This window comes from Callorhinchus milii, unplaced genomic scaffold (assembly GCF_018977255.1).
Source record: "Callorhinchus milii isolate IMCB2004 unplaced genomic scaffold, IMCB_Cmil_1.0 Scaffold4, whole genome shotgun sequence".
Taxonomy (NCBI): domain Eukaryota; kingdom Metazoa; phylum Chordata; class Chondrichthyes; order Chimaeriformes; family Callorhinchidae; genus Callorhinchus; species Callorhinchus milii.
Window position 1 is genome coordinate 22180717 of NW_024704745.1, and position 286371 is coordinate 22467087.

Sequence of the window (286371 nt, forward strand, 5' to 3'; positions counted from 1 at the left end):
TACTGCCATTATGAGCTATTAAAAAAAGGTCCCATCTGCCTGTTCATATGGATGTTAAGATCCCATGCCGCTATTTGAAGAGAAGGGCGTTCTTTCGTGTGTCCTGGCAAACAATCCCCCAAATAAAATCGGCCATTCACTTTAATGGCCGTTGTGGATCGATATTGCGTGCATTGTCCAAACAACAACAATTTCATTTATGGAGCACCCCTCACACAACAACAATAACAATCCTTGCATTTGATATAGCGCTTTTCACGTCGGGAGGACGTCCCAAAGCGCTTCACAGAACACACTGTAAAGTGAATTGACTGTATATTTGTGGGCGAACGCGGCAGCCAATCGCGCACAGCAATGTCCCACAAACAGTCGTAGATTGAAAATGACCAATTTATTATTGTTTTTGGTTTTGGAGGGATTATTATTAGGCTCTGTGTGGAGTAAGGAAACTTGCCCAAGGTTTCGCCCTCCACACAGGGTAGTGTCCCAGAACTCTTGACAGCGGCAGAGCATGACGGGGGTGGGGGGTGGGGAGGGGAAGGTGACTGTCGACACGGTTGAGGAGGAAGATCTTTAGGTGCGACCTGAAAATGGGGAAGCGAGAAGCGAGAGCAAGGCGGAGGGAGGGAATAGAAGTATTCCAGAGCTTTGCGACACAGTGGCTTTGTCACTTTTACTTTGTCCTCATGTGAAAGGCACAGTATAAAATGCAGAGATGTTTCTTATTACCGAAACTACCGCAGGGGATCAACTTGATCCCTTTGCCAAGTGGGTCACCTTGCAATGACCTGAGTTTCAAGCAAACTCAACGTCCCCCACTCAGTGGTTCACCGCACGGCGCTGCAATGTCCGGGAGCGGCCTGCGGGTGGCGCTGTAACCACCCGGCGCTGTCATGCCAGTGAGCGGCCTGCGGGTGGCGCTGTAACCACCCGGCGCTGTCATGCCAGTGAGCGGCCTGCGGGCGGCGCTGTAACCACCCGGCGCTGTCATGCCAGTGAGCGGCCTGCGGGCGGCGCTGAGCCACCGCAGTTTGAGCTGCAATGTTAGGGAACGGCCGGCGGGTGGCGCTGTTGCAGCCGCCGGCGCCTCACTTCCGGCTGGCCTGGCTGGGGGCGTCCTGGCGGGTGCGCACCGAGCAATGAGCGGCGGCCACAGGCGGGGAGGGAGCGCGGGGCGGGAGAGCGGGTGAGAGGGTGTGAGCGAGTGAGGGCGGGAGGGAGTGAGGGCGGCGGGAGGGCGGCGGGGAGCGCGCGGGCGGAGGGAGGGAGGGAGGGAGCGGATGATGGCGGCGCCTGTGAGCCGCAGTGTGGAGCGCGCGGTGGAGGAGGCGGCGGCCTCGGGCAGCCTGAGCCTGAGCGGCCGCAAACTGAAGGAACTGCCGAGGAGCGCCGCCGCTCTCGAGCTGAGCGACACCGTCCAGGCAGGTGAGTGTCCGGGTAACCACGGTAACTAGTGACCTCACCGCGGTAACTAGTGACCTCACCGCGGTCACTAGTGACCTCACTACAGTAATTAGTGACCTCACTATAGTAACCACAGTAACTAGTGATCACACTACAGTAACTAGTGACCTCACTATAGTAACCATAGTAACTAGTGACTTCACTACAGTAACTAGTGACACTATCACAGTAACCACAATAACTAGTGACCTCACTACAGTAACCATAGTAACTAGTGACTTCACTACAGTAACTAGTGACATCACTACAGTAACCATAGTAACTAGTGACTTCACTACAGTAACTAGTGACATCACTACAGTAACCATGGTAACTAGTAACACCACCACCGCAGTAACTAGTGACACCAGCAACACCACCACAGTAACTAATGACCTCACTATAGTACCCTCACTGCAGTAACCAGTGTCCTCGCTACGGTAACTAGTGACCTCACTACGGTAACTACAGCCACAAGTGATCTCACTACAGTATCTAGTGACACCACTGTAGTATCCAGTGACATCACTACAGTAACTACAGTAACTAGTGACCTCACTACAGTAACTAATTACCTCACTACAGTAACTAGTGACACAACTATTGTAACTAGTGACATCAGCGCCGCTATTACAGTGACTATAGTAACTAGTGACACCAATACAGTAACCAGTGACCTCTCCACAGTAACTGGTGAAACCACTACAGTAACTGGTGAAACTCCTGCAATAACTAGTGAAACCACAATAACTGGTGTGACACATGACAAAAGCCAGTGACACACTTCAGGAACTAGTGATACAGCTCTAGTAACAAGTGACTCACTCCAGTAACGAGTGAAACCACTCAAATAACTGCTGCAACTGATTCAACTAACTAGTACTACTGAGCAGTCAATAGTATAGCTGTTCAAGTAACTGTACGACTGTCTCAAGTAACTGATGGAACTGACTGATCCAACTGACCTCAGCAATAGTGTCATTGATGTGACTTACAGCGCAACTGACACAACTTCTGGTCCAACTGATGTGTGTGTGTGGTGTAACGAGTGCAAGGAATAGTGCAGCTGATGCACAGACGCTGTAGCAAACGCAGCCGATCCAAGTAAATCACAACTCGCCTCGTGTAACACGCGCAAGGGTGTGTGTGTGTGTAGTAACTCGGGAAACCGGCAACGGGATCTCATAGTTAGTGAGATGGCTGTAAATCTGAGCTGTAACCAGGCTGGTCTGAGCAGGCAGGTCATTGCTGAACTGGTGTGAATACACTGGTCAGCCATTGGCTGCAATGGCCGTATAAGTAGTTAACAGTGCTCAGAGCTATACCCAGTAACCTGTGTAACCTGCGCAGACACTAATATTGTGCCTCCTGTCACTGTAGGTCATACCTGATAATGCAATCGGCTTCTCGTCTTCCTGTTGCTATTCGGCCAGTGTCCAACTGAGTCTTTTCCCCCTTTCCCTGTCCACACAACAACCGTACGACAGGTGTGATCGATCCAATCGTGGAATTGGTGTGACTATTGTGGAGTCCCGTAGCTCAGTGGTTAGAGCACTCGCTTTGCAAGTGAGAGACCTGAGTTCAATTCCAGGCAGAGGGCGAAACCTTGGGCAAGTTTCCTTACTCCACACAGAGCCTAATAATAATCCCTCCAAAAACAGAAAACAATAATAAATTGGTCATTTTCAATGCATATGACTGTTTGTGGGACATTGCTGTGCGCAATTGGCTGCCGCGTTCGCCCACAAATATACAGTCAATTCACTTTACAGTGTGTTCTGTGAAGCGCTTTGGGACGTCCTCCCGACGTGAAAAGCGCTATATCAAATGCAAGGATTATTATTATTATTGCAAATATAAACACAGATGTGCCCTGAGTGGCGTTGCTGGTGTGCAAGCGAGTGAGGCAGCGTGGTGTAATTGTGGAGTGCCTCAGTCTTGGGGTTCAGGTAACTAACAATGTCCACCTGAACACGCCCTAATGAAATGAACGGTTCGTTTAAAAATCCTTGGTGTGTGTAATGACCTGGCTGTAATATAACCTCAGGATCCAGTGTAAGGCAGATAGGAACCTGGGGCCATCTAATGATTGCTTACAATCATTTGCGCTGTTTTCAGTCTGGATCTGAGTATGCAGAGGCTCGGCATCTCATAGGTACCAGACCACTTCAAGCAAACCAACCAGCGCATGTGTAACGACCACGGACGCAGAGAAAAGTCCATTTAATACCCGCTGAAGGGGAACACCAGCCACATGTACTCAAAGATACACATGTACACAGCTACACAGACACATGTACACATGGGTTCTGTAGGACGAGGGTGTGGAGGGGATGCTGACAAATGGGAGGGGGTGTTGTCACATGTGGAGGGGGGGCACTGCCAGACAGGGACGGGGTGGATGGTGCGAGTCAGTTGGACACACTGCTGGATGCACTTTGCCAAGCAGACAAAAGTTCAGTTGCTTTTACTCTGGATGGCTGTTAGTCCCCCCCTATTGAACAGTGATCATTTGTGTGACGTACCGATTTCCTGAGCTGGTACCAGTGGGCATCTTCATGAGAGGATGGGTTAGAATCGGAGAGAACACAAGCACAGGCTTTGGCAGTAAGTGTACTGGGGCATTTATCTTGTGCATAAGAACATAAGAATTTGCTAGGCGAAAGAAGACCAAGGTCCATCTAGTTCACCTGCTGCTATCCTAGCAGTCACTTGACATTGTGCCTCTGGAGATGGGATGTAAATGTGGAGGCGCTGACCCCAGGCGCTGCTAGTGTTACATTTACCTCTCCAAGGTATGAATGGTTTCATTCCTTGCTCGATCACCAGTGTGTAGGTTCTCAGACAGAATGCGCTTGCAGAAACACTTTATGGGGTAATACGGTTGTGCTTTGTGTTGCTGCCATTTCCACGTGGATGAGGTTGGCAGTAAATAGGAGCCCACTCCAGGCCATGATGCCAAAGTCCAGCCAATTGTTTACTTTAATAACCCTTACAATCTTTTCATTTGATATTGCAGCTTATCATTTCGTTGAGATGTCTCAAAGTATATTGAAGGATTTACTGTAAAGTGTAGAGGCTGTGTATTTGTAGGGCAGCTCAGCAGTCAATTTGCGCAAACTATGACTCACAAACAGGCAATAAGGTGAGTGACCAATTTTATCTGGGGGATTGTTGGCCAAGAAACAGTGAGAAACTCCCTTTGATCTTTAACGTGCTTCTGAACTAGCAGACAGGAACTCGGTTTCCCATATCTAAAGAACAGCACCTCAGACAATACTGCGCTCCTCCAGCTGTGTGCTGGACTGTGAGATCAAAGTCTTGATAATAATAATTAATTCTTGCACTTGCTATAGCGCCTTATCCTGTCTTCGAGACGTCTCAAAGTGCTTCACAGAATATACTGTAAAGTGTAGTGACTGTATATTTTGTGGGAGAAACGCATTGCACACAGCAGTGTCCCACAAACAGTCATGGATTGAGTCACCAATTTATAATTTTTTTGAAGGAATTATTACCCTTAATTAATTTATTACCTGATGTAGGGCTTGAACACACAACCTGATGCAGAAGTGAGAGTGTTACCAACAGACACTATACAATACATATATGCCGCCAATACCAACCCTCCATTAGTTAAACGTACTGTAAATAACACTTTTTGTATTTTTGCAAAGCCCTAATTTACATAATAATCGAATTTACATGTAGGTTTATTCAAAACTCTGGACATCAACAACAAAATTAAATTTATAGAGCGCTTTTCACGTCGGGAGGATGTCTCAAGGTACTGGAGTCAGTACTGTGATCAAATACTGTGGTTAGATGTGCATTTCCTATTGATGTTTACCATATTTGTTGAACCACAATCCTGACATCAATGCGCCTTTACTGTGCATTGTACTATCCTCAACCTGCCTGAGGGGTTTATGCGCTGATCTCATTCATATTCTAGTGATGTGGTCATGGTGTGCAAGGGTTTGCAAAGATGGGAAGTGTGGAGCGATGTGAGGAGCAAGTGGGGCAAGAGACATTAGCACGAGTTTCCATTAAGTACATCAACGGTCAGGTGTGACACAACTCAAGAGAGAAGAGAGTCTCTCCTGATATCCTCTCCACCAATTCTCCAGACTAATTGACCATTCACCTTATGGCTACATCAAATGTGTACTTATAAAAAGTCACTACACTTGCAGTAATTACTTATGAAGCTCTTTGAGGCCCTTTGACATAAGGTCTGGTAAAAATGCAAGTTCTTCCAGATCTTGAATTGTTGCCTCTACTCAGTCATACTGGAAATGTTACCATGTTGTGAGATATTTGAAAATGGAGAGATGGAGAGAACTAGCAAAGTGGTTTGGGAATAGTTCCAGAGGACAGGGTGTAGTGGCTGAATGCAGATTTTTCCTTTGAAGTTGATATTTAGTGAACTTGAGTTGTGTTGAAACTCGGGATCTGGTTCGGGAGAGGCAGTTAGTGCAGTGATGAATCTTCTGTATTCTGTGTTAATGTGATCTATTGTATAATACAACAACAAGATTACATTTGTATAGCACCTTTCACGTCGGGAGGACAGATATATATATATTGCATGTCTTTGCGATACCTAGGGGCTTGGCATCAGTATTTGACTGTCTAGTCAAGATTTTTTATTGTATTTCCAATGTGTTGCCTTGGATCTTTTTCATGTTGTCTTAATTGGAATGATTTGGGCGTATGTATGAAGTACCAAGGGTCTGAAGTCCCATCTGTTGTTCTGGACCTGTTGACCAAAAGTCTTCGTGGCATTGTAGGTTTATTTCTGCAACTTGAGAATTTTGAGAGATGCCCAATAGGCTGATAGAGGCAGAACGTTGTCATCCACTCCTTTGCCCAGATTCGATGTCTCCAATGCCCTGTTGCTGGCCTGCCCTGATTCACCCTCCACGAACTCCAGGCTATCCAGAACTCTGCAGTCTGCATCCTCTCGTGCACTATGTTCCACAAGCCCATTACCCCTAATCTTACCTTGCTCTACCAGCTCCCTGTCCTCAGTGGATTGACCTTAAGTCTTTCAGCCACTTTGTTGTTTCTCTCTTCTGAATCTCTTCACCTCACCTCATTGGTCTCTGCTTTCAAAATCCATCTCAAACACCAACCAACCTCTTTGCTTCTGCTTTCGGCCCATTCCACCATAACCCTCTTTCTTTCACCCCCTCTTCCCACCACCACCAGATTCCCTCCCTATGTGAAGGGCTGCATAAGTGGAAATGATTGTTTTCCCTCTGGCCGAGCCCAGAAGAAAGTCAGTCCACAACTGTACTCAGTGTAAGCAGTGAACACAGCAGCATGTGGTAATCACAGGCAAAGACCCCCCCCCCCCCCCCCAGAGATCAGCAACTTATCTTGTGACTAACTGAGCCATAAGGCCCTGGGTTTGATCCCTGGTTTGTGCAGTTAGAAAATCTCAGCCAAGATGGCAATTGGTGGAGGAGGGGGAAATAGGTTAAGATTGAACAAATCACATTTTGACAAATTTGAAGTTTCAAAGATAAAATCAATTGTTAGGAGTTTGAAGATGGCATTAAATAAAAGGTTATGTATTTACTGTGTGCGGTTCTGTTGTTCTGTTGGCTTTGGAACTCCATCCCCCAGTGCCTTCGCCGCTTCCTCCCTTTCCTCCTTCAAGGCCGGTCTCAAGACCTTTCTCTTTGACCGAGCCTTCAGCTCCCCTCTCGACTCTCTACCCCCTCCTCCCTCCCTCCCCTCCCCCTGACCATTTCCCCCAATGCTCGGGTCCAGACCCAACTGTCCAGCGCCTTGGGATGTCCTCCCGACGTGAAAGGCGCTCTATAAATGAAATCTTGTTGTTGTTGTTGTGAACAAATCCTCGGAGCTCACTGAGCACTGCCCCTACACAGGCATTTTAGAATACAGTGTTGTGAATGACTGCTGATACGATATTAATGGGTGGGTTTGGCTGTATGGGAGTATCAGAGCTGTGAGCTTCTCTAGCTGTTTGTTGACCACTCAATGTGAAGTACACAAAACAAAGTTGATTGTTTGGAAGAATGCCATTTGTATGGCGTTCCTGTTTCCTCCTACTCTGGATCACAGTTTCTCAGACACACTACAGTAACCACCATACTGTGCCCAGTTCAGAGTGATTCCCTGACAGATGCACAAGCAACACACAGCAATAAGTTACATTTATATAATAATAATCCTTACATTTGAGATAGCGCTTCTGGGACACTGCCCCGTGTGAAAGGAACTATATAAATGCAAGTTGTTATTTTAGCGCCTTTCACGTCAGGAGGATGTCTCAAAGCGCTTCACAGGATATATTATGAAGTGCTGTGACTGTATTTTGTACATAATTGAAGAAACTGCATTTATTTTAAATGAAACTGGGCAGAATATGGTATTTGTGTGTTGAAATTATTTTCATTGAACGTGAAAGTGAATGAATGAAAAGGTAGAAATCGGAGTAGTAGAACATCGTTGTGACATCTTCTTGTACAAAAGGATCGGAAAAGGGTTAAACATAATTTTGAAACGTAAAATTGCCTTTTTTAAGGGTACCAAAGCCATTTTACTGGCATGAACCACTGATTCAATATAATTCTGTAATAGACTCTTAACAGCTGTCTATTCAATGAGGCCTTTTAAGGAGTGGCTACTTCTGCCCTTGCCTGCTTGTGATCGAACGTGACGTTAATTTTTCTGTAATTTTATTTTTCTGCCTTTTCTAAGGAGTGAGCTGGAGTGCAGCCTGTGACAGAGCTGCTGGCACTTTCTTATGTGAAGGGCGCTATATAAATACAAATTGTTGACGTGTGGAGAAATTGGTATGAACCCACGTCTTCACTCGGAATTACTTTGAAGCATTTTGTGATGTCTCCCTGCCCGTTTAGCGCCTTGGGACGTTCTCCTGACATGAAAGGTGCTTTACAAATGTAACTACTCAACACTTTAGGCAGTGTGAAAAGGCAGCCCTTTTGATATATTGTGAGAAATCAGGAAAAATGTCTGACCTCCCATGTTGTTGAGTTGTTGCTGAGATCACATCTGGGGTTGCTCATGTGCACTGCTTGCAAGAAACTCTGCTGATGTCACTTTCATCTCAAAGTGGCATCAGCAGCATTTCCTGCATATAGCAGATGAGAAGTAACATACATGGTGATCAGACGATATGGAGGCTGGTCAATGTTTAGCATGGGAAGCCAACTTGTCTGTGCTGGAAGCTGGTTAACTTTACAATTAGTGTGGAATTATGCATACATAATATGTATGCATTAATGCACATTGTTTCTTTTGTACTTGTTAGATTTCCTTACTTTCCGCTTGTCTAGTCTTGGTGACAAGACTAGTCTGTAAAGCTCTTGTTTCATGGATTCTTTCTACCACCTTCTCTTGCTCTTTAAATGGAATATAATGGGAGTGGCTGGCGGGTTTGAGAGAGGGATTTCACGTAGTCCTAAGTGAATTTAGAAGAAACAAAAAGTGATAACAACAACAACTTCACACATGTCCTGGAGTGCTTGACAGTAGTGGAGTCTGACCCTATATCAAATGCAAATATTATTATATGAAGCCATGACGTCAAAGCCATCTCTCTTGCCTAGCTCCCCAAAAGAATCGTGATACCAGGATAATCAGGAAATGGAAACATCTGGTCCTTTTACAGGTTCGGTGAAAAGATTGTGGCTTGGTATGCAGAACAGTCGGTGCGTGGGCTGCTAGCTCCACTGACAAACTCCTTCACTGTTAAATATGCGTCACTCTTATATTGTTGCTTTTCAACTCCGATATCTTCATGGAAAATTAATTTGTCTTTTAGAAGTGCTGCCAATTGAACCGATAATATCTTAGTGGTAAATTAATAGCGTCTTGTTGTGCACAGTCCTGCTTATACTGTACAAGCAAAGCTAGAGGTTACAAAAGTTATTGGATAAATTTTACTGTCTACAATTTTTTAAACTATCTTCACTCTCTGTGCCTTTAAGAAAACATGTTCCTATAATTGCTGACTCATCGACCGGGCGAGAAGATAACCTTATCGAACTCTGCAGCTTTATGGATGGAGGACTCTGTAAAGGACAGTGATATATGTATCTAGTGGAGGGGAAGGTCTGTATTCTGAGCAGTGCTTCACTTCAATATCTGGCAAGAGGAGAGCATCCTGAATGGAGTGATTACAGTTCGAGGTAAATCCAGGCATGTCAAGATGTGCTCAGTTCTAACTGAAAAATAAACTGGCCTGTGCCAAGAGTGTACATTAAACACAAAAAAGCCCCGAGTTTACAGGTTGAAGGGAGGAATCATATTATGTGTTCTTTGTTTTTGTCTATTTCTAAGTAAGAATATTTGAATGTCCTTCACTGAAAAGAAAGACAAGCGAGTGGATATTCAGGGAGAGGAATTAGGAAAGGCTAAGAGCTATTGCTATATTCTCTTCCTTTAGTTTGAATCAGCTTCATTTCGGACAAATATTTTCTTCCTTTTTTTGAAAAAAATAAATTGTATTATGATAATACGAATATGACATTGGGTGCATACAGAATTTACAAATCATCTTCCTGCTATGCTTGGGACTGAATGTGGAACTCAGAGCATTCAGGAAGGAGGAAATGAAAACTGACAAAGGTTTTGGCTGCAAATGCTTACTGAGGTGTAGAAAAATTCTGCACATCTCCCCTTCCTTGTTTCCCAAACCACTGAACTTTGATTGACTGTGCTATGTTAATTAAATAAAGTGTAGATCTATAGCTCATGAGTTTGAAATACTCAACACACTCTTTACCAGCTTGTTCTTTTATTTTTGTAACTACAGGCCAGCTGACAGGAAATAGTGGGAACTGGTTGAAGCTTTCCCTGGATGGAGCAGTGAGCTGACTGAGGTTGGCCTCTGTGCTGCTAAGTCTGTTAATTTTGTTTGGCGAGGCTGTATGCTTTGCCACAATAGACTGTATAAAGGCCTTCAGTAAAGTTAGTTGGCAGTGTCGCAGTTTAGAAAAGGAGTCACAGCCAACAACACACTGCCAACTTCCCCATATACAGCACTGCTTGAGCACGTACAGCTTTGTAAGTTCACTGACTGCACATGTATCGGATATCCATGTGCAAAAACCCTGTTTATAACATAACCCATTAATCTGATATGTAAATACTCCTATCTGTTTTCAAAAATGTAACAAAAAGCAAAATGTAATGTTTCCATTGACAACAGAGTGGATGACGCTGGGGCTGAGATAACACAGCAACTGGAATTCATGATCAGATTAATGCTTAACTGGTGTTTGCTTAACTTATCAGTATGAGTTACACACTTTATAGTACATTTATAGTCTTGCAGTGTACTGAAAGTGACTTACTACAACAGCATCAAATATAGTATATAGCACCTTTCTTGTTGGGGGGTACAAGGTACACACTCTACATTTATAGTCTCTATTGTACTGAGTGACGTACCAATACGAATTACATTGCAGTACAGTTAGAACCCCAAATTGGACTGAGTAAAATACTAGTACGAATTGCACTCTGTAGAGGTTTTATAGTGTCATATTGTGCTGTTTACATAGGTCCCAGTAAAATGAAAGAATCTTCGGTCATTAACTCTTTTAAAAAAATAGAATTGGGTATGAATTTGCTTAAGAGCAATGCTGAAAATAGGGTTATAATAATCCTTGCATTTGATATAGCGCCATATCACGTCTTCAGGACGTCTCAAAACACTTCACCGAATATTGTAAAGTGTGGTGATTGTGTTTTTTGGTGAAAATCCTACAAAATAATAATTATTGTTATCAAAATAGGATTAGAGTGAAATGACCAATACTCCATTATACAATTTCCGAATTTTGTAGCTGAGGGAATGCTCCCAATGGACAGAAGGAGGCCAGGTTTGGTTTATAGAGATTGAAGAATTCTGCAGAGTTTTCCCTTGATTACTGACAGCGTTTTTATTCCTGAGCTTTTACTCCCAGGAGACGGTCATGCTAGGTGAGGCTTTGCATGGTCTGGAAGGAGCCTGGTGGGGTTAATGAACTTTTCTCTTTCAATGCTTTCTCTCGTAGTAGGCTACGTGTGCTCAACACCTGATCACCAGACTTGATTAGCTTCCTGTCCTCCAGCTAATCAACTGCAAGAACCTTGCACAGACCTTTAAAACCCCCATCCCTTTGCCTCACCCAACCACCTCCTCCAATCCACTTCCTCTATTATGCTGCACATCCCTTATCACCTCCACACCACCATTGCCCACTGAGCTTTCAGACACTGGGCACAGAGTCTCTGGAGCTCCCTCCCAAAATCCCTCCGCCTCGCATCTTCTCTCCCCATCTTCAAAACTCTTCTAAAAATCTACCTTCTTAACCTCGTCTTTAGTCACCTTCACCCTACCGCTTGTTCCCATCTTGCTTAGGATTCAACATTGTTCATGTAAAGTTCTTCGAGAAGCTCTTTGTCAAAAGTAGCAAATAAGTGCAGGTTGTTGATTCTTAGTGGGTAACTAATTTGTGCTGGTAACCAGCAGTGTGGCACCATTGACTCAAATCGTGGGATCTACTTCTGGTGCCTTGAAATGGGAATCTTCTGAGTCGGCTGCGATGTACCCCAGTTATTCACTGGCAAGATTATCCATTAGTAATGCTGTGTCACTGTGATTGAACCTCTGCTGTGCAATCTGGTGAACTCATTGGAGAGCACAAACCTGGATTTAAGCACGTCCTGCACTGACGAACAATCTGATCTCAATATACAAAATTGACCGAAGATAATTTTTTATGCATTTTGTAATTAGTGTAATTTAAGACACAAGTTCTTTTGCGCCCTCAATTCCTGGATTTGGATTCGGTCTACTCCCAGTGCAGTTTACGAGATGTTCTTAGCCACTGACCATCAAGGTTGTTTCCAACATATGTACTTTGCCGCCAGCAGGCAAGATTCTAATCTCATTAGTCTAGACCTGGGATCAAACCTAGGTTCAGAAGGACAAATGATAGTTTGCGAATACCCGCTGTACTACTTTGTTCCTCCAGTAAGAACAGAACTGAATATATGTATTACAATTACCACAATAGTTGCCGGAAGTGCCACAAACTTCACTTCAGGTCAGCGTGTGATTTATGAGAGTGTGTACAGTATATTTCTGTTCCTCTGGATGGTTTGGGGGAATATTCTGATACTTGATATTTGGCATAAGCTCCTTTGCACTTGGGGAAAACCCCAAGGTTAGTCCACAATCCTCCAAAACTGGCTGTGTTTCAATGAAGGCAACTTATCATTTTACTAATGAGGTGATTTCCAGCACACATTTAAATACATTCTTTATTACAAGCTGACCTGCAGCATTCCTGTTGAAGACAAACTTCATAAACTTCAAGATAAACTACATACGATCATCTAAAGCTGTACTTCTGCTGAATCTGTGTAGCCCTCCCTCTCTTCCCTGGGAGGGGAGGGGTGGTTTGGGGGGGAGTGTGGAAGAGTGTTGGGAAAAGATCTAAAGTTGCTCTTGGTGCCTTTTGGACTGCTTGGAAAGAGATTCTGTTTCATTATCACTTTGCTATGAGCTATGACTTTTCATGGCTCAGGATGGGTGCGGCACAAAGATTAGTGTAAGAATCAAAGCTGGAACCTCTGAATTTATGGTGCCCATGCTACAGCTTGTGCCTGGATCACATCTTACTGCTGTTTGCAGACCTGCACCAGTGTTCGGTTTGAAAAACCTCCGTAGAGAGAAAGGTATCCAAATGAACAAATGCCAATTAGAGTCTGTGTAAAGTTGGGAAGCTGCTTTCCACTCTCAGTACAGTTTTGGGGATATGTTGAAGTTGGCAGTTTCTCAATTTCCAGAATCCATTCTTTTTTCTGCAGGATGTGGTATCTTTTACAATGCAGGCAGTGAAATGCCTTCCGCTTTGTTTCCTGTACCCAGTATGCAGGCAATTTCACATTGCTCAAAACTTTATTGTTGCTTCTTCCAAATCCCAGCAGTTTTAGGCAGGTGATTGGAACTTTAATTCTTGACAGCATGAAGTTCCTAAGATTTTTCTCATTCTTCCAGGATCCCATGTACTACACATAGAACAAAGTGTATTGTGGTGGGTAAAGCTGTGTAAGAGAAAAAATGTACCGACTGAAGTTATTTTTGCTTGTGTGCTAACTAATTCTGGCCTTCCATCAGGGAGGGCATGGAGGGCGCTATATAAATGCAAGTTGTTATTGTTGTATGTACATATTAGACTTTCCCTCTGATTTCACTCCCCATAACCCCTCTTCTCGCAGTTCACACTTGAGAACAATTTCAAAGGTGGCAATGACCTTCTGATTCCTCACCCGCTGATTGCTGATATGTTCGCATTACATGTGAGCCGCCATTGAGCATTGGTTGGCTGAGAAAATGAGGTGAGGGAGAATTCTTTCCTCCCCCTCCTCCGTTGAAGAATTAATCTCAGGAGGTGCTTTTGATATTTTGGTACCTTCTTATGTTCTTCATTGACTCAGAGCCTATTTGTACGGGAATACTTGACTGAGCATCTTCAAGAAATCCCACTATGCTTCATTAAATCATCTTGGCCTTCAGCAATTTTTTTTGTTTGTGTGTGTGTGTCATTTGGGTGTGTATTGGTCAAATCACTGAGCACAACAGCACTCAGAACTGTGATGAGGAGGGAGGTCACTCATGCCATTTCCTTACTCAATACACTTTAGTGATGGTTGTCTTTGTCTGCTGTGTGTGTGCTACTAGCCTTGCACTCACCCCCTTCTCAAACCTCAGGAAAACAGGGCATGTCTTAACTTGCTTTGAATCACCTTTTTCTTTTCCTAATTTTGATTCCAGATATATATGATTGGCAATTTCGCCGTGGCACAGTGCGTCGCTTCGCTTTGTAAGCGGTCACCACAGGGCTGGTTGACTCGGAAACCACTGATTTTAGCTCTGTTGATTTGCTACGTTTTTACAATTTATTCACTTTTCTGCAAGCTTTGACATATTGGTGTTGTTCATATCCTGCTGCCGTTGAAGGATTTGTGTTTTAAAGGAAACAGCTGGAATGATTAAAGTAGCCATATACTGATGGGTTTCCAAACGTTTCTGCTGGTCACTACTGCCAGCTAATTACCGCAACATGTACTGTACTTGAGGTGGACGTCACGACCGCAACTCTGTATGAAATGATGCTTTGCAACATGTATCTGGCAGAAGACCTGCAGATTGGCTTCAGTTTACTTGCTAACTGGCATAAGGATAAGGAAATTTTGAGAGGTGATAATGTACGAAGGCAATGATCCTGAGAACTTTTTGTTTAAATTAATGATGCTGGAAGAAAAGTTAAAGATGTCATACACAATGAAAATGGAAACCTGAAGGAGGAACTCCATCCAGAATCCCTCGCCCTCTTGCTTGCCTCTTTCAAGGCCTGTCTGAAGACCTTCCTCTTTGACCCTGCCTTTGGTCATCTCACCCCCTTGTCCTCCACTCCTCTGGATTCCCACTCCCAGCTTGGGTACTAAGCCTTGATTGCCCAGCGCTTTGGGAAGTTCACCCGATGTGAAAAGGATTATTATATATATGCAATTTGTTGTGGTTCGATCATTTTGAATTGTCTTCATAAATGGGTGTATGGCAGACTGGAAAAGGAACCCTACATTATCTTTGACATTTTGACAAAATACACTAATTGAATTTCTGTTGGGGGATGGAGCTGGATAGTTTTAAGTCTTCCAGCCAAAAGTGAAACCATTCATTTCAACACTGCTTATTCTGTGGAAATCCCCTTGTGTTCCTCCATAAATGGTCATGCTAGTTACCACAAATTACTTAGTTAAATGCTGATTTGTGTGGGATTCAGTGGCACTGAACATTGCTCTGGATCATCAAAGTGGACACTGCTGTTTGCAATTGGCTGCGGTGTTTTTCCCACGAAGTATCCAGTCAATTCACTTTACAGTATATTCTGTGAAGCCCTGTGAGACGTTTCAACAACGTGATAAGAGGCTATATTAAATACAAGGATTATTATTATTTTATACCCAGAATTGGTATCAACAACACCAACTTACATTTTAAGTGCCCTTTAAGCAGGGTAGCTTCTTGGGGAGCTTGAATTGATGGATTGAAAACAATTGATGGATTGAAAGCCTTGAGTGCTTGAAATAAAATTATTTGGGCAATATATAACCCAGTCCCAAATAGCTGTGTGTCCACAGCATAAGTATTACAAGTTATGTATGAATTTGACAGACTTGTAGCCACACAGCATCCACTGGAAATTTCATGCTGCTCTGGTAGGGGGTGCGCTCCTGAAGTTGGTAGTTAAGGCATATTTTAGGCAATGTTTTGCTGTACATATGGTTGTTCTGTGCTGTGCCCTGACTTCATGATACTGACCCTCTTGAGTGTTAAAATGCGGCAAAGTAGTATATTTCGCAGCCATGGCATGTGCTACCCTTGGTGAACCCAACAGGTTGTCACAAATTGTAAAATGTTTCACAAACATAATAATAATAATATTACCTAGTATTATAGTTATACACTATAAATAATAATAATTTGGTCACTCAATCCACGACTGTTTGTGGGACACTGCTGTGCGCAATTGGCTGCTGTGTTTCGCCAACAAAATAGTCAGTCACTACACTTTGCAGTATATTCACTGAAGTGATATGAGATGTCTTGGTGACGTGACAAGGCGCTATATCAAATGCAAGGATTATTATGATTATTATTATAACAATGTGGCACGAATATCATGATCCAATATGATACCCCATCTAAATTAACACTGTGATCTAATTTTTCAGCAAAGGCTATAAAACTCTATGGAAAATAATTGTTCTATTTTTCCTCATCGTGAATGTCATATAACATTCAACAACAACAACAAAATTACATTTATAGAGCGCCTTTCACGTCGGGAGGACTTCCCAAAGCGCGGAGATGGAATGGAAATGAAGTTTACTTATTAAAACATTATTTAATAATGCCCACATTTTTGCACAGGATAACCTCTATCCTTTATAATTTTTTTTCATAAATATATCTTCCTTTCATAGAACAATAGAAATTGCAACATTGGAAGAGTCTATTTCATATTGAGTCTAAAATTGTGCTCTCCACTGTTACTAATCACTCTGATCCAGATTGCTTGCTCTTTCCCCATAACATTTTTTATTCTATTATGGTAGACAACAGCCTATCCAACACCTTTCAGTAAGAACATAAGAACATAAGAAATAGGAATAGGCCATTCGGCCGCGAGCCTGCCCTGCCCACGGCTGATCTTCTAACCTAACTCCATTTACCCGCCCTACCACCATATCCCTTAATCCTTTAGTTTTTAAAAATCTATCGATCTCAGTCTTGAATATGTAAGAGGGAAGAAACGTAGCAGTCTGCTGGCTTGCCACACAGAAAGAGCCCTTCTTACTGAAAGAGCTTCCCTTACATTCTCTGTCATGTGATATCCTTGCCCACCGTAATTAAATGTTTGAGCCTGAACCATTATCAGGGAAACCTTTTTATTCTAGTACACTCTGTGTCTTTGTCCTGGTTTGGATTGTAAACTCTATCTTCAATCACAAATCACCTGGAATGATTATTTCGAATTTAGTACGTTCTCGAACTTTAATGTTAAAAAAATCTGCCTTTGAATTCACCAGATGGGACACTACGTTTGTTGTTGTCAAACCTCTCCATCGTGCCTTGGGCAGTTGGCTTCTCTAGGAGTAATTTTGTTGTACTTGTTTTTTATTCCCTACCTGGTTACTGTACTCCTTAGATTTTTCTAACTGGATGAGATTCTATGATATTGTGATTTTAAAAACAAAAAAGCTGTTACAATATTATTATAATTAAAAACTACTGGTTGACAGAAACATTGCAGCAACATTTTGAACAGATACATTCCCAGGGAATAAAGGTGTGCAGTAAGCAAGTATTCAAACATAGCAGACATTTAGGCCTGCGAGGTCCCACTGCAACAACAAGATTTAATTTATAGAGCGCCTTTCACGTTGGGAGGACGTCCCAAGGCGCTGGACAGTTGGGTCAGGACCCGAGCAGGGGGAAAATGGTCAGGGTGAGGGGAGGGAAGGGAGGGAGGGAGGAGGGGGTAGAGAGTCGAGAGGGGAGCTGAAGGCACGGTCAAAGAGAAAGGTCTTGAGACCGGCCTTGAAGGAGGAAAGGGAGGAAGCAAGGCAAAGGCACTGGGGGATGGAGTTCCAGATTCTCGGGGCTGAGAGGCTGAAGGCCCGACCACCGATGGTAGGGCGGTTGGGGCGGGGGATGTGGAGTAGACCGGAGCCAGAGGAACGGACGGTATGGGCAGGTAAGTCGGGGGATAGTAGGTCGGAGAGGTAGGAGGGAGCAAGGCCGTGAATGGCCTTGTAGGTGAGGATCCTCTGGGGGATGGGGAGCCAGTGGAGGTGAGAGAGGGTGGGAGTGATGTGGTCCCGAAGCCTGGTGCGGGACAGTACACGAGCTGCAGAGTTCTGAATGACCTGCAGCTTGTGGAGGGAGGTGCCGGGAAAGCCGGCGAGGAGAGAGTTCCCATAGTCCAGCCTTGAGGTGATAAAGGCGTGACCAGGGTTTCAGCAGCGTGAGGGGTGAGGTAGTGCCGTAGTCTGGCGATATTCCGGAGGTGATGGAAGGCGGTGCCAGTTGTGCCACAGCGTGAATGTCAAATTAATCTGGAGAATTGTTGACCAAATACAAGGAGAAATGCCCTTCTCTTTCCAAATAGTGTCAAGGTTTAACTGCCAACTCAACAGACAATGGGTCTTTAGTTCAAAGCGTCATCTGAAAGATAGCACCTCTGACAATGTTACACTCCGCCAGTTCTGTACAGGAGTTTCAGCCTGGATTGTAATGAGACTATAATTTGTGATGCGTGAGGATTCAACTCACAGCCTTCTGACTGGGGCAAGAATGTGATCAACCGAGTTAAGTTGACGCACATTGGCCGTATCTGTTCTTCTTGTTACAATTTGTTGCGAGTAACATGTTCTCAAATATGCTCAATGAATTACTATGTTCATCTCCATTGGATTTTTCAGCACTGGCTTTTAACTTGTAAACAAAAACTAGCTGATTTCCTCATTGAAAGAAGGTTCTTCCTGTACTCTGTACATTCAGTGCACATCTACAAAAGTTCCCTTCAGATTTACAAGAAAAGTTCCTTCTGAATTTGTTTTCTCTTTAAATCTAATTTATTCATTAAAAAATTTCTCCTGTGACCAATAAAAGGTTTAGTGTAATGATGAAAGGGTCCATTTTTCCTCTTCCACATTCAAATTAGTGCCACACTGAATGCCGAAATGCGTAACTGTGTGAGAAAATACAATACGTTCCATTCAACAGAAATATTGACTTCCTCTTCAGTGGGGGAGTGCATGTGTGTAATTTCTGTAATATCATCAGTTTAGCTATATCAATACTGATGGTGAATTTTTAAAATGTTCTGCAGACAACGGGAGTGTGAAGTCTATCACAGTCCCTTGGAGTCGAAGGTGCTACAGTATATTTTTAGCTCTACTGCAATCTGTATTGTTCCAGGAACCATTTCCTGCTGATAGTCGTTTGTTAAAGATCGAGCCAGTTGGAATTCACGTTGCTAGGAAAACTGCAAACTTTAATAAGTTCATTTCTTTCTGTGTGAAATGAAAGAACGGGATGTTGTCAGTCTGTCATCTTGGAAGGGATGTACTTTAGGAAATTACTTCTTATAAGTTATATTTTGGTGCCACTATACATATGATCGGTTGAACACAGAGAAAGAGCAGCAGTATTCAGCATTTACAGATGGAAAGAGGGGACTCTGAATTCTGACAGTCACTCCCAACAGATCTTTTATTTTTCAAAGGATACTTCTATCTGTGTGGCATCATCCTTCATTTCCTCTCCTAACTGTTTCTCATACTCTCCTGCAGACCTTCTTACTGTATTTTTTCATGAGAAAACCAGAAAGTTCGAAGAATACCATTCTCACCTTATTATGATATAAAGTTCAGAGTTGGTACATTCATGATTCGGTGCTGTTTCTGGATAGGGAGTGTGTTTGTCAATGGGTCAGTAAATTGCATAATGTAAAGACCTAATGTAAATTTCAAACTTTCCCTACATCAGTTTTTTTTATTATCTGTACTTCACTTGTTACAATGGTCTGATCCACACAGTGGTAGGATAATAAGAGCGTTGTGGTCTGTTACTTAAAGCTTAAAGAGTCCTGATCTATTTATACAAGCAGGAGTATGGTGGATTAATTTATTTTCTACTTTTCATTACACTGGCTTCATTGGAATTGGAACACCATTGGAATTGGCCTTTCCCTTCACCCCACAAAATACTTCCTGGCTATGTGGTTTTAAACTGGGATTTGCATTATTATCTGGCTGTATTCCTGTCACAAGAGAGATCAAGTATGATGCACACTTTTTGGGAGACAGGGCCTTCGCTCCATTCCCTTATAGATTGAAATTGTATTGTTCAGTAAGAACAACCTATCTGTGTGGCATCAGAAGTCAATGTTGGGGAGTCAGTGGCTTTGCTGGGACTCTACGAAATCTGGGACTGTTGGGAAGTATGCAACTGGCACCTCCCCTGGCACACGCTCGCACCTCCCCAGGTTTGAGAGAAAAGTCTGCGTAGGTAGTTAAATCCATGTTGCTCTTCCTTCAACAACTGTACTGCACTATGAGAAATATTTAGGAATTTCTTTTGCTTGCTTTTCCTCCCTCCCCCCTCATCGCTTTCACTCGAAAACTGAGGACAAAGTAGATCCTCTCTGGTGTCCTGAGATTACAGTAGATCGGTACTGAGAGTCTGATGCAACCCATCTCTTTCCTCTGGTCTTCTTCCAAATTAGGCTATAGCAAAAGCCCTTGAACAAGCTGAACATACCTAAAAAGCTGGTAATTCATGAAAATATTGACTTAGCTGCAAATATCCTCAACAATGACGGGAGTATTTTTGAGTTGGATTTTATTTATAACAGTGCCAGTTATTTATACCATATTGTGTGGGAGTGCATTGTACATACAGTAAATAAAATGCCTAACAGAATCTAATTGATATTCTTCCACTAAGACCTTAATGGAAAGCTACAAAGGTGGTGGCCAATGGAGTTGGCTTGGTTAAAGGTGATGGTAAAACATATATGGTTTCTGAAACAGATGGCCAATACACCACTGCTTATTAATGCTGTAATCTAAGAGGTCTTGTTTGGGAGTTTAGGGAAGTTTGGCAGTTTTGATTTGTTTTCTTTTTTAAAAAAAATCATATCATGGTACTGATGAGCAGCAAATGAGGAAGTGAATACAGCTCTTGTGTTAACTCTGAGAATTATATAAGCGACTGGCTTCATGACTTCCACGGCACATTACATACGATAGGAAGAAATTACTGCAAGCTGTTTGATTGATCACAATATTATATCGTATGTAGTGCAATACCTCATATTTTTCATTGGATTCCTTAATCATTGGTTGTCCTTTTGTAAATATTTACTGAAAGAAAACTACTTTGCCTTCAGAAATGTACTGGTTAATGAAAATTACAACCATGACACATGGTGATTTTTTTCTGTATTCTAGCAAGCTCTTCTGATATTTCCATACTGTAACTTTACTATATTTTACTGTATTTGTTTTTTCCTACCGATGCAAGGTGGGGGGGAAGGGAAGGTTACGGTTACAGTTAGTAGTAAACCAGCAAAACTAAGGTGGTAGAGCAGATTAGCGAGGAAGATAAACAGAGTGTATCAAGGAGGGACAAGAAGTTCAGCAAAGAAAATAAGGCATTAGCGAGTAGGGGAAATAGCAAGAAGTCAAAATTAAAGGCACTATATCTAAATGCACAAAGCATTCATAATAAGATAGACAAATTAATGGCACAAATAGAAACAAACGGGTATGATCTTGTAGCCATTACTGAGACGTGGTTACAGGGCGATCAAGGATAGGAGCTAAATATTCCGGGGTATTCGGCATATAGGAAATAATAATAATAATAATAATATTCCTTGCATTTGATATAGCGCTTTTCACGTCGGGAGGACGTCCCAAAGCGCTTCACAGAACACACTGTAAAGTGAATTGACTGTATATTTGTGGGCAAACGCGGCAGCCAATTGCGCACAGCAATGTCCCACAAACAGTCTTAGATTGAAAATGACCAATTTATTATTGTTTTTGGTTTTGGAGGGATTATTATTAGGCTCTGTGTGGAGTAAGGAAACTTGCCCAAGGTTTCGCCCTCTGCCTGGAATTGAACTCAAGTCTCTCACTTGCAAAGCGAGTGCTCTAACCACTGAGCTACAGGACTCCACTACGAAAAGATAGGCAATGAGGAAAATGAGGTGGGGGTGTAGCCCAGCTAATAAAGGATGGGATAAAAACAGTAGAGAGGAAGGATTTTAAATCAGAAAATCAGGATGTAGAGTCAGTTTGGGTGGAATTACGAAATAACAAGGGGCAGAAAACACTAGTAGGAGTAGTTTATAGACCCCCTGAACAGCAGTCACAGTATTGCGCGTATTAACCAGGAAATTATGGAGCATGTATCAAAGGAAATACACTAAAAGTCGGTGATTTTAATCTTCATATAGATTGGCAAAAGTAAGTTAGAGGATGAGTTTATAGAATGCATTAGAGATAGTTTTCCAGATCAGTATGCTGAGGAACCAACCAGGGAACAGGCGATTCTAGATCTTGTTTTGTGTCATGAAATAGGCTAATCAGCAATCTGGAAGTTAAGACTCCTCTAGGGCAGAGTGACCATAACATGATGGAATTTAGCATTAAGTTAGAGAGTGATGTGTTTAAGTCCGAAGCAAGGGTCTTACATTTAAATAGAGCCAACTTTGCAGGTATGAGAGAGGATTTAGCTAAAACAGACTCGGGAATTAGATTAAAGGATATGACAGTAGACCAGCAATGGCAGACCTTTAAAGATATAGTACATAATTCCCCAGGGATCACATACTCCCTTGAGGAATAAAAATACCACAGGAAAAGTGGTTCAACCATGGCTAACTAGAGCAGTTAGGGAAAGTATAAAATTAAAAGAAGAGACCTATAATACTGCCAAAAAGAGCAGTAAACCCGAGGATTGGGAGGGTTTCAGAGACCACATCCATCTGTGCTGCTACTTGTGAGCCTGAATCCATGGATCCCTTTGTTCCTGTTTGTTTTCTACAATCCAGGATATAGTCGCCTTCTTTATCTTCCTACCAAAGTGAATCACTTTACATTTCCTTATATTAAATTTCATCTATCACCTATCCACCCATTTTGCTAGCCTGTTTGTCTTCCTTCATCTTTTGGAAACCTCTACATTATTTATCATCCCCCAGTTTATTTTCACTTGCAAATTGTGATCTAATAACTCTTATATCTGTGTCCTAATAATTTATGTGTTTGGTGAACAGTAGTGATATGGATCCCTATGGAATACCACATCCTACAGTCTGCTGTAAGATTTGCAGGCTGAAGGATGGTGCAGATTAGATGTAATCACACTGGATTGTTTGTGATTATTCCTACTATGGATTACTACAAATTATTCCTACGAATGGATTACGCCTCCATTTATACATTAGATGACTTGTACTGAATTGTATGCAATGTGGCAACCAGAGGACTTGGGTTCTCTTTACTGTTTGCTTCTTCCTCGGTCTCCTCATCAGCCAACAGTTTCACGAGAACTTAAAAGGGGAAATCTGTTTTTGTTTCCTCCAGTTGGAAATCACCATTTTATTGCACATATTAGAGCAGTCAAGCAAAGATACACAGTGCAGCAGAGCGCAGTCACAGTACATCCTTGGCAATGGCGTGCAAGTACAGACATGGCAGAAATCTGAAATAGAATGCCAAATTCCACTTGCTTTGAGCACAGAAACATGGGTGAAGTCAGCGGAAGTTTGCAGATATCTTTTCTGAGCTCTGAAATTCTGCCTAATCCTAACTGTAAATATAATTTTGTCTTAAAACATAAGGTCATGCAGAATTATGGAAAATTCTTCAATAGTCCAAATTTTGTGAGTACTATGGAAAAGCAGCTTCCAAATTGAGACTGGATGTAAGAAATGTTCATAGCCAAGTGCAATCTTATAGGCAAAGTAGTTTTTACAGGTTAAGTCTATTCCCCGCCCCCTCCATTGTTTTTGAAATGTTGTTACTGCCACTCTGCTCTTTTCAGCTGTAAAATAAGACTTTTTTTTTATATGGGCAGTGCCAATCCACTGCTTAGATTCCCCGATTGACAAAGTTTCTCCTGAAAGCCTAAGGTAAGTTCATAATAATTGCTGCATTTAATACAGCTCCTTATCATGTTATTGAGATGTGAAAGGTGTTGTGGCTCTTCGGGTGTCAGAGAGCCTCTTCAACCAACATCAATATGTGCACTTTCCAGCAGGGATCACTGGGCAGTGACTGGAAACACTGGCTTTTTTTTCTTCCTTCTCTTTCTTTCCCACTGCCTTCCCGCCCCTAAGGCTGAAATCAGGCAAATCAGCATAACCGAGAATTGGAGCTGGGATCCTTCTGGTCTCTGTCATACCAGGCAGCAGCTTTATCAGCTGAGCTATTAGGGATACATCTCAACTTCTTTTGGAGCACTGTATGCATTCATATTTGAGTAGTTTATTCAGAGAACTGGCAAACCTTCACAAATCAAGACTATTTTTGTGGTTTCCCATGATGTACAAAAAAATCCAATCACATCCAAACAACGTTGCAGTCACAGGCAAATTATTCTAGCACTTCTTGGGGCCATCATTAAACTTAAAAATGTGAAATGGAACTTTTGTTGGTAAAAATATAAGCAACGTGTGTTTGTTCATTACTTGATAATTATTTTAAAATGAAGTAGGGGTGCAGACTATGTGGATTGGCGGATCACTTTTCCGGGGGGTAATAATCCCTTAAAAAAAATGTGGTCACTCAATCCATGACTGTTTGTGGGACTCCGATGTGGGACATTGGCTGCGGCATTTCTCCCGTAGAATATACAGTCAATTCACTTTACAGTGTTCTGTGAAGCGTTTGAGATGTCTCGAAGACGTGATACGAAGCTATATCAAATGCAAGTTATTATTAACAGTTTTAATAACTTGCATTTATATAGTCCTCTTCATGTAGGACAATGACTCATTTTACAATATCAGGGCAGATGCCAAACAGGAAGGATAGGGGAAGGAGGTGACTATAGTCATGGTTGATGAGAGAAAGGTTGAGGCAGAAATTGAAGACAGATGGGTGGGTGGCGGGGCGGTGGCTGGGACAGAGTGAGTTCCAGAGGTTAGAGATACTTTTAAGGACTAGAAAGTTGGTGTGTTACCCATTTCCTTGATAGTACAGAAATGCAATTATAGATAAGTTTGAGATATAAATAGGCAACAGAATGGATGGGAAGCAGATTACATAGTGCCAAGTTGTCACAATGCCAGATGATATTTGAGAGCCAGGGATTTAGTCATTTTGATGGCATTTCTAATTTGATCTAACATTGATGAGTGAGGGCAAAGAAGGAAGGACAGGGGTAGGTACAATATTTTCACCTATAAAATATGCAAAATATTCCTTTTGTGTGAGTCAAAGCTTTTTGAGTCACGCCTTTGTTATCTCCCAACTCATCTTCTCAAACACACTCCTCGTCTGCCTCCATAGTTTCTACATCCACAACCTCCTGCTCATACAAAATTTTGCCACCCACAATGTCATCTGCCACCAAACTATGCTCATCACCTTTTGCTGATTTCCACTCCTTGGCTCTCAAATGGATCGATTCAGAGGTCCTAACCCTCACCTATGAATTCCTTCACATCTTAACACCTCCCTATCTCTGTGATCTCCAATTCCAAACTTGTGCTCACCCTCTCCCCTCAGCAAACGTGGGTCTGCTGCACGTCTTTCTGTTGTTTCATTAAAAACCTTTTAATGAAATGGCAGAAAGACAATCTTTTCGACCAGCCCAGTCACCTTTCCCCTCCCTGTCATCCCCTGCTCGCTTTCTGTTTAGCACGATGAGACACTATGCGACTCTTAAGGGTGCTATATACATGCAAGTTGTTGCAGTGATAAGGTAATCACGAGAGAGGCCTGGATGAAGAAGGCTTTTCAGCTCATTTGATCTAATCTTTCCAGAACGCCCACACTATTGTTCTCCCATTAAACTATCAGACTGTTGATTGAATGAGTCCAGAGTCCTGGTCACAATCGCCCTTCCTGGTAACCAGCTCCAATGTCTAATTACCCTCTGTGTAAGTTAGCAGCCCTGGCTGATTTTTATTTGTCTGGCCCAGGAGTCTGAGTATAACTTTAAGCAACGGCTTTGCCAACTGAAATGTCAAAGCAGTTGCTAAAATTGTTTTAAAAAGAAGTTCGCTATTAACTGCTTACTTCAGTGGAGGCTGAGCAGTTCTGGGTAAAGCAAGTAGGTGTGCATTCCTGCTGTAATTCACTCTCTGACCTTGGTAAGCTTGCAGTGAGTCTTAAATAATGTTTTGATTAACAACTTCTCATCGTGAGCAGGATAATATATTTTACCCATTGTGCTTATTGATTCATTTATACCACAGGCAGCACTTGTGAAACATTCACACTGCAGTACTATAAATCTTCGAGTCCACAAACAAAATTCCATGTACTTCCAATTGTGTCTGCCCTGGTCTTCTAAGACCAGCAGCTTATTGTTCCTGAGAATCCAGTTAAGTAATTTCCTTTGCATGAATGGGAAGCCAGAAATAAACCATATGGTATTTATGATTTGTCAGAAAGGAGGACATTTGCTGAACTTGTGCTAACTGCACAGTACAACCATCGTTACAACCTCCCTCTAACCTCCCCATCAACAGCACTAGTGCAGATATTTTGTCTCCTGTCTGCAGTGTGTCTCTGTCCTGTAATTTATATCAAATCTTGTGTGCTGTTCCAACAGGATTGTACTTTGACAGAACATGTTTGTCTGAACATGTGTTCACCCAGCCTACGAATGTTCATAAAGGAAATGCACTAATAAAAAGGGTAAAAGGGAAGTTCTCTCTGATTGTCGTCCATAAAATGGTGGGATAAATCTCAGTTTTGTTTCTTAAATGCCCTCTAGAGCTCTTGAGTGACATGACATAATTTCCTGTTTTTTTTAAAGGCAGGAAATTAAAAGGGGTCCTTGGCAATCCTAAGGGAAGAGGTGGCGAACTGCTCACATCCCCCTATTTACAGCTTAACTCCAGTTGTTGAAGAATTGTTTCATATAATTTACGTTTCTTCTGGCATGATGGTATATTGTAAAACACTCAGCGGTTTCTTTCATGGATAACTAACAATCTCAGAAAATCTACAGTGCAGGATTAACAAACTAATGTGAAATATATGTCTAACTTCTGTTAGTGAATAGCTTTGAAAGGCTTAATAGCCAATCTCAGTACTTTCAGAGGGACAGTGGAGCGCCCCCTGCTGCATGTTCTTGCAAAAAGAGGGTCACTCCAATACCCTGTGCTTGTAGGGCACCTTTCAAATGGGATATCATCTTGAAGCCTATTACAAAGACAGTAGGGGTCATTGAACAGGGTGGGAAGAGGAGGAATTTGATGTTATTGGTCAAAAATAGGATTTTACGATGTTTTTGAAGATCAGGAAAAATGATGCAGGGTAAATGGATTTTATAATAAATAATAATCCTTGAATTCGATATAGCATCTATCACATCAAGAGGACATCTCAAAATGTCTCACAAAACTTGCTGTAATGTGTAGTTACTATGTATTTTGTAGACAAACACAGCTAATTTGTGCAATATCACCCAGACACCTATGAAAAGAATGACCAGTTTTATTGTTGGCTAGAACAGCGGGATAAACTTTTTTTTAATCGACTAGTACTATGGGATCTTTAATGTCCACCTGAATGGGCACACACAGACAATTGATTAACATGTGATTTAGTGCTTTTATTCACCAGGCCATCAAGGAAGAGAATCTTTATTTTAAATTTTAAATATCAAGAGTTTATCATCACTTGTTGTGCCATGGTATTGGTGTCTGCTGTTAGAATTCTGTTACTTGTTCACTGGGAACTGTGCTGCTGATATTTTATTTGCATACTGTTGGTCCATAAATAAACTTTTGTGTGCTGAAGTTAGACTTCATGTGAAACTCTGGTAGGTGAGCATTTGAATTTTTGACTTAACTCAATGTGACCTACGTTTTTGTCAATTCTTCAGGGCTATATCATGAACTGAGACACACAGTTCTTAATTCTATTGGAAAATACAGAACAAACTATAAATGAGGAAAGCCTTTGAGCCTTTCAAAATCATATTATATGAATGGCAGAAGAAATTGATATTCAGTTTACTATGAAGTAGCTTTTCACACTGTGCAATCGTTACCAGGATAAGATTCATTAATTTTGCCTTACTTTCATTCCCAAGATATTTGTTAATTTTAAAGAAAACACTTGCATTTTCATTGTGTCTTTCCATCTTGAAAGCTCTCAAATAGATTCACAGGTAATTACTATCAAGTCCAATGACTGTGTAGGTGTACAGCACAGTCTTTTGTACCATCACAGACCCACAATCAACCATGAGCTGAATAACCAAATAATACAAAGTTTTCTTAAAGACCATTGTGGAGCTAATTATAGGAAGCTCATTGTTGCCCATATGTCGGGCTTTTTCTCTCCAGTCTTGATCTGTTAATAGCATTGTAATGCTTCTGCCATCATTTATTTGTAATCTCAAATGTCTGTCTTGAAGGATCAGTGCAAACTAAGAAAGATTTTCTTAAAATTCATCAACATACCACATGATTTACATTATTCATACTGTACTGCTAAATGTCAGGGCATCATGCATGATATCATAATCTACAATACTTCCTCACATTGCTTCTCTAATGTGATGATTCCCGTTTAAGGCTCCAGAGCCGTCCTTGCTGACAAGCAGGAAGACAGTGATACTGGAAATGCGTTTGAAAATCCTAAACTAATGCATATATGTGATAGTTTTGCTTTTCCGTTATGAGTATCCAAAGTATTGTGAGAGTTTTTTTTAAAGATTTGTATTTCTTTAAATCCCTAAAGGAGTTTCCCAAAGGACGAGTTACTCTAACATCAGTAGTCAAGAAAATTTTCCAAGGTGCCTTGTAATATGCTGCAATAGGTCATCTAATCGTCATCTAAGAGCTCAGAAACCAGCCCATCAGGTTGGTTTTAGAAGCAATAGATCATAGCCTGGGCCAACAGAAAAGTGCGGCAGCAATTTTTTCACAGAACCCGATACAAACATCCCCCCCCAACCCCCAGCTACAAACAGCCCCTCTGCTGCAAGCAGCCCCTCCGCCATGAACAGTGTCTTCCCGCCAGAACAGCCCCTCCGCTACAAACAGCCCCTTTGCTACAAACAGCCTTCTGGTTCAAACACCACCTCTGCTACAAACTGTAATAATGCAGTGTGCTTAGCCCCGGGCCTCTGCGTGCTGCTGCCAGCTGTTTGCTTGACACCTTTGTGGGTGAGGCTGTTCCGCTATTGCGGGCAGAGCGGCTCCGGACATGCATGCGAGGTGCGGCAGAGCAGAAATTGGGCTTCATTCATCCCGAAGTCCCGCTGTTGACATTGTCTGTGTGTCTCTCTCGCTTCTGTGTGTGTGTGTCTGTCTCTGTCTGAGAGTGCGTCTCTCTGGGAGTGTGTCTCTCTGGGAGTGTGTGTCTGTGAGTGGTATTTTTTCATGTTTAGTTTTTATCAAGAAAGTGGAAAAAAATGTAGGTTGACAGTAAACCGTACCTCTCAATAGCACCAGCAAACCCTACAATTCCCCGTACTATTCGCCAAATTTCCCCGCAATGTTTGGCAATTATTTCCACAAATTCTTATTGATCATAGCTCATGAATCTTCAGAAAATCTCTTTGAAGGCAAGTTAAATTAACAAGGTCTATTTGGATTTTCAGAATGTGGTTGATAAAATACTAAAAAATTTGAGATTTTAACATAGCACATATTTAACTGGATTAAATAGTAACTTGACAATGGAAAGGAAATGTTGACATTAAATAGATAAGGTTCTGCCTTGGACAGCAGAGATTGGTGGGAGTGACTGAATGGTCTGTTCTTCATCTCCTGTTGGTTACACTAGGCATAAACAATATGGAGGAGGAACTTCTTGCCGAAACAATTGCTGATGACTCAACCATAGTGTTCAAGAATCTTTGAATTATACAGCACAGAAGGAGGCCATTCGGCCCATTGTGCCGGCTCTTTGAAAGATCTGTCCAAATTAATCCCACTCCCCTACTCTCTTCCCTTAGCCCTGCAAATTTGTCATCCCCAAATATCTTATCTACTTCTCTCTTCAAAGTTGTTATTGAATCGGCTTCCACTACCCTTTCAGGCAATGCATTCCAGATCTGAACAACTCGCTGTTTGAAAACATTTCCCCTCACCTCCCCTCTGGTTCTTTTGGCAACTATCTTAAATCTAGCTAGATTTAAGGCTCAAAAGGCTCCAAACAAATCAGTGGTTCAAAGAATAGCTAATATGATTTCATGAGAACTGAAAAGAAAATAAGCTTGATAGAACAAGTAACATGAACTCATAAGAAGGCAGTGGCAAAAAGGATGGGAATAGAGCCATAGAAATTTACAGCACGGAGGGCAGCCAGACAGGTCATTATGCCTATACTGACTCTTTGGAAGAGCAAGACATTCAGCCTCATTTCCCTGACTTTTCACCACACCTCTCCTTTATAGGAACCTACCAAGTTCCCTTTTGAAAGCTTAATAAGGATTCTGCCTCAACCCCTGTACCTAGCAGAGTATTCCACATCTTAATAACTCAGTTTCAAAATGCTCACTCTACGTGTTTCAGCAAAGTAATTGCTTGCTTTAAGGACACCATCAATTCTTGACAAAGTATCATTGATGCAGCCTATGCTGCAACTAAACCTTTCAGTAGAAGTTAATTGTAGTATGTCCCCCACTTGCCATAGAACTTCACCTTCTATGTAGCTCAATAATCAATACAACAGGCGACAATTCAGGCCAGATTTTCAGTTTGGTTTCCACCCCTCCCAGTTGAAACATAATGGTTTCCCACACTCAATAAGGGCAGAGTTTGTATACAGATAATTTGTTGTAAAGCGTTTTGAGCTTTGACTGCTAATTGGGACTATTTAGGTATTCTAACCTCAGAAAGAATACTAAAGTATTTAGAAAGTATTATACTTTGCTACAGAATTCCTGCATACATCACGGGGAAAGAAAAGCTCATAATTATTTATCCTATATCTTCCTAGTCACTTTCGTAAGCAAATGCAGTACGTTTTCTGTTATTTCGATGCAGCATCACTTTGTTTTATTGAGTCTGTTCTACTTCTCCATTACTGTGCCCCCATACAAAAATTTATAAATCACTGCCTCCTTCCGCATCAGAAGGTTTTTCTATTAATTATCTTTTTTATTCAATTGATTAGGGTTGTTTATTGATAAAAAGCACATTTTTATCAGAATGGCTAATTTGCTATTAATTCCATGATCTTTATTATTTTAAAGATATTGAATATGGAACTTTTATCAAATGCTTTATGAAAATCTAAGTAAATTAATTGCCCTCATCTATAACTACTTGTGATTTGTGAAAACTGAACAAATCAATTTAGCAAGTTAATTATTCTTGGAAATCTATAATATCTCCACTGAAGTAATGTATGGGGAAGCCTTGAGCTCAGAAAGTAGGGATCCTCCTACCTTAATGAAATCTTGGTTTTTTCACATGTTGTCTACTGCTAATGCACCTAAACAAATTATTTGAATGTTGTTTGCTGCTATCTCAAATCTATGTTGAGATGAATTGTGGCATTGTCACTGTACCCAGCTGACCCACTTTAATCACAATCTGAATATATGATTAGTCAAGTTTAATTTTTTTTGCCTTATTTTATGTAGTTATAGACTTAAACACAGTGCTTTTTTATGTTGTGAATTACTAGCTAGTGTTGAAACAATGAATCTGATATTATATCTAGGGAAGATAGCAACTCCGATGATAGTATTTTTCACTGGTGTCTTTTTTAATTTCATGTGAATCGCTCTTAACAACTTGGAAAGGAATTTTACATTGTTAAAGATTGCTTAACCTGCGGATATGCATAACTAATTTTTTTTGAAGTACAATGTGGAGAAATCAAAACCCACCACAGGAAATTTGGGTGGAGACTAACTGCTGGGACTAAAATCCTATGAAATACATAAATAATAGCCATTGATAGAAGATGTATAAAAATAAACTAACATCCCCAACACAGACAATAAGGATAATCATGTCTTTGAGACGTCTCAAAGCATTTCACAGAATATACTGTAAAATGAATTGACTGAATCATCAAAGCTTTAATATTTCTTCCTCAATTTCTGGTAATTGAAGTCATGGTAGAATGTAGTTTTATGTTTGAATTCTTTCCAGGAAGAATGTTGTAAATAACTTAGACGGATCGGATGAAATTTGAAAATTTGAAATTTGACAAATGGAACAAGAAAGTACAGTATAACTCCTGTGGAGTTACTGCTTGGCATATCATTTCACATTTTTTGTCCGTTATAGAAAATATGTAATAAATAATAAAAATAATAATTTTACATTACGACTTTAAACAATTACACTTCAAAAGTTCATTTTTTATTTAAATGTATAATTTTACTAAAATATTAAAAGCTTCAGAGGCACAATAGAATACCATTTGCTTAGGCAAAATAGTTTGCTATTCCCAGGAAGAATGTTTTAAATAACTTGGACTAATAGGATGAGATCTATTAATAGTTGTAACATTTGATAAGGGGTTGAAACCTATATTAATTCCACTCAGCTGTCTAAATTAATGGGTTTGGGTATTGCTGTGATACTATAGGGTATAACCTAAAATAGCTGGATGATACTAAAAATGCAAATGAATAGGTCACTGTCTAAAGTTGAAATTGCTTTAATTTTCCATCTTAAAACTAACTTAAAATGAGTGTGCATATACAGTAAAACTTACATAAAACTTACCTTTATAGTGTCTAATTGTGACTAAACTAATTGTGGTTGCCTCAGCTGAGATCAGCTAATTTAGAACAGTCCAGGAATTGAAATTGGAATCTGCTCTTCTCCATGATGCAGTACCACACCAGATGGTGTGTTTATCCACTGAGCTATTGGGAACTATAATTGCCGTTCTTTGATCACCACAGTTCTTAAGATATTTCGTTATTAATACTTCATCAAAAATCTACAATAGTTACAACACTCAATCTTCCAAAGTGAAATATTTTAATTGAAAATAACAATAATTATAAAATATTAGTGGGTAAAACTGATGACCTAAACTAGGATTGTCCAATATGCAACCTGTAGGATGTATCTATCTGCTTCACAGATTATTTATAACAGTCTGCAATTCATCTGCTTAATTAAGGTTGAATCTACAATAGTACCCTGTCTCAAGACAGTCTGCATGTGCTCTGTGCATGTGTTTCAGTTCAAAGTGATTATGAAAAACATATTTAAGAAGTTGAACAAACAGTTTCAGAATGTTTCACCAGCCTGTGAGTAAAACCTCTGGGTAATAACTCTTCCTTTCTCTCCCATCCTCCTCCCCCATGATAGTTTTACTGCAGCTCTGTGTGATGAACTATGACTGTCAATAGAAAATGTATGCCTTATGTATGTCTCAAAGCGCTTTACAGAATATATTATAAGGTTAATTGACTGTATATTTTGTGGGCGAAATAAAGCCAATTTTACACAGCAATGTCCCAGAAACAGCTGTGGATTGAGTCACCAAATTATTATTATTATTTAAAAGGGATTATTACTCCCAGAAAACAATCCGCTGATCAACTAACAACAACAACAAGATTTCATTTATAGAGCGCCTTTCACGTCGGGGGTCGGGACCCGAGCAGGGGGGGAAATGGTCAGGGTGAGGGGAGGGAGCGAGGAGGGGGTAGAGAGTCGAGAGGGGAGCTGAAGGCTCGGTCAAAGAGAAAGGTCTTGAGACCGGCCTTGAAGGAGGAAAGGGAGGAAGCAAGGCAAGGCACCGGGGGATGGAGTTCCAGAGCCTAGGGGCAACCAGGTTCCTACTTACCGCTAGGTAACCAGAGGCGTGTGGAGTAAGGTAACTTGCCGAAGGTTTCACCCTGCTGGGAATCAAACCCAGGACCTCTCTCGCTTCCAAGACAAGTGCTCTAACCATTACGCTACAGGTTTCATGTTATCCAAATTCAGGTAAAGAAAAATGGACAAAACCACCGTACTTCAGTCTAAAAACCAGTGAAGCAGTGAGGTTGTTTCTCCACAGGGAGAAAAATAATATTTTCTTGGCTCAAGAACAGCCAATTGTGGTATCCAGGTCAGATTGACCAGAGGACAGACAGTGCACAGCCTGGAAAGAACTGCAACAAAGAAAAGCCGTAGAAGGAAAGCTATAGAAACTGTTTGTCTATATTTGTACTGTTGTTTGGTTGGATGGCTTCAGGGAAACCTGTGAAGAGAATCCATGACCAGTATGAATGTTAGATTTGCTGCAGATCCTTCTCTTCTCCCTCACTGTTACTGATGTCAATGGCATTTGTAGGGGAATGTACAGTTCATGTAGTTGTGCTGTTGACATCCCTTCTATGCCCCTGGTTTCTTACAGCTGTCAGGCTTAACAGGATCTTCAGCTGTGACCTTGGTATCTGAATATCCTAATTACTGTGGGGATGTGAAGGATTGCAGCCTGAAGCTTCTTTGCATTTATTCTGTCTGAAATGACACTGGTTTATTTCTTTGACCTCAGTCAAAAATTCTATTTACGTTGTTAATTTAAAAGAAATGATTGAAATATTTACAGTTCAAACGTGAAACTGCCTGTAGTTCTCTTGGTTCCATAACAAGCTAATAATTTAATATACTGCCTGGCATAAGGCGGGTTCATTCAGATGAGGAAGGAACCCGGGTTTGAATCCTGCTTAGTGATCTGATCTCAGTGAAGGCAGTAAGTGAGGTGCTATACCTAGCTTTTACCCTCCTGAGTTTAGACAGAAATAAATCAGTCAGGGTTTCTCCTCTTGATCATTATCCAGTGTTCTCTGCTGGAAAATGCAATTTGCATGCAGGTCTCATCAATTTTTTTGCAGTAACTTTTTTCCATCAATTCTTTTCTCCTCTCCTCAAGGCATTTGACTTTTTTCTGTGGTATGGTATCATGAGCTGCAGACCCTCTGCAATACCTTCTCTGAGCAGCCATTATTGATAAGTCTATTGCACTGTGACAAGCCATGCCAGCTGTGCTTGCCCCAAATCACATACACACCTCCAACAGAAGAATAAATAGAATGAAACCTTGGCTGATTTTTGCCCTCTCTATCCCAAAGTGCTGAGGAGAATTATAGCTTCTCTACTGTTGTCCTACTTGTCATCAGAGACTTGCGCTGACTGCTGATTATTCTTGGTTATTCCTGATTATTCCCGTCTCTATGGTGTAGCTAAAAAAAACTCACTGGGAGAACTTTGTCCACCCTTTTTCAAAGTGCCTTGTTTCTATTCATTTAATAACTCGTTTCTTGAATGTATTTGTAAACCAACTGCTGTTTCTGACCACATTGGCATTTGACATTTACCTCAAAAATGTCTTTTGCGCAGCTGGTTGTTTGAACGGTGATGGCCAAAGTCTCACACTATGCACTTCCCTTCTCATTCTTGGGTTTATAAAGTCCTATGAATTATTTACTGCAAAAATAGTTTTGATATTTCTCCATTATGTAAATGTGTTGCTGCAATTACTTTGGAGTGTGTGGGTGTAAAAGGACATTAAATCAACATTTTCGAAGTTGCCTTTGGAGAAAACAGTGAACTCTTTCTTCAGTGGGAGCATAAGCTCTATGTCCAGCGAGTAACTCGTTCTATGCGAGTGGAGCCAGAAGCTATAGAAAGAGTGGAATTTCCTGAAATATATAGGAGTGATGATCTCGCCACTCTCTCTCTCTCTCTCTCTCTCTCTCTTTCTTTCTCCCTGTCCCATCTATCTTCTTCAACTGACCAGTCAAATTCTCAAATTCAAAGATGAATTCTCTTAGGAAGCAGGGTTTATGAAAGGATTCAGTCTAGATTTGAATTAAGGGGGTCAGGTGTTCGGCTGCGTTTGTTGGGTTGGACCCGCTTCAGCATAGTGAGATTCAGCTTTGAAAGGGAAGCTTATTTAAGGATTTAAATAGACGTGAGTTGAGTTCAGCCGAAGAACTGATAGAATTAACCCCTCAAGTATCTATTGTATGGTTTGTACCAGTAAAGTGGAATCCCTGCCTTCTTGCCTTCTCAGCACAGAGAATGCATCAGTTCTTATATATCTTGATATAATCCTTCCATTTGATACAGTGCATCAAGACGTCTCAAAGTGCTTCACAAGATCTAACATGAATTGGATTGACTGTATTTTGTGGGTGAAGAGATCCCTCTGCTGTTCTTCAATTCATGCACTTGATTTGTGAACTTAACAACCTCTTCAGCATTGAAAAGTTTTTGTCCAGTATTGATTTGATAATTATAACTCTTTCAGTGCAAATTAAATGTGTAATGTGTCTATTGCTGCTTGCTTATAATGTAGAAACAACGCATCAGTGTTACTTTGTTTACTGTTCAGATATCACCCATCCAAAAATGTGGAAGACAAATACTAAACCCTTCTAGAGGAGGCTGCAATAGTGCCTCAAGGTCTGTGGGTTGCTAAATACATTAATTCCTCAGAGGATTAATATGCACAATTATCTCATAGAAATGGTTTTCCCTGAAGTATAGTTTTGATTCTTGAAATTAAATCTAAAAATAAGTCTGTTCAGAAACGTTCCAAATGGATTTAATCATTATAATGAAGTGGGAGTAACTGTTAAAAAGTAGGTTGTGCATAATTGATTTAATGGTGTCTGGGGTTATCCTTTTTTTATATATCAATGAACAGTGATTTCTGTGACAGAGACGTTAAGCTTTCACGCTCTGCCAACGGGCTCACATTTCTTGCTTAATGGAGATTTAATATTTTGTGTTGCTACTTCGGATACTGGGCCATAAACAATCCATTTCTGTTTCAATCAGAGGCTGTGCTTCTGGAAACTATTGCATTTTCTTGTGTGCAGTGTACTTAATTTTTTTATGTAAAATGTATAATATACTGTATATAGAAAAGTTCACAGTGCATTAGCGAGGTTCCTATGTGGTGAGTTAAGGCTGCTTTCTGGGAAATATTGAGAGACCACACATTTTGCTGAAGGAGTGAAGACGGTATCAGACGATTGAATTGTCTGTTCTGACCTTGCATAATTCCATACAGTCAGTTCAGAGCAATGGGAGGACATCTCAGAGAGGCAAACTATTTGGCCAGGGATTTTGGAGTATGGGAAGAAGAAAAAGGTGAACAAAAATAAATCACTAGAGAAATACCATAGAAAGTGACAGGCCAAGGATTTGAATTACTTTCAGATTTAATCTGTGTGACTGTATAAGAGCGCAGAAAGAGAGAGAGGGGCATTTAAAGTACAATCAAATACTACAGCAATGTTGGAAATCAGTCTTAATATTCTGAATTATTCAAGCTGTGTACTTCAGGTTGACATTAGCACCTCTAGTAGCACACCACTGTCACTTATGCAGTTTGAATTCAATCCTGCTGTGCATAATTATGCATATTAATCTCTGAGCAGTGAATGGCTTTAGTAACCCACATATGCTTAGTGTTTTGGATCAGCTTTTCAGAGCTTTCAGAGCTAGAATTTGTGTGTGGAGCCATTCGCAGTATACTGAGGTTCTGCTGATATATAATTAGGCCAGTAATCTTTCACAACATTTCAAAAATCAATGTTCTTAGTGGAATTTGCTGACAGTAGCAAATGATTGAGGGTATGATCTTTAGGTTGAGATGGCAAACCAGAGCTACACTTTGTCATTTGCAAGCAAACTAAATCTGAAAGATATAAATCTGAAAAAATGACAAGGCCTCCTTGTTACTCTAGTGGATTATATAGACTGAGAAAAATTGAGCATTGCTAATGCCAACAAGTAAAAATTTTGCCTTAATCTAGTATTTTAGAGAATAAAATTTAGGATTGCTGAATAGGGTTAGAATAGTTAGCTCCAGTGGATAAGCGAGTACCATCTTGGGCTTGATGGCCTGAAGAGCCTCCTAATATTTCTAGGATTCTGTGAACAATACTTAGGTTTTATTACTACAGCCTTTTGAAGTTCACAGCACTGCATCAATATCAATATTTGGAATTAATTTTTTTGACACCTCACTGGAAAGTTAAATTTTCCTGATTTGTGTTATTCATTGATGTCTTAAGTTATTGAGAATTGCTTCTAAAATTGTGACAAACTTGTACTATTTTATGACTGTCTATCCTGCAGTGCTACCATCAAGAAGGCACAGTAAGATTTTAAATTCGTGCATTCAGCCTCTTTTCCTCCCAACTTGTTTCTAAAAGATGTACTAATTTGTTTTGTTGGCAGATCTGTCGAAGAACAGACTGAGTGAAATTCCAGTGGAGCTGTGCCAATTCGTCTCGTTGGAGATGTTAAACTTGTATCACAATTGCATTCGAGTCATTCCAGACATGGTTATCAATCTGCAGATGCTGACCTATTTAAACTTGAGGTGAGACATTATCAACCGGAAAGATCATTGGCCTTTGCCTAGTTGAAGTATTTGTGTTGGACAAGAGAAGACAATCAGGAAATAAACAAATCAAGCTACTTTTGCTTCATAAGAGAATGGTACTTTGAACTTCACCAGAGAATACATTAATGACTAGTTGTTCTGGCCTCACTGAATTAGTTTTATTATGCATCAATTATATAAGCACGAAACGTGCAGTTTTGTGGTTTGTATTCTCACTGCAATGTGATTTCTTCCACAGTGGATAAGTGGACTATTAAAATTGAGCAGTCCGATTGTTTGGCTTTCCCAAATGGTTTAACCAGAGTGTGATGGAGCTCGAAAATGAATACTCAGCAGTAATAACCATCAGCACTTTAGATGAGTTTATACCATGAGTTGTGGCTTATAACTGGTTGCTGTACCTGATCACTGAGATGAAGGTGCTGCTTTTTCATTTCTTTATTCTCTCACTCCCAATTTTCTCTCCTTACCTGTCCTCTTTTGATCACAAATCAGCTCACAATCATTAGGGACTGTACAATCACCCTGTACAAGCTGATTGTATTTCATGTGCGAGTCGAAACAATGGATCTAAAATGCGAAATTCAAACATACCAATCCTGGATGTTTGTGAGGCCGACTCTCCTCCTGCTTGGACACCAAATCCAGTTCCTGCTTCAGTAAAGCAGATTTGTGGTCAAAGGAGGTGTTCAGCAGGAAATAAGGTCGAGAGGGCTTCCCTGATCCATATTTGGATACCTACAGGAGTTGCTTTTTGTTAATTTCTTATCTAAAACCTCATTGAATGCCTGTAGGCTATTTGACCTGGAGCATTGCAACCAAGTCTTGTCCTGTTCTTGAATGAAGTCTATGTAGCAGAATATGCTGGCCTAATCCAAGAGGATTCATTTTAGACAAAGCTCTAATATTCATAGGAGCTCCACAAGCACCAGAGCTGTACTTCAGAAATAGAAGGTGGCAACAGTTCAAAACACAGAGAGACATGGCCTTAATAGTGGGGAAATGTTTGAGCCACCATATCTCTCCAAGACTTGAGTTTATTTGAGAGCTGCCTCTGGACTGAAGTCATGGGAGCAGATTCTCGGCCTCCAGCATTCCTATATGATTTTTCACATTGTATTGTTTCCAAAACGGTCTAAGAAGATTCTGACGGCTGCATAGGTTCCAATATAGTGAACTGCACTGGTACAAGGAAATTACAGTATAATAACACTGGAGCTATGTTTTATAGCCAGGTTATTAAATAAGGAACTTGCAGTTGCAAAAGTGAGAGTCACAAATAAAATATTTGTCTTTTTTTGATTATTTCTCTTAATGCTTTAATGTTGGATAAATCTGTGCAACTACAACAGTTAAAACGTTCTCTAACTGCATGCATATGTGTGTATTTAAATTCTGTGGGATTATAATATCTAATAAACTTCATACTCACAGAATAGTAAAACTGACTTGATTGCTGCCTGGAATTTACAAAGCTTTCAGTTCCTTGTTACCGAAATAGCTGGAATTTGTTTGGAAGCAGTAAAACGTTTTAATGGCATTTACTAGCATTTGATCCCAAACATAGTCATACGGCAGAATGCCATAAAAATCAAACCCTGCATTACATATTTTGAAAGTCTTGCTAGTTTTTAGAGATTCTTTTTGCTGCTTATTTAATTCAATTCATCCAAACATTAAAATGCATACTCCGACTGTGATATAATAGAAGACGAGTTACAAATCGAGGAAGTTACACAGAGCGATGAATAATAGTCATCCAGTCGCAACATGGCTCTTACGTTATGTGACTAAATGGCATCATACAAACAAGTAGCATTCTGTCTGTCCACCTGCCAAGATTAATGATCAGAAATTTAAAAAGGGACCTTAATAAAGACAGCAAAGTACCACTTTTGAATGATTTTGAATTAGCAAAGTTGTATTATATATTAATAAATAATATGCTGCTTTATTGACTGCTCATTTCTGTAATTGTTGGATATGCGATAGTCACCTGTATAACTGAATTAGGATCTAGTTCAAGCCCTAGGAGCAAAGAAAGGCACAGTCCTGCTGATTCCAAGTCACAGCAGATTATTCCTGTCAGTTTTTGTAAAACGGCTAACGGTTATAAAGAAATAAATGGCTACATGGTTCTGTTTTATAAAGTGCTCTTTATTGTAACCATATTTTAAGAACGATGTCTAAATGGACACAAGAAAATGATTCACTGAACAATCTAAGAGATGTTTGTTTATTAAAAATGGCAATCTGGATAATTTTAAAATCTTTTTTGACAATTCGGACCCTATTGTGCCTATTTTACTAGCTTGCTAGTTTGTGCGAAAAGAGTTGTAAAAGGTACGCACCCATATTGTAAATAGTTGACTGAAGTACATGACATATGGGGTTAAAACCCCACATTATACAGTAAACTGATGAATGAAACTTGAGTGAATGATCTTCTGAAATGTGACCATTCATTTTATAGCTTTTCTAAGAGGTTTATTTTGTCTTTGTTCCAGTCGAAACCAGCTTTCCTTGTTGCCACCATGCCTCTGTGCCCTTCCGCTTAAAGTCTTAATAGCCAGTAACAACAAGTTAGTTTCACTTCCAGAAAACATTGGACAGTTGAAGTGTTTAATGGAACTGGTAAGCATTCTCTTTCTAAAACTGTATTGAATAAATGTACTCTGTGTGGAATTCTTCATATCTGTCTTCACACAAGAAGATGTTCAGACTCCAGATCCAATTGTTTTGGCTCAGGAATGTGAAACACAAGTTGACATCAAAGGCTTTAAATGTCCGTAGGGCACCAAGGCCAGATAGGACACATCTTGGATTCCTGAGGGAAATGAGGATAGAAGTAGTCAAGCCCCTTGTAAATATTTTCAGACATCCCACAAGAGCAGGAAACCTGTCCCATTAGCCAGTAAATGGCCTGCAGTGCAGAATGACCAAAATGGGGTGGACATGTTTTATTGGGGCAAGAGGGAGGCAAGGGAAATCGTCCATGGATCACAATTGGTTACACCGAATCAAACACTCATGCCACCGGAGTCCGAGGCACACTCATTGAAATGCCTACTGTCTGAATTCTATGGAGTAGTCCTTCAACTCATGGCTTCTCAACAAAGAACGGAGGTTGCTGAAAGTAGCACATGAAGGAGACCAGTCCTGGTGACCTTCGTACAATATGCCAGTTTGGTGATATGAAGTTGTATCCATTACACTGCGAAAACACTGCTTGTGCACTTCTCCTAAGAATATGCAACAATGGCATGCCTAATATATTTTCTTCCTTTGTGAAGAAGCTCGCTTCAGTTCTCTTTATGGTATATTCAGCCCTCTAATTGAATCATTCTCTTGAGCAAGATTAGAACTGTGAGATTTAAATGCATTTGATTACAGTTTCTGTATAATTGATGTAATCATTTAGGAAAGTACAGCCCTTTGTGGAATCAGATAGACTTCAACTTTTTATCTCAAGGGAAAACATTGATGATTCCTTTTTTTTAATATGCAGGATGTGAGCTGCAATGAAATTACGACGTTGCCACAACACATAGGACAACTTCAGTCACTCAGAGAATTGAACATCCGACGAAATTATCTGCACATTTTGCCAGAGGGTGAAAGTGTTTTCTAATTTTTTAGTATCTTGCCTATTTCTGTGACAAGCAGTGAAACAATTGTTTTTAATTGTCGAATCTATGTTGTTTTTCGTTCCAGAGCTTGCAGAACTCCCCCTCATGAAATTAGACTTCTCTTGTAATAAAGTTGTATCAATACCAATCTGCTTCAGAAATATGAGGCATTTGCAGATAATCGAGTTGGATAATAACCCTCTTCAGTCTCCACCAGCACAGGTTAGTAGGTTTAGTCCATTTTATGGAATCAACTTGAATGTTCTTTTGAAATGGCTTCAGATTTAGACAGGTTTGTCCCTATATTTTGCTTATAAGTTCAATGCGATGGTTCTTAAGAGTCAATTTAGTTACACAGGATTACCACATTCAATCATGAATACTCTACCAATATCCAAGAAAGCTCCCATGATTAAAGTCTACAGTGGTTAACAAATACAATATCCTATTTCTGCCACAATAATGATCCCTTGGGCCTAGCATATTATGTCCTAGCTATCCTTGCTAATACATGGTATTCACTGGATTGAGGGCTATGGTCTAGTTTATATGGCAGCTGTTGTAGCCTGTCTTTCGCTGTTGATGGGACATTCAGTTGATGATCAGCTGCTGTGGTTCAGATTCTCAAAGGGAATCTGGAAAATGTAAACATTTGAAAATCAAGCCACGCCAATCTGGGATGTAAATCTTGTTCTGCGCAAACTGATGTTCGAGCCATTTGACCCAATGGTTTCTTGGAATCCTCAATTTGTTTTTAAGGCTGCTACTTTGTGCTCACTCTGCTCATGGGGCAAGCAAGCTTCAGAACTTATTTCATTTGATGGGGGTAGCAAGCTTCAGAAGTTGTTTCGATTGATATGTCTAGGAAATTTCAGAACTTATTTTAATTGATGAGGTTAGTAAATTTCCTCCTCTGCTAGCAGATTCATCTTAAATATTATACAAATAGGGCAATCTTAGATCAAACCTGATTACTTATACCCTAGTTTCATTTGTCTCTGGAAGCAATGTTGTCAATTCTATCTGCAACTTTATCCATCTTTCATTTAGCAGATGTGTATCGCTTTATAGAGTTCGCAGAGCCATATTATAGAATACAGTACAATTTGCATTCATATATCGCCTATCATGCCAGGACGATATTGCACTGCTGACTGGATAACTGACCTAGGTGGGTGGGAGCTGAAGAGGGTGGGGAGGGGAAAGGTGACTGAAGTATTTGAAGAGCTTCATCAAGCAATGAGGACAATTTGTGTTTTTCTATTTGGCTCGAAAACATTTCGTAATGATTTTGCCTACCATCCTCTGACTTAACTGGTTGCAGAGCTATTTTGTCAAGTTACTTGTTGGCTAATCAGAGACACTTGGGAGGTGTGAAAGCTTGCATAGCTCATACCTTGACCAGATCATGGGCCAATTTAGAAAAGTGCTCTCATGATGCTACCTGTAAAGTAACTATTTGGAATAGCTTACAAAAGAACCGTTTTGATCTGACATCTGCCACTCATGTTTAGCTTTGGAGGATCCACTATACTTTGGCATAATTCATTCATATGTGGAGTTTGAACGAAGTAGAACATTGCATATTTACTTTGGAGGCAATCTTCCTTATCCGCATAATGTAATTCCACCCCCTCTCTGCCAAATCCTTAATTCTCCATATGACTTGGTGCAGCCTTTCAGTTAATTATTTGTTTAACTTGCTTGTATTAATACTGTTTTTATCCTCACCATCTATTAACATAACTGATTTGTGATTCTAAAGCATTTTTATATGTAGCTGGATTAATCAGGGAGGGAAGGTCGTATTCATCTCATTGCACTGTTAATGTATCAAATTATTAAAGAAGATTGTTGCAATGGACGCCCCTCACTACCTGCCAACACACAATTAGATGATTTTAGATGACTGTTTACTTATATCGGGAAATTAATTGTATTTAAAAAGAGATGCATAACTCCTCATTTAGATTATCTGGCATCCATTATTCTGCTCTGTTTCACATGGAGTACAGTTCCATTATGTGGCTGTGCACAGGATAGTCTATTATTTACCCAAGCCAAGGCCATCAAGTGCAGTTTCATGATCTATGGCAGAGTGGTCCAAGTGGCGGCCTGTGAGCTGGCACACCCACTCGTTTCATCTGGCCTCTCCCTCCATAACCCATAAATGTTATGTTTCTGGAAGGGAAACAGAAAAATATTGCTTATGCGGCTTGCGGACGTTTCTCAAATAGGGCATCCGGCCCTCAGCAGCCAAAAGGTTGGACCACCCTGTTTCATGGAAACACAATGCTGGATGAATGTGTTATGAACATGGAATAACAGAGTAGCTGTTATTCCTTGTTTTAGGAATTGATTGGACTGTTAATACTAATTAGCAGGATATGTTTTGCTGGCTCTTTTGTCATTTAGTTTTACTATAAATTCAGAACCCAAATAACGAACTGTGTATACTTTTTTGACATTCTCAGACTTGATCTTAATGTATTAAGACATAGCATTCCTTAATCATATTTTGGATTATTATTTATGAATGGTTTCCAAAATATGATTAATTCTTCAAAGGAGTGGAAAGAAATGAACATCCCTGTCAGGTTTAACTGGAATCATTGCTCAATTGATTCTAAAGTTTTAATTATTGTGTTATAAATTGAAATGGAAAATAACTGTCTTGAATGGTTCATTTTAGTATATTGAACATTTACTCACTTAGCATGAAGATTATCTTTATTAGTGCAGTGTTGCACTGCAAAAGAATGTGGAAACTGTACAAGGCAAACTTTTGCATAACATACACACAAGTGCTGTACATCATTAACTTAAAACTCTTTAGATATGCCAGGATGATAGTAACCTGCAAACCAGATTTTCTGGCAAATAGAAAATTGCTGAACAACACTTAAGTGATTTGAAGACAAATATTTGAAAAAGAAAAATATAAAGTGTATGGGGAGGGCAAGGCAGGGGAATGGGATTAACCAGGTAGCTCTTCATGAGAATTGGCACAGGCACAATGGGCCAAACGGCCTCCTCCTAAACTCAGAAATTCTATGATTCTAAGTGAAAAGATGAGTCACTCATTGTCATCTTTAAATGAATGGAAACATTTTTTGGGGAAATGTTCTGACGTTACTGCCGAAGTACCAGAATTATAGCATATTGTTCATGTTTGAAATGCCTTGTCTTTTCCAAGATTTGTTTGTTTTTGATACTAGGTTCTATTAAGTGTAAACATGTATGTATTTCTCCATGTGTAGTCAGGGATTCACAGGTACCGATAATTGTGCAATTGACCACCACTGAAAACAGCTTTATTAATTATATAACTAGCATCTAATCCTCTTCATTGGTTCATTCCCATTCTAAAGGGCTCCTGTAATTCCCTATGAACACACAGTTTACACATGGCACATAATAAATGGTGAAGTAAGTGACGTTAGTTTGAGTTTACATGTAGGTTTGTGAAAGCATGTGAAAATTCAGAAGAAATGTGCGTATAATAATAATAATAATACTTGCATTTGATATAGTGCCTCATACACGCATTGCTATTATTCACCAGATCCAATTAATGGCTTTTAGGTTTCCTTGTCTCAAATGCAGGACAATGTTCATGCTGTAGTCACACAACTTATTACAAGCATTATATTAACACATATAGCAACTAATTATTTCAGTGCCACAGATTGCTTAAGATGTCTATAAAGAAATCATTTATTCTACACAGTGAATTTTCAAAAAATAAATGGTAGGGAGGGGAAAGTGTTTAACTGAATCCAGTGTATTCATCAGCAGTTTAAGTTTGTGCAAATATTCCCCCCCCCCCCCCACCGCCCCCCGTCTGGCTGACCTTGTAATTTTGGAATGAAGTTTAGGAATATTTCTCTTGCAGATTTGCATAAAGGGTAAAGTTCACATATTCAAGTATCTGAACATAGAGGCCTGTAGAATCGACAAGACTGCAGAATCCCCTTATCAGCAGCCTATAGAGAAGGCAAATGTACCGCAACCTGTTGGAGGGAGGTGAGTTTCAAACTCATTCTTTGTTGTCTTGAGCCTTTGCTCTGATGTAAAATTGTTGACTGAATTTCTCATCTTACAGAAGAAACCTTTCACAGAATCCTACCATCACCATTGCCATCACCACCACCTCTGTGGTAATGGCCTTCACTTGCTGCTTCCAGATGGTGATATTAGTAGCTGAATGAAGCGGGGGTTGAATCAGATAGTATAAATCCATTTAATAGGAAACTTGACCTTCATATGAGGGATAATGTAATAGAAGGGTAAGGGAGATCGTAAAAGACTGTTTGAAGGAATGGGTATAAACACTGACTGGTTGGGTCAAATGGTCTGTTTCCGTGCTGTACATTCTTTGTAAAATTGTAAATCTTTGTAAATGGTGATGAAGGTGAAGTTAAATCTTTGAGGCATTATTTTCAAGAGCAGATTGGACAATAATAGCCAGCGATCAATCAGCTGTGCACACTTATAATCCTGCTGAATCTGGTTTGAGATGTGCTCTGACAGTATTCAGACATGTTGTTGATAGACCTGAGTCTTGGATTTGACTGTTCAAGGTCACAAAAACTGATTTTGAAATAATTGAATAAAGTCGAACCTATGAATTTATTTTCCTGAATTTTTGACAAGTTTCTGAATGAAATGTTTAGTTTATGTGGTGTGGGGAATATGTCTAAGAAGTTGACTAAAATGATTTGCAGTCACAAACTGCAGCATTAGATACAGTTTCTCATTCTTCTGCCGATTCCCACAGTATACAGAAAAATGCTTGGCATTTCCTGCACATTGGCAGGTGCTTCTCATATATCATGAATTTGCTAAGTACTCAAAAGCTGCTGAAAGAATTATTGAGTGCAACAAAGTAAACAATAGGAGAGATGAGTGTGAAGCCACTGCACATTTCGGGAGTGTAGAGATACTGGATGGGGTTGGGAAAACATCTATGCACAGTCTTACAGTTAATTTCCGTGTATGGATTGGTTGCACACTGTGTGTGTGCTTGCCAATCAGTCTTTGTAATGTTCGCTTCTGTTCCCATTTTTATTTTTAGTTTGTCCCATTGTTTTAATTCTAGCTTTTCAAAACGTGCTGAAAAGATACTACATAAAGAGCTTAATAATAATAATAACCCTTACATTTGATATAGCACCTTATCATGTCTTTGAAATGTGTCAAAGTGCTTCACAGAATATAGTGTAAAGGAATTGACTATATATTATGTGGGCGAAACGTGGCAGCCAATTAATAATAATCCTTGCATTTGATATAGCGCTTTTCACGTCGGGAGGACGTCCCAAAGCGCTTCACAGAATAGACTGCAAAGTGAACCGACTGTATATTTGTGGGCGAACGCGGCAGCCAATTGCGCACAACAGTGTTCCAGAAACAGTTGTGGATTGAAGTGACCAATTTATTATTATTTTTTTAAAGGAATTATCCCTGGAAAAGTGATCCACCAATCGACTAACAACTGGGTTCTTACATACTGCTAGATAAACAGAGGCGTGTGGAGTAAGGAAACTTGCCCAACATTTGCCCTGCCGAGAATCGAACCCAGGTCTCTCGCTTGCGAGGCGAGTGCTCTAACCACTGAGCTACAGGATTCCACCAAATCACGTACTATATGAGCATATTTACAGCACAGCTCAACAAAATGTTTATTCCAAAATGGTGTTCATCTCTATATGGGGTTGTTGGTGCATATCACTTTTAAGAGTGATATGTTTGATAACAGTGCTATTTTTAGAGCTCTAGTGGTCATTAAGCTGTGACAATGCCTAATGGAAAGCATTACAACAACAACAACAACTTGGATTTATATAGTGCCCTCCACGCTGGACGGCATTAAGTTGTTAATAGAATAATTGCTAAAATATGGTTTGAAAACTTTGAAAGATGTATTTCCAATGCATTTTGGCTGTATTTTTGAGGCACTATTCTGTATTCAGTACTATAGGTACAAGGCATCTTAATTGATTGGATGAAACCTAGATAAAGGAGTTACTTTCTTCTGGGATGTGTTTTTTTTAAACACAGCAGTTCTAAAAATATCTATTCATGTAAGAATTGTTTTGTGCTGGCAGTATGGAACTTTGCTTCCTCCTAGTGTTCAGTACTCAAGAGAATTTTATTGGGGTCTCAAGTCGTGTTCTAATTTATAGTAAGCTGTATTGTGCAAAATAACTCAGTGCTGGGTTTGATTTAAAAATCAGAAGCTACTTGTGTGCCCAATAATTGCCTCACTATGCCCATTCCTTCTTGTAGGTTTATTTATATTTCTTTATTTCGGTTGATTTACTGTCTTATTAGTAGTATGGCTTACCACTGGGCCTACTGACTGAAAGTTGCAAGAAAACTTTTTTTAAAAAAGTTAACTTGTTTTGATTATTTAAGTTTAAAAAAAACGTTTTTTTAAATTACCTTGATCTGATCAGAATTCTATGGCATTTTTACAATACATAATGAATATTACCATTAGAAGCCAGGCAATTTAGTAAATAAAATAGTTTAGTGCAGTCCTGTAGCTCAGAGGTTAGAGCACTCGCCTTGCAAGCGAGAGACCTGGGTTTGATTCCCGGCAAGGTGAAACCTCGGGCAAGTTTCCTTATTCCACACGCCTGATAATAAGCCCTCAAAAAAAAAAAAAATTGGTCATTTCAATCCACGACTGTTTGTGGGACATTGCTTTGCACAATTGGCTGCCATGTTTCACCCACAAATATCCAGTCAATTCACTTTACACTATAAATATATTCTGTGAAGCGCTTGGAAACTTCTAGAAGACATGAAAAGCGCTATATCAAATGCAAAGATAATTATTATAAATAAAATAATCCTTTCATCACAGGATTACTATAAACTGTAATGACTATATTTTGTAGGTGAATGTGGCAGCCAATTTGCGCAACAATGTCCCATTAACAGCCATGAAACGAAATGTATCAGTTAATACAACAACAGCAAAATTACATTTATAGAGCGCCTTTCACGTTGGGAGGACGTCTCAAAGCGCTGAACAGTCAGGTGTCAGGGCCCGAGCATGGGGGAGGGGGTGTGGTGTAGGGGTGAGGGAAGGCAGAGAGGTGGGAGGGAGACCAAAGGAACGGTCGAAGAGAAAGGTCTTGAGACCGAACTTGAAGGAGGCAAGGGAGGAAGCGAGGCGAAGGGACCGTGGGATGGAGTTCCAGAGTGGCTGAAAGCCCGGCCACCGATGGTCAGGCAGGAGACATGGAGCAACCCGCAGCCCGATGAACGGAGGGAGCGGACAGGCTCGTAGGGAGTCAGTCGGTCAGAGAGGTAGGAGGGGACAAGGCCATGGATAGCCTTAAGGTGAAGACGAGGATCTTGAACTCGATCCTCTGGGGGATTGGGAGCCAGTGGAGTTAGGCGAGGGTGTGAGTGATGGAGCCTGGTGCGTGAGAGTACACAAGCTGCAGTGTTTTGGATGATCTGCAACTTGTGAAGGGAAGAGTTGGGAAGGCCGATGAGGAGGGAATTCCCGTAATCAAGCCTTGAGGTGCCGACTGCATGGGTGAGGGTTTCGGCAGCCTGAGGGGTGAGGCAGTGGCGGAGTCTGGCAGTGTTGTGGAGGTGGTGGTAGGCAGTGCCGGTCATGGCGCGGATGTTGGGGAGAAAGGACAGTTCAGGATCAAACAAGACACCCAGGTTCCTGACTGGCTTAGTGAGGTTGAGTGTGTAGCAGTGGAGGCTGATGCTGCCAGCGCCTGAGGTGCGGAGGCGCTGGCGTGAGCCAATCATGAGGGCCTCGGTATTGCTGAGGTTGTGTTGGAGAAAGTTGGCTCTCGTCCAGGACTTGATGTCGGACAGGCAGTTGGTCAGGACACCAGTAGTCCTGGAGTTAGGGTTGGAGGCAAAGAGGTAGAGTTGGGTGTCATCCGCATACATGTGGAAATTTACCCCATGTCTGAGAATGACGTCACCAAGGGGGAGTATGTAGAGGGTGAAGAGGAGGGGACTGAAGACAGAGCCCTGAGGAACACCGCACGAGACAGTGCGGGGGCTGGAGGAAAAGCCGTTTGCCGCCACAAAGTGGAGGCGGTGTGAAGGTTGGACCTGAACCAGTCAAGGACAGAGCCTTGAAGGTTGAGGTGGGAGGAGAGGCAGTGGAGGAGGATTGAGTGGTCTACCGTGTCAAATATTACAGGTCTCAGTATTTACCTAGTTAAGGGAGCTTATGAGTGCACCTATTTGTGAAACCTGTAATAGTAGTGAGGTAATAGTATAGCCTACATTTTTTGAGTAGATGTAAATAGCTTTCATTTCATGTGATCATTATTTTTGATTTTGTTGAAATTGCAGAATGGAGTGCAGCAATTCCAGCACTGGTATCTGGTGCCACAGTAAATGGGTGCAGAACACAGTAGCATTCTGTAGGAAATTATAATATGGAGTTTCTAGATGTGGGAGTACATGAGATTTTGAAGAATTTGTCTTAAAAAACTTGGGGGGCCTGGGCTCTAGTACTAACCAGATATGTTTGGAACCACCTCTTTGAAAAGAGCAATGTAATATCAATCCCACTCTCCAGCCCTTTCCCCATAACCCAGCAAACCCTGTCCTCCTCAAATGCCCATCCACCGCGTTTTTAAAAGTTGTTATCGAATCGGCCTCCACCACCCTTTCAGGCAATGCGTTCCAGATTCAAGCAACCAACTCGCTGCGTGAAAAAATTTCTTCTCACCTCCCCTCTGCTTCTTTTAGAAACTATTTTAAATCTGTGACCTCAAGTCACCGACACACCCACCAGTGGAAACAGTTTTTCCTTTCTATCATGATTTTGAAAACCTCTATTAGATCTTCTCGTAACCTTGTGTTAATACCGGGATCCACAACCTAATCATGTTCTAAACTGAGACAAGTTACAAACTCCCTCACGGACTTTAGCTTGGCAAGCAAAAGGCCTGAAGCAGGTTTTCGCCAAGCTCGCCAGTGTCCCTGACTGCAGGAGGTCACCACCTTCTGCCTCTCCAGGCCCACCACCTCACATAGACAGAGAGACCCAAGGAGACACAGACACACACACACATACAGACAGAGGAGAGAGAGACACAGAGACACTCATAAACACACGCGCATGTAGAGGAGGAACTCGCACAGAAATATTCACACACACAGACATTCAGAGGAGAGAGATACACGGACAATCTCAACAGCAGGCCTCGGGGTGAGCGAAACCCATTGTGCCGCATCGTGCATGGGAGCCGTTCCACCCACATTAGCAGCATTGAGTAAACATCCAGCAGCAGCGCGAGAGGTCCAGGTAGCCGAGGAAACATTTTTTTTACAGGTTTTTAGCGGAAGGTGCTGTTTATAGCGTAATCCGTGGAAAAATTGTGGCCTCACTTTTCTATTGGCCCAGGCTTGAAACACATTTTGAGGATAATATATTATTTGTCATAATTCTCTGTTCTACAACAGTGTTATCCTTCTTGACATATTTGCAAATTATTTAAAAAATTGTGTAAGTGGGCAGAACAATTAATTGACTAGAAGAGGAAAGTACAGTAACATAAGTTTTTTTATGGCAAAATTGATCAGCTTCATCTAACTTTTAAGTTCTTTAAATAAGTCAAAGTGAGAGTGTCATTGAATTTTCAAAATGTGAACACAGTTTTTGGTTGCTATGGATTTTTGTTCATTGGGAATTATTGATGGCGCAAACTCATTACTGTTCGTCTTCAGAGAGTCGAGACTGCTCTTTGCAAGAGAAGAGGTGTAATCGGTGGTGGCTTTACTGAGTTTATTTCAGGCTTTCATTATTAACACATTGTGTTTTTCTTCTTAAGCATTGAAGACATTTATCCAGATAAAAAGCAAGATCCCGATTCTGGAATTGGGAGTGATAATGGGGATAAACGCTTATCTGCAACTGAAGTGAGTATTTCCATTTTTTTNGCATGTTTTTCACAGGTGAAACCTCTAAAGTTAGGAGGTCCATAATATAAGTCCAATTTATCTGTGAGTTAACTGGTTATTACTTTAATGTATGAGAATGTAGGAAAGTCATTTGGCTATAGAGTCTTAACTTGCATTCACTTATTTTTCTGTTGTCACTGGTTATTATGCTAGTAATACCAAGGAAAATAAAATAATATTTAAATATAGAAAGGAATGCTTCTAAATTTTCAGTTTTGAACGATTTGGTTTTCCACATATGTTCAAATTTGAATTGTCTGATTCCAAGGATGTTTTAATTATGCAGCCTACTATTGCTATTGATTTTCCCAGTGTGCGTTGTATGCAGAGTAATATTGTATTATTAGCACTGGAGCTAACCTCTGTTGCCACACAGACTTTCAATTAATATTTAGATATGTTTCTGTTTGTTTAACTAAAATATAATTACGTACTGTTAAAAATAAACCCTTTCATTTTGATAAGTTGAGAATTTATGTATGCATATTACTAGGCAGATTTAATTGCGTGCACTAAGTGAGGCTTTTCAGACTAATAAAATAATTTTGTGGTATCAGATTTTCGTTGAATTGCAATGTGTAAGCTTAGGGAAAGGAAGGAATTGTTTACAAGCAATGGTTTATATTTGTAGAGAGCAGTATCTACCTTTGAGTGTGTTACCATGGTCCAAACAGCAAGATTGCATTACAAGCTTATGAAGACAATGTCTCAAATATTTGTTTTGGTCTGCTGGATGTCTTGACATGCACAGAAATCCAATTATTTTGCTAGACCAGTTAGCTGGACAAGAATGCTAGTTAGTGGGTATCCATCACTAGCATGTGTTTGGATCTTCTTCTTCCACTGTTAATGCAGAAAACAGGCAGCAGAACTACGAAGTGTCAGAAAAGATAAATAAAAGTGAATCGTAGAAATTACAGTGTAGTAAGAGACAATTTATCTCATCAAAGCTTAGAATGTGCGAGCTGATCCATCGAAGCTAACTACATTATTCTTAATGCCAACTCCTTGATCTTTTCAACTGTTTATCCAATGATGAGATTAAGAAATGCTTTTCAGCATTTTACAGGCATAGTCCATCTCTTCTTTGCATTCTAATAAGCTAAGCACAAATGATAATCAATGAACCCTGGCGTGGATGCTGGATCCATTCACAGCTTCAAGACTGAGGTGGATAGCTATTTTGTTAGATCAGGATATTAAGGAATATGGGGCAAGGTCGGGTAATTGGACTTGAGGGACAGATCAGCCGTGATCTTATAGAATGGCGGAACAGGCTCGAGGGATTGAGTGGCCTACTCCTGTTTCTAACTGTACAGGAACTACTGCTATGCAGCAAGTGATTGATAGGTTTTAACTGGGCAAGGAAGTTCTGCTATCTTTTGTAAATTGAGCTAATTCCTTGGAATGTCTTTTATTAGCTGCCAATAAATCAACGCATATTGGAAATGGGACAACTCAAACATTCATTTCTAAATTCAGGTGGTAGTAATAACATTTGGAAATATACAAAATACACACATTCTTGAGCATAGAAGAAGCACACATTCAAAGAACTATCGCACACCTCTTTCTGTCTTTATATCCTGCCTCAATTTCTACTTCTTTGAACATGTCAATGGCCACCTCCCCTCCTCTTCTCTCTTGTTCGGTGTCCAAACTTGTCCTTGTGAAGTGCTCCGAGATGTTGCCCTACGTAAATTCACACAGTAAGATGGACAGGTCATTGGGGAGCAGGAAGGGGGGAACCTCATCATGTGTTTCTATTTAAAGAGATAGCATGCCTAGGTGCCTTGCCTTGTTGGAAAGAAAAGTCCCTATTTGTAAGTAGGGATTATACTTTTGACGAATCGGTAAAACTACTCCTTGAAAGATAGTTATTAGTTCCATTCCTTACTAGAAGAGTGATCCACATACTTTTGATTCAGTAATCTGTAGGTCAAATGGGTTTCTCTTGAGTTTGTTCCCCTATATCTATTTCTATCTTTATATGTGATAAATTCTTCTAATGTCTAGCATCACTTAGGCTTGTAATTTTGTCAGGATACTAAAAATTGTGCACAATACTGCATATCAAACATGGGTAATTTATATAACTTGTTAGGATTTGCAGTCAACATGTGGCCCAAGGCTTGGTTAGCTTGGTTAACCTTTTTGATAACAACTATTTGCGTTCGTATAATGCCCTTCATGGATAGTGAGGTCTCGGGCACTTTACAAGGATGGGGTTGAATGCCAAGCAAGGCAGAGGAGGGAGGGAGAGGTTCACATTGGCACATTTGAAGAGCTAGGTTTTGAGACTGGACTTCAAAACAGAAAGAGACGGGGCAAGACCTCGTTTTTGATCAGCTAGGTGTCTTTGACACATGCAGGAAACCCATCACCATGCTTAAAAGTATCCAAACCAAATTGAGAGTTCCATGCATCACATTTACACATAGAAATTCCCATGTATTGGAAAGGAATGTACACTCACTCCTGAGGGAACCATCCAGCTTACCTAATTTTGAAGCGTATTAGGTGCAGGCTGGCAAGAGCCAAGGCTTAGGAACCCCAGAGTGTGCAGAAAACTTTCTTGTTAACTGGAAAATTTCAGTAAATGGTACTAATCCACCCGAAACCCTTTTCCTATTTCAGCTTTGATGAGGCTTCCCCTTCATGTGTAGACTTTAAAGTTTCCTTTTCCTTCCATCTCTCTGTAAAATCCACTGTCATTAGCCTTACATTTGTCAGCTAACCACATAAATTGATGGCAACACTTTTTAATCTTGCAAACTGTGGTCCTCCTGTATAATTATTAATAAATGCCAGGATATCCAAAATAACTCAACTAGACAATGACCCAAGGTAGATCGTTTCCCATTTGTCATCAGTTGCTTTCTGTTGAAAAGCTAATTTTCCACCCATCTAACTAATATTTGCTATCACTGTGATCTTGCTGCCTTCATGAGACGCTGTCCGGCGTGGAACGGTGCTGTATAAATCCAAGTTGTTGTTGTTTATGTCTATGTTCATCGATTGATTGATTAATTTAGAAGCAGGATGGATGATACAGCAAATTGCTGCAGTAAGAAAATTAATCAGAATTTTTTAAAACAACATACAACAACAACAAGATTACATTTCTATAGCACCTTTCACGTCGGGAGGACGTCCCAAGGCACTGGACAGAGTACAGCATTTCAGACCCGAGCTGGGGTTAGGGGGGAGAAGAGAGGGGAGGGGAAGGGGGGTGGCCAATGGCATGGTCAAAAGAGAAGGGTCTTGAGGCGGGACTTGAAGGAGGCTAAGGAGGGGCCGAGGTGGAGTGACTGGGGAATGGAATTCCAGAGGCTGGGGGCAGAGCGGCTGAAGGCTCTCTCGTCAATGGTGGGTCGGGGGACATGGAGCAGGCCAGAGCCGGCTGAGTGGAGGGAACGGACGGGTTAGTAGGGGGTTAGGAGGTTCAGAGGTAGGGTGGGTCGAGGCCATCAAGGGCTTTGTATGTGAGGACCAGGATCTTGAACTGGATATTCTGAAGGATAGGGAGCCAATGTTGTTGGGCGAGAGTGGGGGAGATGGGGTCATGGAGTTTGGTGCAGGAGAGGACACGGGCTGCAGAGTTCTGGATTATCTGCAGCCTGTGGAGGGAGGAGTTGGGAAGGCCAACAAGCAGGGCGTTTGCATAGTCGAACCTGGAGGTGATGAAGGCATGAACAAGAGTTTCAGTGGCCTGAGGGGTGAGGTAGTGGCGGAGTCGGGCGATGTTATGGAGGTGAGGGAAGGCAGAGCGGGTCATGGCTTGAATGTGGGGGAGAAATGACAATTGAGGGTCGAACAAGACACCTGGGTTCCTGACTGGCTTGGTGAGTTGTAGTGTGCAACCATGGAGGTTGATGTTGCCAGAGCCTGAGGTGCAGAGGCACTGGCGTGAGCCAATCGGGAGGGCCTCAGTCTTGTTCACATTCAACTGTAGGAAATTTGTCCTCATCCAGGACTTGATGTCCGACCGGCAGTCTGTCAGGACAGCAGTGGTCCTGGAGTTGAGGTGGAGGCAGAAAGATAGAGTTGGGTGTCATCCGTATACATATGGAAGTTGACCCCATGTCTGCGGATGATGTCACCAAGGGGGAGCATATAGATATTAAAGAGGAGAGGGCCAAGGACAGCGCCTGGGGGACACCAGGCGTGACAGTGCGGGGGCTGGAGGAGAAAAGATTAGAGGCAACAAAGTGGAGATGGTGAGAGAGATAGGAATCAAACCAGGCAAGGGCAGGTCCGCGAAGATTGAGTAAAGTGGGGAGGAGGTGTATGAGGATGGAGTGGTCGACAGTGTCGAAGGCGACAGAGAGGTCGAGGAGGACAAGGAGACAGAGGGAGCCCTGATCACAGATGTTCAGAATGTCATTAGTGACTTTGATCAGGGCTGTTTCTGTGCTGTGGGCAGTGCGGAAGCCGGATTGGAGTGGTTCAAAGAAATGTGCATCCTTTTCAGATATCATTATAAACTCAATAAAGCAAAGGAATAGAAGGGTCTTCCTTTTAAATCTTCTTGCGAACTGCTTATAGATGATGTGTTGTCATTTGTACATTGCACATAATGAGAGATTTCCACTTTCAGCCCTCAGATGAAGATACAGGCAGTCTGACAATCCAGATGGCAAATATCTCAGAGGAAGATCAGTTCCACAAGCAGGAGGACTATTTGAACATTAGATCAAAACAAGGTAAATTGTATCCAGTTTACCCACTTGGAGTAAGTAGGCATACTTCAGATTTTTTTTTAGGTTTGCCTGACCAGCTGTTTACCTGTGATATTTAAATCACATTCAGAAGATATACAATTATAATGTGACTGAAGAGGTCTTTAGGGCTGTTGTCATTTGGCACTGTGTGCACCGATGGGAAGGGCTCATTGAGGAGAAGCTTCAGGTCCTCCTGCACACCCGTCTCTAATCCAGGGACAGCACTCCAATAATACAGTGCTTCCCAGTATTGCCCTGGAGTGTCATGTTTTACTGTGAACACTACAGTCCTAAAGTGGGGCTTGAACCCACAACGTTCAAATCCAAGGCATGACTGCTGCCAGCTGAGCGAGGTTGACAACTTTAATTGTGTTCTAAAAAGCTAACGTAAATTCAAATCTGCAATCAAGTGCTGTATTATGTTAACATGTTACTAGATACTTCTGCTATGTTGAATGATCCATGTGCACATCATGAACACTAAAAAGGAGTCAAAAACCTATTCAGAAGGGGAGAGAATATGAGCGAAAATAAAAAGGTTTCACTATTTCGATTTCTGGAGGGCAGGGAGACAATATAGAGATACTGAACTAGGAAGAACTAAGCTTTGCTGAGTAATAAAATAGGTTTTGCCTGATTTTATATAATGTTTGGCACCGATTTATTTCCGACCATTTCCCCCAGTAATTGAGTCTAGTAATTGAAGTTCAGATTGTCATATTGGCAATACTTTAGTTTGACTATTTCATCTTTGAGTATTGCTGCATCGCCTTTTAATTTTGTTAGAATACTGCATTGTTTTTATCTTTTTTATTTTTATAATGTGTGATCATTGATTTTGTACAAATCTCATTTATTTTTAATGTTGCTTCAGTGGAGTTTGACCTGGAACCAAAACAACTAGAAAACGATGTGGAAGTGGAAGAGGACCGAGACACTGCTCTAAGTTCTGAATTTAGGACTTATATGAAGGCAAGTCTCTTGTCAAAGTATTTCTTGGAAGTATTTATGTATTAACATGCTCTTCTATTAAAAAAGCATTTGTTAATGCATGTTGTATCCTGAAACGGAAGGATTTAAACTCATCCTAATTCAGTACATTCCTCCCTTCTGCAAATACCAAAATATTGGTTCAGATCAATATTTTACACATGAAGCATTCTCGAACTCTTTAATAATCCTGTCCAAATCTGTTCTCCAATCATTACAATTAAATTCAATGTAGTCTCTGAATAGATGGTTCAGCTGGCCGTAACCCAAAGATAACTAAGATAGTAAGTTTGGTACAATTTGAACTGAGATATGTGCCTATGTTGTAAAGTTGTATATGTACTTGTGATGTGAAATCTATCATGTTATGTATCAACAGGGAAGAGTGATCGAGCCTGAGGAACCATTGAGAATCGAAGAAGACATAAGCTGGACAGTAGAACAAATGTTAGTAGATTTACTGTACTTCTACTTATTTATTAAAAGTGTATTAGTTTGTTTTGCCATTTTTCTCAACGGTCAGCCCTAGGTTATACGGATGTTTCTATTCAGATAAATTGCACGTTGTGCTTTAAATAGCGCACACTTGCCTGCATTTGTTGAACTTATTGATAGACTTCCTGTGTATATTGCATTCTTTCAGTCAAAAAAAGATCAGTTTGCTGAACTGTTACATTAAGTTTTCTGAAGACAACTGTGAATTGGATCTTTCTAGCATATGGTCTTTGTAAGGTGTATGTATGTGTAATTTATACAATGCATAGTGCAGTTTCATTATACTGTGTTTAGGATCCGTAATATGCCACTCAATAGTGATAATGGGTTTCACTGTGTGTGAGTGCAGCTGGCTAGCTTGCAGGAATCACGTTGGGTGGTTCCTGTAAAGAAGAAATGGCTGGCTTGTACAGCAGATCATAATATCTCTAGTTTTTGTTTTGTTGTATCATATAAGTACATACAGTGGTGCTGTGAATTAACTGCACATGGCTGGTCTGTGGTCCACAGCCTGCAGTTGTGGGTGGTTCCAGATGAGCACTGCCACTTGGTGATGCTCTAATGTGCGCAAAATTTTTGTCTGCTGCTTTTCTATATAGCACACCAAGCAATGAGAATAGGGTAATGCTAACCTACGTATTTTAATTATGATGCAACCAAGTGGTTACAATTGAGTACTGCAGCAATTTCTTTGAGGCAGCAGAATCGTTTTGTGAAAATGATTAAAGGTGAAGTTTTCAACACCAAAGAAAATTTATAAAAATAAAGAAAACAGCCATCCTAAAACAAATAAAGGAGTGAATAATATTTGCATCTGGATGTAGCTTCTTATTGCCTCAAAATTGATCAAAGCTTCAGAGTTTTCTATAAAATGTAGTGACTGTACTTTTAGCTGAGTGCAACAGTTAATCAGCACACTGCAATGTCCCATAAATGAATGACCAATTTTTTTGTCTCAGAGATATTTGGCCAGGACACTGGGAGAAACTCCCTTTTCTTTTCAAATAGAAAATATAGCTCATTGAAGGGACAAGAGAATTTTGCTTTCTTTGACACTATCTGGATGAGTAACATTGAAGTGACTATCAGCAAATCGCAATGCACTCTTACGGTACATGACTGGCTATTGTCCTAGCCAACAGACCTCTTGCTTAACTGGATATTCATCTCATAGTTGTTTGTGGGACCTTGCTAGCACAAATGTTTTCCTGTGGAAGAAGCCAGCCACTACACTTACTAGCAACTACTTGTGGAGCAATATGATATTTTCTTGTGACCCACAATAAAATGTAGATTTAAAAAACATAAATCCACCAGATATTTTCATCTAATAGATCAGGGTGGCCTACGTTTTGGTTGCTGAGGGTCAGATGACGGTTTTGAGAAACCTCCACGGGCCGCATAAGCAATATTTTTATGTTTCATTCCCAGAAATATAACATAACATTTACACAACGCCTTGTTCACGTTGGAAGGACGTCTCAAAGCACTCAACACTGGGCATCCGAGCTGGGAATGGGGGCTCCGGGAGGTGGGGTGGGAGGACAGGGGAAAAGATTCCAAAAAGCATGGTCAGAGAGTTGAATCTGAGTGTGCCTTGAAAGAGGGAGCGAATCGGAAGACGGAATGGAGCTCCAGAGAGTGGGGGGCAAAAGGGAAATGGCGGGGTAAGTGGGATGGCAGACATGAAACAAGGCAAAAGGAACGGCCAGGTGGGAGGATCATAACAACAACAAGATTACATTTGCATAGCGTCTTTCACGTTGGGAGGACGTCCCAAGGCGCTGAAAGAGGTAGGGTGGGGAAGGTCGTGAAGGCCATGGAGGATTTTCTCACTGGGGAAAGAGGGAGCTTGCTATGAGGAAACTGCTGCTCTCAATAGGCTGGGGCCTGCTCACAGCATGTGCTGCAGGTGAGCGATCACGTGCCTCCTCCTGAGCTGGAGGAGCAGGAAAGGCAGACTCTCACTAGAGGGAGGGCACGAAATCCAGCCTTTCGAGATTAGAGGAGCTGGTGGATCCCATTTCAAATGACTGGAAGCTTACTATCTGGCAAACAGGCAATCGTGTTGGGGGGTGGGGGAGGAGGAGTTGGTGGGAGGGCATAGCATCTGTCAGCCTTTAATCTCGCGAGATCGGGGGAAAGGAGTTGATTGCTCGGTGCAAAAGGCAGCTCACTATCTGGCAGCGGTAGGGGGCCCAGGAGTTGGAAGAACGTGGTTGGTAAGGAGACCCACTTGTCTTCCCCTCAGCTAGAATCGAACTTCCTGACACACTGCAGAAATGGCCGGTATTATTTCCACACCTTGCACATTGAGCTGCTGTAATTAGGACACTTCGTCGGGGAAGGGGATTTGTTCACTGAGCACTATTGTTTCTTGTTTTATTTTGTGGAGTCCTATAATGTATTGGTTAGAGCATTCTCCTTGCAAGCAAGAGGTTCGGTTTCTGGGCGGGGTGAAGCATTAGACAAGTTTCCTTAACTCCACAAGCTTCTGTTTACCTAAATTTAAGTAGGAAGCTGATTGGTTGTCAGCAATTGGCGGCCGAGTTTTGCTCACAAAACATACAGTCAAATTCACTTTACAGTATATTCTGTGACGTGCTTTGAGCCGTCTCAACGATGTTCAGTGTGATAAGGTGCTATATCAAATGCAAGTATTATTATTTTGTTCTTTAACTGATCCCTGTGTTGGATGGGGGAATCCTGCCTGAACTGCTTTGGGTCAGGTAATGAGGTTACGTTTAGAATTGCGTCCCCATTGTTCTTGTGAAAATAAAAATTTCATCAACATTACTGAATGTAACATCCCAACCACAATTATGACGGAGGTACTGCAGATTTTTATACTTGTAAATTTAAATAATAATCATTGTACCCTAAAATGTTGAGTCTTCAATTCAGCCTTGTTACAGATGAGTATTGGAATTCCTAAACACTGACCAATGCTTAAAGAAACAACTTTATTCTCTCTCAACTATGTATCAGTCTTTTTTGAATGTGCACATGGTTTCCACCCAGACATCTGACTGGCACACTGTCCCCAGAGTCATAAACCTCCTCTATCCCCTTTAAAGCCTTAATGTCTGCTGAAGTGAGAGGCCCAAAATTACGCAATACTACATTTGCAGCCTAATCCATTATGTCATAGTTGGTATCATGCTCGTGTATCCACATTGCACTCTTACCATCCAGTTTTTCAAATAAAGAGGTAAACTTAATTTTGCATGAGAAAGTTAACACGCTAACATAAATATTTTGTTATGGTTTTGTTGCAGGCAAAACACAGCACAGCATCTGGACACTCATCCAGAAGTGACTGAAAACCTGAGTTCACCAGACAGCCTATCACAGGAGCAGCAGAGGTAATAACTCTTGCATTTGATATAGTGCCTTATCACGTTAGTGAAACATTCAAAGCGTTTCACAGGATATACTGGTTAGAGGTTACTGGTTACACAGGTTAGAGCGAGTGCTCTAACCACTGAGCTACAGTGGAGTCCTGTAGCTCAGTGGTTAGAGCACTCGCTTTACAAGTGAGAGACCTGAGTTCAATTCCAGGCAGGGCGAAAACTTGGGCAAGTTTCCTTACTCCACACGCCTCCAAAAACCCCAAAAAATAAATAAATTGGTCACTTTCAATCTACGACTGTTTGTGGGACATTGCTGTGCGCAATTGGCTGCCGCATTCACCCACAAATATACAGTCAATTCACTTTACAGTGTGTTCTGTGAAGTGCTTTGGGACGTCCTCCTGACGTGAAAAGCGCTATATCAAATGGAAGGATTATTATTATTATTATTATACTGCAAAGGGCTATGTATTTGTACCCACTAATTGAGCTGCAGGTGTTGAAGATGCAGCTGAGAGTCTCCACACTTGGGAGAGGTATTGGCAGAGATAAGTTATTGTTGCATAAATGAAGGAAAACAGAATTAGTGAGAGGCTGAAGTGTAAGATGTCCATTTTAACCCTGCGGTAAAATAAAGACTGACACAAATCTGATATCAAAAAATAATGTTTATTAATTCAGATTAAGAATGGTTAATAGGTAGTTAAAAGAATACAACAGAATAATGCTTACGTATCCACTCACGGTTCACAATGATTAAGGTTGGCCGAACCAAATGTTGCGGACGTAATGTCCGATTTAATGTCCAATTTAATCCACCCAAAGGTATCCAGGTACTACTGTACTGTTGCCTGTTCAATCACCCAAAAGATATCCAGGTGCTGCTGTACTGTTGCTGACTGGAGAACGTTGATAAAGTTGTTGACAGTCATCTAAGTCTTAGTCTTCCTTCTTCAGAAGCTGGAACATGGTTTGCAACTCCAAGTTCCAACTCCCTGTCTCTTCTGATTCTCTTCCCGAACCGATCTCTCTCTATCCAGTTGGTAGATGGCCTTTCACCTACTTTATCTTTTGCAAGATAGTTGCTTTGTCTCTAATTTTTCCTCTGAGAAAATGGAGCCATAGCTCAAGCAGCCAGTGGCCTTGAGTCAGTCCTATTTTCCCATGGGAAAAGAACTGATAGACACCTTTAGGGAGATGTTCTACAGCCTGTGTGTTTCTCAGCCTTGAGAATCTCAGATAATATTTAACACATTAATTACAAAATCCTTACAGAATGTAAGGTTTGAAGGATAGTTTGGTTCATAAGACATTGAGGTTTTACACCTTCATTGCCTGAGTTGAGAAGGTGCTGATGAGAGTCAAGCAGGAGGGACTTAGCCTTGTTGATACTGATTTGTATTGAAGATCATTATATCAAGGCTACTGCTATCAATTTTTACACCAACATGTTTAATAACAATATTTAAAAATGACAAATTGAAAAAATGTTTTTCAAAACTTGATTTATATTAAGAGATGCGAGAGTTTTGATAAATTGTTCAAGTGAAATAATGTAGATGTATTTTCTATACATTTATTTCAAGTCTTTATTTTCTTGGCACTCAGGTTAAACGAGAATTATGAGGAGAGTAGTGGAGCTCATCAATATCCTTTGCGATCGGAAACATTGGTCTGTTTGGAAATGCAAGCATCTGCTATAAAGTAAATAATGAATTCTTCTTTTGATCATGTTTGTTTTAACAGGAAGAAATGGAAACAAAATGTATTTTTACAAAGTCAAACAAACACACAAAAATGAAAGAGAAAATTAGCCCAGAAACTGAGTTCTTGTCACCAGATTTCATATGTTAATTGTACTGGACTTCAATTGTGCATCACATTTCAAACTATTCTCTATTTCTTCACTTTCCTATTGTTCCTCCATCCTCATTAATCATTAATATATTAGTGATGATTGTACAGATGAGCCATCATTGCTTTTCAACATCGCAGAACTTAGAAATTTGTGTGATAATCTTTTTTCAACAAATTATTCACTCCTGCACCCCATCATATTACATTGCAAACGTTTGCATATCACTATGACAGTAGTTAATGTTGCTGTATAAGGTTTATAGAGGGTTTCCATATGTTGAGGAGCGTTGATACTAGAATGTGTATCTAACCTGACCACTATTCAACTCAATCCCACACTACCTAAAATTTAAAATTCATCAGCTTTTAATTTTTGACACTTATGCTATGAAAATTCTGGAACTGCATATGGTTTTATACTTCTGTTTTAGATTTTAAATATTTTATACTAAATCTTTCTCATGGATGTTTCTGTTTTCTTTTCCTCCCAAATCTTGGGTGTGTGCAAACCTATGAAGTTGACTATTTGAAATGCTAGCTTACTCTTAAGAACTGTAAATGTTTTTCAGTTTGTGTATTTTTGTGAATGGCTGTTTGGGAGCTGTAAAACAGCTGTGCTTCAGTGAAATGTGCTTCAAAGATGAATTTATTCCATAAGATTTCCCTGGGTTTGAGGACATGATATCAAATTCACAAGACCCCGTGATGAATTCAAAGGGGTATTTTGTTTGCTTTTAGATATTTAAAATATTGAAACCATTAGTTTAAATTAGATTACCTGGAACTGAATTGGGGTTCTATTTCTTTACCTGTGAATGAGAATGTCAATTTCCATTATTTTGAATGCTTATTTTTTCTGGATTTTTTGGTAAGTTCTATCTTCTGCTCTTTACAAAGCAGAGGATGTTCCAAAGCGCTTCATAGGATTTACTGCAAAGTGTGACAGTATGTTTTTGTGTACGAATGAGGCAGCCAATTTCTACACAGGAATTCCCACAAACAGCCATGAAGGGAATGAACAATTTTATTTGGGAAATTATTGGTCAGGACACTGGAGGAAACTATAGCATGTGAAGCTTTAACTAGCTTAATTGGGATGCAGATTTAATTCAGCACAGTTGTATTGATGGCATTGCTAAGTGCACTTCTTTGTTTATTCCAGTGGGAGGACACCTAAAGTCACTTCCACAGCAAAGTTCTCCAGTTACCAGGTGAGTTAGTTACCTAAATGTAGGATAATATATGTTTTTAAGTCAGTAAAATTGTTTAATTAAATACATGGTACTGGTTCTATTTGAGCAGATTGGTGAATTTTAAATGATTGTATACTAAAATGTCAGTGTGAGAATTTCAAAATCCATAGGTCTCAGTTATTCAATTTAACACAGAATATGACTGTGAAATGAGCAGTTAAAGTTGCATCTCACACAGGACAATGGCTGAGAAGATGAGAAGAATAATAGCACAAAACTGATCCAATTTTTTTTAAAAAAAACTTGATATTAATTAAAATGTCACCAAATCCAGTAAAAGTACTGAACCTGGGAATGTGCAGGACCAGAAGAGACTATTGTTGGCCATCTGGCTTTTACTCAAAAGACAATATTATATTAGTCTCTCTCATAAATTCTCATTTAAATTATTTTTAAAATAGCTACCTATTATATCTTGAATTTGTTGAAATAATTTACTGTTATAAAGATGCTTTACTGTAGTAGGCTCCTATCATGTTAGTGCAGCTCCATTGTTTCCAGTGATCTAGCCAATTTCCAATTCATCTCAAAAGCCCCTACCCCATGCCATTCTGTGCTTTTCAACAGTGCAACATTGCAAAAAGCTTGGTAAATTCTAAATGTATATCCTCTCCTTGTCCACGAGTTGTGTTTTTTCACAATCTGTAAGTGTTCAAACCCTGACCACTATTTTATTCTGCATATTTCTATCCTTATAAGGAATCTGATTGTCCCAGACTTGTACTGCATAATAAATTTAGTGGTTCTGTAAGTATGGTGTAATTATGATTTTACTTTTCATGCTAAACCAGCTGTGTCATTGTCATGTTTTCATTTTTAGGCTCTTCCTCCATTATGTGTAGATGAAGATTCTCCATCTGAGGTCATTCATTCTATTTTATCTGCTTCAGTAAACACATTCTAACTTCCATTTATCTATTTCACTGCATCACTAACCCTTGCTAACAGAAACTCTTGGCATTGTTGTGAAATAGTTGGAATAATGAAAATAGTTTTCCTTGAATAACCTCACTTATGGATTACAATGGGGATCTAATAGGTAATATTCACAAACAGCATTTCTTATGTTAATTTTAATTTTTAAATTCAAAGGGGTATTTTGTTGAATTTCTGGCTTGAAAATCCCAAGTCAATAGAGCAGTATTGAAACATGTTTGGAATTTATCAACTTAAACCACGATTTCCACTACAGATTTCACAGACCAGAGGTTACAATTGCGCCAACATTTTAAGTTTGTGAATATTGCAAATGAGACCCTTGTATGAAAATTGTTCTCTCTTTTAACTTTAGAAGCAGTTTAGGTTTACCTCAGGCTTATTTTTCAAAATATTTCAGGATTTCATTAGATTAATATACCTTTTCTTTGAGTATTTATACATCTATTTCGAAAATTTAAAGTTTTTTACATTTGATATGAAAGGTCTGATAGAGTAAATATGCTACCAAACCGATCATGAAAGTCTCACAATTTGTGAAAAGCTTGACAATCAATAGAAACTTTTGCAAATAATCTCAGTAGGGAACATGAGGCTCAATAGTGGGCAGGTTTCCCATACCTGCGTTTTTGGATACAAAATATTGCCTTACGAAAGTGTGCTACAACCCAATATTCTATGTGCCAACCAGTCATTTTTTAAAAACTATTTAAATGTGTTAGTTATTGAGTCCGTTTTTGCAGGATGAAAGAATATTAATACCACTGCATTAATAAATATTGGAAAATGAGTTTTTCTAAATCAGTAGAGCAAGTATTGGAATGTATCAGTGTATTATATTTTAATAGGTTTTGAATTCTGATATTTAATTGACCAAGTAACCCTTTGGTTTATTGTCTACGAGGAAAGGATAGCCTCAACATACTTGTTGAGGCTATCTTTGGTTTATTGTCTACGAGGAAAAGATAGCCTCAACATACTTGTTAATGTATGGTTGATAGTAAACTACTAAATGGGTGTATTTGGAGAATTTTTGTGCTCATCAAGGCCGACGTAGTAGATACCATTCCACTTTACGTATTAAGCATTCCAAGGATAGGGACAGCACAGCTAGATGCAGAGTAAAGCTCCCTTTATTCTGCTCAACAATGTACTATAACCTCTCAAAAGATCACCATCTATTCCATCAGTGCCAATTTTTCCATTTGCATTCACACCATTCCCAAGTGGTCTCTCCATGTGAGATTGCAAATTTGTGTTGTGAATTGGGGGAGGTTTGTGCTGTGGACCTGTCCCCACTTGGAACAGTGTTGTTACTGCCCAAGCACAACAGCCAGCAAAAGAGGAGGCTTTCATCCCATCATTTTGAGCTGGATTCAAACCAGAAGTGAAAAGGTAGTGTACTAACCCTGTATGCCACCCAATCCTTATTTAACAATAAATATACTTCAGAATTGAATTCTGCTTTAATAGTAAGAATCGCTGACAATTGCCTTTTAATCTAGACTGAAAGTTCAATTGGAGAGCTGGAATTTCAGAGGAAGCGGGAAGTGATGTTGGAGAAAACAAAACATGAGGCTCACCTGACATTTCAGCGGTTTGATTGGAATATGTCCAAACAGGTACTGAAGTGATTTGCTACTTCTGGGTGTTCAGATACGATATTGTCGTTTCTGATTGAAACTTCTTTTTCAGTGTAAAAGCTATATTTTGTTTAAATGGACATTTTGTTTCATTTTCATTTTTTTTCTAAAGAATCTAACCTTTACTGGGATGAAGTTCCATGGGTGCTGGTTGCTGTCTGGTATGCTACAACCCACAAGTTTAATTTCAATAATTGGAAATCAAAGAATTAATATTTGGAAGCAAAATGGAATATTACTTATGACCTAACAAATGATGACCAGTATAGCTTCAGAAATGATTGATCTTGTCTGATCAGCTTCACACAGTGATTGTCAACAGGATAATAATAATAATAATCCTTGCATTTGATATAGTGCTTTTCAGAAATAAATATGTATAATATATATATATATTTACAGTTTAGTTTCTTTTTTTTTGTAGTATCTCAGATACTCCCCTGGTTATTTATGCACAGAACAGAAATCAGACCTATAATCTTCACGTCTGTATGGCTTAATTCTAACCTGTATAATATATAATATAATAATAATATGATTATTATGTATATTATTATAATAATGATAATCCTTGCATTTGATATAGTGCTTTTCACGTATTCTAGACGTCTCAAAGCGCTTCACAGAATAGACTGTAAAAGTGAATTGTATATTTGTGAATAAAGTGAACTGTATATTTGTGGGCGAAATGCGGCAGCCAATTGCGCACAGCAGTATCCCACAAACAGTCATGAATTGAAATGAGCAATTGTTTTTTTGAGGGATTATTATATTTGACTGTGGAGAGCATCACAGTTGACCCTGATCCAATGCTTGTCCAACTCCCACACATGTACACTCCCAGCGGTGGGTCATTGGATAAGATCAGGATTGGGAATACTGATCACTCTGGGTGCTCAAGCCAGTTGTAGTTTCTCAGATACTCCCCTGGTTATTTATGCACAGAACAGAAATCAAACCTATAATCTTCACTTCTGTATGGCTTAATTCTAACCTGGACAATGTCCTTTATCTATAAGGCCATCAGGTGAGCTCTGCTTTTTGTTTTTTTGATATGAAATAAGTTGTTTTTTTATAGAATTAAGTGCTTTAAATATTTTCTTTATTTTGCATGCATTGAAATCTACCCAGACCGCTAATGAGAGCATGGAGAGAAATGATTCTCAGGGTGAGGTGAGTATCTCAAGGACTTACTTTCTGGAGTTTAATTCCCTGGTTAACTTATACTTCTGATATGTACCAGAACTATTCTGGCTACAGGACAAATTTTACTTCTGTGCATAATATCTAAATTGTATTCCCTGAATTAGTAATCCAACCAGAGGTAGGCATTGCTCCAGGAATCATTTAGCATTATTGAAGAGCACATTGGCTGATTGCAAACAAATGTCTGTGACTCACAACCTGATCAGAACTGCTTGAATAAAATAGGATGCATTCTTTCTAAGGCCAGATTGCTGGTGTGCTCTGAGACAAGACCCTATGTAAAGGGAGCTGTATAAATGCATGTTGTTTTCTTCAGGTATTTTAGTGCCTCAGCAAGTGTTTTATGCAGTTTTTAACACTTGTAACTTTTACATAACTTCTAATGAATACACTAAGTTAAATTACATTCAACTTTGGTAACGAGAACTTTGATTTCATCTTGGTTGAACAAGGATAAAATCATGTTAGACTTATCTCTAAGCTGCTTTGTCAGCTTCCGAAAGATAAGAAAGCTGGGTGTCTCTGCAAAGAAACAGCCTCTTAAAGGGGCAGGGTTTGGAATTGACAATAGAAGAAGTATCTATCTGGTCCATTTGTGCAAATTACTTAATGTTAAATCTGAACCAAGGAAATGATAGAGGACAATTTAGAGCCACCTTTGGAATCACTAAATAGATATTGACTCTTACATATACAAAAGGATAAAATGTCCCTAAGCCGTTTAACACCATTCTAGGAATTCTTCATCCTTTAGCCTTCATTGAGCTGGTGGTGGTGGTGTATTCAATATAAATCCACTACTTTATGTTCTTATATTCTGACAATTGTTGGGATATATTGAACTAATTTGCTTACAAGTGCTTTTCTTTTTTATATAATAATAATAATCCTTGCATTTGGTATAGCTCTTTTCACGTCTTCTGGACGTCTCAAAGCGCTTCACAGAATATACTGTAAAGTGAATTGACTATATTTGTGGGAGAAATGCGGCAGTCAATTGAGCACAGCAGTGTCCCACAAACAGTCGTGACCAATTTATTAATCTATAATGATGATCCTTCATTGTGAGACTGTTCTACTTCAACAAGAAGCAGGCTAGACATCAGGATTAACTGCTGACGTCAGAGTTTGTACCATAGAGTGGTTAAAGCTAAACACATCTTTTTTCTTAAGAGGTGAAGAGGAAATTTTTAAAATAATCAAATTTAACCGAAACACAAATGTTTAACAAAACTAGAGTAGTGAGGTCTGAGGCGAAAAAGGGAAGAAATTAGTGTCATTTTTGCCAAGAATTTAGTGAATTATTTTTCCTTTTCCAAGTGTTGGTTTGTTTAAATCCTTGTAGGATGAAGAGAAGACTCCTACAGTAACTCCCACTATGTCTCCTACAGCCCGCTCTCTCACAACTCCCTTTGGGCTAAAGCCACGATCTGGTAAGCAAATCTTTCAATGGCTACTAATCTTACTACTTGACTGCATCTTATGGTAAGCGTTTAAAAAAAAATAAAAAATGCCTTATTCCAATGTCATTCTCCAAAAAGAAATGTTTATTATGGTGAGAATTGTTACAAAATCTCTTAAGTCGGAAAGACTGAAGGTTTTAATTTTGGTAGAGGTAAAAAGACCACAAGCCCATTGAATGCATACACTGACAAAGGTGCAAGAAATCACTCTATGCAGCTATGTTAACTACTGTGCTGCACCATAAGAAATTGGACCCATTTGTTAAACGTTTGCGACTTCACCAAGGTATTTGAAGAACCTATTCAAGGTTGTACTTTTAGTGATTTTAATGTGATTTCTAGTGGTCACGAAGGCCACAATCTTGGCCATTACAATTATCAAAAAACATTTTAAATCTGACTGAACTGTTCAGTTCCATTGTCCATGTTGCCTGCTATTGATGTGAATAGAATTCAGAATTGCCTCCAGAATGGGTAGTGACGCTACAGGTGCAGGAGGTTGGGCTGTATGACTGCAGAGCTGCGAGATTACTAATTATTATTTGAAAAGAAACAAAGACAACAAATATCTTGTGTGGTCTATTTCTTGCATTTTCTATGAACCTTTTAAGAGAATGCAGTGTTGCTGATCTGCTGCAAGAGTATTCAGATTGAATGTTAAAATAAAATTACAAGCTGGTGCAATGTTAATGCTACTTGAATCTCACACATGTTGCATCTTAGATGTGAACACTGAGCAGAAATGTTGTTCCCCAGGTACGGAGAAAATATCAGCAGATGATTTCCAGGTATTATTTTGGGCGGGAGGGAGGGGGAGATTACCTCTAGGAACAGAATAGGCAGAGAGCTGTATAAATTGCCTGCTTCTGTACTGGGGTGTGTGTATGAGACAGAAGTACCCAAAGGGAAATCTTATCTAAAATGTAGGAGGGGAGAAATAGGAGTAAAATCCAAGTTGACAGGTTTTAGCTTTCACAGTTCTCTGTGGCACATGGGGGCAATTACTGCGAACAATATAAGTTTGTCAAATTTGTGTATTCTTTAGCACTGATTAGTTCCACAGGTTCTACAGAATCAATGGAATAATGCTCAACTGGTCAAAGTGGAATGTTTCTAGGTTTCTAAAACTGGAACCTGATGAAAAGCAAAATAAAAAGTATTTTACGAATCGTGCCTTTTGTACCTAAGGGATTAGCTCCTTCTAACTTTTCCAACCAATCACTTTCACGGCCTGAGAAGATGTAGTAGTTGCTTTTATAGAAATTAATTTGATCTATTTGAACTTGCATGTTGTAATTTTTTAAGAAATTAAAAGTAGAAACATTTACATACATTACTCTTGGACCAAAGTTTGCTGTCTGCATGCTTTTGTATTGACTGATGTGAAGACTGAATATCTGGCAACTTTTAAATTGTTTTTGTAATTTTGTGTCCCAGATTCTTAAAAACTGGGATACTGGGGTTCTTAGTTTTCCTAAGCATTGAGATTTGGCCCAAATTAAGAAAGCAATCGGCAAGCCGTTTGGGTCAAAGGGACAGTTCATTAAGTGATATTTTGGGTTTGATTAACGTTGACAGAAGCCTGACTGTTCAGCAGGGAGAGACACATAGAAGAGGGAAGGGAGAAAATGAAAAAGAACATGAAAATGGGAAGCTTAGTTTTTGACAGGCGTAAAATAATCTGAATTTTGTACAGGTCTTGGATGTTGAAAGAATAGTGGGAAAGGAAGTTCACCTCCCCTGAAAAAAACAAATACAGAAATTGGGTTTAAATCCACTCCAGATGTTATTCATCTTTGTTTTCTTCTGTGAAAGTGATAAATGATGCTGATCTGCATATCATTCAGTTCACATGATTGATGTTCGCTACTCATCCATAGATTGTATACATGTGTGCATTTGTGGCTGTTGTGTTGAGGTTATTCAGGAATAGTAGCGACTTCATTAGAAACAGACTAAGCAGAGAGATGTTTTTTGTATTTCCTTGTACAGGAATATGACATCATGTATTTGGCTACTTGACAGTCATTTTGCTTTATTTCTAAAGTAGTATGTCATTCTCTTAGCCTTTTTAGAGCAGTCAGGTTAGCTTGACTTTTCCCTGTGTCGCCATATCAATAAAGCCAAAGGCTGCAGTTGCATTAAACTTTGAAGATGAAAAATACAGTACTTAAATTGCTGTTGACATTATCCACTCAGATCTATCTTTAAGAATCTTAATATTTTAAACAGTGATTCACTGGATTGCTTAAACATCAAGGAACATACTGGCACAAAACTATATTCTTAGTGAATTCTCACTAATCTTATCTCGACTGGGAATTTAGTGCATGTTGAATGAGGCTGTCAGCTTTGATATGGCCCAGTGGTTTTCTTCCATTTAAGCCCTTAGCAAAGGTTTTACTCAAATGTTTTCCTTTGCTTATGATTAGCTGCTGTTTATATAGTGCATCAGGAAAATAAATTAGAATATCTAGAATTTTGTTCTATGCTATATAAGCAAACAGGAAAAAAAATCACAAATAACTAACTAAAGAAATTATGCAAACAAGGGGCAAAATGAGTATCTTTAATACCTGGCTAAAAAATCTAGTATTCATCAATACAGCTGGATGTCAACTAATAAAAGTTTGAGTGTTAATCATACTTCTATTACTTGGTTTAGCAACAAGAGAGTACATGTGAAGAGGTCAATTCCTTGCATTCTCCAATAGTCAGTGAGAGCTTATACTTATAAACAGTGGAACGTTAAAGTTAAACTGTTTCAGTTTATTTCCAAATTACATCTTCAACTCTAGAATTTTGTATTCTGTATATAATCCTCTCGCTAGTATTCATTCACTAACATCTGTAACTAGTTAATTTGGTCTAACCTAACATAAAGCTATACCTAATGCTTTAATCTGCCATAACCAAATTTGCAATTTAATATGGGGTGTGGGTTCAATTGAAGAGGTGAGTTTATGCTTTAGTGTAGTCAATATAATAAGTTGTTAATCTGATTAAATGCATAAATATTCAGTCAATCATCTCTTGTAAATTGTTCTCCTCTAAATCCCATATATTCTAAAAAGGTCAAATTAAAATTAGATCTGTATACTGACAGAATTAATAAAAATAATAATAATGCGTGCATTTGATGTAGCGCTTTATCATGTCTTCGAGACGTCTTAAAGCGCTTCACAGAATATACAGTACTGAAAAGTGAATTGATTGTATATTTTGTGGGCAACATTTTTGTATAGTTTATACAGGATTACTGAGCGTGTCTTGTATAAATAATTATACATTGTGTACTTTTAATTCTCCATGTATTGTTTAAATGGTCGTTTCATAAGTGAGTTTTTACCATTTAATGCATTACCATACAACTGGCTTTTAGTAGCTTTTCTTATGTGCAAAACAGCCATTTAGTACTGGCTGAAAATTAACTGCATGATTTGATTTATGTTTTAAAGAGCTAACATTTTTTTTCTTCCATTTGTTTGTGTTGTGTGTATCTTCATGTTATTTGTGCTTTATCTTTAACTTCTTGGTACAATCTTGTATCAATCCATATTGAATTCGCATTTGCTGCTCCTGTTGCTTAAACTCTGCCGTTTAACTTTCTTGGTCCATTTGGCATGTAAATAATGCTTCATGGACCTTCTTTGCATCTACTTCATGTCCTTGCCACTTCCAGTCCAGTCCAACACTTCTTCTTTGGACTCCCTTCATCCTTCCTTCAGAAAGTTCACACAGGCAAACACAGAAGACAGCAGCATCATCAGTTCCCCCAAGGAAGAAGACAGAAGTGATGGTATGTCTGGGTAGTCACATCTAAGTTTGGTTATTAATACTTTGCTGAGTTAACTTTCTCTGTAATAATCCACATTTCGGAACAGACATAAACTAAGACAAAAACCTTTTTTGAATGAATTGGAATTACTTCTAAAGCAGTTAGGCACAATTCCATTCCATAATTCCTTCCAGTGATGTCTCCTACACATAGTGTTTGTGCGCAGTGTGCAGGAAGTGACATTGGTGGTGACTTGATGTCCTGGAACTCAGCCTTTTTTTAAGAGCAAGAAACAGAAGGGTATCACACTTTGAGTAACCATGGACCACAGGATGCCTGTATTAAAAGTGAGTGCCCGTGAAGCGCTTAATAACAGGGTTGCAAAAAAAATGATCCTAAGTGTAGGGTGGCTGAAATGAGGATAGGCAGAGAAAAAAGTATCCCATCGGCTTTCACTTTCCAAATGCATCAATCATAGAGAGAAGCCACTTAGAACAAAACTCGTGAGCCAAATGACAAACTCACAAGACCAGTGTGAATTAGAAATCTGATTAGAATAAGAAACCTTTGAAAAAGGATGAGTGGCACATTTAATTCTTAAATCCACTTTTGGCTTCTTTCATTTATGTTAAATTATCAGGGGTACTGGCTGAAAGAAGCTCAATAAAACTCAACCTTGCTGTACTTTTCTTATTGATCAAACAATTTGCGAAGTCTGTCAACATTACGTTAAAAATGTTATACACACGAGCATATGCGAGAGCAAAATTCAATCCCATGTGAAGAAGGTAATTTTACTATTTTTGTTCAGGAACATTTTGCTTGGGAATGGACATAGTCATTTTCTGTAACATATTTTATTTATTTGCACTTTATCATTTTATTTGCATTTAGATAGCCTTTATACAAACTAAGGTTTATTACTATGGAAATCAGTCTCTAAATGCACTACCTGAGGCCCCAGGTTTGATTTCTGGCATGTACTGTGTTGCTCTCCCAGAGATAGAGAGTGAAAAAGGCAGCCAGAAAGAATTCCAGTCACTTTTTGGTGACCCTGATCGGAATGTTCCAGATTGTTTGGCAGAGGAAAACAGTATCTGGGTTGTTCCTGATGTCCCTACTCAAGGTCAAGCAGCTGAGCTGAGACACTGTCTAGACTTGCCCATTAAGAATGGTCACTTGAGTAAGGTTTCTGGGCCTGAAAAATTATCAATCATTGCCTTCGGAGGAGAAGAATGGAAGCAACTCCATATAATTAACTGTTTAAGGGACATTATTGCTATGGTGTGCTAATTGTTTTGTTTTGGTGTCTTTGGATATATACATTTTAATTATTTTACTTCTTTCAGACCTGCTATAATGATAGCACTGTTTGGGAGTGTTGTAATAAAGGGTGCTATGTAATTCAAGGCCCTGCTTATTTTAATACACTGCTGGAATCAGAAGGGTAAAAGACAAAAATATGTGCCTGTGCAATACGCCTCTTCACTGATTATTTATGATCCAGTAATTTATCCTCCTTTGCATCCTTTCACATTTTCATTCTATAGATATTTACCTGGTTCCCTTTTAAATATCATTCTCAAATCAGCTTCAATTGTCAGTGTGGAATATGTTCCACATCCTAAGATCTACATGTAAAAATACTTCTTCTCGTCCCCTCCTCTCCATCCTTATACCTCTCCATGCTGCCAATCCAATGGGAATATTCTTTCAGTATTTCCCATTTACATGGTCTCATAACTAGAAATTTCTATTACAGCCCTTAAGCTTCTCTGCTTCAGTGAATACAGTCCATTTTATTTGCAACTTGTCATAACTACATCCTTTCATCTCTGGTAACTACATCCTTTCATCTCTGCCTAATAAATCTACTCGACCCAGTCCATGGTTCTGAGATTTTTTCTATCATATAATTAAAACTGCACCCAGTTGAAAGAAAATACATTTTTATATTGTCTGGAACACTCAAATATCTCTGAAGCACTTCATTTTACTTGTGGTCTTTGGTGGGGAAATGCGGCAGCCATTCTGTACATAGTAAAGTCCCACAAATAGCCACAATATGAATGACAAATGTTTATAAAGGACTGTTGTTATCAGCCTAATCAATGTATGGATTTAACATCACCTTTCGTATTCAATGACTCTCTTAAATTCAGTCACACTTCCATTTTATGGCCGTGTTCATCTTCAATCTCACTTTTAAAGATGTGCATATCTGCAACCTTAGTTCCCTGTGTTTCTTCCCTCCTTTGAGATTTCTACTGTTTAGGATAGTTTTCTAAAACACTCCACTGCACAGTTATCTAAATTGACTTAAGTTTACTTCAGATTTGCCCATAATTCTAATCTATGTCTTAACAATAGGCTTTATAATGATTTTACTTTGCAAGGAAGGCATCCCTTGCAGTAACCATAGTAAATGCAGTGCCTAAAAACAGACTCTCTCCAATGTGGTTGATAGGAAGTGTAAGGTTGATTGTACAATTTATAATACACAGTATTTGTGATTTCTGCTTTCCAGAGTTGGTATGAAAGTGAAAGAGAGGAAGTTTATTGTTTTAATTAGTCTAACCATGTAATGTACTTTATTGCTTCACTTTCCTTATTGTCTGGCCAGCTTTAATTTAAAATAATAACATAATAATCCTTGCATTTGATATAGCACTAGCACGTTTCTTTTGAATTTACAAGTAATGTCAGTCAGGCAGCCTGCGGCTTAAAGAGGAAGTTCATCTTAAGATATTTTCTTTTTTTGTTTTCCTCTCCCATGTCTACTGTTTCCAATTCTTCTAATACAGTTTGCCTTTTTCCTTCATAAAGAAAGGGGTGTTGTGTGCTGCTTTTGTGCATGCTGCTATGATTCTATATTTTTATTATCAATCTGGACTGGAATAGTCTTTGGACTTGGATAGGTGAAGCCTTTGATTTAAATTGATACCTTTTAAACTTGTTTTATATAGTGCAAACAAACTGCAATATAAATGGAGTAGAAAACATCTATCAGCTTTGAGCTGAACTACTTTATGTTAAACATAGTGATTGATGGAAAGGAATAATGATGGAAAGGAATAATGATGAAATGCACACCAGCTTGAAAGACACACAGGGTGTATTGAGATTTCCCAGTGTTTTGATCCAATAATAATAGTTTTCCACCCGATCAATGTGATAGAAATATGTTCTGTCTTTAAGTTGAAGAACTGCTCTTGTTCAGTCTTACTGACATTCCTGGAATGAGAGGACTAAGAGGGAAGGAAGTGTTATTAAAGTAAGATTGTGGTAAATTAGTTCTTTATTGTTATTAAAACGTCAAATCCTTTTGTTTTCAACAGTTTTCATTCGGCCAACACGCCACTTCGAGTCTGTGGATCCTCAGTTTACAATTCGGAGAAAAATGGAGCAAATGAGAGAAGAAAGAGAACATATAGAACAGCTCCGTGAGGTGAGGAAGTAAAGTATTTTGAGTAAAAATTAGAAGGTGAACTAATCTTCAGAGTATTTTCCACAAAGCATGACAGTATTTGTCTTTGTTGAAATGTAAAGCAAACACGAGTGGTGTGGCACAGAAACGATCATTCAACCCAACTAGTCTGTGCCTGTATTTATACCAGCTTCCCTTCCATGTATGCATCATTTTCTCTTCAGCGCATTGATGATTTTTGCTTGAACCACAGCGTCCGGCAGTAAGTTCCACATTCTCCCCACCCTCAGTGTAATGGAAGTTCCATCTAAACTCCCTATTAGATCTACCACTGGCTATCTTACATTTATGCCCTCTTGTTTTGGACTTACCAATAAGTGGAAATAACCCAGCAATATCCACCTTATTGAATCTTTTTATAATTGTCAACACCTCTATCAGATTTCCCCTCAATCATCTCAACTCTGGCTAGAAAAGCCACAACCTGTCCAATCTTTCTTGCAAGCTATATCCACTCATCCCTGATTAGGTCCTCGTAAATCTATCCTGCACTCTCTCCAATATCCATCTTGTAATACAGTGACCAGAATTGTACACTGTATTCCAAGTGTTGTGTAACCAAGGTTTTAGATAAATGTAACACAACAGAATTGTATGCCTCCCATTTTACATATTTGATTTCCAAAGAAACAAACTAAATTTGTCCAACAGAACATTGAAACCAGACTGAAGGTTGACCTGCCAGAGGAAACAGGAGCAGCTCTGATGGATGGGGTGGTTCTCTGTCATTTAGTCAATCACATTCGGCCACGATCAGTCGTCAGCATCCATGTGCCATCACCAGCTGTGGTGAGTTCTTCATCATGGCTTGCACTTGGAGAAAGAAAGCAGTCACTTTTATATTGTTTGATGTTCTTATTGTAATTTTCTGAAATCAAGGTCAGAAGCTTGTAACCGCTTGCAGCCAGTAGCCTTCGTGACACTGCATTACATTGCTAATTTAAGCTGGACACTACACAAGCAGAAGTCAGGAGCCTCTTCACAGAGAAGGAAGAAATTGCCGGTGTCTTAGATTATGCTTACGTACTTCCTCATAGACAATGTCAGAGTGAAATCAGCAGAGTCTGGGTGGAATATAGCCTGCCTGATTCTTGCCTTTTAGAGGATGTGTGACATGGGAGAGAGATGCAAAGTCCCATAGTGTACTATGGCTTGCGGCTTGCTAAATGCAGTTCATTTGGAGTCCTGTAGCTCAGTGGTTAGAGCACTCGCTTTGCAAGCGAGAGACCTGAGTTCAATTCCAGGCAGGTCAGGGCGAAACCTTGGGCAAGTTTCCTTACTCCACACGCCTAATAATAATCCCTCCAAAACCAACAACAATAATGAATTGGTCATTTTCAATCTACAACTGTTTGTGGGACATTGCTGTGTGCAATTGGCTGCCGCGTTCGCCCACAAATATACAGTCAATTCACTTTACAGTGTGTTCTGTGAAGCGCTTTGGGACGTCTTCCCGACGTGAAAAGCGCTATATCAAATGCAAGGATTATTGTTATTATTATTTTTATGATCTGAAAAATGTTTCTGTAAATTTTGAATTTTAACATGAAGGTGTCCTTATTCCACAGCCTAAACTGAGCATGGCAAAGTGCAGGAGAAACGTAGAAAACTTCTTAGAAGCTTGTAGAAAAATGGGTGTACCTGAGGTAAATTATAACAATTATTTCTCCCTGAAACAAGTGTTCTGTATTAAAGGGTAGGATGAAGCAGGCTAATTTTTAAAGAAAATTTATTTGAATGACGCACAAATTAGTGCCTCCCCGCATTCATGACACTATGATGAATGGTAAATTAGCATTACAATTGGTTAAATTAACATATGAGTAAAATGATACTGAAGTAATCAGTTAGACAAACCTAATGAGCTTCATCCCAGCCAGAGCTGATTCATTTGTGTGTGTGTGTGTGTGTATATGCTGAATGTAACACTGTAAATCTTCAAATGAAAGTTATCATTTCACAAATCATGACATTGCTGTCACTGGCCCTGAGCAACTAATTTGTAAATTGAAACTTGGCAAAATTTGGTAAAGAGAAGCGGCTATGCAAGCATGTTCCACAATGGAGGAATGATATTGGATTGAGCCATTGTTGTATCACGAACCACTGTCCTGCTATGATATATCTATCTCCTCACTAAGCTTTTATCATGTTCCTGTTCATTCTTTTTACCTGGAAATTAGTAAAATGCTAACATTAGAAGTGGACCCTAGCACTGGGGAGTTACGTTGCTTGGGCCAGTGGTCATTTTGATATAGGCTGTAGCTTTTGAGGTTGAGGCCTTTAGATCAGGAGCTTTGGTTTAGATCAGGGAGTGGTTGCATTTGGTTGGGTTGGCTGGTCTTCAGACCTTAGGAATTGTCGGTGACTGCAAATTTGAGCTCTGAGTTTTTCATTAACCTAGCAGTGAAGTTCAGACACGGGTAAGGGCACCTGTAAAAGGACACGGGTACCTTTATAGGGTAAAGGCTGATCAGATTTACATTCTAAAACTGATTGATAAGTACTTACAAATTGTTTGAAATAAAAGCTTCAATTCACGTTATTAGAGAGAATAATTCGATGCGTGGGTCTGAACAAATAGTCTGGAATGGAATGCGCTTCCCCTCTCCCTGGAAGGATGCACCCTGCTTAGCTAATTCTGGAGAGTATTCGGAGCAGGTTGACAATAGACGAGGATTGAGGATTCAGTTTGTGTGTTGGTGTATCTGCACTTGCATGAAATTTCCATTCTAGAATAGGATCGGTTTACAAATCTGGAATCATGTCCTGGTCCATATGCCCTAATAATGGATTTTATTTTTACAACACATGAAGTTCACAAGATCATTGTTAAGGAGTGCAATATCCACCACTGCTGTACTGATACAAACCTCACAAAGTTCCCCTGCTGAACTTCAACACAAGGTTTTTACAAATGAACAGATTATGAACTGACGTAAATATTTCTTCATGTTTTCTTAAATCAGCCAACAGCCGAACTGTTTTAATGGAAAGATCCTGTATCATTTTGGCTAACAATTCACAAACTGTACAGTGATTCTATCTGCTTTGTGCTGTCCATCTCTCTTTAGGTTTCTGAGTACTGTTCTCTCAAGCCTCTGCCTCCATCTTCAACTATCCACGGAGAGGTTGCACAAGAGCAGCTCAAAGTGTTTCACTGTCTGATTTATTTCCCTTTTTGAGTGGGAAGTGTGTGGCTTCCAGTCAATGCATTTGCCTAGAGTATACAGCCACGACCCTGTGAAGCGCTTTGAGATGTCCTCCTGACATGAATGGCGATATATCAAATGCAAAGATTATAATCATAATAATGCAACCCCCTTGATGAAGCTAGGATAGGGGGACATATGTGAAGAACTGTTAGAACGACCCAATCCTTGCAATGCAGTCAACTGGAACAATGCACTTCCAAACAGTTACTTTCTTTCAAGTATGAAAAGGAGCTAGTCTGATCTCCAACTAGCATTGGGATCCTCTAAAACTATGTTACTGAAACTTTGAATCTTGATGCACCACAGAACAATTCTCATTTTGCAGATAGTGTATAGGACATTTGAAGTTGATAAACACTACAATTATTGAGAGCGAATATGCTAAGTATGGTATACTCTGCTCCACTTCTGGACAGTGAGAGCTTGTTTTGTTTAGTGCAAAGTAAAATGTAAACCATGTTGTTCCTTGAAATTTTAAAATTAATTATGCTTTGTCCTTTCAATCTTAGGATAATAAACCATAATGTTTCATCTCAGTGGCAACAATGACAATTGCTTAATGCAATCAAAAGGTTTGACTGATCTAGCATTAGAGGGGCATAATTCTACAGTTTCAGTTCTTGAGATACTGCAGTCCTGTAGTAAATAGATCAGCTTGTGAACAATCACCTCTGCTCTGCTTCTGTCATGGACTACACTATTTGCATTGGTTCTAACATAACAGCAAATTCCTCCTGGTCCTCTCCCATCCGTCTTGCTCCCTCTCACTCCTGCAACTCGCATATTAAGCTTCCTCATTAATGTATGCACATAGAACTGCTTAGCAGCTGCCTTCATTTTTCCATAATGCCAAAATGGACTTTTCATACTTCTCGGGCTGCTTTCATAAAGAAAAGACAATGCGAATGAGAGAATGCATGCTACTAGTACAATCTGTTAACCAAACTACTATTTATATAGACTCTTGGTAAGTTTTATATTTCTAATTTCATGCACTGTTCTTCTGTCCTAATGGCTGCCCTTTGGATAGGCTGATCTCTGCTCTCCATATGACATCCTGCAGTCGGACGTTTGCGGCATTCAAAAGACTGTTGGCGCACTGCTGGCACACGGGGAGAATGTCCAACAGTCAACACACGCCATTCTTACTTGGGATCTATTTGGCTTTTGCCTTTTCCACACATTCTTTTTAATGTTGCTATATATTACTTACAACTGGAGTGCATTGATGTAAAACAGTTGCTTGTGCATATATCCTTGCACTGTGTGTATAATACAATTACAGGTACTTATTCTTATTAATATCCACTCTTCTGTTTGTTGTTTTATATTGTTATACTAATTCTTATGAAGGAGCAGGTAATGCTCATAACATCTACCCTTTGCACTTGCAGTTTTTTGAGTTTAGCCAGGAGATGGTTTGCTCCTTGTATTTTATGTTCAAGAAATTACCATAGCACTTAAAAGCCCAATTTACTTGTGTGGGGAATTAATGCTAATATACACTTCCAAAGAGAACCGTGCTGTGATTGTAAATAGAGCCATATTTTCAGGCAGTTTAAGTATGATAATTTGGTGTCATCATGCACACTTATCCTCTGCTTGCTAGTTGGTTGTATGCCTATTTCGCTGGTCAGTAGTAGGTGTTTCGTGAGGAGGGCTACTAACAAGGAAGAAAATGTTTTTGTTTAAAAACACAAATTCTATAAAGGAGAGAACAAGATAAGACTTAATTGTCCAACTTGTCAAAGTTCCATTTACAATACAGCTCAGTATATGTAACTGGTGTGAAGTGCAGCTTATTTATAACAAATTCCTCTGTATAAACAGTACAAGTCAAATCTCCATTCTCTTAAAAGCCGGCTTGAGTTTGCTGTGAAGTAAGAGCTTTGTGCTCATCAGATGCAAATGGCCTGCTATGTGTTTTTCTTGCAGCAAGTAATCCATTTGCATTAGGCTGGTTAGCTTAGTGCCACCTGGTGCCTGATTGAATTTGGCCACAGGTAAGTGTAAATGCTACAAAAGCACACTGTTTGAATGATCTTGTATAAATGTGGTGCTACGGAGCAATATCTGAATTTGTAAAAGGATGCTTATTTTTTCCATTTTTAAGGATTTTACACTACATGTGACTTGAACCCAGCAGTAGAAAATGAAGGGGTGAAGTTCCTGTTGCTGCCTATAGTGAGATTTCTCTTGAGAAAGTTGCTACACTTAGCACCAAATGGAATATCTTGGTCTTATGTTTCCAATCCTGCTGGTTCGTGCTATGAATGAAAATACACTACTTGGGGATCAACATGTTTTGTGTTGGGAGGGAGAAATGAAGAGGCTGAGATTCTGATCACAATGCTGTTTTATATTTTACCATTTATATGTCAAAAAGTAACTATGCTTTAAACATTTCTGTTTTATGCAGTTTATAAAGAATCTGTTTGGAAATGTTTCACTTTTGTTTAACCTTTTCTTAGGAAAAAATATGTCTGCCCCATCACATCCTGGAAGGAAAAGGATTGGTGAAAGTGAGTACAACAGTTCAAGCGCTGCTAGACCTGGCCACAGCCAGATCAGCTTTACTTTTTTGAATGCAGTGTATACATCACTGTTAGCCTCCAGAAAGCCAAAGAAACAGCACAGTCTGAAAACTCCGAGATCGGTAACAGACATATGAAACAGAATGGAATGTTCTTCATCAGCTCACGCAATATTAGGCACTAATCATTTGTTTTGGAAATATTATATAACTCAAAACTGTGTATTACTGTATTTAATCAGTATGTTAACTTTGCAACGGCAGATATTTACAACTTTGCTACAATGGGCAAAACCAGGTCTTAAGTATGTTTAGTATTAAAAGAAACACCCATTTAATTGTACTAATTTGTTAAGTTACTATAACCTAATATCTAAAGAATTGTTCAAAAGTTTAAAACATTTTCATAAATTATTTATATTATTTATTCAAGATATTCGTTTTACCCATCCATTTGGATATGGGTTGTAAAATTCAAAGATTGCAGCAAACTGTTTTTAAATGTAACGGGAACAAATTTTCTTATGATGCTGATTTGCGATTTTAGTCAGTTAGTTTCACCTGTTGGAACAGTGATCCTGAAGCTTACAAAGAATGTGCTAGTGAGCGTTATTTATGTGAAATGATTGTGTTGACACTAGTCTGATCGATATTTGAAAGCAACTATTTGGCTTGTCTCAGGGGTGGTATAACTGCTGCAATTACCAGTGAATGTTCACTACTGTTTTGTTTAAAAAAAACTGACAAAAAGTGTCTTTTGAAAAAAATTATTGGTGGCATCTTACTTATTTTATTCCGTGCTGACACTACATTCTGAACTGTCTGGACACTCCAGTTTTGTATAGCCCCATTTGGAGTTCTCGTGTTTTGAGTCGCAATCGGGTGGATTTTTGATATTGAAAGGAAACTAGAGATTCGAATCTTAAAGGGCCAAGACTTTACTTGAGTGGTTTTGGTGAAACCTAAATAAGTTTGTTTCTTCAACCAATATTTTTTCTATGAACAATGACATAATTTTATTGTGTAGAGATTCGATGGAGCACATCATGATCGGATGTGTCTTGTTCCACTGTTTGATTATGACTGATCGATGATCTGGTTTGTTTGAACTCAGCTCCAACTCGTATGTATCCAAATGCCATTCTACAGTGAAACAGATAGTATATTTACTCTTTTAAATTATACCAAAAAATCAAAACTGAAATGGCAGAAAGCTCTTGGCTTGTTTGGAGTGTAATTGTATCTGTAGGTTTCATGCTTAATTGCGTGTTTTGTGCTGCAATGCACAATTCAGTATAATTTCTGCTAATAAGTCAATCTCACCTTCCTGATGTACATGTTGATTTAAACACTCAGTAAAATTAATAGCTGCCTAATGAATGCTACATTTGAACTTTTGCTCACTAACAACTGACTAAGGATTTCTCAGCCAAACATGAATATTAATAACTCAGCTATGTTTACAACCTTTGTTCACCTATAACCTGCATCCCTTCAAACTTTAATAGTACTTAGGAAGTGATGTTTTCCTAGCCAAGTCACCACCACCACGCTATTGTTAAGACAAGCTCTGTGTGGGCCCAGTACAACATAACTTAAAATAATAGTGTTGTATGTACAGCAGAGACATGAAAAGATGGTGCTGTCAGAAAGAAAAAATAGCCTTTGTCAAATATTTTAAAGGTTTAGTGGTAATTTGAATGGAGCTAAACTTTCTTATTTCCCGAGTCCCTTATGTATAACAAGGAAGTATCTATAAAAATATAAAATACAAAGATTTGGAGCAAGTGAATAATAAAAATAAGCACAATGTTAAGAATCAGCATAAGACTTTTTTTTCAGTGTTCTACTGCCTTACAACATTAAACGTGCAAAACACTTGTGACTAGAGAGCGTTTCAGGCAACGTTTAGCAGCCATGTCAGGCATATAATGCTGTTCATCTGGATATGTGCAGAGAATTTCCCTGAGTTTGACTTTCTTAACTTCAGCCTCTGGTAGAATAACAAGTGGAACAATTTCCTATATCACCTGTTGTGTACCCATTTAGATTGCCCTAGTGCAAACAATTGAAATGTTAGTTATCACTGTTTTGCCAAGCAAATCTGAAAAATATTCAAAGAAATTGTTATTAAAAAAGCACCAACACTCATCCTGTGTTCAATTTACTAATTTATGGACTCGGAAGAGAAACACATGCATTCAGAAAATTTTATTTTTACTTGAAATGACTTGTGAATTGCACACCAAACATTCCTTTATTTTTCTTTTATGAAATTAGTTTTTTATATTATGTTGTTGATCAAAGTCTAATTTAGTGACTTTTTTTATTATTAATCCAACTATTTCCTGCAGTTTCTAATTTTCTCTGAAGTACACACTGACTTATGCAGTGGAAATAGACTTGTGGGACTGTGCTGCCTCAGTAAAGCTTTCTGGGGGCAGGAGTAGCCCTATTTAGATTGGATGCTTCAGCGGAGAAAGAACATTATATTACCAGACTGTTATGGACTGAAAGGTTCATACTTATTGAATAGTAGTGCCTAATTAAAATTCAAGAAAATCGAATGAGATATATTTAATTTGGTCCCTGAAAAATCATGAAAATGGTGTTAGCTCAATAAAGCTAATGAATGAGATGCTAAAGGTGATGAAAGAAAAAGATTTTATCTGTTTGCTGGTGGTCATTTTCTTTTGCATCTTAAAGTGATGTAGACAGTTCTGCATAGTGATGAAGGTTTGTGAAGGGTTAATTGGTTGTCTTGGGTAGAAGTCAGATGTGCAGAGAGTTAAAAGAATGCTCCTTTATGTTGACATTAGTTTAATATTAACTTGAATTCCATTTGTTTGCTGGCTCTGTGAGCAGTAGAAAGTTGTTGGTTATTTTTGATTCAACTATCATGTTATGATATTTTTGTTTTTAGGAAAACCTCTTTGCATTGCTTCTATTCCTGATTGAAATGGCCAAGAATAAATTGATTTGATTGTAGGATCAATAGTTATCTACTAAACATTAAGCACAGTCAGCAAGAGAGGGAATTTTCATTGTCCTCCCATCTTGACACTTATTGAAATTAACTGTTGGTGCAACATTGAAGTAACTACAGTAACTGTTTACTTTTTATGTTGCGCGTGACTCCACTTGACCTGTGGGATTTTATGAAATTGAGGAAACACTTCTAGGTGAAAATGAAACTGGTTTAAAAAAGGAAAATGTTATTGGGTATCGGTAGTCCTTTGAAACAGATAGTTAAATAAAACAAAGTAAAATTAGATCTGAGCACTACTATGATGCAAACACCAGTACTGTCTGGTAGACTGATATGAATTAGCCAGAGCAAGCGGAAGAAAAAAAGCAAGCCTGGTGAATTTCTATAAAGCAGGAGAGGGACCTTTGCAAAGCTGAAAATAGATTCCAGAAAGCTGTAGTTAATGCACAAACTTTGTATCGGAGTTTTTTTATATATATGTCCACAGCAGTGATGTCATCTAAATCTGGAATCCAGTGAAGCGATTTATTTGTTTTAAAATCACAATTATTTGGAATCACAATCGTTAATTTAAATCTGCAAAGGAAATAAAGATATTGTGTTTATTTTTAAAAAAAAGGTAGTGAAGCCTTTCACTTTTAGTTTTCCTATTATACAATTATCCAAATCATTAAGATTTCTAGATTCCAAACTCATCCAGCTATTAATCCTTTATTATCATAGCAGTATCAAAAATCATTTGATACTGGATTTGGATGTTTTAAAAAAAAACGAAAAAGCAGAGTACTGCAATGGGACTATGCACTTAAATTAGATATTTATTATCTGACAGATTAGACAATGCAAAGAAAATCTTAACGCTGCTTTATATCACACACATACAAAAATGAATAGAAGCACAATACGACAAAGGGATACAAGGAGTAAATCTTGACTGCTACATCTTAAAGAGGTGAAAGATGTTGTGGAAATGCATTTTATAGAAATAGCTATTTAAATGTACATATACCATATGGCTTTTAATTTTTTTTTTACAAATTCTGAATATTTGCTGTTTGACTACATACTCAGAAATTATACGATTTGCATTGTTCATAGCTGCCTCTCAGCATGTATTATAAAAGAATATTGTTCTATCTTTTAATATTTTGTAATATTGCAGTTTCTATCAAGTCAGCTAATGCTGGAGCATCCAGTTTCATTTGAATGGCCAAAAGATCTTTAGAAGTGTGTATATAATTTGTATGTGCAATATGTTTTGCATGCATGGCCCCTTGATGTTATCTAAGCCAGTGTACATAGTGTATATTATGTAGAAATCACTTTTATTGTAACATCAAAATAATAAAGCCATGTTATTTGCAAATGTTATTGTTTTCTGCAAATATGTTTGATGCTTTTCCAATTATTTAAAAGTATTGATGGTAAGGAGGAAATATGGAGTCCTGTAGCGTAAAGGCTAGAGCGCTTGCCTCTCAAAAGAGAGGACTCGGGTTTAGCAAAACCTTAGGCAAATTCCTCTAGAATATAGAAGAATTCAGAAGTGATCTTATAGAAACCTATAAGATTATTAAGGGGCACGACAGAATAGATAGTGGGAGACTTTTTCCCCTGGTTGGAGAAACTATAACCAGAGGTCACAGTCTTAAAATTAGGGGTAAGCCCTTTCGCACTGAGTTGAGGAAAAACTTCTTCACTCAGATGGTAGTGAATTTATAGAATTCTCTACCCCAAAGGGCTGTAGATGCTCAGTCCTTGAACATAATCAAGACTGAGATTGATAAGATTTCTTGTGGATAAAGGGATTTAAGGGATATGAGGATACGGCGGGTAGGTGGAGTTAGAATAGATCGGCCATGTGGTGCATTAATTGAATGGCAGGGCAGGCTCGAGGGGCCGAATGCCCTACTCCTAATTCTTATGTTCTTATGTTCTAAGTTTCCTTACTCCACACACGTCTGTTTATCTAGCAGTAAGTAGGAACCCGGTTGTTGGTCGATTGGCGGATTGCTTTCTGAGAGTAATAATCTTTCAAAAAAAAATTGGGTCGCTCAGTCCACAACTGTTTGTGGGACGCTGTGGTGCGCAATTAGTTGCCGCGTTTTGCCAACGAATAGTCAATCCACTTTACAATATATTCTGTGAAGTGCTTAGAGATGTCTCAGTGACGTGATAAGGCGCTATATCAAATGCAAGAATTATTATCATTATTATGAGATAAGTAACATCAAGCTAGTTGGTACCTTTTATATGAAGGAAAAGGATTGTTTCCATAGTTTGAACAGTACAAGCTGCATTGTGTCACTTTTATCGAACACGTTGAGTTCAAACCAATTTGATGGTAAACATTTTCTGGAATCCACTAATTACATTAATTCCAAATAATTACATTTTTAGAGTAGACATTTTTGCGTGTACATGAAAGATTTCGACACAACTCAAGTAAAAAGGGAATTTCCTCCTGACCTACAGTCATCGGAATGAATCGGTCATTCACCTGAGAGTCTATTGGTGCAAATGGATGTTGTGTTGTTTGCAATGTACACTCAACAGTACATCACTTTGAGATGTTTCTAGATAGGCACTATAAAATGCAATTATTTTCTTTAGAGGTAAATGCCTTACATTAAGCACAAAACAAAAATGTTAGTCAGCACATCGTACTATTGCTGAAATTACTTTTGAATACATCTGAACCAAATCTTTGTGAAAATTATGATTACAAAGACATCAAATTTAGGAGTACATGAAAAAATGTCTGATTTGCCATTTGAAGTCATAATCAGTTGGTGGTGTATAATTCAACTGATTATGAGACTCATGAGAATTATTTGAAGCTGAATTTAACTAGTTTAACACTTATCTGTCGTTCTTTTTCCACCTCACTATCCCTCAGAGCAATCGAATATGAAAGAATACAGAAAAAGAACTGGAATTAAAAGTGTTAGCCTGAATTAACGAGCGAGCACGAGGTTAGACTTGTGTGTCCTCCATTTGCTGTGTACAATTTCTCTTCCTCACACAAATAAGGCGTCACTTCAAACTTCTGATTGTTTTTCTGCCGCACAACAGAAACTATCTCAAGGTCACAGGCTTCTCTGATTTGTCTGACCTCTTGATATTTTTGAGTGAGTGAATTTTTTTCTTTGGGCATTTCCAAATATTTTTAATATTTTCCAAATAAGTTTTAAAATAAATTGCACAAATATCTGAAAAAGAAACTGAGGGAGAGGGATTAAACGGCTGGCTCTTAAAATTCAATCGGCTAAAAGGCTTTTTAATTAAAGAATTCTACGATTCAGTCAAGATCATCTTCCAGCTGCAAATAAACGAAAGACAGTTAAGAGTTTATAATTAATCCTGATCCTTACATTTTTGATACAATACCTTTCACATCAAGAGGATGTCTCAAAGTACTTCACAGGATCTACTGAAAATTGTAGTCGCTATGTATTTTGTAGACAAATGCCTCACAAATCTTAACAGTCAGCACTAGAAGTCTGGAGAGCAGTCCAAAATATCTGGAATTAAGAAGCAAAATAACTCTGGTTTCACTGCATTCAAAAGGTCATTTAGACAGAACACAGATCAAATTCAGTTGCCATGAAAATTTCTGGGGTTTATAATGGGAGCTTTGAGAATATTAAACTTGGAACGAAGTATGAGAGACAGCTGCTTGGCATCCTAGAAAGGTTATATGAGCCAAGTCCAAAGCTGGTGAATTCCACAGAGCTAGACAAGTTGGAACATTTGCTGTAAGTAATACAGGATAAAGTAAACAACTTCAACTAACTGATCAACTTTTAATTCCATACATTTTTTGTCAATCGAAGGATTACAAAAACAATTCCACATTTATTCCAGATAACAGAAGAATATTTAATCAATTGTATCCTTGTTCTAATATTCACTGCAGCATTCGGTCAAGTACAGTAGAAGTATGGTATGATGAATCTGCTTCTAAAATAGCACAAAATGTTAGTTGAGGCAGCTGGTTCTGAGTTAAATTTAACTGCCATGGTGGATGAGTATCAAACTCTACTGGACAATTCAAAGCCCTTGGTGATCAGTACATTTCACTGCCAAGGTTTGTAAATGAACAGAGAATCTTGAATATACTTATGAACCATAAAAGCTTTTTACTGTTTTTCTCTAGTAAATACCTGATTTTCATTTTTAAAAAGACAAATTTGTCAATTTTATTTTGGCATCCACCATGGTGCGCACACATCCTGAAATCCACCGTGGCATACAGTACTGCTACATTTTAAAATATATAGATGTGGGAAATTCATGGATTGCCACATTGGCAATGATGTTTAATCTAACTTAAATTTACCCTAGATCTATTATTGCCTGCTTCATTTCTGCACTGGTAAACCTAATTGATTCTGAGAGATGATGAAAGAAAATGATTATACAGCCAAATATAATAGGTTTGGGGGAAAGAGCAGGTAAGTTAAACCATCCCATCTCAAATTGTAATTGAAAATGTAACAAATCACGCAAACTTTAATTTTGTTGTGCAGTTGTTTGAAATTGTAATACCTTGAACAACTGTATATACTGCATGTTCCAATGGTGTTTGTACTGAATAATACTAGTATTTTGCTACAAAAAGCCTCAGCACTTTAACTATTCTGGATCACATTTTGGTTTCTCAGTTTGGTGTGGTGATAATATGAATTGGACAGAACATCTAGAACAAATCTTATGGTCATACAAATAGCCATTTCAAAGACGATCTGAATTCAGGTTTCAAAACAATCGAATACAATGATTCCAAGTCATCTCAAGCATCAGCTATCTTGGAAAAGCCTTATCGAGGAGAGGAAGAAAAGAGATGGAAAGAAATCAACTAAGTTGTCTTTGACATAGTATGAATAATCAGAGAATCGTCATGTCAATACATCACATAATTAAACAATGAATGAGGTGCTCTTCATTGGCTGCGTATTTCTAAGCATTCAGATATTTTGCGTGATGCTTGATATGATCTCCAATGAACGTAGAAATGAAAAAGTAGCTGTGATCGTATCCCTGCAGGAAAACAGGAAACATAAGAGATGAAAATCCTAATAATGCATCAGAAAGAGGGTTTGCCCCGAACCCTTCATCAAAACTGACGGAATTTAGCCAGAGAAGCCTGCTCAAAGGATAGAAAAGGGTAGATCACAGGTCGATGCTTTTATATTACAAGTCTGCCTGCACCTAAATGCTCAGACTCTTTTTCAGAGTGATTTTCTCATGTCTCCACAGTGAGGAGCTCCATATTATAATAAACAGAGTCTGCACTAGAGCAAAAGGAGGTTTATATTTAACAGTAATAAAAATCCTGTCCAGCTGATCAAAAAAAAGAATATGACCTTGGGCAAAGTCATTCAAGATGTCAATCATTTAGAGTCCAAACAAACATACATAAATAGATTATTACAGCAGAGTTCAATGACTAGTCTATTCTTTAAGACTTACCTGCTGTAGTCGAAAAACAACAGGTATTTTTTTCTCTGTGCAGGCTGCTATTAAGTTGTCAGGGAGCAGTTGTCCAGCTGCAAGAAACTGATCGTCCTTTCCTTGATCAATTAGTATATCCAGGGTGGGTCCTGAATAGGCAGCCGCCAGACAGGTAGCGTCATAAGACTAAAGGGAAGAGAGAAGTTCCATCATGGTGACTTGCCCAAGCTTTACAAATCACTTCCCGCCCTGGCACCTTCCTAAGACCTTTCTGATCTCCTCTCTCCCCACTCCACTACCTACTGCCTCTGCTCAGCTGGCTCCGGCCTGCTGTTTGTCCCTCATCCCCTTCGCTCCACCATCAGCGGCCATGCTTTCAGTCACTATGCCCGAGGCTTTGGAACTCTGCTTCATCCCCTCCGCCTTTTCCCCTCTTAGATCATGACTGAAAACCTTCCTCTTTGATCGTGCTTACAGTCACCTCCTCCCTCCCCTGCTCGGCGTCGGGCTCTGCCACTGTTAGGTGCTCTGGGACGCTGCCCCCCGAGAGGGGTGCTGTGTAAGTGCAAGTTGTTGTTGATGAGTATTTGAACAATGATAGTAACAAAGTGCATTTATGCAGTGCCCTTCACGATGGATAGCTTCACAGTGACTGGATTGGAGCAGAACTAGGAGTAGGAAGGAAGGGGTTGAATATAGGTTCGGTCGAAGGGGTAGGTTTTAGGCTGGGTTTAAAGGCAGATCGAGGTTGAGATGAAACACTACAGAATTTTTCTTCGCCAGGGTAGAGTGCTGCATTTTGTGTCGAGCATGTGGAGTGGGGGGGAGGTACTACAACAACTTGCATTTATATAGTCCATTGGCAGATCACTTTTCCAGGGTTAATAATCCCATCAAAAAATAAATTAAAAAAATTATTTGGTCACCAGATCCACGACTGTTTGTACGATACTGTTGTACTCAATTGGCTGCCACGTTTCACTCACTAAATGCAGTCAATTCACTTTATTCTTTGAGACGTCTCGAAGATGTGATAAGGCGCTACATCAAATGCAAAGATTATTTTATTATTATTTAGTATCAACACACTAATGTCAATACTGAACTCTTCTTCACTCTGACAGCATGCAGAAACAAAGTTTCATCTTCTCAATACTCCAGATGCTGGTTTACAATTAACATTCAAAACAGTCTTATTTTATAGGGGCATTATTTTGATCCTTTTGTGAGTGAGAACAAACAGTCCACCTACAGGCTGCGACCAACAATCTTTTTTCCCCCAACCCTTGAGGGGACAAGGGAATCTAAATGTTTTACTAACATTACAAGATTTAAACATACAGAATTAATTATTTTATTACTGAAACATTTTTTAGTATGTTAACTTGGAATTTAAAGATATTCTGAAACTTTAACTGAAAGAACTAGACCAATCTTTTGGTATATTGTTTTCTAATAGAAGTAAAAAAAGAAGCTTGATATGCAAAATACATTTCATTCCATTTATGAAATAGGATTTATCTAGGAATCTGACAGCACTCTCCTAACACAAGCAGGTTTGTGTGGTACACAGCCCTGGCCCTCACACTGGTTATCTTCCTGTCTAAAGAAGGATAATCAGTTCAGCTGATAGCTTAGGACATTGAAAAAAGAAGTCACAAACCATTACCATCCAATAAATAATTCAAACATACAGGAAAACCTCAGAACGATTAATTGGAAAAGAACAGATGAATGCTGTACTCTGTAAAATTAAAAGTGCTTCATCATGAGACTTGGTGGTGCACATTTTTATGCACTTCCAAGATCGATGTTTAAACTGGACAAAACTAATGGTTGAATGTGTCCCTTGTTTTCTAGCAGAGGATCCTGGCCAACAATGCTTCAGATCAATTGGGTTATTTATCTTGTGACTCTTTGCTGACGCAAGTGGTTACTGGACTTCATAATGATTAACTTTGAAGCCCTTTGAGTCTTGTAGCATGATAAGGCATTATGTCACAAATGCAAGTTCTTTTTTTTACAGCTGGCTGAGAGAATCTATTTAAAGTAAAGTTGTACAGTTTCAACCCTGTTCACGGTGGTTACAAGATTGCTACACAAAACTGTCCACAATTCACAAGAATACTGTGTAGGAATTTGGATCACAGACCATTGAGCCTGTTGTGACTGTCTCTGCTTCCTGTGCTAACATCCAAAAATTTCGATCAGGCGTTTTATTGAGTCTTGCAGCTCAGTGGTTAGAGCACTCGCCTTGCAAGCGAGACACCTGGATTCAATACCAAGCAGGGCGAAACCGTGGGCAAGTTTCCTTACTCTACACACCTAATAATAATCCCTCCAAAACAAAACAATAATAAATTGTTCATTTTCAATCCAAGACTGTTTGTGGGACACTGCTGTGTGCAATTGGCTGCTGCGTTTCACCCACAAATATAGTCAATTCACTTTACAGCCTATTCTGTGAAGCGCTTTGAGACGTCTAGAAGACGTAAAAAACGCTATATCAAATGCAAGGATTATTATTATTATTTTTCCTGCTCTCGTGGTTTCAAGGTGCCAGCAACACAAGACTCTCCAGTCTTAAACTCCACGGAAGGTCCCTCCCTTTCTTACCCTATTCCTCGGTTACCATTTTCTACAATTGTTCTGCAAGAGCATTTGAACAAGACATTTTTGCTGACGAATCTACAACTTGCATTTATATAAGGCCGTACCCATAGGATAACATCTCCAAGTGCTTCACAGAGACCAAGTTGGACACTAAGCAAGGGAAAGGGAGGTGGCAATAGGCACATTTAAAGAGGTAGGGTTTGAATCTACAAGTTACTCGAATAGAACAGCAATAGAAAAATGGCCCCAAAATCTAAACAGGATAGGACTGACCAGGCTGAACCTCAGATTTTAGTTAATGCCACCTTTCCATTAACGCAGCACTGTCTTTTGTAGGAAACCCTGAAGTTTCTCTTGTAGAGAAGGTTTCAGCTCTGCTAAGATTGTCACTTGTGAAAAGAAAGAGTATTGAGGATCTTTAAAACTGAAGAGTCCTGAGAGTAGCAATGTGACTGCTATTCCAGGAGGCTTTTGACTTGCATGTGCCTTTGCCTCAAGCTTTCCACCGACTATGCACATTCTTTGCTGATCCTTAGATTTGCAACTCTGTGGATCACATGTATACATACACATGGGGATTGGAAAGTTTGATAGATGGGTCACTACTATGCTTTTTTATAAATAAGTAGAGCAATATTTGGACTTCTTTAGTATGGATTAAAATAACATACTTTATTATTCTCTAAAATAATAATCCATATATTTGATATAGTATCTTTCACATCACTAGGACAATCTCAAAGTTCTTTTTTAGGATATATGGTAAAGTGGAAAGACTGTACCTCGTGGGTGAATGGAACAGGCAAGATCCAAAGAGCAATGTCCCAAAAAAAGTCATGGAGTGATTGCCCGATTACATTTGAGGGATTGTTGGCCAGGATACAAGGATAAACTCCCTTTTGTTTTTCAAATATTGCCATGGGATCTTTAACATCAACCTGAACAAGCAGACGGGCGTTCAGTTTAACACCTCATCTGAACTACGGCACCTCTAATAATGCTGCATAGCCTCGTTCTGGATTGGAGCATCAGTCAAGATTACGAGTTCCAAGTCTCGACGTGGGCTTAAACTCACAATCTTCTGACTCAGAGAGAGTGCTACCAACTGAGCCAGGCTGTTACACATCCCTGTTAATCACATTTCCTTCATATTAAGCCTTACCTCCCATTTGCTTTGATCCGAACCAAGGTATCCAATAAATGCCTTTTGGCCCCAAGGACACTGCATGGGGTTGCAGATTGGCGAAAATGCTGATACAGTCTGTCCAGATATTATTGCAGATTAGGATAGTAAAAGCAGAAAAGATGAGGTAGAGTAAATTATTTAATTCCAGTCTTTGACATAGTTGCATGTTGATTCAAGATGTTAAGCGATTATGACATGGTTTCCTACTGTCTATATTTTCCAACACAAGTTGAGACCTTATTTAGCTAATCAATAAATATAATTTACACAAATTGTTACAAAAATAAACATTCATAAATTTCTTTAAGTTCCGTAAAGACTAATATATATAGTTCATTTGTATTGTTTTTTCATCAGAACAAAAATAGTGATATTTACAGAAAAAGCTTTTGCTGAACCCTTTTTGCAATTTTATGTTCTATAGAAATATCTTAAAGTGGGGGAAAAAAACGAGAATGAAAATTCTGAAACTTGGTTCAAACATTTCTCGTGATTACGACAACTTTGCATCAGTTCCATTTGACATAATCCCCTTTTTGTACTAACTCTCCACTCAAAGAAGCTGTTGTCAGCCCTTGATTTTAGAAAAATCTTACAAGAATGGATGACCGAATTATCATTTGACAGACATCAGTTTGAATCAAAACTCATTAAGTGCTTCCTTGGTCTGTGGACTGAATAGACAGCTAACTTAACATCCAGACCAGATGCTGTCTGACAGAATAATAAATGTTCTTTCCTGTGAGGTTTTAGCAAAGGAATTGAAAATCTTCTGTTTGATTAACTTTCTTAACCAGCCAGGAGACTTAATATGCAGCAAAAGCTGTCATAGAGGCCAGCATTCTTCCAATGTTTGAATAGTAAAGAACTAACCTACAGCAATAAAAAAATTATAAATTAAGTTTTTGATCTGAAATTGATTGCCTCAAAGATGCCACATACATAATTAATTTTATTAAAGTATAAGAAATATCTTGTCTACTTCTGATGTTATGATATAAACTGGGGGAGTGGGGGAGAGAGGATAAAGGTGACTTTAAAAAAAATTTTTAAAACTTGTTTGTTTCCCTTTGGTTCACACATTCATTCCCATATCTTTTTGCCTATTCTCTTGCTAAAAGATGTAGGGTTTCACTTTGTCTCCAAGTACCCTATTATCAATGCCAATGGCAATTCCCTCAGCAACAGATTTGTATGCTGCATGAGTACATCAGGTTATACCTCTCTGCATCAGGAAATCCCTTATGCGTCAGCTGGTACACAGCTCTACATAGGAATAGCAGCAGCAGAAACTCTGCACCACTATGAGTAATTTAACACTTATTGAAGACTTATTTAACACTTATTAACACGTTTTATAATGTTCCTTTTGCATTTGTTTTTTCTGTATAGCGTACAGCTTTGATTTAATTTCTGATAAACCTTCGAAGATTAGTGTCTGTACCTTGTATTTTCCGGGATTTTTCAGAGCACAGATTAGAGCCCCATGACCGCCCATTGAGTGACCAAAGATAGACATCTTTTCTGGAATAACAGGGAAACTGGCACTTATAAGACGAGGCAACTGATGGGGTCAAAACCAGAAAATAGTGATTAGCATGTTAAACTGCACTAGCTACTTTTAAACAGTGATAAATAATAAGAGCTTGATTCTCTATACATAGAAATCTACAAAACAGTGCAAAGCAAACATGCAAGTGATACGTTGCTGTTTGGTCCAAACTCAAGCTCAGTGGTGTCCACTGCAGACCAGTGGTCTAAAATCCTTCTGCTTCTTAAAACTCCACTCTTAAACATTCAGATCTTGTACAATTCTGCAAAGCATTCTTAAATTCAAAGTCCAATTTCCAGCCTGGAATTGGGGGGGGGGGGGAGGGAGTGTAGTTCTGCTCCTTTCTTTATAATTGACTAGGCTGAATATACTTCCTCTATTACCAACACACACTCAGTATATATGTTCAGGTAACTACAGATGTTAATCACAGTAGTAGTTTTCTTTAATAATTCTGATTGTCTTCACCTGTCTAAATTCTGCAAATGACCTTGATCTAGTTTCATGACAATTTATTTCCACCTCACTTCGGTTCAACAACATTTGTATAGTGGCTTTCACATCGGGAGGACATCTCAAAGCGCTGACTTACTATCCTCTCATTTGGGGTACTCCCCATTTGAATGACAGCTTTCTGGTTCAATAATATTCTCCTTTTGCTTTCACAACTGTAAAGCAAATGCATGTTTTTGGTGGTGTAACCATAAGCACCTCATCTGTAATGTAGGAGTACATTCTGTAGTTTCTCTTCCAAGGTTCCTCTGTGGCATCAACATAAAACCCAGCACCTGTGCCAAAGTCCCAACTATCATCCTCGCCTTCAATACAGCAGCCACCTAGAACAAAATAACACCCAAGTAATTACATTTGTAAAACAGAACGAGTCCTAGAACAAGATTGGACTGAGTCAATGATTTATATGCCTTACACAGAAGTTACACATTTTACAGTTTAACACTAGTGAACAGATGATGTCCCTAAAGATCTGCCAACTGTTCCCTTCTGGTAGGAACTCACTTTCAGCCACTTGCCATTATAGCAATTCCTTCAGGTATTTGTATTGTAATAGCGTTAATAGTGATCTATGAATGAGTAAAAGGAAATGTGCTCACTGGACAGGACTATTTCTAGCAGTTTTTCCTTTCACTAAATGTGAATTATCTAGCAACTCCAGAGTAGTATTGGGGGAGTGCTACACTGATAGAGGTGCCGCCCTTCAGATGAGACATCAAATCTGCCCGTTGGGACGTCCTCCCGATGTGAAAGGCACTAAACAAATGTAATTTCGTTGTTGTTGTTTGTTGTTCAGGTGGACAGTATTAAATAATTCTTGCATTTGATATTGCGCCTTCCCATGTCTTTGACACATCTTAAAGCGCTTCACGGGATATACTGTAAAGTGTGTTTGTTAGTGAAACGCAGCAGCCAGATTGGGCACAGCAACATTCCACAAACAGCCATGGAGTGAGTGACCAATTTTATTTTATTTGTGAGATTATTGGCCAGGACATCAGGAGAAACTCCCTTCTCTTTTTGAATAGTGCCATGGGATCTTGAACGTCCACCTGAACTGGTAGATGGGACCTCAGTTTAACATCTCATCCGAAGGACGGCACCTCCAACAATGCAACAAACCCCCAGTGCTGTCAGACTATGTGATTCCAAGTTCCGATGTGGGTCTTAAACCCACAACCTTCTGACTCAGGGCTGAGAGTGCTACCCTAAGCCAGGCTGGCACACAAAGGATAAAAGCTGAATTTAAAAAACAGAACTTCATTAAAATTCTCACATCACATTTGTATTCACTTTAATTATGCCAATGCTAATAGAAAAAAAACTCACTCTGATTAACCACGCCTTTCAATATAATTTTCTATATTAATAAAGACGCAATGTCTGTCTGTCCTAAGAACTCAATAATCAATTGATGCAGAGACATGATTTATACTGCATCAGAAAGGTCTTGCATGGGGGAATGTCATGCGCATATTCTGTTTCGGGGATCTATCGTTTGGGTCAGTAACCTAAATAAGCTCATCAAACATCTTTGCCAGTTTTGCTTAAAGTGTACACACCCTGTGTTAAATGGTTTGTAAGTAGTATCACTGAAATCTACAATCCATATGGGATGCTTTGATTACAAGCGTAGCTGCAACAGGTACAGCTAGTTTTAAATAAAATGTTTATAGCCTGTTCTTTTGACATCTGGGACCCTGTTAACTGGGATATTGTGATAGACATTAAACTCTTCAATTTATGCAAACTCATAGAAAAACAATTTTAACGGCCCTAAAGTTTATATTAATTTTAGGAAATATGCCATTATTCAAGTGAGCAATTTCAAAAACCCAAATACTCACGAGGGCTGGTGTCTGGAACTACAATGATAATCCCGTGTTCTGCTGCTACTTGCTGACCAGCTGATTTTGTTATGAAGTTTTGTTCTGTACAAGTTAATCCTAAAGGAAATTTGGAAAAGGATTCAAACTACAGCACATTTTACCTTTCTAGTTACACTTCAAAATTAAAATAAATCTGATCTTGCAAGCCTTAAAGCTCCCAAACAATGCAACCAATTTCCCATTATAAAAAAATAAAAATTCAAGTCTTTTTCTTTCAAACCATCAGTAATTACAGTAAGGCTTTCAGCAGAGTGTGGTTAATGGTTTAACATGGCTTGAATATGACGTAGTTAAATTAAAAGAAATTAATAGCAATTTCACACGGCCTGGATAGGACATGGGCCCTCAGTGCAAACATTGCATTGTTTATAATAATACTTGCATTTGATACAGCCTTATGTCTTCAACACGTCTCAAAGCGCTTCACAGAATATACTGTAAAGTGAATTGACTGTATATTTTTTGGACGAAACGTGGCAGCCAATTGAGCACAGCAGTGTCCCACAAACAGTCGTGGATTGAGGGACCAAATTATTATTTTTTTCAGGAATTAATACCAATAACACACTTACTTTATTCAGATTATATCAGTAGACTATACTGAATAAATTTTACTGAATAAATATTCTTGTTTTTTTTTAAAATTGATACGTTATTTTCCATACAAGACATTTCAAATGATTTCTGAAGCGTTTAATGAGCTCAACAACCATATAAAAAGTTTTACAAGACTATGAACATTTACCTGACAACCAGTAGAGCACCGGGCATTTCCCATTCTCTGCTTTTGGTGGTAAATATATTCCAAACCGCATCTTACATTTCAGCTCCTTGCTGTTATTAAAAAAATACAAAATAATTTTTGTTCAGTATTTTTCATAAGATGACTAATATCTAGCATTATCACTGAAACAGTTCAATTATTTTGAAATGTTTTCATCTATCTGTTGCCAGGGCTGTCTCTTTGACTCCTCGTTCTTCTAGACTCTCTGCCACCTTCAACATTGTCAACCGTTCTGTCCTTCTTCACTACCTTTCCTCTCAGCTCCACGTTGATGAGTGTGTCCTTTCCAGGTTTCATTCTTACCTATCTCAATGTCCACACTTCAACAGCCAACAGCTTTTCCTTCCTCCCCTGAACTGTCACATGCTGCAATCCTCAGAGCTGTATCCTCGGTCCTCTCCTCTTTGGGCCCCTTATTGGACCCAGGGGCTAAAAATGCTCCCACTTAGTGATGTCATCCACAGGCATGGAGTTAACTTCCAGATGTATGCGGTGACATTCAACTCCATTTCTCTGCCTTCACCCCTGATTCCAGGACCACTGTTATCCTGACTGATTACCTGGCAGACATCAGATCCTAAATGAGCTCTAACTTCAGTTGAATGTCAGCAAGAAAGAGGCTCACCTGCCTGGTTCCTGTCAGTGTCTTCTCACCACAGGCGCTGACAGCATCAAACTATTTGGATGTACATTCCACATCATGGATCCAGTACAGAACCTTGGTGTCTTGTTTGACTTGCAACTGTCCTTTAAAACTCACGTTCATGATCTGATCCACGAGCTTTCCCCCACCTCTGTAATATTGCCCATCTCCAACACTAACTCTCCCTTTGGGTTGCTAAGACCATTATCTATGCTTTCATCAGGTCTAGGCTAGAAGTATGCCAACTCTCTGCTTTTTGGACTACCCACTTCTTCTCTTCAAAAGCTGCAGACTATCCAAAACTCTGTATCTTGTCTTTTCCTGCACTGGGCTCAGCAAGTCTAACATCCCCATCCTTGCCTGGCTCCACTGGTTCCCTATCCTCCAGTGGATCGAGTTCAAGATCCTCACCTTAACCTTTAAATCCACCCATTATCTTGCCCCATCCTACTTCTTTAACCTCTTGAAGACCTAGAAACCCACACACTCCCTCCACTCTGCGGGCACTGGCCTGTTTCACGGCCCCCACCCCCTCATCAGGCTTTCAGCATTTCAGCTCCTTCCCTCTGTTACTCCATCCCTTTGATTTCCCCCCTTCCCTCACCTCCTTTAAGGTCCACCTCCAGACCTTCCTCTTTGAGCGCTTTCACCATCTTTCCTCTTCTGCCCCCCACCTCACTCAGCCCCACATCTAATTCAGCTGTAAACCTTAAGACTGTCTAGTGCCAAGGATATCCTCCTGACGTGAAAGGTACTACATAAAGGTACATTTGTATTTTATTGATTTGGTAACTTTTTCCAGAATAGCCTATCTTGGAGATTATATAAATCTTTTGGTGACATGATGATACTAAATCTTTGAAGCAATGCAAGTGCTCAAAATCTGAATTATAAGAAATAAAGAATTGGGAAGCAATTGCAAATCTGAATTATAAGAAATAAAGAATTGGGAAGCAATTGTCTAGATTTACTCTATTTATATAACATTTCTGAGGGACTAGATTTAGAAAATTGTTGAATTCAGTCATTACTTTAAAGCCGCTTTTTTGCTGTTCTTAACCTTTGAATTGCTTTTTTCTGTATTTGTTTTAAGAAACAGGGCTGTGGCTGCCTTTAAGAATTTGCCAAATTCTAAAATGCTAGATAAATAAAGTAAATTAAAACAGAGGTGGAATTTTTCCACACTGGGTGTAGTTGATTGCAAATACAATACTCACCTCTCATGCTCAAAGACTTTCTGATAACCTTCACAGCACTTGTTGCTTGAAACTTGGGTCAGTGCCATTTTTACCACTGTTATAAAACATACCACTATTACTCTTTGTACAAACAGAATTGCATTGAGCTTGGACTTTCTTCATTGCTGAAAATCAATTGTTAGCCTTTAGGACACAAATGCATAGTTTTTACAATCAGATGTCAAAACATAAACTTCCAACACTCTCTCACACAAAAACCCCCAATAAATCATAGCTGGAGCAAGAGCTAGAGCGGGTGATATATTAATGAATTTTCAACTCAAAACAGTGAGGATATAATACTTTGTACCATATCATCAACAACAATAACTTGAATTTACATAGCGCCATTTCACATGGGGTTGCATCTCAGAGCGCTAAATCTTTACTAATAGTTATGATTTGAAATCCTCCCTCTAGTTTTATTTCAAAATCTAGAGTCTTCCTCATTGCTCATCTTAGATAGATCTCCGTAAATTTCACAAGAAAACACAATCTCACAAAAAAAATTTGGTCACTCAATCGTGTTTGTGGGACGACTGTTTGTGGCACACTGATGTGTGCAATTGGCTGCCATGTTTCACCCACAAAATACAGTCAATTCACTTCATAGTATATTCTGTGAAGCGCTTTGAGACATCTCAAAGACGTGGTAAGGTGCTATATCAAATACAAGGATTATTATTATAATATCACCTTTTCTGAGAAGCTCTACACAGGTATATAACCTTTCACCTTCTCCAGGTTAACCTTTTAAAAAGGTGATAGAGCCTTTTCAGCCGGAGCCCAATTCTACAATTCTTCCAGAATTTGGGATGGTAATCTTTGTGTTAATTAAGGGGAATTATAACAATAGTTGGTTATTTTAGTTGTTGTGTATATGGCAAAGCATGAAGATTGAATAACCTCCATTGATGAAAGAGGCTCAATGGGTTCAACGGCCTTGTCCTGTCCCTGCTTGTCCATGTTCCTAAAGTGTGAACAATAATAATAATCCTTGCATTTGATATGGCGCCTTATCACACCTCCGAGACATCTCAAAGTGCTTCTCAGAATATACCGTAAAGTAAATTGACTGTATATTTCGTGGGCGAAACTTGACCAACAACTAGATTCCCGCTTACTGCTAGTGAAACAGAGGCGTGTGGAGCCCAACTGCCGGGAATCAAACCCAGGTCCCTCACTTGCGAGGCGAGTGCTCTAACCACTGCGATACAGGACTCCCCACCCCGGATTCACCTGCAAAATACAGTCGCTACCAGTGAATCCCGTGAAGAGCTTTGCAATAATAGCCTGGCGAGGCACAACAGTTGTGGAGTCCTGTAGCTCAATGGTTAGAGCACTCGCTTTGCAAGTGAGAGACCTGAGTTCAATTCCAGGCAGAGGGCGAAACCTTGGGCAAGTTTCCTTACTCCACACAGAGCCTAATAATAATCCCTCCAAAAACCCAAACAATAATAAATTGGTCATTTTCAATCTACGACTGTTTGTGGGACATTGCTGTGCGCAAATGGCTGCCGCGTTCGCCCACAAATATACAGTCAATTCACTTTACAGTGTTCTGTGAAGCGCTTTGGGACGTCCTCCCGACGTGAAAAGCGCTATATCAAATGCAAGGATTATTATTATTATTATTATTATTATATATAACAGTCAAAGGCAAGGATTTTATCATCAGCAGCAATACATCCTCCCACCAGTTGAGCAGCAGTAATCCCATTTGCTGTCTGGGACACAAAGACTTATTTCCTGGGAACACAGTGCTGGGGGTCACACACAGGGAGGGATATGGGCTTCTGCAGAACACAGTGCACAACACTAACGTTAGGTTACAACTGTCACAATGAAGCTGTCGTGTGTCCAAGTGCCAGAGCAGAGCAGTGCACACACTGCCATCAACACCCACTGCAGACTTCCTTCCCTGCCTGCACAGTGAGGCCAGACTCCGGCACTGGGGGGTGGGGGGGAGGGGAGGGGAGGGGAGGGGCTGCTGATCCCCGACTCCAGGTGGGCAAACTATTGCTCGCTGGCAGCTTGTCCCGCGGGCCGCACCCGGCCCGGACACCTCCCTCCCCCACCTACCTGTCCAGCGGCTGAGCGAGAGGAGCATCCGCAAGGCCACTGTACAGTGTGGACCGGAAGGAACGCCCAGCCTCACCCACCTCAGCCAATCACAGCACCCGGCTCCACAGCAGCCAACCAATGGCCATCACAGCCAATGGCCATCGCAGCCAATGGCAATGACAGGCAACGGCAATGACAGGCAACGGCAGTGACAGCCAACGGCAGTGACAGCCAATGGCAATGACTGCCAATGATTGCCATTGGCAATGACAGCCAATGGCAGTGACAGCAATGGCACTGACAGCCAATGGCAATGACAGGCAATGGCAATGACAGCCAATGGCAATGACAGCCAATGACAGGGAATGGCAATGACAGCCAATGACAGGCAATGGCAATGACAGCCAATGGCAATGACAGCCAATGGCAATGACAGCCAACGACAGGCAATGGCAATGACAGCCAATGACAGGCAATGGCAATGACAGGCAATGGCAATCACAGCCAACTTCAATGACAGCCAACGGCGACGGCCAGGCAACGGCAATGACAGCCAATGGCGTAGAATAACTTTGAATTGAACATGGCAAGAGCTGTGAAGGATAAGAACAAAAATGTTTTCAGTTACATTAAGAGAAAAAGAAAACAAGCAATGGAATATGGCCACTGAAGGTGGGATCATGAAAGAACATGACAAATAATGCTGCACAGGCTGCAATAGTGCTAAATAAGTTCTTTGTTTCAACTAAGGAGCAGACAGGTAACCTATCTGATCTAAAAAGAGAACTCAAGTATGTCAAAGAGGAAAGTCGCAATATTATTGATATCACAAACGGTATGGTTGCCAAACAACTGTACCAACTTAAAGTTAATAAATTTCAGGGGCTGGATAAATTGCATCCAAGGATCCTTAAGGAACTACGGGAGTCAGTTGCAGAGACATTGGCACAAATCACTGAACACTGGAGGGTGCCGGGAGACTGGAGAAAGGCAGATGTTACCCCTGTTTATAAAAAAGGTAACAAAAGTGACCCAGGATACAAAACCAATAAATTTGACATCCATGTGGGTAAAATGATGGAGACTCTTATTAAGGATAAAATCACAGAGCACCTGGGCAGAAATAAAGTTACAAATGATAGCCAATATGGGTTCATGAAGGGGAAGTTTCGCCAATTTAAATTTACGGGTTTTCTTTGATGGTCTGATAAAGGAATGTTGTATATCCGGATTTCAGTCATGATTTTGTCAGTTCCTTTTGAGAGGCTGCTACTGAAAGTAAAGAAAGCTGGATCCAGTGGAAGAGTATTACAATGGATATGTTACTGGTTGACCAGAAGAACCAAGAGGGTGGCAGTACAGGGAATGTCATCAAACTGGGAAAATATCACCAGATGGATTTCCACAAAGGTCTGTTTTGGGATCTCTTGTGTTTAGTATTTTATAAATGATTTGGAACTAGGAGTTGCAAGCACAGTGGCTAAGTTGGCAGATGACACAAAGCTAATGAAGGTGGAAGATTGCAATGCTGAATAAGAATAAGGTTACAGGAGGATTTGAACATACTTGGGAATTGGGCAGATCGACGGCAGATGAAATTCAATGTGGAAAAATGTAAAGTATTTCACTTGGGCACAAAACAATCCAGGAAGGGACTGAATGGAAGGGATTTGAATGGAAGGAAAGTAATATATTTGTTGCTTACCAAAATACCATCATTTAGTCTTCCAAATCCAATATTAAGCGGTTTCCTAAAGGACACAAGTAATAAAGTTATCTGGACTCCAAGTTCTCTCCAAGCTGTCTGTAAGAGGGTGTGGGTCACACCCCAAAAAAGGTTTATTTTAACAAGGGTACATCCATCTTCTCCAGACTTTCCTCTCACACTCCCAAGCCCCCAGCCTTATCCTTGAGGGCTGGTGCCCAATTATCACAAAAGTGTTTTGGAGACACTTTTGCATAGTTATCACCCAATCGAGGAAAGAAGGGAGATGACCATAGATATGGTCGAAGAGAAAGGTCTTTAAGGTAGTCAGGGAACTCAACAATTTCAAAGAACTGTTTTTAATGAGATGAGCTGACTTTGATTGTAAAGCAGGTAAGCTGATCTCAACTCAAAGCAAATTTTTGTTAAAAATAGCTTGCACAAACACTTGTCAGCTATAAATCAGTGTTGATCTTATCAATATAAATTAATGGAATTTACAGAATAAACTAACGCTCGTCTTCACTTCATCTGTTAATGATTTATGGAACAACACTGCCCCCTGTTGAGTACTTGAACGGGCTATTTTCATACAGATAATCTTCCAGTATGCTTAGATGAGTTTTCCATTTATTAAGATCAGACCAATGTGTCTATAGTCGGCAGATGTACCTTTTTCAACTCTCTTGGAATAAAACATCCACATTTACTTGTTTCCAGTCTTTTGATTGAAATTCCAGTGGACAAATATTAAAATAATTAATGTCATTTAGTTTTTGTTTTCCCGCCAGATCAGTTGCATTCACATCGTCCGTAGTTCTCAAACAACATAAAACAATACGTGAATTTATTACATGTAGTTCCTCCATCTGTCAGAAACAGAATTTCAACGTAACTTCTCTGGAGTCATTTTAGATTTCAACACATCTATAAACACATTTGTCCAGGACTAATTAAATATTTTTATGTCTAGAATAAACAGAATACATTGTGAAGACATCTAGGAGTTTGCTGCTCACAAATTACTGGATAAGTGCATTTGTTTCCGAAAAATAATTTCCCATGAATCCTTATATAAAATATCCTTTATTTGTTCATCACAATCTTGTAGAGTTTACACCTTCAACAATATAGCTGTTTGGTTGAAAGAGCAATATATAGCACATTAAAATATTTCACTGTTTTTGATACAAAAAGTGCTCGTTCTATTTGGATTATTGGACATAATAGACAGAAATGTTAGCAGTTTCCAGAAATGTCACTGTAGTAGGATATGTCTGCAAGGACAACAAATTACATTTCTATAGCACCTTTCATGTCAGGAAGATGTCCCTAGGCGCTGGACAGTCAGGGATTTGAACCAGATCAGGAAGAGTGGAGAGCAGGGAGGGTAGATTAGGAGGGTGACCGAAGGTTCGGTCGAACAGGAGGAACTTGAGGCATGCCTTGAAGAAGGAAAGGGAGGAAGCAAGGCGAAGGCCTGATGATGGGCCGAACTGGCTGGGGGATTTGGAGCATGCCGGACCCCGCTGTGGAGAGGGAGCGGACAGGTCGATAAGGCATTAGCAGTTCTCAGAGGTAGGAAGGATCAAGGTTGTGGAGGGCTTTGAAGGTGAGGGTGAGGATTTTCAACTCTGGGGGATGGGGAGCCAGTGGAGCCAAGCAAGGGTGGGGGTGATAGAGTCATGGAGCTGATCTGGCGGGAAAACAAAAACTAAATTACATTAATTCTTTTAATATTTGTCCACCGGAATTTCAACCAATAGACTGGAAAAAAGCAAATGTGGATGTTATATTCCCAGAGAGGTGAAAAAGCTATACCTATAAACTATAGACACATTGGTCTCATCTTAATAAATGGAAAACTCATTAAAACAAAATGGAAGATTATCTGTATGAAACTAGCCCAATAAATGACAGTGCAACAGGAAAATAAAGACTGATACTGCCTTTTATGGGTATTGGCAATCAACCTATGTTAAAGGGAGCTAACAAGGCCTGGACTCTTGATTGGAGTTCATGATAATAGGGCACCAGCCGTTAGAGATAATTGAGTGCCAGTATCTTGTGTTGAATTCATCCTGATATTCCCATTTACTTCAGCTTCCTTTCACTTCAAGCTATAATGCATGCTCCATGCATAATACAGGCCTTCAGCGTCCACTTTCCGCTTCTTTGATAAACTCATTTCAAATTAACGTCCTCTTCAGTGAAAAGTATTGCCGCGGTTGCTGCACACGCGTGTTTGAAAATTTGCCAATCCGTACATTTCTGACATCAGCCTGATTCAACACTTAAGGCAGCGTGCGCACAACTAAGCAGTGTGATTGGCTGATGTTCCCGGTCGGATTCAAACGCGAAATTTGTGCGACTTTCTGGGACTGAACAAACTATAATTTTTTCTATTGCTAGACACAGTGACGGGCTGGATAGAATCATTTGTCGGACCTGATATGGCCCACGGGCCGCCTTTTGCCCACCCCTGCTCTATGTCAATCGATTATCGAGTTCTTGGCGGACGGACAGATACACAGACATTACGTCTTTATTAGTATAAGGTAAGTGTTTGTGATCAAGCAAATACTTCAAGGAAATGTATGGCGTACATAAAACTTGTGAAATATAGAAGTCATACCAATCTACAAGATAATTCACTTTATTACAATATAATAATAATCCTTGCATTTGATATGGCGCCTTATCACATTGTTAACACATCTCAAATTGCTTCACAGAATATACTGCTAAATTAATTGATTGTATATTTTGTGGAAAAAAGGTGGCAGCCAATTGCGCACAACAAACATGGTTTGAGTGACCAAATCATTATTATAATTTTTTAAAAATTGTTTAATTGTTGAATTAATCAATTACATACTTTTTAAAAAACATGTGGACAAAGGCCAATGTAACCTATCTGAAAAATTAAGCTGCTCTTCAAAATGTAAAAGGAATAAAAAGTTACCATGGAACATCGTAGTCAGGATTAAAGTTGGTTAGAAAAACTAAGTCTTTAATCATACTGTTCCCTCCAGTCCAATTTTTTCACATTTGCATACATTTGCCAAGTCTTGGAAGACAGGGCGGAGATTTGTGTGTTTTATTAGGTACCTAACTCATCAATTTACCAGAGATTGTGGCTTCTAATGGGCAGCATAGCATCTTAAACTATTATGTACTATTTATTATTAATGTTAAAACAATTCATGTGATTTAAAAACTATTTTTTAATAAATCCTAACAGACAATACTAGTAGACTATTCACATTGCCTTGAAGAATATAATTTAGTGAAATGTTTTCTCAGCTCTAAACTATCAAATGTTCATTTGTAATATTAAAATGACAGAATGATGATACAATACATTACAAATGGTTACTATTTTGAGAAGTATTGACTGATAAAGATTCTTAGAGTAATAATAATAATCTTTGCATTTGATTTAGCGCCTTATCACGTCGTTGAGACGTCTCAAAGCGCTTCATAGGATATACTGTAAAGTGGATTCACTGTAATTTGTGGGTGAAACACAGCAACCAATTGTGCACAGCAGTCCCTCAAACTGTCGTGGATTGAGTAACCAAATTATTATATTTTAGAAATATTTTTGGGGTATTATTATACCCGGAAAAGTGATATGCCATTCAACTAACAACCGGTCAACAGGCGTGTGGAGTAAGGAAACTTGCCCAACATTTCGCCCTGATGGGAATAACACCCAGGTTTCTCCCTTGAGAGGCGAGTAGTACTGGTTAATGGTGGATCCAGCTCTGTTCTAGTGAGGAACACTATATATACCTCCATCAAAAAAACTGTGTTGCTATGGTTTTATGAGCTAGTAAATGCTCATATTGATAAAATCCGATATAACAGAAAGCTTGATGTATACACTAATGGAAAATTAATCTCTTATGGATGGAGTTTTTGGGCTATCTCCCTAAATAGTGTACTGTTAAACCTGCACAACTAAACTAAAACTGTAAAATAAAGCAATCAAGTAAAATTGCAAACCATACAGTAAAATGATAGTATTGTGTCAGAATAACCAAATATAAAATAAACAAAATAATGCATGTCTCTACCCTAAATTGAATATTGATGTTTCTGAGGAGTGATTTAGTGAATAAGACAGAACTTCATACAGGGGCACTTTACCTTAAAGGGTACACATTATGGCATGCTCAGGCTTTCGATTTCGATTGATATCATTTTCAAAACACAGAAACACCTGCTCAGGTCCACCATTACATTTGTCAAGTGCTTTGTGGTGTTTTATGTGAGAGGTGCTAAATAAATGCAAATTGTTGTTGAATAATGAACAGTGATCAATATACATAAATCCAATATATGGAGATATAAAATTTTCCTTGAGAATCAGAGTGTTTTGTGCCACATAACAACTCACTTTATAAATTCTCTGTATACAAACCCTGCCTCACTGATTATTGATATCATACGGCAGATTAAATTTCCATTTTATAGCTTCTGATCTTTTCCTTCCTTAAGAAATCTAGATTTCTCTTAAACAAGTGGATGCTATTTGCACAGGCATTATTATGCTATTCCGGCTATCCACTATTCTCTGGGTGGTGATTTTTTTTTAAATAAAGACAAACATTTGGAAACTAGAAAATGAGATTTTATGACTTGCATGAAGTAGCACTTCAGTATCACCCACTTATTATTATTATTATTATTATTATTATTATTATTATTATACAGTTTAATGATTTACTCTGCTGTGTTGTTCACAATATGGCTCTATAATGAGGAATTCATGCAGCAGGATCTCAGACTCTAATGAGACATTTAGAGGATGGATAGGAATTTGAAATGAAGACTACAGAGATATGGAAAAGGTTGTGTAGAAAGACATCTGACTGTAAAGGTGGTGTCCCTGCTCATGTTGGTTGTTGCTGTTGCACTGACCCCATCTGGATTATTTCTCTGAAGAAAAAAATAATGTTGGAAGCAATGTCCTTCAGGTAAAATATTAAAATGAAGATAGTTCTCCCATGACCCAATTAAAAGAGGTAAAGGATAGTCCTGGTGTCCCAGTTATTAGCCCCCTGAGATATTATCGTATATGAAGGGTGCTATATAAATGCAAGTTGATGTTGTTATCATAAAGAGCATTCCAGTATAGAGCACTGGTCACACCTCATTCGCAGTTTTGTGCTCAATTTGGGGCTAATACGCTTAGGAACAATGTAATAGCCTTGGATGGCTTTAACTAGATTAATACGTGGGTTTAAAGGGATTGGTATGGTGAGAATCTAGGTTAATGTGGTGTATATTCTTTTGCAAATTAAATTAAAAGCTTGTCCATGATCTAACAAAATAGTGGAACATGCTGGATGGGCTGAATGGCCTCCTCCTGTTTCTATATTTCCAGTACCCACCTTCTTCCAATGTAAATGTTGTATGATCTGGTAAAATGCGGCTTTAAGTAAACAATGCACAAGCACAAAGCTCAATTAGTTTCAGCAACAACAATAATAATCTTTACATTTGGTATAGTGACTTTCATGCTGGGAGTTTTCATGCGAGAAAATGCTGCACAGGATATACTGTAAAGTGTTGCAAATATGACAACAAAATACTTCTGTATCTATAGAAGATACCTAATACAAAGATAATTTAAATAACACATCAATAAGTGTGAGACCCATTACTTACTGGACCAGTTAACTTGGTCCTTATTAAGGTTTATAATAGGACTAGAAGTATTCTTTTGTTCAGTTGCGTCTCCTGCCTTTCATAAGAGGGGAGGCTAAAAGTCCCAACCCCTTTTGAGGTAATCCTTAAAAGTGGTTAGGAGTCTGTTACTTTAGCCATTAGAAACAGCCTCCCAGACTGTTGTGATTAACTGTACTGCTCTGAAATCATTTAATTATTTTCACACATTGCATGACGTAAACAGCAAAAAAATCAGGCTTAGATTGAACTTCACTCGTCACTCGAACTTCATGAGCCATTTCCATTTATCAGCTTTGCCAATTTTCAGCTTTGCCAATTTTCACTTCCTCTATCTAATTTGCCTTTACTGTCATGAAAATTAATCTTATTTCAGATGGCCACTCATGAATGTATTGAGTGCCTTTTGAAAATCCCAGTAAGTTATATCCACTCATTAGCCTTTATCAACTGATTTAGTTACCTCTTGAAAACATTCCAATAGATTTGTGAGAGAAAACTTATTGTAAAATCTTGCTGGCTGTTCATTATGGTTTCCATGCCCTTCCGGTGAAAATTACAATGTCCTATGGAATGTTTCAATCATTTGCTCCGTAATGTTTGGAGTACTGCAGGGATTTATAATAGGAGTTGTGGGAGCTCCTGTAATTGGACGTTGGTTGTATTAGAGTGGATGTATCACTGCAGTTAGCATCATGTATGAATCGATTACAAAATGCTGCATGTTAGACCCAATTATCACCAAAAGTATACGGGAATTTCTATTAGACTATTGCAATCGATTAAAGTCCGAGGCTGCTCTTATCGATGCATCTTTATTATGATAGCTCAGTTGAGTTGATTCAGAAGGTTTTGGGTTCAAGCCCCACATCAAGACTTTGAACTCAATATCCAGGTTGCTATTCCAATACAATGCTGGTGGTATTACATTGTTAAAGGGATGCTGTCCTTTGTATGAGAGGTTAAGAGACACCCATGGCACTATTCAAAAGAGAAGGATGTTTCTCCCGGTGTCCTGGCTAACAATCCCCCAAATAAAATTGATCATTCACTTCCTGGTTGTTTGTGGGACATTGCTGTACAAAAATTGGCTGCCAGATTTATCCACAAAATATAATCACCACACTTTACAATAAATCCTGTGAAGCATTTTGAGGTCTTAATTTGAAAAGGCCCATATCAAATGAAGGATTATGCATTTATATAGCACCCTTCTTGCAGGGTAGAATCAGTGCTTAACAATGGTGGAGCTTGATTCCAAGCCGGGAAGAGGGCGGAGGTGACCATATGCACACTCGAAGAGGAAGGTCTTCACATATAATTATTATTTTTAATATGCGTCCATTTCTTATGGATTCCTTAATAAGTAAACCATGAGTACATCAAGTTGACATGTGGACCTTCTCTTTGACGTGCTCTACTTTTGAAGCAGAACTACAATTAATGATTCGGATTCAATCCAAGCTCCACTCACACAACAACTTCCACGGTTTATTTTCTTTATGTAACCAATGCTTGGGCTACAGCCAATTTCAAATGCACTTTTAAACCCTAAAAGTATGTTGTTCTTGGACACTCCATTGAATCCATTAACCTTTTATTTCCTTAATAAAGAATCCTGTTAGAAATTGCTGCATATTAAACCACATATCACAAGGGTCTGCATTGGGACCCATTTTGTTTAATATTTTTATAAATGATCTAGAACTAGGAGTCACAAGCACAGTGGCTAAGTTTGCAAAGCTGAACAAGATAAGTTACAGGAGGGTTTGAACACACGTGGGAATTGGGCAGATCGGTGATAGATGAAATTCAATGTGGAGAAATGTAAAGTACTTCACGTGGGGACAAAAAATCCTGTTAGGGACTATTATTTGAATGGAAGGAAAATAATATGTATGGAAAATGAAAAGGACTTGGGGCTCCTGATTGACAATAAATTGAAGCTCTCCCAATAATGCTTTGTGGCAGTGAGTAAAGCAAACCAGATGTTGGGATGTATCAAATAGTGGGGTAATCCTGCCACTGTATAAATCATTGGTGAGACCATACTTAGAGTATTGTGTACAGTTCTGGTCGTCGCAGTACAAAAAGGATATTGGAGAAATTGAGAAGATGCAGAGGGCAACCAAAATGATTGAGGGAACGGAAGACCTGGACTATGAAGAGTGACTAAGTAAATTGGGCATATTCATGCTGGAAAAGAGAAGATTGAAAGGCGACATGATTGCTGTCTTTAAGATTCTAAAGAGGCTTGACAATATAGATCATGACAGGCTGTTTCAACTTGTCCAGAATAGTAAAACCAGAGGACATGGACTGCGATTGAAGAGGGTTAAATTCACAATAAACACTATTTCAGTGAGCGAATAGTGAACTTGTGCAACAGGCTCCCTAGGGAGACGGTTGAAGCAGGAAGTGTTGATTATTTCAAACACTGATTAGATCGTTTTCTTTCAGGGAATAACATTAAGGGATATAGTACACAGGTAGTTTGGCCATATGTGCATGCGACCACCAGGAAGTTGGAAGGCGAACTAGCTGGACCTTGTTTTTTTTCGTCTAGCATTTCTTATGTTCTTATTATCTCCTGATTGGCTCACGTCAGCGCCTCCGCACCTCAGGCGCTGACACCATCAGCATCCAAGGCTGCACTCTCCACCTCTCAAAGCCAGTCAGGAACCTCGGCGTTTTGTTCGACCCTGAGCTGTCCTTTCTCCCTCACATCCGCACCACAACTGGCACCGCCTTCCATCACCTCCGAAATATCGGCAGATTACGGCACTACCTCAACCCTCACGCCGCTGAAACCCTGGTTCACGCCTTTGTCACCTCAAGGCTGGACTATGGGAACTCTCTCCTCGCCGGCCTTCCGCCACCTCCCTCCACAAGCTGCAGGTCATTCAGAACTCTGCAGCTCGTGTACTGTCCCGCACCAGACTTCGGGACCACATCACTCCCACCCTCGCTCGCCTCCACTGGCTCCCCATCCCCCAGAGGATCCTCACCTACAAGGCCATTCACGGCCTTGCTCCCTCCTACCTCTCCAACCTACTATCCCCCTACCTACCTGCCCGTACCCTCCGTTCCTCTGGCTCCGGTCTGCTCCACGTCCCCCGCCCCAACCGCCCTACTATCGGTGGTCGGGCCTTCAGCCTCTCAGCCCCCAGGCTCTGGAACTCCATCCCCCAGTGCCTTCGCCTTGCTTCCTCCCTTTCCTCCTTCAAGGCCGGTCTCAAAACCTTTCTCTTTGACCGTGCCTTCAGCTCCCCTCTCGACTCTCTTCCTCCTCCTCGCTCCCTCCCTTCCCTCCCCTCACCCTGACCATTTCCCCCCTCCTCTCTCCCTCCCTTCCCTCCCCTCACCCTGACCATTTCCCCCCTGCTCGGGTCATGACCCAACTGTGCAGCGCCTTGGGACGTCCTCCTGACGTGAAAGGCGCTCTATAAATGGAATCTTGTTGTTGTTGTTGTTGATGTACATGTGGCCATATGTGCATGCGACCACCAGGAAGTTGGAAGGCGAACTAGCTGGATCTTGTTTTTTTTTGTCTAGCATTTCTTATGTTCTTATTATGTACATGTTTTGATTCAATCTAAACTCCACACCTACAATAACCTCCAAGATGTACTTTCTTCATGTAACCAATGCTTTGGGCTGCAGCCAATTTCAAATGCCCTTTTAAACACTAAAATAATGTAGTTTTGGAATTTCATTGAACCCATTAACTTTTTAATGTAATTAAAGAACCAATTTTGTTTCTGGGTCTTTCATGGCATTAAACCATCATTTAGGTGTGAGTTAGAAGAGCTGTGAACATGCACTTACTTGAACATGCACTGTGAACATACATTCTGCAAATGCTGCAAATGATTGCTCTAGGGAGAACAAATCCAGCATTAAAGTGCATGATCAATATTGTACATTGTACTAACACTTCATTTACATGTCTACTGCAATATGAACTACTCTGTGCCGAACAAAAGTCCTTGTTAAGTTAAGCATAAATCCTTGAAGCACCAGCAGTTGTGGATTGAATGACTGGATTTTTTTTGAGGAATTATTACCCCCGAAAAGTGATCCGCCAATCGACTAACAACTGGGCTCTTACCTACAGCTAGGTCAACAACAACAACTTGCAGTTATATTGCACCCTCCACACAGGGTAGCGTCTCAGAGCCCTTAACAATGGCGGAGATGCCAGAGAGTGAAGGGATTTGAACACAAGGGTGAGGATCCTGAAGTTGATCCATTTGGTGATGGGGAGCCAGTGGAGCCTGGCCAGAACTGGTGAGGTGGGGGTACGGAGTTTGGTCTGGGTCAGTATGCGGGCGGCAGATTTCAGTATGAGCTGGATCTTTTGAATAGTGGAGCTGGGGAAACCAGTGAGGAGTGCGTTTGAGTAATCCAGGTGGGAGATGACAAACATGTGCACGAGGGGTTTGGCTGCATTTGGGGTAAGATACAGTCAGAGGTGGACAATGTGGTGGAAGTGGAAGAAAGTGGTCCTGGTCAGGGACTGGAAGGACAGCTGAGGGTTGAACTGGACTCCTAGATTGCACACTGGTTCAGTGAGTCTGAGGGAGAGCCCAGGGAGGTTGAGGAGTTTAGATCTGCAGGAGAGAAGACATTGATAGGAGCCAAAGAATATGGCTTCTGTCTTGTCCACATCCAGCTGCAGGAAGTTTACACTCATCCAGGCCCTGATGTCTGCCAGACAAGCTGATAGAACATCGGCGACCTGGACTTGGTACTGGAGGAGGCAAAGTAAATTTGTGTGACATCCGCATACATGTGGAAGTTTACCCCGTGACTGCGGATGACATCGGCCAGAGGGAGCGTATAGATAAGGAAAAGAAGAGGGCCAAGGGTGGAGTCCCGAGGTACCCTGCAGGTGACCGGGCAGGGACGGGAGGAGAAACCATTTGCCAAGATGAAATGGAGGTGGTTGGTTAAGTAGGATTCGAACCATGCTAGTGTGGTCCCAATAAGGAGGATGAGGGAGGTGAGGTGGTGGAGGAGGATGGCGTGGTCGACTGTGTCGAATGTGGCAGAGAGATCCAGGAGGCTGAGGAGGCAGAGGGAGCCTTGGTCATAGATAGAGAGAAACAGAGGCGTATGGAGTAAGGAAACTTGCCTCAGATTTCACCCTGCCCAGGAATCGAACCAGGGTTCTCTTGCTTAAGAGGCTTGTGCTCTAACTGCTGAGCTACAGGACTCCACATGTGTGGGAAATAGAAAGAATGGGGCAAGTACAGATTAAATATTTCATGATTGATGTTAAATTATATATTAGGGTTCATATTATCGTAATCTACAGGCAATACATTGTGTCTGACACTGAATAACTTTATAGTTATACTATATTATGCTGGTGTTTTCCGACAATTTTTTTTGGCAGCTGGGTGTTTGACAAATACATGTTCATCCCATCCCACGTGCATCCCATCACTATATTTAAGAATATGCAAACCAGATTGAGACCTACACAAGACCTACGCATGAAACTTTCCATGTGTCTGGAATTGAATGTGTACTCTCTCCCTGGAGGATTGCACTTAATTCAGTAGAGTATTGAGCACAGTTTGGTGAGAGCCAAGGCTTAGGTCCCCAGAGTGTGTGTTAGGATACTGCTGGAGTTTAAACAGCCAAAACTGCATAGATGGAATTGCAAACAATGTGTGGAAAGCTTTCCTGCTGCTTGTCCAGCTAGGGCCACCCTACAACTTGGAGCTTTGGCTTGCAGGGTTAACAGGAGCTGAGCTGGAAGAATCCCTGCTCCTAATGGTCTGCTCTTCCAAGTCATGCCAATGAGATAGGCTGTCTGGACTGTCATCAATAGTGCCTTGGAATAATATAGCTGGCTCAGGAACTGGATTACCGAGAATCGACTTGAATTCTGATAAGTATTCTGATAATTACAAGCTCTCCAAGACATTACTTGGGTGAAGGCATTATATAAATGCAAGTTGTTGATAGTCCATTAGCAGGTATGTCACGTTGGAAACAGCTTAGCCCAACATTTTCGGCCAAACACAGTGACGCTGCTGCTGGGCTAAGCTATTTCAAGTCGATTCTCGGTAGTCCAGCTCCTGAGACAGCCGGCCTATGTTACTCCAAGGCACTGTTGAATAAACACAGGAGTCTTGGTAGATCAGCTTGCAACGAAATGGTTAATTTGTACGTATGCCCTCTAGATTTGCAAATACAGTCCAAATTGCTTACATCACATTATTAATTCTTCTCAGAAGGCCAAAGACTTGAATCATTGTCACTTCCATCTTCTTTTCTCCAAAACAACATCACTATGTTAAGTGTTGCTTTGTATGTTAGAGCCATAAGTGCAGAGCTCATCCTACGTCTGCTTTTCTGAACTCAAATTTATCACTGTCATTTCGAAGACAGGGAACCCAAATCTATTCCATATGTTTAAAATAGCTTGTTTTGAATTTGCCGTTTCAAATGCCCTTGAGATGTAATCTCAAGTTTTATTCCAACAGTTTGATACCATCAACAATACTTTAATATTATCAGTTTTTTAACCCTGAGTTTTGTATGAATAACATGAACAGCAGAAAACTAAGAGCAGATCTATGTAGAACTCTATTTATCATTACTCTGAATCTACAACCAAAATCAATTGTCCACAAAGTAGTATTTGTTAATTAAGCTAATGCCTGCACTTAAATCTAATATTTGACAACGCTCTACTTGGAAGGATCTGTGTAATTTGCCTGGTGTTTATTTTAGGTGCACATTGTACACAACATTATGTGTACATTTGCTAGTGATTTATATAACACTGCCTTCCAAGAAGTAAACTATGAAGGATAAGCAATGTGTCCATGCACACATTTGGTGTGACAGGTACCAAATAATACAAATTGACTTAACATGAAAATGTCTTTCATCCATCCTTAGCATAATCCTCAAAAGAGTAGTTTGGTTTGTGTAAGATACCAACTGAGTGGTAACTGTGTAGATTTCTGTGGGTGGAAATTACTCTATTCATACGTGAATTCAGTAATATCTTCTACTTCTGTGATTGACTTTTTTTTCTCTTTGTATTCAACATTCTTTTTATTGAGGATTTGGGTTTACAGACTAGATAATTTATGCAGAGCTGTGTTTGCATAAGATTACTTTTTTTTATCACTGACAGAGTATCCTAGTAAATATGCAGCAATAATATGGATAAATTATTAATTCTTTTCCAGGCTTAATCATAGTGGTCATATTATATTATAGATCGGATTGCTAGATCTTCAGATTTCTAAGTTAGAGTTGCAAGGTTTCTCATTGAAATTGAATAATTTGGAAGCCTTAATACAGAATGTAGGTTGGTGAGGCTATCTTCATACCAAAGCATGAAGGTATGGAAGCATTACTTAAAATGTGGACTACTCTTCTAGAATCTAACATCCAATTATTAAATTCAATCTGATTTGGATACTTTTAAGAATGGTGAAGGGTTTTGCATGTGTCAGATACCCAGCTGACCAAAACAAAATCTAACCAGAAAAGACATACCAGAAAAGAGTGATGGGCATTTGGGGTTAAATTCAGGGACATTTTGTGATTTAGAAGTGCTTTTTCTCAATCTATCTGTTTAGGAATAGTGAGCTATTTGATTGTTTGAGTGCAAGGATAGAGATTGATATCTGGTTACTTAAGGGGTTTAAGGTTGTAAGGACAGAAATACTTTATTAAACATAATGGTATTTGAACAGTTGGAACCAGGTAAATGTGATGACATGAAAAACAATAAGGTAAAACATGTCAAGTAGGATGTAATGTTTGGTATTCTGAAGGTTTAGAAAAAGGGAAACATTTAAATTCTGTACATCTTACAAAAGGCAAAATATTGGACATTCACAGCATTTAATCAGCATCTGAAAGAGAAAAATAGATTGATTGACCTTTTGAATTTGACTCCTTTTCAGACTGCCCATCTCAGTTATTGTGTCAAGAAGACCATGAATGTCAATAATATATCAGGGCTGGAGCAGGAAACTAACAGGATTTATCTGGATATCTGGATTTTCCTCTCCTTAGACTGGGGGCATTGAGGCTAATTGCAATACTTGTACCACTCATCTAAGATGATCTAACTCAGAGCAGGGATCAAACCTCAGACCTTTCTGATCTAGCTGATTGGATACCACATTTGCTCACTAAAAATCAAAGGACCAATGCCCCATTTCCTATTTTTGTTACACAGAATTATGTAGATTGTACAACACTGAGACACGACGTTCCGCCTAACTAGTCTGTGCTAGTGTTTATACTCCACACGAGCCTCCACCCATCCTAATGCCCTCTTCCTACCCCCTCCCATACTCCTCTATTCCCTTCTCTTTGATTATGTTGTTGTGAATTGTTGTCACGGTATTGATTCTCAGTTGGTCTCCAGCATCATGCACTAAAGAATCCTGGAGTTATCAATTGCTTATCAGCCACTAATTGCTGTGAATTGTTAAATTTGTTGGGTTCTTTATGAAGAGGATGAAAAGAATTCCATTACTTACCTTACTGTTTTGCCCATTTCCAATTTATATGATTCAAATTCTTAATTGTTCTTTCAATTTTCTTTGGGAACAAGCATCTTCTGAACTGATAGATAGGTAGGGTAGGGGAGGGAGTTGATCACTGGGGAAAGAGGCAGCTTTGTGTGAGGAAACTGCAAGGCACGGCACATTGCTCGGTTTCTGTCCTCAATCACCCCCACAGTGGCCTAGGGAGGCTCTGATCGTCTGGTCTGACAGTGAACCACAAAACGCTGCCATCACTTCCCCCTCTCTCTTTCTCTGCTCTTTCTCCCTCCCTCTCTGTTTCTCTCTCTCACCCTTTCCCTCATGTTTTCTCTCTGTCAATCATTCCCTCACACCCCTCTCAATCACAATCACTCTCTCTCTCTCCCCTTCGCTCTCAATCACATTCTCTCTCCCCCTCTCTCTCTCAAAAACTTTCATGCATTCTCCCCCCTCGTTCTCAATCACATTCTCTCTCCCCCCCTCTCTCTCTCTCTCTCTCTAAAACTCTCACACATTCTCTCCCACACATTCTCATTCTCTATCTTTCTCTCAGTTACTCTCTCTCCCACTATCTCAATCACACTTGCACTCTCTCAATCACTTTCTTTCCCCCCTCTCCCTTCTCTGTCGATCACTCTCACTCTGTGTGTGTCTCTCTCTCAATTATCCGCATGACTATCTGGGAATGGGCAATCTCCCAGTTGCATGGGTAGCTCACTATCTGGAGACTGTAGGAGTGGGCAGCTGGGAGGACTGAGCTCTAATTTGTTTCTGTTTGATACAGGAGTCTATTGAACATACCAAATTGTTGATTAATATTAATAGTTCATAGAATCATAGAATGTTACGGCACAGAAGGAGGGCCATTCGGCCCATCGAGTCTGTGCCGGCTCTTTGACAGAGCAACTGACTTTTATTAACCCCACTCACCAGCTTTCTCCCCATAACCTTGCAAACCTGTCTTCTCCAGATACCTATTCAGTTCTCTCTTAAAAGCTGCTATCGAATCGGACTTCACTGCCCTTTCAGGCAGATCATTCCAAATTCGAACAACTCGCTGAGTGAAAAAAATTCTTATAACCTCCCTTCTGCTTCTGTTGGTAGATATCTTAAGACTGTGACCACGAGTCACAGACACACCTACCAGCGGAAACAGCTTTTCCCTATCTAGCCTGTCGAAACCTTTCATGATCTTGAAGACCTCAATCAGGTCCCCGCGTAACCTTCTCTGCTCTAATGGGAAAAGTCCTAACTTTTCCAGCCTGTCCTTATAGCTAAGCTTCCCCATTCCTGGTATCATTCTCATGAATCTCCTCTGCACCCTTTACAGTGCCTTAATATTCTTCCTGAGGTAAGGTGCCCAGAACTGGACGCAGTACTCCAGCTGAGGCCTAACCAGTGTTAATGTGCCCATTCCATAGTTAATGTGGTTCTTCTGCAGTTCCCCTTCTTTGCTCCTAAATGCCACTGCTTTGTTATCCTTTAACCAATAATTTCTTGTATTTGTCATTGCCAGAGAATCTTTGGCTTACCCTGAACAAGAAGAATTGTGCTTGTTCAATTAAAAAAGAGCTGAGATTGTATTTAGCTATTATTAGCTCCCAAAGTATTCCTTCCAAATGAATAACTGCACCTGTATCTAGTAGGTCCGAGCCTGTAACTCAGACGATCTTAGTTTAGGCAATTAGCTGTCACAGAGCTTGTAATATAACTCTCAACACTGCTGTGAGCATCTCTCACAGGGATACCTCAGAAGTAATTGCTTTCAAGTTATCCTGTAGTTATCATTATTTTAATCCTTCATATAAAGTGGGGATTATATAAGCGCTCAGGGATGCTACTCTGTGCAATGGACACTATATAAATGCAAGTTGTTGTTGTTGATTATTATATTACCAGGATCAACAAAGACTGGACAGGTTAGAGTTTATTTCTCTGTAGATGAGGGGTTTGAGAAGGGACTTGCTAGAGTTGTTTAAAATTATGAAAGGATTTGATAAGTTGGATAGAAATAAGATGTTTCTTCTTGTTAAGTCAAAAACAAGGAGTAAACAAAACAAATATAAGAAAGGCACACGCAGATTTTTTTTGTCTGATACATGTGGAAACCCCCAACCATGCCTAAGAGTATCCATGATTAGCAGATTTAAAACACAGATTAGGAGGAACATCTTTATGAAAGGATGATGAGACTGTGGAACTGATTGCTGGAAGCTGTGATTGAAGCAGAAATAATGAATGCATTCAAGACAAAACTCAATCCATATCTGAAGGTGAAAGGAATAAGAGGGGCATAGGAGGGGATCAGAGAATGGATTAGGAGAGGTGAGGCTCATATGGAGTAGAACCACCAATATGGACTTATTCAGCTGAATGGCCCGTTTCCCTGCTTTATAGTCAACAGGATTCTGTGAAATTCTGTGTAAATTACAAATGCACTCAGGTGGCACTTTTTGGGTTGGTACAGAGTTTGTTGCTCCTTCAGTGGTCCACTACAAAACAGCTCATACAAAATTGGATGAGAGGTGGAACCAATGGCAACATTTGCATTATGGTCAAATGTATTTTTCCTGCAATTGAAATGAAATAAACTCAGTTTTCACTGCATTAAGCAAGCATTCATTTACATTTTTAAATTGTTGGTGCCATCATTTTAGACAATGGATCAACTTTGCCCTCTGAGATAGTGCAGAGAGCTGATTGGGATGAGGGCTACAATGATTGCAGGGTAAGTGGCACCAGTTATGCACAGTTGCATTCCTATTTTCATTGAGCAATTGCTTGCCGTTAGCTTTTTTTGTGGAAATCTATAATTATGTTCTTCGAATGTTATTGATAAAGATCTTCAGGCTGGTTTTATTTAGTGGAATTTTAAAATGCAATCATATTTGTTGGTGAAGTCTCTGGAAGTTCTTCTATTTTATTGGATCAATGAAATGTCATAAATGGTAAGGAACAATAATCAGTGAAAAGAAGCATTGAGACAAAGTATTGTAATTGGCTGCATGCTGTATGAATGCTGGTGCACTTCTCCTGTAACTGCTTCCAGTCTGTTCCCTTAGCATCTGTGGGTGGTCCCAAGAGGAGGACAAGGATAATTACAATTCAAGCCAGCATTGGCATTTGTGTTCATTTCTCAACTGCAGACTACGAGAGACAATTATTTCTCTGGACCTCTTAACAGTCTAACGTCTACCATTTGTCACAGAAAATGAATGTGCTTTTAAACATTAACAAATGTTTAGATCAAACAACAATGCTACCATTTATCAATTTATACAACATTATTCAATTGCTCTCTTTGATTTAGCAAATAGTTTTCCTGGTTATTGACTTATCAAACTGATATTGGGATGTAATTGGAATTAATAATTTATTTGCTGTTTATTCAAGATCTGAGAAGGCAACATTTTCTGATGTGTAGCACACCGAATAGTTCTCAAGACTAATTAAGAAAAATGGCTGTTCTGCATTTGTAGGGTGCCGGCAGATCACAGAACTGGCTTACTGAACTAATCATCATTTGTTCTGACACTAGCCACTAGGTTTATTTCCTTTGCCAGATGACAGGGATGTGCAAAGTGCATCCCATCCCTCTTCCTCATTAAGGCTTCCACTAGAACATTCAATTATTTCAATGACTTGATGTTTTGCCACATGTTACTTATATTGGAGATTGATTTGAAACATTCGCCTACAAAATACATCTCAGTCTCTACACTTCACAGTAAATCCCATGAAGCTCTTTAAGACATCCCCCTGATGTGAAAGGTGTTATATCAAATGCAAAGATTATTACAAAAACAACCAAATTATATTTATAAAGCGCCTTTCATGTTGGGAGGATGTCCCAAGACGCTGAAAAGTCGGGGATCAGGACCAAGTGTAGTGGAGGGGTGCAGGGTTGGCTTGGAGCAGGCTGGAGCCCGCTGAATGGAGGGAGCGAACAGATTGATGGGGGTCAATAGGTCAGAGATGTAGGAATGGGCACGGTCGTGGAGGGTCTTGATTCGGGCAATGTTGCGGAGGTGGGGGAAGGCAGAACGGGTCATGGCACAGATATGGGGGAGAAAGGACAGTTGAGGATTGAATAAGATGCCCAGGTTCCTGACTGGCTTGGTGAGGTGGAGTGTGCATCCGCTGATGTTGCCAGTGCCTGAGCTGCCAATCAGGAAGGCCTCGGTCTTGCTGACATTTAGCTGTAGAAAGTTGGCTCTCATCCAGGACTTGATGTCAGACAGACGTCTGTCAGGACATCAGTTGTCCTAGAATCAAGGGTGGAGGCAGAGAGATAGAGTTGGGTGTCATCTGCGTATATGTGGATTATTACAAATGTTTAGACTGTAACGCACTTGGTTCAGATGATCTCTGGGATGGTTCCCTTCAAGACAGTAGCTGCAAGAAATGTTATTTTCTTTGTGGATTGGTCATATTAAAAGGGGAGATAAATGGTTTGGGAAAGTATGAGGGCAAATCTGTATGACAGATTTATCTTTAGTTCAGGCACATATTGAAAAGGGCAAAACTACACTTTCCTAACGTCCAAATCCAGGTCGCTGAAATTAACTTCAGCCCCGGCCTGCAAAAATCCGAGAGGGTCACACTAGAAGAAGTCAATGCATTTATAAAAAATAAACAACAGGGCATTCCTGCAATCTCACCTGAACAATTCAGGGTAGAACAGGGAGGAACGGACAAAATACATTGGACAAGAGACACAGCTCAGACCATAATTAAGCATTGGTCCGCGCATTTAAACTGATAAGAACAGGAGCCCCAGAAAAGCGGGATCTCGGCCTGGGAACTAACATAGTAAACGTCTCCCAGGCATTCACGCCTACAATGGCACAGGCTAGCGTGTTAAATAAAGGACTGACATTTTAAATAAAGGACTGGAAAATTTGAACCCTGACTCTAGGAGAATGTTTTGGAAAGGGTTAAACTGGGTAAAAAAAATAAAAATAAAAAAATAATTGGTAAGGAAGGGTATGTTTCCATTCGACAACCAAATGATGGAATTCTCAAGCACTCTTGGCAAAATGGCACCCCACTTATGAAATTTGTATGTTTGTGTTTTACTAAATATACAAACATCTGCTATAGCGTAACAGGCAGACATACTCAAGAGAGTAAATTGCTGAATATTGATCTCCAAAATCTACAAGCTTTTCAGAGCATTCTTGTGAGTTAAGGGATATTAAACTGATGATGGCTAAACTGGTAGAGGGCAAAACAAGGGATGGGAGTGACCTGCCAACGTCTTAAACAAATTAAGGAAGCATCCTCCTGAGCTCAATAGCTTCTACTGGTGTGCAAGTGGTGAGTCATAATGATACCACCTGCCATGTGGATCTGGTAAGTATCAAGACATTTAATAACATCTGGGGATGGAGCTAGTCTGTACAGCAGGACTCATATCTGGTTCATCAAATGAATTCAGAGACTGCTGACCTTCCTGAACAAATAATGGCTCCCAACATTCAGGTTCCATCAGATGTTGACTGTTTTGGAGGAATATGTGATGGACGAGGCTCTGCTATTGATGAGTACCTTTGAGAACTGTTATCCTCTAATCAGAAGTTTTCTTCCACTTTGCCCTAAACTGAACTTCACACTTCAACCTAAACAAATACTGTTGTTTTCACAGCAGCCTGGAATGCGTTCCACCTAATCTCAGCCTACGAAGACCATTTTGTCTTAACAGTTAGGATTGTGGAGAACTGTAGAAAGTTGTTAAATCGTGTCTTAATTTGGTTAATAATGAAGAAAACTTGCTTCCAAATTAGGACTGAATTGAAGAATTTTCTACAATTCTGTGCAATGCAATTTTAAATGTCGAGACAAAATGCTCTTGCAGGTAGAAGTTAGAGCCTCAGGAATGTTTCAGTGTCCTCAGCAACATCCTTGCCATTGCAAAAATGTATAATGCTGGGCAGAAAGGCTACAAATTTCCTGCATACTTCATGTATAAATATGGCTGATCACTATTGAAGTGATTTCCTTTTTCTTTCCCAAACCACTAGAAGTAGGTGCACATTTTACGTCTGAAACCCTTCACACTGTGTCTTGCCAATTATGTTGCGCCCTTTAAAGACCGCAAGTTTTTGTTATCCTGTGTTTTATGGCTTATGAGCAATGGGTTATTATTTTATATTCATGGTTATATGCCTCATTCCCTGTGCTTTTGCAAACTTTTCTTAATGGTTAGTAGGTGTTTATATATTAAAAATGAATGCGTGTAATCTCATTTGCTTATTAGCACCTGCCCTGAATTATCCAATTTATAGAGATTCAAATGCAACAGTGCCTGAATAAATATAATGCACATAAAAAGCAGGCTCAACGTGCATACCATACAAATCTGATGCACAATGTAAATTGTGACAAAAAATATCAGTGTGGAATCCAGTTCAAAGTGTTAGGATACTGTATGCATGGCAGATTTTTAGATATTCATGTCCTTCAGGGTGCTTTTTATTTTTATGGGATATGAATGGTCTGGCAAGCATGATGTAGTTCTCAAATAAAATAAAAACTCTTTGACGATAACACTATTATTTTTCATGGACCATATTTCAGAGTATGTAACTAACAACAATATATTCCACAGGGTTTGTAAGGAGATTTTATTATAAATAATAAAAATACAATTGTGTCTTTCTATACTGAATTTTAAAATTTTACATAACTTTTACATGATAATTGCTATTATCAGCAGCACTTTGATTAAGGAACCAAGAGTGAACAATGGAAAGGCTGTTTCCCACTGGCTTTATTTAGATTCTGAATATGATTCTGAAATAGAAATGCAAATCTTATCATTTGAAATAGTCCTACATAAATCAATACAATTACAACCATTGAATGTGTTGAATGTTTATTGACACAAAATATGGAGACAGTTTACATTAAAAACACAAGAAAACTCAAATCGCATGAGCAAGGGCTCCAAAGTATGGTAAACAGTTCAAAGTTTAATTGAATGTCCTTCTGTACAGAATTTTAAATTCAGACCCTTTTATATAACTTCTGTGATAGTGTACATATCAGCAGTACTTTGAATGAGCAGCTAAGAGAGAATGAAGGGATTGCTGCTCTCTACTGTATTCTTTTTAAATAGGTTAATTTTTGCAAATCAGTCAAGTTTTATCTGCAGTTCAATAATACAGGTACCCAATTGTCTGAAACACAACAGGGGCTGTCGTAGCACCTTCCATATAGATGACTGAAAGTGCAGTCAAAGAGGTACCTTGAAAGAGGGGAAGGTATGGAGACTTCACTATGGGAAAATAAACACAGGATAATTTGGACAGTAACAGGTTGACAGGATGAAGCTTTTGCGAGTCAAACAAGAATAACCTGCGGCAAAGCTCTTCCCAGTGTGTAAACATTTCATCCCATTTTCATAACTGGCCTTTGGAAACATTCATTCAGTGTGCCAGTGACAGATATCCAAGCCTTTGCTATGATTGGCAATATGATAATATAACACGGTAGAATTGAATTCCACAAAAACAAGTACAGTGGAAGGCTGTTGAACAGGATACATTGGGGCCACTGCTGTTGCTGATTAGGAGACCAAGTAGCAGCCACTTAAAGGTGATTGACAGCCAGCCGCCTGCAGCCGCTTCTACATCGATGGCCACTCCATCCATTCACAAGCCAATTGTAATTTGACTCCGCCCAAATATAACACAATAAAACATTCTCAATGAAAACATTTATGAACAGTGGATCTTTCAAACTGCTCAAATCATATTTGAGAAATTCAAACACAGTTGTAACCAATTTTTTATACAATTCACTGTTTTAGGTTTTCAACCTTTGACCTACTATTCTCAGTTAGATCTGATCTACAAGTTGAACAATTGAAACATTTGGACATTTTTATAGATTACAATGTTCTGATTTTCAACCCTTACTCGGTTTTATTGGTAGCACTTCATAAACAAATTATTTTCCTCCATCAGAGGCAAAAGGGGTGAAAATTATTGCGTGAAAGTGTACCATGAATACTGAGCTGTTCTATTGCTTTGAAGCAACAATCTCTGGTTTTCTCTGCATTTATAAAACAAAAACACACCATTACACCTAAACTCTTTCTACCTTATTTACATCTCTGTAAATGGTTTTACAATATGCAGAAACTAGAAAGAAAAATATTAATATTCACAGCATTTTATTGATACTATTCACAAAAAGCACATTTCCCGGATCATAGAAATTGGTTTGTACAGCTTACAATGAATCATCAGCAAATATATGTAATCTACTTTTGCACATTTTTCTAATTTTTTTTGATCCTTATGTTGCTAAGTCTAGTGAAAAGAAAACGTTCATCAGAAACCTTTGTAGAATACATGGAAATTGCTATCTGCAGACAATCAACCTAGAGAGCTCCTAACAGCAGCCAAAAACCTTTCAGGTGATATTAGCGCATCAGTCCGTGGTCATATAACAGAAACAATTTTATGTTGTGAAGAATGAACTTTATGAATGGACTGGTAATGATTTTCAATTCTAGCTATATCTTTAATTGACAATTCTGAATGTGACATAAACATCTTATATTAAGTCAATACCTATGATGAAGTCGAGTTACAATGTACAGTACTTAATTTTGCTTCTGACCTTGATTTTTTTCGTCATGAGGTAAACCACCTGTGATATGAGCTTCTGCTGTACATAATGGCAAAGGCACTGTATGCATTATGTATTGGATGTATGTTTGAGTCTCTCTTTATATAATGTATATTTGCCATTGTAAGTACACAGAATTTGAAAATATGTGATTTTTTTCTGTTTTCTAACTGTCTGGATGAAGGCATTCATATTTTCAGTTGCATTCAAACATAACTGACCTTCTCTGTGATATGAACTGCTGCAACCTTTGATGTTTCCAGATATTCTTTTCCCAGTGTTTCAATAGAAGGGATGTTGGTCCTCATTTCTGCACAGTTTTTCAAGCTCTCTGTACTAGAGAGCTGCAGTTTGTCTTTGCTTGATGCCAGGGTAGGTACCGTGCTGACTAATATTTTCGGATGAGGCTTTCTGTCTTCCTTGTACTGACAGTAAATATAGCGAGAGAAGGCGGACCGGTAGGTTTTGTTGAAGAGGGTGTACACCAATGGATTGATACCAGAGGAAACATAACCTACCCAGACAAATATGTTCAGGAGTTCTTCAATGAGTTCTTTATCACAGACCTCCAGACATATTACAAACATTACATTTGTTATAAAGAATGGACACCACATCACAACAAAGAGGAAAAACACAATTCCAAGAACCTTGGACGCCTTCTGTTCATTGCTGATTGATTGCATCGACCGTTTTACTGAAGGCCCCAGTTCTTTATTTAAAGACCATCTAGATAGCATTTGTGGTGATGTGTTTTTAATGTTGCATTTTGTTAGCATCACGGCTTTCTCTGATGAGTTGACTGACAGAGGTCCTTTCTGAAGAAACATCCTAAATGGAGACCATTTGGGTTTGGGTTTGAATAAATTTAAGCATAATGTAGCTTCTTGCTGCAAGGCTCTAATAGTTAAGAAATAAGTGACTACCATTATTGTGAGCGGAATGAAGAATGCCACGAAGGAGCCCGCCAGGACAAAATGATTATCTGTCAGAACGCAGCTGCCATCTTTCAAAACTTTTTTTTCATTTTGAAGACCAAAAACAGGGATTGGCATAGAAATACCTTGATATAATTTAAAGAAAAAAAGAACATGTTAGCGATGATACAGCTACTACACAACTTTGCCAAAAAGAAACACATTTTAATGATTTGAGCTGTTTTTGCATTATTTGTACTGCATTCATGAGATAGCAAAGATTTCCTTCAAAAAATGTGTTCACTCAATCCATGACTGTTTGTGGGACACTGCTGTGCGTTATTGACTGCTACATTTTGCCCACAATATATACAGTCAATTACCTTTCCAATATATTCTGTGAAGAATTTTGGGATGTCCTCATGATGTGAAAGGCATTAAACCAAATGTAAGGATCATTATTATTAATAATATATCATTCATTCTGAGTAGTAAATTTAGCCATTACATCTCATCTAATTTACTGACAACAGGAGAATCATCGCAAGTTTATTCTGTCCTTGTAGTGTTTTGGACTGTGGAAATATTGTTAAACATTACTGTACATTTTATTAGAAATGTCTCTTAACTGTTTGTCAATATGATATACAACTACCCGTACCTAGGCTTCAAGCATTTTTACTGTCGAGGCTGCCATCTACTCAGAGAGCAGCCACATGAAAATGCATGCTTTGAACTATGGCAGAATACTATATAATCTTGTTGAATTCACCTTTAGTGGAGTCAAACACGCTTCAACAATAATGTAATTGTCTCTAATACTGACGAACAATAACAGCTCTTGTTCAACTCCCTATTCAGACTAAAGTCATTACACACCCCTCAACATTGTCCCCTTAACTGGAATTGAGAATCAGACTGACAGAACATAGTAGTATTGCCAAATAAATTAATTGAGATGTGTTGACAATATCAATTAACTTGTACCAATCTCAATGCAATAAAGATGCTGCTTAACTCTAGAAATGCTGGAATCACATTTGGCTTTCTTAAAGTATTGAATAACCACCCTAATTCATTCTGATAACTTCTTTTTCAATAAGAAGATTACCATGGAAGATTCGGTGAGGTGATTTTCTTCTAAGCTTAATGGTATGTACTCTCATTATTCTTGTTTGTAATTTTATATGTGTTTAGATGATATGTGATATGTGTTAGAATGGAATTAATTTAAGGCATTCAGCTACTGCAGTCATGGCATATGGCTTGGCAGTGGCACCATTCATAGCTTGGGGTGTGCAGGTTGGCAAGAGTGAAGGTTTTGGGACCCCAGAGTGTGCATTGCATTGCAGGTTAACCAACTAAGTTATGAAGCATGACCATTTTGATTTGAGGATTGCTGGCTGGGATAATGGGAGAAATTCTCTTTGAATAGTGTTATAATATGCTTAAAACTTGAACTGGCAGACAGAACCTCAGTTTAATGTTTCATCAAAAAGATAGCAGCTCTAGTAATGTTTCCTCAGTACTGCACTGGAGTAACTGCCTAGGCTCTGAGTTCAATTCCCAGTTGGGGCTTCAATCAACAACATTCTGGCACTGAGGCAAAAACACAACCAAAGGAGTCGAATTGACAGATTAGATTGGTACTTGGATTTTGGCACTGACTCCCTTTGTTACTCAAATTTGCATCCAGGTTCCAACACACGCCCACTCCAACTTTTTGCTCCACTGAGACCGAGACCCCTGCTCCCATTCCAATTTCAGCTGCTGACTTTCTGAGATGCTTAGACTAGGGGCTCGGGTCTCATACCTGTTAAATTCTAATCCGCTCTATAACTATCTGTATTTGATCTTTTAAGAAGCCTGGATATAACCTGTAAAGAAAGATAAGACTGAACTTTTAAGCCAGGAAAATCTGAAATGGATTAAAAGGATGGGCCCGAGCAACTCAGTTCTCCAAGTGGAAAATACTGTCATCCAACTAACTATGACAGTTTGCAGAGGGTGACTAAGAGCAATAGCGTCTAATTTGTGGGTAATGTTAACCATGTGTAAATCATATTAATTCTTGCATTTGATTCAGTACCTTTGACATTTGGAACATGTCTCAAAGCCCTTCACAGGATTTACTGTAAAGTGAAGTGTAGAGCCTGTGTATTTTGTAAACAAATGCGATAGCCAATTTTGTGTACAGCAATGTCCCACAAATAATCATGGAATGGAGGGATTTGAAGGTGAGAACAAGGACCTTGAATTCAATCTCAGGGGGTTAAGAACTAGTGGATCCATGGCTATTTATGAGACACTGTGCACAATAGGCTGCTGAGTTTCACTCACAAAATATACAGTTAATTTACTTTACAGTATATACTGTGAAGCGCTTTGAGATATCTATATCAAATGCAAGGATTATTATTATTATATATTAAACAATGAAATCAGCTGATAAGCTCAGGAAGCCTGGTGCAAGAGAGGACATGGACTGCAGAATTCTGGATAGTCTGCAGTTTATGTTGGGAAACGCCAGGGCTTATGGCAAGCAGAATGTTGACATAGTCAAGCCTTGACCTGATGAAAGAGTGAATGAGGGTCTTGGCATTCCGGAGGAAGAGATGGTGGCGGTGATAGGCAATGTGACAAAGTTGAGGGTAGACTGAGCAAGTAAGAGCCCAGATGTGGGTCAAACAAGACACTGAGGTTCGATACCTGCAAAGTGAAGTGGAGCGAATGTTCAGGCAGGTTTAAGCACTCTGAGACACCGTCCGGCGTGGAGGGCGCTATATAAATCCAAGTTGTTGTTGCTGTTGTTGTTGATGATGCGGTCAGCGCCAAAGGTGAGAAAGCGCTGATGGGAGCCTTGTTGACATTTATTTGAAAGATGTTAGAGCTCATTCAGGACTTGATGTCCAGCAGGCAATCAGTCAGAACAGAGGAGATTCTGGAATTGAGGATGGCGGCAGAAAGATAGAGTTGGGTATCATCCTCATACATGTGAAAGTGAAACCCCCATGTCTGCGGTTGACGTTACCAAGTAAAAGCAAATAGATGTATTATCAATCCTGTTTAGAGCATCATTTGTTTACTATCATTCTGGCTTCCAGCATTATCCACCTCCTGTCGTACTGGGATACAGAATAACCGAATCACTCTCATATCCATTGAAAACACAACCCAATTATCATCATACCAGTTCTCAGTGGACTCATTTATAATCATAGTGGAAGACACTGCTCCATTTTCTGTTCCATTTTCTATAAAATATATCCTATGTAAGTCTTAATATAGCCCTCATTTTGAGCAGCACGTTTCAAAAATAAAGTCTCATCCCATTGTCCAGTTTCCTCATTCAGTTTAATTTTTATCTGCTATTATATTTCATTTTAATTTGGTATCAATAATGTAGCTGGTAAACCAAGCTTAATGATAACTGAGCTTGGCTCTGCTTTACTGATCAAAAGGCTTCTTGTTTCCTACTTATCTTTATATGTCCACTCTACTTATCAAAACAATGTCTCGCCCACAAAATATACAGTCAATTCACCCTACAGTATATTCTTTGAGGGTCTTGAAGATGTGAAAACGTGCTATATCAAATGCAAAGATTATTTTTATTATTATTATTCTCTTAGTATGGTACAGCACTATTTCCAATGCAATATTGTAATCCTTGGTCTTCTCTGCACAGGGTCGAAAAAATTATTTATGAATTTTGATGATTTGATGCTCATCAAAATGAGGGTTGTCAGTGATGAGAAATTACATGGAAATGCCCTATCGGCTCAACTAGTCTGTGCCATTTGTTATACTCCACACAAACCTCCACTCCTCCTATTCACCTATACCCATCTAATCCCTTCAATGCAATACAATTTACATTTATACAGTGCCTTTTAGGTCAGGAGAATAGCTGGTCCGAGATGGCCTTCTTTGCTCTTCTCCCTCATATATGCATCAAGTTTCTTCTTATATATGTTGATGCTTTTTATTTCAACCAGAGCTTCCAGCAGTGAATTCCACATTCTCACCACTATTTTCATAAATAAATTTCTCTTAAACTTCCTTTTAGATCTACTACTGGCTATCTTCTATTTATGCCCCTCATTTTGGACTCATCAACAAGTGGAAAACACCTTTACATTCACTTTATCAAATCCTTTTATAATTTTAAACACCTCTATCAGGTCCTCTGGTATTCGCTGCACTTATTTCCACGGCTAAGATATCCTTCCTGTATTGTAACAAATAAACAACAACAACAACAACTTGGATTTATATAGCGTCCTCCACCCTGGACGGCGTCTCAGATCACTTCACATTAATGGATCCCGGGGCCGAGCCAGGGGGAGTGGAAGGAAGGTGACCAAAGTCACGGTCGAAAAGAAAGGTCTTCAGCAGGGACCTGAAAATTGGAAGAGAGGGGGCGAGGCGAAGGGAGTGAGGAAGGGAGTTCCAGAGCCTCGGGGCATAGTGGCTGAAGGCACGGCCGACGAGGGTGGAGCGGAGGACTCAAGGGACGAAGAGGAGACCAGACCCGGAGGAACGAAGGCGACCGGGCACTGTTTTGAGGAGAGAGTCCTGGAGTCCTGTAACTCAGTGGTTAGAGCACTCGCTTTGCAAGTGAGAGACCTGAGTTCAATTCCAGGTAGGGCGAAACCTTGGGCAAGTTTCCTTACTCCACACTCCTAATAATAATCCCTCCAAAAACCAAAAACAATAATAAATTGGTCATTTTCAATCTACGACTGTTTGTGGGACATTGCTGTGCGCAATTGGCTGCCGCGTTCGCCCACAAATATACAGTCAATTCACTTTACAGTAAATTCTGTGAAGCGCTTTGGGATGTCCTCCCGACGTGAAAAGCGCTATATCAAATGCAAGGATTATTATTATTATTAGAGATCAGAGAGGTAGGGAGGTGCAGAGGAGTGGAGGGATTTGAATACAAGGGTGAGGATCTTGAAATCGATCCTCTCTGGGATGGGCAGTCAGTGCAGTCTGGCAAGGACTGGGGTAATTGGGGAGCGTAGTTTGGTGCGGGTGAGAATGCAGGCGGCAGAGTTTTGAATGATTTGGATTTTATGGATAGTGGTGGATGGGAGACCCGCGAGGAAGGCGTTTGAATAGTCCAGCCGAAAGGTGACAAAGACATGGACCAGGGTTTCAGCGGCTTTCGGAGAGAGGTATTGGCGGAGGCGGGCGATGTGTCGGAGGTGTAAGAAAGTGGTGCTGGTGAGGGACCGGATGTGAGGAAGGAAGGATAATTGGGGGTCGAACCTGACACCTAGGTTGCGTACAGGTTCGGAGAGTTTTAGGGGGAGGTCGGGTAGGTGGAGGAGGTGAGAACCATGAGAATTTAGACGTTGACGAGAGCTGAAGAATATGGCGTCCATCTTGTCAACATTTAGCTGAAGGAAGTTTGTGCTCATCTAACCCCTGAGGTCTGACAAGCAGGCTGACAGAACATCAGGGGACTGCGGATCACAAAGAGAGGTGGAAAAATAGAGTTGGGTGTCATCCACGTACATGTGGAAATGTACCCCATGTCTGCGGATGACATCCCCAAGAGGGAGCATGTAGATCAGAAAAAGGAGGGGGCCAAGGATGGATCCTTGGGGTACCCCGCAGGTGACCGGGTGAGAGTGGGAGGAGAAGCCATTTGTGCAGATATACTGCTGGCGGTTTGTGAGGTAGGACTCAAACCAGACGAGTGCAGTCCCACTGAGGTGGACGACAGAGGAAAGGCGGTGGATAAGGATGGCGTGATCGACTGTGTCGAACCCCACCGAGAGGTCCAAGAGGACAAGGAGGCAGAGGGAGCCCTGGTCACAGATAGAGAGGATGTCATTTGTGACTTTCACAAGCGCAGTCTCTATACTGTGGGCAGGGCGGAACCCGGACTGGAGGGTTTCGAAGAGGGAGTAGGAGGAGTGGTGTGCACGAAGTTGATTGGCAACAATGAGTTCTAGGACTTTTGCGAGGAAGGTTAGAAATGGGGCAGTAGTGGATAGGGTTTGAGGGATCTAGGGAAGGTTTTTTCAGGAGGTGACGATGACAGCAGTTCTAAGGGGGCAGGGACTGATCCAGAGGAGAGGGACTGGTTGTTGAGGTCAGCCAGTAGTGGGCAGAGGAGGGGGTCGAGGCAGCAGATGGTGGGTTTGATGGAGGTGATGGTGGTGAGAGGAAAGAGGGAGAGATGGGGAGGAAGGAATGTAGAATGGGGTTGGTGGTAGGAGCAGATGATGGGGAGGGTGAGGGGGACAGAGAGGGCATGGTAGTGGGTGACAAGAGGCAGGTGGATGTGGTGAATTTTAGATGAAAAGAAGTCCTTGACCTCCTTGCACTTGGCATTTGATATGAAGATTGAGGAAGCCTGAGGGGGGCACGGAGGAGGTAGTGGGTGGTGGAAAAAAGGACTTCAGGGTTGTGTTTAGTCTCCAAGATGATGGAGTAGAAGGCCGTTTTTGCGTGTGTCAAAGAATGGCGGTAGCTGTGGAGATGCTCGAGCCACAGTTGGCAGTGGACTGTCAGGCCAGTTTTCTGCCATCTGCGCTCGAGCGGCCGGGTTTGGGTTTTTAGGGAGCGGAGATGGTTGTTGTACCAGGGGGATCAAGTGGGTTTGGAGGTGGTCCTGGATTTCAGGGGCACGAGGGAGTTGAAGGTGGAGGAGAGGCGATCATGGAGCAGACCAAGGGAGGCTTTGGAAATGAAGGCCACCCTGCCGCCACGTTGATTTGGATGGGGGTGTGGTGGAAGGTGCAGCATGGAGGGGAGGCTTCAACTAGGGAAACGGGGCCATTGGGGGAGAGTCAGGTTTCGGTGAGCCCAAGAATGTCAAGGTGCTCGTCCAGGATGAGGATAGCGAGGGCTTCATTTGAGAGGGAACGGACATTTTGGAGGGAAATGCGGGTGGTTTGCTGGAGGGAGGGGGGGAGGAGAGAGTGATGCGGAGAGGATTTTTGGGTGTACAGGAGAGATGGTTGTAGAGAATAGTGTGAGTGGAGAGTTGGGGAGGAAATGTATGAGGAAGGGGGAAGTTGGGTTTGCCTTAAGCAGGCGGTTTGAGCGGAAGGAGTAAATGATTGGACACTTGGGGTTGCTGCTCTGGGGCAGCCAGTGCCGGGAGCCATGATGGGCCCAGCGGAGGATGCCCAGGCTGGAGCAGAGGGAAGTGGTGATGGGGTCGAGGAGAGAGAGAAGACGGGGAGGGCGGTGGGAGAGAAGGACAGAGGGGGAGTAGCAGATGGAGGGGGGTGGGAGGAGAGACATAGAGGGTGGTGTGAGGAGAGACATAGAGGCGGGTGGGAGGAGAGACATTTAGAGGGAGGTTTGGGTCGGGCCGGTAGCCAAAATGCGCACTCAGAGACCGTAAGCGAGCGATCAGCGGGATGGCATCAGCCTCAGGTTTAGCCTCCCAGGTCGTGGCCGAGATGGCAGTGGCAGCAGCTGCCAGGCTATTGTTGTTGTTGCTGGTTTTTTTATATAACAGCAAAATTACATTTGTAAAGCGCCTTTCCGGTCCGGAGGACGTCCCTTGGCGCTGAACAGTCGGGGGTCAGGATCCAGGCGTAGAGGGGCAGGGTTGGGATAAGGGAGGGCAGAGAGGTAGAAGGGCGGCTGAAGGCACAGTCGAAAAGGAGGGCCTTGAGTCGTGCCTTGAAGGAGGTAAGAGAGGGAGCAAGGGGAAGGGATTGTGCGATGGAGCCCCAAAGGGTGGGGGCAGAGAGGCTGAAACTAACTACAGTACGTCAAAGGATCTAACCAAGATGTTATATAAATGTAAAATTCCTCTGGACATAAAGTCAAGGAGTCTATTTGTATTCTTTATGACCTTGTCCATTTGTGCTGCTATTGATTATTTTTTCCATTTGGTAATTATAGTTAGGTATAGTAGAACCCTATTATTTCAGCTCCTTGGGATGTCTTCCTGATGTGAAAGGTGCAATACAAATGTAATGTTGTATTATAATAATAATAATAATCCTTGCATTTGATATAGCGCTTTTCACGTCGGGAGGACATCCCAAAGCGCTTCACAGAACACACTGTAAAGTAAATTGACTGTATATTTGTGGGCGAACGCGGCAGCCAATTGCGCACAGCAATGTCCCACAAACAGTCGTAGATTGAAAATGACCAATTTATAATTGTTTTGGGTTTTGGAGGGATTATTATTAGGTGTGTGGAGCAAGGAAACTTGCCCAAGGTTTCGCCCTGCCTGGAATTGAACTCAGGTCTCTCGCTTGCAAAGCAAGTGCTCTAACCACTGAGCTACAGGACTCCACAGTATTGTATTATAACCCACTTCATTGTTGTTGTTAAGCACATGTCTACAATTCCAAGTATGATTCCCCACTCTCTCTTCCCTGTCCATGGGCCCAGCACAATGGTATCACCTAAGAGATTCTCTTTCCTGAAAGCTTCCCCTATCACACAGATTGGAATTTAAGTGCAGCAAAAACATGAAATTGACCAAATTCAGTGAGTATCCAGTGAAGCAGAACTCAAAAGTGTCTCCGAGAACTGAAATCAAAGCCAGCGATGTTCTTGAAAATTCAAAGGTGGCACTGACTTGCGATGCATCTAACGTGAGGAAATTGAGGAGGTGTTAGTGACCAATGAAAACACTCTGAATTTTCATTAATTCAAATTGTGTTCAAGGAGATAATGAACCACACTACGAAAGGCTGCAAAATTAACCCCATAGTATCTCTACATTGTATAGACCAAGAAAGCGAAGGGAAGAATACACTCACTGGAGTGTAAAAAAACTAAAACTTCCAAAATCCAGTCCTCCATTTATCGAACCCTCCAGAGGATTCCTATCACTTCCAGTAATCAGAGGGGTCGAAAATACAGATGCTTCGACCTAGCTTTCGCAAAGATTCGAACATATTGAAATATGCTGTTAAATATTGTCACAACGACCTGCTCTGATCTAATGCCAAATCCTTCTTGGATACACATTGGAGTGCAGTTCCTGTGGGTTGGAATGAGGAAAATCTGGTTACAGACTGGATTTAATATTCATGAATCCTTTCCAAATCCAGATTGGAACTCTGGACTTTAGGGCCCAACATTAAAGACTTCCAGGTCTGGTGCAGCACTGCCAGCTGCTGAGCAGAGCTTACTCATTTCTGCACCAACCTTAATGTGAGTAACCACAACCAGCAAAAAAACAACTCCTGCTATACCATCGGGAAATTTTCTAGATTGCACAACCAGCCATCCCTGACCTACTCTGAGCCAGGTTGTGTCGTGCCAAATTATGATAATAATATTAATAATCCTTGCATTTGATATAGTGCCTTATCACATCTCCGAGACATCTCAAAGCGCTTCACAGAATATAAAGTGAATTGACCGTATATTTTGTGGGCAAAACGTAGCAGCCAATTGCACACAGCAGTGTCCCAAAAGCAGTAGTGGATTGATTGACGAAATCATTATTATTATTATTTTTTTTGAAGGAATTATTACTTCTGGAAAAACAACCAGGTTCCTACTTATTGGTAGGTAAACAAAGGTGTGTGGAGTAAGGAAACTTGCCCAACGTTTTGCCCTGCCGGGAATCAAACTCAGGTCTCTCGCTTGCGAGACGATTGCTCTAACCACTGAGCTACAGGACTCCTACATGATCAGTTTCATGTTGTGAGGCCACAGCAAAATTTACTTCATTTAGAATCTTTAGACCAGATGAGGGAGCATCCTTTCACCCTGTGCAGGTGGCTGGATGCTGGTTAAAGATGTAAAAATAAAGTGCACTAATCCATGGCATTATCTAGTTTCCTGCATAAAATTCTATAGCAATTTTGATGGAGTTTTTTCTTGCTGTACTACTCATTGTCTGCTCCATAAACTCTCTTCACTGAATTTACTTTGAATAGTATATAATGACGAATTATCTCAAAATAAATCCCCATTGAGTTCCACCTCGGCAATGCACCACACCATGCTGATTACTATTATAACCATGCACTCAGTACAATCAGGGCCCTTATTACTGTCTGTCTAGATTTTTTAAAAATTAGAATCTATTATTATTTTACTTTAGACACATTATACTTGAAAAGGGGAAACAGAATCACAATTTTCTTGTAGATCCTATTGCATTGTTACACTTACCAGCTGATATGGTCCAAACAGCAATTATTTTCATGAGAGCCTTAGTCCTTGAGTTGAAGCGGCTGTGATGGATGGGATTTCGTATGGCGATATAACGATCCAAAGATATTGCACACAAATGCATTATGGAAGCAGTTGAAAATAAGACATCAAAATAAATCCAAATGGGACACAGTTTTGTAGGTAATGGCCAGATGTATCCTGAAGAAATTAATAAGAGAGGTCAGTGAATTTTAGTTTGTAAATGAAATGTAACTCCACATTCAATAATTTGGTTTTGGATGCGGGCACACATTTTATTTCGAATGCAGAAAACATTTTGTAACAATTCAATTCGCTCACAAATTACACAATCCACGTCTAGCACTCAGAAGAACTTCTAGCACACAGAATTTACAATATATTCTGTGAAGCACTTTGAGACATCTCAACGATATGATAAGATGCAATATCAAATGCAAGGTTTGTTATTATTAATTCTGAGGTGATGAAAAATAAGGCCAAGGTACAGGACACAAGCCTCTGCTTTAATAAAATATTTCATAAAGTGAGCTACAAAATCTCTGAATGTGAGATATTTGGGAAATATCACTGTAAGTTTCAGGTTATAGCAGGTCAGATTTCATGATGACCATAGTGGTCAGATTAGACCAGTACATTTGAGCTATTTAACCCTTCCATTCTCTGAGGGAACAGAGGCAAACTGGGCAGGAGCTTGAAGTTCCACTGTAAGATCATTTTATCTTAAAATGTAAGATCCTACAGAATTGTTAAAAAATTCTTAAATTCAGTCTTAATTTTGAAGCTGAAAGAACCGTAGGAAACTTCAGGCTTCTGTGCAGCTATTTGACTGACATGCAAAATTGGCCAAAATGAAACCAAGAAGCAGCAGACCAGGGAATGAGCATTTGCTACTCCATTTGAAACTTGAAGGAGAGAAAGAAAAATAAACAACTAATCTGAAAAGATAGGAATAAAGTGTTGGATCTCGCTAGAAATGTACTCAATTATTATTTAAAACAATCAGTCGTGTTATTGTCCAACAGTCAATATGGGATTTCCCATGATAAATGTGTATCAAAACAATAGTTAGTTTTAGAAATCAGAGAATGATAAACCTCACTATTTTTATCGATCATTCAATTAATTTAATAGCTTACTCAATAATTAAATCTAGTCAGTACTGTATTGTGTTTGTTTATAATTACCAATTCTTCTGAAGCTGATGATTTGCTTTCTGGGACCTCACTCAAGTGATCAATCTTTGTTTATAAGCCTTGGCATTATCAAGAGGCCATTTGACTTCAGTTAGCATAGGATCACAGCCAAACTCCATCTTATCCTCATCTCAACATCTCAACATGCAGACTTTCACTGGAATGTTATCAGTGAAGCTGACTAATTTTCTGGGTATGAGAGTAACCGAGTGTTGAACTCTTTACTATCTTTTCCATATTATAACCTTCTATGTATGATTTAGGGAGTTGGATATAACACAGTTTGGGACTCCACATAACTAATGTAGCTGTGTCTTCACCAGTCTACTGTAGGTTTACTTAGCCTCACATGTTCAGATACCAACACTTTAAAACTAATAAATGTAAAAGTGAAGGACAGAGAGCTGGTATGGTGGGGAGGGAGATGACATTGTTTGGAAAGATAGAAGGGTTGGCACTATGCTGAGACGGAAAGCATGTGTGGGAGACATTAACAAATACAAATATTATAAATATATTTTATTCTACATACTGTATGCTATGGCTAAAATGACTAACAAGAACATTGAAATAGTTAAAATGTAATCTTGTCTTGTTGAACACAATCTGTAATGTTCTGCAGTTCACAGCAATGCTGTGCTTATCTTCACAGAATTAAAGTATTACATCAAGTGAATATAAAAAAATGAATATTGTAATCAATGTTGGCATTGTGCCTTGCAAAAATTCAGTGCTTTTTAAATATCATTAAAGAGGTGATTGCTTGATTCTCGCCCACCACAAACTTACACTGCGTGGGGACACTTTGTACTGTTCATGAAATCACCTGTTGCTGGCTCTACTCTCATTTATATTGGTGACATAGCATAAGAGGTCCAGGTCACAATCTCAAGCCTTAGCAGCAAAGCATCTCCCAGACTGACTCACAGACATGTCACCCAGAATATTGAAGGAAAAGAAAGCTGACAATTGTTGCACCTTACATTTTGCAAAAGTATCCTCTTGTCACCTGGGCACAAGGTGGTAAATGTTGTGGAGTTTGGCCGTATTTGACTTTCATCCTATATTTAAGAAACATCTTCCCAATTATTATAACAATGCATTTTTCCTATGGTGATGGCATGCACCTTACTAATATTTATGTTTTTTATCCCTTATTTAGCTCTCGCCAAGTTACAAACCCACGAAATCCGAGAGAACAAATTGACCTGCTCACTCAACCTGCTTCCCTTGGTGCAGCTGTCTAGCTGTCTGCCAGGAGGCTTGTGATGGTAGCCTGCCGATGCTTTCTCCTTTCCTGCTAGAAGATGCTGGATCTTTGCTCATTGCCTGAGATTAGCACTTCAGCCGAGCGAATCAATGCTCAGATCTGTGTGCCTCAGCTCCAAAACTCTGTTTTACAGATTCTAATTGTTTCCTGAGCATGAACAATTTCTAAGTTTGCAGATGACACAAAAATAGGGAGTGTAGCAAACAATGAAGAAGATTAACAATAACTTCAGGGGGACATAGATTAGTTGATTGGGCAGAGGAATGATAAATGAAATTTAATGTCGACAAATGTGACATTATACATTTTGGGAGAAAGAATGAGGAGGAATGAGGAGAGGAACCATAGCAAGTATATGTTGGGTCATAAAATATTAGAAGGAGAGGAAGTGCAAAGGGACTTCGGAGTTCATGTGCATAATTCCTTAAAGACAGGAAAGCAGTGCACAAAGCTGTCAAAAAAACGAATGGAATAAAGAGGTAATGTTTAATTTATATAAATCATTAGTCAGACCACAGTTAGAATATTGAGGAGTCCTGTAGTTCAGTGGTTAGAGCACTCGCTTGCAAGCGAGAGACCTGAGTTCAATTCCAGGCAGGGCGAAACCTTGGGCAAGTTTCCTTACTCCACATGCCTAATAATAATCCCTCCAAAATCAAAACAATAATAAAATTGGTCATTTTCAATCTACGACTGTTTGTGGGACATTGCTATGCACAATTGGCTGCCGCGTTCGCCCACAAATGTACAGTCAATTCACTTTACAGTGTGTTCTGTGAAGCGCTTTGGGTCGTCCTCCCGACGTGAAAAGCTCTATATCAAATGCAAGTATTATTATTATTATTATTATTATTGTGTCCAGTGTTGGTCACCCCATTGGAGAAAAGACGTCAAGTGATAAAGGGAGTGCAAAGGAAACAATTTCCTAGGATTATATGGGGATGAATGATTTGACCTATGAGCAGAGACTTTTCCCATTGGAGCAAAGAAGTTTGAAGGGTGACCTGAGAGAGGTCTTTAAAATGTTGAGGGGTTTTGATAAAGTCAATAAGGAGAAATGATTTCACTGGCTGGTGAGTCAGTAACTAGAAGGCATCAATTTAAGATAGTTAATAAAGGAACAATGGGGAAGTTAGGAGAATTTTTCACACACAAAGCACTTAGGAAATAAAATGCTCTTATGGGAGAGACATGATAGGCCGAATGTCGTTCTTCCGTGTCATACATTTTCACAGTTCTCTATGGCTCAAGTAGAGTTGAACAATGATTGAACTAAAGTCCATATTTGCCTTCAAAAAGGAAATGGATAAATACCTTTAAAGAAGCAGCTGATTCTCTTTAAGGTACCTCTCCAGTTCCTTTAAAGTGCCAGATCTGATGAGAATAATAATCCTTGCATTTGATATAGTACCTTACCACACCAGTAAAATTTCCCAAAGCATTTCATTTCACAGGATTTACTGTAAGGCATAGTCACAGTGCAATTGTAGGCAACCATTCTGTAGAAGAAAAAAGCTCTTTGCTTCTGTTATTGAAGAGTGCAAAAAACATTGTCAATAACATGATAAGATCCTTCTTAACATTGTTGGACCAATTACAGTTATTATTGTAAACAGAAGCCAATGACATTGGTCATAAGTGAGATGAGACTTGTAGCTTCCTGTGTACCTTGCTATTGCCAGACTCAGTCATTTCCTATTGATAAATTGATTAGACCTTAATGCCTCCACTTTAATTCATTCTTGAGAAGATTATCTCTATGATTTTCTTGAAAGAGTTACATAATACATTCACAGAATGCTAACTGATAAAGATTTCAGAAGGGAATGAGCAAATATAAATGCTTGAATGCTGCCTTAAAAAAGTCAGTGTTTAAGACCATGTTCTTGAATTAATTTGCACGTCAATACATTGATTTCCCTTTTTGTTTCATTGATATTTTCTGCAAAATCTCAAATTTAAAAAAGAACTTCATGCAGAGGATAGTGACAATATGTATCTCACTGCTGGAAGCTGTTGTGAAGCAAAATATTCCTCATATTTAAGAGGAAATGTGATGCATACAAGAGGTAGAAGGGAATAGAGAGGCAAACCAGAGTAAATAGAAGTGGTGGAGGCTTGTGTGGAGTATAAACACCAGCATGGACCAGTTGGGCCAAACTACTTGATTCTCTGCTGTAATATTGTATGTAATGTGGGCTATAACTTTGATCATACACTGCTGAGTTCATCACGCTTTGCTTTCCCGCAGAGGGAGAGTCATTGCTGGAAAGCTCACAGTGACTAATTTCACACTAGTATTAATGGTAGACTGCGAGAGGTCTTGGAAACAGATATGGAAAAGTGACAGTGTACCATACAAAGTGTGATAATGTCTCACAAACTAAAGCAAACACAAAAACCCTCTGTAGAAACAAATGATGGTGGCATTTTGAAAAATGAGATTTAAAATAATGATTTTGAGTTTATAATTTAAGGTTCAATTGATTGTGTTAGTCCAGATCACGTACAGCTACACTTCACCTTGTAGAGGCTACAATGTATAAGTGCATAATGATACAGAGAGTGGGTTGGTACAGAAGTTCACTGTGGGTAGAGGGGCAGCAATACTTAAAAAACAACCTTTTTTACCTCCAGAAAACAACGTACAGTGAATAGGTTGACTTACATGAGAATGAATGACTTTTGTATGAACTCCTTCAGTTCCCAATGCCAGCAAGCACTGCTTGCTAAGACTATGCTTCAATGCAAGTATATTTCATTTTGCTGGTTGGGTCCCATTGCTGATTGCAAGTACATTTGCCCATACGATTGCCTCATAACTCTGTTTTCCTATTATTTTTACTCTTGTATTTCTGCGAAGAGTTTGTGTATACCTAACAGGGAATATATTCTATTAAAAACATTCTCCACCATTACCAATAAACTGCAACGTCTGTGGATTCAAATATCGAATTGTGAGATTTGCAAATAAAGAATCGTAAATCCCAAGCTGCAAAGTTAAAAGGCATGTGCGTAAAATGCAAAGTGGTGTAAAAGAAAGCAGTGGCTTGCTGGGGACATTTTGCTTTTGGGGACTTTGTCCTATTGGGAATTGTAACTCTCGTGTGCAAATTTCACATGGGGTGCCACTAACTGATAGTCGCAATTAGTGCAAAAATTCAGCTTGCTGATAACACATTTTCAACATCAATGTTCTTATTTATCTGTTGTAAAAGTTACTCCACGTTTGAGGATTGTAGTGTATTGCATGTCCCCTCCATATCTAGGCCACTCTCTTGACAGCTCCGTTTACCAAAAGGGTCAATGATTCAGACTGATCAGAAACTTAATGACACTGTCAGCTGTGTACTATACCAATGTATATTCACCAGTGCTGTGCTTTCTGGCCAGGGATAGAAGTATAAACTGGGTGAAGAATGACTGTCAGTGTACCTGTCCACCCTTGTTGTAGAGGCTCCAAACCAACACGGAGCTACACATTTATACGCTGCCGCGTTCGCCCACAAATATACAGTCAATTCACTTTACAGTGTGTTCTGTGAAGCGCTTTGGGACGTCCTCCCGACGTGAAAAGCGCTATATCAAATGCAAGGATTATTATTATTATTATTATAATTTATTCTCAATCATCCAGGACAGATAGCACTGAAAACCACGACTTAACATTTTCTCCGCATGTGGTCAACCTATCTAACAGGTGGCTCAGTGAGTGGTCAAATTAACTGTGAGTAATAATTAGGTAAAAAAATGATTCATTTCAGCAAAGTAGCATAAGTCCATTATTACCACATTGTTTTAGGTGGTGCTTTCTTTAGAAAAGCACACATGGATATATTTGGGGTAAAATACTTTCCGGGTGCTGGGAGATCTGCCATTGTTTTCTATATAAAACCAGTGAATGGCACATGACACAATAGAAACTACAGTGGCTTTTTACAGTAAATCAAAAGAATATAAATTATTATTTGATTTATTTAGGAAATACTGCTAATGAACAGCTTTTTGCACTTCACCTGTAACAGAAACCGAATATCTATGTACCGTCCATTATAGGTAGTGCTATAAATTGTAAACAAAATGCATCATTCAAAAACTGCTCGGTCAAAGAATTCAAACTAAATCACGGAATGTTTTAATTACCACATGCACAAAAAAAAGGAAATAATTCTTGCTTTAGTAGCAGATTATTTTAGGTAACAGTTTTTTTAAATTCACTTCAGTTTTTTTTAAATTGCATTCGATTTCTCTTCCATTGACAATTTAATTAGCTGAAATTGTTATATCTACTTACCATACAAGACGGTAATGAGTGAGACAGGCATGACCAGGATTCCCACCAGCATGTCAGCTACTGCAAGAGACATCAGGAAATAGTTTGTGGCATTCTGCAATTTTTTCTCAAGTGATACTGCCATAATAACAAGGATGTTTCCACCAATCGTTAAGACAATTATGATGATAATCAGCAGAGCTGGCCAGTTTTTCTCCTTTCTGTCTTCACTGAATTCAGGCACCTCTGTTAGGTTCCAGGAGCCGGTACTGTTTGCAGGTCCGCTCAGGATTCTGCTGAGGATTGCGCTCACATTTGGCAGAAAAGGGACTGAGGAAAATGCGGAAAAGTTCTCTGCTTCATTTGAAGAGCTCATTCTCTCGACTTCGGGTCACGACGTTGCTGATCAGAGAAACAGCTTGCACTTAAAATGTGCCATCATCACGGTGTAAGGAGGAAAATAGCACTGATCCTAAGATCTACCATTCTTAATCTGCATTCAAAACACCTACAGCTGCTTCACTATCTGACTTGCTGCTGATTGCTCTCAAGTCGCTGCACAAACCATATCCACTGGATTATCATAATCGTTCCCAGAATATTTACCCCTCAGATGAAAAAATGCAGCTGTGGAGCATCCGAAGTCATTCCTTCTTTCACATAGCTCGTTGCTGGTGTCATTTTTCGCCCCCCTCTGAAAATCAGCTGTTTAAACATGGTCTGTGCCCATTGCAGACACGGAATGAGACCGTTCATCCCAGATTGGAACTGCACTTGCAAAGCCAGTGCATCTCTTCAGGTCTGTCAGTCACTGTAGTAGCAGCCGATGTTACATTTCCCAAACGTTAGCTGCATCATGTCCTTTTAACCGATGGTTTGCTGGTAACAAGAGTTGTGTGAAAAGTCTCCTTGATTCACCGATTAGTAGATCCACCGGTCTGTTGTCCGTGATGTCTCGTTCATTCTCCAGTGCGTCTGCTTGCTGCCTTTCCTCTGGTCGCCTTCACCTCCCTTTGGCAGGATACCAGTCTCAGAAACGACTACTTTGTGTGGGTGAGCTGCATCACTGAGTATGGGAGTTATAGCAAAACATCTCAATCGTCTTTTCTACTGGAATTTATCTGTTCAGTTTTCTTGGGTCAGATTGTGAAAGGATAAACAGGATATGTTGCAATGGTATAAATTTCTGGGATTAGGCCATTCCTACTGATTAATCAAATAAAGAAACGTTTTACAAATAGCATTACATTTAACATCACCAAAACATGCCATCATTCCAATCTGAAATTATCGTTTAAAATCTACACTAAAATTTACTGACTTCCAGTCTCCACTCACACAAGGAAGGTAATTAAAACAAGATGTACTGATGTGAGCAGGAGCCAGTTCAAATTCTTACTCCAACCAGATATAAATTCAGCCTCTTTGGATTCATTCAAAAAATAGAAATACAATTCTTATCCATTGATATATACATTCACAGACAATGTTGGAGTTCTCCTGACATGAAAGGCATGATGCAAATGCAATTTGTTGTTGTTGTGACTTAAAGCACTAATTCAGTTTTACTTTATTTTGTGATTTTTCTTCATGTTTTTGTATGTTCCAGTTGGAGAAGCATTAGACAACATTCTGATTCAGAGCCAGAGTGCTACCGACTAAGCCAGCTTGACACATTATTCACCTTCCATAAAGATGGTTTTCCATTTGCAGAGCAAATATACAGCAACAAAGTGCTCTGAGACGCTGCCCTGTGTGGAGGTCTCTATATAAGTGGACGTTGTTGTACATTTATCAACAAGTATGTGTGTCACCAAGGATGCTATTCTACAACAATAATTTAAATTTTAATTTATATAGCACCCTTTACATCAGGAACATGTCTTAACGTGCTTCACACAATTGACAGGGCGCCTGAGTTAGGGGCCTGCAGTGGGATGGGAGGAGAAGTTGGTTGAAAGTGTAATCAAAAAGTTAGGTCTTAGGGCAGATTTTGAATTTGATGTGACGACCAGGGTCTTGAATTTGATCAGTTGAGGGATGGGGAGCCAACAGAGCTGAATGAGGATGGGGTAAAGGGCTTAACAATTTCAGACCACAACAACTCACATTCACTCTCCCCTTCTTCTGTGACCATTACCACATCATCTGGGTCCCAGGCACACCTTTTCTCTCTCTTATCTGCCTATTTTGTTGCAATTTCACCCCCCACTCTGTTTTGCATTATTAATACCTCTATTCCCCTGTCTTGTTGCAATCCCCCACCCTTTGTTTTGCATCATTAACACCTCGTTAACCCATCATCCCTTGTCCTCTACCCCATTTTCTCCTTTCTCTTCCTTGTCCTGCCTCCCCCTCTCTGTTAGCCCTTAAAAGCCTCTCCCTCCCAACATGCCCCAGTTCTGACGAAGGGTTGTGGACCTGAAATGTTGACTCACTTTCCTTTCTCCATAGATGCTGCCTGACCTGCTGAGTGTTCCCAGCGACTTCTGTTTTAGAAATCCATGGTAGCTGCTTTTATTTCTTTTGTTATCATTATATCATTTAAAATTGCTGGAGAATGGCTCAGACTTACTTGCCATTTGAGCAGTTACTTTATTTTGTTGATGCTCACCTACACAAAGGTAAGTGCAAATTGCAGCTGAAGTATTAAACTGACAACATTACATATTGCAGTGGGCAGATGAACCCCATTGATCTTTTGCACAGGCATTTCTATGTTGCACCATACATAGAGCTCAAAGTACAGCATTTGATGTGATATTATCCTTTGTGATGATCCTCATGATGTCTAGTTCAAACAATTGCGATTTGTGCCACTTTAACATCGACACTGGAATCAAATTTCGAAACAACGCTAATGTCTCTCCAGAGATTTTACACCAATAACTATAAATTGCCTTTGGTGAAAGTAATATTATATCAGCAAAACACATTTTTTGATAATGCTACTAGGAACTAGGGATAAGCAGGAAATCATATGTAGAATTCAAGTGACTAATAAAAACTTAGGTGAAAAGATTAAGGAAGCTGGTCTTATTCAAATTGGGAAAAAGGAGATTGAAAGATAATTGAATAGAAGATTTCAAAACCTGTAAAGGTATGGAAAAAGCTGATTCAGGCAAGGTGGTAAGACTGATAAAAAGGTCAAAAATAAGAAAGATCATTTTAAAATGATGAGAGGAGTAAATGGGCATTTTAAGCAGAGCTAGTTACACAGAAAATTAACATGAAATAAACAATTAGAAAATGTAATAGCAGCTTATGTGCTTACTGTGTGCAGAGAAGATCATCTTAACTGATCCTCTCCTCCATAGACACACACTGGTTAAATTCTCTTTACACAGGGATGCCTGTGAAAGTCTAACCTGTAGAATTTAACTGAGAGCTTTTACATTTAGATATAATGGGTCCCAATGGGTATTCAGTATTGCCTTTGAAGAAACAAATACGTTGAAAACACAGAGAGTTACAGATTATTCAAGTGGGAACTATGAGAATTGCCCACACTGGGTTATCTGGCTTCACCAACTTTTTATGACACCGTTTCAGGATTTTATAAAAGAAGCCTTTAAAGAAGCATCAAAGTAAAAATACTTGGCCAACTTTTATCTTTTGTTTTGGAAGAACAGAAGAGCCATGTTTCATTTTTATCATGGTGGCATTGTGCACAAATGGCATAATGAGGCTGTTTGGTTGTGATTTACATCACCTTCCTGTATATGAAGGCAAATGAAAAAGATCGCCTAAGCATTCTTCCTAAAGGCTGGGACCCCCTCCACTTTAATTAATGCTATCTCAGCCTTCCGCCTTCACTGTGTTGAGTAAGAGCTACATTGTTCTGTTCAAGTCCATTCAAGGACATTGTCGCTTTAATACCCAGCAGGAAATGCTCAACATTAGGTCAACTGCATAACAGTACAGTAACATTTATCTTCCAAAAATACAGCTAGATTTAGGATTTTTATGAGAAGTCAATAGCATTTAATGCTTCTTCGCTTGGAGCTTTGATTAACTTGTGACCAAAGAGGTCTGTGCAAGGCAAAGGGAACAATATCTCACACTAATTAAACACAAAATATAAAAATTATGCATCATATAATTTGTAATATAATCTATTAATCAATTGAAAGCAATGGTGTATTTCTAAAACTGTTGTTACCCATTTAGGGCAATTAAGAGCTGGGAAAACTCAGCAGGTCAGGCAGCATCTATGGAGAAAGGAAAGTGAGGCAACGTTTTGGGTCCACGACCCTTCGTCAGAACACGACCCTTCGTCAGAACCAGTTCTGACCCGAAATGTTGACTCACTTTCCTTTCTCCATAGATGCTGCCTGACCTGCTGAGTTTTCCCAGCTCTCTCTGTTTTTGTTTCAGATTTCCAGCATCTGCAGTATTTTGTGTTTTGTTAAGGCAATTAAATATCCTTTTAAGAATGAGCAAACAGATCTGAAGATTCAGCACAGATAAACCTGCCAGCTCATTGAATATATAGCAATGGAGGCATCATCTTTACCAACAAAGCCAACAGTACAATGCAAGGAATATTTGGAGATTTTCTCTTGCCTCTGAATAAAGCTATTCATCATATGGATTGTGGCATGGGTAATAGGGAATATTATTCAAACCTGTGTCAAATTACTTTGCATTCTCTCTGGATCCAGTCATTTGAGTCTAGTTTGTGATATTTCTTAATAGGAATCCTCAATATGGAATCCCATTCGAATTCCCAATGTTTCCACAGGTTGGTATGATATAAGTTACAAACAGATCAAGACCATATCTCATGTGCAGGACTGATGAGCAAAACAGTCAAAGGTTAAGAATAACCTCTGAAGCAGTTGTGAAACTCTACAATGTAATGAGTCGAGATGCGTCTGTAGATTTCAAGGTAGTCACTGCTTTACCAATGGCATTGTAAATATAAGCTACACTTAACTGTTTTCTCTTTGAATTCTTCAAGGTATTCATGCAGATTAAATTAGCCATCGTTTTCACTATACATTTTTCAACCTGTGTGTGATTTGTTATCTATCCAGTGATTATTTGGAAGTGTATAATGAGCAGGCACTTTAAATAGGAAAGCAAATTCAATGTTAGAGCAAGAGGACATGCCTAATTTATAGAACATCATAACATGAGAGGCTTCTTGTAATAATACAAATATTAAGGGTTTGCCTTCACTCAATTGGAACAGAAAATAGAGTCACCATGCATCCCCCCCAAATAAACTCAGGCAAAACATTACTGGATAAAGTTCCAACATGATTTGCTTACTTATATGTTCAACAACCCTATTTATAAACATCAGATCCCTATTCTTCATTGCTTTTTATACCAGACATGCCACTTTTGTTACCTATGCATTGTACCCATCTGCATTCATTCCATTAATTCTACTCCCTGTTCCTTTTACAGAAATGCAACACTTGATATTTATCAGCATTAAACTATCTAGCTGTTCATTTCTCTCATCTATCAATGTGCTCTTGAAGTCTTATACATTCATTTTCATAATTATCTAAATCTCAGAAGACAGGTAGGTAACAATAGTTCGACAACTTGGTTGTTATTGAGTAACCTTCCCCTGAGTACAATATAATTCAACTCCTCCAAATGGAATGATTGGATTTATCAATCAGTGAATAATTCCCATTTAGGATACTCTACATTTATGCATAGTCTGGGGTTACTCTCCAATGCCGTGTTTGAGGAGCACATTAATTTAGGCCAGAATCAAGAAATATTCGATCAAGAAAAAATGGAAACAAAACATGTATTTGAAACGGACTCACCTAGACTAGTGTGAATATTTGGAGGGCTACATCTTGACAGCCCTGCGGGCCACTTCTGGCCTATGGACCATGGGTTGGCCACCATTTCTTTAAACCAAGGTCTGCCTTTTCAAATGGAGATTAAATCTCTCATAACAAATTAGCTGCTGTTTTTGCTGAAAAAATACACAGTCACTACACTCTACAGTAAATCATGTGAAGCACTTTGATGTTTTCTCATTATAGGTGCTATATGAAAGGCAATCATTATTTTTATTAATACGTGAACCACCTAACCTGTAACTTTTGAATGAAGTACATTCATTAGTATTGATAGGGTATCTCAAAGTAACTGAAGAAACTTAATGAAGGATCAATGAATAATCCATTGCTCTAGGTTTCTAGAAAATGAATACCAAAACATAATTCAACAAAAGCACATTGACAGCAAGCATGTTAATGCTGGCTGATTGTAGAAAACTGTTATTTTGTGGTTAATTGGTTCAGACTGCCGCTCAAAATCTAACTGAACAGCTTTTTGTGCACCTCCTCAGTTTGACAGTATATTTTACTGGGATATCGTTCAATAGGCACAGGTCATGCATTGGTGTCTTGTCTAAGTGAGACCACTATTTATTTCTGAGCCTTGATAGTGAGTATTGGCAGGCTGTTCAACCGTTGTGGTACATTACACCCAGCCAGATGTTGTTCTTACCCAACACATGCACTTTTCATCAGTGGTCTTTAGGTGGCATAGCCCATACAATATTCGTGACTTCCAACAAAATTTGCCAAAGTGCCTGATTTCCCTTTCAAGATAGTGTTCCTCCCAATGCTCTGGATGAGAACAGCTCATTTGGCACAGAACAAGTATTGAACCTTGGACCTTACTGGTTTTCTTGGATCAAGTAAATAAATTAACAGAGCCATAGAGGAAGCTTATATGGGTAATAAAGGACATAAATAATTTTTCATGATTATAATTTTAGATCTGAGAAATGGGTTGAAAACTTAGCTGATCTATTATTGATCTATTAAAATAATAAATTGCTATGCTGCCGCATTTCACCCTCAAAATATACAGTTAATTCACTTTACAGTATATTCTATGAAGCGCTTTGAGACGTCTCGAAGACCTGATAAGGTGCTATATCAAATGTAAGGATTATTATTATTATTGCTTATGAAACTTTAAATTTGCATCTTCTAAATAAATATCTGTTTTGGGATTTTTTCCCTTCAGTTTTTGGTCACGTTTTGTACTAATGTGGTCAAATGGAAGATATTTTGATTATATTACTTAGTGTGTTAGCACCAAGCATTTCCAGCTTGATGTGGTGTTGAATGCTAAATGCAATCAAAAGATCCCTTTATTTTGCCTTCACAATGTGCTATAACTCAGCAATGATCACTGAATGAAACAGAACCTAAGTCGGATTCTAAACAATCTGAAATAAATGCAGTTAAGGTTGGAACACAAATTTTGTTTCCACATAACTTTCCTGTTTATCCCTTATCATCATATATGACCACCTTCCGGCTGGTTCCAGTACATATCTAGATTGGACACAATGAGGGTGTGATTCTCTGATCAACGGCACATTTTGTGAACTTTGCAGATGATACACCTCTGATTCTCTGATGGTTGGTATATTTACTGACCTTGCCAAAGTAAACTAGTTTATAATGGGATTATCACATTCCATGCTTTAACCCCTAAGGACAGTAAATTTACTGACCAGTGGAAAGTCAGAGACATTGTCTTTAAAGTTTGATTTATTGATCATCAGAGACCCAACCGCAAGAGTCTAAGCACTGAGCCTATATAGAGAGGTTCAGCCAATGCATAAGGACCAGGGACCAGGAAGAAAGAAGCAAAAAGGTTTTTTTTAAAGTTAAGAATACTTAAAAGATTAAACAGGTAGAAAAGGGAAGAATTTTTAGAAAATATTAAGTAAAGTTAAAATTTTAAAAAAAGGACAGCATGCGAATAGGAATAGAAGGTAAAAAGGGAATGACAGGGAAAGAACTGGCAATGTTTTTAAAACATTTTGTTTAAAATTGTGTTGGTTGTATTTATTTCAGTGACACAGGGTTAACATTTTAATAATAAAGCTATTCCGATGTTTGAGAAGCTTTACTGCAATATTTGAGGTATGGCACAGTGCATGAGCTCAAAATGTACAGAACCAGATTGTGACAAACAAATAATAATACTAAAGGCAAGAGCTGTAATGTGCCCGTCTGTATATTTCATATTTAATTTGCTCCATTACGTTTAATGTGAATGGTAGGAATGCAATACTAAGAATAGATTTCATCATATTTGGCTGATTGCATTTAGATCAGTACACACCTTTTAGTTTGAATACTTGTCAGATTGAATGATGGTTAAAGATACACTCAAGTATTATTTCACCTTCATAAACTGCATGATTTTGAAATCTAAGTAAATAATAAAGTAAACTAGTTTATAATGGGATTGTCACATTCCATGCTTTCACCCCTAAGGACAGTAAATTTACCGACCAGTGGAAAGTCAGAGATATTGTCTGTAAAGGTTGATTTATTGATCATCAGACACCCAATCCCAAGAGTCTAAGTACTGAGCCTTGCATTTCAAATAGCCTCTTACTATGTCATTGAGGCATCTTGAAATGCTTCACAGAATATACTGTAAAGTTTAGTGACTGTGTATTTTGTGAGCAGGAGACAACCAACATGCTCACAAAAATGTTCCACAAACAGCCATAGAATAAATTATCAATTTTGTTTGGGGTACTGTCGGCCACGACACCTGTTGTTGAATAGTGCCATGAGATCTATAAAGTCCACCTGGACTGGTAGACAGGCAGTGACTGCTCTAGCTATAGTCAAAGTAGGCAGCTACCTAGGGTGGCAGATTTCTGGGAGAAGCAATTTTTCTGAATGCTCGGCTGGCAAAATTGAGATGGACAGGAATGCAACGAGTGCCACATACTAGCTGTGGGAGTTTTAAGGGAAATTTATCTCTCTTGAGCTAAATCAATCAAACTTCCAAGGGGTAGGAGGAGGGCAGCACACTAAAGTTTTTTGCTTGAACATGGACTTGAACCATAACCTTCTGACTCTGAGTAAGACTGCTCCCAATTGAGCCAGGCTTCCACAAGTATCAAATTAAAGCATATATTTTTGTTACAATTAAAAAATCCCGCATTAAAATCTAGCTCTCAATTTTGCTTTTCCAAACCTTTTCCCAAAGAAGTGATCAATAGAAGGTCAAATTTAGGACCAGTTTCATTGCGAGGAGCTTCCTTACTCAAGACTCAGTGAGAGATCATCTCCTGGGTCTAGGTCCGGATGAAGCAAAGAGAGATGTTTCTATCCTGCAGCAGGATCTGTTACTTGTATTTCATACTTGGAGAGAAAGGAGAAGCCCAGGGCAGCTATTCTTTTATCAGTGGTAGTAACGTTATATATTGTAATATTAGATTGCCACAGTTGGTATCTTGCCTCCAAGAGCATAGGCAATTTAGCTTGTCAATTCAGTTTTGCTATTTTATTATATTACAAATATTCCTCTACCTTATCCCCATATTCCCCCATGGGCTAAAATTCTAGTCTGTAATCCATGGCTTTGGCAAATGTAAGATTACTAGGGAAATCTCTGTAATCAGCTGATATCACCAAAGGTAATACCGATTGGAATTTCAGCCTGTTAGTTCTCAGATATCTGTTTGTTTTCTTTATAAATATTGCAGGTGGTTGATTCTGCATCTATGGTTAGTCACTTTGCTAATAGCAACTATTAGCTGGGGCTATTCAATATTTTGGTAACACTTTGTTTGAAAAAATTACCTAACTTCTAATCAATGCAAGTCCCCATCAGGACTTGAGCTCACAGTCTGGCTAACAATCCAATCCAATATTGGCGGAGTCTGGCGCAATATTGAGGGAGTTTTCTGAGGTGATATTCTTTAAATTGAACTATCCTTAAATTTGTTTGTTCTTTGGGTGGACAATAAACATTCCATGATACTGTTCGAAGAGTTTCCTCTGATGTCTTGGCCAACATTCCTCCAGATTAATTGGTTATTGATCTGCTTAGAGTTTATCTATAAAGATACAATTGTTGTGAATTTCTGTTCAACAAAATAAGATGTAATAAAAATACAAGTTCTAAATTCTGTATTGAAATGAAAACCTTTCAGGTTAAGTTCTAAGATTCTTATATTAGCTGTCTGCAAAAAAAATCTCCATGAAGTGTAAGATTATCTGGGGCTTTCAGAAGTCAGCAGAGGAATTAATTGGAAAAGGGCTGCATACCACTTATAAAACATATAAGCTATCATTTGAACAATGATAAAGTGGAAGAGGCTGAGGATGAGCCATTTGTGGAACTCTCAGTGTTGAAGGATAAAACTGAATAACTGAGCTATTTTGGAAGCAGACTATAAAGTACGGAGAAGGTAAAGCATACAAGACCCAGAAAGAAGAAAAAATTCTCGGAACTTTATGTGAACAAAATGAACTACAGAAATCAGTTGAGTATTTATAATAGAAGGAATGAAGGCTCTACAAATTCAAATGAGTTTGAGAAAAAGATGATTGCTGATCAGACGCATTATAATATGACTAGAGCGGGTTAACCCATTTAAAATTCAGATCTCAACAAATTAACATACCAATATTTCGCTTTAACTCAAAAGGATGGTCCATGTGTCACAAGAAATCTTGGAATTTATATTTCAAGTGCTGGGACATCAATCTATATGGATTTGACAGTCCCTAAATTTGGACTGAAAGTCTACCATCAGACATGATCTCCTTTGAGTAATATGGAATATTTCCTGTGCTCCAAATTCATAGAATCATAGAATCATAGCACAGAAAGAGGCCATTCAGCCCATCGTGTCTGCACCAGCTCCGAAAAGAGCAATCCAACTCAATCCCACTGGCCCCCTTTCTCTCCATAGTCCTGTAATCCTGTCCTCCCTAAATACCCACCTACTTCTCTCTTAAAAGTTGTTATTCAATCGGCTTCCACTACCCTTTCAGGTAATGCATTCCAGATCTGAACAACTCGTTGGGTGAATTTTTTTTTCCTAACCTCCCTTCTGTTTCTTTTAACAACTATCTTAAATCAGTGTCCTCGGGTTACTGACCCACATACCAGAAGAAACAGTTTTTCCCAGTTCAACCTATCAAATCCTCTCACGATGTTGAAAACCTCTATTAAATCCCCTCCTAATCTTCTCTGCTCTAGGGAGAATAATCCTAGTTTCGCTAACCTCTCCTCATAACTAAGGTCCTTCATTCCTGGTACCATCCTGGTAAACCCCCTTTGCACCCTCTCCAATGGCCTAACATCTTTCCTAAAGTGTGGTACCCAGAACTGAACGCAGTCCTCCAACTGAGGCCTAACCAGCATTTGATAAATATTCAACATAACCTCCTGGCTTTTGAATTCTATGCCCCTATTTATAAAACCTAGTATCCCATATGCTTTTTTAACAGCTTTATCTACCATTCCTGCACCTTCAGAGATTTGCTTGTGTGGATCCCCAGGTCTAACTGTTCATTTGCCCCCTTTAAGATTGTACCATATAGCTTATACTGTTTCTCCTCATTCTTCCTACCAAAATGCAACACTTCACATTTCTCCACATTAAACCTCATCTGCCATGTTTCTGCCCATTTTACCGATCTGTCTAAGTCCTCTTGGAGTTCTATCCTCCTCACCAGTAACTACTTTTCCTAGCTTAGTATCGTTTGCAAATTTGGAAATTGTGCTCCCTTATATTCAGGTCCAGATCATTAATATAGATCAGAAAGAGCAGTGGTCCCAAAACCGACCCCTGAGGGACACTACTACACACCTCCCTCCAGTCAGAAAAGCAACTGTTTACAACCACTCTCTGCTTTCTGTCTCCTAACCAGTTCTGGATCCATGTTGCCACAGTCCCTTTAATACCGTGGGCTTCTGTTTTGTTTATAAGTCTCTTATGTGGTACTTTGTGAAATGCCTTTTGAAAATCTAGATAAACTATGTCTACCTTCATCTACCCTCTCAGTCACTTCATCAAAAAATTCTGTTAGGTTTGTCAGACACAATCTGCCTTTAACAAATCCGTGTTGACTGTCCTTTATTAAACCATATTTTCCTAAGTGAGAATTTATATTGTCCCGGATTATAGTCTCCAGAAGTCTCCCTACTACTGGTGTTAGGCTGATTGCCCTGTAGTTCTCAGGTTTATCCTTCTGCCCCTTTTTGTACAGGAGAGTAACATTTGCAAACTTCCAGTCCTCTGGCACCACTCCAGTGTCCAAACAGGATTGAAAGGTTATGGCCAGAGCCTCCGCTATTCCACCCTTGCTTCCCTCAGTAACCTAGGATGCATCCCATCCAGACCAGGTGACTTATTGATGCTGAGCACTGACAGCCTTTTTAGTACCTCCTCTCCGTTGATTTTTAACATATCCAATTTCTGTTCACACACCTGCGATATTGTGGCATCAGTTGCATTGTCTTCTTTTGTGAAGAGAGTTGCAAAGTACTTATTTAGTACATCAGCCATGCCCTTTGCCTCAACAAGAAGATTTCCACTTGGGTCCCTAATTGGACCCACCCTACATTTGACTAACCTTTTACTCTTGATGCTTATAAAATACCTTAGGGTCCCTTTTATGTTTCCTGCTCGTCTTTTCTCGTTCAATCTCTTCGCCCCTCTTATTTACCTTTTGACTTCTTCTCTGTACTTCCTATATTCTATTTGATTATCCTGTGTGTTTTGGACTTGACATTTGTCATAAGCCTCCTTTTTCTGTTTTATTTTAATCCCAATTTCCTTAGTTATCCAGGGAGGTTTGACTGTCCTACCTTTCCCTTTTGTGGGAATGTATTTGCTCTGTCCCCGAACTATCTCCTCCTAGAAGGCTTCCCATTGTTCATTTGCTGTCTCACCTGCCAATCTTTCTTTCCAATCTTTCTTGGCCAGGTCCCTTTTTAGCTCACTGAAATTAGCCTGCTTCCAGTTGCGGGTCTTTACCTTTGATTGATTGTTCTCTTTTTCCATAACAATTCTAAACCTAATGATATTGTGATCACTGTTATCCAGCTGCTCTCCTACTGATACCTGCTCCACTTGCCCCACTTCATTTCCAAGAACTAAATCCAGCACTGCTTCCTTCCTGGAAACATGCTGATCCAGAAAGTTCTCCTGCACACATTTCAGGAATTCCTCCCCTTCCTTGCCCTTTACACTGTGTTTCCCAGTCTATGTTAGGGTAATTAAAGTCCCCCATTATCACTACTCTATTAGTTTTGCATTTCTCCGAAATCTGCTTGCAGATTTGTACATTTATCTCCTTCCCACTATTTGGAGGTCTATAGTAAATACCTAACAGAGTAACAGCTAATTTTCTGCTCCTTAACTCTAACCAAATACATTCAGTTTTTGGACCCTCTCACACATCGTCCTTTTCCAGGTCTGTGACCGTGCCCCTAATGAGTGTTGCCACCCCTCCTCCTTTTTTCCCTTCCCTATCCCTCCTGAATTGGTGGTAGCCAGGAATATTCAGCTCCCATGTCCTTGCTTGAGCCAAGTCTCTGTAATTACCACAACATCATAACGCCATGTGGTAACTTGAGCCCGCGGCTCACCAAGCTTATTAGTCACGCACTCCAAGACCGGCTTAATCTGTTCTACATTTCTTCCCCGTCTCTTCCACTTTTGGTAGACTATTCCTTGTTTCATTTCTATTTGTCTCTCCTTGTCCACTGTGTAACTCATTTCTCCACCCTGATGTTACATTCTGATCCTCATCCCCCCGTTGAAATCAGTTTAAACGCTTACCACAGCATTTGTTATCCTTGTTGCAATGACATTGATCCCAGCCCTGCTCAGGTGTAACCCATCCCTCGTGTATAGGTCCCATCTGCCCCAGAACTGTCCCCAGTGGTTTAGAAACCTGAAGCCCTCCTTCCTGCACCATTTCTCCAGCCAGGCATTCATGTGTTTGATTCTCCCGGTTTGGTATTCAACAACAACAACAACAACTTGGATTTATATAGTGTCCTCCACGCTGGACGGCGTCTCAGAGCGCTTCACGGTAACGGATCCTGGGGCCGAGCCAGGGGGAGAGAGTGGAAGGTGACCAAAAGGCGCGATCAAAAGGAAAGGTCTTCAGCAGAGACCTGAAAGTGGGAAGAGAGGTAACAAGGGAGTGAGGAAGGCGGTTCCTGAGCCCGGGGCATAGTGACTGAAGGCACGGCCACCGAGGGTGGAGCGGAGGACTCGGAGGAACAAAGGCAATGGGTATTGTCTTGAGGAGAGAGGAGGTCAGAGAGATAGGCGGGTGCAGAGGAGTGCAGGGACTTGAATACAAGGGTGAGGATCTTGAAATCGATCCTCTCTGCGATAGGCAGCCAGTGCAGTCTGGCAAGGACTGGGGTGATCGGGGAGCGCACTTTGGTGCAGGTGAGAATGCGGGCGGCAGAGTTTTGAATGATTTGGATTTTATAGATAACATAACATACCATTATATAACATGTAGGAGCAGGAGTAGGCCATTCGGCCCTTTGAGCCTGCCCCACCATTCAATCATGGCTGATCTTCTAATCTAACTCCATCTAATAACCTAACTCTGCCTTATCCCCATATCCCTTAATCCCTTTTGCAATAAGAAATCTATTTATCTCAGTCTTGAATATGTTCAAGGACTGAGCGTTAACAGCCCTTTGGGGTAGTGAGTTCCAAACATTCACCACCCTCTGAGTGAAGAAGCACTTCCTACTCATGTGTTTGTCCACAACACATGAACCATCTTTGAGTTCCCACATGGCACACAGTGTGCATGGAATGGGTCTTAGCTGCCCTGCCAGGTTTTCTGGCATGTTTTGTAATATATCTCAACAGTTTCGGGGTAAATAGGTAAAAACAAGTAATTTCACATCTTTTATTCCCTTTCTCACACTCCTTATATACTAAACGCCTACTCAACACCTATCGCCACAGCAATGTGACCTTTTGTTCAGGCTCTTGGGAGTTTTGTTTCTCCTTTACAACTTCTCACCTTCACCGAATTCCCCCTCTGCACCAAATTCCCACTCTCACCTCATTCCCAAACAGAATTCTCACTCTGTTCCTCCTCACTCCGTTCCCTCCTCACACTCTTGGGCTCCCTGCTCGGAAGTACTTAGAAGTACTTAGAATTAGAAGTACTGCTAAATCCTGCTAGGTATGAAAATGGATATCCAAGATTTATAGTAAGAGCTATCACAACAACTGGACCAATACCTAATTACTGAAAATACAGGGGAAAATGGAGCAGAGGAATTTCTTGAACTGTGAAACAAATTCAGACCAGGAGAACTGGTGCCAAAAGAACAATAACTCAAAAATGTATTTGTTTATCTAAGTCATTCAATTAAATTTATTAATGAATTGTACAACTTCAGTCACAAATCAAAGTTGCTATTAGCAAAGAGACTAACAGTTTGCAACTGCTACATTTTCACCGCACGTATCAGAGATACTGAGGATTGCACTAGCTAAAACTAACGTGAGCAATGAATGGAAATAGCTGAGATTTGCTCTTCCAAAGATGGACTATTTCATATAGAAGGAAAAGATGGTGATGGGGGTGGGGGAATTGGTGGGCTGTGATTTGGGAAGTCAGGATTAGTACTGTTTCAAATAAAGCCAGAAAGTATTATTTTTTTCTGTTTATTTGTTTTATTCATTATCCCTATGTCTGTCTCCAAAATAACAATGCGTTTTGAACCATGTTTTGTTTGCCAAGTTCTGCACTGCTTCAAAGATTACAAAAGATATTCCACCTTCTGAATCTAACCAGGGGCGGAGACTTAAATCTGAGGTTTGTTAACTATCCCTGCATAGCATGCAAGTCAGTCTAGCTCTGGTTCACAAATTAAATTGTAATGAATTTCACCACTCTGGGTAAAAGAAAGTAAGGCTTTGTATTCGGAATCTGAAACTGTGCTGCAATATGGTACCTGGGTCTGATCTGCTGTTGCCTAAAGTGAGAATGAAGTGATAATTCTGCCACAGCATGAACAATGCTACCATAAATAATTCATTTCAGGATTTCCATATAATAAGATGCACTGTAAAGATATTCAATTTTTTCAGAAATTGTAATGTGCACCTCTTTAAAAATGATTCCTTTTACCCTTGTGGTAAATCTCTCATTTTTTGGCTACAGATTTATTTAAAGAATCTGAAAGTGGTTTAATCAGAGGGGCCATATATTCCTCTCAGTAGAAGTGGCCAACGGCATTTCTTGAGAGACATCTGAAAAACATGTGAAAAAAAGATGTCCTGCTGGTCAAGAAATGAGGAACAGCTGGTTGACCATTGCACATTTTTATCTGTCAATCAAAGAAAAAAATTGGTTTAGGAGCTGTTAGGAAATCAAATTCAATCAAGACACTATTATCTCATTGGATAGTAGCAGCCAAAATGATGATGGTGGTGTTTACATCTGGGAAGATGACAGACAGCAGCTACTAGTTATCTTCCACTTATATTTACGGCCCCTCATTTTGGACTCAAAACAATTGTAAGCAGCTTAGCAACTTCCGGCTTATCAATTCCTTTCATAATGCTAAAACACCTCTATCACATCTCCTTTCAAGCATCTAATTTCAAGAGAGAAAAGCTCCAATCTTTCCAATCTTTCTTGATAGCTCTATCCATTCATTCTTGGTAATATCTTTGTACATTTACACCGCACTTCGGTGAGGTGAGATTGGTTAACTCAGCAAAGAACAGGATCAAACATGGGGAGATTTCTCGATTCTATCCTTCATTCTTTGGTTGCATTTATGTTGCATTTACACAATGAATCATTGGGGCTAAAGCTATTGATTTAAAATAGTTCTAATGTGTGAAGTACAAAGCACTATCCATTCTAAAAATGACTGAACTCTTATAATAATAAATAATCCTTGCATTTGAAATAGCGCTTTTGACGTCTTCTAGATGTCCCAAAGTGTTTCACAGAATGTACTGTAAAGTGAATTGAATGTTTATGTGTGGGCAAAACACGGCAGCCAATTGCGCACAGCAGTGTCTCACAAACAGTCATGGATTGAGTGACCAAATTTTTTTTTTGAGGGATTATTATCCCCGGAAAAGCTATCCGCCAATCGACTAACAACTGAGTTTCTACTGACTGCAAGGTAAACAGAGGCGTGTGGAGTAAGGAAGCTGCCAGGCATAGAATCCAGGTCTCTTGCTTGCGAGGCAAGTGCTGTAACCACTGAGCCACACGACTTCACAAGGACTCTACAGGACTGTACTCTTCTTATTCTGTCTCATAGTACAAAGACTGATTGAATATTTATTTAAAAAGTTGAACAAACCAAATACAATTAAAATGATGGGTTAAATCATCAGACTATTGCCCACAATTGGTTCATATTATTTGTACATTCTCGGGGATAGGTTTCACTTGGGTCTTTACCCTCGTAAGATAAGATTTTAGAGAATCCACAATTTGATGAATTGTTAAATACAGTCTAATTTTAAAACTGGGTTTCTGCTAGAACTTTTTAAAATGGTAGAAAACTGAATTTGAAATAAAGACCTAATTCAACAATTTACCAAATTCTGGATGCGCTAAAATGTTTCACTGATAAGAGTAAATCTAGAATCAGGTGGAATTTTCTTAAAACACACAATACTTCATTTTACAGTGAAGCCTGTGAATCGCTTTGATATGTCCTCCTCAAGTGAAACTTGCTATATCGACTGTAAGGATTATTATATTTTTTAATTCATTCGGAGAAAGGTTTAAACTATTTGTATTATTTTTTCTACCTTCATTCATTTATTTTCCCTTCTGCAGACTGAGAAACTATCACAATGGTGAATGGTGCTGGAATATATAACAAATGTTCAGAAACACAAAGAAGCTTTTATTTAGGCAATCCTAACTCGTTTAGAGGCAACATCTACATACAATATTCATGAATCTTCTGAGTTTCTTGCTCACAGTTTCCCAGGTATCTGCAGCTTGGTGTGAAACTGAGACGTATTTCTGTGCATGATGTTTAGCAGCACCTCTAACCTTCTCCATAAAAATAAATTAATTTGCAAAATGTTTGGATTACAAGATTGGTTTGGATGAAGAAGACCCTCCAGCAATTCCTCACACTCCCACCACTGCAATGGAATGTCCTGACATGGGGTTTGGACCTACAACCTTCTGACTTAGAGGTTTGTGTGCTAATAACTGAGCCAGGCTGACACACTGACAAATTTTCGTTCTTAGCCAAAGTCTGTGGAAAGTTTATTTCATAACTGGATAAATATGTTAATGTCAGCAAGGGGAGAAATAAATGTGATGCGATAATGATCACTGGTGAAGATGTGGCTGGTTTGTATCCAGTCCTTAATGGCAGCTTTGGAGGTAAACATCCCCCACCTCCCCAATTTCTGGAGAGTGTTTTTTCCCTCAGCATTTTCAAAATTGAATCGGTGTGATCTTTGTTTTTAACTTAAAAGACAAATTTTGATTTTTAACTTACCGCTACAAGTTATTTTACTCTGAAATGTATTCTTGGGCCACCATTTGAAGAAAAGCTGTATGGAATCACCCTTCCTATCATTTTTTTGCCTCCGATTTTGTTGACCTGCACAGAATACACTGCTAGTTGTAGAACTGTGGCAATTTTCCATAGAGATAAACACTTAACAATGTTACAAAGTGGATCTCTTTAAAACAGCAGGGTAAGCTTCAGAATTATATGACACTGGTTTTATGTATTAAAAATCTGTTTTCCATTTTCAATTAAAGATAAAAATGAAATCCAAACAGCTGTTTGGCTAAGCTAAGGCCAGAGGTATAGCTGTCCAGTGTTGTTCTAGTTTAGAAAGGTTATTTAGAAAAATGTCACCTTAATAATAAACACAGCCCTATGAGGATCAGTTAACTCTAATGAATAAGTGTATCACCAGTTTCAATGTACAAATATGATGTGATGTGTCAATATAAGTGGACCTTGACATTTTTACTTCACTTAGCAAACAGCAAAAAATACTTTTAGTGGCTTTCAAATGTATCACTTATGTCGATCCTGAATGTAAATTTTTCCTCATGTTGCTAGCTTTGAAGATGCAAACTGCGGCTGATTTTACTGATGTGGGATCCTTGTAGTCCTAAAAACATTTTGCTAACTGGTTAAACTAATATTTTTGCCTAAAATGAGAATTTTGCCACAATTTATTCTGAATAATTTTCACTCCACTTGCATCTCTGCACCTGTTCTCGTCTCCTCTTGCTGGAGTGCAGTTCCACAGTACCCACCCAGGTGACGGTTCATGAGCCTTGGTAGTGATTGTCGGCAGACCACTCGACTGTAGAGGACATCAAAGTCACCTTGATTGCTACACATGCATTGGATCAAATACAGGTCTGCTTTGCATTACTAACACCTACTAACACCTTAGCAACCTTTCGGCTCCCTGCGCTCGGCAAGCACTGGCCTGCCTCACATCCCCAGCTCTGTCCATCCCACCATTGGCGGTCGAGCTTTCAACCGCCACCCTCTGGAACTCCAGAATCCCTTTGCTTCGCCCCTTCCATTGCCTTCTTCCATGCCTGCTATCTCAAGACGTTCCTCTTTGACCCTGCCATCGGTCATCCTCCCACTCCTATCCCCCTTGGCCCCCACCTCTCTTGATTCTAAACCCCAGCTCGGATGCTATCTGTTGACTGTCCAGTACCTTGGGATGTCATCCCGATGTGAAAGGCACTACACAAATGTAATTTGGTGTTACTGTACATTATTTGGGCTGCATCCAGAAACCCATTTTTGAACAAATTAGCAATGATTTGTGAATACACATCCACAAAAAGTGCAACTACCATAGTTCGATGTATGAAAGTCTTATTATAACTTTATTCCATGTTATAGCATAAAATAGGCCATTCATCATCGGAGTGGCACTATTTGCTTATGCCAATTATTTCTGATTTGATTATTTAAGAAATAGTCAGTATGATAAAGTATGGACTATATTTGTTTTTGAAAGCCTTGTCTCAGTTGCAAAATCATTGGAAATTTGGCTTTAGAATTATAATCAATTCTAGTGCCCAGAAATCTCTTTGAATCATTGCACAATAAAAATGGATAGCTAGTTGGCTGGCTATCTTTTATGCTTGGAGAGGGGAAACAGCCCAATGGCCATAAACCATTTCCACCACAATTACACACAAACAATTCAATAACAGTTTCATTTTTCAATGCAAATTACGTTTCATTTCATCAAATGCCCTGACATACAAACAAGAGCCAATTCAATATAGAGTTTGTCCACTTTGGACCTAGAAATGTTCCACCAGGTCATAAATGAATCAGATTTGGAAAGAAGCTGTGCGAGGTTAATCTTGTTATGTTTGGGTAAAAAAAAGACTAAGGGAGAATATGATTTTAATATCATGAAGGATACAATTGTTGAAGCAATAGTTGAGGACAAGTGAAATGATTATAAATTAAGGATGACTCACCAGTAAGTTACATTACATTGAGCAAAAGGACAAGGAAGGTCCACAGTATGTGCTGAGTTAGATTATCTCAACTAGTATTAACTACACTACAACAGTGTGTTAAAAATACGTTATAGTTTCAGTTCATTTGATTCTTGTGCACACTAACATTTTCTGACCAGAAAGAATCTGTTAAATAGAGAATCATTGCTCTGTGTGTTACAGATATTATTATGGGAATGAAATACTTTTAAAAATTGTTCAATGTGACTGACAAGTGTGAAAGATGACAAGCATCAATTTTGATGTTTCATAATGTCTTTTTTGTAACACAAAATATTTTATGAAGTCAAAACAATTTTATCCCAACATCCTGCTTGCTATCTAACTTATTTAGTGAATTGTATAATTTCCCACAAATTAACTAAGAATATAAGAAATGTTCGGGTAAGAAAAGGCCATTAATTCTAGCAATCCAGTGCCTTTTGTAAATTCTTAAAACTGCTTCAGTGCCTGCCTTTTGTCCATGATTCTTCAATCTCTTCTCTTTTGTCTAGTTGTCTCACCAACTCATTTATAGTTCATAGACCTTCCCTGGCAACACAATACACAAGGCGTTCTTTGAAAAAGTATGGTCTGATTTTCCTTTTTACTCCTGACTTCTTAACATTTAACTTATGCCCCTCCTGGTATTTGAAACTTTCAATGTATTGAATAATTTGCCTGAATTTAATAAATCTTCAAAATTTTCAATACCTTTATCACATTATCTTCCAGTCTTCTCTTTTCCAAAGAGAACAAGCCAAAATTTGCTCATACTTCGCTCATAATTGAGATTCATGAGACCTTTTCAGGGTCAATAATCTCCTTCCTAAGATTGTGATCAGAACTGCATGTATTATTCCAGATTGTGTCTTGACCAGTGATATTTTATGTCCAGCAGTAACAGAATATTGTCTTAGTTCTACTCTATCCCTTTATGAATTATCATACTTACCTTAATTAGTATTGCAAAGCACTGGTATGACATTCTCATCATGTACCCCACAATAAACCCTAGATCTAATTTCTGTCACCAGGCTGTACGACTGGTCCATTTAATACATACTTCTTTTGATACCTTGTTGCACCATTAACTTAAAAGGTGCTATATGAATTGTATTTATAATTTGCTCTGTCTCCTATTTTGGTATCATATGTAAACCTAAATATGTTCATTATTGATGTTGTTCATACCTGCAGCTATTGAAAATAGCAAGGGGTCTGACAAACCAGCCACTCTTTGTCACTTCTCAGCACCATGATCCCTTAATCAGTTCTCATTTGAGATTATCTAGTACTTGTTTCTTAGAACAGTTTGGGTATTCTGAGGTTAACTCCATCTTTATTGTCATTACTGCAAACTGCAACTTACTGGACTATGACTAAAAATAACTAAAACAAATGTAAAATCAAATAATATGACAAAGAGAAGCAGATTAACTAATGTACGTAGAAACTACTAAATCAATACACAGGCAGTATTAATTAGAATCAAAACGGGGATAAACACTGCTTATGCCCAAAGGATTTCTTTAGCCATGTTAATAACTAGCAGCAATACTTAATTAGTGGAATGCTCACTTTGGCTACAGTTGCTCAGCTGCTTTATAGCAGGGATGAGAGAGAGGAATATTATCTTTCCGGAGAACCTACTGGTCTAAAATCAATTATACGCCATTAGCAGTGCAGGAATAGTTTTGTTCTAATATAGTAAAACTACATTTGCTGATGTAGTCATCAGTGACACTCAGATTGAGAACTGCCCTCTTTGATATCTAACGCTTTACCTTTAAAGTTCACTCGAGTCACGGTCATCTGTCCAATTTACAACCTTCATGCTCCAGGGAATGATTATGGGGACATTTTAATTGACCATATTCATATTGCCTCCAGTACAGGTAGATTACTAATACATCCTAATACATTCATTTTCCAAATGTTGAGGAAAGGCAGACAGTTATTCAACACATGATTTATGCCATTTTCAGTGGTTCTGCATAAGTTGACTATTAAAACACAAGTATATGTGCTTATCTCGAACACATTTTCCAGATGAGTAGGCTTGTAAAGCACATACATATGTAATCCGTGCATATGCTTTCTACTCAGCATCAATGTGATTCATTAATTCTATCTCAACCAACTTTGCCCAAGATGATTAAAAGAGATGTTGAAGAGAGGTATTAGATTACAGGAACAGCAAAGATATGGCTTTAAGTGGTGACTGCTGCCCACGTCTGGAGAATGTAAACACAATGGTGCAAAAATAATCTATAAAGTCAGCGATTGAAAGAACATCCAACAAATGCATCTATGGTCTGGTGAGAGGTTGCTTTAACGGATGCCCCACTAAAGTTCAGAAAATTATTTATGGTGTGCTCTCCTGCTTTATTTGGCTATTCAGTATACTATTTAAAATAGATCAGCCAAACACAGAATGCAAGAATGCTCACCTCACTCAGATGATTCAGTAGGCTGCTATTCAAAATAATCTACTTGCAATGAAAAGACCAAAAAGGAGATTAATCCAGGCACAAAAAGGATGTTTAATCATGTGTTATATATTAGGGACTGATCTTCTTACTTGTGATATTTATCATTATGTAATGAAGCAAGGATTATTTTCTTTACTGTTAAATAAATTCATGATTATTACCAAATACAGGATTAAGTCAAATTGGGAAAGAGATATTCTTGATTTGATACTTGATTTGCGAAAGTTGGCATGTTTATTAAAACAAAGTCTGAAGACACACAATAATAATCCTTGCATTTGATATAGCACCTATAATGTTAAAATATCTCAAAGTAATTACTGTCGACGAAACATGACACCCAAATTACACACACTGAACTTGTGCCCTCTTGGCCTGCTGCCCTGGTATATCTGAAATGCATATTTTACATAGCACAGATGCAACACATTATTAGGTTATGATTAAAAATAAATGCCAGAATTGTATACAGAATTTTAAGTACAGCCAGAGTGCTAACCAGAGCACTGAACAGCTTCAGCGTGACTTCTGGAAATTGGAGCTCAACTGATTTTGCAATGCAACCAAAAGTTGAAAGAATGCCTTGTTTATTGCAACACATAAACTAATAAACATTTTAAGGAATACTGAAATCTTCAACCGTATGAGCCAGTTTAATTACAATAACAACAGCTTGCCATCCTACATATGGGGTATGGTCTCAGAAGTACTCAGCTTTATTACTGGAACCAGCTCTCATATTGATTGTAAGACTGAATTTCATAATCATAGAATTATACAGCACAGAAGGAGGCTATTCCTCCCATCGTGCTAACTCCTGAACAGCTGTCCAAATTAATCCCACTTCCCCGCGCTCTCCCCACAGCCTTGCAAATATATCCTCCCCAAATATCTATCTACTTCTCTCTTGAAAGTTGTTATCGAAGCAGCTTCCACCATCCTTTAAGGCAGTGCATTTCAGATCCAAACAACTCACTGTGTGAAGAAAAATCTCCTCATCTCCCCACTGGTTCTTTTGACAACTATCTTAAGTTTTTAAGATTTTTTTCACAATTCTGTGTGACCTGAAATTTTTTTAAGATAAGATGGTGCTACAAACTAAATTAAGGTGAAATTTTGAGGCCTATATTTTTGCAACTGACTAAGTTTTCAGTTGAACATAACCAATTAAACCTGACTGATGCAATATGATGGACCATGAAGCAAAGCCAATGATTTCTCTAATAGGTGTCAGTTTAGCTCAGATGGTAGTGCTCTCACATCTAGGCCACTAGGTTGTGGATTCAAGCTCCACAATGAGACTTAAGGTCATATTCGGACAGAGTGCTGCACTCTCAGATATGCTGTTGGATAACATTTAAATTGAGATCCCATGTCCTGCAGACTTCCTCAGGGCTCTGTCCTTGGTCTCCTACTGTTCAATATCTTTATGCTCCCTCTTGGTGACATCATCCACAGACATGGGGTCAACTTCCACATGTACGGGAATGATACCCAATTGTACATCTCTGCCTCTACCATTGACTCCAGGACCACTGCTGTCCTGACAGAATGTCTGTCAGACATCAAGTGCTGGATGAGAGCTAACTTTCTACAGTTGAACATCAACGAGACCGAGGCTCTCCTGATTGGTTCCCATCAGTATCTCCACACCTAAGGTACTGATAGCATCACATCCATGGATGCACACTCCATCTTGCTAAGCCAGGCCAGAACCTTGGTTTGTTTGACCCTCAACTATCCTTTCTACCCCACATCTATGCCATGACCCGCTCTGCCTTCCCCCACCTCAGCAACATCGCCCCGGCTCTGCCACTGCCTCACGCCACAGGCCGCCAAAACCCTCATACATGCATTAATTACATCAAGCCTTTGACTATGCAAACTCTCTGCTTGTCATCCTCCCCAACTCCTCCCTCCATAGGCTGCAGATCATCTAGATCTCTGCAGCCCATGTCCTCTCCCGCACCAGGCTCCGTGACACTATCACCCGCATCCTCGCCCGACTCCACTGGCTTCCCATCACACAGAGGATACAGTGTAAGATCCTGTTCCTCACCTTCAAAGCCATCCATGGTTTTGGTCCCCCCTACCTCTGCGACCTCTTAACCCCCGACCATCCTGTCTGCTCCCTCCATTCAGCAGGCTCCAGCCTGCTTCACGTCCCCCGCATAGCCTGGCCCACCATTGGTGGGCAGGCCTTCAGCCACTCATCGGTTCCCATCAGCATTCATTTCTAAAGCTTTTAAGGAAACCAACCAGAGAAAATACAAAATTGCAACTGGTTTTAACTAACAATGAGGGTTTGATTAGCAAAGCAGAATGAAAGGAACATCTGGTAATCATAATGTTGTTTTTCTGAGTAGAGCTGTGGGTGGGAAAAAGAAGGAAGCCTCTAAAGAAATTAGATTTTAGGCAACCGTACATATATTAGAAGCAAGCAATGGGTTTTAAAAAATGCCATGGAGGAGATGTCTGAGGATAGCGAAGTTACTGAAAAATGAAACCACTATTTGGAAAAGTGTACAAATGAAATGACAGAATAAATGCTAGAAGTAGAAGTATAGTTTAAAGATAAGTATTAAACTTAAACTTATAACTTTACAAAAGAGGGTGTACTTTGGAGCTTGCAAAAGCTTAAGGTAGATTAAGACTTCTGGCTCTGACAACTTTGATCCCAAGTTACTAAAAGAGTTGTTGCAAGTGACAGTGGATTGTGGATTGTAGTTCATTGTGGACTATTTTCAGAATTCACAAAAGTCAGGAAAAATCCCAGAGAATTGGAAAATATTAAAAAAATTTTCCTTGCAATATTTTGATACTCAGATGTGAAGTGACACTGCTTGAGAACCTGGAGGCTTTGTATTATTTATGGAAGAAATGCATTGCCTTTCTTGCTTTATAAGTGCAATAGTCATGCTTAATGTATTTTCTACCATTCTACAGACAGACAGAGGGGAGAACACTGCCAGCACAATTTTGCCTAAGTACACTACCTGCCAATCTCAGTGAGAGTTCTTGATCAAGATGGAAAACAATAGAATATTGAGCAGACTATATGATGCATTAAAAGTTGAACACCACTCTAGCAGCAGAAAAGAACTGCAGTGTTTAACTAAATAGTCCAGAGATTTGCCACTGCTAAATACTGCAGATATCAAAATATCCTTTATACAATCTCCATGAAAAATGTATTACATATCACTTTATACAAAGTAGATAGATAAGGTTTTCTATATTCACTACAGGCTACAGGCTGACAACTTTGCTCGAAATAATCATAAAAATAATTGTGATAGAATGATCCCATCATTTAGAGGCTTAATAGTTCCTGACTCTGAGATGAAATGTACCTTCAAGAAACTTTTTGTTGTTGTGAAGCTTTGGACAGTTCTTTATCCTTCTCAAGGTACAAGTATGCTGTTATACATTTTCACCCCACTGATATTCAATTGATTTACTTTTATAATTTAAATTTCCTTTATATCCAGTGAGTTTAAGGTCAGGTCTTTATTCAGGGACGTTTACTTCATAGTGGATTATTTTGCAGAATAAATGGGACCTTGGCCTTCATTCTTTAATTTGAATGTTACATATCCCCAACTAAAGGGGAGCAACTCAAGCATTGGGAAAAGGAGGAAGAGAGAGGAGGCATAATGTATCTAGACTGACAATATTTTTAAAAAGCCTCTGGCTACCTCTTGCATAATAATATTTAGTTTAATATATTTTTCATAGATTATTCTGTTAATAAGTGGAGTCTTGTAGCTTAGTGGTTAGCGCACTCGCCTTGCAAGTGAGAGGACCTGGGTTTGATTCCTGGCAGGATGAAACGTTCGGCAAGTTTCTTTACTCCACACGCTTCTGTTTACCTAATGGTAAATAGGAACCCGGTTGTTAGTGGTTTGGCCAATCGCTTTTCCGGGGTAATAATTCCTTAAAAAAAAAATAATTTGGTCACTCAATCCATGACTTTGTGGGACACTACTGTGTGCAATTGGCTGCTGCATTTTGCCCATAAAATATACAGTCAATTCACTTTACAGTATTTTCTGTGAAGTGCTTTGAGATGTCTCAATGAGGTGCTATATCAAATGCAAGGATTAAAAAATGCAAGGACTATTATAATAAATGAGTCATCATGTTTTGACCTAGCGTGGCTTTTTAATTGGGTTCTGTTTCTATTTCTGAGCACGTCCATGAATGAATCTGTCACACCTACACATGTTATTTATTGTCTATTTTGGAAACTCCGTCTAATGCCATGATCATTTTAGAGAGCAGTTGATCAAATTGGACAACATTTATCAGACATAATAGCATGTTAATGGAAAATGAGTCTTCAGATAAAATAGAAAACATCACCTGATCCCAGTTCAACCACATCATGCCAGAAATTCCTGTTTGATTATATTTTAACTGAATTACTTTATAACTTACCCTATGAAATAAAAAGCTCTCCTGCAAAAAATAAGTTTGGTCAGCAGTTCTCAAGACTACTTTGTAATTTATTTCTTGGTAATTTGGGGGACTCCACTAGTCCAAACAGCTGTCATGTTTGCCTAAAAAAGCAATTACTCCATTTGACAGGAACCAACAGCAAAGCATGTTGAGATGACTTGATACGCTAAGACACTATAAAGCTGTTTAAAGTCATTTCTTTCTTTAAAAGATAGAGGTCGAATTTGCGATTGATTTTAGAGTTCTTTGTATTAAGTGAGGAACGTTTGACAATTGCCAACATGTGCTAACACGATAGAGCATTGGGTTTAAAAGATCTGCCAAAACCTAATAAACTGGTGGAATGGGCTGAATTGGTTAAATGGCCTCCCTCTGTATGGTTTTCTATGTTCCTAGGTGAAACAACCTTCTCCAGTAGGTGCAATAGTCTTTGAACTTGCTCAATGCCATTTTTAATCAGTAGGCAACTTCAGTTAAATACTCACTCTCTGGAATTCAATCCCATTTATAATAAAAAAAACAATTTCTAGTAGTTCAAAAGTTATGTTTTTGGAACAAAATTACTGTCAAATTTAATAACTGGATAAGTCTCTTGCAAATAAATCTTGTTGAATCTGATTCATGGCTGGGTAAAGAGTCCATTCTAATCCAGGTGAAAAGAACCAATTTGTGGTAATCATTTTAGACATTTTATTCAAAGAGCGTAAAAACCTCACAAGATTGTGGAGATAAAGAGCCACACATATTGCCTCGTCCTTTAGTTATGATTTGAGAATCTGTTTCAATCAATATTTTCTACCCTGAGTACATGTTTGTGATTTTAAAATCAAATCATGTCTTTGCTGCCCTTTTCTCCAGTGTGAACAACATCAGTTCCTTTACCTCATTCAGCTTTTCTCTATTAATACATTTGATCTCTATTCTGAAATGATCTCAGGGAGATGGAATATCTCACACAGATGCTAACGTTACATAAATTAGCATGATTTCATACATTTGCAGCAATGAACGTTTGTGACCAGTATTCCTGCTTCTTGCTCTCACAGTGACAAACATTGTGAATATTATGGAGAAGTAGGACTATGAAAATATTCTGCTACCAAAAGTGTTATCATTGGTATTCCTGTAACTCAACTACTCGCGATCCCTGTGAGAGTGAGGCAGCAGCACTTTGCTCCTAGACATCATGTTGTGGAGTGTGGGGGAGAGGGAACAGAGAGATATGAATAGATCGGGTATTGAAATCAGAAGCAAGCAGATGGCAGTGTTGGTGGTGCTGACAAGGTGGAGCAAGTATTTAATCTGCTAATTAACTCCAGTATTTTGAAAGAGACAGAAAATGGTCACTAAAAGATTAAACATTTGTTAGAAAAAATCAGTAAATTCTGACAACATGCACTTGACCGCAATAGAAGAAACACCAGATCCTGGCTCTGGTTTTAGAGCAACAAGCTACGGTGCTAATGACTTCATGCAGAAGATAGTGAGATAGTAGAACCCGTTGCCTGAAGCAATGGTTGAATCAAATAGTACAAATACATTTAAGAGCTAGATATACACACGAGGGAGAGGGGAATTGAGAGTATGGAAGGGAGTGAGAAAAGGGTGAAGACTTATATGGAGTATAAACATCGGCACGGACTGATTGGGCTGAGTAGCCTGCTTCTGTGCTGTACATTCATTTTGTGAAATCTATTTTCTTACCCTGTTGATCTGGCAGTCCTGGGCCTGAGTGCACTAAAGAATTTAACACAATACACTTACCATTCCTTCCAAACATTTTTTGACATCACTCTGACCCCAAGTTTAGAGGTCATTATGAATGATTCTCTGAATAGTTTTGTTAAACTGAAGAAACTCAACAAAAGAGGGTGGACAGAAGGGGGTAGAGAGGGGCGTTGTGGGGAGTACAGGGACAAGAACTGAAACTGGGTGTACTGAAAGGTGAATGAAATGAAGGTCTCTGACAGAACCAGTCGCTGCAAGATAAAGCACCATGTTTCGCTCATTTGGCTGGACTAGACAAAACATCTCAAGGACATATGTTAGCTGATGTGGTTGTAATTATCAGGACACAAGATATTGTGTTTGGTGAAATGGAATGCTAAATCATCGCTGGAAATGATTAAAATATTACAGATAATAATAATTTGGTCACTCAATCTATGACTGATTGTGGGACAATTCTGTGCGTAATTGGCTGCTGCATTTTGGCCACAAAACACACAGTCACTACACTTTACAGTATATTCTGTGAAGTGCTTTGAGGCATCTCAAAGAGTTACTATTATTATATTATTTTTTATTATAAGCTGGGTGGATTGAAGAGAGTTGAACTGAAATTATAGGTTGGTGTTCATATAGTTCTACTTGACATCAAGCACTTATCACTTTGACCTACCAGATCATCCAAATTGTTTATAGTAATTAAGAATGTCAGCATTAATTTATATCTTCCAGAAAAGATTGATCATGCACATCATAGCATTGCAAAACGATAGGTCCCGGATTCGATTCTCTGGTAGGATGAAACCATAGTTAAGTTTCCTTACTCCACATGCCTCTGTTTACTAGCAGTAAATAGGAACCTGGTTGTAAGTCAATTGGCAGATTGCTTTCCAGGGGTAATAATCCCTTAAAAAAAATTGGTCACTCAATCCACGACTGTTTGCGTGTGTAATTGGCTGCCGTGATTCGCCCACAAAATACATAGTCAATTCACTTTACAGTATATTCTGTGAGATGCCTCAACGATGCTATATCAAATGCAAGGATTATTATTATTATTATTTTTTATTATAAGATATTGTTGTGTATAAAATAGGTATTGTGTACACCTATAAAAACACATTAGGTACACTTTACAGTAATTCCTTATGAAGCACTTTGAGACATTTCAATATTATGGGCACAGTAACAAATGCAAAGATTATTATTGTTATTATATGGAGGATACTGGCTGGAGTTTTAAAGACTAAGACCAGAGTGGGCAGCAAGAGAGAGGAAAAAGTCAATCAATATAACAAAGGGTGAGAAACATGGAATGTAAGAACAAAACTGATAAAAGACAGCAGAATCTGATTGTGCCAGCAGCCAGGTTAACAGAAACATGTGTCACTTGTAGCAACATTAAAAAATTGTTTCAGAACTGTCACACATAATCCATGAAGCATTGCTGTAATCTCCACATATGTGGTCTTAAATTGTATTTTATCCGGTGGATGTTCAAGATCCAAAAAAGGAGTTTCCTCTGCTGTGCTGGACAAGAATCCTCCCAATAACAACAAGATTACAGTTGTATAGCGCCTTTCACGTCGGGAGGACATCCCAAGGGGCTGGACAGTGTACAGCATTTCGAAGAGGAGGGTCTTGAGGCGGGACTTGAAGGAGGCTAAGGAGGGGGCGAGGCGGAATGACTGGGGGATGGAATTCCAGAGGTTTGGGGCAGAGTGGCTGAAGGCTCTCCCGCCAATGGTGGATCGGGGGACGTGGAGCAGGCCAGAGTCGGCTGAGTGGAGGGAGCGGGCGGATTGGTAGGGGGTTAGGAGGTTGCAGAGATAGGGTGGGGTGAGGCCATGGAAGGCTTTGTGTGTGAGGACCAGGATCTTGAACTGGATCCTCTGAAAGATAAATTGATTATTCAAGTCACGGCTGTTTGTAGTACATTGTTGGCACAAATGACTGCTGTGTTTGCCTACAAAAACAATTGCCTAGTAATTACTTACACATTTCAACCTGATAGGATGCTACAAAATGTAAGTTTTTCTTTCTATTTAATGGGAAACATTTCTAGGCCTATGTAAGCAGCTTTTAGGTAATGCATACAGACTGGTTTAAGTAACTCTCCTTCCTTCTGGGAGACAATATATCTCTCACTGAAAACCCAGTCAAAGTCCAGTCCTTTAGCTGCCTCTCGATGGTGCAATTTATAGGTACACTAATGCTGTGCCTCACATGATTTTACTTTTTCATTGAATTATGTATGTCCTACAAGCCACCGGACTATATTTGTATTCCCTTCAGGCGAGAAATGATTGGTTAAAAAACAAATATTTGACATGAAAAACAATTCCCTAACTGTTTTAGAGTATTCTAGCCCTATAAATTACTCCAAGCAATGGCTTTGAAAACAATAATATTTTACAACCAAATCTCCTCAGTAAAATGTTTTTATTATACCCTTTGGCTGCAATCACTTAGAAGCAAATTGATGATAGTTGAATACATATCCTTAAAAGCACTCATTTTCAATGTAACCCGAGAGACCAAAGATCACTACAATCTGACTTTTTTTAACTGTAATGTTCCTCTCTTCTCTTTCTGTTTCCTCGCAGTCTGTAGGATAGAAGATGTAATTATAGATGATGCTGGAAGACGTAGACAACCCTTTGACAAATACAACTAATTATTTTTTTGATAAACTATCACATAAGAAAGAGATTAAGCAGTCCAATCGTTGTTATGTATCCATCCTAAAATAGCATACTGGTGAATAGCATCATTAAAAGTACTGTAGCTATCTTTTCAAAACTCATCGCTGAATGTTTTTACATTCTATTTCCTCATTCACAATAAGTGTATAGCTATAGGCATCTCCAATCAGGGCAGTTGTTTTCGTGAAATTGATCTTGGTGATTGCTAAGAGCGAAGAAAGATTTGACTATTTTATATTGAAATTCTGAGAGATTATGCTCCAACAATTTGGGTTCAAAAAGTGATGATTAAATCAGTATTTGAACTTCAAGATATCTAGCATCAAATATTGACAACATTATTGGGAGGGAGGCATACAGATAGATGAAGCAGTGTGTGGGTTTTAATTGTTGCTACAGTATTCTGTACATTTTTAAAAATATTTTCATTGATGTTCACAATAAAATAACATAGTAATAAAGTTACCCAAATATCAGAATCAGACTTGCATCTTGCCGACATTCAGCTGCAGGAAATTTGTGCTCATCCAAGCCTTGATGCCTGTCAAAAAAGCTGACAGGACATTAGCGGACTGGGAGTCATAGCTGGAAGAGGAGAAGTAGATTTGGGTGTATCCCATATATGTGGAAGTTGACCCCATATCTGCAAATGATTTTGCTGAGAGATAGCATATAGATAAGGAAAAGAGAGGGGCCAAGGATGGAGCTTTGGGGTACCCTACAGGTGACCGGGTGGGGGCGGGAGGAAAAAACATTTGCTGAGAGGGAGCCCTGGTCAGAGAGAGAGAAGACATAATTTGTTACTTTGATGAGTGCTGTCTCTATACTGTAAGCAGGTGAAAACAGGACTGAAGGGATAGGACAGAGCCTAAGGAGAGGGACTGGTTGATTATGTTAGCTAGCAGTGGGCAGAGGACGGGGAGTTGAGTGACCAGAAGCTGGGTGGGAAGGGTTTGAGGCAGTGGGTGGTGATCTTCATCTGGGTGATGGTGGGGGAAAGAGAGGAAGGAGAGATGGGGACGAGAGAGTATAGGGGCCATGGTAGGAGGAGAGGGTGGTGAAGGAGGTATGGGGTTATGTGTGGTTAATGGGGGGGTTGGGGGGGTGGAAGAGAAGTAGGAGGCAACCAGGTGGGTCGATGTTATCTATCTGAGAGATAAAGAAGTCCAGGACTTCTTTGCACTTAGCGTCTGAAGTGAGGATTGTCAATGCTTGCGAGGGGGCCTGGAAGAGATCCTGGATAGTGGAGAACAAGATTTTGGGGTTAGTTTTGGACTCAAGAACGACCTGAGAGTAGAAAGCGGTTTTGACTTGAGAGGGATCAGCAGTAGGTATGAAGATGCTCGAGCTACAGTTGGTGGTGAACCGTGAGGGCGGTTTGTGCCATCTGTGCTCAAGCAATCGGGTTTGGGTTTTGAGGGAGCGGAGATGGCTGTTATACCAGGGTGTTTTCAACTGTTGGTCCAGGCGGGAGATTTTGAAATGGCATTTCTGCGCCTGGAACACCGAGCCCTTGGCCCCTCGCCAGTCACTGCCTGTTGGCTCACCCGAGGCCTCCGCTCTGGCTGCTCCGAGCTCACCGCTCGCGACTTCAGGCATTAGTCGGCTCTCCCCGGTCTCCTCTCCTCTTCTCTGATCCCTCCTGGTTCCTGTAGCACTCACCTTCTCACGTCTGCGAACTCCTTGGATGATGAGGTAGGATCTTTCTTATGAGAGAATGGAGCTTGGATTGGAGTTCAAGAACATATGGTCTGTGGCCCCTTGGCCTCTCCTTGTGTACAAGCAGTCAGTGAAGCTGCTTTGCCCAGTGGTCATTCTCAGCCCACAACAACTGGTGAATAAGATCATCTCAATGTAGCAAAGTATGCAAAACCCTCCTTGTGGATGTCTATATGTAAACTATAACTTAGAATGACATTTTATAACTTGTACTGCCCTTCAACTCAAGAATGTGTGTGCATATCCTAGAAAATAAATAATTATAATTCAAGCAACAATTCTGTTTGCTTTATTTTCTATTTTTGGCTCTTCTTTTTCATATTCTCTCTCTCACTCACTCTAGGACCCAAAATTCAACCTTGTCTTAGCCTAAAACTATTTTCTGGTAAGATTTAATATCATACAGAATAGTGATAGATATATTTTTTTATTAAAACCATAGGATTAGAGACCACTAGTACAAATTTAAAAAGCCTCAAATTAGTCTAAATATTAAGATTTATTTCCTAATATTCATAACAAGAAGTAGTGGAACATATTCCATTGCTTTCCATCTTTTCTGGGATGTGCACACTCATTTTTGATTAATTCATTCAATGAAGTGCTACTGATATACTTAAACTTACAGCTTTGCCTCTGTTTACCTTCATTTGGATTCAGTGTGTAGGGGTGAATTAGTGATGTTGCAGACTGCACACGACTTGTTGGAAGGAGTAGACTTCATGAGCCAAACATTTCTCTCTATTTCCATATTTTTTTCAAGTGCTTTTCTTCACTGAAACATCATACCAGTTCATAACTGGAATAGCGCTGCTTGATTTTCTGAAATTCACATTCATTGCAAGAACAAGGGACATACAATGAGCATATCTGCATGTCACCCTTCTGGATCAATCCAAAAAGTCTATACAACAGACTTGTGAAATTCTTTCCAACTTGAGTAATTTCGTGAACTTTTCTTATTTATGCACACAGTCTTGAATGGAGTCTTATTTGCTTCTGGCCAATCACAAGCCTGCTCAGGTAGATGTTAAAGAACCCATGGATTATTTGAAAAGAGTTTCTCCCAGTGTCCTGGCCAACAATAACCCAATAAAAATAATTCATTCACTTCATGGCTGCTGTAAACAAACTGGCTTCTGTGATTGCCCACAAAACAGTCTACTCATCAATAAAGACGCTATATAAATGCAAATTGTTGCTGTTAAAGAAGTTAACATTGGAGAAAGTACACTCAATTTACAATATATCCTATGAAGCGCCTTGGGGCTCCTCCGATGTGAAAGGTGCTATGCCAAATGTAAGGATTATCATTATTACATTATTAGTATTATTATTATTGCGACATGTATTAGAATAGAGGAAAGGTGTGGACTTGCCCACTGGTGCTCCATTACAGATTTTTTTAATATATCTAGGCTCCTAGTGGTAGCTCGTGTCAATTTCATTGGATATCAGCTCCTGTTCTTGTTCAGTTGCTTCAGGTCACTCTCTATTATGTTACATAATATATATTTCTTAAGATGATCAGAAATACAAAGCATCCCAATTATTTTCATCAGCAATACGACATAAACGTAGGACTGTTTTCACAGACATGATCAAGCACTTAATAAAAACATGAAAATACCATGAAATTTAGTTTCTGTTTGTATGAAAAGAGAATGTAGTTTGAGAGGATTCACTGGAAATTTAATTCCACTCATTAATAAATACACTTCCCTGTGTGAAGGGTGCTATATAAATGCAAATTGTTGTTCTTAAACGTGTTAACATTGGAGAAAGCCCTAAAGTGTAAATACAAAAGAAATTGGCCTCAGATTATTTGGGTTCTCACTCATTTACCACAGTAAACCTCTGTATGGCACAGGTCTGAAGACATAATCCTTATTACACTGGGCCTTGATCCTAGCTGTGTTATTTATGGGACAAATATAAGCGCAAATTAGCTGTCATAACTACACATAAAGTAAATGCTGTGAAGTGCTTTGAGACACCCTCCTGATTTGAACAGTGCTGCATCAAATGTAAGGATTATTATTAGTTAGGGCACAATGTAATAATAATCCTTGCATTTGTCGTAGCAACTTTCATTTCGGGAAGACATCTCAAGGCACTTTACGGTAAAGGATTTACTGAATTAAGTGAACAACCAATTTTATTTGGGTGATTGTGAAAGAGCAGAGAAATATATATTTTAAACGATAGCTGAGTAATTTAGTGTCAATTAAAGTAAGCATGACAGCCAGAAATATTTAATTATTTTTACTGAGTGCAGTAAATGTGGCACTATAATTGCAAACAAAGATGTTGTCATTATTTAATATGGACAGCATGATTTAAGTTGGGTTCATATAAGAGGTGAATTGTTAAGTTTAGAGAAATTGTGTTTAAGTATTAAAGTTGCAGCTTGGGGTTTGAAGTGCATTATAAAAACAAGAAGTAAATGCTTATGTAGCATTCAGCTGCCAGGGTGACAATAACGATCCAATCCAATAATATGCAAAGTAAGCGAGCACCAAAATGTGCATCGTTAAATGACAAGGAAGTTTAATTCCAAAGTACGATGGAGATGGCCAACTTCCCCAGTTTACACGTCCCAAAACAGGTATGGCATTTGTCTGGCGGTGAACTGCATTCAAAATATAATATTAGTTCACATTTCTAAAGCCTTTTCTGCAAATTGCTCTGAGACGGTAACCTACATGAAAGGTGCTAAATAAATTCAAGTTGTTGTTGTTGTTCATAGTCAGCATATTTCTGGTTGTCTGAAAGTGATTTAATAGCTAAGTAGTTATCCCAAATATTTGAATTCAAAAGTATCAGCAAATTAGACTACAATACCATATGATATTATGTCCATGTTTCTCGTCTTTTAATAATAACAACAATCTTTACATTCAGCTCCTATATAGCACCTTTCATTTTAGGAGGACGTCTCAAAGCACTCCACAGGCTGCATATTTTCTATGAGAACTTCCCTCACATTTTTTCTTAATGAACTTGGCCTTCATTTTTATCTGAAGTACCTGGGCCAATAGAAATGTGCAGAAATATTTCGGGACATTTGGCAAATTTTGCGAAACATTGCAGAGGAAGTTGATAAATTTTGAGGGAAATTGCAGAGGGTTGATTGGTGCTATTGAGAGATGCATTTTGTGAAACAACCCAGATTAAAACTATAGGCATATATTTCCTGAAAATGTAGTTATGTTTAAAATACTAAAATATGTTAATTTGAACAGTACCGCACTTACCAAGAATTGGTCGCAGGAGCTCAGTTTAGGCCGCAGGCACCGGGTGAAGCCCTTTCAAAGTCCGCCATCCCAACACTCCCCACACAACGCATGTGCAACCAGAGCCACTCCCGCCACAGTAGCAGCATCGAGCAAACAACGTGCAGAGGCCTGGGGCCTAGCACATTGTGTGTACAGGTTTGTAGTGGAGGAGGGTGTTTGTAACGCATTTCTAAGGGGTTGTATGTGTGTGTGGGTGGGTGCGTTTGTTGCCACTTTGAATACCATCAGACAGATCCTCAGTTGAAAGAACCTCCATTGAAGTTTCCTCTAAGTGGCTAGTGCTATGCAATCATAGATTGATTCACTTATTTTATGGAGATTGTATCCTACAACAGTTGTCGCAGACTATTACGGGAAGAAAATTGATTATTTTGAATTGATAACCACAAAATGGTATTTCACACTTATAGGCAACTTCTGGCCAGCCAATCTGATAGAGGTGATAATAGGAACCTGATACAACAGACATGGATTAAGTCTAAACTCCAATTTTGTTTCTTTGGAAATCCTATTGATTATCAATTACTGGGTTAAGTACATAAGAATCTAAAATGTAGGAGCCATTCAGTCATTCAATTTAATACCATTTTCCTGTTCTTTCAACATATCTCTTGAATGCCTGCCAAATATTCATCTACCTCTCTCTTAAATATTTCACTTGACCCAGCATCTATAACCTCAACAGAGGTTAGGTGTGTAGTCTCTGGGATGCAACCCCGCATGAGGGGTGCTATATAAATGCAAGTCATTGTTGTATAATTACTAGAGACTTGGCTACAAATGGTACAAATATTGTCTCATAGCAGATGTAATCCTTGTGAATCTGCTACACCCTCTCCAACTTTGTGACACCTGAACCCAATACTTCAACTGCAGCTTAACTAATGTTTTGTACAATTTCAATACAACCTCCCTAGTATTATATTATCTATCAATCTTAAAAACAAACAAAAGTAATTTGCATTTATATAGCACTTTTCTATGTAACAATAATAATAATCCTTAAATTTGACCCTTACATCCTTTTATGTTAGGAGGATGTCACAAAGTGCTTCCGAGGATATACTGTAAAGTTCAGTGATTGTGTGCTTTGCAGGCAAATGCTTCATATAGGAAGAGTGTAATCGGATAATCCCTGCACTCCTCTGCAACCCCCTACCTCTCTAACCTCCTCTCCTCAAAACAGCACCCATTGCCTTCGATCCTCTGGGTTTGGCCTCCTTCTCGTCCCCCGAGTCCTCCGCTCCACTCTCGGAAGCCGTGCCTTCAACCACTATGCCCCAAGGCTCTGGAATTCCCTTCCTCATTCCCTTTGCCTCGCCCCCTCTCTTCCTACTTTCAGATCCCTTCTGAAGACCTTTCTTTTCGACCGCGCCTTTGGTCACCTTCCTCCCCCTCCCGCTGGCTCGGCCCCGGGATTCCTTACTGTGAAGTGCTCTGAGATGCCGTTTGGTGTGGAGAGCACTATATAAATCCAAGTTGTTGTTGTGTTTTAAAGCATTTCACAAATTTGCTGTTGGAGCCTATGCTGCGAGGGAGATATAAATGTAAATTTATTGTTGTTGTTGGTGTAAGGGTAATTTATTAAATCCTCTCCTAATCACTATTTAGTAGTCAATGGGTCCACTTCCATATATACATGGATGACACAGAACTCTACCCTCTGCCCTACCCTACCTATGAAACATGGCCGAAAGTGCAGTCAAAAAGGAAGGTCTTCAAACGGACCTTGAAGAAAACGAGGGAAGGGGTAAATTGAAGGGGATCAAGAAGCAGGCGGTTCCCCTTGAGCAGACAATGCATTAAAGGGATTTTGAAAGTTTTAAATGAAATACAGCAAAAAGCAATAGATCTACTTTAATAATCGACCTAAAATTACTAGCGTTGCCTATGTGTTTTGATATACTGGAAATCTAAAAACACATTACCAAATGATTGCAACATGTTTCATAGATCAATGTCTAATATTTAGCTGTAAAAATACCAAAATGCTACTGTTGCCTTCAATGATTAATTATTTTATTTATCATTTAGGTCTCCGGTGAGGTGACTTTTAAAGTAAATAAATACCACATGGTTTGCTTTTTATGGATGCACAGTAGAACCTCATGTGAGCTTGAGCTGAAAACCATAGGGTTTGCACCAGAAGAGAGAACAGGTTATTTCTCTTGCAATGAGACAAGCAAGTATGTTGAACCTTCAGGCAAATTCTCTAAATATAGACAAGTGACTTATAGCAAGTAGTGTGACTCATAGGATCTGAACTGCAATGACAATTCTAAAAAGGGGAGTGATTAACACACCAATTGGCTTACAATGTGGGCTTTACAAAACTATGGGAAGACATCAAAGGGTAACAAAAGCAGAAGAAAGGACAGATATTTTATTGCAACGAAGTGAAACTTTTCCTGAATATAAATGGCTCGATGAAAATCCGCTGCCCAAATTTTAATAAAGCTAAAGTTAAATTTAAATGCATACCATATATCATGCAAACAGAAAAGCATTGCTTAGTATCAATTCAATTAATTTTAAATAGCTCACGAACATGACTGTATTTTTCTGCTATTTATTGGCACTCCTGCTTTTCCTGTGTCCTTATTGTTTTAACAAGTGTCTCCTCCTCCAAACTCTGGGAACAAATTAAATTATTTTGGAGTTTCCTCAAGCTTCAGTGAAATTATTTTCAGTATCTTGAATACCGACCCTAAGGTTCTGACTGAAATCAAACAAAGTTATACAAAGATAAAAATATACTTGTATATGTCTGAAATGTAGGAAGGACAACACTTGGTAAATAAGGTATATTTACTTCAACAAATGGCTTCTGAGATTGCAACAGCAGAGATCACTGCCACAAGTAAAGATCAGAGATTGTCAGAGTGAGTTTGTCTCAGGACCTTGGATATCTTTTTATATTGATGGCTTAAGTAAAGTTTTGTTCCATTGTTTATCTTTGAAGCTATTACTTTGACTCATATTCCTTTTCTTAAGACTATATTTAAGACTGAATTTTATAAATAAATTAACAGATATAATATGTTCAGCATACTTTGTTCAGCATGACTGCAATTATATGTATCAAGTATCATGTAAATGATCTAAACTTATTGTGAACATGACATGTATGACCCTCGTTTTTTAAAATAAAAGTGTTAAGAATTCTTATCTGAACCTGAATTCAATTTAATGTCCCTCTTGTGCACACAGAAGTAAATGAGAATACAAAAAAGTCTATTGTTGCTGCATTTCTGAAGACTTGAAGCTTACCAAAACATTTTCTTTGAAATTCACACTGTTTGAAACCTGGTTAATAAGAAAGGACTTCATATGTTTGAACGACAACAACAAATTGCATTTATATAGCACCTTTCACATCGGGAGGACGTCCCAAAGTGCAGGACAGTGAAAGGTTTGCACCTGAGCTGAGAGCCAGAGTCAAAAGGGGTGGAAGGCAAGGTTGGTGGTGGTGGGAAAATGTCCAAAAGCACGGTTGAAAAGGAAGGTCTTTTGTAGTAAACTTATGGAACAGGCTCCCTAGGGAGACAGTGGAAGCAGAAAATGTCATTTGTTTCAAGAACAAATTAGTTAGATTTCTGCTAGAAAATAATATCTCGGGATACAGTGTATAGTTTGGGACACGACATATCAAGCAACTGCCAGGATGGTGGAAGGTGAACTAGATGGACCTTGGTCTTCTTTTGCCTAGAAAATTTTATGTTTTTATGTTCTTATATCTTGAGATGGAGAAACTCCCTTGAACATGAAAGTTTTGTGTCAGCTGTCTATTCCATGTCATCTTCATACTACATGCACTTGCTCTGTGTCAGTTTTAGCCCTTTCTCCTGCCTGTATTCTGTCACCTTCAACCGTCCACCCTCAACTTGCTTCACATCATCTTCAACCACCTCATGCCTGTTGTATGTCAACTACAGACCATTGCCACCTGCTCCATGCTTGGTGTAGGTTTGGAAAGTGAGGGTGATATTTTGCAATTTTTTTCCTCAAGGAAGAAATGAGTTGGGTAAAACTCACAATAAAGCAGATTGTGCTTGGTTTGATGGGCTTTTCCGCAAGCACAACCCTGAGCTTCTGGCTTCTTGCCACTTCAACTCTCCCTCCCACTCGCACTCTGACCTCTCCATCCATGGTCTCCTACTCTGTTCTAATGAGCCACAGTGCAAGCTTGAGGAACAGCCCTCTGGCCTCAATATTGATTTCAACAATTTCCGACCATAACAGCTCACCTTTCCCCTCCCCCTCTTCTGTGACCATTACCACATCACCTGGGTCCTAAACACACCTTTACTCTCTCTGGTCTGCCTATTTTGTTACAATTTCCCCCCCACTTTGTTTTGCATTATTAACACCTCTTTCCCCCTGTTTTGTTGCAATTTGCCCCCTTTGTTTTGCATCATTAACACCTCTTTAACCCACCATCCCTACCCCATTTTCTCCTTTGTTTTCCTTGCCCTGCCTCCCCACTCTCTGTTAGCCCCTAAAAGCCTCTCACTTCCAACATGCCCCATTCTGATGATGGGTTGTGGACCCGAAACGTTCACTCATTTTCCTTTCTCCATAGATGCTGCCTGACTGCTGAGTGTTCCATGCGACTTCTGTTTTTGTTCCACATTTCAAGCATCTGCAGTATTTTGTGTTTTGTTTATTTTATTGTTAATCTGTAAATTGTCTGATCTGAATTTGATTCTGACATAACTATAACCAAAGAATGACAGAACATGGCAGATTTACAGCAACAACTTGTAGTTTAAGAAGTGCCAGGAAGGTGGAAGTTGAGGAGGTCAGAGGCAGAAGTGAGAAGAGATTGTCAGGAGCCAAAGAAGATGCAATCCATTCTGTCAATGTTTAATTGCAGGAAATTTAAAAAAAATTTAAGCTCCAACAATAATTGAATAAGAAAGCATTCTACACTTTGCACCACATAAGAGTTTAATTGTTTATTTTATCTCAAATTTATCTGGCTAAACAACTTTATTTTTCAAATTGGACTAAGTGGATAGAATTGAGATCGGTATTCTTTACGGCTTCTTATGATGTATAAAGTGAGACAAGATTTTGAGCATGTGTAATTTATTTCTAACAGATACATTCCAGTTAGTCACTGAAGTTCACAGAGGAAAGAAGATCAAATGAAGGATAGCAGAACACATGAATTTGGTTAACTGTCCAAGATAAATAAAAGGTAAATGATTCTGCTTATTTGATATATCAATGTTGCCCAGTTGTCAAATCTCAGACTTCAGGAAGAAGACTGCAGAGAGTTGCCTTCAATGGATACATATAACATTGACATATAATACTGGTTGGATGTTTGCCAGGAAGTAGATTCATATTATGGTGCAGAAAGCTTCCATTATCTGAGTAATGTTGGTACTAAATTAGTTGCGATAACTCTAATTTGACCATGTGAATTTCTCATTAAAAAAATATTTGCTGTAATTGTCTGCTACTGATGAATTATTAAGGGTGACTAAGGCACTCTAGAGAGTTATGTAGTGATCAATGCCTGAACACAATATCCAGAATAGGAATTCTGCAAATTTCATATTTGCATTTATTGCCAGTGAAAAGTTACGATACACAAATCAACAATTATATACAGGGCATAATAAAAACTGAATGGTGCTAGTAAATAGCAGTTGTATGATTGCAAAATATTCAAAAAAGGTTATTACATCCAATTACAGACTTGCTGGAAGTATGGAAATGAGACCCTCAAAGTATCCTTTCCTGAGTCTGGCTCTTGCTGAGATGAATGCTATCTGATGTATTACTTACAAGTTATAATTTACTTTTAGTCAGCCGGGTGTCTGACACATGTCGAAACCCATCACTATGCTTGAGAATATCCAAACCAAATTGATAATTCCATGGTAATGGACCGGTACCTGAAAAATAACTGATTCTTTACATGTCCCCAATAGCGACTTGAAAGCCCGATGTGGTAAATAAATTGAGAGTACTGGGGTCCTTCACTGCCAATAGTTCACTATCCCTTCAGATTATTCAGCGACAAAGTGACACAAATCACTACAATAATTGTCACTCCACCTAGCAGCAAGCAATATATGTCACCCAAGATGCTTTACACAATTTCCTATCACTTTCAATACATCCATTGTGGATGCTATTTAATAATAATAATAATAATCATTGCATTTGATATAGCATTTTTCACATTGGGAGGATGTCTCAAAACACTTTACAGGATATAAAGTAAAAGTTAGTGAAGATATTTTGCAGGCAAATGTAGCAGCTAGTTTACACACAGTAATGACCCACAAACAGCCATGAAGTAAATGATCAATTTTAGTTGAGGATTTGTTGGCAAGGACACCTGGAGAAACTCCCTCATATATTTATACTAAGTCAGAACTGTCAAAAAGTCATTTCTTCTTAATCTGATAGGCCCTTATTTGTGTTACACCTTCCATGAGTGCTGTTTGGATCTTTGGGCAGTGAATTTCAGAGTGTCTAAAATTTGGCAAACTGTTCAATTCAGTCTTAATAGATCTTTCAGGAAACTAGCTTCAAAATTAAGGATTCATTTAACAATTTGACAAATTCTGGATGCTCTAAAACATTATGTGAATTATGTAAATCTACTCCAAGGTGGAATTTCTACCACTAGATTTTCTCACTCCATTCAGTTAGCAGTTGATTGAATTTAACAGCATCTGCAATAATAGCAGTAAATCTGTTGTTTGTAAATTTATTGTCAATTTAGATTTTCTACTTTCATCAATGATGCCAATAATATAAATGAGAACAATCTCATCCTGATTATTAAGGATTTTATAGTGAGAAATATCCAATGTAATTTTCAGTCTAAAATTCCAACACTAGATACCGCCCGTATCCAACCCGGCACAACCTTGTCCAATTTGAATGAACATCATCTTACAACAGAGTAAATGGAATAGGTTTTCTGCGCTTTGGGCTTCATGTAATTAATTTGTTGATATGGGTTAATTGGTAACAAAATTGTCCAGTACAGGTATAAATCATCTAAAGGATATTTCAAATTATAGAAAGCATAAAATGATGTACAATTTAATTATATTTCCACATTTCATTATATTTAGTTATGTGGACTGGGACAAATGTAGTAGTTATCAAACAGAACGGAATAGCATTCAAAATCCTTACATGAAGAAGAATATCTAATCAATCAATCAACACAGGTTGTATATGGCCATGAGAAGATATTACCCTGGAATACACTCCAACAGACTTGAAATGTTTTAACCTCAGTAGGCACATCCCAGATGAATTATGTGCAAAGTGCAAGAAACTACTTCTACCATATTTCTGAAGCAATACTAGCAGCCAAAAATCAATTGGCTCTGTCAAATCAGATTTTTATAAATCTGTCAGGTATCAAGCAGTCGGTCAAGTCCTCAAAGAAAAACAAACTAGATAAAAAACAAAAGTTCAGCACACTAAGAAGAACTTTTTTTGAATAAAACACCATCTCATTTGGAGATTTGGATAAAGCAAATATATAAATCTAACAATGGCATAATAATAATAATCCTTGCATTTGATATAGCACGTTTCACGTCTTCTAGTCATCTCGAAGTGCTTCATAGAATATTCCGTAAAGTGAATTGACTGTATATTTGTGGGTGAAACATTATGCAGACTCAATTAGAAAGGCTGAGTGGTGAGAACACTGGAGTCCTGCAGCTCAGTGGTTAAAGCACTCACCTCACAAGGGAGAGGACCTGGGTTTAACTCCCAGGCAGGGTGAAACATTTGGCAAGTTTCCTTACTCCACAAGCCTCTGTTTACATAGCAGTAAATAGGAACCTGGTTGTTAGTCGATTGGCGGGTCGCTTTTCTGGGGGCAATAATCCCTTCAAAAATATAATAAAAAATAATAATGATAATTTGGTCACTCAATATATGACTGTTTGTGGGACATTGCTGTGTACAATTGGCTGCTGTGTTTCACCCACAAAATATACAGTCAATTCACTTTACAGTATATTCTGTGAAGAGCTTTGAGACGCCTCGAAGATGTGATAAGGCGTTATATCAAATGCAAGGATTATTATTATTATTATCAATACTAATTCATTTACGTCATTTCAGAATGTATTGGATTGGCAACTAATCTTACCATCAGTAGAATTGTGATTGTGAAACCAGGAAATGTCACTTTAATGATCTGGCGGCAACAGATGCATTTACTATTCATTTGCTCTCAAAATGACAAGACTAAAACCAGGTTAAAAGCTTTAAGCTCCAATTTTCATTCAGACTGACAATTACATAATGCTGCCTTGTTTTTTAAGATGGTGGTCGAGTTACCTTGTTTCATTGTGAAACTGACAAGCTTTCTCTCCTTATAATTAAAAAAAACAGTGTTGTTGTTATCCTGAAAACCTCAAGTCTCTCATGAGTGGGAAAATAAAATACCAGATTTATTTGCAGTTATTGCCTATGAATGACACTATGAAAAATAAGGTAACAAATAGGGCCACCAATGTGAAACTGAGAGAGAAAACAACATTATTGGCATTGATGGAAATACCTGATATACATTTTAAGATTATTCAGGCGTTTTCCTCAATAAAATAAAGAAAATATAAGTGATTACTATAGCAACAATATTAAGGGAAGTGAAAGCCCAAGTTTGAAAATGTGAGCTCCATTGATGCTGTAAACTGAAGAAAGGAAAGTGATGGTGTCACAGAGTGTGCATTGGGGAGTTTAACCATCGAAAATCACATAGCTTGTCATTGAAAGTACTGTCTGGCAAGATTCTCGCTGCTTGTCAACGTAGGATCACCCTATCTGTTATGGCTTTGGCTCCAATACCAACACCCTTCACGCTGAATAGCATCTTGGAATGCTGCACAGTAGCAGGACTGGATGTTGAGCAAAGAAGAGGGGAAGGGGGAGATGAATTCCGCCAGGCCCATCATGGCACCTGGTGATGGTTGTCCCAAAGCAGCAACCCCGACTTCCCCATTACCAACTCTTTCCGAAATGGTCACCTCTCCCACCTCCGAAACGTAAATCACCCCTTCCCTCATCCACATCCTTACACTTCCAAACTCTTCCACCTCGCCCATGGTTACTTCTCCCCCATGTTCTAAAACCCACCCTAACCTCCCTCCCAAGCCTTCCTCCACCAACACACCCATTCGCATTTCCCTCCAAAATGTCCACTCCCTCTCAAATAAAGCCCTCTTGATCCATGACATCACCCTGGATGAGCACATTGACTTTCTTCTAGTCTTGCAGCTTAGTGGTTAGAGCACTCGCCTTGCAAGCGAGAGGACCTGGGTTCAATTCCTGGGCAGGGCAAAGTGTTGGGCGAGTTTCCTTACTACACACTCCTCTGTTTACCTAGCGAAACACAGTTGTCAATCGATTGGCGGATCGTTTTTCCAGGGATAATAATCTTCCAAATAATAATAATAATAATTTAGTGACTCAATCCATGACTGTTTGTGGGACACTGCTGTATGCAATTGGCTGCCGTGTTTCGCCCACAAAATAAACAGTCACAGCACTTTACCGTACAGTCTGTGATGCGCTTCCAGACGTCTGAAAGACATGATAAGGCGCTGTATCAAATGTAAGGATTATTATTATTATTGAGCTCACTGAAACCTGGTTGTCCCCGGGTGAACTGATCCCCCTGATTTGAAGCCTCCCCTCCTGGTTACACTTTTCACCACACCCCCGCCCCAAACGATGCAGCAGCGAGATGGCCCTCCCAAACGTAAATTCTTTTAAGCCAGTTTTCTGTAAGTTCTTTTAAGAACTACAGAAACATTGGCTTCAACTATAAGGATTATTCTTATTAATACTAATTATTATATGTAGTGGAAAATGCGTTGCTTCTTACTTATGATTTTCCCAGACATTTCTACTGCACTTGATAAGATAGCAATGTGCTTCCTGTAGTAGTGGGGTCTAAATCAAGGGCACATAATCTTAATACTAGTGCTAAATCAGTTAGAATTGAGATCAACAAACATTTCTTTACACAAAAGGTTGTGGAAATGAGGAATGCTCGACATGGAAAGCCAGTGGAGGCAGAATCATTTGGGATGTTTAAAAGATTGAGAGAGGGAAAGGTGATTGTAAATTTATATTGTTGTAATAAATGATCCTGTAGTGAAGGACGCTATATAATGCAATTTGTTGTTGTTGTTGAAGTGCCCCTCCAGGGCCTGCCAGTGAGCCAGGCTGGCTGATCTGTTATCAGCAACAACAACAATAAATTACATTTGTATAGCGCTTTTCATATCAGGAGGACGTCCCAAAGCGCTGGAAGGTCAAGGATGTGCACCTTGTATATTTTGATACATTTCATCTGTGCTTTGTCACCCAACACTAAAGCCTTCATTTGTACAGTATTTGTGTTTGTGCTTGTTCATATCAAATGTAAGGATTATTAGTATTGTACAACATTGGATTTCAATTGGTGTGCCAATTGGTGACTATCCTTGGGGTGGGAGGTTGGGGGAGAAGGTAAGATGAATTGGTTCCAAATTTGATGTGCTTGCCAACAGAATCTTGGAATTAAATCAATTCAGAACAGCAGTGTCCTGGAGCACTGCAGACCTGCCTGGATCAGGAAATAAACTGCTGAGATTTCCACAGAGGATTGACGTGATTCCCAGATTCTGTTGGCAAGCACGATAAATTGGAGCAGGCTCACCTTACATCCCCCTCACACCAAGGATAGTCAACAATTGGTACACCAATTGACATTCATCCAATGTTGTATAATGCTAATAATCCTTGCATTTGGTATGAACAAGCACTATCACTATTAATATATTAATGAAGGCTTTAGTGTTGCATCACAATGCACAGATCAAATGTATCCAAGTTATGACACCACAAAACGCAAGGATTATTATTTTTATGAAATGGTGACATGGAATCTGCTGAGATCAATTAGAGCAATGTAAAGACTGATCAGATGTGTTTCAACCAATATAAATGAAACCTAAATGAGTAAAAACTTCAAACTTTCTCACAAATAACCACAGTGAAATTGTCAAGCCAACCTATAAAACTGATATATGATATACTTACTGTATACATATATACTGTATACACACTGTATATATAAGATACTCAGCAATGGAAAATAGGGCTGCAACAAATATAAGACATGGAACAAATTATCTGACATGGAGCAGCCAAGATCAGACTACAAATAACAGAGCATGAAACAAATGCCCAACAAGTCTCTGCATGAAATATTTCAATTGTTACAGATGACAAGGAGCACAATTTTCCAAAAGAAATATGAATACAAAACATGAAAGTTAAAAGTAAAAGCAATACTGCTTACTCGGCAATGTGACAACAACAACAAAATTACATTTGGAAAGAGCCTTTCACATAGGGAGGATGTCCCAAGGCGCGGAACAGTTGGGGATCAGGACCCGAGTGTGGGGAGGCAGGGTTGGGATAAGGGAGGGCAGAGAGGTAGGAGAGCGGCTGAAGGCACGGTCGAAAAAGGAGGGACTTGAGTCATGCCTCGAAGGAGGCGCAGGAGGGAGCAAGGCGAAGGGATTGTGGGTTGGAGTTCCAAATGGTGGGGGCAGAGAAGCTGAAAGCCCGGTGTGGAGAGGACGTGAGCTGCAGAGTTCTGGATGAACTGCAGCTTGTGGAGGGAAGAGTTGGGGAGGCCGACAAGGAGGAAGTTTTCGTAGTCGAGCCTTGAGGTGACGAATGCATGTATGAGGGTTTCGGTGGCCTGAGGGGTGAGGCAGTGAAGGAGGAAGGAATGGTTCATGGTATCAAAGGCAGCAGACAGGTCGAGGAGGACAAAGAAGCAGAGGGAGCCCTGGTCACAGATGAACAGGATGTCATTTGTCACCTTGACCAGAACAGTTTCCATGCTGTGAGCTCCACCTCCTACTCATGACTGAGTATGGAGTGGCTTGTGAAGGGAGTGATAGGAGAGGAAGAAGCAAAGCTGGGAAGCAACTCTTTCAAGGACATTGGAAAGAAAAGGGAGGTTGAAGATTGACTGGTAGTTAGAAAGCAGGGATGGGTCCAGGGAAGTTTTTTTTTTAGGATGGGGGTGATTGTAGCTGTTTTTGGGGGGATGGGAATGGTGTCAGATGATAGGGAGAGATTGATGGTGTCGGAGAGTAGAGGGGCGAGGAGGTGGAGTTGGGAGGTAAGGAGAACAGTGAGAATGGGGTCAAGGGAGCAGGTGGTGTGTTTCATGATGGATATGGTGGTGATGATAGAGGAGGGGCAGACAGGTTCAAAGATGTGGAGAGAGGGATGGATAGGGGTTGGAATGTGGGGGGGAGATGGGGAGGAAGTAGCGGTTGGGAGGGAAGAGGCAGCTGATTGGATTCCTTCGATTTTAGACGCGAGGAAATCCAGCATTTCCTCACAGTTAGAGTTTGAGGAGAGAATGGGCGAGGCATGGGACGGTGATTGGAGGAGCTGGTTGGTGGTGGAGAACAGGAGCCTGGGGTTGTTGTTGGCCTCCAAGATCATCTTGGAGTAGAAGGACAATTTGGTGGAGGTGAGGGCAGAAAGGTACGTTTTGATGTGGTCCAACCAGATCTGCCGGTGGACTGTTGGATCAGATTTAAGGCAGGTGCGTGCTGTGCTGATGCACGCACCTGACCTTTGAGTGATACAGAGCTGGCTGGTGTATCAGGGTGAGGTTTGTGAGTAGGAGGTGGTTTGAGAGGTAAGGGCATCAAGAATGCTGGAAAGGGAGTTGTGGAGGAGAGTAAACGAGGAGGATAAATCAGTGCAGGAGGTAGGCCAGAAGGGGAGGAATTCAGATGATTCCAGGGCAGTGGAGAGGGATTGCGGGGAGATTTTTTCCAGGGGCGGTAGGAGATGGAGGTGGGTTGGGTGGTGGTGGGGAGTGGGATTGAGGAATTAAAGGAGATGAAATGGTGATCGGAGATGGCTTTGTCTGTGATTGTTATATCTGAGACACTGAGGCCCCAGGTAACCACCAGGTCGAGCGGGTGACTGTAAATGTGGGTGGCAGAGCGGATGTTGAGGGAGAGGTTTTACCGTAGGTAAAAAAGAGTATTCAATATAGGAAACATAGAACTCACAAACAGTCAATTGGGATATGTTATGAAACACTATGCTATATTCTATACACAACAATCATAAACCAGGAATGCACAAAACTATATATACCCATGAAAAGAATAGCTATAATTCACTAACTGATTGTTCAGGTTCATTATTTCAGTATTTCTCACGAGTAGCTGACCCTTCTGTTTCAAAAATAAAATAATGTTGCACCAATGGAGTATAGACCCTGATAAAAGGACGGACTTCATAAGCCTGTATATGGTTATTGTAGGGCTGGTTAACAGAAAGTGACAGTAGCTGAAAGCTAAAGTCAGAAAATGGATTAATTTATTAGAAGCTCAGAACCATTCTGTGGTCAGTGTTTCAGATTTATAGCTTTAGGAAAACGCAATGTTGACAATTAGACACTGGGAACTGTTGAAGCAGAAATAGACTTGTCTGTCATCGTTTCAAGTAAAAAGGTAATTGTTCAGAACATGTTCAGAAGTAATCGTTGTTTGAGGCAGAATTTGATTCTAAATGCATGATTAAAAGTAGCTCACTTTACTTCTCAAACTTTCCTTCCAATCTCTTTAGAATGTTTTGTGAGAGATCAATGAATCATGGGTAATTGAGAAGAAACCTGTCAGTGACAGAGGAAAGACATTACATTAGGTAGTTGATGATATTGGTTGCGATAGTTATTGAGGAAACCTCAGGCAATGTCTTGCTAAACGTTATGCAAGCTGAAATGAATGATCTGTCAAATTATTTCTTCATATGTTATCAGAATCAGCTGGCTTGCTGGTTGAAACAGAACATGTTTTCAATTAGTCACAACAACCATATAACAAGATAGATTCCAAGTTTTTCTTTACATGTAGGATCAGTTATTGCTTATTAAGGAAAATAATGCATCATATAATAAACTACATAATTTTGCAAAGAATCTCTGTTGCCTCACAGTACCAACAGGAAGGATTAGATGTAATTCTTTCTCATTTCCCACTATAACAACAACAAAATTACATTTGTCATGCCAGGAGGACATCCTAAGGTGCTGGACAATCAGCTGGATTGGGTAGGGTAGAGTGCAGGGCGTAAGAACGGTCAAAGAGGAGGATCTTGAGATAGGTTTCGAAGGAGGCTTGGGAGGGGGCGAGGCGGAGGGACTGTGGGATGGAGTTCCAAAAGGTAAGTCAGAGTGGCAGAAGGCCCGCCCACCAGAGGCAGGGGACGTGAAGCATTCTGGAGCCTGTTGAGCGGAGGGAGCGGGTAGGTTGGTAGGGGGTTATAAGGTCACAGAGGTAGGGGGGGGCAAGGCATGGAAGGCTTTGAAGGTGAGGACCAGGATCTTAAACTGTATCCTCTGTGTGATGCGAAGCCGGTGGAGTCGGGCAAGGATGGGGGCAATAGGATGGAGGAGCCTGGTGTGGGAGAGGACACGGGCTGCAGAAATCTGGATGATCTGCAGCCTTATGGAGGGAGGAGTTGGGGAGGCCGACAAGCAGGGACTTTGCGTAGTGAGCCTGGATGTTATGAATGCATGTATGAGAGTCTCGGCAGCCTGTGGTGTGAGACAGTGACAGAGCCGGGGATGTTGCTGAGGTGGGGGAAGGCAGAGCAGGGCATGGCACGGATGTGGGGTAGAAAGAATAGTTAAGGGTCAAACAAGATGCCAAGGTTCCAGACTAGCTTAGTAAGGTGGAGTGTGCATCCTTGGATGGTGATGCTGTCAGCTCCTGAGGTGTGGAGGCGATGACGGGAGCTAATCAGGACAACCTCGGTCTTGTTGACGTTCAACTGTAGAAAGTTAGCTCTCATCCAGGACTTGATGTCTGACAGACATTCTGTCAGGTCCTGGAGTCAAGGGTGGAGGCAGAGAGGTAGAGTTGGGTGTCATCCACATACATGTGGAAATTGACCCCATGTCTGTGGACGATGTCACCAAAAAGGGGCATATAGATATTGAAAAAGAGGGGATCAAGGACAGAGCCCTGAGGAACTCTGCACAAGACGGTGTGGAGGGCTAGGCGAAAAGCCATTTGTGGAGATGAAGTGGAGACAGTGTGAGAGGTAGGATCTGAACCATTGAAGGGCAAACCATAAAGGTTGAGGTGAGGGGAGAGGCAGTGGAGGAGAATAGTGTGGTCAGTGGTATTAAGGTCAACTATAAACAGTTAATTTTGTTTTATTTGAGGCTGTTTATTTATGATCATTGTGGTCTGTATACTGTGTACTGTTTCTAGCAAATATGAGAGTACAACTTCTTTATTTACAGTATTTGGTGTTATTCAGAAGCAAGATTTTGTTGTAGTATTACCCTGTATAAGAGTTTTATAGTACTACCTTCCTCACGGTTATTTTTTTTTCGCGGGGTTGCTGTTATAGCCGTTTGTCTGACACATGTCAAAACCTGTCACCATACTTAATAGTATCCTACATACTGAGAGTTCCACATATGTAGAGCAATTTCCATTTGCTTAGAATGAAGTGTGCACTCATTCCCTGGAGGAGCATCCTGCTCACTTAGTCCTGTATTCAGATTGGAAAGACACTAGAGTGTGCATTGGGGGACTGCTGGAGTTGAATCAACTAGACCCATGTAGATTGCCAATGTAAAGATTGTCTGTTGAGCTTAGTGCTAATGTCCAGCTTGGATCGCTCTAATCATTAAGAATTTGGCTTACAGACTTAACAGGAGTTAAGTGGGAAGAGTTCAAGCCCCCAGGTTAGCTGGCATACTTTCATATCCAGGGCTGTATACCTCACCTTATGAAAATTACCTGCTACTATGAATTGAAGGAAGGAATGCAGAAATTTAAATATATAGAACTGATACTTGAAGTGGTTCTGCAGTATAAAAAGTGTGACTACTAACACCGTAGTGGGATTTGGTAACATTTTCTACATGTAATTGATTGCATGGAACTCTCAGTTTGGTTTGCATGGTGATGGATTTCTGCATATGTCAGACCTTTGGCTGACCAGAAAAAAATTGGTTACAATTTAATTTCTGCTAAATGAGGCAAAGTCATATTCATTGATAAAGGTCACGAGAGTAAAGCCATTTGATTTCCACTCTTATACTTTGCCTCTCATTCAGATAACTTAATTTGCAATCAGAAATGAATTAAAAAGAGAAAAGTAACAATATTAGCTGAGTGGGAACAGTGCAATAATTAGTGCACAATGATTGTCAAAATAGTCTATCCAGTCCTTCTTTAAAATATAATTGCTAAACCAAGAAGTATGGCTGTGTTTCATGTGAATAAACATTTCTTTGTACCTTTGAGCTGGGAAACAGGAGCAACAACATCCCTAACAATTCTGATGTTCACCAGGCAACATAAAGGAAACAAAGTACATTAAAACTAATTTGTCATCACATCACTAATATACATATAAATGAAGTGGTGCTTGCTAGCATGTCTCTTTTATATTTATGCCAATTGTCTGATCTTAGTTAAGGTCTGGTGTCTTTCTGGCCAACTATCCACAAGATACAAATTGTTCATTCACTTCATGTTTATGGGGCATTGCTGTGCAAAAATTGGTTGCCACATTCATCTACAAAATATACAGTCACTAAACTTTACACTAGATACTGTGAAGTTGTTTGGGATATGCTCTTGATGTGAACGGCAGTAAATCAAATGCAAAAATGATTATCAATATCTGATTCATATTGGACAGTTCTAATAGAAGAAAGTGATGGATATTTATTAGAAACAATATTTTGAACTACCAAAAATATGTTATTTTTGTTTTCCCTCGAGAAACTGTTTTAACATTGCTGACAATTAAATTTGCAGTTTACTGAATTTTTAAAAACATCCCTAAGTGGCTTAGGGTTCTGATAATTAAATATACTGGATTGTGGCTGATGAAATAAAACATGATGCACAGTTAAAATCTTTCTCCATCAGATAATTATTCCATCTCATTGGGATGAGGCACAGGAAAGGACTCAACATGCTGAGTCTCTTGTCCAGTTGGCTTCTTTTGTATAGCCACAGGCAAAACTAGCTTACAAGCAATTGCGCTAGCTTGAGGAAGGAGACCTGAATTCTAAATAAGACACAAAAAAATTCTAAAGGAAATATCTCTGTTTTTTTCAGTCAACTTTTGTTTCAATGTGTCCTATTTGATTGTCATGCAGGCAAGACAAGCATGATCAACTGACGCCTGAATAACATACAATCACATTTTATTGCTTAAAAATCTTATATTTTGTGTCTATTATGTGGTGATCCTAACAGGATTCCTTAAAAAGAAATTTCCTTCCAGTAACTTCATGTTGCACACATCGTAACAACTTTCACTCTGAAAATAAATGTCATAGAAATGGAATACCCACAAGTGAGAATTCTATGTACAATTTTATTATTAAAAAAATCCATTAGAAGTCAATGCATATTAGACCCGCATTGGGGCTGAGTGTTGCAGAGTATGCTGTCTGTTTCCCTCTGGACCCTGAGTTTGTATCCAGCCAGGCTGATAGAAGTGAAACAGTTTGCCAGGTTCCTTAGAGAGAAAACAAATTGGGCAGTCTAGCTACATTGTTAGGCAAAGTAGAGGGATCTCCGTTTTTTCTTATGCTACGCCTAGGAGTGTTTGCCTTTTCAACATATATATTATACACACATATATATAAACATAATCCTTGAATTTGATATAAAATCTTTTATGATGAGTGCTTCACAGGATTTACTGTATTTGTATTTGGTAGTTGTAGGCAAAAACAGCAGCTAATTTGTACACAGCAATGTTTCACAAACTGCCATGAATTGAACGAACAATTTTATTTATAAATATAATATACTGCATACATTATTGTGGATTCCTTTGTGGAGTCCTCTGGCTCAATGGTAAGAGCACCCACCTCGCAAGCGAGAGACCTTGGTTCGATTCTTGTTAGGGCGAAACCTTGGGCAAGTTTCCTTTCTCCACGCGCCTGATAATAATCGCTCAAGACAAAAAACAATAATAAAATTGGTCACTTCAATCCATGAATATTTGTGGGATACTGCTGTGCGCAATTGGCTGACAACAACAACAAAATTATATTTATAGAGCGCCTTTCACGTCGAGAGGACGTCCCAAAGCGCTGAACAGTCAGGTGTTGGGGCCCGAGCATGGGGGAGGGGTGGTGTAGGGATGAGGGAAAGCAGAGAGGTGGGAGGGCAACCAAAGACACGGTCGAAGAGAAGGGTCTTGAGACTGGCCTTGAAGGAGGCAAGGGAGGAAGTGAGGCGAAGGGACCATGGGATGGAGTTCCAGAGTGTGGGGGCAGAGAGGCTGAAAGCCCGGCCACCGATGGTAAGGCAAGTCGGGCGGGAGACATGGAGCAGACTGGAGCCCGATGAACGGAGGTAGCGAGCAGGTTGGTAGGGAGTCAGCAGGTCAGAGAGGTAGGAGGGGACAAGGCCATGGATGGCCTTAAAGGTGAGGACGAGGATCTTGAACTCGATCCTCTGGGGGATGGGGAGCCAGTGGAGTCGGGCGAGGGTGTGAGTGATGGAGCCTGGTGCGTGAGAGTACACAAGCTGCAGAGTTTTTTGGATGATCTGCATCTTGTGAAGGGAAGAGTTGGGAAGGCCGATGAGGAAGGAGTTCCCGTAATCAAGCCTTGAGGTGATGAATGCATGGGTGAGGGTTTTGGCAGCCTGAGGGGTGAGGCAGTGGTGGAGTCTGGCAATATTGCGGAGGTGGTGGTAGGCAGTGCCAGTCATGGTGCGGATGTGGAGGAGAAAGGACATTCAGGGTCAAACAAGATACCCAGCTTCCTGACTGGCTTAGTGAGGTTGAGTGTGCAGCCGTGGAGTCTGATGCTGCCAGCGCCTGAGGTGCGGAGGCGCTGGCATGAGCCAATCAGAAGGGCCTCGGTATTGCTGACGTTGAGCTGGAGAAAGTTAGCCCTCATCCAGGACTTGATGTCGGACAGGCAGTCGGTCAGGATGCCAGTAGTCCTGGAGTTCAGGTTGGAGGCAGAGGTAGAGTTGGGTGTCATCTGCATACATGTGGAAATTTACCCCATGTCTGCGGATGACGTCACCAAGGGGGAGTATGTAGAGGGTGAAGAAGAGGGGACTGAGGACAGAGCCCTGAGGAACACCGCGCGAGACAGTGCGGGGGCTGGAGGAGAAGCCGTTTGACATGTTTCGCCCACAAATATACAGTCAATTCACTTTACAATATATTCTGTGAAACATTTTGAGACGTCTAGAAGATGTGGAAAGCACTATAGTCCCCTCCTCTTCACCCTCTATATGCTCCCCCTTGGTGACATCATCCGCAGACATGGGGGTAACTTCCACATGTATGCGGATGACACCCAACTCTACCTTTCCTCTTCTATCCTCAACTCCACGACCACCGATGTCCTGACAGCTGCCTGTCTGACATCAAGTCCCGGACGAGAGACAACTTTCTTCAGCTCAACCTGTGCAAAACTGAGGCCCTCCTGATTGGCTCGCGTCAGCGCCTCCGCATCTCAGGCGCTGACAGCATTAGCATCCAAGGCTGCACTCTCCACCTCTCAAAGCCAGTCAGGAACCTCGGTGTTCTGTTCGACCCTGAGTTGTCCTTTCTTCCCCACATCTGCACCACAACTGGCACCGCCTTCCATCACCTCCGAAACATCGCCAGACTACGGCACTACCTCACGCCTCACGCTGCTGAAACATTGGTCAATGCCTTTATCACCTCAAAGCTGGACTATGGGAACTCTCTCCTCGCCGGCCTTCCCGGCACCTCCCTCCACAAGCTGCAGGTCATTCAGAACTCTGCAGCTCGTGTACTGTCCCGCACCAGGCTTCGGGACCACATCACTCCCACCCTCGCTTGCCTCCACTGGCTCCCCATCCCCCAGAGGATCGAATTCAAGATCCTTATCCTCGCCTACAAGGCTATTCACGGCCTTGCTCCCTCCTACCTCTCCGACCTACTATCCCCCTACCTACCTGCCCATACCCTCCATTCCTCTGGCTCCGGTCTGCTCCACATCCCCCGCCCCAACCACCCTACCATCGGTGGCCGGGCCTTCAGCCTCTCAGCCCCTAGGCTCTGGAACTCTATCCACCAGTGCCTTTGCCTTGCCTCCTCCCTTTCCTCCTTCAAGGCCGGTCTCAAGACCTTTCTCTTTGACTGTGTCTTCAGCTCCCCTCTCGTCTCTCTACCCCCTCCTCGCTCCCTCCCTTCCCTCCCCTCACCCTGACCATTTCCTCCCTGCTCGGGTCCTGACCCAACTGTGCAGCGCCTTGGGACGTCCTCCCGACGTGAAAGGCGCTCTATAAATGGAATCTTGTTGTTGTTGTTGTTTTTATAGCAAATGCAAAGATTATTATTATACATAATTATCTACCAAATCCATGAAAGCTAAATTTGCCTGCAAAGTTTTATGCAAACACTCATAAGACAATAGTGGTATGATTTATGTGTTAAATCTTGTTACATCAATGACATCCAAAGTAATGTCTTGCTGATTACAGTTGATAGCAATGTGTGGCAGTGGCTCTATTGAAAGCAATGAAATCTATTACGAATATAGTGACTTATCAAAAGTGTCAGCATCACTCTGAGTTGTATACATTGAAAAATCTCAGAGAGCTGGTGTACTGTTCAACGGGTCACCCTCAGCTGGATAATACACAAAGTGACTTTGATTGTCAGAAACAACTTTGTCTGATGTTATATTTATGTCCAATATGTCCTGCCATCCAAGGTTGTTCTCCTTTGGTCAGTATGCATCATGCACGTAGGCAGCTGAAGTGCTTTGCAGAGCTGATGTCCTATCATATGGATGGTTCATACAATCAGTTATTTTCAGTACCCTTGTACTGAAGCTGTGTCCAATGAGTTATATTATTAGGCCATCAGAATATGTTGGAAAATGATTACTGAAACAAGAGCAGTGATGGAATGTACTTCATTAATTTCAAGGGCAAAGTTACAGCTTGATGTTCATTCTCAGCAGTATGTCTAGAGATACTTACCTGCAACAAACTACTAAACTATGCAAAACTCTTATAGGCACCAGAGCTTTAAACACTGTCACACCCACCTATTGATATTGCAGGTTTACATTCACACCAAAGAACTGAAGTCTTTGAGTCAAGTTGTGCAGATTTATTTTTTTACAATTGTTTTCTTGTTTGGTACTTTAGCTTGATAAAATGTAGCACAGAATAATTGAGCATGGGTTCTATCTGTGGGATTCTACCTCGGTAAATTTCCAATCTCAGGACTGAATTCTCGTTTTTTTTTGAAAATGTGCACAGCTAGTGTGAATTTATGTGTGACTTATTTTGGGATGTGCATGTGGAACATTTTAAAAGTCTACTGGCACACACTTGTATTTGGTTAGCTGGGTGCCTGACACATGTGGAAAACCATCATCATGCTTGAGAGGATCCAAACCAAACTGAGAATTCTATACATCCCACCTACACGGAAATTCCAGAGATATTTGTTGGGATGGAATGCACATTCTCTCCCCGGAGCGACGCATCCTGCTATCCTTTTGGGCTTTGGGTTGCGGGGTTAATGGGAGCTGAGTGGGAAGAGACCCCAGTGACTGGTCTGCCCTTCCAAGTCTAGCCGATGTGCCAGCTTTGCTGTGCTACCATTTGCAGTGCTTTGGAGTACTGTGGACCTGTGTGGCTCAGGAACAGGTACACTGGCATACATTGTGCTGACAAATTATTTCAAAATTAATGTTAGAGATATAGACAAGGAAAATTACAATAATAATCCATGGATTTGATATAGCATCTTTCTTATCAGGAAAATATCTCAAAGTCAAAGAAAGTAAAGACTTTTTTTGCACGGGCAGAAAATGAAAAACTCACAAGACGACATGATCGCAAGATTGGTTTGGATGAAGAAGGCCCTCCAGCCCATTTGATCTAATCCTTCCAGAAAACCGACCCTACCGTCTTTCTATCTACAAAACAACAGATATAACTAATAAAACAAGTAGGACACCGGAAAACATTACGCCTGCCCCTTATAACAGACCTTTTGTAAAATCCACACTGTGATCTAATTGACAATATTCATTAAAATGGTTGGAAGGAATAATGGACCTTTGTTGTTGGGTTCTTCTATCATTGGGAAGCAGAATTTACTGAGTATTTGACAGCACACCCACTTCTAAAGAATATGAGCTAGTTTGACAGATTAGCATTAATCTAATGATGATGTATTGTTGCAATAGTAATCCTGTTAGGTATGGGGAGAACGCCAGATTTTGTGATATTCCAAAACACTAATAACAACTTGCACCATCTAATTTGAGTTGTAAGCAACATAGCCAATTACATTTAACAAAAGCTGTCAATGTGCAAGAAAAGGCTGGAGAGTGAAATGGACCAACACCATTTTGTTCTCTGGCCTTTCACCATATTTTGGCAAATTTTAGAGATCACAACTGTGCAAATTAGATGTCTAACAGAAAGTTACCTGGACTTAAAAGTAACATTTCAACCATATAAGTAGTTATTGGTTAGAGCACTCACCTCGCAAGCGAGAGGACCTGGGTTTGATTCCCGGGGCAGGGCACTACGTGAAGCAAGTTTCCTTACTCCACAAGCCTCTGTTTACCTAACAGTAATTAGAAACTTGGTTGTTAATCGATTGGTGGATTGCTTTTCCAGGGATAATAATCCGTTCGATAATAAAAAATAAAATTTTAAAAATAATAATTTGGTCACTCAATCCACAATTGTTTGTGGGACACTGCTGTGTACAATTAGCATTTTGCTATGGTGGCCCATGGAAGACAGCAGCCTTAGAGAGCAGAATGGCAAGCTGAGCCTGTCTGACTCATGTAAAATTAAGAATAAGTTTGTGGCATTCCTCAAATTATGGCACATGTTGATCAATGCAAAGAATATATTATGTGCACGTAAGCTTCACCCCAGTCAGTGAATGATAGCTCCCAAATGGTTTTCACTATCCTGCTTGGCTATGTGTGTATTGTTTGACAGGCTAATAGCATGCTTCAAATGTGAAGGAAGAAAAGATGCTTCAGTCCTTTGAAGTGAAGTGAAAGGTCAAAGAGTCAGTTGTCATTAGCAGAAAGCTGACATTGTTCCATGAGAAATTTCTCCACTGAGTAATAAACTTCAAAGTATCACGTCTGTCCTGGCCCAGGGCACCAGAGATTTCTACAAGTCAGTTAGAATAGGCCAATCAATATCTCCACAGAGCCCTTACACTTCCCAAACCAATCTGCCATCTTAATGAAGGGGCAGATGAGGAGGCAGTGGGGTCTAAAACATAGTGGATGTAAACAGATTTCTTAATTGAGGAATCCAGAGTACATTACTCCTATCCTGGGAATTCCCTCCAAAGCGATTTACTTCTGGAGCTGAGTTCTCATGGGTCACCAAGTCTTACATCCAGATTCTGGAAGAAGTCCCCACTTGGACTTACAATCTCACCATGCATTGTTACAGTCATAATTACCAAGTCCATGTCTATTAACAGAGACTATTGGGAGGAAGGGGGTAGAGGAGAGGCATTTATAGTCAAACCTGTGAAAGCAACCACCTCTATTCAGCAACCACCTGCTGTCAACAACCACCCTGGAACAGTCATGACTGATTTTTCCATAATAAACCACCTCTATTCAGCAACCACCTGTCTAACGCAAACCATGGCCACTCTTTCTAAACTCTGCCAGTGTACAAACTTCCTCTTCAGGAACCACTTGTAAGTGAATTTAAGTGTACTTACCATTAATGCATTACCAATTTCTGATGGCCCGTGTGTAAACTCCCACTAGACTCCCAGTATATTTCCCAATGTTGAGCTAAACAACTCTCGTGATGCCCACAGTTTTCCACCTCACTGGTGAGGCTGCATTGGTAAATGTTCTAGGAGTCTAGTGAGACTCTACAACAGGCCTGCAGAAATGTTTGGCCCACGGAAATGTTTTTATAGTGTCCTGGAGCACTTAACTGTGGCAGAGTTTGACCCCAAGCCAGGGAGAAAAGGTAGGTGATCATAGGCACAGCTGAAGAGATAAGTCTTCAGGTATGATTTTAAGATGGATAAAGAGGGGGCAATATCTATATTATATATGTCACAGTCTATATTCCTATTTTTCTCCATATTTCGTATTTCCACTGTAGTTTCCTTTACATGTGTTGACTGGCTCAATCAGTTGTCTCTACTCTGAGTCAGAAGGCTGCAAGTTGAAGCCCATGTCCACTCCAATTTATTGCCGCAAGAAGCTGCATGGTCAAAGATGCTGTCCTTTGAATGAGGCATTAAGTCTATTTAGCTATCCTTTAAAGATTCCATGGCAAATATTTGAAAGAGAAGGGAATCTTTAGGGTGTTTCGGTCAGGAATCCTCCAGATAAAATTAGTCATTAACTTCATGACTGTTTGTGTGACATTGCTGTGTGTAAAATAGCTACTGTGTTCGCCTACAAATAGAGTCACCACAGTTTACAGTAAAATTCCTTGAAGCAATTTATAACATTTTTCTGACATGAAAGATGCTACATCAAGTATATAGTGATGGGGGATGGGGAGTCAGTGGAATCAAAGAGGATGGAGGTGATAGGCTCAAGGAGCTTGGTGCAGAAGAGGACACAGGTTGCAGAGATCTGGATAGTCTGCAGCTTATGTAAGGAGGAGCTGGGGAGACCTGCGAGCGGGGTGTTGGAATAGTCAAACCTGGACCTGATGAAAGCGAAAATGAGGGTCTCAGCAGCTTTGGAAAGAGGTAATGGCAAAGGTGGAGATTTTTGTTGGAGCTTTGTCCATTTAGTATTGGAGTATGACTTTGAATCCATTCTAGAAGATAGATTGTATTTGTCAGAATATTATTAAAGATCTGAAATGAAAAAGTCTGGGCAGCATTAATACATGTCCCAGGACAAAATAAATTGTTCAATGCTGTTCAGTGATCCACAAAGTTATAAAAATGGTGAATGGATTTGCTGCAACATATTGCTATGTGCCTAGCCAGCAGAGTAAAGTGTTTTCTAAAATAAAATTAAACAGAAGTGAACTGAATATAAGCGCACACGTATACATACTCAAATGCAATACAATTTACATTTATATAGCGTCTTTCAGGACAGAATGGTTGAGCCTTTAGGCATCATGCCTTTGGCTCTGGAATTCTATTTCATAATTACTCTGCCTTGCTTAATTTCTCCATTCCTTCAAAACCCTCTAAAATTAAAACCTCTGCACCATTGGTTAACATACTTAAATCTACATTTTCCCTGCCCAGTATATCTGTCAAGCATTTTCAGATGCTCATTATACAAGAAAAGTGCTATACAAGTGTATATATAGTAATTGCTGTAGGTTTTGATCTTCGTGGTAAGGTTAATTATTTCAAATCTTCAAAATGGTTTTAAAAAATGACCTGGTCTCAGAAGAAGGATGAGGGAAGACATGCAGTGAAACATTTTGACAGAGAAGTGTGGGCACTGAGTAACTAGCTGTGGAAATGCATTTTGATAAATGTTATTTTTACAGCCAAATGGAATAATCTGCCAGCAGAGACATAAAATTCTACATACTGTCTGTGGAATAGTTCTGAAAGCTTTACTAAAACTGCAATAAATTTCATGTAATGTATGTGTCCGTAGGCAAATTCTACAGAACATTTTCACACAGCAAGGTCCCACCAACAAACATTAGAATTGATTGTTGGCCAGGACACCAAGAGAAATGTCTTCCTTTATTCAAATAATGCCATGGGATCCACCTGAACAGGTAGATATGATCTTAATTTAACTTCACATCCATAAGTTGGCTCCTCGACTATAGCCATGCTCCCCCAGTGCAGCACTGGGGTGTCAGCCTGGACTATGAATTCAAGTCCTGATCTGAGGCTTCCAAAAACAACCTTTGACCCTGAGGTTAGTGTTGCTAACTGAATCAAGCTGATACTCTTGTGAGAGATTGGATGCAACTATGCCTTTGAAAGAAACAAAAATATCATTGTCCCACGTGAGGACACGGAGAACTAAGGTTCACTGGTGTCTGACCCCAAAAAATCACACTCTACATCCATCACAGTATGATCATGTGTAAAATTTTGGATAAGGTGCCAAAGTAGTCAGTTTCTATGTGAAGCAAAATAAAAAGACAAGATTCCACAAATGAAACATGCCATTGAAGAATCTTCAGACGAGCAGATGAATGAGCTGAACATGTAAATGTAAGTGTTAATAGCTTAGCATTATGGAAGACAAACACTGTACGAGAAATAGCTTCATTACTGCTATTGTTAGTTAATGAACTGGATGGTTGAAACATGTTGGTTCATGACTTCTTTGAGTACATCAATCAAAACAATACATCTGATTCTGATGACAAAAGTATTCAGAAATACATTGCATAATGTCTGCAATTTAAATCTAATGCTTATTGCATGGCTTCAAGAGTTGGCAGCAATTGGTAATATAAGATGAATAGTAATATATTTCCTAGTACCAAATGCACAGCTTCCTTGTCATAGGCATGTTATATTATAAAGAACCTCAAATTAATAAAAGGACTGGTACTTTACCAAAGCTGTTGTGCTTAGATAAGAAAAACAAACCACAACAAGCAGGAGCTACTGGAAAAAGCTCCTTGGGATGTAAAGTGTGTCGCCTGCAGCAACAACAACTGGGACTTATATAGCGCCCTCCATGCAGGGTAGCGTCTAAGAGTGTTTAACAGTGGCAGAGCCTGACTCTGAGCCGGTGGTGGGGGGTAGGAGATGACCATAAGACGGGCGAAAAGGAAGGTTTTCAGGTGGTACTTGAAAAAGGAGAGAGGGGGGGGCAAGGCGGAGGGATTGATACATGTCACACTGACTTGCAAGACCTGAGCTCTGGTCCAAGATCACCTTGGAGCAGAGTTCACCCAAATTGGCTTGATGTACGTAGGGGTTCCCTGCTGGAGATGCACCTTCCATCTGAGATGTTTCTCCAGCGCAAGGTGTCAATTACATTGTGCAAATCACATTCAAACACTTTGTCAAAATAGTCTGGTGTTCTAATCCAAATATTCCAGATTCCCTACCAGCAGCAGTTTTCATTAAGGCAAGAGTATTTATGTGATGCCTGCTGCCTAAGTCAGCTGTAGTGCTTCCTAAAGCTTGTCTATTTCTACATATTTGTGAGATTAACTCCAGGGTAGCATATGGCCTGCTCCAACAGCTTCCTATCTCAAACTAGATTTTCTTTTGTTTTATACATGTCCACCATTTGGTCTGAATTTGCTAGTGATAAGTGTATCTGCCCTGAGATTTGGGATACTGCATTAATTTGAATCAGTTTTAATCCAATTTCCTGGAATGTCTTATCAGGTACAATCAAAAATACAATTCTCAACATCAACAACAATTTATATTTATATCACAAAACCATAGATTGGTCTGGATGACCAAGGTCCTTCAGCCCATCTGATCTCACCCCTGCTATGTTTTAAATGAGTCCATTGTCCTGGCCTCTACCATCCTTCATGGCTATCTGATCCAGCTGTTGATTACATAGTATCTTTCACATCAGGAGGATGTCACAAAGTACTTCACACAACTTACTGGGAGACTGACCTAAAGGGGAGCTGTGGAGGTGGCTGATGTCATTCTATAGAACAACCTATGAACATTATCCTTTGAACATTGCAAATATTTACATATGTGTGTTTTTTTAATAAATCGTACAGTTCTTCACTAGTTGGGTTACTTAGAATTACAATATCATCAAGAAGTTGGGAAACCTCTTCTGGTGTCTTGGACTCACAGTAAACCTCCTTTTCAGGACAATGCTCAATCAAATATGAGCCACAAAATCTCCCTCATTCTTAGTCTGCAAAAACATTTTATCTCAAGATCACATAAAATGTTGTAAAATTCTTGAATTCAGTTTTAATTTGAAGGCAGTTTTATTTAAGTACTGCAGAAAACTTACTTCCAAATTAAGACTAAATTCAAGAATTTACAGTTCTTCCCAATATCAATATTTATGGCAAAATGATTTTGTTGATTAAGACTGGAATTTTGGGCCTTCAATTTAGAAAATTTTCAGAGATTGAGGTTTGCTTTTTGGGATAAAAGAGACATTTGTTCAATTTCTGTGTTTAATGGAAATCTGAAAATGGAAACCTTTGCCTGTTATCAATTTTATTTGTGAATCATTGCGAACTTTATGTCACTCGCCATAATTCAAAAATAAATCTCTGGTCCCAAATTATTATAACTCAGTAAAATATTGTGTACTCGATGTAGAAGACTGTAATAATAATTTTACAGCAAAAATCGGGATATCATGGAGCTTCGCCTGGTTTCCAGGGATTTATCCATGACTTGTTGTTTAATAGAGTGATGTGTAAAGCAAGTTTAATTAGAAGTAACCTCTTTCCCTCCAGCTTTCCGTCCAGAATAATGATACCACATTTAATTATCATCAGAAAAATGCATACTGTTGCTGTAAACACGTCCTGCAGTTAAAACTTTTAACCCTTACTGCAGGTGAGCCAAAGCATGATGGATTAGGGTCTCCAGGGCAGTGATAAATGTACTTCTCCACTGGCAGCCTTTCCTGGTCTAATGTGGTTGTGCATGTCACAGATTGGCTAATCATAGAATCATAGAATTATACAGCACAGAATGAGGCCATTCGGGCCATCGTATCTGCGCCTGCTCTTTGAAAAGAGCTATCCAAATCAATCTCACTCCCTCGCTTTCTTCCCATAGCCCTGCAAACTTGTCCTCCCCAAATAATTATCTACTTCTCACGTAAAATGCATTCCAGATCCAAACAACTCGATTACTTGATCACATCTATTGGCGTTTTGTCAGTTGAAAGACCTCCTTTAGATCAGTTTGCACTTTAAAAAAGCCCAGCTCTTTTTGAAGCTACTTCCATTTTCAAAATAGACAGGAGTAGCAGAGATAGGGTTTGCATTTATATACTTCTGAATAGCATTATTGGTATTTCCATAAGCATCTTTCAATTTTTAAAGATATTTTACTGTCTTCAAATGCACTAGCATGGTAACTGAGATTTTTGGTTTTCTAACTTAAGGTGGATATATCCTTAAACATATAAAATGAGCTTAAGCAAAATGTATGTTTTGAAATTATTGTTCATGAAGCGCAGCTTAAAGAGAGCTGAAGCATAGAATCTATGGTATCATTGATTCTTCTTGGCAATTAGAAGTCACTATTAATTAAACCAATACCCATTAAAATGTTTATTGATAAAATGAACTAAACGATGACGTTTTAAATTCTATTTATATTCTGTTCACCAAAAGAAAAATAAATGGCATTAACCAAAACATTCATAATATTATAAATAGTGAAACACTGATGCTTACTACCCCACATTCATTCCCTGACCAGACCTATTTTTTCTTTCTCCCGTCACTTTGCCTGCCTCCATCTGTACCTCAGAACAAACGCAGCAGAAATCCTCGTTCACACCTTTGTCACGTGCCGGTTGGACTATTCCAATGCCCTCCTCGCTGGTCTCCCAGCTCCACCATATACAAAATACAATTAATTCAAAAACTCCGCCGCCCGAATACTTACCCACACAAAACTCCGTACCCCCATCACACCAGTCCTTGCCAGGCTCCATTGGCTCCCGAACGGATCAATTTCAAGATCCTCTCACTCGTTTTCAAATCCCTTCATGCCCTTGCACCTCGCTACCTTTCCGATCTGCTTACCCCTCATTCCACCACCCGCTGTCTCCGCTCGGCTGGCTCTAGCCTCCTGTTTGTCACTTGGCCTTCAGCCACTATTCCCCAAAACTCTGGAACTCTCTCCCTCGATCCCTATGTCTTGCCCCCTCCCTGCCCACATTCAAATCCTGCCTAAAGAACCTCCTTTTTGATTGTGCTTACATTCATCTCCCTCCTCCCTCTCTCCCTGGCTCAGTGTCAGACTCCACCACTGTCAAGTGCTCCAGGACCCTACCCCGTGTGAAGGGCACTATATATACAAGTTGTTGTTGTTGTTCTTGTATGCTTAAAGCCTTCCAGAGACTACAAGACTAGAATCTGTACAATACAACACATTGAGACTGCAGGTGAGCAACATTAATATCCCTAATCCTTCAGATACACATAAATAACACGTACATACATACAAAAACATTGGCTGAAATAACTGTTGGTTAAAATAAGTCAAAAATTTGTATTGCATGACAATTTCTTTCAAATCTACTTGAATCTTATCATACAAATGTATGAACAAAGATTGTACCTCATATTCCAAAAACTCCAATGGGCACACACCTCGATTTCCAAAATGTTTCAACCGTTTGAGAAGTTTAATGTGAACTCATCTGCTATTCTCTTCCTGTGTGAATAAGCACAGATGGTTTATTCAAAATAAGCTTCCTTCTTGTTCACAGATTTCTATTTGGTTAAAAGTTCCAGACAGTACACATTATTCCAAAGAGAGACCAACTGGATCCTGTACTAAAACATGCATTAATTCTATTGTTAAATTAATTTAGAGTTGAATTAAATCTTTTCTTTAGTGCATTATTAACAATAGAAATTAAAGAGAACACAAAGCTGCTGTACAATGATAAACAGAACATCACAATCTTTGTGGAGTAAAAAATCTTTTTTTTCACTCACAATTTTAAAATAGGCTATTTGTTTTACGGGGATATAATATTTCTCTCCTGTGTTCCCAAAGAACAACCATGACAAAGCCTATTTTAATAACTTCCTTTAAAAAAGCAATTTCCTTCTTTGCATCTGTCATTGTCAATATAATCAATGAAGTAAATGCCCCCAAACACAGAAGTTTATCCAGGTTATTAATCTCACAGATTCTGCCAAATGTCTGTGAATGGCCTTGGTTGTTGTAAGCCTTTGAAGAAAGGTACAGTAACACTTGTGTTTAGGAGCTCAGTGATGGATGCTCTCATTTTTTACCTTGTCTTCTGAATAAGGTCATGGAATACAACAAAATCTGAGTTGCCTGATGCAGAAATGCTGATATGTCAAAAATTACATTTTTTACCTAAATAAATATACGGAATTGCAGCAAGAGTCCAATTTTAGGCACTGGAATAAGAAAATGTTTGCATGCCTTGTTTTTATTTCCTGAATAATTATTTTTCTTCAAGCTTGGTTGGACTGCAAGCCACATTTTAGTAGTGATGAATAGAATATTATTATTAACAGAATATATTATTATTAATATTATTATATTATGATTAATTCTTGCACCTTTCACCTCAGGAATATTCTCAAAGTACTTCACAGAAACGCGGTAGGAAATGTTGCACATAGTAATGTCCCACCAACAGCCATAAAGTGAATGACTGATTTTATTTGAGTGACTGTTGGGGGGTACCAGGAGAAACTCCATTTTTTTTCTGAATAGTTAAATGTTAAAGATCTCCTGTATTACATTATTCAGAATTACATTCTGAATAATGTAATGCAGGAGATCTTTAACATGCACTTGAATGGACAGATGGGACCTCATTTTAATATTTCATTTGAAGGACGGCACCTTCACCAATACTATGTTCCCACAACATTGCACTAGAATGTCAGCCGATTACATGAGCTCAAAGTCCCAATTTGGGGTTTTAAACCCCAATCTTCTGACTCAGAAGCAAGATTGCTACTAACTCAGGCTGATACCCAAAGCCATGGCAATTTAGCCATAGGGACAATACAATTTACTTTTCATATAATGACAATCGTTGCATTGATGTCATTGGATCAGATGGGAGATAAGAGAACAAAATAAGTTCACAAAGTCTGAAGATTTTATGACAAGAATGCATAGAAGAGTGTTTTTGTTTTGTATGCTTTACAAACCTCTGCGGTTACATATCGTCTTGATCCAAGTTGATACATGATTTCATTAGTACCCATCAAGAGAGACTTAATCCTAATTGCTCCTTCTCCAATCTTTCATTAATGTCAACAGCCAGACTTACCCTCCCTGATAACATCCAGAGGGATGTTAAGTAAATTGAAGCCATTGGCACAGTTTTTTTAAAAATATATCAAGTGTTCATTTTCTGCAGAGTTTCATTTTGCTGCAATGTATTATACATAAATTTCTCACATTATGCCAAAACAGAATTCAAATGAAATATTTATACCCGTGGATGTAAAGCAGCAGTGAATTATTTAATTTCCTGTTTTTAAGTTACAATTGATTACAAACAATTTTCATACCTTTAATGTTGAGTTTAAGGCTGCTTTGCTGCTAGTTCCCAGCCTTCATTTCAAAGGCGAGAACATTTTAAAAAAAAGATGGCATTTTAAGTCAAACAGAAGCCTCTCAGACATTAATGATAGTTCTAGTTATACCACAGATATAACAGTCAGTGTTCAACATGGTTTTACTTATGAACCCAGGAACAACAACAGCTTGCATTTATATAGTGACCTTCATGCAGGATAGCTTCTCGGAGCACGGCAGGAAAAGGGCTAGAAGAGGACTGTGCTGAAAGGGGACAGGTTTAGCTTGATTTGAATTGTGAACCTTCACTGAATTGTGCGTTGCGAAAAACTAACACCCAATTTAGAAGTGAGCAGAACTCCCCCCACCCCCCACCAGTTAGATTTTTAAAATCTTATTAAGGGGCAGATGTATGTGTGACTCTTTAATAACATAATGATCTTTTGAAAACCACTGATTTACATCTAACCACCAACAAATAATGAAGGGTTAATGGGGGAGAGGGAGCAGATATGCCTGAAATAATCTGATCTGCGGCCAAAACGACTACCCTTCCCGGTTGATTTACAATCTATACTAAACATTTAGTGGCAATTTGCAAACGATTCCAATTCGCCACAAACCACAGGCTAATAGATATGAACAACTCCACCCTCCAAATCTACTCTACCAACAACAGATATAGTTGTGCGCCTTAAAAATATAAACAATCTAGAAAGTAGGGGCCTGAGATAATTTGTATGTCAGAGGTTTTGTGGTAGCTCACAGATAATCAGAATTCTCTTGCACCATTCACCCATGATCAAATAAGAGACAAACTACTTGAGAGTCAGATCACACACATAACCTTCAAACACATTTGCTACTCTGGGTTACATACTGTGCTTTACTTTTCCAATCATATATCTCATGTCCAAATGTTCATCAATTCCCTGGCAGTGTGAAGTGGAAGGATGTGCCTCTGCAGCCATATCACTACTAGACGTCCTGTTTCTCCCACTAGGCTCTACTACCCATCTTTTCCCTATCACTGTCTCCACATCCCCCAAATTCTGAATATTGATGGCAGTGCAGTTATTGCCTTGTGCCTTCTCATAGGATATTTGTTGCACTTTAAACAATAATATGTCATGGGTGACATACTGTTTGGATTAAACATTACTTAGACTCTTCTAAGAACTCTGGAAAATAGTGAATTCAAATTGAACTCAAACATTCACATGTTCTAGTGCTGTCAACATGACAGCCAATAAGCCCTGGGAGAACATAATAATGGCTCCACTTTAACTTTTTAAAGTGATATATATGGGACTTCCTCCTGACATGAAAGATGCTATATAAATATAAATTTGTATTGTAAATAAAAGTGTAAGTGGATTGAAAAAATTAAACCCAGAAAAAGACAGTAGAACAAGAGGACATAGATTTAGAGCTGCAAAAGGCAATTTCTGGACAGTTACCAAGACGTTCTTTTTACCCAAAGTTTGCCGGGAAGGGTGATTGAGTGCAGAACACTCAATTTGAGGCAAGAATAAAAATTACACTGTCCCTATAATGTGCCACACTTCATCTGCTCTATCCTGACATAAAATGAATCACTCGATAATAACAATCCTTCCATTTTCCTTGCACTTGATATAGCGCTTCACAGAATAAACTGTAAAATGAATTGATTTTATATTTTGAGGGTGAAACAATGAAACCAAACATGCAAAACTGCTGAGATGAGTAAAGTCTTCCTGTCTCAGAAATCTCACGTACAATAATTTCCTGAGAATTTTAGCCGCTCCAATAAAGCAATAAAACAAAATCACTGGGATTCCTTTTGAAAAAAAAGCATTTTCACAACACAACTAAGATACAGTAACAAATTATAAAATAATTATAAAAGCATCAAACTGTGTCCGTGCTAATCAAAGAGGAGCGGTCACATTTTCTTGAGGAAATTGGCAAAAGATTCTTGTCACACATTTAAGCAGTAAAGTTAGAATAAAATGAATAGAACACCCAAAGTGATATTTTACTTGATTTAGGTCTCTCCCAAGATGATTATCAGTTTTCAGTATTGGGCTCATGAAGCATGAATCCTTCATATTATTGATGAAGTATTTATTAATTCAAGCAGATTAAGACACATTCACACAAGCCAAGTCTTTGACACAAGTAGATTAATTTGTTTTATTAATCTCCTAACCTTCCAAATGTTTCCTTAGATAAGATTTTTAAAAATTTTTAGTTCATTTTTAAAATACTATTCTCAGAAGGAAAGCTTTGTTAACTGCACTTTGAGATTACTGTGTGCAAAAATATATATGAGACGATCTCATCACAGAGACCATTGTTAAATCCCCTTGTCTAATGATTCATTGAAAGAACTTTGATAAGTGGAATCATTACTTGATGGTGTGTGTAAAAACGCCCACATCGTTTTGAAGGATTGATCCTAAAGGTTCTAAATTGTCTCCATTTATTAGGGTGATGTTGAAAGTATATTTTTATTGCAGGATAGCTTGGTTGTTTCTAGCTGTTTTGAAGCTTGCTTAGTTCCTCTGAGGAATAAGAAAAATCCCTGAAGACAAGTCAAGTACCACAATTTAAATACAATGTAAGTTAAATATCTTGTGCAAGTTAAATATCTTCCATTTTGTAAATGAAATGATATCTCTTTTGTAAATGAAAAGCATCAGCTTGAAGGAAAATAGAGAAAAATCATTCAAGGGCTAGAGTGAACTAACAATACAAAGAAAAGTCAGCTGGTGCATTGGTATAATTAATGTCAAACAATTAGTTAGAAGCTATGTTGCCCTTCATTTCAAAATTAGAACTGTATAATCTGTGTAACCTTGCTGTATTTTTCCGACAGGCACCTTTGAACCATGTTTACCTTAGATGAAGAAAATATTGCCAAATAATTGTCGCATTACTAAAGTGAAATTCATTGTCGGAAAATGTGAAACAAGGTAATCTGCCTGAAATTCACCTGTAGCTGGAGAATGATACTGCTTTTCACCTGCATAAAGCAGTATATCATACCTTAATGATAGTTATATGTTTTACATCCAACATAAAACAAAGTCAGTACCTTTGACACTTTCCTGTCTGAAATAATCCATTCTAAGGGCTTCAGTGATTTACTAATTGTATTACAAAGGATCCTCCATTGGTGGAAGGGGATTATCAGATCAAGGTTACTGCTACTACAATTGCTTACAAAGTTGCAGCAGAGTTCTATAAACCCTCCTCACCTGAATGGTCAAAAGTCACCGAGTGTCACTTCTTCCTTTTGTCACATTATCTTATTAAAAGTCATGTTTAAATCGGTCACAGTATAATAATAATAATAATCCTTGCATTTGATATAGCGCTTTTCACGTCTTCTAGACATCTCAAAGCACTTCACAGAATAGACTGTAAAGTGAATTGACTGTATATTTTGTGGGCGAAATGCGGCAGCCAATTGCGCACAGCAGTGTTCCACAAACATTCATGGATTGAAATGACCAATTCATTATTGTTTTTTTTTGAGGGATTATTATCAGACGTGTGGAGCAAGGAAACGTGCCCAAGATTTCATCCTGTTGGGAATCGAATCCAGGTCCCTCACTTGCAAAGTGTGCTCTAACCACTGAGCTAGAGGACCCCACTGTATTGAAAACAAAAACAGAAGTCACTGGGAACACTCAGCAGGTCAGGCAGCATCTATGGAGAAAGGAAAGTGAGTCAACGTTTTGGGTCCACAACCCTTCGTCAAAACTATTGAGTTTATTTTCTCTTGTAATGTTTCCTACAAAATTAGGTTGAGGGAATTTAATATGTTGGGAGAACTCTAGTGTGTAAAAAGAAAGGTCACATAAATCCTCTGAACTCGTGTAACCCTGATTGGTAAAACATTTAATTCAGATTGTTATGTTTTTTAAACACTGCAGAAAAGCATTTTTCAAGTGAAGGCTAAATTTAAGAATTATCCAGCCTTACATTTTAAGTTATCATAATGATGTATGATAACTTTCACCCACAAAATATATAGTCAATTCACTTCACAGTATATTCTGTGAAGCACTCAAAGACATGATAAGATGCTATATCAAATGCAAGAATTATTATTATTATTATTATTATTATCCTTGCATTTAATTATATTGTCTTAAGGCTAAGACAATGAGAATTCTGGGCTCTACTGTCTTGGGTAAGAATTTCACCAAGGATCATCTTTCTCTAACATCAAAAACATCTATCCAAATAACAACAAGTGTCCTCTCCTCACTAGAGCATGCATTTTTATAGAGCAATGCCACAGCCAGGACTTACAATTATGTAACATAAGAATTTAAAATCCTTGTCATTGCTTTCAAAGACCATATCAGCGCCTTGGGACGTCCTCCCGACGTGAAAGGCACTCAATAAATGGAATCTTGTTGTTGTTGTCTCAAGACCCTCCTCTTTGACCGCGCCTTCAGTTTTGCCCTTCTACCCCTAAGCTCGATGACCCCTCCTGATCCCAAGCCCCAGCTCTGGACCAAATCCCTGACTGTCCAGCATTTTGGGACATCCTCCCGATGTGAAAGGTTTTATACGAATGTAATTTGTTATTGTTTTTCCTATTAAAACAATAGGAAAGTCTCCCAAGAGATTTGAATGCACTTAAGGAGCTAAACTCAGCATGTAATATCAGCAGGAATCTATATAAGACCATTTTAATTCTAACTCTCAATATTTACTCACTGAGCCATAGGGTACTGAATCAGGATTTAATTATATCTATCACATAAAGTGGTAACTGTACCTGATGGATTAGGAAACTAGTCATTCAGAACTATCATGTTTAAAGAGCATATGTCACTAGAGGCAAAGATGAACCTGAATCTCAGATGCTTGCATGGTTGGGCTCTCCAAAAGGCCATTGATGACTTAAAGAAGTCTGCTCTTCAAAGAGAAAAGGGCAACAGGACAATAAAAATGCCCGAGGGAGTAAATAAAAACAAAACATATTATAATATAGCTTATAACAAATCAATTCTGAAAACATTACATTAACACAATGGGTTTATAGTAAACTCTGTCCTGAGAAATTAACTTTGCCTCAGCTTTACCTCAATCCCGATGATTTGTGATGATTCAGTTTGTCAGTCAAGGAGCTCTTCTTGTTCATCTCTCCACTGCATATTCTACTCCTGCTAAGCAAGCAGTCACGCAGGTAAATATTCTGGAGACATGTGAACTATGAGTAATGTCAGCAGAGAGCTGACATTACAAATAAAAAGAAGCAATGAACAATGATATTGACAGCCAGAGAGGAGTCAACCATCCAATAAAAAGTTGGAGCCTCCCTTTTTGGAAAATGTGTCATCTTGGAATTTTCAAGATTAAGGAAATTACTGTTTTAAAATAAATGTTTCCAAAGTTAAAATATCAATAGTAATCAATTATTGTAGAGAAATGTAATAATATTGCATTATTCAATCTCAATAAAGATTCAAGAATGTAATATTAGTTTAGTGGAGGAAGTCACAAAATCAATTACACGCACAGAGTTAGGACTAGATTCTGGACATTTTGTACAGGCTACTCAAATTTCCCCCAATCTGCCTGACTGGAGTACATGATGCAAATGTTCCTGAGACTATCAATGATGAGAGGTACATAAGAGACCCTCTTGATATAAAAACTTTATGATCAAGTGTCGTTAATTTGCTTGTAACCTGATGAACATTTGATCTGATGTGACGCCAGTATGGCCTCATTAAACTGTTCATTTATTTCCAATTATAATGTGGTAATAAGATCTCCTTAGTTTAGTTTCTCTTGAATTTGTTGCAGGCAGTCGTTGTAGCATTTATTAAGATGAGAATTTATTATGGAGTCTCTGCTCTCCTAATTGACATTGCCTTGATTCGTTTGCAGGTAGGTGGATTAGTTCAGATGATTTTGACTAAAATGTTACAGCGTATTTCTCATACGAATTAAACAGGGTCCTGAAATGTTAGGTTGCCAATGTTAGTGGCTGCAGATTCTAACAGTTTTAACCCCTGGGGAAACATTAGACAACAAAATCTTTGAACATAAAAGTATTTTTCAATAGTTTTACATCATGTGCAAAACCAATTAAAGCTGTTAGAAAAACAGTGACATCTGGTGCTCTAAATTACAAAATATTCTTTATATTTGATTTCGAAGACACATATTTATTGACTCATCCTTGCTCATGTGGAATATGGATGATGTTTCATGATTACCTAATAAGCAGCCTCCAGTTAAATTAAGCAGTTTTAAGGAAATCTCACTTAGCAGATAATGAGAATAATACAAAAAATGTTTTAACTTTTGCCATTGAGCCAAACACATTTCACTTTGATGCTTGATGTGAAACCATGACGTGTCGGCAATTATTTTTACTTTACTGCAGTATTATGCAATGAGTTGCTTTTGTTTACAGGTGAGTGTGGTTCTACATCTCTGGATGGGGTACCTGTGATTGTGTTACTGATGTCCTACAGCAAGCACTCTTCATCTTAAGTGGGCTGCCTCAGGAAGGAGTTTATTCACATGCAGTGCAACTTAACTGAGATTCAATGGACCACCTGAGAGTTTTCCACAAACCAAGGGTGAATGAGCCCAATTTGATTTGTGTCCATTGAGGGATTGTGAAACATACAGCTTCTGAAAACAGTTTTTCCAGCTAGAGTCATGAGTGTGGCACCAATATGACTCGAGCTGGCTCCTGCTACATTTATACTGTGTGGTTGGCAGCAAATTTAAACTAAGAAGCATTGTATGTGCAACATTTTACATAGTTTTTGTTCCTGGAATTCTATATGGAATTGGGTTGTTGGTCAGACTGTACACCTTAAGGCCGTCTCCGACCACCACTTCATCTCCTTCACCAACTCCACCCCCCTCCCCACCTCCACCAGACCCACCACCATCTTCTACCGCCCCTGGAAGAAGTTACCCCCTCAATCCCTAACCGCTGCCTTGGAGTCCTCTGAACTCCTCTCCCTCTGGCCTTCAACCCTCACTGACCCCTCTTCTGCTCTCACCCTCCTCCACAACACCCTCTCCTCCACACTTGACACTCTTGCCCCCATCACCTCCCGTACTGTCTCCTACTCTCGCTCCTCACTGAAGAGCCAGGTGCGGGCCGCTGAACGCACCTGGGTCAAATCTGGCCTAACGGTCCACCGACAAATCTGGCTGGACCTCCTCAAAATCTACCGCTCCACTCTAGCCTCGGCCAAATCGTCCTTCTACTTCAGGATAATCCTGGAGGCGAAGGACAACCCCAGGCTACTGTTCTCTACCACATCCCGACTCCTCCGTCCCCCCCGCCACCCCGCGCAGGTCATCTCCTCCAACCTTCACTGCGAGGAGATGCTGGATTTCCTTGAATCCAAATCAAGGGAATTCGCTCCGCGGTCACTTCCCCTCCAACATCCACCCACCCCCACCCCTTCCCTCCCACACTCCGACTCCTACCCATCCTCCCCTACACACTTTCGTACCCGTTTCCCCACCCTCTGTCACCAAACTCATCCTATCCCTGAAACCCACCACCTGCTCCCTTGACCCCATCCCCACTCCACTCCTTATCTCCCAGCTCCACCTCCTTGCCCCACATATCACAGACATCATCAACCTGTCCCTCTCCTCTGGCTCTGTTCCCATTCCCTTAAAAACTGCCACCATCACTCCCACCTTGAAAAAACCCTCCCTTGATGCGTCGCAGCTATCAAGCTACCGGCCCATCTCCAACCTCCCCTTCCTGTCCAAGGTCCTGGAACGAGTTGTCGCCTCCCAGCTGCGCTCTTTCCTCTCCAACCATTCATTATTCGAACCCCTTCAGTCGGGTTTCCGTGCTGCCCATAGCACAGAAACTGCCCTGGTCAAGGTCACCAATGACATCCTGACCATCTGTGACCAGGGCTCCCTCTGCCTCCTCGTCCTCCTCGACCTATCGGCAGCATTCGATACGGTCGACCACGCTATCCTCCTCCACCGCTTGTCCTCCCACCTAAACCTTCAAGGCCCTGTCCTTGAGTGGTTTAGGTCGTACCTCTCCCACCGTCTTCACTTTGTCTCCACGAATGGCTTTTCCTCCAGCCCCCGCACTGTCTCGTGCGGTTTCCCTCAAGGCTCTGTCCTCAGTCCCCTCCTCTTCACCCTCTATATGCTCCCCCTTGGTGACATCATCCGCAGACATGGGGTTAACTTCCACATGTATGCGGATGACACCCAACTCTACCTTTCCTCCTCTACCCTCAACTCCACGACCACCGATGTCCTGACAGCTGCCTGTCCGACATCGAGTCCTGGACGAGAGATAACTTTCTTCAGCTCAACGTGCGTAAAACTGAGGCCCTCCTGATTGGCTCACGTCAGTGCCTCCGCACCTCAGGCGCTGACAGCATCAGCATCCAAGGCTGCACTCTCCACCTCTCAAAGCCAGTCAGGAACCTCGGGCTTCTGTTCGACCCTGAGCTGTAATAATAATAATAATAATAATAATCCTTGCATTTGATATAGCGCTTTTCACGTCGGGAGGACGTCCCAAAGCGCTTCACAGAACACACTGTAAAGTGAATTGACTGTATATTTGTGGGCGAACGCGGCAGCCAATTGCGCACAGCAATGTCCCACAAACAGTCGTAGATTGAAAATGACCCAATTTTTTTTTATTATTGTTTTTTGGTTTTTTTGGAGGGATTATTATTATCTTGTTGATACTCGTCAACAAGGTGATGTCTCACCACTGTAATCATAGACAGACTGCAGACATGGTTGGGTACTTTCTCCCTCATATCCGCGCCACAACTGGCACCGCCTTCCATCACTCCGGAATGTCGCAAGACTACGGCACTACCTCACCCCTCACGCTGCTGAAACTCTGGTCCACGCCTTTATCACCTCAAGGCTGGACTATGGGAACTCTCTCCTCGCCGGCCTTCCCGCCACCTCCCTCCACAAGCTGCAGGTCATTCAGAACTCTGCAGCTCGTGTACTGTCCCGCACTAGGCTTCGGGACCACATCACTCCCACCCTCGCTCGCCTCCACTGGCTCCCCATCCCCCAGAGGATCGAATTCAAGATCCTCATCCTCACCTACAAGGCCATTCACGGCCTTGCTCCCTCCTACCTCTCCAACCTACTATCCCCCTACCTACCTGCCCGTACCCTCCGTTCCTCTGGCTCTGGTCTGCTCCACATCCCCCACCCCAACCACCCTACCATCAGTGGCCGGGCCTTCAGCCTCTCAGCCCCGAGGCTCTGGAACTCTATCCCCCAGTGCCTTGCCGCTTCCTCCCTTTCCTCCTTCAAGGCCGGTCTCAAGACCTTTCTCTTTGACCGTGCCTTCAGCTCCTCTCTCGACTCTATACCCCCTCCTCACTCCCTCCCTTCCCTCCCCTCACCCTGACCATTTCCCCCCTCCTCGCTCCCTCCCTTCCCTCCCCTCACCCTGACCATTTCCCCCCTGCTCGGGTCCTGACCCAACTGTACAGTGCCTTGGGACGACCTCCCGACGTGAAAGGCGCTCAATAAATGGAATCTTGTTGTTGTTGTTGCCAATAAGACTTCATCCATTCTATTAAAGATAACTTAAACAACATTAATCATGTTTTATTAGTGGAATCCTGTAGCTCTGTGGTTAGTGCACGTGAGAGACCTGGGTTTGATTCCCGATAGGGCGAAATGTTGGGAAAGTTTCCTTACTCCACACGCCTCTGTTCACTTAGCAGTAAGTAGGAACCCGGTTGTTAGTCAATTGGCAGAATGCTTTTCTGGCCATAATAATCTTTCAAAAAAACAATAATAATTTGGTCACTCAATCCACGACTGTTTGTGAAATACTGCTGTGTGCAATTGGCTGCCACATTTCGCCACAAATATACAGTCAATTCATTTTATAGTATATTCTGTGAAGAGCTTTGAGATGTGTCGAGGATGTGATAAGGTGCTATATCAAGTGCAAGGATTATTATCTACCTCCTTAATTTCCTTCATTACTACTAATGTGTATTGAAAATGCATCATGTTGCATCAGGATAACCAATGCATTAATAGCTCCCCCCATTATCAGTGATAGAATACTTTAGTGATTATTAAATTACACAATTACTAAACTAAACTTCAGTAGGTAACTAAATAAGTCTGTTGGCATCCCTATCTGAAATAATGATTCAAGATCAAACAGGGAGGAAAAAAACACCAGTATTCTAAAAATATTACATCATCTTAGTGGTATCTTATTTCCATCTCAAAGAGGGAAAAGAATAATGGTCACACGATTGCAAGATGGGTTCGGTTGAAAAAGGCTTTTCAGCCCGTTTGATCTCATCCTTCTAGAACACCCATCCTACCATTTTCCATCACAGCTGTTTTTTAAAATGAGTCTGATGTCCTACACTCAACCACCTTCACTGGAAACTTTTCCCAGTTGTTAATTACCCTCTGGGTAAAGAAACTATTCCTGGTGGTTAGAGCACTCGCCTCGCAAGTGAGAGGACCTGGGTTTGATTCCCAGCAGGGCAAAACCTTGAGCAACTTTCCTTACTCCACACGCCTCTGTTTACCTAGCAGTAAGTAGGAACCTGGTTGTTCTTATTCCTTACCAGGAAGCATACCAGAGTCCAATGTAGGACCAGCAAAGGATTTCCACTAATGTTTGCTAGCATTTTATAGAGCAACACTATAATATTCTAATCTCCAAAGTAGCTATAAATTTCATCATGTCCATTTAAGGCAGCAACAGATGTAAATTATGCCAACTTTGAATGAAAGTGCAAAAAATTTGTTATGCCAAAAATGCCCCGAGGCAAAAAAGAGATCAAGCATCAACAATAGCCTGTATTTGGAGGTCTTTGAGTTATTTTACCCAAGTGAAAACTTTGATTATAACTTACAATGTGTGCAATACACATTCTTCTTATTATTTTTATAAATATTAATGATTTTTGTAGGAGTCAGTGATTAGAGCAATCGCCTCGCAAGCGAGAGACCTGGGTTAGATTCCCGGCAGGGCAAAACCTTGGGCAAGTTTCCTTACGCCTGATAATATCCCTCAAGAAAAAATAAACAATATTAATATTTGCCATTTCAATCCACGACGGTTTGTGCGCAATTGGCTGCTGCGTTTCTCCCACAAATATACAGTCAATTCACTTTACAGTATATTCTGTGAAGCATTTTGAGACATCGAGAAGATGTGAAAAGCGTTATATCAAATGCAAGGATTATTATTATCATTATTATAAACAAAATAATTTTTCATAATGTCCACCCCATTATGTCCACCTTAAAAAGTGTATTGTGCAAAGTCTGCTGATTCTGAAAATATTTAGAAGTAATGTCATAATCAACAACAACAACAACAAGATTACATTTAATAAAAGAACATGAACTTACTTCAGATAAATTGAGGTATATTTGGGCACTCAATCCTCACTTTGAACAGAATATAATTTGTCCATGGATCTCTATTATATTTCATGTGCTAGAGATGAAGGAAAGAGGAAAAATTCCCATTTCTTTTTACTGTATTGATTCTTTTTTACTTTCACCCCATTGGGAAAATTATATCTGTATTTGATTTTTCATTCCATTTGCCATTTTCAGGCCAGCAGAAGCAAAGGCAGACAAACAATATTCATTCCCACCTTTTATCACATATCCCCCATTAAAAGGAACGGTGTCTATTCCTGAAGATCTACAATTATTTAATGTGCACTTCCATCTTCTGTTTTAACAACGCCATTTTTCATTGAAAAGCCAACCATTTGCAAGCATCTAAAAGCACTTAAATATAAGGAGGATTACAAATATTATTCATAACATGAAGTCGCAAATAGCAATTCCTGGCTGATCTGCAGGAACTACTCTGACATTTTTTTTTGACAGTCGGGTGCCTGACACATGGGGAAACCCATCACCATGCTTAAGAGTACCCAAACCAAGCTGAGATTTCCAGGCATCTTACCTATGCATGGACATCCCAAAGATAGATTGTTGGAATGAAATGCCCACTCTCTCCCTGGAGGGACGCAACCTGCTTACCTAATTCCAGAAAGTATTAGGTGCAGGTTGGCAAGAGCCAAAGCTTGATGACTCCAGAGTATGTGTTGGGGTACTGCTAAAAACAGCTAACCAGCTAAAACCAGTAAAACGATAGCTTGCCATTGATATTGTCATCCGGCAAGTTTCCCACTGCTTGTTCAGCTGGAACCACCCTACCCATTAGGGTTTTGGCTTGCAGGGTTAACAGTAGCTGAATGCGGATTACTCTCTATCCCCAGTGACTGGTCTGCCCTTTCAGGTTCTGCCAAATAGCCAAGCTGGCTGTGCTGTCATCAGCAATGCCCTGAAATACTGCGGACCCGCCTGGCTCAGGAACCGACTACTGAGATTGCCACAGAGAACTGGTTTGATTCCGACATTCCATTGCCAGCCAGTTCAGCTCCAAGGAGACCCCACTTAACACAATCTCCTTCCAGCTGCCAAATAGCTGAGTTCCCAAGCATCAGCACAGCATATGTCTAGGCATTATTTACAGCTTCCTTTTACGAGCATTCAATTTTAGACCCCAACATACAAATATTTGTTGCGATATCAAGACAAAGGAATCCCATACCAGAGAACGGTTTATTTGGCATCTACACTTTGATGTTTGTCAGCATCATGGTATGAATGTGCTGTTCTTATTTGAAGCATTACTTTCTTTCATCAAACTCTAAACGTCAGAGGAAATACAAAGAGCAATGGCAATAAGTGTAACACACAGCTATTTTCCAATTCTATACTTTTGGTGCAGGGAGGATGGAATTTAATGAAGTGGTAAGCTAAAAAAGATGGTTGAAAACAGCAACATTATGTAAAAAAAAGTCAATGGGATTGAAACAAAATGAATCACCTGATCCTTACAATATTTACTCAAGAATATTGAAGTGGGTGTGGAGGTGGGAGAAGCTTTAGTTATGCTCTTCCAAAGCTCTCTGGATTCTAGGATATATCAGAGCTGAAAAGTGTTTAAGAATGGAATCAGAGATAATCATTGTAAGTAAAGGCTGGGTAGCAACTTGCCCCACATCAATGTGGGGAAGTTACCGTAATTAATCATTTGTGATATAGCGATTATGTATCTGGATAAAGAGAAGCTGATCAGAGCAGCCAGCATGGGTTTTTCAAGGGCAGTTCATACTCTGACTAACTTAATTTAGTTCTTTGAAGTGTCAGAGGTAGTGGATGAGTGGAGGGGGTGAATGGGGGAATGGGAAAGTGAATGTCATCTTCATGGATTTCCAGGAAGCACTCAATAAAATTCACAGGAGATTGATGGCAAAAAATTGAGGTGCATAATTTTGGAGGGACTCTCGATATGGATAGGGTAATCAAAATGTTAGAGTGAAGGAGAAATTCTTAGGCTGGCAGGCTTTGACAAGTGGAGTTCCAATATGAGATTATCAATAAAATTATTAATAAAATCATTAAATCATTAAAGGGACAAGAAGGCTGGATCAAGTTGAAAGTTTACATTTTGCAGTGTGTGATAGCTATCCAAATAACGCATTATGAAATGTAAATTTCATAGTTTAACTAAACTGGAATAACCTCACATGTCAATCAGCACCGGCTTCACCAAGGTCCCAAGGCCATTGGCTGCCAACTTAATATTTTAATGCCTGGACCTCTGGACTAATCTGCTGTTATTGAAGCAGATTTAAAATCTAGAAGAAACCAATTTAATTCAGTTGCATTCTTGATGTATGGCATTGAAATGCCACTTGAAGACCCAAAACACAGTTTAAAATTGATAGACCAGCAACAAAATACAATTTACATCTATATAGCGCCTTTCGTGTTGGGAGGACACTTCAAAGCACTTAAAAGTAATGATTAAGAAACGAATATGGTAGTGTTTGTAATGCGTTCCATGATCTCATAAGAAATGCATTCTGAAACCAAATCCACCCGGTGATTCTAAAACAACAACAACAACTTGGATTTATATAGCGCCCTCCACCCTGGTCGGTGTCTCAGAGCGTTTCACAGTAACGGATCCCGGGGCTGAGCCAGGGGGAGGGGGAGGAAGGTGACCAAAGGCGCAGTCGAAAGAATTGTCTTCAGCAGAGACCTGAAAATAGGAAGAGAAGGAGCGAGGGGAAGAGTCTGAGGAAGGGAGTTCCAGAGCCTCGGGGCATAGTGCCTGAAGGCACGGCTGCCGAGGGTGGAGCGGAGGACTCGGGGGACCAGGAGGAAGCCAGACCCGGAGGAACGAAGGCAGAATGAAGGAACAAAGCTCCAGTTAAGACCCGGAGGAACGAAGCCCCAGTTAAGCAGGATTATTGAGCCAAGGAGGTGATGAAGTACAATTGGATCACCTCCTTAAAAATTTCCACACTGAAAAAATATAGAGGTATTTGTATCAGTCAAAGCATCAATGTGACGGAGTGACGACTCTCAGATGGAAGTAAACTTTCAACTATCACTTATATACCAAAACAACTGTGTGTAGCACAGATAGATTTTTCAAGCACACTTTTCTTGAAAATTGATATCCGTCTCTCAGCACTTGTGGTATTTGATTTAAATCAATATTAATAATCTTTGCATTTGATGTAGCGCCTTATGGCCTTATGGAGTCCTGTAGCTCAGTGGTTAGAGCACTCACTTTGCAAGTGAGAGACCCGAGTTCAATTCCAGGCAGGTCAGGGCGAAACCTTGGGCAAGTTTCCTTACTCCACACGCCTAATAATAATCCCTCCAAAACCAAAAACAATAATAAATTGGTCATTTTCAATCTACGACTGTTTGTGGGACATTGCTGTGCGCAATTGGCTGCCACGTTCGCCTACAAATATACAGTCAATTCACTTTACAGTGTGTTCTGTGAAGCGCTTTGGGACGTCCTCCCGACGTGAAAAGCGCTATATCAAATGCAAGGATTATTATTATTATTATTATTATTATTATTATGGCACCCTGTTGCTCAGTGGTGAGAGCACTCGCCTCACAAGTGAGAGACCTGAGTTTGATTCCCAGAAGGGCGAACCATTGGGTAAGTTTCCTTTCTCCACGCACCTCTGTTTACCAAGCAGTAAGTAGGAACCCAGTTGTTAGTCAATTGGCAAGGGGTAATAATTCCTTCAAAAAAAAATAATATATTGGTCACTCAATCCACGACTGTTTGTGGGACACTGCCGTGCGCAATTGGCTGCCGCATTTTGCCCACAAAACACACAGTCACTACTCTTGACAAAAGATTCTGTGAAGTGCTTTGAGACATCTTGAAGACGTGATATATCAAATGCAAGGATTATTAGCATAATTATCTCTTTATTATAATTATCAAAATGCTTCACAGAATATATTGTAAAGTGGAGTGACTGTGTATTTTGTTGGTGAAACTTGGCAGCCAATTGCACCACAGCAGCATCCCACAAATAGTCATGGATTGAGTGATGATTTTTTTTTAGGCATTATTACCCCGGAAAGCGATTCGCCAATCGGAGAACAACCAGTTCCTACTGACTGCTAGATAAATAGAGGCATGTGGAGTAAGGAAACTTGCCAAATGCTTTGTGCCAGCTGGGAATCAAACCCAGGTCCTCTCGCTTGTGAAATGAGCATGCTAAACACCAAGCTACAAGATTCCATGATCAATTCCCTTACTGTTCCTTAAAAAGACTTTTTAAAAAGTAGATGTTAATCTTCAAAAGGAAAATTCAAAAATCAAAGTTGAATAGCTAATCCAGGCAATCCATAAGGGAATGGATACTATACTGCATCCCAATATTTTATTTGCTCATATGTAGATTACTTGCAGATCATTCTGAAGGCCATCATTGGTGCAGAACTGTGGCTAAATATGTCTGGACTGCTGAATAAGGGCGCAGAGCTTGTGGACTCGTGTGAGGCAAAACATGACATGAAGATAAAAACAATAATGTTGGAGTAATTTTCATACAGTAAAGAACAGCTGAGTGCTAGCTGATAAAGCTACTCATAAAGCTCTAAGGTTTAGCATCAATTAATAAAACAGTATATCAAATCTCCAGTCTCTAATAACTATTTATTGTTAAAATGTCTTTGATCTACTCCCATACAGCTTGGTATCCTAATAGCACTATAAACGTCAGAATTTCATTGTGATTTTACAGGCCTAATTACATATTTTGAGCATGTATACTTCAGATAAATTTGGGAAACCATTTATGGAAGTTTTAATCAAGTGGTTTTCATTTTAGACTTTGTTATGCTGTATTGACAAAACAAATCAGATTTGTCACAAAGTCTGACCTCCAAGTACTATCGTAAATTGTTCAAAACCTTTAGTTTCGATTGTACATTAATATAAACCAGACTCAGCTCTTGGATGGATCTCATGCCTGATTTAAAAACAGACATATAAATTGTAACATAAACTGTTACCCGACAGTTCCTCCAATGTCTCAGTAACATTATTCAGGAAGTCGTTGAGCAATTCAAATTGGAAAGTGTATAGGTTTGAATCTAATGCCCTGGGTCGTCTTTCCGATGTGAAGGGTGCTATACAACTGTAATTTGTTGTTATTGTTGTACTGACACAGTAATAAACAACAACAAAATTACATTTTTAGAGCGCCTTTCACGGTGGGAGGACGTCCTACAAAGTACTACAATTGGCGTCAGGGAACGAAAAAATTTACCAGGGTTTCCAATCCAGTTTTTTTTTCCAGAAATTAGCTTTCAAAAGGGAACTAGAAAAATACCTAAAAAGAAGTAAACTACAGGGCTATAGGGAACCATAAAAATTTACAGCACAGAAGACCATTCAGCCCATAGTGTCAAAGGCAAGAGAAAGGACAGGTAAATTTGACTGGAAGGATTGCTTTTAAAAGAGCCAGCAACGGTATAATGGGCTGATTGGCCCATTGGGCTGTAAATTTCTATTGTTCAGTTTCCAGCTCAGGTGCAAACGCTCAACTGTCCAGCGCCGTGGAATGTGCTACCAATATGAAAGATACTATATAAATGCAGTTTGTTGTTGTTGTTGGTTCTATTCCATGTTGTTCTTCGATGCTCTCGACCATTCTATCTTCCTACACCGCCTCTCCTCTCAATGGGCAAGTTTCCTTACTCCACACGGCTATTTACCTAGCAGTAAGTAGGAACCCGTTTGTTAGATGAGTGGCGGATCATTTTTCTGGAAATAATAATCCCTTCAAAAAAATTAATAATAATTTGGTCACTCAATCCATGACTGTTTGTGGGACTCTGCTGTGGCCAATTGGCTGCCGTGTTTCACCCACAAAATGTACAGTCAATTCACTTTACAGTTTTTCTAACCTCAGATTCCAAGATTATCTTGGAGGCCAAGGACAAACACAGGCTCCTCTTCTCCACCACTAACCACCTCTTCCATCCACTTTCCCTTGCCTCGCCCATTCTCTCCTCCAATTCCAACTGTGAGGAGATGTTGGACTTCCTCGAATCCAAGGTCCCATCCCTACTCTCCAGCTATTGTCCCATCTCCAACCTCCCATAGCTTTCCAAGGCCGTAGAATGAGTCATTGTGTCTCCGGTTCGCTCTTTCCTCTCCCACCATTCCCTCTCTGAACCCCTCCAATCATGGACTGTGGGCAGCACAGAAACAGCTCTGGTCAAAGTCACTAACTGCATTCTGAATATGTGCACCCAGGGCTCTCTCTGCCTCCTTGTCCTCCTCGACCTCTCTGCTGCCTTTGACACTGTCGACCACTCTATCCTCCTACACTGCCTCTACTCTCAACTCAATCTTCATGGGCCTGCCCTTGCCTGGTTTGAATTTTACCTCTCCCACCATCTCCACTTTGTCGCCACTAATGGCGTCTCCTCCAGCCCCTGCACCATCATGTGTGGCGTCCCTCAGGGCTCGGTCCTTGGCCCTCTCGTTTTCAATATCTATATTCTCCCCCCTTGGTGACATCATTTGCAGACATGGGGTCAATTTCCACATGTATGCGGATGACACCCAACACTACCTCTTTGCTTCCACCCTCGATTCCTCACAGACTGCCTGTCGGACATCAAGTCCTGGATGAGAGCTAACGCCCTGCAGTTGAATGTCAACAAGACCGAGACCCTCCTGCTTGGCACCTGTCAGCGCCTCCATACCTCGGGCACTGACAGAATCTCTCTCCATGGATGCACTCTACATCTCACGGAGCCGATACGGAACCTCCCCATTCTGTTCAACCCTCAACTGTCCTTCATATCCCACATCTATCGCATGACCCGTTCTACCTTCTCCCACCTCCTCAAAATCACTTGGCTCCCCACTGTCTCACACCGCAGGCCGCCGAGACCCTCATACATGCATTCAGAACATCCAGGCTCAACTAAGCAAGCTCCCTGCTCGTTGCCCCCCCACCCCCCAACTGCTCCCTCCATAGGCTGCAGGCCATCCAGAATTTTGCAGCCCGTGTTCTCTTCCGCACCAGGCACCGCCAATCTATCATCCCCATCCTTGCTCGACTCCACTGGCTTCCCATCACACAGAGGATACAATTCAAGATCCTGTTCCTCACCTTCAAAGCCCTCCATAGCCTTGATCCCCCCTACCTCTGCGACCTCCTAACCTCCTACCAATCTGCCTGCTCCCACTGCTCAGCAGGCTCCGGCCTGCTTCACATCCCCCACCTCACCCGCCCCACCATTTGTGGTTGGGTCTTCAGCCACTCTGCCCCCAGCCTCTGGAACTCCATCCCACAGTCTCTCCGCCGCATCCCCTCCCCTGCCTCCTTCAAGACCTGTCTCAAGACCCTCCTCTTCAACCGTGTTTTCAGTCACCCTCCTTTCACCCCTCCCCCCCACCCTCCCCAAACCTGATCCCCAGCTCAAGTTGGAAACATTGATTGTCCAGTGCCTTGGGATATCCTCCTGACGTGAAAGGTGCTATAGAAATATAATTTTGTTGTTGTATTCTGTGAAATACTTTGAGATGTCTTGAAGACGTGATAAGGCACTAAATCAAATGCTAGTATTATTGTTATTATCATACCCAGAAAACAATTGTCAAACTATAACGAAGTTACAAACTCTCATGGCTACAATTTAAAGCACAAAAAAGCTTCATTCAAAATTATTTTAAAAATGGTGTTGTCCCATTTCTGAAAGAAGAGAGATATCACTTACTGTGAACAATGTATTGCACAGAGAAATTGATTAGTCTTAAACAATATTCATGAATCGTGCCCTCATGATAATTAGGGCCAGTGATAATCATAAGCCCTCACACAAATTTATCTCAATAATCCTTAGTATTCACCTTCAAAATAGCACTAGTATTGCATCAAAGTACCATTTTTAATAAAAATGTCTCACGTCTCTCATAATAATCTGAATTCTCATATCTTTCGCTGATATGGTCTTTCTGCAAGGATTTAAATTTAATGGCCAGTTTAGTGAGTGAAGCCATATCAAACAGAAAATGAATTTCAAAAGTCCAAACTTTTTCATAACATTTACTCCATTACTACAATAAGAGAAGAGACTCTTGTCTTGGACTGGATTCCATCCCAAGTCCCTCAAGTGAGCAGACAAAATTGTTGCTAAATAAAATAACATGTTTCCCAATCGCATTTAACGTTTCATCCCCACCAGCTCTTATTTTTAGAGTAAAACCTACCCACCCTCACAAGGTAGGTAAAGTTTATCCCTTTTCTCTTAGTTTATGTGCACCACACACAGCCCATTGCTGCCCCGAAGCTGTCTGCTGTGAGAATTGGAAAAGCAACTGAGTTGAATCTTTTATCTAATTTCCTTCTACTTTGTAGGGAAGTCCCTACCTTTCAACTCATGAAAAGGTTGGTGAGATCAGGAAATTATTATGGGAATTGCAGGAAAAATTCAGTTCAAAATAACTGCTTGCACTTATGTAGTGCCTTTCACAATAGGATGTCTCAATGGGCTTTGCAGTAGGAATGTGGATCACTGATCAAGGTGCAAAGTAGGAGAGGGGTAGAAGGAAGGTGGCTGAAAGCACAGTTGAAGGAGAGGGCTTTTAGGACGGTTTGGAATGGAAGAGAGTAGAGGGAGAGGTCACAAGAGAGAGAACAGATTTGCTGAAGTATCAAAGTGACCTACCATGAGAATTTCAACAATTAGGTCCCTCCTTAAGTTTTGCCTAAACATTGTAAATGACGTTGAAATCAAATGTCTCAAACCTCCAGATTTAATTTGCTGCTGATCCAGTGAGGCAAAATGCAGTCAGCAGTTCCACTATTCACACCTGTTCTCATGGTTCCATGCTCATTTCTACAATAGTTATTGAGTCAGGAATGGGACCTGGCACAGTCATGTAGCCAAAAAAAATATGGCTCGAGCCATGTACAGAGACTGTCTGTTTATGTTAGGTCTAAAGAAACTCACAGACAACAAAGATCCAACTTGGAATATAAGTGGAGTATGGAATAATTCCGTCAAGGCTGGGTTAAATCATCCAAGAAACCTTCCCTAATTTACAAGTGGAAAAAAGGCATTATTGCAACAGAGTTTAAAAAAATATGTTGCACTAGCCTAGCAAAACATCTGAAAACAAAATCTGAAAAGGTAATAAAAACACACACATCCTTTATTGACCTTGACTTAACATCCTACATCCCAGTAGATACAAGAGTTCTGAAGCTTAATGATATTGGCTAGATGTCAAATAGAATTTTCTATATCAAAATCAAACTGCCCACGTTTTCATTAGATACTTGATTGTCCTAATTTGTTCTGTCAGATGGCTTCAAAAGCGTTTATCCAATGTAAATAAGAGATAAGGGTCAGAAGAGATATGAACAATGTGAAACAACAAGAATTAGAATATCACTTAGAACATGCGCCAGTTATTGAAATTGCCTTGTGCAGGTTATGGTTTATAACAATCTATTAAAAATCATACTTTTTTATACACAAGAAGAACAGGTGCTGTGAGATATTTTAATGTCCAGAGTGGCACTGTGCTCTGGTTCCTTATTTATTGCCTTCACAAAACAATTACCAGATGTGTTCACTGCCTCCAGAGTGAAATGTGCCAAACACTTACAGAAATTAATAGTTTTGTTGCTGCCTGGTACCAGTAGTTCAAATATCATGACGTAATTGCAGTTGAGAGTTGAGCTGCAGTGTAATTCTATAACTCAGATTTGCAACACTGCCGCAATGGAATTCATTAATCTTCACCAAATGAGGTTTAAACTGCACTGCTTACCAAGTCTTGCCTCACATATGGTAGCACGCCCGGTAATATAAGGGATGTTGGTAGCTGCTATTTAATGAATTGTATTTAATATGAGGAATTAGTTCAAGAAATAACCCTTTTTAAAAGCCAGGTAGAAAGCTATCAGTCCTCTAGATTATTTTTAATGGGAATGACAAGCTCAGCTCAATCCCTTGGCTCTGGAAATCAAAAGATGTTTGATGACTTCTGCATCCCTGCTTTGTCTTGGCAGCCTCATATGTCAGCAGTTACATTTCTGGAATGCAGTGTCACACGAAAAACTGTAAATGGGTATAACTGTTTTCGGGCAGTTATAACAAAATAAATTGGATAAAGTCAAAAGGGCCATCTCCATTCTGCATTTAGCTACAGTAGTGCAATGGACACCACAACTGCTCCCAAACGTAAATGCTATCCTCTTCCCATACTTAATTCAACATTGTTTCTTGTGCTGAAATTCTGTAATAACACGTTTTGTTTTCACTGAGTGTAATGCCAGTAGCTGCTTGACACTGAACTTGTATCAACCACCAACTGTTCTCCTACCTGCACTTGGGTTAAATGTTGAGCATTTTAATAATAATTATCCTTTTTATTTTAAAACTAATAATACTAATAATCCTTATATTGACGTAGAGTCTTTCACTTCAAGAGGACATCACAATGCGCTTCTCATATTAAAGTGCAAACTGTCAATGTAAAGTGTAGTGACTATACATTTTGTAGGCAAACGCGGCAACCAATTTGCACATCCCAGTTATTCAATATATAAAAGATTTTCTATAATTGAAGTGAGTTTTGTTTATTCAATAAAAAATTTAGTGATATGTAAAAATATATCTCTCGGAGGCATCCCCAACAGTGCAGTGGATAGAGATGCACCTTACAGACCAGGAGCTGGCTCGAATGTTGCTGAACGAAGAAGCTAGATTTGCCTTGGTCATTCTAGGGTTAGGGAGGGGTAAACTAGCCAGAGCTCCCACTTCTTGTCCCGATTTCTATCATATACACCTAATACAGTATTGTTTTGATTTTTCAACACTTTTATTTTTAAGGCTAAACATTTCAAAAATATTTGTGAAAAGAACACAAGAGAGAAAAAAATGTTCCAGGAGATATACAGCGGAAGTCAAATGAGCATTGCTTCTGACAGGGATATATGTGAATAAACACTCTGGGGAGAGAGTGCGCATTCCATCCCAACAAATATCTCTGGAACTTCCATGTGTAGGTAGGATGCATGGAATTCTCAGTTTGGTTTGGATACTCTTAAACCTTATGATGAGTTTTTGCATGTATCAGACACCCAGCTGACAAAACAAAATTCAGTGCTCCGAGATGGTATCCCGTGTGAAAAGTGCTTTATAATGCAAATTTTTGTTGTTGTTAATCAAATCAATGTTGGCTTTTGTAACATTGTAACTTAACTTAAAGAATTTAACTTAAAAAAAATAATTTCAGCAGGGAAGTAATTTTCAAGGAAATAAAACAAAAAGAGGAACTTTTACATTTGAAGATAATGTAGCCCAGATAATTAGATTAATTAGATGCAACATTTTGACCTTGCAGAAACTGTCTCCTGAGTTGCAAAGACATTCGTTTTTTGATATTTTTACATGAAAAGGTTTGCAGAGTTTGATTCTGGTAGGGGATCTGCTATATTGTGAGATAAAAAAAATTAAATTATGTCTCGAAGAATCAAGAGTAACATTATGACATTATGCTGAAAAACCATTGCGGTTACCATGAGCTTGCCGTTGAGAACAATAATGCTGCAGATTCAATTCTCCATATCAAAAACATTACTGACACTCTACAAGCTCAATGAAAGTTCTATCAGAATGTTAGACCTTGAGGAGAAATTAACTTTTATGAGGAGTCCAACATTAACTCACAAGAGGCCAAAGGTTTAAAGCCTAAACGATCTAACTCTGGATCTGACACTATGCACTGGTACCTATCCTCACAAGCCTGAATTGCAAAATGAACAAATTAAATGATACAAAGGAAAATCATATGCTGAGAATTTGGAATTTGTTTTGCATCTTGTATAATCTGTACAATATTATCAGCAAAGAGTAGCATTTGCCAATGTTCCGAGTTCTGATTTAAATGCATATATGTCGGTGTCGTACTTTGTAGTTTACTGGAATAAAACATCAGTTCAGAAGATGAGCAATAGTTGATACAAGGTGACTTGATTTGTCTCTTGCAAGTGCTTCACATTTTAAGTAGATACAATGCTGGCAGAGTTTTTCTTTTCGTCAGATTTCTTGCCATTTCACACCTCTTCCTTTCTTGAAAGTGTTAACTCCTGTCAAAGTATGTTAGAGAGAACGTAACTGCAGTCCTCTTGAAAGTCATACTAAAAAGGCCTATATTTATGTGTTAAACTGAACAGTGAGCGACAGTATCTTATTTGACATTAGAAGCCAGCCAAAGTCAAAGTTAATCCTGTTCTCACCAAAGTCACCACTCATTTTAAGGTAGAAATCACAGGATAGCAATGAGAAACCCTGAGTGAATTTTCCCTACTTAATTTTGGGTGATAAGTAGGGAAGTTTAGGGAGCATCCCAACTACTGATCCAGTGCAAATAAATGAAGTCTGCACAGTCCAGTAAATGAACCTTTAACCTTTGGCGCTATATTGCCTAGTCCTACTGTTAAATTCTCGCCTCTCACAGATGGATTTAGACTGGCATGTACAGTGACACATCCCCATTGTGTGTGTCAAGCCCTATTGCAAATTTGGCCACAGCCTAAATTGAGAAATTGTCTATTCCGAAAAGCAAAATACCTTTTGTAGTCTTTGTAGTAATACAGAAATCATCAGACGAATGGTGGTTTGAAACAGATACAGACATAGATATGTCAAACAAAATACTAAACCAAAATAGAATCCTTGGAATCCAGAGCCAGCCATTTCCTCTGCTTCTCTTTAATATTGGTGGCAAACTTTTAATAATTTTGCCTCTGCCCTCTGGAACCCCATTCTGAAATCCATTCACCACCGTCCTTTTTCTCAGACTGTGAAAACCTGTCCAAACACCTATCAGTTTGATTGCAACTTTGGTCACCTTGCCTCCTAGATGTTTCATTATAAGTACTGTACAACTATTGTCTCCAGGGTTGTTGACACATTGGAGTTTCATCTCTGAGAATTCCAGTCGAGATGGATGGCTTGAAATTCTCTGTCTGTTGGGGGGGGGGGGCTAAAAGAAATAAGGAATAATCTCATGCCAGTTCCCACTCAGCATGGGTAGATAGTATGGGATTTTTCTCAATTTTGCATCAATTAGCATTTAAATGTTTATGGATTGAAAAAGTATAAACGCAGACAATAGTTTAGGATGTACCAACAATAATAATAATCCTTGCATTTGACATAGGTGCCTTATCACATCGTTGAGTCATCTCAAAACGCTTCCCAGAATATACTGTTAAGTGTAATGACTATTTATGAGGAAAAGACACAGAACGAGAGGACATAGAAATAGAATTGCAAAGAATGATTTCAGGAGACTTACCAGGAAGTTTTTCTTTACCCAGAGAGTAAATAACAACTGGAACAGGTTATCATGAAGGGTTGTTGAGGTCAGAACTCTGGGCTTATTTAAAATAAAATTGTTGGTGTGATGGGAGAACTGCAGGATGGATATTCTGGAAGGATAACGTAGGATAAGTCAAAGGGCTTACTTCATCCAAACTAATCGTGTGATCTTGTGAAATTTCCCTCAAAGCACTGACAATAAATGGTCATTTACTCTGTTTCTAACTTGTGCAAAACTTTAGTTGTGATTGTTTAATATTGACCTTTAAAACTTTAAAAGGTTAAGTGCTTCACTTCTCAGCAGTACGGTAATATAAAAAATCACCACACAACACTGAGCCAATTCACAGTATTAGTTCCCTCAAACTCTACAAGCTCCAGACAATCTGGGACCATGCTTGCTGTTTAACCCGGTTAGCAAGTTCACATTATCTCCTGAGGATAGAGGATTCATTCTGGTCACCAATGATTTACAGAAAAGAACAGATGAAAGCACAGATAACTTGAAAAGGAGATATTAGCATTCCCAAAGACATTGGAGACTCGGTTGGTTCGAGTGCTGCCTTACAAACCCCCAGCAGTACATTTCTGCAAATGGTTTCTCTTCGCCGCCCTGCCCGATCATGTGCAGAGTACCCCAAGGCTCCATCCTTGGCCCCCTTCTCTTCCTAATCTATATGCTCCCTCTTGGTGTCATCTGCACACACGGGATTACTTTCCACATGTATGCAGATGACATTCAACTCTACTTCTCCTCCTCCAGCTGCAGTCCCCTAGGTCCTCTGATGTTCTGTTCAGCTTGTCTGATGGACATCAAGGCCTGGATGAGCGCAAACGTCAACAAGACGGAAGCCATACTCTTTGGCTCCCATCAACATCTTCTGTCCTGCAGTTAAGACACCCTCAACCTACCCGATCTGTCCTTAAAACTCTCTGAAGCCATGCGCAATTTAGGGGTCCGGTTCGATCCACAGTTATCCTTCCTCTCCCACATCCGTTCCCTGGCCAGGAGCGCTTTCCTCCACCTCTACCACATTACCCATCTCCGACAATACCACGCTCCATAAACTGCCGAAACCCTTGTCCACTCTTTAGTCACCTCTCAGCTGGACTACTCAAATGCCCTCCTTGCGGGTCTCCCCTCCTCCACTATTCACAAAATTCAAATCATCCAAAACTCCGCCGTCCGCATTCTCAACTGCACCAAACTCTGCACCTTGATTGCCCCGTGTTTGCCAAATTCCATTGGCTCCCTGTCACAGAGCGGATTGACTTCAAGATCCTCACTCTAGTGTTTAAATCCCTCCACGCTTTGGCACCCGCCTATCTTTCCAACCTCCTCTCTCCTCACAACAGTATCCGCTGCCTCTGCTCTACTGGCTCTGGCAACCTCCTTGTCCCTCAAAATCCTCCGCTCCACCATTGGCGGCGATGCCTTCAGACACTACGCCCTGAAGCTACGGAATTCCCTCCCTCAATCCCTTCACCTTGCCCTCTCTTTCCCTATTTTCAGGTTGCGCCTAAAGACCTTCCTCTTCGAATGCGCCTATGGTCACCGTCCTCCTCCTGCTGGTTCAGCATCAAGCTCTGCCATTGTTAAGTGTTCTGGGAGGCTGCCCGGTGTGGAGGGCGCTATATAATTGCAACTTGTTGTTGTTGGAGACAGAAAACCAACTATAGGGTTAGTTGAAGTCTATAAAGAAGCTGTGTCTATGTGGTTTTTGCCTCAGATGAGTTATGGTAATTGATACATGCCATCTGATAAATGCTGACCTAAAATCATCCTCTAATTCAAATGAGAAGAACAACTGCATTGAAAAGGCTTCTTCCAAGCATCAGAGAATGAGCATAAAATCAAACTACATTGGGGTGGTCACAAACTGCTCATAAGGACTTACAAATTTATACTTTTTCTAAAATCTTTAGTCAGCTGGGTGTCTGACTGAACATATACGAGAATGATACCAGGAATGGGGAACCTTAGCTATCAGGACAGGCTGGAGAAGTTAGGACTTTTCCCATTAGAGCAGAGAATGTTACACGGGGACCTGATAGAGGTCTTCAAGATCATGAAAGGTTTCGACAGGCTAGATAAGGAAAAGCTGTTTCCACTGGTAGGTGTGTCTGTGACCCGTGGTCACAGTCTTAAGATATCTACCAAAGAAGCAGAGGGGAGGTTAGAAGAATTTTTTTCACTCAGTGAGTTGTTCGAATTTGGAATGATCTGCCTGAAAGGGTAGTGAAGTCCAATTCAATAACAGCTTTTAAGAGAGAACTGGATAGGTATCTGGGGAAGATGGGTTTGCAGGGTTATGGGGAGAAAGCTGGTGACTGGGGTTAGTCAAAGTGACTTGCTCTGTCAAAAAGCCGGCACAGACTCGATGGGCCGAATGGCCTCCTTCTAACATTCTATGAATCTATGAAATGAATGAAGATCAAGGGAAAAAATAACAATACAGCATATATACAGCTTGGACAGAATGCATCAAATGCAGTAAAAATACACAATGTTTACGGCAATTTTACGTGTTTATGTGTTGGCTCAACAGTAATAAATCTTTTTGCTTGATGTATTATCAAGAGAGGGGTAATACAGCTTTGAGAGAGAAACATCCCTTCCAGCCACAATATTCCATTCCAACCAAAGATTTGGAGGAAGGACTACCACTGATGGATGGCTCTGTATGGGAGGGCAGACTACTTGGTGTTTTTACTGCAAAGAATGTACTGCTTAAAGTTGCTGCAACAAAAGAAACCAGACAACCCTTCTTCTTGCACAGGGATTCCATGATATACTGCATTGTGGTTTGAAACGTAAATCTTGGCACAGACCAGACTGGCTAATTCATGACAACTGAGCACCACAACCAAGTTTGATAGTGTTCTCACCCAACATCAACACATGTGCACTTTACAGCAGGGAGCACTAGATAGTGATTGGAAACTAGTATCTAATGGTCAGGGAAGGTCTGTTCAGGCTAAGCAGGGAGAACTGAATGCGTAGTCTGCACATGTTAGATGAGTTAACAAGGTGAGTACATGTTAGGCTTCTTCTCCTGCAACTCCCTGTATGAACCCCTCCCATCTGATTTCCATGCTGCCCACAGTACAGAGACAGCCTTAGTTAAAGTTACAAATGACATTCTGTCCATCTGTGACCAGGGCTCTTTCTGTCTCTTTGTCCTTCTCGATCTCTCTGCTGCCTTCGGTACTGTCAACTATTCTATCCTTCTCCATCACCTCTCCTCTCAGCTGCACCTTCATGATTCTGTCCTTGCCTGGTTTCACTCCTACCTTTCTCACCATCTCCACTTTGTATCCACTACAATGGCCAAATAACTCCCTTCTCTGTAAGATTCTATGATTTTCTATGGTAATTAAGATAAAGAGCATCATTGTAGGAAAGGGGTGCATTGTAGTAAGTTTGGAAATTAGAACTCGATTTAAAATTATTTCTTAATTTAATTGGAGAGAATGTGTTGCAATATTGATGACCTAAACCATGGTTAGGAAATTATTTTTCCCATTTGAAGATATTGCAGCTTAATGTCAGCTGAGGCTGGATATGGCTAATTTATGTCTGGAGCTATCAATCATCCCTTTGAGCAAGCTACAGTCACCTTAGAAACTAGGCTTATCAGAATAAAATGATTGTAATGGAAAATCATTTTCTCTTCCAAGAGCAGTTTTAAGGTGTTTAACGCCCATAGCATATGCACAAACATAAAAGCATTATACAACCAGATAACAGTAAAAATAAAAAGGTGATAATCTCACAGGCAGCCCGAGAGGCCCAAGCAGAAAGGGTCTTGGAGCACAAGGAGACCTGTGGGAGGGCTGACATTATTGCTGAGCCGAGAACAAGAAGGTAAAGGTAGGAGGAGATTGCATCCCAGGTCAATGCTGCCAGTGCGACCCAAAGAACTTACATTGATTGAAATGAAATGCAGTAATAGTCTTTGAGTTTGACAATGACCTGAAGAGAAGTACCAAGATGCAACAACAACTTGCATTTATATAGCGCCCTTCATATGGGGTAGTGTCCCGGGGCGCTTCACAATGGCAGAGTCTGACAAAGAGCCAGGGGAGAAAAAGGGGGGAGGTGACCATAAGCACGATCAAAAGGGTAGGTCTTTAGGTAGGATTTGAAGGTGGGGAGGAAGGAGCAAGGTGTAGTGTTTGTGGGAGAGAGTTCCAGAATTTCAGGGCCATTGGCTGAAATAACGGCCAGTGATGGTGGAGCAAAGGGGACAAGGGACAAACAGGAGCCCGGAGCCAGTCAAGCGGAGGCAGTGGGTGGTGGAGTGGGGGTAAGCAGGTCAGATAGGTAGGGAGGTGAGAGGGCATAAAGGGATTTGAAAATGAGTGAGAGGATCTTAAAATCTCGGTAATTGGGAGCCTGTGGAGCCTGGTGTGATGAGGGTACAGATTTTCATGTAGGTAAGAATCTGGGCTGTGGAGTTTTTAATTAATTGGATTTTGTGTATGGTGGAGCTGGGGAGACCAACGAGGAAGCATTGGAATAGTCCAGTCGGGAAGTGATAAGGCATGGATGAGGGTTTCATCTGCATTGGTTGTGAGGTACAGAGGGAGGCAGGCAATATGGCGGAGGTGGAAAAAAGTGGTCCTGGTCAGGGAACAGATGTGTAGTAGAAAGGAAAGCTGGGGATCGAACCTGACGCCTAAGTTGTGCATGTGTTCGGAAAGTATAAAGAAGAGGTTGGACTTGAGTAGGACTCAAACCCTGTGAATATGGTCCCACTGAGGTGGATGAGGGAGGAGAGGCAGTGAAGGAAGATAGCATGAGTCGAACGTGGTGGAGATGTCCAGGAGAACGAAGAGGCAGAGGAAGCCCTGGTCACAGAGAGAGAGGATGTCATGTTATTTTAACCAGCGCTGTCTCTGTGTTGTGAGCAGGTTGAAAACTGGACTTGAGGGATTCGAATAGGAAGTGGAGGGAGAAGTGTGAGTGAAGATGATTTGCAATGACATATTCTAAAACTTTGGCCTGGAAAGGCAGGTTTATGATGGGTCTGAAATTTGTGAGGGTGGAGAGATCGAGGGTAGGTTTTTTAAGGAGATATGACAGCTGTTTTGAGGGGGAGTGGGATAGACCAAAGGAGAGGGACAAGTTGATTGTGTCAGCCAGCAGTGGGAAGAGGAGGGGGAGTTGAGTGACCAGGAGCTGGGTGGAGATTGGGTCGAGGCAGCAGGTGGTGGACCATCTGGATGATGGTGGAGAACAGGACTTTGAGGTTGTTTTTGGCCTCAAGAATGACTTGTGAATACAAGGTAGTTTTGGCTTCAGAGAGGGAGCGGCGATAGATATGAAGATGCTCGAGCCACAGTTGGCGGTGAACCATGAAGCTGTTTTGTGCCATCTGCACTCGAGCAACTGGGTTTGGGTATAGAGGGAGTGGAGATGACTATTATACCAGGGGGAGCGGGTAGGCATGGAGACGGACCTGGTTTTCAGGGGGACAAGGAAATTAAAAGTTGAGGAGAGGTGATTGTTCAGCAACTTGATGACTCACTGCGGGTGGAGGGCCAGAGGAAGAGAAGGTCTGAGGATAAGAGGGTGTTTGTGAGGGACTCGGGAGAAGCTTTTTCCATGGGCAGAAAAAGACGGTCTAGGGCTTGAAGGAGGGGAGGGTGATATGAGAGGAGAGGGAGATGAGGAGATGAGATGGCCTTGTCTGTGATGGTCAGATCAGAGATGTCAAGGCCTTGGAGAGGGTGCTGAGGAGATTTGCCAGGAATGAGGGACTCTGGATATGCAGAGAGACTAGAGAACCTGGGATTGTTCTCCTTAGAGGAGAGAAAGTTAAGGTAAGATTTAATAGAGGTATTCAAAATTATGAGGGATTTTGATAGAGTAGATAGGGAGACTGTTTCCACTGGCAGGTGGGCCGGTAATCAGGGGCATAGGTTTAAGATAATTGGCAAAAGAACCAGAGGGGAGATGAGGAGAAATCTTTTTACACAGAGAGCGGTTATGGTCCGGAACACACTGCCTGAAAGGGTGGTAGAAACAGATTCAATAACAACTTTCAAAAGGGAATTAGATAGGTACATGAAAAGGAAAAATTTGCAAGGATATGGGGAAAGAGCGGGGGAGTGGGATTGAGTAGCTCTTCCAAAGAGCTGGCACAGACATGATGGGCCAAGTGACCTCCTTCTGTACTGTAATATTCTACTATCCTTCACCAGTTTCTCGAAGTAGAGAGATCACAAACTAAATCAATCTCAAAAACGGAAATAAAAAGGTTTACAGAGACAAATAAAATTTCTTTCTCTCTCTCTCTCTGACTCTCCATCAAGCGTTTATCAAACTTACAGTCACATAAACAAATTATTTCAATCTAGCTACACTGAGAGCCTCAAGACATCATATGGTGTAACACAAAGCCATCCAGATCAGATAGTTGCAGGTTTAATTGAGCAGTTTGGTTGCTACAGTTGGCCTTAATGTCATGTAGCTATTTATGAGAGGAAATAATTAGCTAGGTTTCCTGTTCTGGATCACTATCCAGTGACCCTGGCAAAGATGTGCAGATATTGGATGACAACAGGATCAGGTTTGGCCATAATGCCCTCTGTTGTTGAACAGTCACACACTGTCTTAAACCACACACTTCGGTTATATGATAAAGGGTTGCCAGTATCAGTGGAACCACACAGGGGTGGCATGAGTTAACACTTTCAGGAGAGGACGAGAGCAAAAATGGAAAAGAAGCAGCTGTAAAAACACCATAAACCAAACTAATTTCAACATAAGTTAGTTTTGTTAAAACCAAGATACCAGTTACATCCATTCACACACGCTCTGCACACTGCGGCTTACCTTTAAGAATAACTGATAGCTTCAGTTTCAAATACAGTGATGTATTTTTGTACTGATTCAAGCAGCAACATGAAATAGAATTTTAACCTGGTTTGAAGTTAGTGATATTTGAAGCATCCCCTTGAATTCAATGCCAGCATTTGTGGGAAATGCAGCTTTAACAAATAAATTTAAACACTCAATTAATTAGTGTTGCCAATTAATTAGTCATCGACTCAATCTGATAAGAATAAATACAGGCCAAAGTTCTTCTGCAGCAGTAGACAAGTATCAAACAGAACATTTTTTGTGCAACAGTGATTCATGTAATAATAATAATCCTTGCATTTGATGTAGCACCTTATCACATCTCCGAGACGTCTCAAAGCACTTCACAGAATATACAGTAAAGTGAATTGACTGTATATTTTGTGGGCGAAACGCGGAGGCCAATTACACACTGCAGTGTCCCACAAACAGTCGTGGATTTAGTGACCAAATAATAATTTTTTTAAGGAATTATTATATGATCCAATAATGGCCAATAAATGTAATTTGTAACTAAGCGATGGTGTCAGTATAACTACCTCATGGACTAAAATACTTCTTTATTTAAAGTCTTGACTCTAGTGAGCCAAAGATCACTGTTCAGTCTGCCAACTCACCCTACAACTGTATACCATCAAGAGGTAAGCACCTTCAGAAAAACAAGAGGGGAGAATACCTGTACAGCAGAGAAAAAACATGACATCTCACATTGTACATTGAGCCTGACTCTTTCAAATTCTGTATAAAACATGAAATACGAATTGATCATTCTCTCTTTCACTCACATGATTTATTCAAGGTGCCACTGGTGCTAACATGGAAACAGCATTGACAACCACAACAAAAAGGCTGAGTATCAGAGGTGGTACCACAATTACCAGAAGTCAATGGTAACTGTGTTTTTCTTCATTTCTCTGCCTTCCTGATTTTTCAATAAGAAAACAGCTATAAAGAATGCACACAATCTGCTATTAGGTGATGTATGAGGCCATCAAAAGCAATGTTATGCAACGCTAACATAGCTGGCAATGCATTGTTTCACTGGAGCAGATATTTGCAGAATTTGGAATGACAATGCTTTTATCCCACAATCAATTCTGCCACATATTCATTGACACCCTGTAGCACTGAGTACATACAGTTTTGATCAATTTATGCATTACACACAACACCAGTCATTTGAAAGGTTGTTAGATTAGCTTTTCCCTTTTATTAGCAATGCCCTGGAGAATAATTCCTGTCAAGCCAAATTTATTTTTGCAGATCTGACGCAGTTCAACACATTTACACATGAGTGCTAAGGTTTATTCATTGATTAACATAACATAACATAACATAACATAACATAACATAACATAACATAACATAACATAACATAACATAACATAACATATAGGAGCAGGAGTAGGCCATTCAGCCCCTCGAGCCAACCATTCATTCATGGTTGATCTTCTAATCTAACTCCAGCTAATAACCTGACCCTGCCTTATCCCCATATCCCTTAATCCCTTTTGCAATAAGAAGTCTATTTATCTCAGTCTTGAATATGTTTAAGGACTGAGCATCAACAGCCCTTTGGGGTAGTGAGTTCCATACATTCACCACCCTGAGTGAAGAAGTTCTTCCTCAACTCAGTGCGAAAGGGCTGACCTCTGATTTTAAGGTTGTGACCCCTGGTTTTAGTTTCTCCAACCAGGGGAAACAATCTCCCACTATCTACTCTATCATGTCCTTTGATGATCTTGTAGATTTCTATAAGATACCCTCTAATTCTTCTATATTCTGGAGTCCTGTAGCTCAGTGGTTAGAGCACTCGCTTTGCAAGCGAGAAACCTGAGTTCAATTCCAGGTAGGGCGAGACCTTGGGCAAGTTTCCTTACTCCACACGCCTAATAATAATCCCTCCAAAAACCAAAAACAATAATAAAAATTGGTCATTTTCAATCTACGACTGTTTGTGGGACATTGCTGTGCGCAATTGGCTGCCGCGTTCGCCCACAAATATACAGTCAATTCACTTTACAGTGTGTTCTGTGAAGCGCTTTGGGACGTCCTCCCGACGTGAAAAGCGCTCTATCAAATGCAAGGATTATTATTATTATTAATATAGCCCCAAATTGGTCAGCCTATCCTCGTAACTCATCCCCTTCATCCCTGGTACTAACCTAGTAAATCTACGCTGCGCCTCCAAGGCAAGTACATCCTTCCTTAAATAAGGAGACCAAAACTGCACACAGTATTGTTGTGTAAAACAGAATAAAATTTTATTCAACTGAAGTGAGGTGCCCAGGACTGGGTGCAATACTCCAGTTGCAGCCTAACCAAAATTTTTTTGAAATTTAGCATAACAAGGTAACGTAACATACCTTGTGCACAACAAAGTTCCACAAACAGCCATGTAGTGAAGAATCAATTAATCTGGAATGTTGGATAGGACACCAGATGAATCTGCCCTTTTTTTTCAAATAATTAGGATGTTTAAAATCTCCCTGTACAGCCAGACTGCTCCTTGGTTTAATCTGAAGGATAGCATTTCTGACAATGCAGCACTCCCCCAGGATTGGACTGGAGTATTAACCTAAATTATTAGCTCCATGTGTCTGTATATTTCATCCAAGTGTAAGGATTGTTGTATTATTATTATTGTTACTCTCTCACCATCTCCGTTTCTCTGGGGTTTTATGTGTCTATCTCTATTTCAGGCTGGTGGCAAGGATAAAATTGTGTTCCTGATTAATTTGCTCATATGCATTCAACTAAAGCTTTTCACCAACATTACATCCCATTTTCAGTTTCAAAGAAAGGTGCACACTGCTCTACTGTATGCCGCTTTAGTGAACTTGCTTGTACTAGCATGGGCTCAATGGGTTGAATAGCCTCCTTCTGTGCTGCAGTTTCTGTCATTCTAAATTGAAAAATGTTCTCAGCCCATTTTCTATAGAAATAGCAGGAGATAGTTTACAATCAAGTAAATCCTTTCTTGTTACCTGAATAGATATTTATTTATAACAAAGATCTTAGTGCATATTATTTTAGTGCTAAAACCAACATTGTGTTTTTCTTTATTTCATTGTAAAACTCAATAAAGTTGGGTCCATAGTCCTTTTATTGAATTCAGCCTTAATTTTCAAGCTTTTTTTGTAGATCTAAATAACGTACAGAAAATTGGCTTCAAAACTATGGCAGGATTTAAAACTGTTAAATTCTGGATTCTCTGAAATGCCAAGAAATAAATGGCCAGAATAAATCTGCACTCAGACAGAATTTCTTCTCCTTTATTGTGTTGAATTGTTTCAAAAATTTCGCACAATGAATTAGCTTGAAATATAGTCAGTGAATTAGCTAGAAGCCTATGTGCCAGCAATATCCCACAGAGAGCAGTGAGATAAATCACCAAATTTAATGCTTTATGCTAATATTTCTACCTCATTTTCGATGAGGTAGGAATATTAGCAAGACATTGGGAGGAATTTCCATTATTCTTCAAGTAGTCCTTGGGATTTCTAACATACATGAGCCACCAGAAAAGGACACCACCTATTATGGCAGGAACACTACCATACAAGGAGCAATGTGGGAGTATATAATAATAATAATTAATAATTCTTGCATTTTATGTAGCACCATATCACATCTTTGAAATGTTTCAAAGTGCTTCACAGAATACAGTGTACAGTAAAGTGAATTGACTGTATATTCTGTGGGCGAAATGTGGCAGCCAATCGTGCGCAGCAGTGTCCCACAAACAGTCGTGGATTGAGTGACAAAATTATTTTTTAAAAACATTGTTGAGGGGAAAATTACCTCCAGTGATGTGATCCGCCAATTGACCAATAATGAGTTCCAACTTCGTGAGGCGTGTGGAGTAAGGAAACTTGCCCAACATTTCACCCTGCCCAGGGGATGAATCCAGGTCCTCTCACTTGCGATGCAAGTGCTCCAACCACTGATAATATTTACTAAGCTACAGGATTGCATATGATACTGAGCACAGGGTGTATAGACTACACAATTAAAAAAAAGTTTTTTAAATTTAATATATTTATCAATGTCTCATTCTTTAATTGTGCTTAAAATAAAAGTCAGTTGTACAAAATCCTACCAATAGACAAGTATTAAACATATGTCAAATAGCATGACTATAGTTTCACTATTTTAAACTACAGAAATAAAATGAGATTTATTATGTTAATTGCAATGTTTGTGAATAATAATATAATAATAATAATCGTTTCATTTGATATCACATCAGTGAGATGTCTCAAGAATCTCAAAGTATGAAATCACAAGCTAATTCCCAAGTCATAATTCCCAAGTCACCGATGTCTGAAAAATAGGTGCCACATTGGCCCATTTTAGAAACTTAGAACAGTTGGACAATGAGATGCTCTGATGCATGTGTCTCTGTCTCCAGTTCAGAGGAAGACAGGAGCATCTCAGATGAGAAGTATTCGCACTATGGGGATTTAAAATGCTACAGTACTACATTTTACTGAGATTTTTTGTATATTCAGCAATCACAGTCTCACCAAACTCTCCAAATAAATCTTGAAATGAAGGCTGAGTGTGGATCATTTTTAAATTCACGTGGCATTCAATCATAACACATGTCCTGATCAGTATATCTTACATTTTAACAAAATAGTGTTACAATAGGGAATAATACATTGAAAGCAACCAACTTACAGGGCAGCAAGAGAATTAATTGAATTTAACCAGTTACCACTAATATTCTTAGTGCAATTGGTTAATTTGTTACGAGACATTTAAAATTACAGATCTTGCTCCACAATCTGGGAAATAAATGGTCTGGTATATTTCCTCATTTATATTATCCAATAATGCTGTTATATGCACATTCTGATGAGCAGACATATCTCAGCAATTTACATTTGACTCTGCTGGTTCTGCTTAGACTTTTTCTTGTGAATAAACTCTCTCATACCAGGTCTAACAATTGCACAATTAACAACCTGCTTGTGCAATACAGGACTGGATAAATACCTTTGTAATGGTACTTCAATTGATCCACTCTGCTCTCCCCATTTTCATTACTTTTTATATGCTTGTTTTTCAGGAGTAGTAAAACCCGGGGTAGGAAATTAATCTTTCTGACTCATTTTAAATTTAAAATTAAGATTAATTCAATTAATACTATTTGCATTTGGTAGTTTTTTAAAAGTATATTAATTTTATATTTTATATTAATATTCAATATTGTCTGATATTGACATTCCTCGGTGGCTCATACAGCTCAACATAGTCACTACCCAGAGTAATATTTAGCTTAATGCTTTGACAACCAGATATATAGATGCAGCAGGCAGAACAATACACAATTACCATATTGCATTCAGAAGTAATTTCTTAACCATTTAAATAATTACAGTTTTTTGCACATGAAACTGATATAAATCAAAGCATTATTTTATAAGTATCAAACCTTTCAGTAAATCATGGAAATACTGCACCTCACATTCATTCATCTCTTATCTTGCTGCTACACGTTGCTATATTGTTCAACAACCTGGTACCCAAAGCTCAGAACTGGCTGTAATCAACAAACAGATCAATCTGTGCCTTAACAGAATACAGTACTTCCCCAAGCTCCTGTAGCTGACACCACAAGCACTAAAATCTGAATCTCCTGAAACACAGAACTATACTCAAGACTTACAGTATTCAGAGTTACCTGAAAGCTATTTATTTACATCAATTAGTCTCACTAAGCAGAGACCAAAAAACACACAAGAAAGATTTTTAATTTTTGAAATAAAGTAACTTACCTGAACGTTTCAAAATGCTAAGATTTGAGAAAACACAGCTATCTGTCTCTTAAGTGTAGTTTACTTTAAAGGCAGATTTAAAAAAAAAGTCTTGAATTCTTCCTGAGTGAGACCTTCTTTAAACTACTCTGTTGTACACAATGTTAGCTGCTGAGATAGGTATTACATGCAGAATCCACAGTTCTTGGCTTCAGGTTTCTGCTAAGTAGAAGATCATTTAGAAAATGTGACATGTATGCTACCTATGTGGATCGGGAGTGTTGGGAAATAATGGTGCTGATGTCCTGTCTTGCAGAAAAAAAATAATAGAACTACAACATCACAAACAGTACAATGACAGAATCAAAATAAACAGGACCTAATATTTTGAGGAATTCAGGGCTTTGTCTCCAACTGAAAAAATCTAATTTCACAACTGCACCAGATAACAAGAGAACAGAGCAGATTCACAAGGATAACACATGTGTGATTGAAATGTGTTGCTTTTATGATTCTGTCTATTGTTGGATGTATTTCCTATAGATGGGGTATCAGTGACAAGAGGAAGAGTATCAGGACTATTACAAAATAATCTGGAGTAAAGTTAAAAGGAATTTCTTCAGAGGTTTGGTAAGGCCATTGAACGCATTCCAAGTGACTAATAAAAGATCAATGGTTATTAAGGCTACATCAATAGATTCATTCAAAAATAACCACTTGATAATCACCTCAGAAGTAAAGCATCGAGTGCCTATGGTCAACTCCCCCTTCCCCCTGCTCAGCGTGGTGCTCTGCCACTGTCAATCGTTCTGGGACGCTATCCTGCATGAGGGGTGCTTTATAAATGCAAGTTGTTGTTGCTGTTAAGGAAGAGAACCAGACACAGGATTAATAAAAAAGGACAATTTAGAAGAAAAAGATTGAAACAATGGCACTGACAAGATGAGCCAAATGATATTTTTTTAAAATCCCCATATTTGTATAGTGTCTTTCACTTTGGAAGGACGTCTCAAAGAATGTCATGACATGATTTATAAAGAGTGCGACTGTGTGTTTTGTGGGCAAACACCTACTTCTGTGCTGTAAATATCTGTCTGTGCAATCATTTATGTGCATAAATGCAGTAGTGTTTAATGTTTTAATATGGCCTGACTTATCATCAATACTTAGGAGGATTTGAATTATTTCTTTAGCCTTAATGAAGAATACATTTAGAGAACTGTAATAACAGGTTTTATTGTGATGGTGGTACAACATGACTGATGCTAGCTCAGAATGCTAAGGTTTTGGTCCATGTTGTTGCCATTAACATCTCACATGTTGCAGCTTTTATAATTTATTCAGTTTATTACTAATTGGTAATAACTGATTTATTATCACTTCAGAAATAATCAGTGATGATGTTAAAACAAGAATTTTGTATTTACCTAGTTCCTTTCTAAGAAAGCAATGTCTCAAAATGATTTAGTGCTGCACATTGTCAGGGGAATTAAAACTTTTGACCAAATGCACAGACAAAGAGTTTTAGGGGATTTTTGGCCTATGACAGGAGACTGGAGGAACGGGGACTTTTTCCATTGGAACAAAAAAGGTTGAGGTGATCTGATAGAGGTCTTTAAAATTATGAGGGGTTTTGATAGAGTCACTAGGGAGAAATTATCTTCAGTGGTCAGTGCGTCAGTAAACAGAGGGCATCAATTTAAGGCAGTTAGTAAACAAGCAATTGGGAAGTTATGAGAATTTTTTTTAAGCACAGTGTAGTTAAGATATGGAATGCACTACCAGGAATTGTGGTTGAGGCAGAATCCATATAGGCCTTCAAGAAGAAATTAGATAAATACCTTAGAACGAGTCAGCTACAGTGACATCGGGAAATAGCAGGTAAATGAGAACTGAAAGGATTGCTCTTGAAGTAGCTATCTCAGACATGATGGACAGAATAGGCTTTTTCTGTGCCATAAATATCTATGGTTCTAGGAATATTTGTTTAAGAATTACAACAATTTCGGTACTTCAATTCAGTTATTCCTTCTTTCTTGCCTTCAAATCCCTCTAAAAGTGTTTATCTTTCCCTTTGGTCTTCGTCCTTAAATTCTCAAATCTCTCCTTTCTGTTTGGTGCTCCCTCTTGTCTTTTTGAAGCTCTTTGCAATGTCGGTGTCTTTCTGATGATGTGCTTGTGTGTCTGTATATGTGTGCATATGGGTTAGTGGCTGAATGTATTAGTGTGTGGTGTTGTAGAGCATATCAAAAATGAATGATTATAGTGTTAGGAACTAAGTAATGCAGGGTCCCATGGGAGGTTCTTAAAAAGACTCATGTTGGCTACTTCTGCCACTTGCTATCAGACCACATCTGACCTCCACCAAATGCATATAGTTCCAGAATGACTCACTGTAGAGGCCAGTGGGACTAAAACATTTTAAAGTGCAAAGTAGCAAAGCATTTTACTGCATCAATGTCTTGCTGTAGTCTCTGCATAATCTACATAGTGTCCCACCAGCAACAGAGACTATAAATGGATGAGCAGGAGATTGGAGAATTGCTTTGAATGCTGGCCAAGCATTAAAGAATACGATTTTGAGTTTTGCTGCTCTAAATTCAGCTACAAGCAGGGTTTACTGATTAAGCATCTACAAACCTCAAGCTGTTCTGAACCAAGTCTTGGCCTTAGGCCTTCAATCTAATTCACTTCTTCCACTTCTCTAGCCTTCTCCATTTATAAGGCCTTCATTCTCATTCTGTTTTTGTTTTGGTCAGCCGGATGTCTGACACGATCGGAAACCCATCACCAGGCATAAGAGTATCCAAACCAAACTGAGATTTCCATGCATCCCACCTACACATAGAAATTCCAGAAATAGATTGTTGGAATGAAATGCATACTCTCTCCCTGGAGGGACTCATCCTGCTTACATAAGTTTTGTCAACGTGCTACATTGTAAGATGATTGGAAGGTTTAATTTCTACTGCCTTTATACAGAGACATCTTTGTTTTGAGGAGTAGCCCTGTAAATGTTCATGATCAGAATACCATGGCTGCGTGCTGTATGTGTGACTGTTGGTAAAGAGGCCAACAAGTTACAATATCTTATTCAAATGTATGATACATAGTTAAGTGATGGTATAGCTGTGCCAATCCAGGACTCAGATTTCATGAGATACAGTATTAAAAGTAAGAACGATATCATCATATGTAAAGTATGGGCTTTTTAGGTATTCTTATCTAAGTAACAGCCGACGCTGGTTCTCTGAAAGAATTTTCCAATTAATTCGGCAACTATATATGGACTGCTAATAGGCCTGTTTACCATTATATGTATTTGAAGGCTTGACAGAAGGTTCTTCATGCATGTAAATATATTCACAGAGAGGAGGTAGAATATGGTTTCATGTGTGTATTCTATGGCAGTATCAAATATTTGTGGAATTTTCTACAAAAGGCTACTAAATGCAATAATGTTGAAATATGGAAACCCTCAAAATGGCAAAACTAGTTTGGAACGAATATGTGGGGAATATTAGTCGATTAATACAATTAATTTTCTTCTATCATCTACCCTTATCTGCTCTGAATGGAACAGGTTCCAGAGAATGAGCTACATTTGATGCAGAACTGGCAAGAGACAACACCAACAACAAATTATATTTGTATAGTGCCTTTCGTGTCAGGAGGACGTCTCAACCCCAGAGATGTATGGATAGAGTATGCCACGGTATATAGACAGTGTGCTACAGGTGTAACGACAGTGTGCCATAGAAGTACAGACAGTGTACTACACATGTACAGATAGTGTACTAGAGATGTACAGACAATGTGCTACAGGTGTAGACACTGAGTGCTAACCTACTGCACTGTTTAGTCCCAAACACCCATTATCCTTACTGATGAAATGTGTCTGATGATAAGCAGATTCTGCTGAGCCAACAAAAGAGGGAAGCAGGATCAAAACAATAAATTGTAATCCTGTAATGCATTGTTACAGGTCAACTTCGGTTACACCTCACCCTCCACTCCGTCCTCGAGCCCCTGCAGTCTGGTTTTTACCCTTCCCACACTTGTCAAAGTCACAAACGACATCCTCTCTATCTGTGACCAAGGCACCCTCTGCCTCCTCATCCTCCTGGATCTCTCTGCCTTGTTCGACACAGAATTCTCTTCCTGCCCCCGCCTGGTCACCTGCAGGGTACCCCAGGGCTCCATCCTTGGCCTACTTCTTTTCCTTATCTAAATGCTCCCTCTGGGCGATGTCATCCGCAAACATGGAGTAAACTTCCACATGTATGCTGATGACACACAAATCTACTTTGCCTCCTCCAGTACCAACTCCAATGTTCTATCAGTTTGTCTGACAGATATTAGGGCCTGGATGAGTGCAAATTTCCTGCAGCTGAATGTGAACAAGACAGAAGCCATACTCCTTGGCTCCTGTCAACGTTTTCACTCCTCAACCTAGCTGGGCTCTCCTTCAAACTCACCGAACCAATCTAGATGTCTGGTTCAACCCCCAGCTGTCCTTCCTCCCCCACATCCATTCCCTGACCAGGACCACCTTCTTCCACCTCCACCACATTGCCTGCCTCCGACCGTACCTTACCCCAAATGCAGCCAAAACCCTTGTGCATGCATTTGCCACCTCCCGCCTGGATTACTCAAACGCACTCCTCGCTGGTCTCCCCAGCTCCACTATTCAAAAGATCCAGCTCATTCAGAACACTACTGCCTGCATGCTGACCCGGACCAAGCTCTGCACCCACATCTCACCAGTTCTGACCAGGCTCCACTGGCTCCCCATCACTGAACGGATCGACTTCAAGATCCTCACACATGTGTTCAAATCCTTCCACTTTCTAGCACCTCCCTACTTCTCCAAACTCCTCACTCCCCAATCCACCACCCAGTGCTTCTGCTCGACTGGCACCGGCCTCCTGCTCATCCCTTGCAATCTCTGCCCCGCCATCGGAGGTCACGCTTTCAGCCACTAAGTCCGGAAGCTCTGGAACACTCTCCCTCAATCCCTCCACTTTGCCCCCTCTCTCCCCTTTTTCAAGACTTGCCTGAAAACCTTCCTCTTCGATCGTGCTTATGGCCACCTCTCCCACCACCGGCTCGGAGTCAGTCTCCGCAACTGTTAAGCGCTCTGAGATGCTACCCTCCGTGGAGGGCGCTATAATAGTGCAAGTTGTTGTTGTTGTGCATTTTATAGATGAGCTACAACAGACTTTAACTCTAATGAGAATAATAATAATAATAATAATAATCCTTGCATTTGATATAGCGTTTTTTACGTCGGGAGGACATCCCAAAGCGCTTCACAGAAGACACTGTAAAGTGAATTGACTGTATAGTTGTGGCGAACGCGACAGCCAATTGCGCACAGCAATGTCCCACAAACAGTCGTAGATTGAAAATGACCAATTTTATTATTGTTATTAGTTTTGGAGGGATTATTATTAGGCGTGTGGAGTAAGGAAACTTGCCCAAGGTTTCGCCCTGCCTGGAATTGAACTCATGTCTCTCGCTTGCAAAGCAAGTGCTCTAACCACTGAGCTACAGGACCCCAATCTAATTTATGTGGATTAGCCTCATGTACAGAGTAAATTTCAACTTTAATCAGGTGCCAAATCCTGCTGAAATCAAATGAAATTCCCAGTAAAAACAGAGGCTGTGTCATTTTTTTCCTGCAAGGAAGAAAATCACTGGTCGATGACTCAGGCTTTCAGGGAAATTGCAAATATACTGAATATGAATAACAGTTTTCAACTTAGCCATGTACGATTCCTGAAGAAAGAAAGGCTGTGCAATGGTGATAAGATTCAGATAAGAATTGCATTTTCTGCTGACAGAAGTCATTGATAATGCAGATGACAGAGCAAAGGGAATTGCAATAATGCAGTTTGGGTCTCATTTATGCCTGAGAGAACAGTTCATGGTTATAAATACAAGTAGCATGTAATTCCAAGCAGTCTGTGGTTCCAATAAAACATCAGAATAGCTTGTGATTTATTAAACACTTCCTGCAACTGATTCTTGCATTTAATTGAGAAAGTAATATACTATAGATTGGGTGAATTTTAAAAATAGTAGTATTTGTTGTTTTGAATTGCTTAATATGTCATGATTTTCATGATAGTCCTACAATTTGAGGTTATGTTTATTGAACACAGATATTACTACCTTAGCTACTGGTAAATTCACTTCCCATTGAGGAATTCATCTGATGCAGATCAAAAATATTTCCAGGTTTTCTGTGTGGCGTTTAGCTGCTCTGAGCTGGGGAAGCAGTAAGGGTGCCACAAATAATGGCAACCAAAGAGAATAGGAGGTTTGGGGGCATTTAGTAAAAGTGTGATTAACAAGTGGAATAAACTAGCTGCACAGAACAAACAAAGGATTTTCTAAAAAGAACTAGAGAGATTTCTGGAAATTGAGTTAATAGATAATGAGACAGATGTGGCAAAAACAAATATTGTGAAAATTTAGATGGAAAGAAACAAAAGTCTTCTCCTGCCTGAAACTCTGACCATGGGGTGTATTTCACCCACAACACAGTCACTCCACTTTACAGTAAGTTCTGTAAACCACTTTGAGACATCGTCCTTATGTGAAAGGTGTTATGGCAAATGTATGAATTATTATTATAGAGATGGCCCAGCTTTGTAATGTGTTTCTTGTGTTAATTACCAAAATAAAATATTATTGAACACTATAAAACTTCATTCCTTCTAAATGATATAGTCAACAACAACTTATAATTGTATAGCGACATCATTCATGTCAGGAGAATGTCTCAAAGTGTTTTTGTTGTCAGTCAATCAGCCCTCTTTTCCCCGCACACTCTCTCCCCCCCCACCCCAGCCCCCCAACATGCCTGGGGGCTTGACATGACCCAAATTGACTGCCAAATTTGCCTACAAAAATACATACTTTATATGGAAACTCCCAACATGAAAAGCACTATGTCAAATGTACAGATTCTTATTATTTATATTACTTTTGTGACACATTTGTTGTCCATGGGACTGTACTGTACTGTTGATGTGTGTTTGATGTATATCATTATCCTGAACAGCGCAAATTTGATCACAATGGAGCTGGCATGATTTACTTCCCTATGAAGGAATCCTTTTAGAAAATGATGAATAGACTAAAATGAGTATATTTGGTTTAAATATCTGAAATGAAAGCAGTTGTTTTATGCTGTGTTTATTCTGTTTGGAGTACAATAACTTATGTCCAGCAATAATAATAACAATAATCCTTGCATTTGATATAGCGCTTTTCACATCTTCTAGACGTCTCAAAGCGATTCACAGTATATACTGTAAAGTGAATTGACTGTATATTTTTGTGGGCGAAACATGGCAGCCAATTCCGCACAGCAGTGTCCAACAAACAGTCGTGGATTGAAAATGACCAATTCATTATTATTTTTTGTTTTGGAGGGTGTGGAGTAAAGAAACTTGCCCAAGGTTTTGCCCTGCCTGGAATTGAACCCAGGTGTCTCGCTTGCAAGGTGAGTGCTCTAACCACTGGGATGATGAGGAACAGTAGGCCTGGTCTCTGCTTCCTGCTTTACATCACACCAGTGTCACAAAGAAACAAATTCCCAATTTTGGAGTTCTGCAAACTCAGCTATTACACTCTGTAAAGGAAAGAGACCATCGTGAAAATCATGTGACTGGCTCTTCGACAATACTTCACAGTCTCCGAATACTCGAGTGTGGAGTCCTGTAGCTCAGTGGTTAGAGCACTCGCTTTGCAAGCGAGAGACCTGAGTTCAATTCCAGGCAGGGCGAAACCTTGGGCAAGTTTCCTTACTCCACACGCCTAATAATAATCCCTCCAAAAAACAAAAAAACCAATAATTAAATTGGTCATTTTCAATCTACGACTGTTTGTGGGACATTGCTGTGCGCAATTGGCTGCCGCGTTCGCCCACAAATATAGTCAACTCACTTTACAGTATATTCTATGAAGCGCTTTGGGACGTCCTCCCGACGTGAAAAGCGCTATATCAAATGCAAGGATTATTATTTATTATTATTATTATTATACTCTTAGGGATCCATTAAACTGAGAGCTATAAATGGATAAGAAGGAAGCAAAGCCTAATTCCATTCACACCAAGCACTTTTATGCCACAGGGTGGAATTGTACTGCTCCTGGAACTATCTCCTCATTAAGGAGCCCTTCTTGTTCTTTCAAACTTTAACTTGACACAAGTATATCTAGAGAATTTGTCATTTTTTTCAATAGGCAGCGCAATTTAATTTTCCACTTTTTGTTCCCAATATTTTTGGAGCCATATCTACATTTCTCCATTATTTATTGAATCCTTCAAGTCTCTTGCACTTGCCTTTAATTTCCAGTTCTGTCTTTTGGGCCTAGGCTTTGACATTCATCTCTTATCTCTTGATGTTGACTGTTCCACTGGTAAAACCACAAGGATTATCCGGGGGAAAAATAATTTTCTGTTACATGTGTTTTTTTCTTCCATGTGATAATTGTTGGGTTCACATACTTTCATAAAGTTTGTTAATAGCCGATCAATATTCAACGTTTTTAATTTTTTTCCTGATTTAAATAGCCTCTTCCGTGGTGTTAACCTGGCTCAAATTCATAACACTTTCATTCTAGGTAAGAAGGAATGTGTTCAAGCCCAATGTCAGAGCTTGAATGTCACTCTAGTGCAGTAGTGGGGGAAAGATATATTTTCAGAGATTTTAAACCAAAGTATCCATATGCTTGTTCTTCACATGATGATTTAGGAGATTAACAAAACAATGCAAATTGGCTTACGGGAATATATACCTACTTCTGAGTGTTGGCATTGTTTGCTACAGGTTCTCCATTTGGTGATGCTGAATGCTTTTTCTGCCTGGATGGTAGTGTGTGATTGATACTTCATCACTATTCCATAAATACAGCAAAAACCTTCATTTATACAATGCCCTTCACGCGGAGTAGGTTCCTGGACAGCTTGATAAATTATTGATAGCAATAAAATATCTTTCATATCCCATCAGTTTATTGTCTGCCAATTTAGTGATCCTATTTCCCAGTAGTGATCAACTTCAGGAACACTTCTTTCACTTATGACTGAATAGGGAAAAATTATACGATAATAATAATAATCCTTGCATTTGATATAATGTCTTATCAAATTGTTGAGACATTTCAAAGCGCTGCATAGAATATATTGTAAAGTGGATTGACTGTGTATTTGTGGGTGCACAGCAGTATCCCAAAAGTAATGTGTCCCCCACCCCCCCATCCTCCCCCCCACCCTCTTGCTCTGTAATCCTTGGTAGGCATGGAGCATCAGCAGACTATTCAACCATGGTGGGTGGAGGAGAGAGAGAGACATCACAGGCTAGTCCAATTCTGCCTTCATCCAAATTCTACAGATGCAAACCTTCCAATGAGAAAAGTGTTTTTTGGATATTGAACATGAGGAAGGAATAAGCACATTGGCTAGATCCCCTCACTGAACCATGGGCACATAACTTTGATGATTAATTTATAGCAGCCAGAAACCTTTACGTACCAGTTTATGCTATGCTTTGTGGGAATAAGTTAGTTATACTGATAGAATGAGTATCTGGTATCAGTCAGACTAGTGTATTGATTATATCCTAGTTGTTGCCTTAGCTGAGATTAGTTATTTCTGCAGAGACTGTGAATTAAACCTGAATCGTCTAGCTTGTATGATGTGGTGCTATCTTCGATAATGTCTTTACCCACTGGACCATCAGTGGATTACAGTAATGTGAATTCTATAGAACTAATATAAACCCTTCTCTGAGACTGTTCATAATCTAGTCTTTAGTAATAATCCATTTAAAGTAGATAAAACAGTTGTGGGAATTATATTGATTCCAATAAACACAATGTAATTTTGATTGAAATGCTCATGAAGCAATGCAAAAAGAACAGTTATTCTTGGCTTGTCATTAGCTCCCATGCTGTGATCCTGAGGGCCCCACAATTAATATTTCAGCAATAAAGTTACTTAACAATTAAGATAGCTTCATTAAGGTACAGCTCTTTAGCCTCAGAAAGGCTCAAATAGATTGTAATGTCTCAGAGGAGGCGTTATAGAGATTTATAAGATTCTAACTGGGTAGAGAACATAAACCCAGAACATATACCAATGCAGCAAAGAAGAGGAAAGAGGTTCACGGATTTGATTGGCAAGTATAAGGCAGGTAACAGGAAATATTCATTAGCAAATAAAGAACTCAGGAGTTTAGTGATAATTCGATTGTCACTTATTTCAATAAGGTGAATTTTCATTGTAGAAGCAAGAAAGGTTATCCACTGGTCTGAATGATACTAAACACAAATACAACCTGTATAGCAACTTTGGTCCCACAGATCACAAAGCATAGATTTGTTCATAATATTTGCCAGATACAATAAAGTTAAGCTGATCTTTCTCCTTTTTTATATAAACCACCAGACACTCAATTGCCTTAACTTGCTGTTGCATTGTTCGAAATGCTTACAACAAAAGCAGATATGTGAGTTGGAACAGTTATTTTGTTTCTTGAATGAATCACATATCTGTGTACGTCTTATCTTTCCTTTGTGAAACTTATGTACATCTCTACAAAATGCTTGAACTCCTGTGGCCGTGTAATTGTGGCAAACAGGTTCTTTTGTGCTTTCCCTGTTAATGGAAGAATAGTGGGAAAAAAACAGCTCATCTACTAGGCACCTCCAAATTGTTCAGAATGGATGGTGGAGGATCTGTTCAGCAATGGTGTAGAATCAGGCTGAGATTGTGGAGTGCTCATTGCCATTAAATAAGGTATGCCACTAAAGTTTCTGACATCAGGGATACTACTAGCTTGAATTCCAATGTCCTGCCTTTAAGGTCATGATTTAAGTCACTTTTAGCTGGCATCTGCCATTGGCTTTCAGCCATTGTCTGAGGGTAAACCAGTGTAGCTCCTAAAGGTCAGAGAAACCTTGCCTCAGGTCTACCTTCTGCCTAGCCTTGCCTGTGGGGCTCTGAGTGTAACAGCAGTCAAGCACATTTGGCTTTATGGCCCTACATTGCTTAACTCAGATCATGATCCTATTCACACATTTATTTCTGAAAGATTGACTTTAGAGGAATCAGAAGCAGGATGAACCTTCCCTTCCCTAATTCTGAATAACTTCAATAAAATGGCCACTGAATTTGGACAAAGAGGTCATAGTGAGACCCATATAAAACAATATGTTGAATAGTGTGACAGGGGCGCTGTTCAAATCTAAAATGCATGTCAAGAGATTGCACATATTTCATAACATCTAAAATATGATTATTGTTAAAGAGTATCAAATAGGGACAATTTGATATTCAATTTAGCATCCAATTTGAGATTTATTGCAACCTGAATGTGCATGTTGTACTCCTCACACCCGCTTGACTTTGTTTTCAATGATAAAGTCATGAAGTCAGGACTTCTGCCTCCCAGATACTGTACATAATGTTATATATGACATTGTAAATAAATACAAATACTTAGTTTTTCTGCAACTCAACAACTAAACATTTTTAGATTATCATTCATAAATGTAAAAAAATCCTTAGGTATTGCTATTTAATGGGTAAATGTGAAAACACTGACTGTGTGTTTTTGTGGACATGCGCACAAGAATGTCCCACAAATTGAACTATTCTGTTATCCAATAAACTCAAGTTGCACCACCTTGAAAACTATAAGTCTCAATGCCTTGATGAGTTTATTGCTGAGCTACACAAAGCAGGAAATTCTCAGGTTCAATTCCTGATCTGAGTTGAATTAAGTGAACTTTGCTAGGAGAGCAGTAGGGACACTTTAATAGGTTTCAATGTGAGGTGAGTGAGGGGAAAATCAGCCAGAGCTATCAGTGCTGAGCGCTATCTAATAACCCTTTGGTAGATGCAGGTGTGTTCACAGAGTCAAGTTCAGTTGCAATTCCATCTTTCCCCGTCCCCAATCAAATAACCAATCAATACTGACAATAATGGCCACCTAGGCAAGGAACCATAGGGCAAGCACTGCCTTTGAATCTGTATTACACTGAAAGATAAAATCAATCACATACTTTGAGGAAAGGAGAGAGAGGGGGAGAACATTTTCAACCATTGGGGTGAAAATTGAGCATGTGATAATTGTTACCAGGGCTAATTAACAAATCACTTGCCACAATTTTCACTGCATTATAGCCAAAGAAAAGATCACTGTTCACCTTATTGTTAAATAAAATATAAAATTATTTCTAATCTTCATACTTTTTGCTTCAAAGTTATTCTAGGGTGACCAGGGAATGAGTCTGTCTTCAATTTTTTCATCTTGCTTTTATGTGAGCACAATCTCACTTGCATTGCCTGTCAGAAAATATGGATAAAAAAAAAGTGAGAAGAAATTCTGTATAACCATACTGAATCCAGGAATGAAACCAGTAGAAATTCTAGCAAGGATCACTGGATAGCAATCCAAAATGGCAATTTTGGCTGATTTTCTCCTTCCTAGTGCTGTCCCTTAAATAATAATAATAATAATAATCCTTACATTTGATATAGAGCCTTATCACGTCATTGAGACATCTCAAATCGCTTCACAGAACGTACTGTAAAGTGTAAAGTCTGTAAAATTGACTGTAAAGTCAATTGCGCACAATATTGTCCCAAAGATCAAATAACTCATTATAAATTGTGCATCAAGCCTGGCATTAAGCCTGGAATCTGTTATTTGCTGGATAAACCTGCTGAGTAATAGGTGGATCAATTGTGTTACAGCTTAAGATCAAAGTACATAAATAAAGGATATATAAAAAGGTATCAGGAACAAGCAAGAAAATTGGAATAATATGATTGTTCTTTCAAAGAACCAACATATGCGTAATAGCCTCTTTCTGTGCTGTAAATTTCTATAGCTCTAAAGTACTATTGCATTTGCATTTTTCAAATACAGTCTATTTTTAACTGCAGTGACTTATTCCATTTACGTATATACATTGACAGTCAACTCACTTTGCAGTATATTCTGTGAAGTGCTTTGAGACGTTTTGAAGATGTGATAAGGCATTATATCAAATGCAAGGATTATTATTATTATATACAAAAAATGCACATTTGCCCAACTTAAATTTCCCAAGCACAGTTCCCGATCTAAATTAGTTTGGAGTACCTGTTTCACAGATTCAGGATAAGGCTTTATATTCTCCCAGGAATGTAGGCAAAATTGAGCTTTGACTTTGCACATTGTTTCCATGAACTTTCACTGATCACTGATGTCTCTATTAAAACAAGATATAATGTTAATGTTATAAACAGCAACAGGAAGATTTACATAAACAACAGATGGGAAATTGTTAATGAACGCAACGGATGGCAAAGTACCCAAATGGTGTCTTGTGGAATTCCAAGTGGAATTGAATAATTCAATATTATTGTAACCTTGACCTGCAACCTTCTGACCTCAGCTCTTCAGCTCCTATTAACACTGCAAGCCAAAGCCCAAACGCATAGGGTTTGCAATACCCCTGCAATACCCCAAAACACAACATGCACCTAATACCTTCCGACCTTAGGTAAGCAGGATGCATCCCTCCAGGGAGAGAGTGCGCATTCCATTCCATTCCAGCAATCTATCTCTGGGATTGCCATGTGTAGGTGGGATGCATGGAATTTTCAGTTTGGTTTGGATACTCTAAGCATGGTGATGGGTTTCCATGTGTGTCAGAAACCCGGCTGGCTAAAAGAAACCTTCTGACCTCCATTGATGCTAAAACGGAATGTTTTCCATTGAGTGAAAATAGATGAAACTTAGTCTTTCACCAATAAAAGTTTTAGAGTTATCTATAACAACAATAATTCTACACGTATATAGCACCTTTCATGTCAGGAAGAAATTTGCAGTTTTAATGGTTTCCCAAGCTGCAGATAGTGGGAGGGAGCTGAGGGGATGGGGTGGTGGGGGGAAAGGCGACTAAAAGCACGGACAAGAAGAAAGATTTTAGGTCAGCCTTTATAGGTGGGGAGGGAGGGGATGAGACAGAGGGACTCCGGGATGGAGTTCCAGGGAGAGGAGGCAGATTGGCTGAAAGCCTGCCCAGCGATGGTAGGGAGGGATGAGCTGAGGACATGAAACATGCTGGTGCTCACTGAGCAGAGGAAGAAGGGAGTTGGAGCTTGTGTAGGGAGGAGTTAGTGAGCTCGGCAAACAGAGTGTTCAAATAGTTTAGCCTGGAGCTGATGAATGTATGAATGAGGGTCTTGGCAGCTTGGGGAGACATGTGGTGGAGGTGGGCGATCTACTCAGTAAGCTATCGAGAGGGCAAGTAGAAATGTTGAAACAGCACCTTTAAATAGTATTTAAGAATGGCGTTGGAATGATTGATGATGTCAGCCTCATTAAAAGCAACACCGCAAAATATATTTAATATTGTTTAATTTTTATTTTCCAAACAAGCAGATTTACAAGGTACCCTGAGCTCCAATTGCAATATTACAGTTTGTCTTACTTCCCAATTTGTAATGAATAATGTTGGAAAAAGATTAGTTGGGTAGGATTTCAAAATAATAATTATTGAAACATAAATGCACATTAGATTAGGGGGAGAATATCTTCACATATTGATTAACAAATTTCTTGTCAGTGCTCACCTGAAAATATCACATTGGAATTACTCCTTAAGTCCTCCTTGACTTCTATAAGAACATAAGAAATAGGAGTAGGAGTAGGCCATTTAGCCCCTCGAGCTTGCCCCACCATTTAATAAAATCATGGCTGATCTTCTAACCTAATTCCATTTACCCGGCCTATCCCCATATCCCTTAATCCCTTTAGTTTTTAAAAATCTATCGATCTCAGTCTTGAACATGTTCAATGACTGAGCATCCACAGCCTTCTGGGGTAGAGAATTCCATAAATTCACTACCCGCTGAGTGAAGAAATGTTTTCCCAAATCAGTTCTAAAAGGCTGATCTTTAATCCTGAGACTATGAGCCCTAGTTTTAGCTTCTCCAACCATCGGAAACAGTATCTATCCTGTCAAGACCCTTAAGATTCTTATAAGTTTCTATAAGATCACCTCTAATTCTTCTGTATTCTGGAGAATATAGGCCTAGTTTACTCAACCTATCCTCGTAAGTCAACACCCTTATCCCAGGAACCAACCGAGTGAATCAATGTGGCGCCCCCTCTAAGGCGAGTATATCCTTTCTTAGATAAAGAGACCAAAACTGCACACAATATTCTATCTGCGGTCTCACCAAGGCACTATACAATTTCTATGATGAGATTTTTCTCAGCTGCTGCTGAGCCTAATGTCATGACATTCATTTCTATGCATATTTAGTATGGGTTCAGTAATATTCATCAGTTACAGTTGTGATTGGCAATAAAAACAGGAGTCTGGGTAAGGATATGGATGAGTTTAATTTTGAAATAAAATTGAATATGAATATGTATTGAATTTTGTTTGTCATCCTACTAAAATAATGACAACTATGCCAAATACAGTAATTTATGCGCACATTTGCATTTTGGATTGTGTAAATATTCTGACTGTTCATGTGCTTCATGGGTTTGGACAGTCAAATAAAATAGAAATAATGATATCTTCACAATCTCAAAGCAATGCCCCTCATTTTGAATAATGGTTTGATAAGATGGCAGATAATAGTATTATTCTTACATTGAATCCAATTTGGAAAGCAGTTTTCCATAGTTCCTGAAAAGAATTGTGGAAAACCAACCTCCAAAATAAGAACGAATCTAAGAATTTTCCCAAATGTGTGAACATTTCTGACACTTGGGTGCTTGCCAGCTAGTGTTATCTAGATGTCTCAAAGTGCTTCACAGTTTATACTGTAGGATGCTGTGACTGTGTGCATTTTGTGGGCGTGTGAGCAACCAATGTACACATAGCACAGTCCTTCAATGGTGAAGTTAATTTGTCTTCATGAACAACAATAAAATGCAGCTTTAGTTGTTTAGATGCTGCACGCTTTCCACCAGAGTCACAGCAATGTCCAAGTATTTTTCCAGTCATTAAATTGTGACACTGGTGGCATGAGACATATGCAACCCAAACAATTGCATGGGGCCCTGAGGCAGCAAGGTGGCCCTCTGCCATCATGACTCATTTGCTTATCGGCTCACACTCCAGGCCAGGTTCCATTCCGAAAGTCCATTGAAATCGTCTCCGCCAACTATAACCTGATTTACAAATTATAACTTGTGTTTGTCTAGCCTCTTAGATGTCTTAGAGTGCTTCACAGCGATGGAATTGGATACCAAGCAAGGAAAGAGGAGAAGATGGGTGAGGGGGAAAGGTGACCAAGGTTGAGGAGGTCCACATTTAGGAAGGTAAACTTTTAATTAAATTAAATTAAAATAAAATAAAATTAAACCTAATAATAATCCTCCAAAACAAAAAACAATAATAAATTGGTCATTTCCAATCCAAGACTATCTGTGGGACACTGCTGTGCGCAATTGGCTGCCGCGTTTCGCCCTCAAATATACAGTCAATTCACTTTACAGCATGTTCTGTGAAGCGCTTTGAGACGTCGAGAAGACGTGAAAAGAGCTATATCAAATGCAAGGATTATTATTATAAACCCGCCCACTCTTCCACTTGGAGGCACTGGCCTGTCCTGTACGCTGTCCGCCAACCATCGGCAGATAGGCTTTTAGCCTTTCTGCTTCCACTCTCTGGAACTCCATCCTGGAGTCCCTTCGCCTTGCCCCTTCCCTAACCTCCTCCATCTGAAGACTTTTCTCTTTGACCATGCTTTGGGATGTCTTCCTGACATTAAAGGTACTATATAAATGCAATATGTTGTTGTTAATTATGTTGTAAGAATTAACATTTGTAAAGGCAAGTGAGATCAAGCTATTTGTTTCCTAAGTTTTCCTTGGATGAAGGTCTGTAAAACTCTTAGTTGGATAGAAATTACACTCAGCAGACAGCGTTGAATATATACAGAATTATATATTCTGGCACAGAATTATATATTCTGGCACAGAATTATAGCACAGAAACAGACCACTTGGCCCAACTAGACCATTCTGGTATTTATACTTCACATGAGCTTGCCTTTTCTTAGACATTTACAGTGCAGAAGGAGGTCATTGGCCCATTGAGCCCTCTTGATCCCCTCTCCTATACCCCTCTATTCCCTTCTCTTTTATACATGCACGATCAAGAGCCACTTTGTTTTCTAAAATATTGTATATACATCTCATACAATATGTACAGGGTTTATTTCACAGACATTCACTCAAAGTGAGTGAACCTGAATGCATGGTAAAGCAAAGAATTCTTAAGAGGAAACAGGATAAGATTTTGCAAGATGAAATGTCCTACTAATCAAGGGAAAAAAACTATTTTGCTAATACATGAATGGTCTTGTAGCATTGTAATATGGATAACTTTAATTTCCCACATGTACATCTACACAGTGCATCTGCTTGAAACTGTGACAAAAGAGGATGCTTTCATGGTTATTTTTATGACGAGGACTGAGGCATTTCATGCCCCTGAGAAGATTATTCCTTGAGCTTGAGCAAATCATAATATTAGGCACAAATATAAATAGAAAAGGATAATAAGAAGCTCCAAACTCATTTCAACAAAAGATATCAAAGGTTATTTTTTTCAATTATGACTTTGATTTTGGATTATATACTATGTGGCCTTAACTATTTTTGAAGAGAGCAAATGCATTAGAGATATAAGGTTAATATGCACCGATGGAAATATGAGCTATGAATATTGACAATTGTTTTCAGTGGCATTTATGATCCACAAAAGCTGCACAGATTACAAAACAATTTGTATATATGACACTCTGTTTACTTCTTAAGAATTATATAAATCAAAATAGATCACATTTTTTAAAACAAAATATGAGACTAACATTCAAAAGAATGGATGTCTATGAAATAAGTATATTGATCAGTTAATATAATTTTGTGTAATCACTTGGTTTATACATTTCTGTCTGTGATTTTCCCACAATATAATTTACTGTTCTGTTCTATTTTGAATTGAAGAGGTTATCAAAATTCTATACAATTGTAAAGAACAGTCTCAAAACTATAGCTAAGATTATGAGGACTGTAGGTCTTTGATGACTGTCCTCTGATCTCTCAGGTTGCCCAACTTCCTTTCTGCTTGTTGGTTTCTTGGTTTGAAAACTTCTTCCAAGTAGATTGCAAAGTCCATATTATACCATTTCTCTGAGGTCAGCCTTACATGCAGTGTATCTAAAAACAATCAAAATCATAACGTGCCTTATGCTGCTCTGCTACTTCCTACGACTATGGTTGAAAACAGGAAGTTTGCCAAAGAGAGATATATAAGCCACACATGAGTAAAGTATTTTCTGGATCCTTTGGGTGAAAAGATATCATCTGATCTCACTTCTAGCCAGCTTGTTTCTAACCTAAAAATTTTATGTCTGTTTGCTTTGGACTCCTTCCTCCAGGGATGGGCCTAGCCCATTTGATCAATTAAAAGTTTACAGCCCTCTTAAAAGTTTATAGAAGAAAATAAATATCTCACAAGAAAAACAAGTTAGAGCTCTGCTTGGGGCATAAAATGTACAAAATAAAACATGCCCTTCCTAACCACTTTCCTAGAAGGACAGGCTACCACTTGGCAATAGATTACACCCAGCATTAAACTTTAACTTGTTTGAAAGCTGCCACTCTTTAACACACAATGTAATCTGCTTCATCTAAGATCTAGTTGAAACCTGCACATTTTGACTGTTGGATAAATGCCAGTGAGACATACGATGTTCCTTTCTCAGGCAATTCCAATTCACCTGTTCGGCCAAATTTTGAACTTAGTAATCATTTCAAGATTCTAACAAAGGGAATTTGGGGATGCAAACCAAACAGAAATTCCCAATAGTTTGTACATTAAAAAATCTCTGCTTATTAGGGAATTAATAATGTGGACTATAGAGATGAAAATAAGATAAAATAAGATGGAATATCTCTGAATAAGATGGAGTCCTGTAGCTCAGTGGTTAGAGCACTCGCCTCACAAACGAGAGACCTGGGTTCGATTCCCGACAGGGCGAAACCTTGGGCAAGTTTCCTTACTCTACACGCCTCTGTTTATCTAGCAGTAAGTAGGAACCCGGTTGTTAGTCGATTAGCGGATCGCTAATCCATTCAATCCATAACTATTTATGGAACACTGCTGTGCGCAATTGGCTGCCGCGTGTCACCCATAAAATATACAGTCAATTCACTTTTCAATATATTCTATGAAGCACTTTTAGACTTCTTGAAGATGTGATAAGACGCTAAATCAAATGCAAGGATTATTATTAATAATATTAGACTTAAGTATTATCTTTAGTTGCAACACAAATAAGATACCATTTCCACTGTGAGAAAAATTGCCACGGTGATCTGGTCTTTTTGGTTCTTAGCCAAACCTCATTTTTGGGGGGCAGCCGGTGTCTGACATATTTGGAAACCCATCACCATGTTCAAGAGTATCCAAACCCGACTGAGAATTCCATGCATGCTGTCTGAACCCCCTAATGGTGGTGATTACAGTCCCAAGCAAAATAATGGTTCATGTAGATTGCTGACAAGATTCTGTTGATGGCATTTAACAGACAAAAATGAAACCACAGATGGAAGAAGATATAGCTTTGCTGAAAGGACCTTCTTCTCCTGGAGCATCACCTCCGGCCAAATCTTTAAAGGTATTTGATTGCAAATGTTGCCTGAAGGAAGTTGCCAATCCATGCAGCTCCTTCACCATCTGTGTTGTAAGGCTGCCAAATATAACAGAGCCAGGAAAGGATCCTGTGTTTTTCACTATTTAAAAACGGAATCACTGTTAGTCTGAAGTCACAATTGTCAGAAGCTGCAATCTAAGAGTCGTTTTTGTTTTATATAATATGAAATAAATAGATGATCAGAATGTATGAATAACAGCCGGATTATCAAATGCAGGTATTGTATTTAAGACCCCTGTGTAGCCACCATGTCTCTGACTAGGACTGAGAGACAGTATCGTATGGAGATATTTGTTGGCCGTGAACTTGCATATCTTTCTAAGAGGTATTAAATTGCTCTATTCCTTCTTTGATTCCTTTGACATGTTGATTATAAATTCCAACAATTGTTACATCTATTCAATTTTATCTGCCTTTGCCCTGTATGAAATTTCATGTCCCTGAGAAGTACAATAATATTTAAATATTAATAACTTGATTATTGATTAGATTAAGTGTGAATCATTCAATTGCAATTAGATTGTTAGCTCAGGATATTCCCAGTTGGATGTTTCTTCAAACAAACATCCTCTTGAATGAGGGGCCGGTGTGTAATACAGTTCATGTATAATTCAGCCCAGTTTTCTAGGCATCATATTCTCTCTGTTCAGTCGCTTAACACTTCTTTCTGGTGATAGCCTCTGTGAGTTATTATGCAAAAAATCTAACATTGATGCTGCTGAATTTATTTTTTTAAGGGCCAAATACATTTTAAGTCTGATTTGAAACCCTTGAGGTAGCCAGTTGAGATATATTGTCAATGAAAACAATTTTTGGAAAAATATATTGCCACCTAACTCGCTAAAATACAATATATTTTAGAAAGTGTGGGTAACATGCTTAATAATATTTGAAAGACCTCGCACAAATGTCTTTGTCAAGCCTGTGACAAGATGTTGAATCCAAAGCCTTACATGGTTTATTACCTTAGCATCATATATATTAAAGACATCATGTACAGTCTGGAAGTTGAAATGTTTGAAGACTATTCAGGTTGTAAGTTGTCATGATTTGCTTGGGAATCTTTAATAACAATAGAGTTATTAAAGTTATTAAATACAATACCATATTTGATTGAAGAGAATGCAAACAATTGTGTATAGGGCCAAATTGTATGCAGGGTTGAATATTCCAACCGGTTCTGACCTCCTCAACCTACCCGAACCGTTTAAAACTCTGAACCCGTGTGCAACTTAGGCATCAGGTTAGATCCTCAGTTATCCTTCCTCCCCCATATTCAGCACTAAACTTCGTACCCAGATTACTCCAGTCCTTGCCAAACTCCACTGGCTCCCTGTCACAGAGCGGATCGACTTCAAGATTCTCACTCTAATGTTTCAATCCCTCCATTCCTTGGCACCTCCCCTATCTCTCTAACTTCCTCTCTCCCCACAGCAGTACCCTCCACTCTACTTGGTCCGGCCTCTTCCACGTCCTCTGAATCCTCCGCTTCACCATCAGCGGCCGTGCTTCAGCTACTATGCCCCGAAACTTTGGAACTCTCTCCCTTAACCCCTTCACCTCGTCCCCTCCTTCCCTATCTTCAGATCAAGTCTGAAGTCCTTCCTTTTCGACCACTCCTACGGTCACCTTCCCCCTCCCCCTGGCTTGGCTTTGGGTTCCACCATTGTTAAGCACTCTGAGGTGCCGCCCAATGTGGAGGGCGCTATAGAAGTGCAAGTTGTTTTTGTATTCTGGAGTATTAGCTTATTTACCTTTGGGAATCATGCACTACCTGTTCAGAACTTTTCCCAGGGGATGGAGTTGTGGGTTGAATTCCCATTGCGTAGGTTTTGAATAGCTTCTGGAATGGACGGGCTATATGAGGCTGATTAGCCTTTTCTCATTCATGCTTTCCTATCTTAAAGGAACAAGAAATAGCTGAGGAACATTCACAATGATTAAACAGAGGAGTGATTGGTATAATGAGAGGATTACTATAGTTTAGCACTTTCATTTGTTTCATGTAAGAAAGTTGTCAAATCTAATTGATTAACTCATTTAAGTCAACCTTATCATTATAAACAGTATGATTCATTTATGGCATTTGTTAGGAAACAGACACAATTGCATTCATCATTAAACATCTGTTCAAACAAAATCTCAATAGTTCCACAATAACCTTGAGATTGAAACAATTTTTGTGCTGACTTAATGTTAACACATGGGAACCACTGTACTGAGAATTTTCAAAACAACTGTTTATAATGATTAAACAGTTGATCCAATATATTACAGAACTTGATTATCTCTGCCTTTATTTATCCTCATAATCTTCAGTTCCATACTACCGGGGAATCATAATCAGGTCCTCTCGCCTGCGAGGCGACTGTTCTAACCAATAGACTCCATGCAAATTTGATTTGAACACATATATCCAGGGCTTGAAATCCACCTTGATTGGTAAGCAGGAAGGTAAGCAGCTCCTGCACAGGCTCTGCACCTCCAAGTGTTGGAATTATCAGTCAGTGAGCAAGGACGTGGGTCTGAGCTTTGGTAAAGCTCTCACATATTTCATCCTGAACTGTGCTGCTCACCAAGAGTGGGACTAATTGGATAGCTCTTTCAAAGAGCTAGCACAGGCAAAATGGGCCAAATGTGATGTAAGGTTGGACAAAGATATGTACATAGGATAGCTTTAATGCAATATGTTACCTTGACGTCATGGCATGTAATGGATTCCAAGGTTGGGTGCCAGGCAAGTTTCAGCAATTACAATATTATTACAATGTTGGAATTGCAATAATTATATTGGATCTAAAGCAGCACTGCTCTAGGACCAAGTATGTCTCAGTGGAGGAGAATCAAGTCAATTGGCGTGTGATGTGGCTGTTTCATTTTATGATTTTTTTTTGCCAAATGTATACAGCTACGGGCGTTCGCTTAGGATAGAGATGTTGGAACAGCACAGCAAAATATTACCATTCTACTTTTTTTATTAATACAATTAACTTATATCAAATCCCTTACTGCACAGAATATTGCCTCTTACAAATAAAACTCTGGCACCTACACATGGCACAATGGTAATGGAAGTTTTTGAAGCATGCTTCAGCCTGTGCATTTATCGTGTTGGCTCATAAAGAATAATCAAGGCAAGAGGCTAGAGAGAAGAATTATCCCCTGGAGTTGAAGCATTTCTCATATCCGTGACGCTCCATACAGCAAGCCAGTCAAAAACTGACAAACACTGCAAAGATATCTTGCAGCTCTGGAGAGAAATAACAAAATTAACAGATATTCTTTTACAACCTGCGCGTTAAAGTTTGTGAACCCAGATTTATGTTGAAATAATCACAAGGTGATGCAATGACCTTGCATAATATCATTGGTCATTTTTCGAAGGTATTTGATGTCAGTGACATGATACTGTCTGTTTTCCTGACACTAGGTCATTTATATTTTTTTCCTTTAGTTCATGAAGGCAAATCATTCTCCAATATATGATTTATTTTTGCTGTTTAAAATTCTATGCATATGCTTGCAATGAAAATTTGCAATTATAACGTTCCATTCTGTTCTGCCTTGTATCCCATTCACTAAATGTTAAATACTTTTTGACAAACCTTGAAACCAATGTATGTTGTACATAAGACTGGATATTAAATCAATGTTTGCTTTCAAATCTGAATCTCATCGAATTTAGTCCAACCATTTCAGGCTGATTTGAAACTGCTCTGCTATACTCCCTGTAGTAATTTGATAGACATATCCAGACAGGCTAATAATTTATAATGGCAGGATTAATATCAAAGGAGGTATTCATCCAAGTAAGAAATCAAAGCATTACTGAAAAAAGTGCAACGTACTATTGTGGTCTTAATTCAAAGAGTGCCTAAAGGAAGAATAGGTCTGTACAACAACACCACCAAGATTACATTTGTATAGCGCCTTTCACGCCGGGAGGACGTCCCAAGGCACTGTACAGTGTACAGCATTTCAGACCCGAGCTGGGGTCAGGGAGGGCGAAGGGAGGGGAGGGGAAGGGGGTGACCGATGGCATGGTCAAAGAGGAAAGTCTTGAGGTGGGACTTGAAGGAGGCTAAGGAGGGGGCGAGGCAGAGTGATTGTGAGATGGAATTCCAGAGGTTGCGGGCAGAGTGGCTGAAGGCTCTCCCGCCAATGGCGGTTGGGTGGGTCGGGGGACGTGGAGCAGGCCAGAGCCAGCTGAGCGGAGGGAGCAGTCTGTACAACAGTAACCACAACTTGCATTTATATAGCAGAGAGTTTCAGAGTTTCAGTGCATAAAGTGTGTCAGCTGGCTCAGTGGTAGCACTCTACCCTCTCAGTCAAGAGGTTGTGGGTTCAAGTCCCAAATTAGGGCTTGGAATCATGTAGTCTAAACTGAGATTCCAATGCAGTGCTGGAGTGGTGTTGCAGTGTTAGAGGTGCTGTCTTTCAGATGAGATGTTAAACTGAGCTCCCTGTTCAGGAGGGTATTAAAGATCCCATGACACTATTTGAAAAGGGAAGAGAGTTTTTCCTGGTGTCCTAGCTAACAAATCTCCAAATAAAATTAGCTGTTTGTGGGACACTGCTGTGCACAAACTGACTGATGCATTTCGACCACAAAGTTCTGTCATTCCACTTTACAGTATATCCTGCTTTGAGAAGTCTCGACATGATGAGGTGCTGATTCAAATGCAAGGATTATTACTCCAGGATTATAAGAATAAGATGACTTCATTGGACAACTGACACTCCACAAGTGCAACTTCATAACTCTTAAACACTCTCAGTTATGTTACTCTGTTAGACTGAACCTAGCTCACATTTGGAATTTTTCAGCATCGGTTCACACTGTTACTTAACAGTTTACAGAAAAATCTTTAATCACATAAACAATCACAATCACTTGAAGTACTTATGTTGTCACATAGATTAACAGAATCCAGCACTACAGTTAATTGAATATAGGTATATCACATTACAGTAACAGTCTCTAATTTCTATTGAAATCCTCTACAATGTCCTAATTCACTCTTACTTGCAAGTAAATAATTTTAAAAAAATCTAACTCAAAACAGCCTTTAAATGTTTCTGAAAAATAAAACAAATAGTCTGTCAAAATACTATTCATTATCTTAATATCAAGTTCCATTTGTGCTATTCCAAATATCAACTGGAACACAGGAAGGATGCTGTCACCAGATACAAAGCAGAAAAATATATCCATTACTCAACAATTCTCCATCACTTGGTGCATGCACATAATTGAAGAGTTGGTCACAATTTAAATGAAAAGTAGGAACATTAAACTTGTAATGAACAATATATGTCCCTCATCCTCTCCACCACCATGCCTTCAGCCACTATGTCCGAAACTATGGAACTCTCTCCCTCAATCCCTCCACCTTGCCCTCTTTTTGCCCATCTTCAGATTGGACCTGAAAACCAACTCTTCAACCATGCCAATTGTCATTTGAACCTCTCCCAGCTTGGCGTCAAGCTCTGCCACTGTTAAGCTCACCAAGCTGCTACCCCATGTGAAGGGTGCTATATAAATGCACGTTATTGTTGTTGGTGCAGTAAGCAGTAATGTATAAAGCTTTGAATATTTCCTTATGAGAAAGCAAAGCCATGGAAAGTGTATAGTGGGGATTCACTAAGATGATACTAGGGAATGAAAAATTACATGAGAAGTTGTGGCAGGTGGTAATTTTGGAGAATCATGGAATCATAGAAATACAGCACAGAATTAGGCCATTTAGCCCATTGTATCTGTGCTGGCTCTTTGAAAAGAACTATCCAATTCAATCCCACTACCCTGCTTTCTCCCCATAACCCTGCAAACTTGCTCTCCCCAAATAAATATCTACTTCCTTCTTAAAAGCTGTTATCGAATCGGTTTCCACCATCCTTTCAGGCAATGCATTCCAGATCCGAACAACTCGCTGTGTGAAAAAATTCCTCCTCACCTCCCTTTCTTTTAACAACTATCTTAAATTGGTGCCCTCGGATTACCGACCCACCGGCCAGTGGAAATGATTTCTCCTTGTTCATCCTATCAAATCCCCTCATAATTTGGAAACTTCTATAAAGTCTCCTCTTAACCTTCTCTGCTCCAAGGAGAATAATCCTAGCTTCGCTAGCTTCTCCTGTTAACTGAAGTCCTTCATTCCTGGTAACATCCTACTAAATCTCCTTTGCGCCCTCTCCAATGCCTTGACATCCTTTCTAAAGTGTGGGGCCCAGACCTGAATACAGTACTCTAACTGAGGTCTAACCAGTGTTTTATAAAGGTTCATCATAACTTCCTGACTTTTGTCTTCTATGCCCCTATTTATAAAGCCTAGTAACCCGTATGCTTTTTTAATAGCTTTATCTTCCCGTCCTGCCACCTTCAAAAATTTACTTATATGAAACCTCAGGGCTCTCTGTTCCTCATTCCCTTTAAGATTGTACCATCATCTTACATTGCCTCTCCTCATTCTTACTCCCCAAATCCATCACTTTGCATTTCTCACATTAAACTTCATCTGCCATGTGTCTGCCCATTTTACCAGTCTGTCTATGACCGTTTGCAGTCTGCTACTATCCTCCTCACCGTTTACTACATTTCCCAGCTAAGTGAAAATTTATTTTGTCCTGGATTATAATCTCTAGAAGTTTCCCCACTACTGATGTTAGGCTGACTGGCCTATAGTTCCCGTGTTTATCCTTCTGCCCCTTTTTGTACAGAGGAGTAACATTTGCAACCTTCCAGTCCTCTGGCACCACCCCAGTGTCCAAGGAGGATTGAAAGATTGTGGCCAGAGCCTCTGTTATTTCCATCCTTACTTCCCTCAGTAACCTAGGATGCATCCTGTCCTGACCGGACAGTGTGAGTTATCTACCTTGAGCACTGACAACCTTTTTAATACCTCCTCTCGGTTTAATCTTATCTTATCCAATTTCTCTACCCTCTCCTCCGATACTGCGGCATTGGCTGCATCCTTTTCTTTTGTGAAGACATGCAAAGTATTCATTCAGCATGTCAACCATGCCCTCTGCCCCCACAAGAAGGTTTCCTCTTTGGTTCCTAATTCGATCCACCCTACCTTTGACTAACCTTTTATTCTTTATATGCTTATATATTATCTTAGGATTCCCTTTTATGTTACCCGCTAATCTTTTCTCAAACAATCTCTTTGCCCCTCTTATTTCCTTTTTCAGTTCTCCTCTGTACTTTCTATATCCTATTTGATTATCTTCTGTATTTTGGATCTGACCTTTAACATAAGCCTCCTTTTTCTGTTTTATTTTAATCTCAATTTCCTTATTTATCCAGGGAGGTTTGGATGCCCCCTTTTCCCTGAACCATATCCTCCTTGAAGGTTTCCCATTGCTCATTAGCTGTTTTATCTGCCAATCTTTCTTTCCAGTCCACCTTGCCTAGGTTCCTTTTTAACTCACTGAAATTAGCCCTCTTCCAGTTGAGTATCTTCACCTTTGATTGCTCCTTTCCATAAGTACTCAAAACCTAGTGATGTTGTGATCACTGTTTTCCAACTGCTCTCCTACTGAAACCTGCTCCATTTGCCCCACTGCATTCCCCAGAACTAGATCCAGCACTGCTTCCTTCCTCGTTGGGGCTGGAAATATACTGATACAGAAAGTTATCCTGCACACATTTCAGGAATCCTTCCCCCTCCTTGCCCTTTACACTGTTATTTTGCCAGTCTATGTTAGACAATTGAAGTCCCCCATTATCACTACTCTATTGGTTTTGCATCTTTCTGAAATCTGCTTGCAGATTTTTTCGTCGATCTCATTCCCACTATTTGGTGGTCTATAGTATACACCTAACAGAGTAACAGCTCCCTTTCTGCTCCTTAACTCGAACTCAAATAGATTCTGTTTTTAGATCCTCTAGTACATCGTCCCTTTCCAGGGCTGTAACCGTGTCTTTAATCAATATTATCACCGCCTCTCCTTTTTTTCCTTCCCTATCCCTCCTGAATACATTTTAAGTAGAGAAGGTTGAGTGGGAACCTAAGGTTTTCAAAAATAAGTATGTTTTGATAGAGAAAATAGGAAATCTAGGTAAATAGGAAAACTACTTCAATTCATTTTGCATCAGTAACAAGAGAATTATTATAAGAGGAAGGCTAGTAAAAGTTAACTTTATTTTGGAGCTTATTAGAATATGCAATACTTACAAAAAGTAGCTGTTGAAACTGAGTTCATACCAAAGATTTAAAGGAAATTGAACTAATACAAGAAAGTAAATATTATTGAAGGATATGGGGAAAGAGAAGAGTCATGCGATTATAATAGCACCACAACACCGACTGACTGAACTGCATTGTTCCCCTTCTGTGCTGTAAATATTACATCAATTCACAAGTTGCTACTTTTTGTGTCATTTTGGATGCCCTACTCTGCATCACTAAACAATGATTTTCTTTTGCTGACATGATATTACATGAACCCAACAAGAATCTGGTATTCATATTAAAAACATGTTCACTATAGGGGCTTTGAATTAGTACTTGTCAAATCCAAAAACCCACCTGGGTCATTTGAAATACATTTCAATATGCCCAAATGTTATCCCACTCATCTGCACACTGATTTATTCCCTTTAAAAATATACAGCGCAACAATTGGACATTGGGGATTAATATGCATTGGATTGTTTACTTGTGGTACTGATAGTCTACTCTGCTTCTGAGACAGGCGTCTTTGACCGTTCTCATAGTGAAACAATGGAACATCACTGTCAAACGTGTAAGATGTAGCTGTTTCTCACCAGATTGCAGCTCATACACCTGTTATATGAAATAAAAATCAAAATACAAAACAATATCTTGTGTTAAACCACCTTGGAAAAAATATCACATCCGAAGGAGTAACAATTTACTTAATAGCTCCTCTCTTCTCTACACTCCATTCCATTTGTTTGACAACTAACAAGATTTTGAAACACATTTCAAAGAAAAATGTGTTCTGGGGCTCATTTGTGGAAAAATGTGTTCTGCGGAGGTTTCAAAAGATTAGTTCTCTTTTATCCTCAAACCACCACCATGGTAATTAAGGTTATGTAGGTGGTTCTACCTCCCTTACCAAAACATTTCTGCAGCTGGTTGGAAACGAACAACAACAATAACTTGTATTTATATAGCGCCCAATTACGCCAGACCACGTCTCGGAATGCTTTTTCTCAAACCTCTATCCTTCTATTTCCCCCAACACCACCACAGTAATTGTGGTTGCATAGGTGGTTCTATCTCCCTTGCTTTATAAATGAAGCTAGAAAGCAATTATACATTCCTGAATTGGTTGCGGGATTTTAAATATCTGTCATTTTCTTACAATGTATGAACTGTGATACAGTTTAGTTTTAAAAATTCTGCAAAACCGCACTACACAATTAATCCTCTCTTGGCAAAGAAATCTCACTGACAAGGGTTCATTCAATACATATGCATGCTCCAACATGGTAATAGAATTCAACCTTAAGGATGCATGTTCCCAACTTAATTAAGCAATATCATTTTTTTAAAAAAAACTAGCATTTAAAACAATGCAAAGCTGTTCAAAATAAAGTCATTAAAAGAAGGTTTTCAGGATATCTTACAATTCTTCATATTGTTTAACGTGTACAACACGATAGGAGTATAGGAGACCATTGGAGGCTATCTTGCTGGTCCCACTCTAAATCAAAACCTCACCACAAGAACACGAGATTGGACTGGATGACGAAGGCCCTTCGGCCCAACTAGTTCATGCCATTGTTTACGCTCCACACAAGTCTACTTCAAAAGTTGCTAAAATTCTACTTTTATAATGTTGGTGGCCGTTAACTGAATGCAGCACCATTAAAAAAAAATGTTTTTAGGTGCACCAAATAGAATTGAATGACTTACGTGTTTCTGGGATAATTTGAAATTTCAACATTGCTGCGGAGCAAATTCCCTCTGGCCAGTAGAGGACATTCTTAGCAGATCCTTGCCAATTGTGGACTAAAGTAGTGGGAAGAATGCATGAGTCCTGAGTGACGTGTGCTTTCAGAACATCGGTAGTAACATTTCATATCCATACATTTTGGCCATTACTGTCAAATTTGTGTCAGCAACAAGGAGAGACACAGGAAGAGGAGAGGCAAGTTGGCATATGTAAACTTGTACACAGTATTCATTTCAAGGCAAGGATTGTCCATTGGGGATCTAGCCTATCCATAATCTTTCCAAAAGATCCCTTTAGTTTATGTCTCATCATCAAATAATCTAATTCCTTTTCAATTTCAGGGATGTATGTAGTCCCCTTTTGAAACTTGTACAGATCATTTTTGAAACTTGTGTGGTTCCTTCTTTGTTTCACCATCTGTGTTAATAATTTGTTCCGCATACCTTAAAATAATTTTGTTGAAAAATAACATTTCTCCTGCACTTCCTATTTGCTTTTGTTATCTTTATTTTGAAGCTTTAAGCTTTTGTGGTGAATGTTGTATATTTTGTACATGGCAGAAAAATGTATAACATTTTCAAAACGTTTCAGAATTTTAAATTCTTGCATTAAATAAATCCCCCTCAACCATTTCCATTCAAGAAAGAAGAATTCTAGGGCAGTCAAAGATATAAAATAATGTCCAAAATAATTCAGCCTGGACAAAAGTAGCAAGTGGAATAATACAGCAGATTGTCATGTCAAATTTCTACCCACTTGTATTTCATGTGTTTTAAAAATTGTTTATGCTTTTGTCCTCTTTTCATCGGTTTTCCAAGGTAGGTAACTTGTTTATTTTCATAATTAGTTTCAGATGGGAGAACAGGGCATTCTTAGTCTTTAGATTTGTGCACATCTATTAGAATGTGTTGTTCCGGTATTGATTAATTGAATGAAACCCTAATTTGGCTGGGCGAGTCATGCTCTGTAAATATCTCTCTCCTCCAAATCCGCAGTATCTTGTTAGCATATGGCTGTCCATTGATCAGGGAAGCTGAGAAATGACAACACCTACTCAAGTAAAGCGAGTGAGTTCAAGTGGTAGGCAGGCTTAGCCCTGGGACTCACTATACAGTTGTCTGGTTGAGGTTTAGATAACTAACCTTTTGAGAATTGCAGTTGCATTTCAGCACTAAGAAAAAGAAATTGTCAAACTTGACTTATTCCAACAATACTTATTCCAATTGTACTAATTCCAATGAATTGACAATTAGGTAAGCAAGATACTTCCCTTCAGGTAAAGAGTGCTCATTTCAATCCAATAAAAATAAATTTCTACTTGTAGGTGAGATGGCTGGAACTCTTAGTTTGAACACTCAAGCATGGTGACAGGTTTCGTATATCAGACAGACTTGTTACATATGTTTTCAGTTCTGCCCTTATCAACAACAACAAATTATATTTGTATAAGTCTTTTTGATATTTTTTTCCCTCCAGTTCCTCAACCTTCAGGTTAAATAATACCAAGCACTATCAAATGGTGATCCTTACTGTTATTCTTCTTTTGAGCAGAAACTAACAATCCATATCGATATGATAACATGGTTCATAACAATCGACAGTGAAATGTACCCCTCACTAAGTCTTCTTTTGTCGAGAAAGGTTTCTCTCTGAATAATCTGTGCTTGTGATTATTGACTGATTTAGAAGTTTATTTACAAAAAGGCTCCATGCTCTGAGCAATAGGTATTACGTGAAAGGCACTATACAAATGTAATTTTGTTGTTGTTGTTCACAGGGCAGAGGCAAGATTTCCACTGAGACTGAGACATCAATGTGAGGGAAGTTATAATATTGTTCTCTAGACCTGCTCTGAATTGTAATAGATCCTGAAGCACTTTGAGACACTTTGACAGACATGATAAAGCATTACAAAAATGCAAATTCTTTCTTTCTTCTCTGTTAAATTTAGATTTCAAGAAAGGGGAAGAGGCTTCCCTTATAACCCATTCCCTTAAGTAATAATAATAATAATAATCCCTGCATTTGATATAGCGCTTTTCACGACTTCTAGACGTCCCAAAGCGCTTCACAGAATATACTGTAAAGTGAATTGACTGTATATTTGTGGGCGAACGCGGCAGCCACTTGCGCACAACAATGTCCCACAAACAGTCATGGATTGAAAATGACCAATTTATTATTGTTATTGTTTTGGAGGGATTATTATTATTCTATTTCAGCAAAATTGAAAATAAACCATACGTATGTCATGTTATATTGGGTACATCTCACTGAAGCAGCAACACAGTTCAGTGTTCTGATCCAAATCTCTAACTCTAGCTGAGCCAAATCTCTAGCACATGTTAAAGAAAGCTTTTATACAGGCCACCGTTAACTTAAAAAGTGAGCCATTTAAATATTTTGAAAAGTATCACATCAGTGAGAGGAAAGTAAGTGGAGTTAATTGAGTAAAGTTCTTCAGTACTTTTGGAATTTTCAAAGGAAACTCAAATGCTCATTTTCAAAGGAAAACCTTCTCTGAGCAAAGAGAAGTTTTATCAGTTTGGCATAATTGGTAATCGCACTTGCGGGAGAAAAGGATTTTAGTGGCAGTGAGGGTGAATTTAGACATAACCACCTTCTGGAGTTTTCAGGAACAGGGACCTCGCCTGATTCATACTGTCTTAACCCCCATTTATATTTCATTTGACAGTGAATCACCAGGTCAATTGTGGTTATTTGATGTGAACATAAGAATTTCTATGTGTAGGTGCATGGAAATCTCAATTTAGTTTGGCTACTCGGTCAGACACCCGGTTGACCAAAAAACAACTAATTTACCGCCAAACGTACAGTACAATTGGACCCCATTGAAGGGTGATGGTTTGGGTCCATAATATCAGTCCCAGCTTTATTATGGGTCACATTATATATTGGGCCACACATTAATGCTGGCAAGCCACCAGGTTTTCCCTGACATCACATATCACTTCCAGGGTTGACTGGCCAGCTTCCTGCCATGTTTCAGCAGGTAGGTAGCAAGACAGTCAGTCAGTTGTAATAGCTCTTGCAAGTATTTCCAGTGGTTCCCAGGACAGTAGAGACAGCAATGTACATTTACATAGCACCTTTCAGGTTGGGAGGACATCTCAAAGTGTTTTGTGCTGCTGATTGGGAGCCTGGAGGTGGGTAGAAATAATAACTGAAACACAGTCGAAGAATTAGGTGTTATAGGAAGGTCTTCTGCATTGGTGTAAAGGAAGCTGGCCAGTCAGAAGCCAGAAATATACCGCATGACCAGTATTTTGTGGGTCCCCAGATTACCCACGCTATAAATGGGTCAGACTATATCAAAACCTGGTGTAAGTATAGATTACAGCCCCAAAAATTCTGTGTGACTTTTCTATACCCCTATATGTACACCCACAATAAGGCTTGCTCCCACTCGCAGAGTGTACTGAATGGCCTCTGTATTCAGTCGTCACTAAATGAGTGTAAGTCCCTATAACTAGGTGTAATTTAACTAATGAGTTCTTCCACGACAACAGGTATTAACAATTGCTATTTAAATTAAAGAGAATTGGGAAGCTTCCGTCCTCAGTCTTTTATTCTAAACAGAATGTGATTAGGCTCATCCTATTTGTGAATTCTCTCCTTTGATTTATACAGAAAGCTCGAGAAAGAACGGTCAAGTAAACTCAACAGAATTTTATTGTAGTTACAGTGAAATCAACAACCCTCGGCATTAAATCTTATATGACACAAATAAATATCAACAAACACAACTATGAAATAACAAACACATGAGCAACCACATGTAATGATGTTAATGTAAAGTGCACAAAAAAACAACCTCTGACTACTGCTCATCAATAGTCAGGGCACATACCTTTTGATGTTATCAGATAGAAAAAGCATTCCTGAGGGCTCTGTCCTTGGTCCCGTCCTCTTCAATTTCTATATGCTCCCTCTTGGTGACATCATCTGCAGACATGGGGTCAACTTCTACATGTATGCGGATGACATCCAACTTGATCTCTCTGCCTCCACCCTCGACTCCAGGACCACTGCTGTCCTGACAGAATGTTTGTCAGATATCAAGTCCTGGATGAGAGCTAACTTTCTACATTGAGCACAGTTGAATGTCAACAAGACCGAGGCCCTAATAATTGGCTCCCATCAGCGCCTCTACACCTCAGGCACTGACAGCATCACCATCCAAGGATGTACACTCCACCTTATGAAGGCAGTCTGGAACCTTGGCATCTTGTTTGACCCTCAACTATCCTTTCTACCCCACATCCATGCCGTGACCTGCTCTGACGTCCTCCACCTCCGCAACATCGTTCGGCTACGCCACTGTCTCACACTGCAAGCTATC

General features: G+C 39.6%; 3 protein-coding genes across 5 annotated transcripts; 1 reads left to right on the forward strand and 2 right to left on the reverse strand.

The window, feature by feature from the left end:
• Positions 1–1268: 1268 nt before the first annotated feature.
• On the forward strand, positions 1269–82634 carry lrch1 (leucine-rich repeats and calponin homology (CH) domain containing 1). Of its 2 annotated transcripts, XM_007891757.2 has the most exons (23): positions 1269–1425; positions 37941–38085; positions 40617–40743; positions 41618–41723; positions 41824–41960; positions 45634–45764; positions 51572–51659; positions 56302–56407; positions 57300–57397; positions 57795–57862; positions 61189–61275; positions 62872–62967; positions 64283–64331; positions 65194–65235; positions 66815–66931; positions 68084–68125; positions 69504–69591; positions 73304–73420; positions 76738–76847; positions 77538–77675; positions 78455–78532; positions 81132–81386; positions 82573–82634. In XM_007891757.2, exons 1-22 carry the CDS (start codon positions 1281–1283, stop codon positions 81333–81335), a joined length of 2319 nt encoding a protein of 772 aa, XP_007889948.1. In that variant the 5' UTR covers positions 1269–1280; the 3' UTR covers positions 81336–81386; positions 82573–82634. The 2 variants fall into 2 exon arrangements, with proteins under 2 accessions (XP_007889948.1, XP_007889949.1); XM_007891758.2 differs by lacking the exon at positions 65194–65235.
• A 6772-nt stretch (positions 82635–89406) lies between these two features.
• Positions 89407–103672, reverse strand: esd (esterase D/formylglutathione hydrolase). 2 transcript variants are annotated; one of them, XM_007891759.1, is made up of 9 exons: positions 103578–103672; positions 101475–101550; positions 99576–99664; positions 98789–98887; positions 97140–97264; positions 96321–96440; positions 94853–94951; positions 91096–91263; positions 89407–90663 (listed from the first exon to the last, which is right to left on the reverse strand). In XM_007891759.1, the coding sequence occupies exons 1-9, from the start codon at positions 103603–103605 to the stop codon at positions 90583–90585; spliced, it is 885 nt and encodes a 294-aa protein (XP_007889950.1). In that variant the 5' UTR covers positions 103606–103672; the 3' UTR covers positions 89407–90582.
• A 24630-nt stretch (positions 103673–128302) lies between these two features.
• On the reverse strand, positions 128303–146313 carry htr2aa (5-hydroxytryptamine (serotonin) receptor 2A, genome duplicate a). The gene is made up of 3 exons (XM_007891843.1): positions 145959–146313; positions 139178–139378; positions 128303–129198 (listed from the first exon to the last, which is right to left on the reverse strand). The coding sequence occupies exons 1-3, from the start codon at positions 146311–146313 to the stop codon at positions 128342–128344; spliced, it is 1413 nt and encodes a 470-aa protein (XP_007890034.1). The 3' UTR covers positions 128303–128341.
• Between the last annotated feature and the right edge of the window lie 140058 nt (positions 146314–286371).

Bases quoted from the DNA above. Each gene is read 5' to 3' on its own strand.
- lrch1 (XM_007891757.2), top strand. From the start codon at position 1,281: ATGATGGCGGCGCCTGTGAGCCGCAGTGTGGAGCGCGCGGTGGAGGAG. The intron at 38,086-40,616 runs GTGAGACATTAT...TCTTTGTTCCAG, and splicing joins CTGACCTATTTAAACTTGAG to TCGAAACCAGCTTTCCTTGT. The intron at 73,421-76,737 runs GTATGTCTGGGT...TGTTTTCAACAG, and splicing joins GGAAGAAGACAGAAGTGATG to TTTTCATTCGGCCAACACGC.
- esd (XM_007891759.1), bottom strand. From the start codon at position 103,605: ATGCTCCTCTCGCTCAGCCGCTGGACAG. The intron at 97,265-98,788 runs GTGAGTATTTGG...ATTTTGTTCTAG, and splicing joins AGTTCCAGACACCAGCCCTC to GTGGCTGCTGTATTGAAGGC. The intron at 91,264-94,852 runs GTAAGGCTTAAT...TCTTCCCTTTAG, and splicing joins CGGATCAAAGCAAATGGGAG to TCTTATGACGCTACCTGTCT.
- htr2aa (XM_007891843.1), bottom strand. From the start codon at position 146,313: ATGAGCTCTTCAAATGAAGCAGAGAACTTTTCCGCATTTTCCTCAGTC. The intron at 139,379-145,958 runs GTAAGTAGATAT...TAATTTCTTCAG, and splicing joins ACTCATTACCGTCTTGTATG to GATACATCTGGCCATTACCT. The intron at 129,199-139,177 runs GTAAGTGTAACA...AATTATATCAAG, and splicing joins TGTTTGGACCATATCAGCTG to GTATTTCTATGCCAATCCCT.